The sequence below is a fragment of the Netta rufina genome (assembly GCF_964035555.1).
Source record: "Netta rufina genome assembly, chromosome: Z".
Classification (NCBI taxonomy): Eukaryota; Metazoa; Chordata; class Aves; order Anseriformes; family Anatidae; genus Netta; species Netta rufina.
The window spans coordinates 25452104-25728061 of NC_140126.1; the positions used below are offsets into that span (position 1 = coordinate 25452104).

At 37.0% G+C, this 275958-nt stretch overlaps 3 protein-coding genes across 3 annotated transcripts; all 3 read right to left on the bottom strand.

Annotated features, from left to right (window-relative positions):
* Positions 1 to 6090: 6090 nt before the first annotated feature.
* PUM3 (pumilio RNA binding family member 3) lies at positions 6091 to 33729 on the bottom strand. Its single transcript, XM_084305801.1, has 17 exons — positions 33575 to 33729; positions 32070 to 32255; positions 30296 to 30431; positions 29471 to 29546; positions 28555 to 28648; positions 28266 to 28332; positions 27334 to 27508; positions 25292 to 25395; positions 24684 to 24762; positions 22465 to 22563; positions 21629 to 21682; positions 19379 to 19459; positions 15577 to 15719; positions 14604 to 14826; positions 13244 to 13331; positions 11068 to 11158; positions 6091 to 6329 (listed from the first exon to the last, which is right to left on the bottom strand). Exons 1-17 carry the CDS (start codon positions 33669 to 33671, stop codon positions 6200 to 6202), a joined length of 1923 nt encoding a protein of 640 aa, XP_084161927.1. The 5' UTR covers positions 33672 to 33729; the 3' UTR covers positions 6091 to 6199.
* Positions 33730 to 39233: 5504 nt separating this feature from the next.
* Positions 39234 to 107013, bottom strand: LOC311221088 (histone-arginine methyltransferase CARM1-like; the record flags this gene model as incomplete). The annotated part of the gene is made up of 12 exons (XM_084304847.1): positions 39234 to 39327; positions 41043 to 41180; positions 42886 to 42975; positions 44485 to 44570; positions 46299 to 46380; positions 49535 to 49625; positions 55855 to 56032; positions 67480 to 67590; positions 75094 to 75198; positions 75414 to 75520; positions 91148 to 91273; positions 106848 to 107013. The coding sequence occupies 12 exons, from the start codon at positions 107011 to 107013 to the stop codon at positions 39234 to 39236; spliced, it is 1374 nt and encodes a 457-aa protein (XP_084160973.1).
* A 12172-nt stretch (positions 107014 to 119185) lies between these two features.
* Positions 119186 to 242049, bottom strand: RFX3 (regulatory factor X3). The gene is made up of 17 exons (XM_084304730.1): positions 241739 to 242049; positions 178302 to 178426; positions 170373 to 170470; positions 158715 to 158973; positions 149591 to 149665; positions 145321 to 145502; positions 144614 to 144733; positions 137758 to 137879; positions 136405 to 136517; positions 135534 to 135649; positions 134891 to 135045; positions 132713 to 132810; positions 132244 to 132393; positions 125813 to 126021; positions 123392 to 123545; positions 121022 to 121064; positions 119186 to 120161 (listed from the first exon to the last, which is right to left on the bottom strand). The coding sequence occupies exons 2-17, from the start codon at positions 178416 to 178418 to the stop codon at positions 119923 to 119925; spliced, it is 2250 nt and encodes a 749-aa protein (XP_084160856.1). The 5' UTR covers positions 178419 to 178426; positions 241739 to 242049; the 3' UTR covers positions 119186 to 119922.
* Positions 242050 to 275958: the final 33909 nt, after the last annotated feature.

Here is a 275958-nt window from a genome sequence, read left to right on the forward strand (position 1 = left end):
TTTCAGACAAAACAAAAAGGAAACACTGATAAAATCCTTTTGCTTCCATGTCCTTCAAACAATCTATCCATCAGCCTTCATACAGCAGTCATAGACTCACCCACAGAAGACCAGCAAACAATGGCACTAAATCCAGCCAAATTCTCCACAGCGGGGAAGTGAGTCCATTCTGTGAGTACTCATCCCTATGAGTAAGAAGGCAAACAAACAGGGCTGGAGACCTGCATGGATGAGAAGGGAGCTCAGACAAAAAAAGGAAGTTCACAGCATGTGGAAAAAGAGATGGGTCACTTGGGGACAGGGACACTGTCAGAGTATGCAGGACTGCTACAAGGAAGGCCAAGGCCCACCTGGGATTAAATCTGTCAAGAAAGGTCAAGGACAACAAGAAGGGCTTCTTCAAATATATCAGCAGAAAAAGGAAGACTGGGGAAAATGTCAGCCTGCTGCTGAATGGGGCGGGTTCCCTGATGACAAAGCATACAGAGAAGGCAGAGTTGCTGAATGCCTCCTTTGTCTTCACCACTGAGACCAGCCCTCAAGAATCTCAGACCCTAGAGAAAAGGCAGGAAGTCTGGAGAAAGGAGGTCTTTCCCTTGGTCAAAGAGGATCAGGTCAGAGATCTCTTAGGCAAACTTGACATCCACAAATCCATGGGCACAGATGGGATACATGCTGGAGTGCTGAGGGAGCTGGCTGATCTTATTGCTAGCCCACTCTCCATAATCTTTGAAGGGTCATGGAGAACAGGAGAGGAGGCTGAGGACTGAAGAAAAGCCAGTGTCACACCAGTTTTCAAAAAGGGTAAGAAGGAGGACCCAGGCAACTACAGGCCAATCGGCTTCACCTCTATCCCTGGAAAGGTGATGGAATCACACAACCTGGAGGTCATCTCCAAGCACATGGAGGAGAAGAAGGTGATCAGTAGTCAGCATGGGTTCAACAAAGGGAAATCATGCTGGACCACCCAATAGCCTTCTATGATGGAATGACTAGCTGGGAGGGTGACAGGAGAGCAGTGGCTGTTGTCTGCCTTGATTTCAGTGAGGCTTTTTGACACTGTCTCACATAACATCCTCACAGACAAGCTCAGGAAGTGTGGGATGGAAGAGTGGACAGCGAGGTGGATTGAAGACTGGCTGGATGGCAGAGCTCAGAGGGTTGTGATAAGCAGTGCTGAGTCTGGTTGGAGGACTGTAGCTTGTGGTGTCCCTCAAGGGTAGGTACTGGGTCCAGTCCTGTTCAATTTACTCATCAGTGACCTGAATGATGGAATAGAGTGCACCCTCAGCAAGCTTGTGGATAACACAAAACTGTGAGGAGTGGCTGATAAACCAGAGGGCTGTGCTGCCATTCAGAGGGACTTGGATATGCTGGAGGGATGGGCTGACAGGAACTGCATGAAGTTCAACAAGGGCAAGTGCAGGGTCCTGTACCTAGGGAGGAATAACTGTAAGCACCAGTACAGGCTGGGGGCTGACCTGCTGGAGAGCAGCTCTGCAGAGAGGAACCTGGGTGTCCTGGTGAACAACAAGTTAACCATGATCCAGCAATGTACCCTGGTGGCCAAGAATGCCAACAGTATTCTGGGGTGCATTAGGAAGAGTGTTGCCAGCAGGTCAGGGAAGGTGATCCTGCTCCTCTACTCAGCCCTGGTGAGGCCACACCTGGAGTACTGTGTCCAGTTCTGGGCTCCCCAGTGCAAGAGAGACATGGAGTTACTGGTGAGAGTCCAGAGGATGGCTACTCAGATGATCAGGGGACTGGAACACCTTTCACAGAATCACAGAATCACAGAATTTCTAGGTTGGAAGAGACCTCAAGATCATCAAGTCCAACCTCTGACCTAACGCTAACAGTCCCCACTAAACCATTTCCCTAAGCTCTACATCTAAACATCTTTTGAAGACTTCCAGGGATGGTGACTCCACCACTTCCCTGGGCAGCCCATTCCAATGTCTAACAACCCTTTCGGTAAAGAAGTTCTTCCTAAGATCCAACCTAAAACTCCCCTGGATCAACTTAAGCCCATTCCCCCTTGTCCTGTCACCAGGCACATGGGAGAACAGACCAACCCCCACCTCGCTACAGCCTTCCTTGAGGTACCTATAGAGAGCGATAAGGTCACCCCTGAGCCTCCTCTTCTCCAGGCTGAACAAGCCCAGCTCCCTCAGCCGCTCCTCGTAGGACTTATTCTCCAGGCCCCTCACTAGCTTCGTCGCCCTTCTCTGCTCCCACTCAAGCACCTCCATGTCCTTCTTGTAGCGAGGGGCTACACATGCCAGCACGTGTATGTGAATGGCAGCACAGCCCTCTGGTTTATCAGCCATATGAGGACAGGCTGAGAGAACTGGGCCTGTTGAGCCTCTAGAAGAGAAGACTGAGGGGAGACCTCATCAATGCATATAAATATCTGAGGGGAGGGTGTCAAGAGGATGGAGCCAGTTTCTTTTCAGTTGTGCCCAGTGACAGGATGAGACATGACAAGTACAAACTGAAACACAGGAGGTTCCGTCTGAATATGAGAGGGCATTTCTTTGCTGTGGGGGTGACAGAGCACTGGAACAGGTTGCCCAGAGAGGTTGTGGAGTCTCCTTCTTTGGAGATGTCCAAAACCTGCCTGGATGCCATCCTGCACAGTGTGTTCTAGGTGATCCTGCTCAGCAGGAGGGTTGGACCAGATGATCTTCAGAGGCCTCTTCAGAGGAGAGTAATAATTTGTTTAAGTTCTAGTAGAAAAAGTGTTGTCTTTAGTGTACATCTAAACTAATGTCTACTTAACAAAAAAATGCATTTCTCAAATAGTAGTAACAAAAAATAGTAGACAGTCATTCCAAACTACTACACATAGCTGCCAGTTAAAGCAACTGGAATTTAAGCATGTAAAACTTCAAATCTGAATCACCTAAGTGACCTAAGATACAGCTTTTTTTTTTTTTTTTTTTTTTTTTTTTTTTTTTTATGGGTAACTATCTTTAGTTATGAATTTTATTCTCTGAATTTGAAATTCAGCTCCAGATTTTAAGCATTAGTTTATTTGCCACAGTAACTTGAAAACTGGAAACGGCTCTATCATACTTTCCCCCAATATCTATTTTATTCTACCAGTAATCGTTCAGTCACAACTCTATTGCATTTTTCTTTCAGATTGTTTTTTTTCCTTTTGGGGGGGAGGCGCAGTAAATAAGACTTCTTTAGAAACAGTTCACAACAGTTTAAATTCATTATCTGCTGCTAATTATGTTTTATTGTCACAGGAGAAAATCCTGTTACAGACACTAATGAGCTACAACCTTCAGTAACTGATCCTGGTGAGGCTATCTGTTTACAAGCATGAACATTTTATGCCAGTGGCAATCAGGTCTAATTGGCATTAACCTTTAAGTATTCACTACTACTTAAAAGCTTAGGTGGAATTAGAAGGAAGCAAAGTCAGCAAAGTATCAGTAAATCAACAGATACAAACAGAAACAAACTCGGGAACCACTTTCAAGTGTAATGCTGAAGTACTACTTAAATTGGGTTAAGTAATTAAAATTGGGTTTATGATTTTTAAAAATTTGCCTACGCAGGCATCTTGTCATTTTTTTATACTCTAAAATGTTCCCCCTAGAATGGGTGGACCAGTAAGAAGCACAGGACCAGTGAGTAGCAAGAGATTACTTCTTATTATGAAAAAACAATGCATTTCTCTTTTTTGTATAAACTATTTATAATTAAACATACACATCTTGAAATATACTTGACAATTCCAGAATCTGTAAACAGAATCTGTAAGCTTTGTGTTCTCTAGGAAACCAGAATATTTCACCACATGCTAAGCATGCAAGCTTGTCTGAGTCTCAAACTCGGTAATCTGAATTTCCTGGATGCTGAGCACTGCAGTTCCCAATGGACTGTAAAAGTAGTTGTGGATCATCACTACCTCTGATACTAAAGTCATCGAATTTAGAAGACTGATTTAATGTATTGAAAATACAGAAGTTTATGCCAGTACTACTGACGATAGCTAACAGTCTTGGATGACTTCAAAATGAGTGGTCCCTGTAACACACAGCATCAGAAACATTGCAGTGTTTCAATGTCCAGACACTGATGTTTGAAATCCAGCACATGCTAATTTGCTTTATCAAAAAGCATAGATACATGAATCTTTGAAGTACTAGAATGTGTAATTAAATTGACATCACTGTTACTGGCACATGAGGAATGCCTCAAGTATCAGGAATGATGCTGGTCTCCTTTCTCAGGTGACACGATAGGACACAAGCTAATTGCCTCGAGTTGCACCATAGGTTTAGATTTGATGTCAGAAATGATTTCTTTACAGAAAGAGTGGTTAGGCATTGGAACGGGCTGCTCAGTGGTGGAATCTCCATCTCTGGAGGTATTTAAAAGATGTGTGGATGTGGCTCTTAGGAACATAGTTTAGTAGTGGACACTGGACAGTGTTAGGTGATGGCTGGACTCGATGATGTTATGGGTCTTTTCCAACCAAACGATTCTAAGAAATAACTTTTTTTTTACTCCTGAACAAACTCACAGACCTCGAGGTCCTCAGTCATGAAAACAGTATGTTAAATTTGACATCCACCCCCCGCATCTGATGCTATTTGTAGTACTGGAGAAATAATCCCTAAGAACATTACATCTCATTTCTTTGTACATGTTAGTGCAATAACCACTAGCCACTTCCAACCAGTCGCACTGTTCTTTATGCAGAGGAAGCTATATTTCTATAATGGCTAACTATCCCATACTAATAAAGGAGGCACATCCTACCAGGATATGCAGCAGTAGAGAGTGACTCCTACAGTCAGGGATTGAATTAATTTTGTTCTCTATGTAGGTCAGTCTATCAGCATGACATTAAATGCCAGCAGGTTGTTACATGGATGTTTTGCCAAGGAAGAGAAAAATAAAGTATTAGTTTGATTTTTCTAGAACACTTGCTTCATGTTATGCGTAAATAAACTAAGAATGATTTGGGTTGGAATGGACCTAACAATCAACCAGTTCCAATCCCCCTGGCCAGAGGCAGGGACACCTCCCGCTAAACCAGATCGCCCAAAGGCCCATACAACCTGGTCTTAAACACTTCCAGGGATGAAGCATCCACAACTTCTCTGGGCAACTTGTTTCAGTGCCTCATCACCCTCATAGATAGATATTTGGAAGAGATTATTTATTAAATCTACCCTCTTTTAGTTTAAAGCCATTCCCCCTTGTCCTATCACTTCACTCCCTGACAAAGAGTCACTCTCCCCAGTTTTCCTGTAGGCCCCCTTTAGGCAGTGGAAGGCCCCTGTAAGGTCTCCCTTCTCTAAGGCCTTCTCTTCTCCAGGCTGAACAACTCCGACTCCCTCAGGTTGTCTTCATAGGAGAGGTGCTCCAGGCCTTTGATCTTCGTGACCCTCTTCTAGATTCACTCCAACAGTGAATCTTATGCTTTGGGGCCCACAGCTGAATACTGCACTCCAGTTGGGGTCCCAACAGAGCAGAATAGAGAAGAATCCCCTTCCTCAACCTGTGAAAAGGTTCCTCACCCCTCTCCTGTTACAAGGAAGATTAAAAACCAAAGCAAACAAAAGAAAAGAAAACCCCACAACACTAAAAAATGATCACACAGGTTTATCAGGACTTAAAAGTCCGTACTTTTTAGAAAGACTTGAAGAAAAAGAGAATCAAACTATAGTTGACTGAGAGTCATCCTCTCCCTTCTGGAATGTGTTTGAAAAATGTTGGAGACAATATTTTAATTCTATTCTTGTTAGCTCCTTCACACATGTTAAGAATGTTTTTCGTCTAATTTGTTTTTGAGGAAAACAAGAGGGAAGGTCACTATGAACAGGTGCATTTGCCCAGTACACAGGAATATCTCCTGAACTGATGCTTCCATTTCTATGGTAACTAGGATATAATATGCACATGATTTTCAACAGGAATGAAAACACCTTTGTGCAAGTTATCAGGAAAGATTTAACTTCTTGTTTCCACGATCAGAAGTTCCCACAAACTCTGAAATCTCAAGATTTAAACATCTGTGAGCAGCTATTTACCACACACAGCACAACGAGTACAGGAGACAGATTGCTTTAAAAAAGGTTTAATTTACAAATGCTTTTTAGACGTGGAGCAGAATCTTACCAACTGGGAGTTCATTGCATAGTTGTATTTGAAGCTAAAAAGATCAGTTACACTAGGAAGTCAATTTCTCCAGTAATGCTTCTATTCCTTTCACATTTTTGTTCAGCTTCAACTGTGGGACAAGCTTTTTCAGTCCTTTTTTGACTGCATTTGCCACTTCTTGATCAGTGCTCCGGAGAAGGCTACAAAAGGAGGGAAAAAAAGGGGCATGAAAGGTCAGAATACAGGTCATATGAAAAGCTGTCCGTATTATGAAACAGTTAACTATTTCAAAACAAGACAGTTCAAGGCAGACTATTATCTTCTATTACACAAAGATGTAAAATTTTCTGAAAGCAGGAAATACCACATAAGAACACAACCAACACAGGATAAATAAGACCCAAAGGAGCTGCAGAGCCCAAGCTGAATCTCCTGCTCAAAGCAGGTTCAAGCATGAAGTCAGATTGGACTGCTCACGGCTTCATCTGGGGTGTAAAGTCTCCCAGCCTGCATGGTCCACAGCTTTACAGCCAGCCAGGCTGTCCTGGTGGGAAAAGGCTTCCCCTCTCTAGCCTAAGCCTTTTGTGTCTCAGCCTGTGCCATGCCTCTTGCCCTCCCACCAGGCATCACTGTGCAAAGCCTGGCTGCATCTCCTCCATCCCATCCTGCCAGTGCCAGGGCTGCTGCTGGGTACCCCAAAAGCCAACCCCTTCTCCCAGCTGACCTGGCCCCACTCCACAGCCTCACCTTACAGGGCAAGCCCTCCAGCCATGACTATACTGGCCAGCCACTACTGAACTCAGTCCAGTTGTCGATATCTTTCTTGTAATGGGGGTTCTAAAACTGGATGCCGTGACATATGCCTAATACACATCAAGTACTTTTAATATTCTAATTCTGTGCTTCCTTTATCACGGGGCTACAGAAACTTAACAGTCTTGGTTGTTTTTTAGTTGTCTTTTTGGAAAACAAGCCACCTTTCTTAGATAACTTGCTCCCCAGAAACAAGGAAATTCACAGTAAGCTTACTAGAAAAGTAAAAGCTTTTTTCTTGCACACCCACGTGTGCAGTGACTTCTCCCCTTCTTTGAGGCAGTAGTGAAACATGCTTGTATTACAATGCAAAGTAGAGGTAATGGCACATCTATTTTGCCAATTCTAAATGGTGAGTGAACACTGCCTAAAAAGTTTAATGTTTTCTGCAGCCAGTATGTGCAGCAGAATTAAAAGTCACAGTGGCATCCAAATAAACTAAGATTGGAAGCAAACTATAACACATGTACCGATACCAAGAGGGGCGTGTGACACTGCTGGTCTTTACAAACCCTAGGATTCTTCCACCTGGATCACAAATTTGCAGCTATCTTAAAAGCTTGTTTCTAGCATACTCTTTAAGCAAGCCTTTAGCAGTCCTTCAATACATAAAGGGGGCCTACAAGAAAGCTGGAGAGGGACATTTTATCAAGGACTGCAGAGACAGGACAAGAGGTAATGAATTTAAACCAAAATAGGGTAGATTTAGATTAGATATAAAGAAGAAATTCTGTGATTCTATGATTCTATGCATTAGATATGGCAAGCTGAACTGAGTAAAAACAAAAAAGAAATTATTATAGTTCAAGGAGAGATTTAAATTTTACCTTCTTATGACTCTGTATACTGTGCAGGATGACAATGCAATAGGCAGGAAAGCATGTGATGCCCATTGAACAACACTACTATTTTCAGCCACTTTATTCCTACATTTAACTCTATGACTAACAACTTCCAGTGACACTTACCGGAAGTACTTATTTGCTACTTATAGCTGTAGCAGTATTTAATCTAGAGGCCTTCCTTAAAATTGAATTCAACACAGGCCAGCGTCGTACTTTTTCAGCTTTTCTATAGGTCATGTACACCCATTAAGAGCAAGAAAGTCAAAAGTAATGACAAAAGATGTGCTGAATACACTGGCAATTAACATAGGGAGACTCACCTGGTTTGCCACCTGGTACAAAAAGCATACAGAAGTGGCAGCAAGCCATTCTGGACTACACTTTGGTATTTTAGAAGGGAATTTCATCTCCCAGTGCTGTATGAAAACATGTAAAGCTGCTGGAATCCACAGCTATTTCAAGACACCACATTTTTAACGTGGAACATCTACATGTCTAATAATGCAGCCAAAAGATTATGATAGTATTTTTTATTTTTCTGAAAGTTCTTCTAAAATCTGGTAAGCAGATATCTACGTATTTTGTGGATATAAAATGTAACTTCTACAAGTTACAAAAATTGCATGTGGAGATGAATAAAGTTGGTGTATCTATCCTGATGTAACATACCATTGACAAAATCAGTACACTGAGGAATGGTCAGATGTAGAGATATAACTAGAATAGCATCCATAAAATTCAAGTACTTAAAACATTTTATTTATACTAAGCTTGACTGCTTGTCTGCAGAGGGCTCTCTCATAACCTAAGGACTCTTCCAATACTGCATGCTTGTGCTAAGTCAGAACCGGGTCCCAGATTCTTTTATAAAACCAAAAGCTATTAGGACATTGAAAGGATAGTGTTCAGAGGATACCAGGTAACTGATCAGTTGAGTGCAGTCAATGAGCTGCACATAACTGGTGAATGAGCTTAAACGACTCAAAAGCTGAAAGCTTCAAATGGACTGAATGAGTAATTCTGAGTTTCAGATCTGCATGTAAGTAACAGATGGCTTCCAAAAGCCAACAACACAATAGAAATTAATCATAGCTTCAAGGAGAACTGTCAGTATCTGCAAGTTACCTCTGTAAGAGGGATCTGAGCTCTCTTATGATAGGAGAATAACCTATTTTTTTTTTTAGATGAGAAGTTTTTAAAAAACTCAAGTGATTCTATTGAAACAAATTGCAGTCATTATACATACATGAGTAAGTTAAATTTATCACTGCTGTATAATTTAGGTAACCTCTCTATATTTCAGTGCAAGCAGTTGAACAAGAAAAGGACTAATTACATGTGTTACTGTGCTAAACAGGTGTCACATGGTATGGAACAAATACAGCTGGTTATATTTACGTGTTCTCAGCCGCCTAAACAAAAGGGCATCCTGCCTAGAGAGTCATTAAGAGAACCTCAACCGATTCAGATTTACTTAGAATCAAAAAGGAATACTACCCCTCAACACACAAATACAACAAATAAACCACAACTCCCCACTACTTTTATATCTCCATCCAGATAGATGAGGTTCAATTTCGGTGATAAGTGTTCAAACTGACAGTCCAGGAGGTAAGTGCACCTACTTGGTAACAAAGTACCCTTGTCAAATCCCCACCCTGTAGTTCCATGTATAATATCAGAAAGGAAAAAAATCCTTTCTCCTTCCTATGTCACTTCCATAAAATAACATCACTCCTGTGTTCACTTCTACTAATATGTAATTATTAGTTTCCTGTTTTTTCCAAAAGTCTTCAAAACCTATTGAAAAACTGTTGTCATACCGACAGCTGAACAGCTGTTAAAGTGTCATGCATGGAAAAAAAATATCCATTAATTTACTTCAAAACATTATTTGGACAATCAGAATAGCTTAGCACATAAAGCAGCAACAGCACATGTTAAATGAATCTCCTCAGTCTTAAGTTAGGGAAAGAAGTCCAAGCATGAACACACTGTCAGTGTACAAACCTTTATAAGAGATCTCTACTGAACATCTGTGCATAGGATTAGATTATAAGCATTAGATGCATTTATTGTAGTTGCAAGATACAAAAAAAAAAAAAAGAAAAAGAAAAAGCATTCTACTTTTGTTAACTGAACAACCTTAACCACCATACCTATGACTACTGTGATGTTGTCTTGTATCAAGATTACCACTACTCTTCTACTACCAGTTCTTCTCAGTAGTGATCTGAGTGGCAATGACTAAACAAGTTAGAATTAAACTGCAATTTCAGAAATAGACCTTCTGTTAAACATCTTTTGATTCATCTTGCAAAAGAGAATGAACAAAGTAGCCTCACTCTAAGCTAATAAGAAGCAGAGATGGAAAGCAATCATCAAGGAACCCAAAGTAACTTTAGGAGGAGAAGGGAGGTGGAAAAAGGGAGATGTTTCATTTTTCAAAAGTATGTTGTCTGAATTGTTTGCTGATTTTGGCTCAGTGAAAGTCTTTACGAGGAGCCAGCAGTGTGATGCTGACCCAGAAGTTCCACAACACAGACCACACACTTAAGTCTTAAGACAAAACCTTGGGTTTCTATGACCTGACACTGACATTTAGTTACAATGTGAAAATAGCAATGGTTAATACAACTGTTCGCATTTGATAAAAACAAAATTGTAATGTTAGTGGTCTGATTCCTGTGCACTCTTTTTGATCGTACTAGTTGTATCATTCATGACTTTCAAGTTGTAAACCAATCAGCTCATCATAATCCTTTTCACGGTCTATTCCAAACACTTTCCTACTTCAGTATGAAACATGCTCAGGCTCCATAATTAATGCATCAAGACAAAGTAGCAAGTTACAGGAATAAAAACTGTATTTGTGCATACTGACCCCAACCACAGGTATTTCAGGGTTTATTATTTTAATACATGGAGTCCCCCTTTAAGTCTTTTGCATTGGGAAAGCATGCATTGGTAGGTACAAGATCAAAAAACATGTATTTTAAGATCAAAAAACACGATTATTTTTTTTTAATCTTAAGATTTCTTCCAACATTGAACTACTTCCTACAACTGCAAAAGCCTGAGCTCAAGGGACAACCTGTAGAAATTCAGTTTTAATTTTTCCAGTACTTTATTCCAATCAAAACTTATCAGTGGCATGGATGACAGTATTCCATGTGCAAAAAATGGAATTATGCTGGTAGAAATTATAACTAATGTTCTCTTAGCTGTTCAAGAAATTAATACTGGGGCCTAATCAGAAATAGTCATGAGCCTTACATACCAACAAAGAACAATGGCACCTCGATTTACTTTTGCCCAGGTCTTCAAATTCTCAATACCAACACGTTCCAGCAAAGTTCTTCCGAAGCAACCTGTAAAACATGGGAAAGGAGCAGGGGGAGAAAAAATTAAGACAGTAACTTTATACAAAGAAACATACTAAAAATTATTCGTGGCTGCAATTTAATCAAATAGATTTTATCCATCGAGTATTCACAAATTTATGCTTTCTTGAAATAATTGGCTATCCAATGCAGTGATACCTCTGCAGATTGTAGTTCCAAGCATTGCTTAAAATTAGACAGTAACAACACAATGTGACAGTTTACTATTATAAAGAAGTATATCCGCTGCTTCTCTTTTAAATGGTTTCAAAGACTATCCACATCTCAAAAAAGGCAATTACTCCAATGGAAGAACTTGGTAAGAATGACATCAACACAAGAGATAATTACATGCAACTTACTAACGCAGATACCTGTCCTGAAAAATGCTGTTTTCAAGCATTTGACGCTACAAGCAAAGAAACAGAATTTGTACAAGGTGCAAATTGACATGACAAAACAACATACCCTCTGGTATCTTCAGATCAAATCCTTTAGTGACACATGAAAACCAACCTGACTCTTATTTCTTTCAGTTGTACTGATACTACAGGGCTCTACTTCTTCAGTAGCTTTGAAAGCATAAGTTGATTTGCATTACACTAAATATGTATGTAAAAGAAAGAAACAAAGCTGACCGTAAGCCCATAGTTGAATTTGACGAACTGAAACGGTTATCTCATCCCTGGAAATGTTCAAGGCCAGGCTGGATGGAGCTTTAAGCTAACTCATCTAGTAGGTGTCCCAGCCCATGGTAGGGGGGTTGAAACTTTAAAGTCCCTTCCAATCCAAATCATTCTATGATTATACAAACTTCGGGGAACCAGATCTTATAACTTGTAAGCTTAGCAAATTTATCAGGAAGTAACCAAAAGAACCCCCATCTTCAAGCTCCCAATAAACACTGAAGCTATTTTTCACTGTCACTTTAGATTAGAATTCCAACCAAAGAACAGGTCAGTTTTTATTCAGCTGTTCCCTATGTGATAATGATTTGTGAGTTTATTGCATTAGCATTAAAAAACAACCAACAATTCTGAATGGCACATTCTTCAGACAAAATCAAGGAAACCAAAGGGAAACACTTGTGTTTAAAAAAGGAATTGTGTATTGCTAGCAGAATAAAAAAACAAACAACAAAACAACAACAACAAAAAAACCCACTATTATAATCTCAATTAGTCTAGTCTCTGAAAGACAGTCAGATAAAACTTCCTCTTTGAACATTTCCAATCATGCACTTGGGAAAAGTAGTAACAAAACAGCCTCCCTCGAGGAACATTTAATAAAGGCCAGCAACCTCTTATTTTTAAAATGAAACAGTAGATGGCTGGACACTAAGAAAAAAAGGGTTTAACACAATGAAAAAGCCCCCTGCACACAACAGAAGTTCACGTTATAGTATGCCTCCCACCCATTTCCATTTTTCAAGGTTTTCATATGAAAAAAGTAATCTCTATTAGGATATGGTGATTCACAGAACAAGATTTTGCAGTTATGTAATAAAATGAGTTCAAAAAAGCTAAATTAAGATGAGAACATCTGTGCCCAATCTCTGCCTTCTGGGATATAAAATAGCAAAGATGTCCTATTTTTGTGCCTGAATTATTGTAGCAACAGTTTTAAGGCAATAACTCAGCACCACTAATGAACACAGTATGGATTACAGCTTGGCTTACAAGCAGTAATGAAACAAGTCTTCCTGTCAGAAAAGCTTTACATTTTCTATAATTATCCTTTAAATTGCTGAGTATTTGGGCAAAGAAAGACATTTTAAGCGCAGAAACGAACAGAGTCCCAAATACACTGTAAACCCAGAGAACAAAAACAGACTAGTGCTTGCTTTGTATAAAAAAAAAAAACAACACGATCTTTTGCATTCTGTTCATTCAACAACTCACAACAGCAAAAAAAAAAAAAAAAAAAGATAATAGCAATGATCTTAGAGAGTATATTCTATTTTCCAAATATCAGTAGGTTTAAAGAAATAAATGTAGCAAACTTATTTTAGGTCAGCTAACTAATTACTCCAAAGTCAAAATTTGATCAACTAAAGTTGAATTTCAAACATACCTTCTTTTCCACTCTCTCGCATTTTTTCATCTTGCTCTATTAGCCATTTCAATACTAAATGACCTGCTGGATGTTCTGCAATGTGAAGCTTTAAGGGGGGAAAAATACAAATTATTCAGTGATAACAATACAAAATGTAGTTCTATAGTTATTTTTGCATGCTTTATATACTTTTCCCTTTGTGGGAAGCCACCAAACCACACTCATCCATTTAGTCATTACCTTTGCAAATATCAGCAAGTCTGATGCAAACATCTGAACACTTATTTAAAATGACCAGCTTATTTATTTTACTTTCTGCCCTGTAGCATCTGACTTTTAGTAATATAAATTGTATCTGTTGCTCCACATCCACTAATGTTTCATCTATCACTCCTAAGACTTCATGCTTACTTAGCAGAATCTCAAGGTCTTGTTGCCTCTACATGAATATCCAGACTTTTCATGTTTTCATTGATTCCAAAATTTACTATAGTATGACTTGCAGAAAAGTACTGAAGACAATAGTTCATAGAAAATTCTACCAAATGCCAATCTAAAAAAAAAATGAAAAAAGAAGGGTAGAGGCACGTGTTTCATGGCATGGCAGAGACGCAAGAAATCTAGTTCGTTTGTTAGGGACAGACAATACTTTCAGTATTCTTCCTCCATCAGTAAACTGACTTGCTAACTCTTATGTGAACTATATATATTGCGTTCTATAGGCACTGCAGTGGAAGGGGCACTGCAAAACTGGGGGAGACCAAGACAATTCAGCAAAACTTTAATAATCTTGAGAGCATCTATCTCAAATATAGTCTACACAGCACTTTCTATTTTCTAGTCTACAGAGACTTACCTGCCTGACTCAACAAAATCAGAAAAGGCCTCTCATGCACATTTTGAAGAGAAGGCCATACTACAGAGACACTGTTATCTAAGATCTTCCCTTTCATGGATATATACATGTACATACCTGAAAGCTAAGGGACCCTAACATTTGCAGTGCAAACAGTTCAGTGAACTATAAAAAGTTACTAACTACTTGATTTCATAGTGATAATATTAAAAGAGAGCCTGCATAACATGACTGTTAGCTACCTTTCAACCAAATGCTTAAATTAATTCTGGAAGACTCAAGACTATGAAGTACCTTGCTCTCAAATTCAGATCGAATGTTGGCTCAAGCCTTCGTTACTCCAGACACAATAAGCTATTAAAGAAACATGTCAGGAAACAGAACGAAGACCACTTCTAGTGTATGAGTCTATCGTGGAAGATCATTGATCTCTTACGTAAAAGAGAAAAATGAACAGATTTTGTGCTAGTAATGAAACAAATGCACTGCAAGGTATCAGCATCTTATCCTCTGTTACATTACCTGCCCATCATGGCCACCTGGAACCAGCTCTTCTGCTGCTAAATTAGCAATTGCATCTAATGTGGGCTGGATTTCACCAACAGCTGTTCTTAAAATGTCAGCAACCAAGACAAAGGTAGCTTTGTCCATCACTACTTCTTGGCAATGTTCTTGCAAATATTCTAGCAAAGGTGGGGAAATGGCTTCCAGGAGTTCACGGCGGCGGAGTTCTGTATTCTTCTTGCTGACAAAAGAGACAGCAAATTACTGTAGAAGACTTACTCCTCATGCACATCAAGTCAAAAGAAATTCAGAATACACATGCATGTACTATTTGAGACAGCTATATATTACCGAAAAGTCAAAACCATTATTCTTCCCTCTGTTTCTCATACAATTAAATATTGCACACTTTTTAAGAACACAGAATGAGGAAATATACGGCATTTAAAGCTGTCAGTAAACTTCATAGAGTATTTTGTTAACAACGGTTACTTGACCTCCATATATTGCCTATTCATTCTGTTACCTCAACTACTGAGAGAGATGCTTAAACAAAGTTGCAGCTTCTTCAAAAGCTGATAAGCTTCAATGTCATTATCAATATTGGGGACTGAATTCAAACAAACATTTTACATTTCTATTGCTAGATTTTAAGATATACTTTTATGCAACTCAAAATGCATATTAATATTTTACTTTTATTCTGCATTTGATATAGGAATTTAAACAAAGAACACATAGTATTTTTTGCCCTTTACAGAAGGGGTAAACTGCTGATCACCAAAACACTGATAATCACCAATCATCACACACAAGCTTCAAACCAAATGTATAGGAGTTAGGACTTCAGATTAACATATCTAATAGTATTTGCACATTATACAAAAGCGTTTATATTACTTAGATATATTATAAAGAAAATTTATCATGCAGAAGTTGGATGAACTCTTCTGGACTCTAGGAAAAAACTTAAACTTGCCATCTCAGTTACCTATAGGCATTTCCATCACCCTGTTGCAGAAGTGTGATGATTTCTGGAACAAAATGTGCAGGGTCTCTAGGACTTAGCAAGTACAACAAAACCTTTTTTCCATGTTTGTTGTTAATAATACTGGGCAAGGAAGCATTTATTTCCTGTAAAAGCAAACAAACAGCAACAGATATAAGTAAGTTTTGAGTTACTGGTAATTATTGATTGTCTTTCAAACACAAAGCTTAGGAAAACTAAATACTGTGAATAGGATTCACACATGCTACTAAAATTAAATCCAAAAAAACCCTAATCAAAATGCAAGTTTGCAGAAATGAGAGAAACTTAAAAAAATATTAAGGTTTGATGCATCTGATAAACATGTCTTAATAAGAAAAATACTTTGAAAGAACAAGATTTGTTCTTTTTACTTGCTTGTATCAGCACGAACACTGCATATTCTGGTATGTCAGATGGTCAAACATAATCTGAGTAGAAGTCATAACCTCAACAGATCAAACATACAAAGCATCATCTACCACAGCACCTACAATCAATCACTGAAACCATGCTGACTTTGAAATGGCTGTACATAAGTACATACACACTGTTGACAGTGCTTAGGAAGGAAAACTCCATCTTAAATTGATCACAGAACATCAAAAAAGTTTCAATAACTGAATAAAGCCGACTTCTGCCACAAGCACTACCAGTATTATTTGCAGTTTATTTAAGCATTAGAAGAAAACACCGGGCTTTCTCCAGAGACCAGCAGTTGGCTAGGAATAATTCTTTTGTGGGCTACAGAGTATGTACCTCACACTCTCGTGCAATGACAGGGCTAAGGAAGAAATGCTTTAGTATATAATGGAATTTTCTTGCTAATACAAGTACATTATTATATTTGGACAGAAGCACCTACCTTAGCCCATAGGTTTGTACTCACATTTTTGACAGCATCTTGACAAATGCCCTTTCATAGAGTAATAATTTTCTTTTTATGCAAGTAACACTGAAGAACCCTGAATACCATCCAGATATTCATGACTATTGCAACTATCAATTCCCTCTTAAAGTCTATCTACCAATGTCACAATTTTTAAAAACAAAGGAAAAATAATCCTGGACTTCGAAATCAACCCATGGCACAGCCATCTAGCATAAAAAGAAATGCCTTTATTTTCTGTTAAGTCCTTCAAAATTCTATTTCCCCATCTGATTCTGTGATTCTGAAAAATTACAGAACTTCCTCACCAGAACTGTGAGAAAGTACCAGGAGAAACTCTAAATGGCAACGGATATTGTTACATCGATAGCATGTAACACTAGCACTGCTTACTCAGAATTCTTACAGCCTTCCCTCTGAAATCCGCCTGAATGCTAACACGTGCCAAATACGTATTTTACAATTCCAATCATATTTGAAGGTTTAAGACAACATACTTATTCTCTGGTCTAGGATTAAGACTCTGCATAGCTGACAGATAAGGATAGACTTTCCTCTGAGGCTTTTAAGAGCTTACAACTTTCTCTTACATGGGAATTCCCTACCATTCTGCCAATCCACATAAGCAATCTGTTTTATAATACAACAACAGCAACAAAAGAGAAATACTTGGCAAACACTGCTTTTCCTCTTCCCCAGATCTTCATTATTTTCTTTCCTTCAATTAAGCTTTTAGTATGGACAGAATTATTAACATGTATAAAGTATTTCAGAAATCTAACTTTAAGAAAATTAAGTTTTTGATTGTTCCATAGAGTGTGCTTCAACACCTGATTTCTTGATGCTTCTACCTCATCGTCAAGTTACTAGTTTTCTTTCCCCATCTGAAGAGCTGGTTTTGATCTGACTTGATACATTTTTCCTTTTCCTTGACACCTTTTTCATATTTTTGGCCTCATATAAACCCAGACAGGCTAATTCTGTATATGCAAAGGCCACCCCTTCTTATTCTCCTGTATTCCTCTGTCCAGATTGATGCAGTAACATGACCAAACAGTAAACACTCCATTACCCAGGATAACATAAGGAGGTCTCAGATGGCAGAAAACCACAGATGATTCTGTAATTAAATGGCACTTTGGGAGCTAAAGTCAAACGCAGTATCTTAACTAATAAGTGCCCAGCATGCTGAGTGCTTGCAACATAGCACAGTAAGGCATCAGTGATCTTGTACAAAGATGCCCTGATCTTTCAGGGCTTATTTTTTTGGAACTTGCCCAAAGGCATTACATTGTTGAATAGACTCTGGAAACAAAGCCAGCTGTGATCACAGTTAATATACGTAAGGAACACAAACCATCTCCACGCTGGAACACTTTCAATCTTTCTACACACACAGGAGAGGAACAGACTTCATGATGAATATCTGTGTTAGGATACAGAAATCTGGAATGTTGTATAGGGGGAATCAAACAAAAACAAAAGCAAAGCAAGCCTCCTCATGACTGGTTTCTCATACTCCTTCTCCACATACAGAGCATTCACCTTGTTATCTACACCTCCTTGCCACTGCCTCCCAACGTCTGTGATCCTATGCGTATCATTAATGATCACGAGTATGACCATAAGCACACTGCAACCTATATATCTCAACATTAATTATTTTACCTGCATAAAAATTGTGTGCTATAATGTCTTTTTTCTCAGTGTGAAAAGACAACTTGATGGTCATTTACAGTTAAAACAACTTAAAAGCAGTAACTTTTGCATGTAAATATGGTCTAAGTAGAAATACCTTACTACCATTAAAGTGTTTTTTTGAAAGAAACTGGGGAAATGGGGCAATCCAAAAGGAAGCAGATGCAGACTACATCATACTACCATTACTGTCATCATGCAACCTCATGCAGGTGCTGCAAAACAGCTACAGCACTCCTTGTGTTTCAGACACCTACCTATATCCATTTTGAAGGTCTGATAAAAACATTACATGGATTTTATCCAGAATGCCAATTTTCATTTAATTATCAACACCTTATGCCAAGTATCAAATTCTGACAGTTAATGTGAGTCTACATATTCAGCATCCAGACAAAAGTCTCCAACTAATTGTTCTTGTTCAAACTGATGTTATATTATCATAAAATAATAGAATACTCTGGGTTCGAAGGGACATAAAAGAACATGTGCTTCCAATCCCCCTGCCATGGGCAGGGGCATCTTCCACTAGACCAGGCTGCTCAAAGGCCCATCCAACCTGGCCTTGAACACTTCCAGGGATGTGGCAGCCATAGCTCCTCTGCACAACAGGTTGCAGTGCCTCACAACAGTATAGTCAGACATGTTGCCACATTCCTCTAAGATAGCAACAGCTCATCTTGAAATCTTACTTTCCAAGACACTACTTGGAAATGAGTATATGTTAAATAACCTTTTTTGCAACAAAAAAGCTTACATTACAATGAGATTCTAGCCATGGATATCATTGACTTTTTATGTTTGCCCATAAAATGTATAAGGAAACTTCCTCATTCTAAAGTTTTACATCACTTCAATCCTCGCCATACTAGCAGAGCTCAAACTTTTACGACAAAGACATTTTCCATTAAAGAGATTGAAGTCATTCACTAGCTAGAATGAACATACACAAAAAGGGCAATTTTCAGCAAGCAGTGAATCAAGCTTAAATTCAAGTTCAATAAATTAAAGTGCTGAGTCATCTATGACAAAAAAAATGACACAAATACAAGGAAATATACAAGTTGGAAAGGAATTAAATGATTCGTAACAAGTGGATGGATTCCTACTTTGATCCTTCAGTGCAGTGACAAATACAAAGACACTAATTAGTACAGTACTTCAGGAAAAACTACTTACAGATATAATTAACTGTTTCACAAGTTTAGTGTCATCGATGCAATCAAATGCTGCCAGCAAGACCAAATGAGAAAATTCACCCTGCAAAGATGAGACATCAGAAAGCTTCAAGAACATGTAGCGGAGTTCTACAAACACAGTAACTCATTTAGAACCAACATTTATGACAGTTTGTCTCAAACATGGCACAACATGAGTCTACAAGCAAATTCTATCCACTGTCACAGAATGTCGCAGAAAACCTCACATTTAGGCTCTCTGAAAGAAAGAGTTTGTTGGGTTTTTTTTTGTTTGTTTGTTTAATAGAAGCCTCTTAAAAAAGATTTCATGAGGCATTATAACTTAATACATTGCTTTATCATATGCAAGCTGTTAACCTCATCCAATTGCATGATAATCGTTTGAAATCACAGGATTTGCCTTGCTGGAACACATAATCATAGGATGGCTTGGGTTGTAAAGAACCTTAAAGACCATCTAGTTCCAAACACCCTGCGGTGTGCAGGGATGCCATTCACTAGATCAGGTTGCCCAGGGCCTTGTCCAACCTGGTCTTGAATGCCACCAGGGATGGGACATCCACAGCTTCTCTGGGCAACCTGCTCCAGTGCCTCACCACCCTGTGAATGAAGAATTAAAAACTGAATTAAAAGTGAGATGTATCACATGCTGTACTTCTGGAGAGTATGTATCTAGCAAATACAAGCCCATGGAGCAGGGGCACCACCCAATTCTCTTGTACGTCAGTGAGACACTGCATGAATGCGAGGCCAGACCTTCAATGTACTCCAAAACTGAAGTGTTACTCAACCACAGTCTCAGTTTTTTTATACAAGCATACATCCATATGTAACAAATTATTATTGGTATTAGAAAATCATGGAGAAACATTACATTGGCCAGTTGTCTCTAAGCTGGAGTGTGCAAGACTATCCACTGGGGTGTGAGACTAAGTACTCTTTTGTAGCATTAATTAATAAAGCAAATGCTATTTAAAGATATTTTCTTAACCTCTAAAATTATATTTTTGTGTATACTTTATAATGTATGTAACGTATTAGTACAGTTGTACAGTATATTATTTATAAATACATATACTGGGGATATGTGTTCATAAGTTTTTACTAATACGGTTGCATCACCAAAAAAAGCCTGGAGACCGATGACCAACTACTAGTAAACAGAACACAGCACCCAAAAGGGAATACATTTAAAAAGCATATCTTTATGGTTGCAGTTTTGCCCTGTAACATGAAAACTAGTTGCAACTGCTACTCTGTTGGTGTCGCAGTCTCCAATCATACTTCTCATTAAAAAAACAAATATATACAGACTTCTTCCATTGTACGTCAATTCAATACTAATTCATTTTAGAGCCCCCTGACTTAAAAATGCATTGAGCACGTTCTAAAACTAATATGCTTAAACAACTTTCCCAATGACATCCCTAGCGTATCTTAATTTTTGTTGTTCTTCTGCATACAGATTTTATTTCTAATAAATTAATGAAGGGGTGGTATGAAGACAAAACATAAAGATAGGCTTGAAGATACCTGCTCTTTCTGTCTTCAACAGACTCTCCTATAAACTAACTCTCCTATACTTTAATTGAAGAAAAAAAACATAGAAAAAAGATTCATAATTAACTCAGCTATTTTAGAGAATACCAAATGTAGTGCCTGCAATGAAGTTTCTTAGTGTCTCCAAATAATCAAGTTGAATATATTCCATACTATCTAGTACAGCATCACTATTGCAAACCTCATCACAGGGGAGGGGAGACCTCATCACAGTCTACAACTTCCTCGTAAGGGGGTGTCGAGAGGCAGGAGACCTTTTCTCCATTAACACCAGTGACAGGACCCGCGGGAACGGGGTTAAGCTGAGGCAGGGGAAATTTAGGCTGGACGTCAGGAGGGGGTTCTTCACAGAGAGGGTGGTTGCACACTGGAACAGGCTCCCCAGGGAAGTGGTCACTGCACCGAGCCTGTCTGAATTTAAGAAGAGATTGGACTGTGCACTTCGTCACATGGTCTGAACTTTTGGGTAGACCTGTGCGGTGTCAAGAGTTGGACTTGATGATCCTTAAGGGTCCCTTCCAAGTCAGGATATTCTATGATTCTATGATTTATTTTATTAAGACCTCACAGTTGTTTCTACTACCAAAGCACATTAAAATCAGCCTCTAAGCATTAAATCAGGTATTTAAGAAATTTTTATTTATGAAATAAATGACTAATGATCACTCACCGTTGCGATTTTTTCAATATATGTCTTCATAGTTTTCACAATGACTTTTCTGTCCTATTAAAAAAGAAAAACTTGAGTGAGCCTATAACGTCAGTGATTCTGAACAACTGAATTGTTATTAACACCTTCAGAAAGATAACCTACAATTTGCTTCCTAAAGCACAGAATAGTTACTGATGTCCAACACTTGTAATATTAATCAACATCTAAACAGCAGGATAAATGGCTAAATCCGAATTGTGAAAGAGTCAGTCTTGGGGCTGTTCTGTGAGACGTCCACACGTTCACTCTAGGAATGTGAGTGCATAAAAAAGGGGCATGTGAAAACATAAAAAAGGGGCAACTTCAAAAAAAATATTCACCTATATCCTGTCCATTACTTAGGAAATAGCAATGCACTTGGCACTCTTTGCTTGGAAAGAAACCCATTCAATATGACCTGAATCTTTAAAGAAGTAAGGACTCTAACCTGTCACAAAACACCTTTGCTAGCATGGTATTTTTTGCAGAAAGCTTCCCCAGGTTTGTTCTTCTAGATATTACAATCATTACTCAGTCTTCTTTAGACACATTACTAACCTCCGGTCCCTAGCAACCTTTTTTTTTTTTTTTTTTACTGTCTTCAACAATCAAACTGTTTTTATAAATTTTTATTTTTTTGAAATAAGGTGTGTTTTCTTTTTCTATTTATGCAAAGAGATAGGGCACATTATAGTATTTCCAAAAGCTGATACCCTATACCTACAGAGCTTCAACCCACATGAGCAGTCATAGTCACATATTCTCAGACCAGACTATTTTCAGGCAGAGCTGAGTAGAAAGGAACCAAACAGTACCTTGGGAGTACCATGCCATAAACAGTGCATTGCTACTCGGGCTCCATCATGAGTGTGTGCCAGGTATATGACAGCCTCTCTTATAGCTTCTATCATTTCCTGATGAAGAAAAGGTGGTAAGTAAATGGAGAAAGAAAATACAAGGAATTTTTGCTCATGACACTACAGAGAGCATCAACACTCCTGCAAAATCGCTCTCAGTGGCTTGACCTACAAGAACTGGCCTCAAAAAGAATGCCAAAGACTATAAATGACACAATATTCCCTCTTCCAAAACTGTACATCATGTGAAATCCAAAGCAAGTCAAAGCCTGTCACTTGTCCTATCAGAAAAAATACAAGAAAAAAATCTTTGAGGGGATACAATTTACTTACACATACAGGGCATCTGCTAGAGAGCATGAACTAAAAGGTCATCTACACATCAAAAGATGTAAATCAGATATGACAAGATTGAGCCAAAAGTTGGTTTTCATATTGTGAGAAACTAAGTTGTGTTTTTGCAGTAGAGAACTCATTTTCTGTATTCAAAGGTAGTTGCGTAGTCATGACAAGGAGAAATGCTAAGTAGATAAGTGGACACTAAAAGGCCTCACCGTTCCCAAATAAGGTAGAAGCTTGACAAGGACAGGATCAGCAGTATGAGAACAGTAAAACAAAGATCACAAGTTCTCAAAACATAAAAAAGAGAAGAGAAAAAAAAAAAAAGGCGGGAAAAAGAAGAAATTAAAGGGTTGAAGAAAAAAAAAGTACATATATGGTATAGAGGAGCGTCGAGTAGCTTGTGAACCTGTAGTACTCAGGCAATGAGGAAACGGGAGGCGATCAGGTGTTGGGTAATAGGGAATAAAATGTTATGATTTGTTTACTAAAATGTGCTCCTAATTGGAAGGATGCCTGCCATTGCAATCGTGAATAAAATAGCTTCACAGAAGATCCTGTCTGAAGAAAATTACTTGAGATTTTTCTCACAATATAAAATGGAAGAGGTTCCGAAGCCATCTGAAAACAACAGCAGGAAAAACAAACAAACAAACAAACAAACAAACAAGAAAAACAACAACCTAGGTTACTAAATACTATTCCTGTTATTGTCCGATAGATACCTTGACATGGAGTTTCCATTTTTCTCCCTTTCTAGCCCTAGCTGCTTCTGTCTCTCTAAAAACTGTCTCTAAATTACAGAATTAATGGCATCACTGGCTATGCGCACAGGAAGGGACAGGTCTACAAAAGAGGTTTCCAAATGGCTGCATGTGCACAAAAATAAAAAAAATGTATCCATCTATCCTTTCATACAGAGAAGATTCAAATGTTACCATATCTGTACAAAAAGACAGGCAAGGGAAAAGAGCCATGCCCTTACTCTTCTTGAGTGGAATTATTATAGGAAACCATTATAGGAACCTTGAATTAGATAAGATCTCTATGTAGAACAGGCCACAAATAATCCACCTCACTAGTTTTGACTGTGTTAACTCTAACAGAAAAAGAGCTCGGTATAGCAGAAAATAGGTGAGACACACAGCAAGTCCAGAAGGCTCCACTTGGCCTAGAGTCAGATGGCACTGAGTTGCAGAATCAAAATGAGGACACTGGACAGGGTTTGGAGACAGGTGACACCAAGCAGGATACTAGCTCATACAGATGTCACTTTACTTGGATAAATTTAGGCCTAGTTTTTGCAAGAGTGGAGTAAGCTTTTGCAAGGAGTAAGCTTAGAACTGCAGTTTAATACGGACATAGCAATACAAGCCACATGCTTGGCTTATAGGCAGGAGACTGTTTCGTCTGCTGACAGAAAGGACAAATTTTATTATACTTTGATCAAAAGTATTTTGTAAAACAGCTAGAAGAGGTTAATAAACTTTGAAAGCCGAACTGCTACAATTAAAGCTGGAAACAAAGCTTCTATCTTATTTTCCAGCTACTGAGAAGGAACATTTAACACAGAGAAAACATCAGTTTTCCATCACATTAAGTCTTTGCATTACACTTTAATTATTTTAAAGTCAAACATCACCAACACTATTGCTTTAGTATAAAAGATCACTCTAAGTCCCCATAAAATAGCACTCCCCAGACATACATCTGGATGACCAGATAAGAAAAGTTACCATTTCCACTGTATTTCTTTGTAGCTACAATGCTATTAAAACAACATTTAAAACATTTCATTGAAAGGTAAGAGAAAACAAAAACAACCAAAGGATACTTACAGATCTTTGTTTTGGAAAAGCGTAAGTGAAAAAGTCCAAAAATACTTTATGTACCAGTGAGTGTTTTATCACAGCCTCTCTGTATTTGGGAAGAGAAAAAATGAGAAAAAGTCCCCCATTAGCAATGGTTGTAACATAAGCTAACACTGCCTCATCCGTATTTCTAAAAAATAGCCAGTCAGTCAGTATGGCATGCAGAAAATATACAGTCACTCCACTTAAGACGTTTAGCAGTTGCGTAACACAGAAAATTCTACCAAAAGGAAAATTCCAAAACTTCGTAAGATATTGTCGCCTAAGACCACTCAAGATTCTTGTCCGATAGCACATTAAGAAGGCACACCACACTGTCCAGAGTTCTATTAGGCAGTGGCAGCAGGAAGGACATTTTACTTTATAGAAATTGAGCTCACAATGATTTAAGATATTTGTTATGGCAATTTTGACAAAGCCATTGTTACTTGTTACTCCATGCAGCGATGTTACAGGTGAAAAGAACAGCAGCATTACTGCTATTCTTCTACATAAGCAGATAATGTAAGTAACAAAGAAACAAACAGGTACATGCTAGATTGACATTAGTTAGCTGAGTTAGTTTTTGTCCTTACTTCTGTGCCATTGGTGTAAGAATCTGCTTCATTTCGTCCAAGATAGCTTCTCTCTTTTCAGGCTGAGCTTCTAATACCTTATCCAGCGTTGGAACAACTGGTGTCTGAAAAGAATGTCCATTCAGAGGTTTAATCATTCCCAGTAGGTATCAGAGTTCATACAAAATTATAACATTCTTCAGTCCCTTGTCAAACAGCAATTCATGAACAATATCACAAACAAAATGAACTTTCTGCAAAACTATCAGCTTTTAGAACTAAAATTCTAAATAAGTGTTATCTACTTTGAATATGTCAGAAGCTATATACTTAAGTTCTCACAAACTGTATTAGTCATTACGAAACAAAAGCTACTTCTATGGACCGAACTGTTTTCTGGCAATTGCAGTCAGCTCCTCATGAGACTGTCAGGTACAAAGTAAAATACATGCATCAGCAGTGTGTTTAAGGGAGTCTTGCAGGACAGCAAGATGCATACATATCAGTCGTCAACACAATAATACATCAACGAATTAAGAAGTTAACAGAGGTCCGTGAAATTCCAGTCCAAGAACAGCATGTAGAAATGACTATACACTCTGAATACTGAACTAACTTCTGGTAGAATCATAGAATATCCTGAGAGGGAAGGGACCCACAAAGATCACTAAGTCCAACTCCTGGTCTCCCAAAGGACCACCCAAAAAAATCAGACCATCTGTCTGGGAATGTTGTCAAAGTGTGTCTTGAACTCCGTCAGGCTCAGTGCTGTGGCCACTGCCCTGAGGACCCTGTCCCACTGCCTGACCACCCTCTGGGTAAAGAACCTTCTTTTCACATCCAGCCTGAACCTCCCATGTCACAGCTTCAAGCTATTTCTTTGAGTCCTATCACTGGTCACCAGATCAAACTAGACAGATAATTAGAAGAAAACCATCTTCCTTTTTTTCCTATTTGCTATATATTTTGTATATCCTGCTGGAATGGGAGTGGAGAACTTGGAGACAGGAAGAGGAAAATGGGATCACAATTCAAAACTCCACAGAATTCTTTGTCTTTTAAGGATTATGTCATAATTTCATAAAAATCCACCTATTTTTGAGTCTTAGTTTTACACCATGAAGTATGATTATTTGAGGCACTCAAGACAAATGCTAGAATGGTAGAATCTGACTGCATGCTTGATTTCAAAGACTGTATACTCCCAGAAAAATTACAGTCCTTAAACACAGAAAATATGCCTTTTGCATTATAGTGTTGCAAAATGCTTTAACAAAACTTAAGATAACCTGTAAAGAAAAAAAAAAAAAAAAGCTTTCAAGTTCAGAAATATGCTGTTAAATTCCTCTAAAAAAAATTCTTCCAGATTTTTTTTATGTAAGGTACAAAAGTCATTCTGCTGTAGTTAATAATTGGGTAAAACAGTTTTGTACTTTGTAGCAAATAGAATTGTTTGTAACTCCAGTAACAGTAAACCAGATCAGCAAGGAAAATGAACTAGAGGTCAAAACAAAGCAGGCCACATTTAAAAATCTTTCTGCTGTCTGCTGGGCATCTACATCTAAATGGTTTCAAGAGTTTGGACTCAAGTCCAATAGTCTCTGTGAGAAAAGGAAACTAAGACAAAAATTAGGCTTAAACAGCATGCAGTACATAGATCCAAGCACATTTTCCTTGCATGCAGTTCTCATGGGATATAATCCAGTTCTGATACAAAAGCCAGTTACAGCATTATAAGGGAATTAATCCTAAATCGTATCTCAGCAAGGATGACTACATCAGGCTAGACACTTTGGTAACTCCAACTACAGAATACTAGACTGTCTTTGATGAGCAGAACAAGCTCGTACATGAAAGTAATAGACTTCACATAGCTCAAACTGAAACACTCATCATGGAAATGCACAACTTCCATAGCATTTACTTATGCTAAACTAGAATGCATTTGAACAGCTCAGAGAAACGAAATTTATCAGAAGAAGTAGCAGGTAAGATAGGTAGAGTATCAATAACACAACATACTAGATACCACAACACCTTAGCCTAGAAAGTAATGTAGTCACCTTGTAAACCTGGAAAGTATTCCCATATAGTTCTTCTGTCAGCATATTTCTCTGCTCCAGAATGGCTTTGTCATTATATGCATACTCCACTACAGCAGATGCTTCAGCATGACGGAGCATTTTTTTCACGTGACCTTTAAAACTCTTTATTATTTCTGCAATTTGTGGTTTTGTCCTGTTTCACAGGGAAAGATTGATACCAAGAGTTAAAACGTTAAAGAGGTGATCCAGCATTAGTTTTATTTCTGGAAGCTTATCTAAGTGTTAAGATATCTTATGTTATCTAAGATATCTTATGTTATCTAAGTGTTAAGATAACATGCATGCATCTGGATCAACATTACAGCTTTTACAAAAATAGTGTGAAAACCCAAGGATCTGCAGAAGTTATGAAGGATGATCAAGTATGCATTCTGATAAAACAAAAAGAAACAGTGGATAAACACTGCAGAAGAATGACTTCCTGAAATACTAAGTTTCAGTGAGAACAGAACATCTTTATAAGCCAGTTATTATATGTAAGGCAAAAATCAACTTTCAGCATGTATCTGAGCTTTTTGGGCACTTTTTCCTCAATTATGTGTACAGCTTTAGCTTTACTACTTGCAGAAGAAAAACAACTACCAGCAATCACAGAATCACAGAATGGCCGAGGCTGGAAGGGACCTCTGAAGATCATCTAGTCCAATCCCCTACATGGAGCAGAATCATTTAGAGCTGGATGGCAACCAGGTGGGTTGTGAGTATCTCCCGCGAAGGAGACTCCACAAATTCTCTGGGCAAAATACCAAACACTCCTGTCTCACCACTGTTATAAACATGCTTCCAAATACTTTTGTTTGTTTGTTTGTTTAAATCATCATAAATTCCAGAGTATTCACAGTGAAAATGAAACAATGCATGACAGCTAAGCAATCTCACTTCATACTCACCCATACATAAGAAATTTCTTCACTATATTTCTGGAATATTTTGATTTGCTCAACTCCACTAGGCTGTCTAGAAGAAGGGAAAACACATTCAGCTAGCTTTTATTTTTCTTGACATTAACAATACAAAACAAGATGCCACTATTTAAGTAATTTTCAAGAGCTCAATAGAAATGATGTATTATTTCAGCACAAAGCAAAAAATATTTTAGCGAAAATAATTCAGCTTGTTTTAATGCACCTTAACAGCAAAGCACAAGAATACAAGTAAAATGTAGATGGGGAAAAATACCTTTCAATTCTTCAAATGTCTCTTGTCTTTGCTTATCATTACCATACTGAATAAAGCACTGGATCACTCGAGTTGAATCATGTGCAAATGCCAGCTGCCGGACAGATACATTTCATTATCTTAAGCCATTCATATGTCATTATGTACAAAATTTATTTTAATGCATTCTGTCTCTGATATAGCTCTATGCCACATGTAACAGATAACCACTCATAATTGTCATTACAGGTTGCAACAAATCAAGTCTTACGTTTTTTTTAGATCTTTAGAAGTACTACCAAACAATATACAGAGAATACTTGCAATTGCTGACAATTAAGAAAAACTGTAAAATGCATCAAGTATTTAACTCTGAATTAAAACCATGAAATTGTATCTTGTTTTCACTCATATTCTTCGCAATTCCTGAGTGTTACTCTACAGTTACACTTCTGCATGGAATACCAAGAATCCCTTTAGAATACAGCAATATCTCATTGCACATTTGCACATTTCAAGAATTAACAGAAAGACTGTTTAGTACAGTTAATTATCAGGGCAATGACTTCTGTGAAGCACTACTTGTGAAGCATAACAACAATTGTAACTAACCAAAAGCCTGAGTGGCTGATTTTAAATTTCATTTAACATAGTTTCACTTGACTAAATCTGCTTGGCAAAACAGCCATTCTTATAATAGTCAACTGATAGGCAAAGCATCCCAGGACTACCATTCTCAAATTAAAAGGGGCAGAAGCAGCCTCTCAACCCTGCTAGTTTGTTTGTTTGTTTTAAATGTGGCTAAAATAACATTCCTTCTAGCAAAGAAGGTTGGTACTATATTATAGCATTTATACTTCTCTATTCTTAAAAGGAACTTTTGTGAATTTGAGCACGTTACATGATGTTTGTTACATGGTGTTGATTTTTTCCTTACATTTTTAATTTTTCCTTTAAGCAGCTTTTGTAAATCATTCATCAGCTCTTCCCGCTTCTCCTTATCGCATTTCTTCCTACAAGCAGAGAAGTAAAACAATCTTAATTAAGGAAACATATGATTCAGTTCTATCTATATATTAAAAAGCAAGATGGTAAAAAACAGTATGAAATTAGTGCCTGATAATCCACATTTACACTGACATTAATTAAAGCTGTGACTAGATATAATTAAGCAGTTTCAGTGCCTAGAAACCAAAACAGATAATCACACTTTGAAATAATATTCTTCTGAATAACAATTAAAAACACTATAAACTTACACGTACCACCACAGTTGCTCATGTCACTTAGATACTAGATTCTTAAATGTCTTACAAGCAAAAATGAAAAGCACATACAATTAGAACATAGTAGAATTAACTCCTCCTTCTGACATGGGGCCTCAGTCTGAGAATTACGCTAGCACAGAGAAATAGTATAAACTCCCACAAAAAAAAAGCAGTGATCTAACTCCAAGATCAGATCAAATCAGCGTATGATCTGTGGTTCACAATTTAAAAAACAAGGTAACTCCTTAAATATTTTATCCTAAAATAAAAGTGACACCAATCCAGACATTTCTACACTCCTAGCATTACAAATCACCACACTTTGCTTGAACACTTACCCTGTGAGTAAATCATAACATTACATGCAGTTTAAGCATGTAATGTTATGATTTACTCACAGAGTTTCACCGTGGAAATACAGTTTCATAGAATTACCAAAGGAGAAAGAATCTCTTTGCAACTTATGACAATAAAAGAAAAAAATAAATCATTACCTTCTAACACTTTCCCATATTTGCTTTGATTTCACAATTATGTCATAATTACTTTTATCACTGAGCTGTCTGCTTTGCTTTAATTCCTTCTTTTTCTTTTTGAAGTCATTCCATTTAGGCTTTTTAGAATCTGACCCTGAAGACAAAAATAAACGTATTTTCTATAGTTAACAAGAGAGAAGCAAAGGAATTGTCTATCAGACTGAGCTGTGCTAGCTCTGTTACTTCAGTTCCTAACAAGTCAGGAGCTTTGCCAGCAGTTTCTCAGCTAGCTAGTATGAGAGCAGAAGTAGTTAATAAGTATGCGAAGCTAGCTATTTCCACTTCTAGAATACTGGAAGAACAAAGCAAACAATGATTTTCCTCAAAGCTCTGTCAAAAAATGCATCAGAAACCTCTTCACAGCTTGCACACTGACCCTAGATGCACCTTGCACCCTGTGGCTGTACAGCCCCAGGTGATTTTCCCTCTGTCCACATATGGATGGATACTACTTCCATCTCTCAAATGGATACCCTTAAATTAAAGATACATAACTGAAATCTCAGAGAAAGGAAAAAACATAAAAAAATTTTGCAAGCCTATTCTTTTTATTCAAATTTTTAAAACAGGAGATTTTGCTATACAACAGCTATACCCTGCCACACAGCAAGTTCATTTAGAGCAACTTTATAGAAAGTGCCACAAAATGAAATAAGAAAAAAACTTGAAGTGTTTTAGTTTTATTCACATCCTGACAAAAGAAGTGATTGTATATTAGTTTGTTTTCCAGAAGCAAGCGCTATCACTTCTATATGGAACACTACAGATAGAGCTTTAAGTTTTTGGACCCTGAAGCACTGTTCTTTGGTATTCAGCAACATGCAACTAATTACTTTGCCTGTTCAAAAACCATGCTCTCTTTTTACTAAGTGTATTTTAGAATTTCTGTATCACTTGTCCAAAAGTAATAGTGATACTTTGCTTTGAGAGCAACACACCACCATGCAATCTTTCCATCTCTGAAGCCATTCTGCAAATGTGCAACAGCCACTACTCCAGCACTTTTTGCCGTCCTTCAGACAACTAACATTTTTCTAGAGAACTTCAGAATCCACCCTGCAAGATTCCACCTCTCATTTTCTGTTGATGCTTATGTTCAATCATCCCAGTAGTTTTGTTTGACAGCAAAAGTTCTCCTGTACCAAAGTTATAAAAAAAAAACAACTATTTAAACACGCCTTTATTTAGCCTCTCTATCTTAAGACAAAATAAGACGTGAAGTGTATAAAAAAAACACATTTTTTTTTTTTAAGACGTGACTAGATATTTTTCTGTGGTCCAAACTAATATAAAGAAGGATAATCAACTTTGTTTCACAAATGTTTTCATTCCAAATTTTTAGCCAGTACTTTTATAAGAGCGGATTCCATTTCTAAGGCAAGTCTACGAATAACTCTTTTTCAGAGTTACATGGAAACTGTCACTTTCATGCTTGCCACAACATTGTCATTTAAATAATCACAGCTTTACGATGGCGTATCAGTTATTTAAATTTGCTGTTATATCTTTATTTTTGATTCCAAAGAAAACTCTTTAACTGTTGATTCTCATCACTTTGGCCTCAGGCTTAACTAGGTGAAATAAATCGTTACACAGAAAAGGCTAAATATAAAGTAAATTTGGAGGCAATCAATTTGGAAAGGTGATAACAAGATGTGGATAAAAGACTGAGATGAACAATGTGTTTATCAAATCCTCGTTTCCATTGATATCCAGGCTTAAATTTGCTCACCTCCCTCTTCCCCATCCTGAAGTTTCCTCTTCTTTGCAAGACTTCCTGACTGCTGTTTATTCTTGGATTGTTTGATAGTAGCTTTTCCAGGTCTTAAATTTCCTTTCACAAATTTTTTGGATGTGGATTTGGGCTTTCCCTCCTCATCTCCTTTGTTAGGAAATTTCTTTGGAGGACCCGAATTTACTAAAAAAAAAAAAAAAAAAAGTTAAAGCATTACCCTAAAGCTTCAAAATAACAAATTACAATTATAAAAAGCAGCACACTACTTTATAATATGTAATACCAAATATATATACAGCAACAATTCTTTCTTGCTTCTCAAAGCCAGTGATTTTTTTTGCAGTCTTAGGTCTTGCAGTTTGCCCAAGAAACCTTGCATTATTTTCCAGCCTGCAGCATAATAGCCCAGGCATGAAAAGGATTGTTCTAAATTAAGGATATTAAAGTCACCAGTCCTACAATCACCTGTTCACAGTTTTAGGTCAGAGCTGTTTTGACATCAGTTCTAACCATTTTGTTAGTTATGTTAGAACTAACAGAACATTCTAACAGGACAGATCAATCAGTTTTGAATGCAACACAGAATCAGACTGGTTTAGGTTGGAAGGAACCTCTGGAGGTCAAGTGGTCCAACCCCGGTATACAAGCAGTAACATCTAAAGCCCACTAAAATGATCAGACTGCTTTTGAAGACCTCCGAGGTACACTCCACAAACACCCTGGCCAACGTCTTCCAGTGCTCCATCACCAGCAGAGTGAAGAAGTGCTTCCTGACGGAACTTCCTATATTCCAGATTGTGTTCATCACCTCTTGTCCTGGCACTAGGCGATGCTGAAAAGAGCATGGCTCCATCCTCTTTGCACCCTCCTTTCAGGTTTTAATACGCATTGATAAGATCCCCCTGAGTCTTCTCTGCTCCAGGCTGAACAACCCCAGCTCTTTCAGTCTAGTCTAACAGGAGACGTGCTCAAGTCCCTTGATCACCTTGGTGGCCCTCCACTGGACTCTATCCAGTAGGCTCATCTCCCTCTTGTATTGGGGAGCCCAGCACTGGACATAGTGCTCCAGGTACAGCCTCACCAGTCCAGAGTAGAGGGGATGGCTACCCTGTGCTGATCTGCTGGAAATACTTGCCCGTCTCTCCTGCCTGTTGAGGCTGTCCGGATGGCAGCACAGCCAGATACACTCCGGTGTATCCGCCACTCATCCTTGATTTGTGCCATCTGCAGACCTGCTGCGGGTGCCCCACCATTCAGATCATTAGCGAAGAGGTTAAACAAGACTGAACCCAGTATTGACCCATCGCAGCTCACCCAGCACACACACACCGACTCCTCTGTGCGAACGGGACGGGCAGCGGAGGTCAAGGCGCTCCTGAAGCCCAAGCAGAGGCCACGGCCCGGGCTGCCAGGCCGGCCCCTGCACGCGGCCAGGCGCTCCCGCAGAGCCCGGGCGTGCCGCCACCAGGCACAGCCGCCTCCCGGGGACGCAGCCTCCTTACCGTGGTCTCTCTTGAACTTCCTCCTCCCCTGCGGCGCCTTCCCAGCGGGAGCCTTCCCGCTCCTCGCCGCCGGCTTCCTCCTGCCCCTGCCCTCCATCGCCACGCGGCTGCGGAACAGACGAGAAGCGGCCTCAGCGCCCCGCCCGGCCCGGCCCGCCGCCCGCGCCTCACGGCACCGCGCGACAGCGTGAAGCCACCGGCCGTAAAGCACGGGGAGGCCCTTGCCCTAGGTCGGGGGAGGCGCTGGGCGGGTCCTGGCAGGGGGCAGGGGCGGGAGCGCCGCAGCCAAAGGGCCTCGTGTCAGTGCTGGAAGCTGTCTGCAGGCATAGTCACAGAATCGTTAAGGTTGGAAGCGACCTCCAAGGTCATCTGGTCCAACCGTCCCCCTACCGCCAGTATCTCCCAGTAAACCACGTCCCTAGCACCACGTCCAACCTTTCCTTAAACACCCCCAGGGACGTTTACACCACCACCTCCCTCAGCAACCCCTTCCAGTGCCTGACGGTGACTGCTCTTTCTGAGAAGAAATGTCTCCTCATTCCCAACCTGAACCTCCCCTGGCACAACTTGAGGCCATTCCCTCTAGTCCTATCACCAGTTATCTGCGAGAAGAGGCAGACCCCCATCTCCCCACACCTTCCTTTCAGGTAGTTGTAGAGAGCAATGATGTCTCCCCTGAGCCTCCTCTTCTCCAGACTAAACAAACCCCAGTGCCCTCAGCCGCTGCTCACAGGACTTGTGTTACAGGCCCTTCACCAGCTTCGTAGCCCTTCTCTGGACATGCTCCAGGGCGTCGACAGTAGGCTTTGAGATACTACAAGATACTTCTTGTAGCAAGGTGCCCAAAGCTGAACATGGCACTCGAAGTGCAGCCTCACATCAAAGCAGAGTACAGGGGGGCGATCACCTCCCTGGTCCTACTGGGTACGCTATTCCTGGTACAAGCCAGGATGCCATTGGCCTTCTTGGCCACCTGGGCACACCGCTGGCTCATGTTCATGGGAGCATCAACCAGCATCCCAAGATCCTTTTCCTTTGCACAGCTTTCCAGCCACTCTGCGTGAAGTCTGCAGCACTGCATAGGGTTGTTGTGACCAAAGTTCAGGACCCAGCACTTAGCCATGTTGAACCTCATCCCATTGACCTCTGCACATCGACCCATCTTGTCCAGGTCCCTCTGCAGGGCCTTTCTATCCTCTGGCAGATTGACACTGCCCCCCAGCTCTGTGTCATCTGCAAACTTACTGAGGGTGCACTCAATTCTCATGGACTTCTGGCAGTCCAGGTGGAGCAGCAGGTCTCTAACTGTTTCTACCTGAACTGTGCAGGTTTCTTCTGCTCCTTGTCCCAGAATTCCAGGTTGGGAGGCTGACGGCTGAGTACCCCAAGGTCTTACTAGTAAAGACAGATGCAAACAAGGTGTTTATGTCTCCACTCAACTTATCTTTTTTTTTTTTTTTTGGTGGTGGTTTCTTTTCAAGTACTAAGACCTGTGAAATCAATTAAGGCATTAGAAAATTCATTGTTATGTTCAACTTGGTTGCTAATAATATAAACACCTCCCAGATAATAAAGCAGTGAAACATTTGAATGTCAACCAGAGATTTAAACTCATGATGAATGCACATTTGAGCATTCATCTGTTTTACAAAATAATTATTGGTCCCTTAAAATTCTTCAGGTACTTTACAACAGCCTGTAGTTGTCATGATAATTATTGACCTAATCAGGTCACCAGGATATTTCCACATATATGTTCAGAGTCAGTATGGATGTTCTCATGTCCATTAAAAAAAAAAATAAAAATAAATAAAAAATAAATAAATCTCTTTTCTAGATGCTGTTTTGATTTCATAGAGATAAAAATAATTAAAGAACCAAAAGATGGAAATTCAGAAAAACCAATTTGCCATCTATGTACAATATATGTAATAGTGAAATTCAGTATTATCAGTCCATGTCGCTACCAGGAGCCTGATCTCAAAAGCCAAATTTACATTCAGATTATTTTAAAATTGTGACTCACTTGCATAATTGTGTATTATTCCTTGAACATGAGGTTTCCAGCTTTATATCATGAACATGGTTTCGGGTCCCTTGGAAGATGTGTCAACACACTTGAACTGGCTTTCAAATCATTCTCTCTCTCCACACTTCCTCCAGAATATAAAAGGTGTTTTTGTTGTTGTTGTTTTTAGTCTTTTTTGCCATAACAGCACAAAACCCCGCACCACAAACACACTTGTTTGCATCTCTGCTTCTCCATTTGCAGTATGCCAAGGACCTCTTCTCTGGACCATTTTTAGGCACTGCAGGAAGAATTGAGAAGGGGGAGGGGGAGGGCAGGGCAGGGCAGGGAAATATCATGTTTCTACCCAGAAAGTTCTGTAAGCTGAAAACAGTGCATTGTACAGGTTAAGGGTGGGTTCCTGAACACTCAAAATCACCAAAGCTTCAAAGCAGGAAAGAAGATACTGGAGATATTCAAAAGCTGTCTTGGAGATACTCAAAAGTCATTTGGACATGGTACTGGACAAACAGCTCTAGGTGGCCCTGCTTTAGCAGGAAGGTTGGACCAGATGATCTCCACAAGTCCCTTCCAACAAGAAACTTGTCCTCTACTGTATTAAATGCTACTGGAAATGTCCTGTTGAGACTGTTGAGACAATTACATTCAGACACTAACTTCAATGGCTTCACAGTCTTAACCATGAAGTTCATGTTGCATTTACAAGTTTCACAGTTTTAGAGACTACTTTTGATAATCTAATAAACTATCTTTAAATGGCTATTGTCTTGGAAAAATGAGAAAAAAAAAAATCCTAAACTGTTTCTTAATTACTTTCAGCAGGGCTCCTTAGCTAAGAAGGTCTTTTGATCAATGTTGTGTGTTACTTCTCAAAAGAAGGGTCAGCCTTGGTGCAGCTTTTCATTCAGACCCGCCTTGCATCAGCACGTGAAGGGCTAGCAGGTGATTATGTTTTGCTAGAGGTATCATTGCAGTTATGTTTGTGATAGTAAAATTATCACAGAATCACAGAATTGTCTAGGTTGGAAGAGACCTCAAGATCATCGAGTCTAACCTCTGACCTAACACTAACAGTCCCCACTAAACCATATCCCTAAGCTCTACATCTAAACGTCTTTTAAAGACTTCCAGGGATGGTGACTCCACCACTTCCCTGGGCAGCCTGTTCCAATGCCTAACAACCCTTTCGGTAAAGAAGTTCTTCCTAAGATCCGACCTAAAATTCCCCTGGCGCAACTTAAGCCCATTCCCCCTCGTCCTGTCACCAGGCACGTGGGAGAACAGGCCAACCCCCACCTCGCTACTGCCTCCTTTAAGGTACCTCTGGAGAGCAATAAGGTTGCCCCTGAGCCTCCTCTTCTCCAGGCTGAGCAAGCCCAGCTCCCTCAGCCGCTCCTCGTAGGACTTGTTCTCCAGGCCCCTCACCAGCTTCGTCGCCCTTCTCTGGACCCGCTCAAGCACCTCGATGTCCTTCTTGTAGCAAGGGGCCCAAAACTGAACACAGTACTCGAGGTGCGGCCTCACCAGAGCTGAGTACAGGGGGACGATCACCTCCCTAGCCCTGCTGGTCACACTGTTTCTTATGCAAGCCTGGATGCCGTTGGCCTTCTTGGCCACCTGAGCACACTGCTGGCTCATATTCAGCCGACTATCAACCATCACTCCCAGGTCCTTCTCCGCCAGGCAGCTCTCCAACCACTCATCTCCCAGCCTGTAGCTCTGCTTGGAGAAGAAGTCCTACAAGGAGCGGCTGAGGGAGCCTGGAGAAGAGGAGGCTCAGGGGCGACCTTATCGCTCTCCAGAGGTACCTTAAAGGAGGCTGTAGCGAGGTGGGGGTTGGTCTGTTCTCCCACGTTCCTGGTGACAGGACGAGGGGGAATGGGCTAAAGTTGTGCCAGGGGAGTTTTAGGTTGGATGTTAGGAAGAACTTCTTTACCGAAAGGGTTGTTATGCATTGGAACAGGCTGCCCAGGGAAGTGGTGGAGTCACCATCCCTGGAAGTCTTTAAAAGACATTTAGGGGTAGAGCTCAGTGATGTGGTTTAGTGGAGTACTTGTTAGTGTTAGGCCAGAGGTTAGACTCAATGATCTTGAGGTCTCTTCCAACCTAGAAATTCTGTGATTCTGTGATTCTTTGAAATTCTGTTTTCTATTCTATTTCTAATTCTATTCTGGAATAAAGTTGTAAATGTCATAAATGTAATAAAAGTCATAATTGTGAGTGCAAGCTAAATTTCAGTTAAAAAACCACACACACACACACACAAAATAAAAAAAATACTCCCTTATTATGCCAATCACTTTTTTATTATTGTTATTATTACATACATGTACAGTTACAGATTGATTTTACATGAAGACCAGTAGGTGTATTAGGTACTGAACAGATTTCACTGTTGTTGGCTGCTCAGCTTGGTGAGAATCTCATTTTTGTTTTCATGTGCCGTATTATACTATGTTCTAGTCATATCTAAAATGGATGAAAGAATAAGATATTTATAATAAAATACACAGTTCTTTGACACCTGACGGAATTAGCTAAATTTAAAAAGTAAATAAATTCTAATACAGCTTTTCTTACTTTACTCTGAAGAAAAAAACTATTGACAGCTTTATAATATTTAATATGGGTTTTTATGAAATTGGAAGTATTGTAAACACAACACTCAGACAATGCATGGCAGAGAGGTCTCATTGGAATAAAAATGTGTGCTTGGAATAAAACTTTGTGCTGTTACTGTATTAAATACAGTGTGTTTTCAAATTTATATTGTAACTTTTCATCTATATCTGCAGCTGTGCCACAGGTGTAAAATGCTGCCAAATCCACAAACAGCTTATTTTACAAAGGCAGTGACTTTTTATCTGCTTATATGTATACCAGTTCAGGCCACCGGTTTACAGAAATAAGTCTACTCTAGTTTATTTTTGCCCTATGCTATAGCATTTGTATGGAGTTTTTCCGAGTGAGCCAAAAATGGTACAGAAATAAATATTTGAATCAGGCGTATTCTGAGGCAGTGATGTAGAAAAGCATTGGGCTGTTTGTGTCAGCTACGTACTTCCTTCCCCCTTGAAGAAGTTGTAGAAGCTTTCGCCTGAAATCTAAATCAAGTGTTTCCCACCACGCGTGACAATTTGCATGTCCTAGTCTAAAATACAGGTTATACGTTATTTTTTTTAAACCTTATGAATGCTTTTAAAGTTATGTTTATAAATAAGCACTTATTTATGTTGACAAATAAGCACTTTTCTTTGGGGAAGTCTGTCACTGCTTTTTCAACTCTTCATCTGAAAAACTCAGTTATGGGAAGGCAGGGACAAAATGAAGAACGATCAGTAAACAAACAAGCAAACAAAACTATAATGAAGACTCACACGGGAAACCCTGTGTTTTCTATTTTTCTATGTGTTTTTCTATTTTCTATGCAGCCTAAATAGAATAATGATTATATAAATAACTACTGCTAACACAAAACAAAAATACACTCACACCTGTAGAAATTAAATAAATCACAAGTTCAAAAACTTTTTTTATATAGTAAGTGTGTTTTGCTTTCTGTCACACAAGATCTGATAACTCTACTTTGATTCATTAAATACAATGTTGTATTTTAGTCAAATGCATTTCTTACCTAAAAAATGGATTCTTTAAATCAAGAGTGTTACCAGATTTAAATCCTGTCTGGTCCACCATAGCCACAATGTGAATATCGTAACTTTGTCTGCATCAGAAATACAAGTATAAAAGGAGATAATGGAAATAAATTATAGTTAAAACTGTAATATCTTATGTGAAAAATATCAGTGTAGTCGCTCTCTGAATAATTACCATTTAGTATTACAATCAAACAAAATTACCACTTAGTATTACAATACATTTATTTATCAGTGCCAGGGCATGATTTTTTAACCATATCTAAAGAAGAATAATTTATAAGACGCGTAACTGGTATTTAGTGTTTGCATATGAAAAAACACTATCATTTTACATTATGGTATTCAGTAGTGAAAGTTCTTTTTCTCTCTCTCAAACAGAAATACTATAAATTTCTAAATTAGCTGAGTAAGTCTTCATGATCAAAAATATCTTATTGGCCAAACACCATTAGGTTTAGTCTTTTTATAATCCCAGGTTTCATCTGAAAAGATATTCTTCGCATACCTTTTTGCAAGAAACCAAATTTCTGAAATGTAAACAGGAGTGACTGAGCAATGGAGAACATACAAAAAGGCTGAAGCTGACGAAAGCTTCTCTTACACAGAACTGCAAGTGCAGAATTACATAAAGATGATATCTTGATTCTAGAAGCAAATTAGCTTTGTAGTGGGTTTTTGCTCTGTGCTAAACTTGGTTTAACTGCTCATTCTAAATCTGGCAAGGTCAGTAGTGCAGGTGTCTCTGAGCCATGCTCAATTGTAGATATGCCTTACATATTGACATGTTTACAGCAGTGGCTGTGTGATCATTTTGTGGCATACAGTGTTTCTTTTGTATATTAAAATACTGAATAATTTACTTTTGAAAGAAGCATATGAAGACCTGTATTTGTTATTTGTTCCATGAGGAGTTCCTAACCAGATGTTGGCATTTGCCAAATGTCACATAAAGCATTAGTTACTTGCATGACTGAAGAGCCTTTGAATATTTCCTTTTGCCCACTACCCCCCTTTTTTTGGCGGAGGCGGGGAAGGGGATTCACCTTTCTGTATAGAGAAGGTTTTGGTTTGTTTTCTATTAAACCCACATATATATGTAAACAAACCAGGCTGCAACTTGTATGGTACAGGCTCTTGACAATAATTTTCAAAGCTAAGTATTTGAGTGGAGTTTCCAAATGTGATTGATAGCAGAAGCAGAAGAGAAGCACTCTGGTGAGGAAATATGCCCTTCCAAAAGCAGTCATTGTCATTAGACTCAGTGGAAGGACTAAGAGCATGTGAAAGCACTATTAAAGAGGGCAGCTTGACTATAGGATTTTTTTTTCCCCTCAGAATTACAAAATATCGTGGATTGGAAATCAACCCCACTTCTGCCTATCTCTGCATGGAACTTGGTGGGAGCTGAGGGATTATGTCAGGGCTTCAGGCAAACAACTAGGCTTATGACTTAGACATAACGCTAACTGAAAAAAAGGTGTGGAAAATGATTGGACATGACCTAAGAAAACTGTTGTGTGTGATAAGAGAGCTGGCAAAAGTTACAGGTAGCATTGTGAGGGACAGCAAAATTTCACAGGTGTTCGTGGAGGAATTATGTGAGAAAGAACATTACACATGAGACCTTTTGGTGAGTAGAGTCTTGCAAGGCCAACAGTGCTTATGTGGATTTATCAGTTGGATTGATAATAAACATGAGTACAAGCGTGCTGAAAATTAACTGTTATTGCTTGTGTACCTCTAACACTTCAAAATCTGCTTAGGAAGCTTTTACACTTACTGTTTATTTGCAACAAACAAGATGGTGCCTGAGAGAGTTTCCCCTTCTTTAGCAAAGAGTGGCGTCTGAAGAAGGCAGCGTACCTGATACCAGTGAGTGAGAGGTTCTGTTGGTGCAGTTGACAACCAAACAGTTACCCTAAAACAGAAGAGAGGAACTATGTAGAATGACTCGCCAATCTTCTTTCAGAAATGATTATGTGTATGTGGCTTTTCATAACTGCTCATAATGAAGTTTAAACTCTAGTACAGTCAATGGGGCAAGCAATTCTATGGAATCACTCTGTAGTGAGGAAATAGTGAGGAATTTGTCTGGAAATTAATACATTAGGCCTTAATTTCTTTCTTAGCTCATGCTGTGCACATCAACACAAGACCTGGGGACCAATTATGCAGATTAAAAAAGAGACTCTTCAGACTCCTATTCTCTCTTCTTTCTATGCTCCCAGGACAGGAAATACTGATTTTTCTCCCATTTCACCACTTAGATCGTAGAATCTTAGAATGGTTTGAGTTGAAAGGGTTTCAATTAAAGATTATCTAGTTCCAGCTCCCCTGATGTGGGCATGGACACCTTCTACTGGACCTGGTTGCTCAAAGCCCCATCCAAATTTTCTTTAAACAATTCCAGGGATGGGGCATCCACAGCTTCTCTGAGTAACCTGTTCCAGTGCTTTACCACCCTCTGAGTGAAGGATTTCTTCCTAATACAAATCTACCCTCTAAGAAATTACAGGAAAGAAAGGTTTCTCCTGAACATGGCAGTAGAATTCTCTGCAATGGTAGTTTTATCCTTAAAAACACTACCCAAGAAGCTTCTGTATCTAGTTTTCTCTTGGAAAACATATTACAACAATTTTCCTGAAAGGTCTTGTAGGTGTATAGAAAAGCATAACACGTGTCCTAGTGTTGTGAGTTTGATCCACTGAGATTTCAGATAGTAAGGCAAAGAACTTCTAGAGTTCTACCAACATGAAAGAGGTGCTGTTTAATCAATTTTCTACTGCAAAATCGAGGCCTTCTGAGCTAAGGATTTCAGTTAGTTCCTGTAAGTCTGCTATTTTGTCTATTGTTTTACGTCATGTGGAGTTTTTAGAGTTTCTTTTAGGATTAAAACTGTTATTATCAGTTGTTAAAATAAATATAAATGCCATATCATTTTTCTCTTTTAATGGATATACTATTCTGAATTCTTGTAAAACCTTATTTCAAAGGCTAATAAAGGGCATTTATCAACACAAATAGATGAAAGTGTATTTTAAAATATTTTGAAAAAAAAATACCTCATCTAAAACTAGACCTATTTAACTGGAATATCAATAAATCTTATCTAAAAGCTAAATATAGTTAACAGAAATCTATATACTGACTACCTAAGTTTAGCTAATTTTCCCCTACTTCCTATACCAGTTCTCCACATTTTGAAATAAGTACCTGGTGCTGCAATGAAAATTTTTCCCAAGCCTGGTGAAATTCTCTACATTTCCATTCTGTCAATTGCAACTTGCAATCAGCTCTTGTTTTTGCCCACAAACAAGATCAGCACAAATAAGAAAAAACACCTCGTATTTGAATGCTGCTTCTTTACTTACAATGTAAAATATAACATAATATATAATATTATGCAGAAACAGTACTGTATGGAACAGTATAAATACATGCATTATGACCCTCAACAAAATCACTACCATCTGAGTCTTGCTGCTCCGAGTTACCATATTTCTTGTTACCTCTAGAAGGCATTATCTTAAAATAACAAAGGGCATGGGTAATTACATTATAAACCAGCTTTGCAACAGATAAACTTCTAATTATGGCACACATTGTATGAAAGAAGTACTCACAGTGACCCTACAAATGCCACATCAAACCAGAAGGCCAGGCCGTGTATTAGTCCAGACTGCATCATTTGGAAAACGAACGGGATTTCCACTCTATAGGAGGAAAAAAACAAAAACAAAAACAAAAACAAACAAACGAACAAAAAAATCAAAAACAACAAACAAACAAACAAAACAAACAAACAAAATGAAAATCAGAATGCTGCAAAAGTAATTTCAAAAAAAAAACCAAAAAGTACGGGAAACAAAAATCCATCAGAAATATGTTAGTGAAACCTACCCTATATTAATTTATATATTGCCATTCTTAATCAGTTTATGTCTCAATTTTCCACATATTAAAAAAAAAAAAAAAAGTTCTTTTTCTCTATATCAATAGAAATAACCAATGGCACTGATTTGGCCTTATTTGCCCATAGAATCAAACATGTCAGTATGTATGTGTTACTGCATCATTTGTTACATCACCGCAGGATGTTACAAATACAGCAGTTCAGTCTTTCCAATGGAAAAAAATCTTATTCCCACTGAGGGATTTGAATTTAGTTTTGAACAGTAAAATGCTCCACTACAAATTTAACAAACAGGTCTACTACTGGAATCAAAAGCTAAAAACTGAGCTACCCAAACAAGAGCTGGAACATTTTCACTTCCAAAAGAAGTATTACTGGCTATGCAGTTTTAGCCAAATCTCACTCACTGTTGCAGAAACATATAAAAACTAGCATTTAGGTAGAACTTATTAGTCCTCCTGAGAACGACTGAAATAAGTCAACACTAGCCAGCTGAAACTGGAAAGCAGATCTCCAGCTGTCTTCCCCTCTCACAACAATTCCTTTCCTTCACTAGACCATGCAATTAGTTAGGAGTCAGGTTGAGAAATAAGCAGTTCAGAGTTTCAAAGACAGTATATGATATCTTCCTCTGATGACGATGTCTTGCAAGTACTTGTAGTACTCCCTCAAGTTCTCCCATAAGATACATTTTATTTCTCTAAGGTACCAAGGACGAAGCTTCTCTCTATAACTCTTGGACACAATGAATGTAGGTCATTGCAAATATAAGACCTTCCAAGGAAAGATTTGAAGGATCTCTGGAGGGAAGAAAAGAGGTGCAACTGGCCCCTCTTACACAATAAATGTAGTAAAAAAAAACAAAACAAACAAACAAAAAAACACTCAAACAAACAAACCAAAACCAACAGAAAACATACACAAAAGTGGCTTGTGATGACCATCTTACCCAGAATATTTGAGGTCTTTTAGGATGTCTAGCTGGAAAAACAACTACCTTGCCACTGTATCCTAACAGACAAAGCTTGGCAGCAAACTGACTTCTAGAGTCCAGTTTATCCCTTTCAGTAAGAATCTTCTAAACTTCTTTACTGTTTCACAGACTCACAGACTTCTCTGCTAACAGTAGACAAACCATCCTGCAGATGAATGTTCTGGTACATTACCAGAGGTGCACTAACCATCTTGGCATGCCACCTTCCCTCCTCCACACCCACCGCTAATCAAAACTTTCTCTGTCTCCCATCATTAACCATCAAAAGCCAATCACAAAAAGGAAAAAAAAAGTAGGTTGCTGGTGTCTGCTAACCTACGCAAATCTTCCTCTACAGCTTCTTTGAAGTTAATGGTGTACTTCACTGTCTGGGCCATCAGAATTCTCATGTCAAAAGTATCCTAATGGGGGAGAGAGGAGAGGAGGAAAGGTAGTATGTATTACCATTCAGTTTTGTCAGCATATACTTGTTAAACATATACTTGTTAAACAGCATATATCTGTTAAACAAAATGGGAAGAAGACACAAATCAAACTTCACCCCAATAAACCCATTGTAAATATATTTTCATTTTTTTTTAAATTTATTTTAATTGGCCCTGGAAACACTGTTAGATGTGAAAACTCCATATCATCATCAGAATTCAATATACTAGATATCTTATGTTAGCTATTTGATAGCAAAGAATGTTTTATTAAGCCAGAAACAAAACCAAAAAAAAAAAAAAAAAAAAAATCTGTCCCTACATTGATTAGATAACTTATAAAAATGCTGTGATTTTTTTTTGTTCTTATTTTTTATTTTATTAAAGCACACAGTTTGATGTGTTCTTATGCACCACATAGTTGGATAAACCGAACTAAGAGACTACGACAAGACTTGAAAATTCAATAGTGAAGTATAGGAAGCAAAATTAATGCAGACTGCCTTCTAGAAACATGTTAAGAGCAGATAGTCAGCAAATGGAACATTTCCCTACATTTTTCTTTCTTCAGTCACATGCACTAACCCTTATTTTAACCATTACTGTTCACAACCAAGTAAACAACTTGACAAGTAAAGCAAAGCCTTAACATAAATGCTTATATCATATCCTGCTGAATGAGAATTGAAAAATATCTATAGAATAAGAGGAAACCAAAGAGATAAATGATTATTTTAAAGAAAAAACAATTTAACAAAGCTTTTATTGATACATAATTTTATGATCTTCAAAGGAAGAAAATGCCAAAAGCCAATCATCAATTCATATGGGATGGAAAGATGTACTTCAATCCTACAGATTACTCCATTCTCTAATTGAAAGCTAAAGAACCAGCACAGAGATGACCATGCTATATAATCAAAGATATGGCTGAAATCTATGAATACAAATGAGAGAGTTTTCTTATTTCACACAGTAAAAGCAAGAGAGTGCAAAAGATGGCAGCAGTAGGCTGATTATCTTTCCAGATTCCTTCATGCAACAGCAGTTATACCTCTATCATTACTTAAACTAGTTAGCATAAATCCAGCCCAAATTTGCTGCAGTCAGATTTCTGAGAGAAGACCTTTACATTGTGCCTACACTAAAGCATTAAACCGGGCTGTGGTGGTGGGGTAACTCTTTTGATTTGTGGGTGTTTTTCTTTGTTAGACAGCTCAAAGAAAGAGAGCATTAGGGGCTAGATACAAGTTACCCATGAAGAAAGTACATTTAAATAATTTAAAAGGTTGTTTCATAATGCAGAAATGTTTTTGTTTGGACACTTCCTATTTTGGTTTAATTTGTGGATCAGAGAAAGGAAGGGAAAATCCAAGGTCAAGTTACTTGTTTAAGAGAATGAAAACTGAGGGAAACTAGTTGCATGTTAGGAAAACAGATGTGTTCACATGCTGTGGTTCCCTAATGCATGCATATCTAGACCTGTTACTTACAGCAAAACCAGGAATATCACATACAGTTGTGAACCTCTCGCAGCAGCTCTGTTCACAGTTCTCACAGAGTGTGTTGCTGGCTCTTTATTCAGCAGCCACAGAGCTCTGTTAAACAGGGAGTCTATGGTACATATAGGATTTTGTGGAGAGAATAAGGTAGGAATAAGAGAGGGGAAAATGTAAGAAGTAACCCCCAGACAAACAAACCTACCACAATAGGTTGTCTGAAGTACTCTTCCACAGCTGCACTGCGTAGACTGGACAAATTGATCCCATAAAAGCACTCTTGGTACCTAGAAACAGTAACACATTTTAAAATTTTTAGTGGAAAAATGTTTTTTTGGGCTCCAACCAGACCCAGGAAGAGTAACTGTAAACAGCAGGTGAACTACAGCTGGCCACATCTTTCCCTTTTTCCATTTTGCCGAGACAAAATAGCAGCCCTCCTCAGTTTATTTTCCCTATGATACAGGCCTTCTAGCCAGCACAGTTAGGTGACCTGACCCCCTCAAGTGGACATTATGTAGACATTTCACACTTCATTACTGAAAAACAAACAAACAAAAACAAAAACAGAAACAAAACAAAAAACAACAACAACAAAAACAAAAAAGACCCCCCCCCCCCACGGAAACAAAAGAACAGGAATTAGACTGTCAGTTAGGCAGTCTTAAACTACTTTTGCAAACTTGATCTATTCCAGAAATGGGGGTGGACCTCATGCAGATAAAAGTGATGCTCAGTTTGCCTATATTACAGGTCCAGTCCCTTTTATTGATATAAAAGGGGAAAATAAAGACCATCTGATACCAACTGAAAAGAGGAAACAAACAAACAAAATCCTATTTTTATCTTACAAATTTTTGCAAACGTTCATTTAATGTACATACAGGCTACTCCCAGTGTGAACTTTGAAATTAAAATGTACGTGTCTGCAGAAATCATACCAGACCCTGGGTCTAATCAACTCACTGAAAATTTTAACAGGTATCTTTAACCCCAGATAACATAAACAAAATGGGATAGAAAGGGGAAACAGCAAGAGAGCTCAATTTCTTGTGATGGAAGTGTCATAAAACTATGGCAAACCTTCTTCCGAGTCTTCGGAAACACATAAAAGGGAAATCTTGAAAGTCTGTTCTCATGGTTAAAACATCATACAATTCCTAAGCTATCATCACTTTTTCAAAGTGGATGAGGAAGTCTACACTAATCTGGCAACACCCATTTAACACTGATAAATTCTACATTCTGTGCTAATTGCATAAATGGGAAATGCTTAGGTGACTACAGCTGATAAAGTATCTTTAAGGAAGGAACTCAAATAAGCACAACAGCAGAAATCACCTGACACCAACTGCAAGTGATCTTTTATCCATATGTTTGCTGCACTTCATAATTGAGTTGTATATTTATTACTGATGAAAACCAGACAAAATGCATGTTATTTTTAACCCCTTTTATATTTATGCTTTGTATCTTTCTATCTTGGCAAGATTTTTCATAACAAAAATAGCAGTCTGCTCTTCTATGGTAGACTATATACATGTATTATAACACTTCTAAGAATGATTAATGGTAAATACAAATTAAAACACAACTCTGAAGGACAACAGTAAGCCAACCTACAGGCCTGAAGAGGAACAACCTACTTACGTCATAATTTTTATTACAATAATTGCAATAATTCTAAGAGTATGAGAAATATGTAACCTTTCCTTTGTACAGTAAACAGGCTAAGCTATCTGCTGCACCTAGCATTAAATCACACACTATGATTTTTCAGTATTATTTTGAAGATTTTTCCAAGGTCCTGGTGCCTTTACCACAGGCAATTTCAAACTGCAAATCCAGATATTTCTTTCAGTCTTTTGGCAACTATTATCATCCAGTTGGTCCCAAAAACGCATCCAGTCTTTAAGACACAGGGATATGCAGTTAGCTATATAAGAAATCATTTGTTAGACAAAAATACATCTTCTGTTCCAGGTAATAAAACTGGACAATGAATTGAGGCTGTATTTTGAAGACTGGAGTTCACAGCTTACAAAACTTCCAGGCTGTCAACAACTGGTTCCTGACAGTACACTTCAAACACCCAAGAAAGCCCAGAAAGTGCTGTCTGAAGTAGGACTTTTATAGTTTGGGATCTAGCAACATTCCCAGTCTTTTTAATATTAAGAACATGAATGTCCTAAAGTGGTGCTGAAGCAGAACTGCTGCACTCTTACTCAAAAAATGTTGATCCCACATTTGCTTGAAGACATTAGAAGCACTAATATTTTGGTCTGTAGAGCACTCACTGGGCATATATCCATCCAAAACTATAACCATATGGGATGACAGAAGGATAGATAGAAGGACTGATAATGTAGTCCTCTGCATAGAGAACATTTCAAGACAGCTATAAATTATATTATGAGTGCACAAACTAGGAATATATCAAACAGAACCTGATATACAAGGAGTATCACTACAGGTAATTGTGTCACACTTCTGTGATTAATTTGGTTGATCCATTCTCATCAAAAATCAAATGGAGGTAATGCAAAGATCTATCAAAAATGAGAGACATCCTTCTGCAAAGATGGGTGAAGGAGAGACTGCAATACTTTGTGATTTAGATACCAACCTGAATGCTCTCACAATTATGAAGTATTACTACAGCTTGTGATAATAATGATAAAAACATTGTTGGTGTGAAGAGAAAGTAGTTACTAGGGAAGACTTGAGTGATCCGTTTTCCCCCTTTCTCAGAAAGTCTTGCAGTAGTTGACAGATAATTCATCTGATTAAATGCAGAATACTGGAGATGCTTAGAAGGCAACTGGAGTTTTGCTGAAATGTTATTATTTTCCTCATAAGAATATCACTGCTAATGTTTTCCCCTATATACAGCATAGTGACAGCTCAACAGTGGAGAGTTGCAGTGGGACATTTCAAGGGAAAAAAGAGTGCAACTGCTTGTTGAAGCTGAAAGAAAAATTCAGGTGGACAAAGTAACTACCAAACTGGAAATTGCTCAGGACACAGGAGTTAATATTTGTTCTCTGTGATGACACCCAAGGAGTTGTTGCCATGCTCAAACAGCTGGGATTTGAAGAAATAAAATAATCACCATCTACAGCATACTCTACTCTGGTATAGCAAAGGAAATACCAACAACTGATGTACAGACAACTGATTCTCACAATAGATGCTCCATAGAGTTAATTTCTTTTTCAAGAAGAGACTCAGACAGCTCTAGCACTTTCTGAAAGATCTCCCAGGTTTGCACAATAAACAGTATGGCTCTAGTTCAGAGAAGTAATGAAGGAAAATATAAAAGTATTCTCTTCCAATACTGACAGATACTATGCACCCCTTTAGGCTGAATCAAATAACTGATTGATTTTTTAACCTCTACTGAACCCTGGGTGATAAACAAAAAACATAAATAACCATTACCAAAAATTGGCTCTGGAGTAGTGTTCTGTGTACAGCTGCTCATCAGAAAAAGGAGCCAAATGAATTTCACTAAACGTTGGAAACATCATTCCTAGTAAACAAAAGACAAAATAAAGTAGCAAGGCATACTCCCACAGGCAACTCTATAGGAATGTCTTAACTACTTAAAACCACCAGTTCAAATATCTTAACATTTAGTTTTATTAGTATAGGGATTACTGATGTATGAATATGTTCAAGCATCAAGTAAAACAAACAAACAAACAAACAAACATACAATACTTCATAAAGTCTTCATAATTTATGGTCCTATATTAATTATTTGAATATTTTAACTCCCTTCAAATGAAGTAAAATGCTAGCTATTAAATAGCTTCTCAATGTTCTCTAGAGGAATTATAGTGGCTTTTTTTGCTTACTCAATAGATACAATATTTGTGTGAGGGACTTTCATTATAGTTCAGACCTGATCTCAAATTAAACTGAGGATGGTGGTTCATCTGGCTTGGAGGCATCATCAAGGTTGTCGGCCTATGCTCTGCCTCAAAACAGCTTACACAAAGAAAAACAGATAGGTCATTATCATAGCAGACTCCCTCCCAAAGAAAACAAGAAGCCTAACATGCAGACCCGACCCACTTCATAGCTAAGTCTGCTGCCTCCATGGGGCCTGGGTTAGATATGTGAAGAGAAGCCTTCCTACCCTGTTGCTACCCTCAGATTATTATCCATTATTGATTTTTCAGATAGCAATGAAATTCCAAAAAGCCCAAGGGCAATCAAGAGAGACTTCAGGGCCTTGGTACAACTGGTTAAGGGATCAGGAGCACAAGTAGTGTTCCCCTCTAGCCCTCCAGTTGCAGGGAATGAGGAGGGGAGAAAGAGAAAGACCCACCAGATGAATACGTGGCTCCAAGCCTGGTGTCACCAGCAGATCTTTGTTTTTTTTGATCATGTTTCACACAATAGCAGCCCTACTTGTAACAGACAGGGTATACCCATCTCAAAGAGGGAAAAGGAGTTAGCAGGGCTCACTGAAAACTTTAAACTAGATTTGAAGGGGGAAATGTGGGGCCAGAGGCATATGCTAACTTGGACAGCCACCAAAGTCTTATCGCTTTGGTAGGCAGAAAGCCCTGGGAACATGGCAATTAGGAGAAACTTGTGAAAGTACCGAAAGACTGTTTTTGTAATGTAAGTGCTACCGTGAGATTGCTTAACCTTTGGCAGTGAGAAAGTAACTGAGGGCACATAGGCTATATTCTGTTGCTAGGAGGTTTCCATGGTATTGTGCTATCTCCGGACGGATATAAAAGAGCAGAGGTAGAGACAATAAAAAAAATCTTTTCCTTTGCTTGAAACGTGCATCAGAGTCTGTGCATTCATTGCCACAGGGAAAGGGATAAAAACAGGCTCACTAAATATAAGCCTGGGAGCAGTATGCCAATGGTTGTGGGACGGTTTGCTAGCAAGGTCCTCCTGTCTGCCATCCCAGTGAAAGTAGGTGATGGAGAAACATGCTACAGCAAAGACAAGAGGGATATTGATGGGTTAGAAATCACAGATGTGCCTAAGAATGGTCACATAGGAATTAGGGTTTCTACCCCCAAAAAGTTGATGGGATCATTAGCCAAACTGAAGTGCAAACCAATGCATGCAGTGTGGGCAGCAAAAAGGAGGAGCTAGAAGCCATTGTGCAGCAGGAAAATTACGACATAGTTACCATCACAGAAACATGGTGGGATGATTTGCACAACTGTAGTGCTGCAATGGATGGCTTTAAACTCTTTGGAAGGGATAGGATAGGAAGGAGAGGTGGTGAGGTAGCCCTGTATGTTAGTAGTATTTTGATTTTCTTGAACTTAATAATGGGGACGATAGGGTTGATCCTTTATGTGTAAGAATCAGGGGGAAGCCCAACAAGGCAGATGTCATAGTGGGAGTCTGTTATAGACCACCCAATGAGGATAAACAGGCAGAAAAAATATTCTATAAGTAGCTCAGAGAAAGTCTTATAATAACCAGCCCTCGTTCTTATGGGGGACTTGAACTTACCAGATGTCTTCTGGAAATACAATACAGCAGAAGGGAAACATTCTAGGAGGTTCCTGGAGTATGTGGAAGATAACTACATGACACAAGTGGTGAGTGAGCCAGGTAGGGAAGGAGCCCTGCTGGACCTCTTGCTTGTGAACAGAGAAGGACTTGTGGATGATGTGAAGGCTGCAGGCCATTTTAGTCATGGCAATCACAAATGAATAGAGTTTTCAATTCTTCAAAAAGTAATGAGGGATGTTAGCAGAATTGCCACCTTGGACTTCAAGAGGGCAAACTTTGGCCTGCTTAGGAGAGTGGCTTACAAAGTCCCCTAAGAGGCAGTCCTGAAGGGCAATGGAGTCCAAGAAGTCTGGACACTCTTTCAGAAGAAAATCTTAAAAAGCCCACAAGCAGGCCATTCTCATGTGTCTAAAAGTGAGCTGGTGAGCAAGAAGATTGGCCCGGCTGAACAGAGAGCTTTAGCTAGAACTCAGGAAGAAAAAGAAAGTTTATGACCTTTGGAAGAAGAGGCAATCCACTAACTAGGACTACAAAAATGTCATGAGGCTATGCAGGGAAGAAATTAGAAAGGCCAAAGCCCAGCTGGAAATTAGTATGGCTAATGCCATTAAACACAATAAAAATGATTCTAAAATTACATTAGCAGCCAAGGAGGACTAAGGAGAATCTCCATGCTTTATTGGATATGGGAGAAAACTCAGTAAGAAAGGATGAGGAAAAGGCTGAGGTATTTAATGCTTTCTTTGCCTCAGTCTTTAGCAGTAAAGTACTCCATGTACTAAGCCCCCTGAGCTGAAAGATAGGGACAGGTAGCAGAGTGAAGCCCCCATGATCCAAGAGGAAATTATTGGTGACCTGCTAAACCAATTAGGTGCACACAAGTCTATGGGACCAGATGGGATCCACCCAAGGGTACTGAGGGAGCTGGCAGAAGTGTTCACCTAGCCACTTTCCATCATTTATCATCAGTCCTGGCTATCCAGAGAAGTCCCAGCTGACTGGAGGCTAGCAAGTGTGATGCCCATCCACAAAAAGGGCTGGAAGGAGGACCGAGGGAGCTACAGGCCTGTCAGTCTGACTTTTATGCTGGGGAAGGTTATGGAGCAGATCATCCTGAGTGCCATCAAATGGCACGTACAGGACAACCACATGATTGGGCCCAGTCAGCATGGATTTATGAATGTCAGGTCCTGCTTGACTAACCTTGTCTCCCTCTATGACAAAGTAACACACTCAGTGGACGAGGGAAAGGCTGTGGATGTTGTCTACCTAGACTTTAGTAGAGATTTTGACACTGTTTTTCTTAGCATTCTCCTGGAGAAACTGGCTGCTTATGGCTTGGATGGGTGTATGCTTTGCTGGGTAAAGAACTGGCTGGGTGGCCAGGCCCAAAGAGTTGTGGTAAATGGAGTTAAATACAGTTGGAGGCCAGTCACTAGTGGTGTGCCGTAGGGCTGAGTGCTGAGGCCAGTTCTCTTTAAAATCTTTACCAATGATCTGGACGAGGGGATCAAGTGCACCCTCAGTAAGTTTGCAGACAACAGCAAGTAGGGCATAGTGTTGATCTGGTTGAGGGTAGGAAGGCTCTACACAGGGGTCTGGTTAGGCTGGATCAATGAGCTAAGGCCAACTCTATGAAGTTCAACAAGGCCAAGTGACAGGTCCTGCAGCTGTAACACAACTCCATCCACACTATAGGGTGGGGGAAGAGTGGCTAGAAAGCTTCCTAGAGAAAAGGGACCTAAGGGTATTGGTCAATAGCTGTCTGAATATGAGCCAGCAGTATGCTTAGGTGGCCAAGAAGGCTAACAGCATCCTGGCTTGTATAAGGAATAGAGTAGCCAGCATGACCAGGGAACTGAATGTCCCCCTGTACTCAGCTCTAGTGAGACAACACCTCAGGTTCTGTATACTATTTTGGTCCCCTCAATATAGAAAGCTTTGGACATACTGGAGCATGCTGGAGCATGTCCAAAGATTGGTAACGGATGTGGTGAAGAGTCTGGAACACAAGTCATATGAGAATTGCTGAGGGAACTGGGGTTGTTTAGCCTAGCAAAATACACGTCAGGGGAGACCTTATCACTCTCTACAACTAACTCAAAGGAGGTTTTAGTGAGATGGTGGTTGGTCTCTCCTCCATCTCCTCACATGTCCTCCATCTCCTCACAACAAGTGATAGTACAAGAGGTAAAGGCCTCAAGTTATGCCAGGCGAGGCTTAGGCTGAATATTAGGAAGAATTTCTTAATTAAAAGGGTTGTGAACATTGGAACACGCTGCCCAGGGCAGTGGTTGAGTCACTGGAGGTTTTTAAATCACATGCAGATGCGTTGCTTTGGGACCTGGTTTAGTGGTAGACTAGGCAATGCTAGGTTAACAGTTAAAGTTGATGATCTTAGAGCTCTTTTTCATCCTAAATGATTCCATGATCCTATTCTATGATTCTAAATTGCTGGGTATGCTTTTTGTTGAGATCAGAACTGCTGTTAATGACTGAGATGGTCATGTATATATCACTCTTAAGCCTTTATCCAGGAAACTGATAGCACTTAGGAATAAATATTATACATAAATAAAAATCCTACTATCATAAAAAGATATTATTTTTTTTCTTTTTTCCCTCCATAATGAAATTGAGGAATGGAGAATTTTATTTACAGTGTGGCAAATTATTTACAGAGCAGGGAGTTAAATCCTGATCTATCTTTTTGCAAGAATTCATTTTTATTGGGAACTCAAACTCAAATGGCTCAGAAAACCACAGGAACTATTTTCCATTATTTTCAGTGGACAGTGATTCAGACCAACTAGCAGCTTTAATAGAAGCCCTTGTATTCTACACTGTATTCTAATCATCTTGTAGCTTCTATAAATGTGGTTGTTTTGAATTACATTTGAACATACTTCATCAGCTGTTTGTTTACCTGGTACAAAACATGATGAATACCTGAAGGGGAGGACAAGTAAAGGATGGTAGGGAAAAAGAAACAGCTTTTCTGTATTCAGTACATACAGGAAGAGACCACAGGAATTCAAATAAAGAACAACACCCACTCACAAAAAAAGATGTGCATTTTAAAACTGGTCATAGGGAGAAAATTAACAAGTTTGCAGATGAAAATGTAGGATAGAAAGTTTACGAACTTAACTGTTTGGAATAACTAAGTATTTGCAACTTAAACAAAATGTCAGGATTTCAGCTCACTTCTTAGACAATCATTAAGTTTAATAATCACTATGTAAGGTGATTCATTCCCACTGTGCAAGAGAGTAACCAGGAAGTTTGTAAAATATGGAAATCATATTCATTCACTCATATTTTTAGCTGAAAATTAGATGCCTACAGATCAATTTTCAGAAGCCTCTTTGGAAACTGAGTCCTAACAATGTATGAAGGAGACTTCAAATCAGTGGCTGACTTTTGAAAAATACTACCTGAATGTGATTTGCAAGTTTGAAACAAGCAAAACCAGTAGCTTTCTGCCTTGATATACAGATTCACTCCATACTTCACAAATTTCTGATCTAATAATTTTACTTGAGAAAGAAGTCTTTTAAAGAGAGACTTCATAGTTCATTTTCAGCAATTCACACAGATTTCTCATTCAGCAAATGGATGCCCAGATTCACCTCACAAAGAAGATTCGCAAGAGGCCCAGGAACTCATAGATTCCCTTCAAAACTCCTCCAAACACAGGAGAAATGAAATAAAGAGTACCAAATGCTCTGAATCTCTGATATGTCTCTGAAAAGGTAAGATTTGAGTATGAGAATAAGGTATCTGGGAGAAGCCCAGTGAAAGGATTTCAAAACAATTTGAATTTCAGTTTTCCCAAGCAAAATATAATTTTCCACTAAAAAGCTCATCCTATTTGACCATTCTGCTCTCATCTACATTCTTCTGTGTGGCATATGAGGTTATTGTGCCATCATCTATTGTTATATGTTGCAACAAAGATGCAATCATACAATATACAACGTCATGTTAAGATTAAAACACAGGAAGAACTTGGCAATGCAACACCAACATACTCAAAAACTATTTCCACTGTGAAACAGCAAGAAGTCACAGCATAGTACAATAGCTGCATCATTATGTTTATTCCCTTGGTCTGTCTAGATGTTGGTGCTAGAGTATACCATAGTATAATACCAAACTATCAATATCCAGGACTAATAATGCAGGTCTTTGATTTCTCTTTCAGAAGCTTTTTATTTTCCTTTCTATATGCAGTGGGGTAACTGTGATGGCACACTCACCATTTGACTTCAGCCATTTCTTAGAATGGAGGTAACTTTCCAACATCCTTTCATTGAACAGCATATAACCCATTGGTTCAGAAATTACCACATCAACGCTCTCAGGCAGGGAGATCTCCTCAATTTTCCCTGTCAGGATTGTGATCTTGTCAGAAAGGTTGTTACTTCTCACCAACAGCTAAAGAAAAAAAAAAAAAACAAAAAACAAAAAACACACAGAAAGTGTTGACTCTTTTTACTAACAGACTTCATATCAGAGATTTTTAATTAACATGAAAACCCCTACAGTGTAAAACAGCTACTTAAACCTGATAATCAGATTAAAACATAAAAGTAGACATTTTTCCTTGCTGCACCAAAATTTCCGAAGATTGGGGCTCACTGGAGCAAACTCAAAGAAACATATCATGCAGGATCAGAAAGCATTATTACAAGAAAAGTCACATAAGAAATAATTGTAATTAAAATCTACAAGAATAAGAGAATTACCAGGAATAATAATAATAAAAAGTGGGTATTTTATGACAATCAGAAGATTGCAAAGAAAGCATTTTCTGACTTCTCCAAGTTGTTAAAGACAAATAAATAAAAAAAAGCAACCACAACTGTTCATGAATAAGTTATTCAGTTATGAAAGAAGAAGAAACTCTATAGCTGAAAAGTTTGAGGTGAGTCATTTCTAAACATAAGTGGAACATAGCTTTACATTTGCATAAATGCATTCAAATAGCTAGTAGTTACAACCAGTGTACTGGAGACTTACTCACTTCTATTTGCATAGTGAACCTCAGAACAAAACATTTAATGAACAGGAGAGATGGACCTCAAATTTCATGTTCAATATAGCAAGTTATTAAAGAAAAGAATACCTTTTCAAACTCTCTATACATCTACACATCGACGTATATCCTACCTAGCTGTGCTGTAATCAGACATACAGAGAAGTAGCTAAACCTGTCAAGTTCAAATTACGAGTAGAATCTGGTTTTGGGGGGGAACAAATGTATACAGAATCACTTACTTTGCACTAATCTACTCTAACAGAGGGAGGTGTCTACGAAGAGACTCTTTAAAATGAAATACCCTTTGCAACAGCACAATAGGAACATAGAAACATTAAGGTTGAAAAAGACCTCCAAGATCATCTGGTCCAACCATGCCTCTACCACCAATATTACCTCTCTAAACCATGTCCCTAAGCACCACATCCAACTTTTCCTTAAACACCCCCATGGACAGTGACTCCACCACTTTCCTGAGCAACACATTCCAATGCCTAGCTATTGATTCATACTGATGTCCAGAGATACCAGGAAAACCAAGCATACACAATTCAGTAAATACTAGAAATCATTTCCTCACAGATGTGCATGCATTGGTATAACTATAACATCAGTACAAGTGCATAATTACTTCAGCAAACCTTTTCCAACACAGTCTGGGCCCTAGGTAACGGCTATGAAACTTATAACTCATTTTAACTAGGGAAAGAAAGACTAATACTGTTATTAGGTACTAAGGGCTACTAAGATGATTAAAGGACTGGAGCACCTGTTCTACGAGGACAGGCTGAGAGAACTGGGCCTGTCTAGACTGGAAAAGCGAAGACTGAGGGAAGACCTCATCAATGCATATACATGTAAATATCTGAAGGGAAGTTGTCAAGGGGATGGGGCTGGACCCTTTTCTGCTGTGACCAGTGACAGGACAAGATGCAATGGGCACAAACTGAAGCACAGGAGGTTCTGGTTGAATATAAGAGGGCACTCCTTACTGTGTGGGTGACAGAGCACTGGAACAGGTTGTCCAGGGAGGTTCTGGAGTCTCCTCTGGAGACGTTTAAAACCTGCCTGGATGCCATCCTGCACAGTGTGCATCTTGCTTGATCCTGCTTGGCAGGGTGATTGGACTAGATGATCTTCAGAGGTCCCTTCCAACCTTGGTCATTCTGTGATTCTGTGATTAGCTAAACCAATCATTTTAATGAATAATAAAGTTAATTATTTTCAGCCAAAACACAACACTATATACATGATAATGTGGTAATTAAACTATTGAATAACCCCCCAAAAAAATCCTACACTGACACACTAACAATTAGGCACATTACACTGCTTCTTCTTTTAGTCCCAAGTGTTTTTGTAACCATTCCTTAGAACAGGCTGACAAAAAATATATTTATTTTAAAATTCTTTAGACTGAAGACTATGCCAGAAAACATGCAATGTGATTTCATTTTGGAAATGCAATTACCTTTTTACTCACAGGTGAATTCTTCATCTAAGAACAGCTTGGCAGCAGCATGGATGAATAAAGGAAAGAAGCCTAAATCATTTCAGACCATCATAGACTGTCATAGATACCTCACAGTTGGCTAGAGGGCAGCAGAATATTGCAATACCTCTCATATGTGGTGGAGATACTTAAGTTGTGAAAATTCTTACTTTTACTGGAAATAAGGCAGAGAGACAAGTAGAATAGAAAAGGCTTTTCATTGCTATTCCATGTTATTGTTATTATTATACAACTTAAAAAAAAATCGCCACTGTTTATTTGTTTTCCTACCCTCGTATACAGCAAAGACAAACAAAATACCAAGAAATATTGTCAGTACTAATTCTGTCCTTCAGAGTGGAGCTACATCTTGGGAAAGCTAAAGCTCTCTGTGCATTCAGTCTTCCAAAGCTTAACAGAGGCAAAAATTGCATTATTTACAATGAGTTTAAATGCTGTAGGAAGGTTTTGCCTAGAGAGTCTCAGGGAACAGAAACCTCTTCTTGTCACAGAACATTCTTCTCCATGTCCTACCAAACATGCTCTGACAGTGCTCTGAAGAAGCAAAGCAATCCTGCATCTGACAAATCCTAGTCTGTGTACCTTGACTTTCAGGATGCCAGTGAATACAAGTTTAAGTATTCTTTACAAGCGTATCCGAGAGAGACTAGAAAGCTAGTTTTTCATTGTTTCCAACATTTGTTGCATTTAATTACTATTTTTTTTTTGTTTAAAAAACAGATTATTTTTCTGAAACTGGAATTTATCATGCATTGATGAACTATGAGTAGTAGCTCATTATCACAGAAACAGAAGCAAAAATCAATTAATTGGCATTAAGTAGTTCAGAGCTACAGTTTGCCACAAATATCTCTTTTTCCACATGATGAAGATTCTACAGAGGTTATTATAAATAATTTAAAACAGATATACAACAGAAGCGCATTATAGGGAAAGTACAGAAAACAGTGTTAATTTCTAATCCCACACACTATTAGTCCAAATCAGATTAAACAAATAAAAGGCTACAATTAGCAGCTATAAACTAATGCTTTGTTCTAGCAACTCCGACCTTGTTTGAACTGACCTTACTTTTCACAGAATTATTAATATTACATTAACACAATCTCTGCAGCACCTTCAAGAATTGAAAGTTTTAAACATGAAAAGTTATTTCTGCCATCACCAGTATGACTTGCTCAGGCAGGAATATCAGCTATGCCTTTTAAACACATCAATCTTTCATCTCTTATACTGAACCCCATAGCACATATCTCCGCAGAAAGGAATCATAGAATCATAGAATATCCTGAGTTGGAAGGGACCCAAAAGGACCGTTGAGTCCAACTCCTGGCACCACACAGGTCTACCCAAAAATTCAGACCATGTGACTAAGTGCACAGTCCAAATGCTACTTAAATTCAGACAGGCTTGGTGAAGTGACTACTTCACTGGGGAGCCTGTTTAAGTGTGTGACAACCCTCTTGCTGAAGAACCTCTTCCTGATGTCTAGCCTAAACTTCCCCTGCCTCAGCTTGACACCATTCCCCAGGGTCCTATCACTGGTGACTAAAGAGAATAGACCGGTGACTGCCCCTCCACTCCCTTTTGTGAGAAAGCTGTGATGAGGTCTCCCCTCAGTTTCCTCTTTTCCAGGCTAAACAGGCCAAGTGACCTCAGGCACTCCTCATATGTCTTCCCCTCTAGGCCCTTCATCTTCATTGCCCTCCTCTGGACACTCCCCAACAGTTTAATGTCCTTTTTGTACTGTGGTGCCCAGAACTGCACACAGTACTCGAGGTGAGGCCGCACAGCGCAGAGCAAAGCGGGACAATCACCTCCCTCAACCGACTAGTAATGCCGTGCTTGATGCACCCCGGGATACGGTTGGCCCTCCTGACTGCTGGGCACACCGCTGGCTCATATTCAACCTGTTGTCAACCATAACCCCCAGATCCCTCTCTGCAGGGCTGCTCTCCAGCATCTTGTCACCCAGTCTGTATGTAAAGCCAGGGTTGCCCCGTTCCAGGTGCAGGACCCAGCACTTGCCTTTGTTAAACTTCATGCAGTTGGTGATCGCCCAGCTCTCCATCCCCTCCAGGTCTCTCTGCAAGGCCTTTCCACCCTCAAAAGAGCCCACAACTTCTCCAAGTTTGGTGTCATCAGCAAATTTGCTCAGAACACCTTCTAGTCCTACATCCAAATCGTTTATAAAAACATTGAAGAAGACTGGCCCTAAAATGGAGCCTTGAGGGACTCCACTGGTGACCATCTGCCAGCCAGATGTGGCCCCATTAACCACAACCCTTTGAGCCCTGCCTGTCAGCCAATTGCTCATCCATCATATGATGTTTTTGTTTAGTTGTATGCTGGACATTTTGTCCAGTAGGATCCTATGGGAAACTGTGTCAAAAGCTTTGCTGAAGTCCAAAAAGACCACATCAACTGGTTTCCCTTGATCAACTAGATGGGTGATTTTATCATAAAAGGAAATCAAATTTGTTAGGCAAGACCTACCCCTTGTGAACCCATGTTGGCTGGGACCAATGACAGCATTGTCCCCCAGGTGCGCTTCAATAACTTCAAGGATTATCTTCTCCATAATTTTACCAGGCACTGATGTGAGACTGACAGGCCAGTAATTGCTGGCGTCTTCTTTCTTGCCCTTCTTGAAAATTGGTACAACATTTGCCAGCTTCCAGTCTACTGGGACCTCTCCAGATTCCCAAGATCTTTGAAAAATAGTTGAGAGAGGACCTGCGGTGATGTCAGCCATCTCTCTAGGTACCCTGGGATGAATCCCATGTAACTCATGAACTTGTATAGATCCAGATGGAGCAGCAAATTCTGCACACGTTCAGGGTCAGTTGGGAGTTTATCATTCCCACCATCGTGGTCCTCCAGCTCAGGGCACCCTGAGTCCTGAAGTCCATCATCAGTGTTTAAGATGGAGGCAAAGAAGGCATTAAATGTCTTTGCTTTGCCTATGTAATTGTGTGTGAGGAGACCTTCCCCACCTTCCCCATCAAGTAGCGGACCTATGTTTTCTTTGGTCTTCCTTTTTCTGTTCACACATCTGAAAAAAAACAACACTTTTTTATTGTCTTCCACAGACCTGGCCAGCTTCAACTCTAATTGGGCTTTAGCCACATGAATTTTCTCCCTACAAACGCGAACAGTGTCCCTGTATTCCTTCCATGTCGTCTGACCCTCCTTCCAGGAGTTGTACATTTTCTTTTTTCTCCAGTAGAAGATCCCTGGTCATCAAGGCCGGCCTTCTGCCCCACCTGCTTGCCTTCCAGTATTTTGGAATTGCCTGATCTTGTGCTTCTAGGAGGCAGTGCTTAAAGACTGACCAGCACTGATGGGTGCCAATGCCCTCAAAAGCAGTTTCCCGGGGTACCTTGCTAGCTAGTTCCCTGAGCAGCCTGAGGTCTGCTTTCCCAATACCCAGGGTTGAAGTTTTGGTGGCAGTTTTCCTTCTGTCACCAAAAATTTTAAACTCAACCATGTTATGGGCACTATAACCAAGATGGCTGCCAATTGCCACATCCCCCACAAGACCCTCTCTGTTCTCCAGCAACAGATCTAGGAAAGCACCTTTTCCTAGTTGGCTCTCTTGGCACCAGCACCAAGAAGTTATCATCTAGGTGCTTCAGGAACCTCCTGGACTTGCTCGTGTCAGCCCTGTGGTAATCCCAGGATATGTGAGTACTCATTAACAGCAGGCTCAATGTGAGCCAGCAGTGTGCCCTGATAGCCAGGAGGGCAAACCACATTTTCAGGTGTATTAAACGCAGCATGGTCAGCCAGTCAAAAGAGGTGATTCTCCTGCTGTATTTAGCATTGGTGCAGCCTTACTTCAAATGTTGTGTGCAGTGCGGACCTCCGCAACACAAAAAGGATGTTAAGTTGCTTGAAAGCATTAAAAAAAAAAAAAAAAAAGGCAAAAAAAGCTGTGCTGGATGTATGTACTGAGCAGAGGCTGAGGACACTTGGACTGTCTTGTTTGAAGAAAAGGAGGCTGAGAGAGCCTCATTGCTCTCTGCACCAATAAAACTTAGAAATTTCTTCATGGAACAAAAATAAAACTCTGAAAACAACAACAAAAGTCTGACTTCCAAAGGAGCCCCAAAGACAGCAAACAGATCAAAGCATTTCACACAGATATAAAAGCTGATCTGTGCGTGTGCTGCTATATGAACTCCGCCAAAACAGTAAATAACATAGCAGCATCCTTAATACTGAAACACAAGTAGTCAAATGGCTACTTATCTAATGGTGCAGCTACATACTTTCTAGGGATGCTTAAGAACTACATATTTGAAAATACTGTTGTAATTAATATAATACTAATAATATATAATATAAATACTAATATAATATAAATACTAATAATATTAAATAATAATATATAATATAAAAATATAAATATATAATATAAAATATTGTTGTAATTACATTTTTTATTGAATGCTGATGAATATAGAGAAAACAGAGTAACTTCTCTGTAAATAGAAGACTCTGAGAAGGACTAAATTTTTTGAGAACATACATGTTAAAAACATGTCTTTGTGTGACACTTCAAAAAACCCAGACAGAAAAATAGAGTTAATTTGATATACACATTCTCTGTGCATTTTTTCAAGAGTTAACTGTAAGACTGACAGATGGCTCACCCAAAATCCTAACCAAAAGTGTGGCAGAGGCTTTAATTGGCTGTGATCATCAGCTGTCATACACAAGAGCACAGTTAGTCAGCTGCAAAAGAAATTTGACAATTTGTAGAGCTAGTCTATCAGGAACTATTCTAGTACTCTCTGCCTGCTCAGATTTTGCACCTTAGCAGCAGCTGCACTTATCTAAGCATGCAAGTCAGTTCTTTGACCTCTCTTAACAGAGGCAAAAGGAGTAATTACATAATTATATAAGAACTTAAAGTATAAGGTCTATATCTTAAAGTTTATCTGAACTGCCAAGTCTATTAAATATTGAGGAAATCTAAGAGTGTCTAAACAAGATGTTTGTTCTCTGTGAATTCCAAAGAATACAAACTTTGTGTTCTGTGATGGAGAAGCCTTCTTATGAAGCTTTGTATTTCCATCATATTGTTTCTGAAGACTATCTCACCAGATTCTCAGCAGCAATTGCTGAGTTTATTTGAAATGGCTAACATTTATATATATGTATATATATATATAAATATATATACATATATATAAACGTACATATATATTTATATATGCATTCAGCTGGACAGCTGAAATACATCTTCCTTGACAGAGAAACTGCTATGATCTCATTTTTTTACACAGTTGCCCCTTGCAACAGCAGCATCTAGCCAGTGTTTTCTTTTCCTCTTTTCAATGTATATCATCACTATACTATATAAAATCCATCATGCAGCATCTGGCATACCAGATAAGATAGCAGGCACCTTACCACATAATTAAATGCAGTTAAAGCCTACTAATTTAAAAACAAACAAACAAACAAAACAAACAAACAAAACAAACAAACAAAACAAAAAACACAGAAACAGGTGCGGTTTGTTTGTTTGTTCCACAGAAGACAGCATGGTGCATACAAATATCACCTAAACACTACACAGCAAACAGGTGCAAACATTGTGGTGACTGATACAGAATCTTTGCAAAAGTAGCTGTCCTAAGAGCATGTCAAAATGCCTGTTCAAACTCCTGTATATGTCTTATATGCAGCCTGAATCCACACATAAATGGGCTTTCTCACAGGAGTTGTCGTTCAGTCTGCTCAAGGCTAATTATCTTTAATTAAATCTATTCCCTTATGTTTGGCTATTTCAACACAATAAATGGCAGTCATATATATTGCTATGCACAATTTATGTCCTATATCATGGCAGACTGACAAGCATTTCTGGGGCATTTGTAGGGTTATTACTAGAGATTCAATCATACCATATGACTGAATATGCATACATACTCAGCGTTTGTCAGGCTGCGCCAGCACTGCTGCAGCTAGTTCTGGTCTTCATAATTCAAAAAACATGTTGATGGGCTGGAGAGGATCCAAAAGAGGGCCATGAAGATGATCAAATGGTTCAAGAACCTGCCTTGTAAGGAATGACTGAAGGAGTTAGGTCTTTTTGCCCTGAAGAAGTCCCCAGCAGAATACGAATATGTATTCCAGTATGTATTCTAGAGCAGCTACAGAGAGGATGGAGGCTCACTCTTCACAAGGAGCCATATGGAGAAGACAAGAACCAATGAGTGCAAGTTGCACTGGGACAAGTTTTGTCTCAATATAAGAAATACTTCTTTATGCTGACAGTAATCAATCAATTATGGGAAGAACCTCCCCAGGGATGTGGTAGAATACCTGTCACTGGAGGATTATATATACATACAAACATAGCAGAGACTCATGTCTGTTTAGCTTTTCTGAACACCATAATGACACCATGGTACAACACAGAAATACAAACATATTGACTTGCAAACCAATGAATTGCAAACCAACGACTGTTGCAGACATGAAGTATTTTTTATTGAATATCTAAAACAAATGAGTGACTAAGCACAGCCGGTATGTTTCCCAATAGAGCAGCTGCTATAATTTTTCCTATTAACATAATTTTCAAATGTTCTGCCACTGCACATCTGTTCACTGTACAGTTTTCAACACTGTCATTTTTTTTTTTTAAATATCATTCTTTCAAAATAAACCTCTAACCATAAAGAGGAATCTATGTAATACCAACAACTTTCTCAGTAAGTAGTACTACAACATTAATTTTTACTGCTCAAGTATAATTTCACTTCAGTCAGTAGTTCATTGTACTGGAATACTTGCTTTGTACTAAAACATAAAAAAATGAAAAAGACTCATTAATCTCATATTCAGATTGCTATATAGTATATATCTGAAACAGATGTTAAATACGATAAATCCGTACAGAAATGAGAGAAGAAATCGATAGAAAGTAACATTCATTTTATAATCCAGATACTTGATAAACCATACTAATGAAATCCCATTGTGGAAGATGAGGATATGACAAATAGTATACTGAATATGCAGTATAGGAATTTAATTGACTGATCCAGCTAAGCATCCTTTTTTGAAAAAAATAAATAAATTCTTAAAATATGCTATGTGTTAATAGGTCATCTGATCTGCAATACAATTCATAAGAGTGAACAAGTTTTCATAAGAAATGATGACCACGGAAATCTATTATACTTCTTATGAAAACTGAGTCCCATTTGGGGAAGTAGAAGGAGAAGAAAATAACCAAAAAGCTATGAATTGTCAAACTAAAAATAACACTTTAGCCAGTAGTCCCAAGGATCTACAGCTATATACGGTTCTTCACATCTCTATCAATCCTAGTTTTTATCATTTTAGCATTTTATCCACCCCAGAAGAAAAGCAATTCAGTTCCCAAAGCCAATGGTTTCATGCTGTTTCTCTGTCAAGAAGTTGCCATATATTTTACTCACATTTATATTGCAATATAGTTACATACTTGATTTGATAGACTACAGATGCAACATGTACCCTATCACAACTAGTGATTTTGCTCACTTCTGACTTGGGCCAAGTTTTGAGTGAACAAAGACTCAATGAGTGAGCCAATACCCACTACCTGCTAGGATAAGCAAGTTGTCTTTTGCTATTTTTATTATGTTTTTGTAAAACCTGTGTCTATTATGAAACAAAGATACTGGACAACATTGCATCTATTTACAAAATCCTACATGAACTAAGAACCACTCTTCACCATTCCCTCTGATAGACACCTTCCATATATTAACCTTTGCTTAGTGTTGTCAATCAACAGCAAAAAAAAATCCTTTTAATTAGGTAGATTTTTCTAATTATCCAAATTATACTAAAACCCAGAAATCTTCTTTTAGTACTTAGCAGATAAGTCAGGCTAGTGCTCCCTAACCAATTCCGAAAGTAACAAACACATAATAATAAAGCCTTTTGTCGGCAGCAATATAAATAAGATAGAAGTAGGAAATGACCATATGAAATTTCTCAGGTGAATTCTATATTTAATAGTATATACACATATCTTAGAAATAGGAAAGAGATAGTTGTCCTACAATATTTTATTCAGTATATGAATTAATGAAAAATGTATATGGGGAGATTATTAAGAGTTTTGTATTTGAGATGGAATGAAAAATACATATAATTTATAAATTTCTGCCTGGAGAGAAATAAAAATGCCTAGTATCCACATTTTCTTCCTTAAAATCTAAACAGATTATCTCAATTCCAGTAACAGTGCATTTCCTTTACAGTATTACAATTAACAATTGGTCTTCACTAGCCTTTATCATGAGGCTGGGTTGCTGAAGGAGCATAATGGAGGAAGTTCCACTGAACTACTGCATACGCTTTGTGTGGGCTTTGAAGAACTATTGACTCCCAATCCTGCTTATGGACATTTAGAATCTAGATCAGCAAAGCAAAAAGAACAATGGACATCTGGATACTGCAACTTTTTTCTAGGTGTGGGATGAAAATTCGTTCACTTCTCTACTTTTCACCCTCTTTTACATTAAAGCTATTGTAAAAACTCAGATGGAGGTGATCAGCGTTAACAAAATTTGTAACAATAATGCTCTCACTCTCCCCACGCATTCTGATGTTCACCTAAACAAGCAGAGATAGCGAGAAAAGACATGGAGATTTTTGCTGTTGCTGCTATTTAGAATTAGCACCTTATAGGTACCGGACTTTTCCTAAGGCATTTAGTTTTCTATACCATTTTCAGTGCTTAACTTACTTTGACTGATATTATAATACTTTGTAAAAGCAATGCCTGAAAAATATCTTTTAAAACTGAATACACTCTACAGACATGCCTTTTGTAAACATAAAAACATGTTTTTTCATAAGAAGGGTGAATGAGTAAAAGGGTAATACTTATCAGGAAACTCAGTTAACTACCTGATCACATGGATGTTCAAGAGACCCAGGAAAAAACACCCTGATATTTTTGCACAGAACCCTTAAAAACAACATCTGTTTTTTTGTTGTTGTTGTTGATTTTTTTTGTTCTTTGTTTCTTTGTTTTGCTTTGATTTTTGCTTCTGAAAGTAAAAACTTAATCACAGTTAGAACAATGAACACAAGTTTTTCACAAAACCAGTGATGCTATGTTTTACAGACCTGATATAATATTCAGGTCACCTTCAAAAATTACCATCCAAGATGTGTTGCCACTAAGATCTGATTTATTAGAAAAATCAAAATCAAATTTTTGACATTAGCCTTTTAGAGACAGAGTACTGGATCTCTAACGTTTTCACACTATACCATTCTATCACTTGCCTCAAATAAAGCACTTACCTCTGAATATTTTGTCACTGAACTGGCGTCAACTGCATAGACTTTTCTAGCTCCAGCCTGCGCTGCAAAAGATGAAAGGATTCCTAATCCAGAGCCAACATCTAGGACCACCTTGAAAACAAAAGGCACACCGAAAGAAATAAAGTATTTAAAATTCACTTTCTGACACCTCTTTTAAGTAACAACATTTTTGTTTGAATTTGACATGAAAAAATTACATAAAAATTATGAATTTGACATGAAAAAGTAAAAAAAAAATAGTTTATAAAGAATCTGAATACCCTTGATCTGCAACACCAAATTACATTCTAGCAGCAACAGCATATTTTTAAGAGACCATAGACTATTTTCAAGTGTAACTACATGCGTATATTTGGATGAAATAGGTTTTTCTATTAAACTTTCCTTGGGAGGACAACTTGAATACTGAGCCTAAACCAAATACAGGGAGGGAGGGATGACATGACAGTAATTATTATTGAATACAGAACTATGTATTTTCAAATGAAAAATCATTCCATGATGTGGAAGTATTTTGAATAAAACTGAATTATATATCTTTGTTCTTATTATAAATAAGAACAATTATATATATCAATTATATACTTGTTCTGCTTACTGGATTTTTTCCCATATTGCTTATTCAATTACTTTGATTTTTACATCTATTTCACATCTCTGGAATGATAATGGAAAAAGAAAATGGGCCATCAGACTGAAAAAAGGATTCCAAATGTAGTTACAAGATGTCCACTGGAGAGTAATGAACCTATATGCAGGTCAAATTATATCCACTGTTGGATGGCCCTTGGGCACACGTTGAAGTGCTATGTGTTGTGACCTGTCCAAATTCATACACTTGTACTACTTTTCTCAGGAAGCCAGCTACAGAAGAGCTGATGGAAGATGAAGATGTCTGTGGCATCCCTGGGGAGTGGGAGGATTTGCAAGAATCTTCTGTCTAATGCACTTCTAGAAATGAGGAAGAAGAAGGTAGAGTATCTCCTCACTTTACGTATTTAAGAGGATGACTGTTAAGATTAAATGAACTATATAATCATGACTAGATTGATCATTCAAATCTCAGCAAGATGTTTCAACTATCATACACTTGTGCTGTATGTTAGATTACATTTATTTTTTGTTTATTTTAAATTTAGTCATTACTGGACAGATAGTTACAGCATTCAACAAAAGCCCTCACTCCTAAGAAAGTTAGGAAGAAGTAAGCTGTTGATTTCTTTATTTGCTCTCCAGGTAACTGACAGATCTCCCTTGTATTTCTCCAATACTCATCCAAACTGTTTTTTTTTTTTTTTTTTTTTTTTTTTTTAACTACTTTCTCTCAAAACAAAGGTTTCAAACCTAGGCACCAGAGAAAGAATTTCCACTGTTGATTCTTCATAATGAAATTTCAGACATCCCTATTTCATGCTATACATGCATGAGTTTACTGTAGAGGAAGTTGCATGAAAAATGCACATAACTAGGTCATAGTGACCAGCTATATATTTATGATTTTCTTTTTTTTTTGTCTACTTCTATTAATTTAGATATCTTATTGTCTTATAAATATACTGTATGCCTTCTCTGGATGAATGTATATTGTCCTGTGAGTATTTTATGTATTGTGAGTGTTTCTTTACTGGATAACTTTCTCAGAAAAGCTTTGCAAACTTCATAAAGATATAAAGATAGTCTCAAATTTCAAAAGTCCTGGTCTCAAAAGTCCTGACTTTTCAACCTCTGTTAGTTTTCAGTAATGATTTCCAGGTCTTTGTTGTAGTTCTTGAGAATTCTTCATTCTAAACGAATGAAAAAATTAGTTAAGACTGATCATGCCATCTTGGCAAAACTAATAATCTTTGAAAAGTTCCATAAGTTCACTAAATCTTTCTTCATTGTATACTGAAAATTTTCTGTAATTACTTTGTGAGTATGTAAAAATTGTGTGGAGGTTTGAAAACTTTTTAAGCTACATATAATATTTTTCACCATGTGTCCTGACTCTTTCATCCCTCTACTTCTTTCATCCTGTAATTCAGAGTTTGGTTTATCTGCTCAAGATGGAGAAAAAATGCATAAAAACTCTGAAACTCTGTAAATGTAATGTTTTGAGAATAAAGGGAAAAAAAAAAAAAAGAGAAATATGAAGATGTCATGTTGATTGCTACAGAAATGCCTTAAAGTTTTCAAAAATTCAAATGTCTGGAGACTGCGTCTGAAAAAAAAAAGATTCCTCTTTGGATAACCAAAAATATATAGAGGTGCTGTACTGCATTTTCCTTCTTCTTGTGCAACTGCAAATCATACAGCAATTAAAATCACCTTTTTAATTATTTATTTATTTGCATTCTATATAGAATTATATACAGAAAATATCACATGGGGTCAAAGTAGAGCGGAAATTGTTTTAATTCACGCAGATTAAAGTTGAGTTTACTTTACTAAACTTTACTACTTTACTTTACTTACTTTACTAAACTTTACTACTTTACTTACTAAAGCAAGATTTTTGTCAGAACAAAGCCAAGTTGCTGTTCTTCAAATAATAAAATAAATCTTTGATGGAGATTAGGTGAATGATACCTGGATCTTGTTAACATTAATGACAACAGAAATTCTTGCTGAAAACCTGTTTCATGTTAAGCATCAGAAAAAAGTTTTGTTATATCTGTCCTGCCAGGACTATTCTGTTGGGTTAAGATCCCCCCTTTTTTAACTGTAATTACTGTTATTTTTTACTGATATTTTGATGTGTATACATCAAAGATATGGATCATTTAGAGTATAGAATGTATAGAAAGATGAAAGAGATAAAAAGTATTGAACAATATTTTTTTTGTCTACCTGAAGGCCTTTAATAAAAACACGATTATGTTCTTTGTTTTGTTCGAAATCCTTCAAACTTTTTTATGATGTATGACTTAGCCTTCACTTTATTATTTTAGCAACTTGAATTGTCCTAAATAAATTCAGTCTTTTGTAATTACAAAGCATCTTATTTAAAATGCACGGATTACTTAATTATTTATTTGGATGATCTTTTTCTTCTTTGTTCTTTTCTGATTTTTGAAGATTAAATCCTTGGTAAAGCTCTCCTTCTACTTTGGCTTCAGGCAGAACACAGTCCTATATGTTCAGCCTTTAAGATTCTGAAAAGCTTGTCATCATCCTCCTGTGGATTCACTTCATGAAGACCTGTTTTTTGTTTGTTTGCTTGTTTGCTTGTTTTTCCTTGAGGAAGAGTAAATAACATGCCTGTAATTCTTAGTTGCTGGAGGAATTCCAGCAACTTCCCTTATCTTTTAATTCCTAATTATACTTGGGTCTTTCCTTTCAATTAATTAGAAAGGCATTTTTACATCTAAAAGTGTCCTCTGGCTTAGGATTTAACATCTGTGTCTTCCACAGTCCACTTCATGCTTTCAGTGAAAATTTTTAATATTTTTCTAGAATGTTTTCTTTTAGAGACTGAACTGGTTGCTCACAGAGTGTGGAATCTCTATTCTCAGATCCATTCAAAATGTGACTAGACAGATCGCAAGCACTACATTTGTATTAAAGACCTCCAGGGGTCCTTTCCAAACCAAAGTACTGCAATCCAATGATGCTATACCACACCTTACTCCCCAACTGGCATTGCTGCAATCATTGCCATGTCCTACAGAAAGCCTTCCTTGCTTCACATAGGAAGAGCATTCTATCACCATACAGAAGAGAAGGCTCTGGGGTGACTTCACTGCAAACTTTCAGTACTTGAAGGGGACTTAAAAAAAGATGGAGAGATAAAGGGTGACTCTTTGCTCAAACAGCATGAAGGGTAATGGCTTTAAACTAAAAGAGGGAAGATTTAGATTAAAGGTTAGGAGGAAATACTTCACTCAGAGGGTGGTGGCATTGGAACAGTTTGCCCAGAGAAGCTGTGGATGCCCCATCCCTTGTATTCAAGACCAGGTTGGATGAACGTTGAGCAATCTGATCTAGTGCGTGATGTCCCTGGCCATGGCAGGGGGGTTGGAACTAGATGATCTTTGAGGTCCCTTCCAACCCAAGCCATTCTATAATTCTAAGATTCTAATTCTATGATTCTAAGATCAGAGCTGTAAGAGCAATCAGGATGAAATACTGTGAAATTCAATATGTTGTACTAACATACACATTTCTGAAAAGTAAAATTTTAAGATAGGTAAGAATTTTAAGATAGGTGGCTGGGGCATGATAGTGTCATTCACATTTAAAGTAAAGGTTACCGGTAGATTGTATGTGTTTCGGTATTTACTTTGAAATCTGAATGCAGCTAATTCAGTATTACCAGAAATTGTAATCAGGAATAGAGGATACCTTACCCTCCTGAACACAGTTCAGTACTGCTCCTCTTTCGCCTACACAGATGAATAACATGCCAAATGTGAATTTAATGGGAATTACTCACATGTGGTAATAGGCTTGCATACTTAAGTACTTGCATAATTGAAGCCCTGAAAAGGACTTTTGCAAAAAAGGGGTGAGGAGTTGAAGAAGACTGTAAGAAGGCAAGCATATAAAACTAAAAGCAAAAATGTCATATATCTACAATTACATTTATTATTCAAAATTACTATATATCAGCAAGATTATATGAAGAAAATATTCCTTTTTAACAAACAACAAACAAAGAAACAAATAAAAATACACACACACACACAAAACAAAATATGTGCCTTTCCATAATCTGAATGGTTAATTTCTGTGATCCTTCCTCCAGGATCACTAAAGGTATTCTGATTCAAGTTGCTTTGCTTTTAAGTAAACTATTTGTAAAAAGATTATGAAGAAAAAAAAATACATGTAAAAAGGCTCTGAAATTTAGACTTGTTTTAGAAGAAATACAGATGTGTCAGCTTGTACTCAGTTTGAAACAGCTTTACATGCTGCTACCGTATTTAGTTGAAAGCCTTTTTTCATTTTAACTAAGTAAAACACCTTAATTTACCTCTTCTGGCAATACAACTATTCAAAATCCAAGTTTTACTTTTAAAAATAGTGAAAGTTCTAAGAAGTTTCCTTCAAAGGGTAAACATGAAGAGTATATATCAGTAAGGACTACAATATTAATATGCAGTATCCAACCTTAGATTCATTATATTCTGAATGAGCTCTCCTTATTCCTTTAAGATACAATATACATAGTCAACACAAGTTCTGTCCCAGTTGGTTCCATAGTGCCTTACCTCTGAGACACAGTATGTTTAAATTTATCACCAAGAACCCTCTCAATGGGTCAAGCACAACTCATATTACCTGTTGCATTTTCTCATAAAGATAATTTTTAGAAAAAATAAAGTCTGGAGTAAGAAAAATATACCTTATCAACAGATAACTTCTGACTACAAGCAAAAATGTCAATGTAATGTACCATCTGAGAATCTAGGGAAGAAGGCAAAAAGAAAAAGAATAAAAAAAAAAAAATACACCGAGGGAATGCAGAGTAGGCAGGAAACAGTAAGTCAAATAGCAATTGAATGAAATTTCTTTCAGTAATGAAGGTATGAAAATAATTATGTACTTTTTGCCGTTTTTAATCTCCTCACTGCCATCATTAAACATTTGTCTGCCCTGCATTTCCTGGATGTAAGATAAATGTAGCTGCAGTATTTCCAAATTGGCCTGCTTCAGTCTCAGCACAATTGGATTCTCAGGTTCTCATGGGAACGTTTTTTTTGCCACAATGTAGATAGTTCAAGTTTTTTTCAGCTACATTTACTCTGAAAATTGCCATTTCTCAACAGAATCAGGAAAAAGAAAGATCATTTTCTACAAGGGTGGCCAACAACACCCAGTGTGTAATAGTTTTACTAATAGGTATGTTGAAGAGAAGCCAAGGCACCTCCAACAGTTGGGAAAACAAATAAACCAAGAGTAAAAGTAAGGAAGCTGTACTGCTGTATAGCAGCAACATTTCCCGGAGAGGCAAAGACTACAAAAGGCCTGAATTCCCTACTGCAGGCACAAAAATGAAATTAAGATATGTTGCCTACATACAAAAATCATCCTTTTGGGTTATAATATGTGAGTATCCTAACCGGCAAGAAGTGAATTGCAAATAAAATCTTTTCTCTGTTGTTTCTTTCATCATATACTAAGTTCCATGTTCCAGTACAAAATTTAATCCATTAATGATACAATAGCTCTGCTTACCGAGCTGCTATCATCCAATACCACATGCTTTGGAGTTTGATTCTGATGCTTATAGAAAACTGGCACAGCCCTGTGTACAACACTAGTTTGCTAACTTTATTGAATTAAATAGGAGAGAAGAATTATCTCAGGCCAGAAAGAAATTACAGAGACTGAAATCTCTTTCTAAGAAGGTAAATATTTAAGTATAGTTTCTAAAGAATCATGTTTTGCCTAAGTCACATGACAAAGAGAAATCATTTGACTTGAATTTATTACTAAAAATAATTAATATCTAAAACATAACAATCTTAAAATAATCAAAATAGATTTCATACTTACAATTCTCCTCATTTTGGCTCTAAATATGCTACACTTTTAGAGGGAAATGTTTTGTTCAATACTTGCTTATATGTTATTAAAGACTCATTTTGGTGATGTAGAAGACCATTTGTGCTGGTATGAGTTGAAGTAAGAGGCTCCTTTTAGAAGATGAGAGAAGGAAAGGGAAAGGGAGAAAACACAAGAAATGACAACAGGGTAAAAATATATATACAGAAATTTAACTTCATTCTCTCCATCTTTATTTATTTGCAGTATTCTGTCTGGACATCAGAAGAACAACTCACATGATCTCAGTGGACATTCTGAGCCCTTGAACACAATCTTGCTGGGTGGCTAAGCTGCTCTTTACAAACTGCCTATTAGCTTACAGAATGTTCAATGTGGTCTAATATTTTTTGCTATTTTTCATTATTTTTATTAATATTTTTATTAAGAGAAGTGAGCAGTGTCATACAAGGATCTGCAGATGACACAAACTTCAGTCAACGAAAGAACAGATATGTACTGAAGGTAACTGACAGGTCAATACAAGGTAAACTCAACTCAGTGCTGAATAATATTACTTTCGGAAAATCTAAACTATTCTCATACCGTCCAAGTTCAAACTGAATTGCATCAAGGCCAGGAAACAGAAGAAAAAAAAAAAAGAGTGAGCCTAAGCACCATTATGAATTCTTTGGTGAAGATCAATGCTCAATGAATAAATGTAGTCCCAGGAAAAAAAAGTAAATAAATACAAGATTTATAAAAAGTACAGTAAAGAATAACTAGAAAGTCAGAATTCTGCAGTATAAATTAATTGTATGGCATTGTCTTCACTACCATGTATAAATCCTGCCAATCATTCTCAAAACAGATGCCATAGAATTTATGGTGACTGAAAGATAGTAAGAATAATAATGTGTCATGCACTACTTTTTCATAAAGAAAAAAGCTGAGAGGACTTAGAATGTTGATCTCAGAAGCAAGATTACATAACAAGAAATGACAAAATCTCACCAAAAATTGAGGAATGATTAGCAATTTCAATCAAACGGTGTCTCACAACATAAGAGCAAAATGACAAAATTAGAAATCACACTGCAATGTTTAAGACTTAACAGAGCTTACCTTGTCTTTAAAATCTATGTGGTTCTGCACTATAGCTCTATGGTAAGTGGTCGTCCTCACAAAATCCTGCATCATAATCTGTTGTTGAGACAGACTGCCATAAAACTAAAAGGAATGGAGGAGGTGAAGAAAATGAGAGAGAGAGAGAGAGAGAGAGAGAAGATAAATCCCATTTCTATCAGTCTTACTGGTACTTAAATTACAAAGATCTTGACCAGTCTGAATAAACCTAAGCAATCTTTCTAACTGGCCTGGTGACTGAAGTCATGAAAATAACGGCAATTTAGATTTCACAAATCAGCACTGAAAACTTTCATTACCTGAAAATACTGAGTAGCAGATGCTTCATCTGTTCTCTGACTGAACACAGAGGTAGCTTTCTTCTGCTTCCAGCCTGTCTTCAGTACATTTGAAAATATGTTGTATTCTGGAAAAGAAAAATAGAAAAGGCACAAATGTAGAAAAACATACAAGGATAGTAAATTAAGATGAACATCCAGTGACAAGATAGGAACAGATTCACTCATACTTGAGAGTAATGTTTCATTTGGCTTATGGTGTTCTTAAAGACACAGAAAACAGTTTTTAATTTAATTAAACAGAGAAGAATTTTTGCGAAGATCAGCCTCTAAATTTTTAAGAAGTACCTGGATGAATGCAACAATATTGTCAAGGATTCTTCATTCATGTTAGCTAACTACTGTAAATAATTGCAATGGTGAACTCTTATCAGAGGAGTAGCTGAACATGAGACTCCACCTACTATTTCAGTTAAACTATACTAATCCAGTCTCCAGAAAGAGAGAACCACCTAGGGTTGTTATGAAATACATATATTTGAGTTGGGAGATTTAAAACCTATAATAAAACACTCTAAATTTAATTGGCATAAAAAGCCAGGCTGAGCATCAATTATCTTCCTTTAGAAGCAGTCTAACAAAAAAAAAAAAAAAAAAAAAAAGTTCAGATTTATAACATTTAGGCTTCTGTGGACAAAATCAATTCTGTTATTATCAAAGTAACAAGAAAATTCTAGTTGACCTAAAAACAAAACAAAACAAAAAACTTGAAAAATAGTAAACAGAAGGGCTCCTGTCCCAATCTTAAAAAAATATCTGACCAACCTCTGACACAAAGTAATTCCTTACATCTAAAAGACAAGGACATGCCAGTAAGTAAGCAGAGACAGTATCTAGAAATATTGAAAAACTGGCAGGTGAGGGCAAGGAGGAGAGGGGGGGAACAGTGGTGGGTAGGGGGAGATCTTATAAATAGAGAATAAAAGCAGAGATGGAAACTTCTGCTTATACAAGGAAAAGAGAAGATAGAGAAATCAAGCCATTTCCATTTGTAATTTGCTAAATACAAGAGGAGACTCCTGTACAGCACACAGATTTTCAATGAAAAATAACAAGTGCCTGGAGCATATAAGTATGTGCACTGGGAAGCACCTGTTAAATGCTCTAGTTCTTTGGAGATAGTTTGATAACAATTTGATAATTCTAATAAAAGCCGTTTGAAGTAAAGGGTTTGAAGTAAACATTAGAAATGACTCATTAGTAAACTTCTCAAAATAGTAATCAAAAAAAAGGATTTCCCTCATCATTTCAGGAAATTATGAAATCTGCAAAACAAAAATTTTGTTGCACTGATCCTTCTCCAGTGCAGGAAGCTGGTATATCCAAAAGCAAAGAGAGGCAAAAGATAGCAAGTCACTTCCCATTTACCTTTGGAAATCATGACAAGTTCAATGTAAGGATATCTGGGAATGAAATCAAAGACCCATGTCTACAGGAATTGACATAAGTATAGTTAATGCAAAGCTACCTTTACTGAGTCAAAAAATATTTTTGAATAGGGCAAGACCAATTGTAGAAATTTTTAAATACTTGGTAAAATTGTGTAATAAAGACAGCAATTGTGTAATAAAGACAGCAAAGACCACAGTAAAAGTTTCACAGCCTATCATTGTTTTTATCCAAGCCTTCCATTGTTTGCACAGCTAGGAATCACTAAGGCTTGAAAACTGGATAAAAAAGCTCCACTTCTGAGGTAGTCATATGTTGTTTCAAAAAAATGACAAATAGCCATAGTTCCTCAGAGAAATTTGAATGAATTGAAGACATAGCCCCTTGAAGTTCTTGGGCAACTCCAAGCTAGACTAATATAACAAAGTTCATTCCTAAACCTCTGGAAAGTAAGGTCATTTTTCCTAGTTGAGATTATTAGCATTCTAATAGCTGTAACGATATGACTTGTCAAAAATCTGGAGCAATAATATCATAGAATCATAGAATGGTTTGGGTTGGAATGGCTCTTAAAGACCGTTTAATTCCAGCACCACTGCCCTGGACAGGGACACCTCCCAACAGAACAGGTTGCTCAAAGCCCCATCCAACCTGGCCTTGAACACTTCCAAGGATGGGGCATCCACAGCTTCTCTGGGCACAGCTCTTAGAAGCATTACAGCACTAGTTTGCTACAAACAAGTAAGTTTAACCCAACCGCAGCAGAAAACAGTAGGGCAGTGATATTCTAAAAGAAAATTCATACACCTATTCTGTAATTTGTTGTAAACACAAGCACCTCACCTACTGATTAAATCTGCTAGAGTGCTCAACTGTAATCACTATGCGCATTATCCTAGACCATTACTAGGTGAGATAAAGTAATCCTAACTCATTTCATAACTTCTGTCACGTTGACTCAAGTGGGAAAAAGATGTCACACATCTGAATTTCAGGTGATACGAGGACTCAAAATTGCTCAAGTTGGTCCAAAAGTAATTGTAAACTCCAGTGAAAATGTACAGATGCTTTCAACATGCCCTTTTCACTCACATATACACGGATGATGGCCAGAATGTAACAGTAAGTGATTGGATCATGACAAAAGATGAAGAAAAGCACAAATTGCAGCATCAGTTTTCTACTGCAAGAAGCAAGGAACAGCTTAAAATAAATCAGTCATTCTGTTATTTCTCTGCTTTAGAGAGACACCACCAGAAAAGCAACTAACAGCAGAGATATTCTTAAGCTTATCCTTTTTTTTTTTTTTCCTTCTTCTACTTGACAGTAAGAGATAATGCTACAGTTTCAACAACGTGCTCGTCTCCTTTCAAGTTGCACGTCAGCATTATCTTCATACCTCTGCAGAGACTTTTTGGCAATGCAGAAGAACATCTTTGGTGTCCTCCTGAAGAACTGATTTCAGAACCAGGGCAGGGTGAGAAAAATTGGAAGAAGGTATCCAGAGAGGTTATGCAGTGAACTTTTTTATCCATGGAAGTTTTCAAGACATAACTGTATAAAGCCCTGAGCAACCTTGGGTGGAACCTGCTTTGCAAAGGAGATTTGACCAGGTAACCAAATGAGCTCTCTTCCAATTGAATTATTTTATGATTCTATAAAAAAAAAAAAAAGAAAAAAAAAAAAAAGAAGAAGTATGACTTGCTTGTGGTACAGTACTCCTCTATATACAAGTAAGAAGTTTGTACTTGGCGCTCTCCAAGGTGCTAGCAAATGACACAATTAATATTCACTGAGTTGAGGAGATATTAACATAATAGACATCAAAATAGAAAGAAATAACAAGAGACTGGCAAAGTTCCTCCACAATCTTTCATAACGAACCTCAGATGCCCTCAAAGCTTTTATAGTAGAGTATTTGTAAGACCACAAAAAGCTCTGACAAGCTATAACAGAAAAAAAAAATTAAAATAAAAAAGTGTAATTTAATTAATCTATCTCTAAAAAAATAGACACTAAAAATCCTCTCTGTTAGATGGCAGTAAAGATTCAGGAATAAAAGAAGGAACAGCATTAGATCTAATACAGCTCAATCTTTTCACAAACTTTTAATCCCAACTCCACATTCTACACACTTATCCATGACTAACACTGTGAGAAAAAACATCTGAGGTTAAACAAAGAACTTAACTTCAACTACTGTTAAAGTAGTTCTGTAAAGAACTTCACTTAACTACTGTTGTTGCATGAGAAGTGAAAAATGCACTTGTGAAAAACAAAACAAAAACAAAAAACAACCAGCAAAACAAACTTCATCACTTATCCATGAAAACGTAGTGAGTCCACCTTTGAGAAATATTCATATCTTTCTGTGATCCCATGCTGATTGAATAAATATACCATGAAAATTCCACTCCTGGCATGAATTTGCTACTCTTCATCTCTTCAGTGATTTTCTTCTAACACTTACAAATAAAGCATTCATCAAAAACCTTTTAGTTACTTCTACTTACTACATAGCAATCACTAAATACCAAGTTTAGGGAAGGAATTATTTTTGCAGATGTGAATTTAGGATTTTGTTTTGCTTTTGAATGCAAACAGTTAAAGGATTCAAAAGGAAATCACTTAGGGCATACAGAATTGCCCAGGATTTTTTTGTAAGAATTACTACCAGTTTCAATTATTTTCTGAGAAATGTTTCAAATATTTTCTGAGAATTCAGACATATATTCATTTACGTGACTCTCAGGGAAAACTGCCAAATAATACATTTTTGTATATTAAGAAATACACATAATTATGAATATTAAATACAGAAAAAAAGGAGTAAGCTATTGTGCACACTCCATATATGACACAAAGTACACAAACTGTTCTGTCTCTCTTCAGCACAGACAACCAACATTATGTTTCTCCCTTTTGTAGACTGTCCCAAAAGAAAGCAAAGCATTTCTCTTGAGTCTGTGTTTTATATCCAGCAAGTCTATTTCTTATATCTAACAACTATTAACAATAGCCTATCTTTTCTCTATTTGCTTCTGCATGCAAATACACTAAGCTGTTACCTTATGTTTTCTATAAAGGAAATTCTTTATTAGCTTTGACATCATTCTGCTTGTGATATAAAATATAGTTTTATGTGCATATTGATTAAGGTCCTTAAAATGAAATTTTAGTTTGATCTTCTGAAGAATCTGGAAACTTAAGCTGTCATACAGAGAAATACATGAAAAACTGTCCCTAGCTCTTATGAAAAATGGATTTTCTTCTTTCTTAATGGTAGAAGGGAATAAGAAAAGAATCTACACCAAAACCAGACAGCCTGGACTACTGGTGGGTCACTTATTTTACAACCAGGAGTTAAGCATACAAGACCAAAAATGAGCAAAGTATTTTTCAAGAACAGACAAAGGCTATTTGCTGTTAATCCTCAGTCCTATGTTCTTCACCAAGTTTCTAGCACTCTACAAATCTTTTCCTTTGAGGCTGTAGGGAATTGAATTTCTCATCTCAGGGAACAATCAGCTAACCTCTCCAGATCTTTTATCATCTTTACAAAATCAATCTTGGCTATAATGCTTCTTTATTGGAGGGTATTGCCTAGCAATCTGAGTGTACTGCTTAGAATGTCACCACTTTTTATTTAGTTCTGACTTTTTGCTTGTTTATCTATATTTAAAAAAATAAAATTTTTAAACAGGAATCTGTTTACTCATGAAATTTGTGGGGTTATCAGGGGTTATACCTGGAAACAAAAGGTCTTCTGCAAAATCCAAATTCATGTGCTTTTGTCTGGGGAGGATGGGCACAGGTACTTCTTGATGCCATGCTAAGGTTTCTTTCTAACCTCCCAACTATTTCATTAGCTTTATTGTCTGGTAAAACTGTAAACTGGGAAGAACATAGGAACTCTTCTTGGCTGTCTTCAAAGAAATATCTTACAATTTTCACTGACTGAAAAATAAATCCTTATGCTCTCATTGCCCCAATCACTAAATCAACCAGCAGGTTGAAAAAAAAAACCTCAAAACTTTACAAGACTTACAGACATGTTGCAATAGTGTCATATTAATAGCTCAAGTTTTTCAATTAGAGAGGTACGAAGAAATATTTATTGTCTTTTTTCATTTATACTTTTCTGTATATTCCCCTCTCACCTTAATGAATGCATTATTAGATTTCAGAACAAAACTCTCACTTACCCAGCCACTTAAAAGGCAAGAAGAACTTCCACTTTTCGTAGACCGAAATGCTTTTGCAAGAATCTTGTTTAGAAAAAATAAAAGGTTTCCCTTGCAATTTACTTCATAAAAGAACATTAAAAATATAACTCTTAAACATTTTCTTTGAAAGCCAAGCTTGTTAGGATTTTGATCTGTTTTCATTTCCCTATTTTTTTTTTTTTTAAATTTAAGTCTTATAACAGGTACTCCTCTGAAAACTTTCACCTTGACAGAAAGCTATATTTTGGTGAAAAATGGGGGAATTTGTGTGTGAAGTTTTGACTAGATATGCATCTCAGCTAACTTGTATTTGCTGTTAGATATTGAACCTGAACTAATCAATTGTACAGTCTGATGACTTGTTGGAACTATTCTGCAGATATTACTACACTGATAACCTAAAAATTGCACGGTGTAGACACTGAATTAAGGCCAGCTAAAACTGATTCTCATGACCAAAGAGAACAGGAATATCCTCCCAAAGAGTTCTGCTCCTTCTCAAAAAGGAAAGAAGCAGCTCTAGAACTCTAGCAGTTTCCACAGGGATATTCATACCCTGTTCCTGGTAATTTGTCACTTGAATGGTTGCACACTGCATAAACAGAACTTTCATAATTATTTCTCTTTACAAAGTGCTTATCCTCACAGCAGAAGACACATACAAAACCACGAGATATTAAAGTAGTGCATCTCACTCATCTGCTCAGATGGGATTCTATTACTAGTCCAAAAGGTGAAGAGCGTGGAGTAGTAGCAAAACAAAACAAGTCAAAACATAACAAAACAAAAAGATCTAATATTAAACTTGGATGGCAGATAAGGGAGAAATGGAGGGAAAATAAACACAGAACAAAACAAAAAATCCATGCAAAGAATAAGAGAAAAGAAGCCCAGAGAGGAATAAAAAACAACAAAACAAAACAACAAAATAAACACAACAGAAACAAAACAAACACAAAAACACAAAACACACAGAGCATCAATCCAAAACAATGATACTTTCAATAAACCAATAAATAAAATGTATTTACCAACAAACATTTAATTTTCTGATCTAGGGAGTTTTGCTAAAAGCCTTAGAGAAGTGCTACTCCCACAACATTTTGCATTATGTGTTACAGGCTACTACTAAAATGCAGTACTTATATTATGCAGTCAATTTGGCCTACGATCGATGACAGGTATATAGTAATAACTTTGAATGGGTTTGAAAAAAAAAAAAAAAAAAAGAAAACACAACATACAATCATAGAATTGTTTGGCTTAGAAGGGGCCTCAAAGATCATCTAGTTCCAACTCCCCTGCCATGGGCAGAGACATCTCCCTCTAGACCAGGCTGCTCAAAGCCCCATCCAGCCTGGCTTTGAGCACTTCCAGGGATGGGGTATTCCCAACTTCTCTGGGCAACCTGTTCCAATGCCTCACCACCCTCACTCTGAAGAATTTCTTCCTTTTATCTAATATAAAATAACCCGATTTTAGTTTAAAACCATTCCGCCTTGTCCTGTCACTATAATTCCTGATAAAGAGTCTGTTCCTAGTCTTTCTTGTAGGACCCCTCTAAGTATTGGAATGTCAGTGTAAGGCATCCCTGCAGCCTTCTCCTCTCTAGGTTAATAATCCAAACTTTCTCAGCCTTTCTTTACACTAGAGGTGCTCCTCTGATCATCTTTGTGGCCTTCCTCTGATCCCTCTCTAACAGGTCTATGTCTTATGCTGCAGGTTCCAGAGCTGAACACCGTACTCCAGGGTAGGTCTCACGAGAGAACAACAGAAGGGAAAATCACCTCCATCATCCTGCCGGCCATTTTTCTTTTGATGCAGCCCAAGATATGATTGGTTTTCTGGGCTACAAGAACTAATTGCTGGGTCATGTCAAATTTTTCATCCACCAGTACCCACAAGTCCTTCTCTGGAGAGCTGCTCTCTATCCACTTATTGCTCAGCCTGTTTCATGTTTGGAATTGTCCCAACCCAGGTGTATGACCTTGCACTTGGCCTTATTGAACTGCAAGCTGCTCACATATGACCACCTCTCAAGCCTGTCCAGGTCCTTGTGGATGGCATCCCTTCTGTCAAGCATGTTGAACACACCACACAGCTTGGTGATGTTGACAAACTCACTGAGGGTGCACACGATCCCACTGTCCATGTCACTGACAAAGATGTTAAACAGCACCTGTCCCTGTATTGACCCCAAAGGAATACCATTTATCACTAGTCTCTACCTGAACATCAAGCCATTCACCACAATTCTTTGACTGCACCATCCAGCCAATTGCTTATCTACCTAGTGGTTCATCTGTTAAATCCACATCTCTCCAGTTTGGAGACAAGGATGTCATGTGTAAAATGCTTTGCACAAGTCCAGGTAGATGACATCAGTTGCTCTTCCCCTATCCATCAATGCCATAACCACATCATAGAAGGCCACCAAACTTGTCAGGCATGACTTGCCCTTAGTGAAGCCATGTTGGCTGTAACCAATCAACACACCTTAGCAGTTTCCAGGAAGATCTGCTCCATGATCTTGTTGGGCAAAGCAGTGAGAATGACAGCTCTGTAGTTCCCTGGGTCTTCGTTTTTTTTCCTTTTTTAAAAATTGGGGTTATGTTTCCCCTTTTCCAGTCAGATGGAACTTCACCAGACTGCTACAACTTCTCAACCATGATGGATAGTGGATTAGCAAATTCATCTGGCAGTTCCCTCAGAATCCTTGGATGCAACTCATCAGGTCCAATGGACTTGAGCATGTTCTGGTTCCTTCGATGGTCTCAGACCTGATCCTCTCCTACAGTGAGCAGTTCATCATTCCTCCAGCCCCTGCCTTTGCTTTCTGTGACTTGGGCTGTATGGCTAGATCATTTCCTGGTGAAGATGGAGGCATAAAAGTCATTGAGTACCTCAGCCTTTTCCATATTCTGGGTAACCAGGCCTCCTATTTCCTTTCAGAGAGGGCCTACATTTTTCCTAGTCTTCCTTTTATCACTGACATACTTACAGAAGATCTTCTTGATACCACTGATGTCCTTGTCCAGATACAATTCTCTCTGGGCTTTAGCTTTCCTAGTTTGATCCCTCACTACATGGACAATTTCACTGTATTCCTTCCAGGCTACCTGTCCTTGCTTCTACCCTCTGTAGGTTTTGGTTTTGTATCTGAGCTTGGTCAGGAGATCATTGTTCCTCCATGAAGGCCTCCTGGCATTTTTGCCTGACTTCCTCTCTGCTGCTATGCATTGCTCTTGAGCTTGGAAGAGGTGATCCTTGAACATTAGTCAGTTCTCTTGGGCTCCTTTTCCCCCCATGGCTTATCCCATGATACTGGGAGGATCTACCAAGTAGATACTTGAAGGGACCAAATTCTGCTCTCCCAAAGTCCGCAGTTGTGAACTTGAATTGTGCCCTTCTTGCTGTACCAAGGATCTTGAATTCCACCATTTCATGGTTACTGTACCCAAGGATGCCTTTGGGTTTTTTATTCCCCAGAAGCTCCTCCTTGTTGGTATGAAAAAGGCCCAGCATAGCACTTCTCCTCATTGACTCCTCTGTCATTTGAAGAAGAAAGTTATCATCAACGCATTCTAGGAACCTCTTGGATTGCTTATGCCATATTATGTTGTCCCTTCAACAGATATTGAGTTGGTTGAAACCCCCCATGAGGCTTGTGAATGTGAGGCTGCTCCTACCTGTCTTCAGAGGCCTTCATCTACTCGGTCTTCATGGTCAGGTGTCCTGTAGTTGACCCCCACACTATAGTGTCACCTGTCACACTCCTTTTAATCTTAACCCATAAACTCTCAGCTGGTGCCCCATCCTCCTCCAGGCAGACAGAGTTCCATGCACTCCAGCTGGTCATTGACATAGAGGGCAATATCACCCCCCTCATCTGTATGGTAGTCCATGACTACATCAGACAAGACTACATTACAAGACTATGTCAAACAATAAGACTGGTCAACCTGTCTCCTGTTATTAAGTGGGACACAGTCTGCCATTTGGAACAACAGAGTTGAACAATATCTAAATAATAAAATGCCTGCTTTGGAAAAAAATTAGAAATGGGAAATAAAAATACAGTAAACTGATCAAGGTTAGATTACCATCCAAGATGTCCAAGGTTGGAGTATCATCTCTAAAAAAGGAAGAATATATTTTTGTTTTTATTTGCTTGTAAGGAGACTTCAGACATTCACAGTGACCCCTATTACAAGTATTTTAGTAAAATTCCAGGAATGTTCATCACACAGTCAAAAAAGCTTCCAGAAATCCTTGAATTTACATCTGTTTGATAGCATTTGCTCAAAAGATTTTTGATACATCTTTTAACAAAATATACAACATTTCATAGTCATAAACAGAGCAGAATGGACTAATAAGATTCTGTTCATTTTAACAGCTCATTTACAAATACTTCAATCACGATTAGAAAATTTTGCTTTGAACATGACTGAATATTAAAACACAATTTGCAGACCGGGTCACTTACCAGAATACTACTTTAAGATTCAAATTCTGCAGTGTACTTTTAAACTCTTTTATTAGTCTTGATTTCTGTAATGGGAATGGTTTGTTCCACACATACTATTCAGGGAATCATTTCAAGCATCAGCACACTAGAATTCAATGCTTGGAAATTCAGTCAGCACTCAAGGGACTCAATCAGTTGTACATTTTTACAGGAAACATGACTTATGGCATTGTGTCATGCTGCATCAGAAGCTGGATTCCACATGCTCCAAATCTCATTATTAATTTCCTGAGTCACACTTTTCCCAAAGCAAAAATCTTTTACATTTTTAGCAACAGTAACACACACTTTCTGTGGTAAGCAGAAAGCAAAATACTGTCCTGCCTCCAACCTAAATATTCTAACTAAAATAAATTTTCTTCTATCAGAACATTCCATCCATTAGTAAGTAATTCACATTTGAACTAAAACAAAAATGAAGCCAGATTCACAGAGCAGTCAGTTATTATCAAGAAGAATATTAAAGGAGCACCTTTAATTCAAGCTTCAATCACAGCCTAAAGCAATGTGAATTAGCAGATGCCAAAGTTTCCCCCTGTGTCAGTCTCACACTAAAAATATTACCTAAAGAATATTCATGATTCATAAAATGACTTTATGAAGTATCTAAATTTAAATGTTTCACTTTCTTTAGAACAACCATTAGAGTTGTATTAAACAACAGAGAGACAAATGGGTTTTAAAGCTGTAGTTAGATTTACATAAAGGTTGCAAAGATTATTGTCATATTGCAAAACTCTTAACATTATATTTTTGGAACTTTTAAACATATTAAGAATTGGATCTTTTACTTTATTCATCTTCAAAATGTGATTTTTTATATAAACAATCTTCCTCAAAATACACCTTAAACTTTAATGAAAAATGAATGCCTTAATCATGCTTTAATGAAGAAAGATTATTTGGCTTAATACAGTACAATAGGATGAAATGGAAATATTGAGGCAGATATGGTTGATGTAGGTGGCTTACTTGTGCCTACTAGATGTAAACAACCACAGTATTGAAAGTCTTGGTATATGAAAGGTCTAGCAACACTTAGGGAGAGCCTCGTTGAATGGGTAGACACAGACATGTCTTGCTATCTGGTAGCACAGGTTTAGTGGCGATTTATTTTTAGAGTATTACAAATTGCTCAAAAGCTGGGAGATTGATTTTTTTTTCCAATCCCCTTTAATTTGTCCTCCCAGGAATCAGAATAAACAACCATTTTAAAATACTAATGCTAAAAAACATTCCCACAGAAATGTTCAAGGAAAGTCTGGAGAAACAAAAAGTATTGAAAATTGTGCCAGAAGTGCTCAGGCCTTGAGCTTTCCCTTAGATTCTACACCTTGAAAACAATGAGTCAGCTGAAAACACCACAGAACTTTTGTACAGCTGCCTTTAATTGGATGAAGAAAAGCAATGCCATAGAAAATCACAGACTGAGACAGTGGCAAACCCAAAGGTCTGAACAGTAAGACTAATGGATATAGATACAGCAGCAGGCACAGTCACTGGTAGCCTCCTCTATTCAGATTTACAGATAGATGAACAGTCTCCAAAATCACATGATGAGTATTTGTTCTTGCACACCATAATCCTCAACTCCAAAAACAACCTGGAAAATTATTAACAGACACCTATTTCCTTGGAATCTGAAGAGGGCAAACTGATGGCTGCATATTCCCAAAGACCATCCAGTGTTTGGGATAGACACTTATATGGTTTAACTCAGGGAAAAGACCTACAAAGCTTAGAGCCACTATATGGCAGTGGACAAATGCAAAAACTGAAGTGCAACACAGAACCAAACTCTATGCCCCAGAGGTGATAAGTTAAGGATGACAATTGTGCATGCAGTATGGCTTAAAAATCAAACCTTTTCTGATTTGGTAGTAATTTCAGTAGTAGAACCTCCTACTGCTTCTCTGAGACTAACAAATGCTAGATTTCATGATTCCTGTTAGTTGCAATTACAGTCTATGTGTTGAAAGTTCTCTTAAAAAGTTGCACCTCATTGTTCATGCAGTGAAACTCTGCACAAGTTTCAAGTTGCAATATTAAAAACATTTGTGAATTTTACTGTATTTTAAATTGACTGAAACAAAATAAGACTTAGGCAAGCCAAACTCTTTATTTTATTTCTGCTGAAAATTCGAGTCACTACTTCACACAGAATCTAGTGAGCAACCACAGTGTCATTTTGGTTGTTTACTTCATGAACCTTATTATTAGGTACAAATTCTTACATTTAAACAGCTGAACAGCTTTCTTCCAACTACTTGGCCTTCAGGTAAATCCATTAGTTTTCTCTACTTACTGTGCTTTGGATTGCATGACTGTGCAGTCATGGAGTCACACTGAGTCCTGGATGAAATTAAAACAAAATACGCATTCCAGGAATAAACTTCAACAGTCAATGTGTATTAAGTCTATGAGAATAGTCTAGATCTAGTTCAAAGTATACACACCCTCTATTCTTGCTTCCTTCTCAGATAAGTACAGTTTGCACACCAGGTCCTCGGCACCAATTGTTCTGTTCTACAGATTTGTTTCTTCTGGACTGTCTGGTTAATGGGATCATAGCTCAACAGATATGTCATTCTGAGAAATAATAATCGAGGGGAAAAAAATCACCATAAGACATACTACGTTCCTTTGCTTAAATTATACTACACTAACAGCATGTGCTGTCTATATACACAAAATAACTATGTATACCTTTAATATATGTATTACATATATATTAATATGTATATACAGGCACACACACTTTTATGTCTCTATCTCAATTCTCTATGTGGATATCCACAAGTAATATATGTTATTTATAACTACAAACTGTAAGAAGCCCATTTTTATTTTCCTCTATTGTGCTTCTATATAAGTGGCACACATAATTAGAGCTGACAAGTTTTAAGATGAGTTTTGCTAGTAAATAAACATCTGCAAAGTACTGGTATGTCTAATGTCTGGACGCACTGTGAAAGTCATTGGAGAACAGAGTTAGGTTTGAAAGAGAAGGAATCCACATTCTGCCAGAATCAGAAAGAACAATTTATCCTTGCTCATGAACGAATTCTGTGCTAAATTAAGCAGGGCATTTCCACCATGGAGTAGAAAGCTACATACCAAATCTGCCACAGATGAGTTACTGACTGGTTGGTTGATCTGTTATAGAGAAACGATCTTTGTTTTTTTTGGGGAAACAAAAAAAAAAAAGCCTTTAGGCTACTAACTTTCGTATTTATTGCCTGCATGATCCTTCTCAGATGTTTAACATATGTTCAGCAGGAAATGGAAGATACAGTCTGTGATTTATGATGGAAGCCAAACAGCAATTCTCTGTGTGGGCACAAGCAGGGCATTAATCTCCCTCTCCCCTCATTCCTCACTCCTCATCTTCCTCTATCTTCCTAAATGACAGAGGACTTAGGGTTTTTAAGCCTTTTACATTGCATTTTCATAGTTAACACTTTTAACATACCAACAAGGAGTTTTCAGACCTCTTTTTTTGAATTACAGAATAATTTTCATTTATATACTATACGCATATAAACATTTGAAAATTCATAAAAGTGAGACTAACACCTGCACTTGTATGCAGTTAAAAACAAACAAAAGGTTGGCTTCTTCTTTAAAGGCTTGTCTTCTTTGTAAAAGCAGATACATTTCTCAAGATTAGGGACTACTAGATATACTTAACATGTAGAAGGACCAGAAAACTATTGCTATAGCATGGGGAAAAACCATTCTATCAGTGACTTTCAGTTTAACACAGCATGCAAGACAGAAATATTGATGCTCAAATTTGTCATGTTAAAAAACAATCAGAAATAATAAATTAAGAGACTATCTATACTGTTCTTATCTAATTCATGATATTTAGCTATATAAATTAACTAAAGATAAATCACCAAGGAATACAGCTAAAGAGGGGATTGAATTTACCACTTAATCTTCAAAGTACTCCTCCCAGGAATAATACCATACTGTGTGAAAACTATTTTTTTACAAATACTTGTTTTTAAAGGAGGACAAGAGAACTAACGGGAACTTCATTTGTCTTGGGGTCCCAAACAATCAGTGCCTTTTGGAATCAGGACCTCCATAGGTAAGTAAGCCATGGTAGAGATTGTAGACCAAAGAGTAGAGAAAAACTTGTCTGTCTGCTACCTTAATCACTTGTTATAAGCTATCTATGTAATAAGCCAAGTAAATCACTGAACAACCTAATCTTAATTATCTCTTCAGTTATGATATAGCACTCTGTAGGTGCCAACACAAAATTGCAGACTCAAGAGAAAGAGATCGATGAAAACACAATGCTGAATTGTAATTCTCAAACACGTAAGTTAAAAACAAGCAACAAAACACATAACAGCAGCACAACACTAACAGTCATTCTTAGGTTACATTCATATTGTTTTGTAAAATAAGACATTGAAAATGTGAAATTTTTCTTGATGAATACAGATGAAAGGTAGGACTTTAAAGGCCACCAAGATTTGTCACCCAACTGAAAAATTGGGTGAGTCTAAAAACTGCATTTTCTCTTACAGAGACTGAAGAGCGCATGTTTTGCGTCTGTGTGACCATTCAGAGTTTCTATGAACTCATTGCACAAACCCATATATGTCAAAATTCTCAGCCTTCGATACTTCGAAACACATATGTATGTTTAAATAAGCTGACAAATAGCAAATATACTTGTTCTGTGACTCAGCTTCCACACAACATAGAATGGAAATAACCATAATGGATCCCTCTGGAAATCACAAGTCCTGCTAATGTAGTTCTGCTATGTAAGAGCTCCTGCTTCTTGTTAAAGAGGAAGCTGTATGTTACCTGTAGTTATAAAATTTCAAAATGAGTTGCAGCCATGCAACTCATACACACTACTCAGAATATTCTAACAGGCAGTCTTTTGAATTTGCTTGCAAAAAAACTAAGAATGCTTTTGAAAAAGCCAGTAAGGACACGTGAAGATAGTATGTAACAGAAAGTAGCAGTTGTTGGATTTATTAAAAAAACGTGACTTAGAACCATAAAAATATAGAGCCAACATTTTACTAAACTAGTTATGTTTCTGTAACAGTGAGTTTATTTTTACCATCACTACTCACAAAATATCCTGTGAACTACAGGTGTATATTAAAGTACTTTAATTAATTATTCAGATGAACAAATCTGTAAGACAACATCTGAATGTGGGACAGTAAGTGGCAGATTGCTCATATAGAGTATTACATTTACCAGTTATTACAGTTCATTAATTTAAGTCACATGAATCTGTTATCTACATGTGCTTTTTCTTCATAAAATGAATTTGCAGTTGCTTTGTTAAAGACTTATATTCCCCATGGGAATGGCCCGTACTCCAAAAAGAGACAGTTACAGTGGGTCAGAGGCAGATGAAGTTGTGCAAATCATAACAAAATGTAATATTCAAATAGCCAGCATGAAACAGTAGTAGAAGACAACAACATGTCTTAAAGCAAAATTTGCCAATACAGTTGGACGACAGGACAGAGAAGATAGCCACAAATGTAAGATGTACTTACCAACTTGTGATCTGAACCGAAGCAAGACACTCTTGAATCCCAGTGTAATTAACAAAGACTCTTTTCCCACACGACAGTATTCAGTGTTTCTGTTAACTAAGCATTTAAGCACACAGATGCCATCATCTGAAGGAAAAAAAAATACTTTAGGAAACTTCAAGTAGTTAAAAACAAAGACATATAAAGAACTAGATGTCTCTTTTGATTAATAATATACATAAACATATATCTGAAGTATACAACTTGGGGGGCAATGAATTTTCTCTAAACTGTTCTTACTTAAGCTGATTTTCCAGTCATCTACAGCTTTGCAAAAAATTCATCCAACTTATCATACGTACTTTCTTGAAGTTGCCCTGTCCTCAGAAGAAGGAAAGATAAGTGCCTAAATTAATTTTTTACCTCAATCCAAACAAGGTCATAATTGAACATTATTTCTCCTTGTTTTGTTTCCACAATCCCATATGCACATTTCTTGACAATCTCTAGAGAACCTGCTCAGGCACATGAAATGGCAGGAAAAAGAGTCAGGAATAAATTACATCAGCTAAACAAGACATAACCCATACTTTTTCTTTAAACACACACTACATACCACCTCATGTGTGGCAACTATCAACAAACCTACCATGTGAGGTAAAACAATGCAATTTTTCTGAAAATGAAGAACACAGGTATGTTAGAGCTAGGTGTCAAAGCATCAGAGGGCAAGCTTCTGTGCTGTGCTCCTTAAGGAGTGGGATCAGTATCAGAAGCTTAAGTAGTACAGTAGCCTATACACACTGTCTTATTATCAGCACTGCAGCTGTCAGGATGCAGCTGCATGAATACATGAAGCAGGATGCACACTATCACTTCCAGAAAGCTGAAAGAGGTCAGCAAACACCATGCACACAGCAGCTATGGACATGGGCTAAACCAGGCAAAGCTTTTAAATTATGCTTTTTATTTTTCTTTGTTATATATGTCTTCATCCCTCAAACAGCAAAGCTCCAAGATTCCATTTCCCTGGACAACTCTTGAATTCATTTTAGTCAACTCTGCTGCAGAGAGTTAAGTTCCTCCCATGCACTTTTTATCCTTATGGAGAAAAATGATAAAATAAATAAAATAAACAAAAAATAAAAGGTTTAAGGAAAAACAGAAATAAAAGAGAGAATTAAAATCAAAAGTACAGGAATTAGCAGCACCACAGAAAAGTGATATACTGCAATATGTTAGAAAGTACAAGAGAAAAACTGAAGGACAGCCAGAATGAATTTACACACATATCTGAAGTAGTTAAAAACAGCCAGAAGAAATCATACATCTTGAAAAAGCAAGAGACATGATGAATAAATTATTAATAAAAGTTCAGTGGAAAGCTAACTATGCACTGCTCACTATGTTATTGTGCTAACAATGCTTGAAAGACCACAGAGGGCAAGAAGGCAGACACAGACACATGGAGGTACCACAGAGATACTCAGTACATTTTGAAACCTTACATTTCACAGCACCAGCTGTAATGACAGGTGAACAGAACAGATAGAAAGATCATTGTATAATGTTCCATATCTCAAGCAAGGTTTAATCAGGAAAAAAAAATAAAATAAAAAAAAAGATGTGTCCCACCTGTGCCACACTCACAAATGGGTGAGTGTGGCACACACACACACAATTGCATTTGTAGCCTCTTCCACAATTTAGGCTTGTAAGCAAACTGAAGGAACACCGGCTTTGTACTTCTGCTACAGTAGGTCAAACGTAGTTGCACAGCTGGCTACTTTTCCACAGCTCAAGGACTTTTTCCTTAGCATTAGCACTAATTTCCAAGGCTTTATTCACATTCTACTATTTTTACAGTGTTTGCACCTATAGTCTTGTACATAGGTCTCAGACTTGGATAATGAAAATTGTTCAGCTAAGGAACCATTACATATTCATGCATGTAAAAATTAAAAGTATCCTTCAGTTGATCCATTACACAACTCTATCCTCAACATTCAAATGTTACTTCCATTGTAAATCCCTGGAGTACTCAAGGGACAGACTAACCAAAAGGAAGCAGTAAGAAGACTTGAAATAACACTCACCACTTCCACAAATAATGGTGATGAATATACCCGTATACATGCTATTCCCTACTCGCCAGCTGCTCTTTTGTTTTTAGCCTTCTATTCCTTGGGCTGAACAAAAACCAGCTCCCTCAGCCTCATTTTGTAAACCATATGTTATAGTTCCCTAAATATATGGGTTTACTATGGTTTGGCAAAACATTTCATAGATTTGCAAAGTGGTAAGCATGTAGTCTTCTGGAGTTCTGTTTGGATCACACATCTTCTTATTTTTCCCAAAACCTAAACTTATCTTTCACCCATATCCAGCAACACTACTCTCCTTCCTTCGAAAGAGTTATATATACTCCATCAGCTATTTAAAATCATCAGTACTGAAAAAACAATCAAGTTAAGTATAAATTCAAATCACTCTATATATACAACAATACAATGTGAATGAACCAATTTTTGGTTCATGCTGTCTGTAAACACCCACAAAAATCGTCTTTTTACCTGTACCTCAATTCATTCACACTGATCTAATTGACAATTCCTAAATAGGCTGGAGCAATGAACCTTCTAGAAACATACATGCTTTCTAATATTATTTCTCTACCTCACAGGTACAAGAAAAACATCCTTTCAAAGTCTTCCAGTGGACCCTTAACACTTATTCTCAGAATCACTGCATAATTCAGGCTATAAGGGCTCCAGTCCAACCTTGTATTAAAAGCAGAATCAGGTGAGAAATCAGACCGGTTGCTCAGTGCTTTACCCAACTAGGTCTTTAAGACCTCCAAGGATGGAGATGGCAAAACTTTTCCAGGCAACCCATTTCAGCACCTTGTAACTCTTGCAGTATGGTGTTTTTACTTGTATCCAGTCAATATCTCCCCCATTGTCAGACACCCTCAACCCTATGCCTGAATTTTCAGGGCCATTACTTATTGAACTCAAAGTGTAGATGGTAACCATGATAAACAGGGAAGGTCTCAGGATAGACCTCTGTAATATGGGTAACCAGCCTCCAGATGGAATACTGGAATGCACTCATTTTAATGAGTGATGCAGCCATTATTTCACACACCTAGCTATCCACTCAAATAGCCATAATATCCCAAGTTAGATACAAGGATGGTGTCTTGCTGAATTCGAGGTAGACAATATCTACTGCTCTCTCATCATCCACATATCTAGCCATCTTATTACTGAATGCGACCAGATAGATGAAGGATGAAGACTGCTGTTCCCACATTCTTATTCTATGCACTTGGAAATGGTTTCCAAGATGACTTCTTCCACTGTCTTCCCTAGACCAAAGCAAAGCTGAACTTCCTGAAGGTCTTCAGATGATCCTTTCTGCCCTTGCTGAGGAAAGGTGTAACGTTCCTTTCCCCATTTTTCAAGGTCCTCTCTGGAGCTCCATGACAGAGTGCCTTCACAATGACACCAACCAGTTTCCTCAGAACTCTTGGATGCCTCTGACTCTGTCCTCTTTATGGTAGTTTCTTTCAGCTTAGTACCACATGTAGACACAGAAGACAGGTAAGCCTTGTTAATGAAGACTGAGATAAAGGGACTAAAAAGGGACTAAGTACCCCAGTCTCACCTATGCCTCCTATCACAGAGTCACCACCCCATTCAGAAGCAGGATGAAACTTTTTTTTTTTTTTTTTTTTTTTTTTTTAGTGATAGTGCAGCAACAAAAGCTCTTGTTATCCTTGACATCACGTGCTAGTTTGAAGTCTAGATGAACTTTGTCTTTCCAAGTGTCATTCCTTCAGGACTGGACAAAGTTTCTACACTGCTTTTGTGTAGCCTGTCTCTGCTTTCCTGTACGCATCAGCTCTACACTGCATCTCTGTTATGAATTCCCTATTTAGCCAAAACGATCTCCTGGTTCTTTTCTTCATCCTATCTGGATACACTGTTTGAGTGCTGGGAGGATGCTGTCCTTAAAGATCTGTGAGCTCTTGAGCTCCTTCATCTTTCAGAGTTGCCTCTTATGGGATCATACCTACCAGTTCCCTGAGCAGCACGTCTGCTCTCTTCTATCCATAATCTGTCCTCTGCTACTCTTCTGTCTCCACTCCAGATCTTCAAATTGTTATTCCATGATTGGTACAGCCAAGGCTGCTATTGATAATATTGACCCCCTTTCAAAACTTGAAAATACGGATTTGTTGCAGTACTCCTGTAAGACTTCTACTGATATCACCAGGCTTTTGACTAGTCCTTAAATATGTAGGTATGCATATTAAGTGAACTTAGATCTTAACTTTCACTAATTAAATGTGCTAATTTACCTCAGTATTTTTTTTAGGTGCTTGACCTTTTGCATGAAGAATAAGGATAAGTGCCTGCATCATTTCATGTGTGAGGTACAAACACAGAGACATTCAGAGCTATTCAGAAAACTACACAGAAAGCAATGGTGGAATGAGTCATGCTTGATAACATTGATAACAAAAAACATAATTTATTTTACAAAAAAAAAAAAAAAAAAAAAAAGAGGACAGCAAGTTGATATAGTTGATATTTAGAACCAAGGGCTCTGATTTTTTTTTTTCCAATATGCAACCCACCTTACCCAACAACTTCCTTTTGCCTGTAATCTCAGTATTGATGACTGCTCTAAATATTAACTGCACGATTTAAAGCCTAATAGCCTAATACATGACAAAAAAACAGCATCAGAAAGTGTAGTGAATCTTTGTGACATAGATTCACAATGCTGACAGTTTAGGACTACTGCCCTCTTGGTATCCTGACTGGCTTGGATGTAGTTTATAAGATACTCAGAGCTCAAGCAAGTATTCTAAAAATAACCACACCAGGAATGTGATTTGAAGGACAGAATATAAGAACTGCTTTAACTGAACTATACTGACCTTCAGAGAAATTACTTTTTATAAACACATTTAAATAACATTGAACTTTCTCAGTCTTTCCAGTCTGAGAAATGAATAATGAATTATACACCAGTATCTCTAACAGAGTATTAAGAATTACTGTTGTTACTGTTCTGCTACAAACAAACAGTTTCATTAACTTCAAATTAGAAAGTATTAATAATAGTATACTATGCTAAATTACTGTAGATTAGTGACATAGAAGCATTATAGCACTGAGCTGTCAAGCGAGACATGCAAATACAATGGTAATGTATATGCTACTTCCTTGTACTTTTAAAGGACATAGAATAAAAAAGTCAAAAATAGCATTTCATAATACCTCATACTGCTAATGTCATGCTACTGGTGTTTACTTGGCTTGAAATTTAATGGGTCAATGAATCTCCTTTTTTATACAAAAACTTCTTGGAGAGGAAGGGCCTGGTGTAAAGTTACCAAATTTGCAGAAAGAGAAGGCCAGGCTTGTTTCCTCACATTGCAAAAATTTTATTGAAATTTCTAATTTCAATAAAATATATTCACTTCTGCTTAAATTTTGCTTATTTTATGTCCATACATTTTGAGAGTATCATTATAATTCAGCTACACTTTTATATAAATAAGATTTAGAAAGAATAAAATACCATAAAACTATCAAAGAAAAGCTACAACGATACATGCCTTTTGACCATCTGTATTTAAATTATAACAAGACTATAGATTGAAAAGCACAGTGCTCTCTGGACTGTACACCACAATTAGCAGCAGCACTTTTAAAAGAATTAATGGGTGAAGTGCAGCAAAAAATGCCAGCAGCAATTAATCTATCACCTTGATAATCAAGCTTCTTCCATTTTGTACTGAGGAGTAAACTAACAGATTAAAATGCCTAAATATTTATTAGCCAATGCAAATTATTATCAAATATAAATAATAGAATAAATAAATAATAATAAAAAAGGTTGTTTGTTTCCTGGAAACTTCCTCTTTTAATAGTGATAAAGAAATGAAGGAGAGCATTAAATTAAGAATCTCTTATCCATGAATATCTAATGAAAGTAATCTTCTGTTTATGACTAGCAACTTAAAATTAGGGAAATTAAGAAACTGTAGTCACTGCCCAATACATGATTTGTTAAACAAGAAAACAAGACAGTGTTTTACATTTTTATGAACTGGTGAGAGGTATCAAGAAACAAAGAAACAAGACCCAGACATCCCCAGGACAGCAGTAATTTTTATTGCCTTACCTCAGTATCCTGTAGTTTGCTAAGTAGTCTGTAATTTTCAGTCATTTACGGCTGCTGTTTCCAAAACAGCAGAAATACCTTATTTTATTAGCTTAGTACATCTTAATTATACGTGATATATTTGAAGTAGTTTTTCCATTTTAGAAATATTTTATTTGCTTCATGAATGTTTTTGATGTATGATTTGACAAAAATTCATGCAGACAACACAGTATTACTTTCTACTCGGAAAGGCATAGTCGCTGTGTATGGTGAAGTTCCGAATTTTTAAACACAGAGCATGGTAACTAGTAGATATTCAAGAATTCCTATATCTGGACAAATAATTGGAACTTCTTTCTATTAAATATGTCCCACCCTTGTTGGGACCTATTATCATTGCCTGCCCCTGCACTGCCTTGTACACATTTACATCATTAGGAAATCAAACAAGCAGACATGCATTTAGGAAAACTAAGCTGCTAATACAGCGTTTCTGCTACCATTTTAGAAAACACCTTAAATTAGGTCCACATTCAGCAAAACCCACTGCGTATTTGAAACATTCTGTGCGTATGACTGTGTGAAATGTATGGAATGCCTCTCTCTAATGCACACTCTTTAGCTGCCAGAAGAATATGTTATTCAAGCAGATGGCACCAAAATGATCAGGCCATGTTGGCCTCAGTGCAGATGGTTTGCTTTCCAGATGTCTATTATTAAACAGTTGCAATTTGTTTTCTGGCTACAAAGAACCTGATCCTATGGACACATGCAGAGGTAATGACACCCATGCTACTTTCAGGAATACTGCCAACTGAATTTAATGGCAATAAATCACAGAGACAAAATAACTAGTATAGATTTTTGCAGAATAGGGGTTTCTGTCAGCCTCACTGAAAACTAAACAGCTGAACAGAGAAGGATATAAAATGTTCATGTTGTGTTTTCAGATGCAGAGACCTTAACTAATTTATACATAGCATGTAAGATTATTGAAAGGATAATATAATTTACCTTGGACTTACTTACCTCACAATCTAAATGTATATGTACACAGAGTCAGTTCTACCCAGAGACTAAATAAATGAAAATTCACACACAGAAAATTCAAGACAGGATAGGAAAATACCATCAAAATGCACCAGTAATAGGACTTTTATTATGTTAATACAAACATGTAGAGGTGACCTGTGAGGGTACAGTTTTGACACCACAACTATATAGAAATCTTTTTGTGTTTTTAGAAAACTAGTTCAGTCATCTTCAGTTCACAGGACTAAACCAGTAGAGACTTTTATTGTATGAGAGAGGAGTACAGGTTCACTGCACTAAAATACATTGCAGTGCAGAAGCTCTGCCAGCTATGAAAACATCTCCCTGACCAAAGTTTTCAGTTGACTTTTCATTGCTTTTATGATAAATACACTGATCCTTTTACTTGGTTTTGGTTGGAGAAGAGACAGGCAGAAGCATCATAAGGCTCCCTTGAAATTAGTGAAAACTTTCCCACTAGTATTACCACGTTTTGAATGAAATCCTTTTGGCATCTACCCATACATTTTCTCTGTGTATGCAGTTCAACTGAGCAAAATAGTGCACCTGGATCAGCACAAATACAGGCTGAGTGGAGAATGGATTGAGAGCAGGCCTTATGAGAAGCACCCAGGGGTGTTGGTGGATGAGAAGTTTGACATGAGCCAGCCAAGCGTACTTGCAGCCCAGAAAACCAACCAGATCCTGCGCTGCATCAAAAGATGTCTTGCCAGCAGGTGGAAGGAGGTGATTCTTCCCCTCAGCTCTGCTCTTGTAAGATCCCACCTGGAGCACTGTGTTCAGCTCTGGAGCCCCCAGAACAAGAAAAACACAGAAGTATCGGAATGAGCCCAAATAAGGGCTACAAGGATAATCAAGGGGCTGGAGTTCCTTTCCTGTTAAGACAGGCTGATGGAGCTGGGATTGTTCAGCCTGGAAAAGAGAAGGCTACGGGGAGACCTTATAGTGGCCTTCCAGTACCTAAAGGGGGTCTACAATAAAGCTGGGGAGGGACTCTTTGTCAGGGAGTGTAGTGATAGGACAAGGGGGAATGGCTTTAAACTAAAAGAGGGTGGGTATAGATTATATATAATGAAAAAATTCTTTACTCAGAGAGTGGTGAGGCACTGGCACAGGTTGCCCGGAGAAGCTGTGGATGTCCCATCCCTGGAAATGTTCAAAGCCAGGCTGGATGGGATTTTGAGCAACATTGTCTGGTGGAAGGGATAATCCCCCCCATGGTTGGGGATTAGAACGGGTTGACCTTTAAGGTTCCTTCCAACCCAAGCCATTCTATGATTATATGATTCTAAATAAACCAATCCCCATAAAAACCTGAATAATTTCCCTTCTTTCCTCAAAAACAAACTCAGAAAAGTAAATGTATTTCAGAGGGCTGACATATGTTAAACTCAACCTAGACTACTGTGACACTTCATGTGACACAAAAAACACACAAAACTGTCTAGTAAGGCATGCTTCTTTATTAGCTTTGCAATCTAGAGGAAAACAAACAAACAAACAAACAAAACAAGGATCTCTTCCTTTACTCCCTACTGACTTTTTAAAATCCCTATGTTCTAGTTAGGCTCTGAACTCCTTAAGAAATAACTATTCTGTTTTGGTTTAGGTATCTGAGCAGCACTGCAAAACATTTAAAAGCAAACATACAAAATTCATTTTTTTTTTCTTTTTTTTTTTTTTTTCCTAGAAAGCTGTACTAACAGCAACAGCATAAAGGCCATCAAATTGCACCTTAAAATTGCAGGCATGCGAGAAGGAACTGGTTCAGAGGGCAAATACACTAACAGGATAATAAGGCTGGGCAAATATAGTGGCTTCTCATCATTATAGATGATGCTATTTACAGTACATTAAGCTCTAACACTTCCAGTACCAGCATCATACACTATAAAGATATTTCAATCCATCTACAAATGGTCTCATTGCCACTGTTTCTAAGCACCACACAACTTTAAACATTTAGCTTTACCACATGGCTGATGGGTCAAGAAGTTTTATCACCACATTTTTACAGACAGATTAGCTGTATCGTTGAGGCAGACACTTCATAGGAGAGCACAGAACTGAGATCAGGCTTCCCTATATCCCCAGGTATCCCTAGCCAGAGCACCACATTTAATATACAGTACATGCAATGTGGTGGTATAATAAAAAAGCCTAACAAGAGTTAATTAAGATGGGAGAAGCAAAATAATAATCATCGTCATCACCAAAAAGTAAAAGAAAAAAAGAGGAAGCAAACAAAACACACACATGCAAACACACAGATAATAAATACATTAAAAAATAAAATAAAATCAAATCCCATCAACAGCAACAACCACAAACAAGCTACCCAGAGTCCACTGTAGTCTTTCAAGTTAGTTATCAAACTTCTTTATTCAGTCTTTACTATCTCTCTATATACTTACCTACTTACTTATACAAACACACGCCTGTTTATATATATATATATATATATATATATGTACATCTATATTCATGCAAATACAAAAAATGAGTGCTTTTAATTTTAATGGTGAGGCATGCTCCTACTGCAGAACTGACACTTCTCCTTTATCTACATCTCCTTGCAGATACAACAAGACCATATTGACTAGCAAGCTACTTACATATTTCAAAAAAAACCAACAAGCTTCTGTAGGGAAGAAAGAAAAAAAATACACTGGAGAAATAACAAAAAGATCCTTTAGAACTTAAATTTAAGGATTTATCTACTCAACTAACCACTAGAATGCTTAGTACTATGATATGAAACAGTTAAAAGAAAACAAACGAACAAACAAAACAGGATTACTGTTTCTAATCATACAATGTTCAACAACACTACAATTCCTTCAAATGCACTATTCTGCTTATGCAATATCCCTTTAGGAGGGGCAGGGAAAATGAAAAGTAAACAAAAAAGGCCTGAAAATAACCATTATAATTTATACAAATGTTAAGTGCTTTCTTTACGACCTCCCACCTACCCCTCCAAACCTTTTGTGTTCCCCTGATGGATATTGAAAGAAGAGGGAAAGGGCAGCTAAAAGCTTCCATATCACCTCCATGTCAGAGTGTACATGACTTTTATGTATAAAATGTTAACTAAGTGATCTATTCAAACTTTCTCTAGCAATTGTGATCTATTCAAACTTTCTCCAGCAATTGATTTTTCCACACTAGAAAAAAATGAAGATTTTCATGGTGGAAAAAGAAATGTCAAACTACATCAGATCTACTGTTTAGAACGGATCACAGTGGTTGCCCTCTCCCAGCACAATGGGGATGCCGATACTAGTAGCAACTGCATGTGAACGTACAGTATCAGACCATAAATGACCATTCACACTATTAATACATTTTCTAGGGTATCCAATCCTGATACTTTTGCATTTCAGCTCATACGAGAATTATTTTATTTTCCTAGTCTCCTAATGTTTTAGGATTTAACACTGTTCTCAGTATGTGATAGGAAAATATTACACAATATATTCAGCTAGAAGGTACTGCATGTGTGTAATTAAGCAGGGACCAAGTGAAAGAATGCAGAATTTATCTCTTGTGGTTAATGGTTCACATCCAGTCCAGATCAATAGTGCCTGAAACTCACTACCATCTCTGTTTTGTTTCCACTGAGTTGGTGGAACTGGAGTAGCTTGCAGTGATGAGTTTTTCCAAGCTACAAAGTTTTAATTATCACCTGTGTTCTAGAGCACAAATAGAACACATTCAGTTTGAGTCCATCAATGCTGCATACTTTCCCACTTATGTAATTTTATAAAACTTAAATATATGGCTAACAGTATTAGTACTTATTAAGACAAAAGGCAGCAGTGGCTCTCAACAGTTTATCGCATCCTGTGAGATAGTTAGTACTCCCTACTGACTATCCATCTTCTCTGCAGTTAATTTTCTGAAGTAGCTGGGAGATGATTTGCCTATCATAGAACCATTAAGGTTGGAAAAAGACCTCCAAGATCATCTGGTCCAACCGTCCCCCTACTACCAATGTCACCCACTAAACCATGTCCCTAAGCACCACGTCCAACCTTTCCTTAAACACCCCCAGGGATGTTTACACCACCACCTCCCTCAGCAACCCCTTCCAGTGCCTGACGGTGACTGCTCTTTCTGAGAAGAAATGTCTCCTCATTCCCAACCTAAACCTCCCCTGGCACAACTTGAGGCCATTCCCTCTAGTCCTATCACTAGTTATCTGCGAGAAGAGGCCGACCCCCATCTCCCCACACCTTCCTTTCAGGTAGTTGTAGAGAGCAATAATGTCTCCCCTGAGCCTTCTCTTCTCTTCTCCAGACTAAACAAACCCCAGTGCCCTCAGCCGCTGCTCACAGGACTTGTGTTTCAGGCCCTTCACCAGCTTCGTAGCCCTTCTCTGGACATGCTCCAGGGCCTCAACAGTAGGCTTTGAGATACTACAAGATACTTCTTGTAGTGAGGTGCCCAAAGCTGAACATGGCACTCGAAGTGCAGCCTCACATCAAAGCAGAGTACAGGGGGGCGATCACCTCCCTGGTCCTCCTGGGTACGCTATTCCTGGTACAAGCCAGGATGCCATTGGCCTTCTTGGCCACCTGGGCACACTGCTGGCTCATGTTCATGGGAGCATCAACCAGCATCCCAAGATCCTTTTCCTTTGCACAGCTTTCCAGCCACTCTGCGTGAAGTCTGCAGCATTGCATGGGGTTGTTGTGACCAAAGTTCAGGACTCAGCACTTAGCCATGTTGAACCTCATCCCATTGACCTCTGCACATCGACCCATCTTGTCCAGGTCCCTCTGCAGGGCCTTCCTACCCTCTGGCAGATTGACACTTCCCGCAAACTTGGTGTCCTCTGCAAATGTACTGAGGGTGCACTCAATTCCCTCATCCAAGTCATCAATAAAGATGTTAAAGAGGATGGGCTCCAAAACAGTACCCTGAGGAACACCACTGATGACTGGGACTTTTCATATGCTTCTTCAGGCACAGTATTACTTCCTGAAGAGTATGTGACAAATTAAGAAAAAATAAATTATCAATAACTCAACCAAAAATGGTTGTTATTTTTCCTAGAGTTCCGAAGTTGGAATTCAGAGAGGCAACTTTTTAGATGATGTGATGGATCTTAAACATGAGTGACAATGTAAAATGTAACTTTCTTTGGGGCTTTTACTTACTGTATCAATTCTTCCAAAATTCATGCCATCCATAGTTGCTCATAGTTTCTGATCAGCCATAGTTAGAAAAATATTAAAAATTTAAGTACATGTGAAGACACTGTAACAAAAATTGAAAGGATAGCATTTACCCGGCAGTTTATGTAAGGTTCAAGTTCTTTTCTGACGTCACCTAACATATAAAGAACAAAACACAAATTTATTGCAGACTTCCTAATCTTTCAATTGAAAACAAATGAGAACATTTAGTAGTCTCACAATTTTATGTCTGTCATTTACAACTAAAAAGCTCTTTGCAGGTACTGAAATATGAAAGGCAAGGGAAAAAAAACACACACACACACAGAGCAGAATTTCAAAGAAGACTGCTTGCTTATTTTTCAGAAGAAAGAATTTCTGCCCTCCCAGTTTCATCTAGCTACTATACAGGTACACTGAACAAAAAGGAAGTTTGCAAAGCAGCCTACTCAGGTATCACTATGTTTATTCTGAACACAACTAGAGAGAAAACTACATTATTTGCTAGACTGCTATTGAACTGATTTCTTCTTGAACTATCCCTTGAATCACATACATGCACACAAAAGCTTCTCTCTTTCCCTCCGTCACTGTAAACTATGAGGCATAGCAATGAACCGTTTCCTAAAAAGATACCATATATTTGTTTTTCTTAGTAACCTGAGGAAAAACAAATTAATGAGTGAAAAGCTGGTACACTGTGCACTTCTACAGAACTTGGACCTTTATGCAGAAATACATGGAAGCTGCAACTATTAGCCACCACTTCCTATCCTGAGCCTCAATAGCTGTAAACCTTGTTTCATCAGAGAAACACCATGACTGAGCACAATATTATCAACTTCTACTACATAATGCGGAGGTAGACATGTTTTGTTCTTTGGAAGCTTAAATCTCGTCTGTATTTATATCCTTGATACTTGCAAGAGGACAACAATATCGCAATGGTAGGAACAGAAGTCAGTGCATGGCTCCAAGGAGTTAACAGTGTGTTCTTAAAGAGGATTCAAGGCACATTGTTTTAATTGCCTATAGAACTGTCAGGTAATGTGGGGAAAAATACTTCAGAGAACCAGTAGCTAACCGGTATTTTTTCAGAACACCTAAGCAGGAATATGGAATAATTAAAGGACTGCTGCAGCTAAGAAAAAATTCCAGACTGCCAAATTTGGGTTTGAAGCCTTCAATTAGAACTTAGTTTAAGATCGTCACTTGCTTACATACCAAACCTTATCACAGGAAAAGGAATCCAAGAGGTCTCCCAGTCTCAGAGAAGCCACCACACTGCTACATTTGCATTGTACTACACTCAGCCATCTGCTCCTAAGCTTCCCTTTATCCAAGTAGGTTGCAGTTCTGGTTTTTCTCTTGGTCTCTCAGGAGCACATCCTAGACACCAGTTTCTCCTTTCTTCCAAGATGTTCTATCTATTCATATCAGGACTTCCGCAATTCTGTTATGAGCATTCCATAAAACTGCTACAAGCCACATTTTTTGTATCACATCCTCCCAAACCAATGCACAAAGCCACAAACAACAGGACTTATTCTGTTCAACACCCTCAGAAATATTTTAACAGCAGGTCTGAGTCCTCTCAGCAGCAGCTGACAACATTTCAAGAGTAGTTTGGCAGTCAATGTTTTCAGACCTGAATCAGATGTTACGAACCATCTCAGACAATCAGTAGTACCTGGTGATCATCCGTCTTACTGACACTATTCCTCCGCAAGAGGCATCAGTTTCCAGCTCTCCTTGGAGAGGAGAGGTCTCCAAGAAAGTGCTGGACAACTCACCAGAAAACCTGATGGACCCTGCCCTCAAATGGCTGTAGCACTGGGCCCACTGTATAGCATTCAGAAGTGTACTTGCATCCTGCCTTTGGCGCCTGTACTTTATAAAGTCCAGTGCTTCTTCTCACTCTACATATATTACCAACACATTGTGGAGTTTCTTTCTCTCTCCCATCAGGGAGATGGGAGAAAGTCTTTGCCTGGTAAAGCACAATCCTTCATTCTTTCCTGTTTCAACATCTTGTGTTTATCTATGAGTTTGTGCATCTCTCAGGGTCACAACCAGTGGTTCCACTTATAGAGAAATTCTACAGCTTCCAACTCCTTCCAGAGGATATAGAGTAGTTGTCTTGATTTCTGAGTATAGAGGTAACTATAGACAAACACACTACACTGGCAGAACTAGAGTATTTCAAACTAGGTGTTTGCAGATTGTTTCTCCCATCTAATGCACAAAGTATTCAAACATTGTTACTGAACTCCCAGATACCGCTGAAAAGATTTGTGTTATGTATATATCTGTGTTATGTCTGGTAGGGCATAGCTTCAACATCTTCTTATGAAATGAAGAAGAGGAAAGAAAATAGCTTGCACTTTAGAACAGGTTTGCAGTTCCCCCCTTTTACCAAGAATAGCATAGCTGTATATTGATGTTCAAAGATGCACCCTCTTTCAAAATTTACCAGACAAGTCTTCAGTGAATGCCTGGCAACACTGAAGTGTTAAAATAAATACAAAAGTATTTTTTAAAATCCCTTCTGCATCTTCAGAGTTTTCAGTTGTGTTCTATGTGAGCCCTTCCAATAAAAAATCTGGTAACAATGTTACCCAGTTCCAGCAGGTCTTTCATACGCTTGCATGCAAGAATGAGCATATGTGAAATGAAAGACCAATACAACAACATTAACTACATCAAATTAATACAACCTAAGTTGGAAGCAGATCTTGTGGTTAGTGGTTAGTTTATGTCATTCACACTTCCTTAAATGGCATGTTAAGTATCTGATAATACAAGCAAACATTGAGTATATGACATACCTCAATATGTCATATTGACATAGATTGAATTTGAGCTGTTCGCGTACTGGTTTATTCAGATGGAATCATAGAATCCTTTAGATTGGAAAAGACCTCTAAGATTATCAAGTCCAACCTTTAACATGGCTGACCCAAACCTAAACTAGACTGTAACCCGTATATTTCAGCAATCTTGTCCGAAGTCACTCAGCTCACTCTTCACAAATCAGTCCCAACAAGCGCTGTGTGTCTCGACCTGTGTAGGACTGCGCTCATGTTCACCCACCTCGTTGACAGCATATTTCATTACTTCCTATAGATACAGCAGTTGCTGCTTTTCCCCAGTCATCCCACCGTGCGGAATCAGGGAGAGTTTGCTTCAGCTTTCAATGCCAGCCCATTTATCAGCCTGCACAGACCAAAATCTGAACGGGGCTCTGCCCGGCTCTACCCGCACAGCTACGAACCCCACTGGCGGCTTAGGCACTTTACCGTCTGTCACGATCAGCTTGGCGTCCTCTCCCGGCTGCAGCTCCAGCTGCAGGGCTTTCTGGCTGGGGCTGGCGAGCCGCAGCCCCGCCAGGAGCTCCTCGTTGAGGAAGAGCAGCCTCACGCCGCACCGCAGCGGCTGCTGCGCCTGAAGGGACGACGCGGCCATCGCCACCGCCACCGCCGCACGGCACCGCCTCGGCCACCAGCCGGACACCGCCGGAGCTGCGGCTGCCTCCTGACAGCGCCGTGGGAAGGCTGCGGAGGAGCCTGCCCCGAGCGGCGGAGCCTCCCCCCGGCGCTGCCCGGCACCTGCCCGGCAGCCCCGCCCCGCCCCGCAGGGCTCTCCTCAGGCCCGTGGCGGAGGGCACGGGCGGCAGCGGCCTCCCGCGGCCCGGCAGCGACACCTCGCGGCCGCAGCGCCGCCCCCGCACCGCGGGAACACGGGGACCGGCGCGGGGCCGGGACCGGGACCGGGACCGGCACAGGGGGAAGCGGCGCGGCCCGCGCCGGGCTCCGCCTTCGCACCCGGCCCCTTGGGACGGAGCCCGCGGCGGGGCGTGTGCGGGGAAGAGGCAGGGAAACACAGACGGTGCGGGTTGTGCACCCCCCCACACCTCGATGTTTACCGCTCTGTTTTCGAGGAGCTTAACCGTGTACCTGACGTTAAGCAGTAGGTGCCGCTATTTTGCTATAAAACGTTTTCCGTGATTGTTCTTTTTAAAATTATTTATTTATTTTTTAAGTCCTGGTATGGGAGAAAAATAACATTTTTTTTTTTTTTTTTTTTCTTTTTCTGTTGAAAGTTTACACGGACTTCTGCTCACTTCCCAGGCACTATTGCAACATGTGCGTCGGTAAGATCTCCAGGCCATGACACGGGCTAGCTTGTCTCTAGCTGGCTGGAAAGCCAGAGGATGTGCTTGCACTGGCTGTGTCAGCAGGTTGGTCGCCCAGATGGACAGGAACTTGTTCCACTGAGCCACTTAACCCACAAAATGTAGTCAAGTAGCACACACACTGCTGAGCGTTTCTTTGCACTGATGACTTGGATGTTTTGTCTGTAAAGGCAACAAAGTTCTGTCACTGCAATAGCCTGTTTCTCTGCCTCGACTTAATTAACCTTCCTTAGAAGGAAAAGGAGACATCCCCGCCCCCTCCCCCCCCCCGTTCTTTTGTCAAGGAATTATTAATGTTCCTGTACAAAAAATTGACTTCGCCTTTACAAAGGGGGAATAAGACAGTCTGCACATACCATCAGGTGTTTGTGCATAGCAAACTGCATGTGAAAAGTTAGGGCTTTGGCAGTCAGCTGGATTGCTTGCATCCCTCTGCTCAGGAAGGGGGATATTGTGGGTACCACATGCCACACTGTGGTTTTACCTGCATGACCATGGAGAGGACCTGAGAAAGTGGGATGGAAAATGGGAGGCACAGGTATGTGAGTTTCAAGGAAAGGCAATCACAAAAGGGAGTTTTTCTGAGAAAATTGCAGCTCTAGCTACCAGTGGTCGGTCCCCCAGACACAGTAATGAATACTCTGATCAGCACTAGAGGGGCCCTGCCTCCAGCCAGAATAAGGAAAGGGACAATCAAGTTTATTGGACTGTATGGGTTCAATGTTCTGGCACGTCAGACCCTCAAAAGTATAAGGCGCTCTAGTGGACGAGGGCATTGAGTGCACCGTCAGTAAGTTTGCAGATGACACCAAGCTATGCGCATGTGTTGATCTGCTCGAGGGTAGGAAGGCTCTGCAGGAGGATCTGGATAGGCTGCACCGATGGGCTGAGGTCAACTGCATGAAGTTCAACAAGGCCAAGTGCACCTGGGGTGCAATAACCCCAAGCAGAGCTACAGGCTGGGAGATGAGTGGTTGGAGAGCTGCCAGGCAGAGAAGGACCTGGGAGCGATGGTTGATAGTCGGCTGAATATGAGCCAGCAGTGTGCTGAGGTGGCCAAGAAGGCCAACGGCATCCTGGCTTGCATAAGAAACAGTGTGACTAGCAGGGCTAGGGAGGTGATCGTCCCCCTGTACTCGGCTCTGGTGAGGCCGCACCTCGAGTACTGTGTTCAGTTTTGGGCCCCTTGCTACAAGAAGGACATCGAGGTGCTTGAGCGGGTCCAGAGAAAGGCGACGAAGCTGGTGAGGGGCCTGGAGAACAAGTCCTACGAGGAGTGGCGGAGGGAGCCGGGGTTGTTCAGTCTGGAGAAGAGGAGGCTCAGGTGTGATCTTATTGCTCTTTACAGATACCTTAAAGGAGGCTGTAGCGAGGTGGGGGTTGGCCTGTTCTCCCACGTGCCTGGTGACAGGACGAGGGGGAATGGGCTTAAGTTGCGCCAGGGAAGTTTTAGGTTGGATCTTAGGAAGAACTCCTTTACTGAAAGGGTTGTGAGGCATTGGAACGGGCTGCCCAGGGAAGTGGTGGAGTCACCATCCCTGGAAGTCTTTAAAAGACGTTTAGATGTAGAACTTAGGGATATGGTTTAGTGGGGACTGTTAGTGTTAGGTCAGAGGTTGGACTCGATGATCTTAAGGTCTCTTCCAACCTAGAAATTCTGTGATTCTGTGATTCTGTGATCATATCCCCTATCATGCACCAGCCTTCAGGAAATGTCAGCAATACAATGGACTGTTAAAGACTACACTGAAGGCAATGGGTGCTGAGACATTCAGACATTGGGATACACACTTAGCAAAGGCCAAATGGTTAGTCAACGCTAGAGGATCTACCAAGCACGCTGGACCTGTCCAATCAAACCTGTTACATACTGTTGAAGGGGATAAAGTCCCTGTAGTGCCTGTAAAAAACAAGCTGGGAAAGGCAGTCTGGGCTATTCTTGCCTCAGGCAAAAGCAAACCCATCCGTGGGGTTTCTTTTGCTCAAAGACCTGGGTACACTTGGTGGATAATGCTGAAGAATGGGAAAGTCCAGTATGTACTTCACAGGAATCTGATGTGTGAGAATAGCCCGTGATTTGAATTGTATGATGTTAATTGCTGTGTAATACTGTACATCAACACAAAGAAGATTGCTACATGTCACACTAATGGTATCACAGTAAGAGTCGCCTGGATAATGACAAATGAATTTTGATAGAACTGCACAAACACAGCAGTGATGGGATCAGAACTGGCTTCAGTAGGTAACAATTCAACACCACACACCATCTGACAAACTAAACTAACTCAATGGACACCATGTATATGTGTATATGTATATATACAGGAAAAGCGATTAATTGGGATATTTTGGAAAGTGTGGGACCCGAGCATGACATAAGTGGTATGCAGTAAGGGGTAGATAGTGTCCCGGTTTCAGCTAGGATAGAGTTCATTTTCCTCCTAGTATCTGATATGGTGTCGTGTTTTGGATTTGGGATGAGAATAATGCTGCTAACATGCAATTGTTGCAGAGCAGTGCTTACACAAAGCCAAGGACTTTTCAGCTTCTCATGCTGTCCTGGCAGTGAGAAGGCTGGGGGTGCACAAGAAGCTGGGAGGGGACAGAACCAGGACAGCTGACTCAAACTGGCCAGAGGGATGTCCTATAGGTATATCCCATAACATATGACATTATGCTGAACAATAAAAATGGGGTGGCTGGCCAGGATGAGGGGGGAGGGGGGCTGCTGCTCAGGGACGGGCTGGGCATCTGTCAGTGGGTGGTAAGCAATTGCTTTCTGCATCACTTGCTTTGTATGTATATATGTAAGTTTGTATCTATTATTTATTATTAATATTTCTCTTCATTTTCTGTCCTATTAAACTGTATTCATCTCAAACCACAAGCTCGTACTTCACCCCCCTTCCTCCCCCCACCCCAACAACTCTCTCCCCCATCCCACTGTGGGTAGGGGATGTGAGTTGCATGGTGCTTAGCCACCTGCAAAGTTAAACCATAACACACATAAATTCTTTGAGTAGTACAAGCTGCTTTATACCTAAGTCTTTGTGTCCATCACTTCAATCAATTTATTGTTAGCACAGCTTCTTCAGCAGCTTCTACAGTCTTTCAGTATTGGTGAAAGACAATATAACCTCAGATTCTAGCTTCTGCAAACAACCAGTTCACGAACCAGTTCATGGTCCTTCTAAAGTGCATATTAAATGGTTTTCAGGTATTTCTGTTCACAACAGTACTCCCAGTAGCTAACTTAACTCTGCTTTAACACCTCAAGGATTGTAAATATCCTTCTGCCATTACATCGTTAAAGAAAATAAAGAACATGAGCACTTCCATGCTTTCAGCAGGTTGTCAGGCCTTTCTAACCAACAGCAGCAGAGACATTAATACAAACCACTTTTAGCAGTAGTTTGAACAAAGGTGATTAAACCAGAGCTGTGTCGGGACACTGTCCATTAGTGTGGTTCCACTGCAGGCAAGAGTTATATCCAATCAAAAAGAGAACAGCTTGAGGCAGCATTTTTTTTATACCACTTCAAGCTGCATCTCTGAAAGTATGTCTGATTTACTAACTACTAATTACTAAATAAGCACCGACCTACTATGTCTGCCCTAAACTCTGATAATGAAAGCAGCAGCAGATTTTTCGTGCAGTATGCCAGTGGAAAATATCAATATGTAGAGAGATTCTTTTTACAACAGTCCTGCTTATAAAATTGTTTAGAATAAACTGCCTTCAACAGCACATTGTAGTTGAGGACAAGTAGTTTTATATTTTTAATAGAAAAAATGTACTGATTAGGTTAATACAGGTATTAGATAAGAATATATAAAATAGGATTTAGCAAAATTTAGAATGAAATCAGAACAGCAGAATCTAGTAAGCATAAAAACTCTCTCTGGTGTACTGTCAGCGTGCCAAAAATGGATCAAGGATTCTAACTTGCCTTGGTTAGATGTCTTTTTGGAACAATAACTGACTTTAAATTTCATGTGGCTTTTGGCATAGACCTTAATATGGACATAAACTGATACAAATTGGATAGCTGCAGGCTATATGACATTTTGTAGAATAGAAACCAGTGCTTTAGATAAGAGAAATTACATACACTTAAATAACTTGTTATAGAATGTATCGTATTTATTTTGTATCATTAACATCATGCAGAAAATTACTTCACAGAAGTAATAATAATAAAAATAATCTTCATTTGTAACCCTTACACTAGTGTCCTCTTATAGCACCTGCTCTGTCTGAATTTCTCCTGTATTTCTGTTGTGGTTCAGGCTTTAAGTGCTGGACTGTAGCACTTCAGGATGCTGAACAAAACCTTCCTCAGTTAACTAAGACACATTAATTAACATCAGCAACAGCAGAGGTTGAATTCTGCAGGATCTTAATGGTAATGCCATCACTGGACAAGAACCGAATGATACAGCCTGTTGGCTCTATCAACTGTTAGTTGGCATGAGAGATATTCCTCTATGGATTGTTTTCTCCTGTATGTGTGCTGGAGCAAGACCTTTTCAGCGTCAGCAAGACACCAGCTAGGCAACGGACACTTCATGTTCATTAACAAAACAATTAGGAGCATTCTGTAAACACAGATATATGTGGCTGGTCACCGTAGCAGAAAATTTTTAGTCTTGTTTGGTAGGATGCATTGCAGGAACCAGTACTATACTCTACTAAGCTTATGGACTATTTGAAATGAAATGATAGACACAGTTCAACTACAGTTCAACTTACAGCTGAACTTTCTGAGAATAACAAAGCTTTCCTATCCTTACCATAATTTTGTGAAAAATACCTGTTCTATATTTTGTATCCAATAGCCATTTTGATTTTTTGTCACCTATTATTTGGCAGGTCCTCCCCAGTTAAAATAACATTCTGCATTTTATATGAAACCATGGCTGGAACACACACTAGAGACCCACGAGAAAAATAACCTGTTAAGATTAGGCCTTTGTATTCGTTTTGTGAAACTCCAAAAACATTCAGTGCATCAGTATATTGTAGAATACTTACAACAAATCCTTCAGAAGTAGTTTCTAGTTGCAATGAAAATTAACACCCAATTATTCCTGAAGGCCGCAGTCTGCAAGCCCCCTCACTGACAGCTGTTAACTAACTAAATCTGTAATGGGGAAGTATTGATGATATTTAAATTAGTAAGTATTTTACTATCTGTATTTACTGGGTAGATGGGCAGTCTGAGACATGTTCTTACTTACTTTTGTTGCTGCTAAGTAAGTGTTTGCACTTTTATTTAGAATTCATAAGTAGAAATAATCTTCTCTCTCAAAATCTACAGTATTACAATCCAAAATAGCTGGCTATATAAAAACTGAAGCAATACAGTTATGTTTGTAACAAGAAAACAAATTTATTGATTTTAAAAGACAAGACACAATTTTGTTTTGAAAAACACAAAAAGCTAGCCTGAGTTCAAGTCTGAAATATTCAGAAAAATCCTACTGTCTTTAGTATGTTCCAGTCATTTTTTTAAACAACACACTAAAAGTTAATATATATTTTTATAATTATAAAAGTTCCCCAGTTATTGTACAGTACACAATACAAATTGCCCACAAACTATTATTTAGCTCCTGCCAGTTTTGAGAGGACATGATATACTAAAAGATTTAGCATTTCTCACAAAAATCACATCAGGAAATACGTATTTACAAAATCAAATACATTATACAAAAAAACCATCACGTTATTCTGTAAAGATGTCTTTTTTAAATAATTAAAAAGTATATTCAACTGTAGTCCAAAAACTGGAAAAGAACATTACATTATCTCACACATACAATCTACAAAAAGTTGCTTACCTCATTTACATAATATATTCAGTCAACTGGAAAATAAAAGTTTGAGTATGTCCTAGTGTTATGATGTTTCTGTGCTGTGGGACTGAATAATGTAATCTGCCACTTACTAAGTGAAAATTTAAATGATGGCACTTTAAAAAAAAATACAGTATAAAATAAATGCAAGAATGGAAGTTTCCTAGAAGGTAAGAAAGCCCTGAGTGATGACAAAATTACTGATTGGTAGCTCTAGAATTAACCTAATTAAAGTTTACCACCTCAGGCACAATTTTCCAAGTTTTTGAAAGGCACTCGAAGTTTCTTTAACAGCCTCATTGGTTACTAACTGTAAATCCAAATTTTCAGTGAAGATGCATGGAGATGGGCAACTTGCTTTGGTACAAAGTGTTATTTTTTCTGACATTGTAAATTGGGTTACTTTAAGATGGATATAATGTTTAAATGCAAAGCAATCACATTAATATTGTATTGAAGGAAACTTTATTTGGGGAACCCTTTAGTACTCTTTGTGGAAAAAGCTCTTACTGACATCAGCAAGTCAAAAATAATTGAAACGAGTTCCTGGTTAATACCAATCCGTGTGAGGTTGGCCCTCCAAAATTCCTGTGACAAGGACATTTATTGTTTCAGAGTAAAATTCATCCAGAACTGAAAACTCTTGTAAGACATTTGCACCTGAATCAAGAAAGTGCTTAAAAATATAGAAAAAAATATTTTTTTCTGATTTAGATGTGAGGCTCATTTGATGCTCATTGTCTTGTTCTGGGCCTTCTTTTCTAAAATAAATTTCACCCTTAATGAGCAATCTATAAGAACATTTCTTAGCAAATATTTAACTACTCAGGGCTTCCAATCCCAAATTGTTAATTTATTTTTTCAAAAGGAAAAGGAAAAAAAATCAGAAAAAACGAGTTAAAATGATCATTTTCAAACTAAGGCATATTTTACTTCAAACAAACATTAGGCAGTCACTTTGTAAGTGGCTTTTACTATTTCTCAAGTTAAACTGGTAAATTAAACTCAGGTCTACTGGCACATAAAATCACTAGCAGCAATGATCAAGGCATGCAAACTCAGAAGCATTTACATTAAATTATGAATAAAAAAGTTGTTAAATTAAAACCCTTTGAGTATTGCATTTATGATAATTAATTCTGCATGAATTTGCATTAACTGACTAAAAATGTTTACAGCTTACTTGCATTATACTACTGACGTAATTGCATTAAATAACTTAAAAGGAGACCTTTGTTTTTGCCCTCAGCTAGACTTAAATAAGTACAGCTGCATTTAGTGTTTGCTGACTGATTGATACTGCAAGAAACCAGTAGAAAATGTACAGTACTCTCACTTAGTAAGGTGGCATTTCTCTCTTTAATTTCAAAGAATCTGTACTTGCTACTACACTTGTTCCCTTGTTCTTTCGAGCAGTATTTATAAGAACTAAGGGGCATTTTAACATGGCAAAAGGCTGGTGCAGTTTCTGGGTTGCTTTTAAAATTCTGACATTCAATAAGGGCCATCCAAATTGTACCCCTATAGATGAAGCTGAAAAGAATACCTTCATCCTTCCAATAGTTATTATTGCAATGGCTGAATGTTAAAAGGAATATGAACATAATTGTGTTCTTGCTTATCAAAAAAGACTGCAGAAAATTTTAATGCAAACATATCAAATATTCTGTAAAATTTTTCTTCTTCACTAATCTTTCTTTTAATCCTAAAGATTCTCTTGTACAGTACCAGAGTATTCCAATACTAACCTACCTAAGGAGATTTTCAAAATAGGCTAAATATAATATATTTTCTAAACCTTCATCTTCTAAAGGCATCTTTAAATCAGATATTTTCATGTCTGTAGAAACACATTTGATTTTCTTTATGTATTTCTACAATTATGAAAACAAGGGAGCTGAAGAACTGTTTTCCATTAGACAGTACACATCAATGGCAGTGAATATTTTGGCTAAACCTATTGAACCTCCTATCACAAAATCATTCCTATATAGTATGCAAGTATTTACTTTAGAAATTAAACAAACAAACAAAAAAATCTACCATGCTATCAGGTATTTCAAAGTATATGTTCAGTGACCTAACTAAATTATCTAAAAAGCTTTATTCTCATCATGTGACTTACAATGCTCAAAGGGTTAATGCAAGGCATTACATTAAATTAATTTTCTAATACTAGAACTAAGCACTGTGTGTTTATGCTCCTATTCCAGTTTTTTTTTTTTTTTATTTGTTTGTCTTAGATCACCAAACAAATTAGCAGAGATAGTACAATTCCATTTACTGATTTGTTTTAAACCATACACACAGAGGTTGTCCCGTTAGAGAGACAAGGGCCCAATTTTCAGAAATTCATGCTGCTCTCTCAAATGAATGTTTTAAACTCTGAAATTACTGTTGCAGATAAGTACCAAAACATACTTACATTATTAATGAATATATTTTTCTTCCTCTTTTATGGAAGTGGATAATTTATGGCTAATGACGGTTACTTTTATTTTGTAAAACCATTCTGAATTAAATCGGATTGCAGTGCATCTCTAATAAGTTTTTCTAAACAGTGCAGATGTCAACAAGTGATACTGACAAAGATATCAGATCATGTCTCTTAGGGAAAAAAAGTGAAAAACAGAGGTGTTTTAGATATTTAAAAATACCTCGCTTTAAATTAAATTTGTATATAGACCTATACATTCCTGAATGACCATACACCAGAACATTATCTATTTTCTTATTTATGAACTAAAGGCTGTAATGCTGTAAGTCATCATTTTACAAGTAAATGATTTCAAATCTATTTTCCAATTTTTTATGGAAGTTTTATTTTAAAAGAAGGTGCTTATAGCATGCTACAGTACATGAGTAAAACACACACATAAAAAAAAATTTGAAAACATAAAAAAAGAAAAGCTTTAAAACTGATTTACCATGAGAAAGATGGAAATGTACCAAAAATTATCATAAATATAAAACTTTTGAAAATTGGGCCCTGTGCTTTGAAAAGGTAGTTCAACAATACCCATTCCCTCACACTGTTCACTGTGCCTTTTGTGCTAATGGAGAAAATGCATGTAAATAATTATTTTCAATTCTATGTCAAGATCAGATAAAACACATAAATCGTTATCAGATCTAATAATGTCTATCCTGTAGATACATGCTACACTTCTCCAGAGCACTAGCCTTCAGAGCTGGTATGCCAATGCAACCGCACGATACACATTATAAGATCTGGACTGAGGTATTCATATCTCTGTCATATAATCATTACTAAAATTATTAAAGATAGTAGGAGTGTGCAAAATATTTTGCCTAAGTACGTTCAATTCAAATTTCAGTAAATGTAAAAACAAAACACAAGACTCCCAAACTTATAACTATACAAATTAGCTTACAGTAACTCAGTTCTTTTAAAAATATGATAAAAAGGTAGGGGAAAAGAGTGTTTAAAAACTCTACAGAATAATCAATTGATAAGAATAGGAATATAGATGCCATTCAGTTTTCTAAGTCTGGCATAGTTCTAATTTGCTTTGTTAACTGATTGTTATAGAAGCTATGAAATACATTGCAGCATTCCAGCTTTGTATTTGTCTTTCAGAATTTTTATTTTTTTGTTTGTGGGTTGGTTTTCTGTTTGGTTGTTGTTATTGTTTTTGCACTTTGTGAACAGTGAACAACTGGATGGGAGTGGGGAGCTAAATAATTAAACATACTCAGGTCCCACCTGTTTTAATGATCTAGATTTACCTATTACAATCATTCTCTTTTCTCAGCAACAACAAATACAATATTAAACCAATAAAAGACAATAATAGAAAAACATTATAGGTTTGTCAACACAAAAAATTAAAGAAGTACTACAGAATTAAAAAAAGTTGAAAATGAAAAAAAAAGTTTAATTATGTCACTTTATTTTAATTGTAAACATCTTATAATGCACAATGAAGGGGAGTAAATATTTATCACAGCTTAGTTTTAGCATTTTTGGTGAAGGGTACAGATGTGCCGATTTCCATGGAAAAATCAGGACACACTGAGCGATATAGGTGAGAACAAAATATATAACGAGATTCAGTGCATTTATGAGTTTAGAAGTAATGAATATAAGCCTCACTTTCACTTTTTACTGAGGCAAAAGCCTTCTACTGACATTAACTAGGAATTATACCTACACAGAATAAGCAGGATGGATTCACCTCCCCATTCCGTAAAGGAATTTAAATTGAATTTTGTACAACAATGTTAGGACGTTTCAGTTCACATGTAGCTGTCTTTGAAGCATATGTAATTTATAGCAACAAACCTGTTGCTGTAAGTACACTATTCATTTCATGTTATTCTCCCATTTGGTATATATTACTTTAAAGTCATTTTACAGACACAGTAGATAATCCAAAATAAATGAAATCCTAATTTTCTTACACAGTCTTTTGTATAAAGTTGATCTTTTTGTGCTCTCCTTTAGTTTTTGGCTTTGTTTCTTATTTAATTCCCTATTTTAGTGTAGCAAATTCACGTGTCCGCATAATGAAATGTTTAAGAAGAAAAATCTGATTGTTTAATGTCAATCAATATGGGCTATATAAACTGTCATTATGAGATTTAACCATTAAAATGTAAAATCAGGCTGATACCCCACAAAATATACATATTGAAAACATGCACTGCATTATGTACCTGCTCATTTATTTATTTTTACTTTTTAAAATTAAAAGTAGACAGGGGTCTAAAAAATATATAATCATGCTTGGGACTATGGTCAATCTATTTTGACATTTGAAGTTGGTATTAAAGCTAGTTTTGCCTTCTAAATTCCCAAGCAAATTTTATTTGTAATAAAGTGAAATCCAGCTAGAAATGAGAAAAAATAGGTTTATTGTCATTCTAAGAGGGATATTAAAATCATTTAATAATAAAAAATCATTTTCTTCTTTTGAAGGCTATGTAACCTGTCCTTACTTCTTAGGGAATTTGAAAATGACAGGCACACCTTGTTGAATTATTTTAAGAATTAAGAATAACAAAAAGTACTAAATCTTAGCTTCAGTTCTGTTTAAGGCACCATGTAATAGCCGAGGTACAATGATCCCTGATGTACATTCTTAAATGGCAATGGTCCATCTAGCCACCTATTCAAATTCTACACAATTGGGAATAAGTACAAGTGAGGTGTGCCAGTTACACTGCCTTATCTAATTTTTTTTTTTGTAAAAATTTAATTCCCCTTTAACAACAAGGAAATATTTTTGAAAGGAAAATGATGCAGGTTGCTACATTCCTTGCACTCTATAAATCATCTTCTCTAAGAGCAGCAGATTGAACCACTAATATGAAAAGACCTGGAATAGAAGAAAGTCATCCAAATGGAATGTTTTCCTGTATGTCCAGTTCAGCTTAAGTAGCATGTACACTTAAAAATTAACAATAATAATAAAGTCACTTGTTTTTCAGCTTCAGCTTCTAACAACTACAGTACCACTCAACAGCCAAATGCACCTGTTCAGTGGTGCCACATAAAGAATCAGTAGTCTTCAAAACAGAGGAACTGGTAAGGAAATAATATCTGGAACTGTTGATTTTAAAGGAACCTTGCATTGTTAATATAATGGTCAAATAATTAGGTACGTTTATTACGTACATATTATCACATTCTGTTATAATTCCATTATTTAAACTTGCTTCTTTCTTACAGAAAGAAACTAGAATATCTTCCCAATCCTCCAGCATTATTACAAAATTTCCCCCTGAATGCTTACAATTTTTTAAAAATAGTGTCTTTTAGTTGTCCAAGGAAAAGCACCTTTTATAACAAATTTGATGCATCTGCTGTCAAATAAGTATGCCTCCAGTGTAAATCAAAGAAAATAGTTCTTTTGATATTTCACAGAAGTGCATCTAATTAGAAACCTATGTATATGAAATCATTGTCATAACTAATAATTAACATTAATTTTTTTTAAAAAACTATGAAAAATTTTAAATTATTATAAGAGGACAAAAACATTAACATCAAGCTTTGCAAAAATCTTCCTTGCATTTGATTCTAAGAAAACTCTTCATATTGAGTGGCCAATGTAAAATGATTCAGTTTACAAAAAAATCTTTGTTGTTTTTTCTTTTTTCTTTCTTTTTTTTTTTTTTTTTTTAAACAGATCTGGCAAAATACATACATCCATTCCATTTAATAACCCCAATAAAATTATGTTCAGCACAGTTAAAATTTGACAACAGTCAACCTTCAGACTTTTTCTCTCTTTATTTTTTTTCATATTAAACCCTAAGGGCTAATGTAATGGTGGGGGGAAAGTTTCATATTAGACTGCAGTATATGTATTTCCAGTAGCACTGCATTGTCTGATAGTCTGAGTAGTTGCAACAATGTGCTCGTTATGAATTGGGTTCAGGAGGTTCTGCTGTACTCCACTCTCAAGCACAGGCTGCATGCAGCCCACCTGAAATGCCTGGTTTATCTCTGTTTTCTCCCTCTTGGCTTGTGGCTCTCCATTTTCATCCATCTCTTCATCTATTTCACTTTCAACTTCACTGCCCTCATCTGCACAAACAAACAACCGTAAAAGTAGCACAAAGGAAAAAAAAAAGTAATACAAGGACTTTTGTTTTGCAAATAGTATTTGAAATACAAAGATGCAGGGAAGACTAGCAATCTCATAGAGTATAAACTGAAGAGTTAGAATTTTAATGGAAAACATTAATGATTATTTAAAATAGATTAACAGACTACCCCAGTTCTGATCACTTCAGTTACACACTATTCATACAGTAACAAGAAAGAGCAATTAGCAACCTCAAAATCAAACTCTAATTAACTTCATAATTGCAAAATACCTCTCATCTATAAAACTTGATAAACTTTTAAAAGAGTTGTTACTCTTACTTATAGATAGGGAAACTGAGGTGAAATGTGGTTATGACTTGACGTCAAATTACACAACCAGTCAGTATAAAAATATATGTCAAAATATGGCATGAAGACCTTATAAAAAACTCTTTTCTTCCTATCTTTTTCACTGACAAGTTATTTAGCAACTGTATGTAATCCTGACATCTTCACTTAGCAGTAATAAAGATACATGAGCATACTCTTGGCTTTCTTCCCATGGCTGTTCCCCTTCTCTGTCCTACCAGAAACAACTAAATGCTGGGTTAAAAATTTGAATGTTTCTTGTGTAAATAGTAAACATCTTTAAAATAAATTCTGATTAGGAAACATAACTAAAATATTGTAGTCATTATATGATGCAGTATCCATATATTAATGTATCCACAATACATATACACGCATTTTAAAATCATAGTATGTATATGTATTTATGTATATATATTTTTAAAATCTAAGAAGCTACTTTGCTCAGAGACTCTATACGGAATTACTGGACAGATTAAAATGCTTACCTTTATCCATATTTCCAGGGGACACAGCATTTAAATCACCAAACTGCAAAATAAACGGTAAAAAAAATAGACACCATCTTATGCAAATATAAACTTAGAGCATCTGTGAAGGAGCAGGTCCATACTGGTTTGAGGCTAGCACATGAACACATGGTATTGACTGTAGCCACATCCATTACACATCGATTCATTTTTGATTCCATCCTGGGCTCATACTTTCTAATATAACTGTCACTAAGTAAGCCCTCTTAAATTAAAATGGGTGATAATATAATTCTTTTTTAAGATACCTTCATCATGGCCTTTATCACCTGAACCGAATTACTTCTGTGTTGTATAAGGTCAGAAAATATACATATATCCATTTTGAATTGTTAATATTTTATCCAAAAGCTGTTTTTAAAATTTCCCAGAGAAGCTAGAATAAAAATGAAGTTACAAAAAAAAGCAGTTACAGCACTGCAGATTTACAAGGTAGATGAAGGCCACTGCTGAGAAAAGGTTTAGAATCTGTTAACTGTTCACTTATATCAAAAAGATACCTTTTCAAAGAAGTTGCTCACAAGCTAGACGCACAACCTTCCTTTTTTTTTTCTTTCCCTGAATCTTCTAACCTACTCTTTAATGAGATTGGCAAAGCAAAATGTCATGAATCAATCACAAATGAAAAGAGTATGTTATTCAGATAAATAATAAATTTCTACCAATAATTAATGATACCAGTCTTTTTCAGAAGTACAGTAAGGTAAGACAGTAATTTAAGGAATGCTAGTAGAATAAACTCCAGTAGCCATTCTTTCACATCATCATACCTATCATTATAATATTTTGGCTGTGTTCATTAAGTGTTCACACAACCACGCAACAGAAATGTATAACAAAACTCACCTAAGAGAAAAACCTTTAAACATGAGGTCATTTTTATTTGGCTGCAGTTAACTACAGCACTCCAAAGTACTTTTGCCAATACCTGTGTCCAAAGATGGGAGAAGGGGACAGGTGGAAAATGAGAATGTTTTTCTTAGCTGTAACACCAGTGTTTGTCAGACTACAGTCTTAGACTTCCTTGTTTTATTTCAATCATAGGAAAACAGTAAAAAGCATATACTTAATGAGAATTCACAACTTCTGTCTCGCCTGTTTCACCTCCAGAAGTTCTAGGTTACTTATTTCCCAGTAATATATCCATCTTCAATTTGCATAATTTTTTTTTTAAGACTCTACACTACACCAAAAATGTATGTACAAATATATGATATCTATTAAGAAGAAAAGGATGTGTAAACAATATAGTTCTGTAGTATCTTTTTGCAAATATAAGGCAGAGATTAAGCAAATATAATATTGGTGGGTCACTAAGCAGAAATTTTATAATTTATTTTTTCTGAAACCTTATGCCATATGGTTTGAAATTATTTGACAAATGAAGTAAGAAATCTCCAGTTTCTCTTGAAAGTATATCTGTTTATAGTATGGAGTGATACTATTTGTGTATCTTGAAGGAGGAATGACACCTGATGTTACATCCACACACAAAATATCTTGGAAGTAATCAGTAATCAATATTATACAATGACTCCCAAATTTAAAAATGTAACAAAGCTATCCCATTAAGCATTGAGTATATTTTTAAATATATCAATTTTCCAGCACTTTTAATATAAATTTATTTTGAAAAATCAAACATCTCACTCAAAAGGTTAGATAGATGAAGTACTGGAGCACAGAGGGATGAGATAAACTTTGCCTTGCAGATGCCACTGGTTCTCAAACACTGGTTCTCAACTGAGACTTTTGTGTTTTTTAAAGCTTATAATCTTTGAAACACAGATACGAAAATCAGCTGTGTCACAGACCTCTAAGCATGCTGGCACTGGTGACATGAATGTGAACAGTACCATACAGACCAAATTTCTGCAAGTGAGACACCCTTCTCAGGTCAGTGGGGGTAGTCAGCTCACTTGTGTTATCATTTGTGTTGAAATTTAAAATGTGTGTAAATACTTGTAAACAGATCCATGTAAGCAACAGGGTTTGGTTTTGCTTTTTATTTTTCACACATTCAGTTGTCAAAAACTGAAAAAATATTTTATGTTGAAAAACATTTCTCAAACTGTGCCCAAACTTAGGCACATGAATCTGTGTGCAGGTTTGTAAAGGAGTAAGCTTGTTAGCAAAGATTTGGATGTTAGAATTCAGTGTGATTTTAGAACTCTGAAAATCAACAAATTAGTAGATGTACTAGTAACCCAATCTATTCTTACACTGCAGAACTTTCTGCAGCTCCACATAAATATTTAGAAAATTTGCAAAGATACATACTCAAATTCATCACTAAATCCATCAGTATAGTCTCTTACATGTTCTTACCTCTCCCATAACTGCAATAGGTGTCTCTCCTGTTGCCTGAGCAACACGATGTTCTACTAAGTAAAACATGTATTCATCATAAAGCAAGCGGATCAGATGAAAAGAGCCAAAGCTAGCAGCACTGCGCAAGGTTAAATCTCGAATCACCATTGAGCTATTCAAAAATAGAAAAAGATACATTTCTGTTATATGTTATAGTCATTTTAAGTTATCCATATACACATTTCACCTCAAAACCAACATTCCTAAAAGCAACATCATCCACAAATGTCTGATTTATGGTGTCTTCAGAAAGAAATGTCCAGGAAAAATTATTTGCTTCTCTCCTTTTGCTGAAGGTATTGTTGGATACCACATCATATTAAGAAATAACTGGATTGTTTTGGTTTCCATTTTCTTTGTTTTCATATATGCGTAACTACCAATACTTAACTATGCGTAAAATCTAACCTGAAGGAATAAAATTGTTAAGAACACACACACAAAAAAAGAAACAAAAGTGTATGAAAACTGTTTCACTTTAAACAAGCTAACACTTAAATAATGTATGTTGAGCGCACCGCCCCAGTACAAAGGTTTTAATTGTCAGGATTTTAAAACTTTGAAATTCAAAAACAGAAAGAAAAAAAATGAAAAAAAAAATATGATATTGTTATCCTCAGCAACTAGCTGACAGTAATTTTCAAAGAACTAGGTTACTAGGTCTATTCTGCTAACTGTTCGTAGTGAGTTTACACAGCAAGGGTTTTGTAGCAGGAGGGCTGCAGGGGTGGCCTCTGTAAGAAGAATCCAGAAGCTGCCCCATGTGAGTTAAGAGCCAGTTCAAAAGGGACCCACTGCTGGCCAGAGCTGAGCCAATAAGCGATGTTGATTGCACCTCTGGGAGGTGCAGATTTAGGAAAGGAAAAAAAAAACTGCTGTACAACAGCAGCTGGGAGAGTGACGAGTGAGAAGCAGCCTTGTAGCCCCCAGGTGAGTGCAGCAGGACGGCAGGAGGTGCTCTAGGCAGGCAGCAGCAGTTCCCCTGGAGCCTGTGAAGAGCAGGCTGTCCCCCTGCAGCCCATGGGTCCCACATGGAGCAGATCTCCACGCTGCAGCCCCCCCATGGGTGGAGGAGCCCCCAGTGGAGCAGGTGGATGTGGCCTGGAGGAGGCTGCTGCCCATGGAGAGCCCCCGCAGGAGCAAGCCCCAGGCCAGAGCTGCAGCCCGTGGAGAGGAGCCCACGCAGGAGCAGGGGGACTGGTGGGAGCTGCCGCCCACCTGTGGGGGACCTGTGCTGGAGCAGTTTGCTCCTGGGGGATGGATGGATGGACCCTTGGGATGGAGCCATGTGGGAGCAGTGCTTGGAGAGCTGCTGCCTGTGGGAAACCCATGCAGGATCAGGCTGGGAAGAATGGCATGGGAGGGAACCTATACTAGAGCAGGGGCAGATGGTGACTGTAAAGGAGTGGCAGAGACAAAGCTGCTGACCGCAGGCCACATTCCCCTGTGCTGCTCAGGGGGAGGAGGTGGGAGAGGGTGGATGGGGGGAAGATGTTTTTTGTTTTTCTTTTTCTCAGTGCTCTACCTTGTTAGTAATAGAGAATAAATTTTCTTGATCTCCTTATACTGAGTACGTGTATGTTTTGCCTGTGACAATACTTGCTGAGTGATCTCCCTGTTCTTATGTCAACCCCTGAGCCCTTTTCATCGTATTTTCTCCCATTGCCCTTTGAGGTGTGTGAGTGAGAGAGCAGTTGTGCTTTAGCTCAGCTTCGCAGCTGGGTAAAACCACCACACTGTTTCAATAAGCAACTAACACAGAACGCTTGTCTTAATGAGCTCTCCATACATTAAAAAAAAAATTTGTCTTCCTTACCTAATAAACATAGATACCAGTGTTTCAATGAATAATATTAAAAATAGTGACCTAATAATTGTATAGTTATTCAACCTAAAGATTTCACACAATCTTTCTAACTCATAACAAAATTCTACCTACATTCTTTTTCACATGGACTTTAAAAGAATATCACTTAAGTTCCTGCCAAGTTACAAGTGTCCCTGAATTTGATGTGAACAATATATATATATATATATATATATATATATATATATATATTTATATATATATATATATATATTTATATTTATATTTATATATTTATATTTATATATTTATATATTATTATTATTATATATATTATATATATATAATATTATATTATATATATATTATATATTATTATTATTATATATATTTATATTTATATATTTATATTTATATTTATATTTATATTTATATATATATATATATATATATATATATATATATTTTAATAATTTTTTCATGACTTAGTGAGTCAGTAGGATGTTACATCTGTCAACAATTCAGCAAATAAGATAATACTTAAAATGTTTTAGATTTCTAATAAATACTACCTGTAGAAAGACCACTTTAACAGAAATTGCCGTGCTGCTTTAGGAAAGCTGGGTCTTCCTTCATATGGTTTCAGTGCTTGCATCATTACATTATCAAGCCAGGCAGCCCACTGCTCCAGAGTGCTTTGCTGTTGAAGAGTCATTTTGAAATCTGTTTCTAGCCTCTGAACCATGTTGTCATCACACTGGCACACCCAGGAAGCCTGCTCCTGTTATAGCAAATGGCAACTCTTGAATTAACAATACATAAACCAAAGCAGAGAATGAAATTCATTCTTAAAGGTTAAGCAATTCAGTGGATTAAAAGGACAAAAAATGCTTATGACACAAACTCATAGTTTTTATTTTTATATATGTCACAGTTTTGTTGAAAGACAGTGGGTGGGGAAAATACAACATGTAAAAGCAAACATCAAGTATGTTGTAGTTTTCTGCGTTAATCTTCAAAAAAAGACATCTCTCACTTTCCTCGTTCATAATTTTATTACTGAAATATTTGGGAATTGCCAGTTTTTGCTGGGACTGCAGGCATGCCAATCAGAAAGAATAGTTAAATTGGAGTTTCATGTAATAAACTCCCATTAAAATAAAAATAATAATAATTTAAAATTGAAAATAAAATAAAAAGAAATCAAGTGCTAGGTTCCTTTAGTTATGACAAAGTTAAGCCTAAAGACAATTTCAGTTATATTGTCTTATAAAAGAATGCTTTGTATATAAACAAGGATTGCTTTGTTTGCTGACTATAGGCAGCACTAGGTTACACATTACCTGAAGTATAAAGTAAACTGCAAGCAAATGGAGAAACGTACCCTGAAGGTAATAATGAACAATTTAATTTAGTCAGTGTTATCAAGTTTAAATGAGGCTAACAGGACACTTCAGAAACTAAGACATAACAAATGGAGACTCACTGAAGCCATGCTCTTAAACTATAGCAATCGTGCCAAGTTAACACCTCAAAATTCACAGACTGTGTCTATGTTACTATTATTACCATAATTAATATATTGCATTTTTGGTCAAGTACACTACCCACACCAACTCTTGCATGTAGATATCAATGATGCTGTAACAAGAAGTCTGAGGTCGATCACAAGAGATTTAAAGGCCCTTAGAAAATCACAAAAGGACTCAGGAGCACAGGCAATGTTTTCCTCAATCCTCCCAATAATGAGAGAGACATGAAAAGAAACAGATGAGCCCAGGTCATCAGTGCCTGGCTCCAAGACTGGTGCCCTAACCAGAACTGTGGGTTTTATAATCACAGAGGAGTCTTTGAGACACAAGATTTGCTGGGGCCTGACAAGATCCACTGTCTCAATGAGGGAAATGATTCTTGGCTCATAACCTGGCTATACCGATTGAGAAAGCTTTTAAAATAGGATCGATCACTAGGATCACTGGATTCAAGTCAAGGGATGCACTGGAGGGTTCAAAGGCACATCTGAAATGCTCATTTAGAAATGGACACTGAGGAATAAATTGGACAAACTGGAAGCTTTGGTCCCTTCCCAAGTTATGATATCACTGCCTTGTAGGAGGTGTGACAATACATGACTGTCTTGGCAGCAATGATCATGGAACAGTGAACTTCAAAAGTTTTGGTGTAGTGAGAAAAAAGGTCAGCAGAATTGCCATCCTGGATTTTAAGAAAGCAAACTTAGAGCTACTTATTTTATGAGCTACTTAGGGAGCTAGTGGTGTCTCCTGGAAATCTGCTTTAGAGGGTTCCGAATCATAGAAACATAGAATGGCCTGAGTTGGAAGGGACCTTAAAGATCATCTAGTTCCAACAACCCTGCCATGGGCAGGGACACACAACTAGACCAGGTTGCTCAAAGCCCCATCCAGCCTGGCCTTGAACACTTCCAGGAATGGGACATCCACAGCTTCTCTCAGCAACCTGTGCGAGTGCCTCATCACTCTCAGGGGAAAGAATTTCTTCCTTATATCTAATCTAAATCTGTCTCTTTTGGTTTAAAGCCATTACTCTTTGTCCTACCACTACACTCCGCGATAAAGTGTCCCTCTCCAGCTTTCCTGTAGGCCCCCTGTATGTATTGGAAGGCCACTATAAGGTCTCCCTTTCTTTTCTCTAGGCTGAACAACCGTGGCTCCCTCAGCATGTTTTCACAGGAGAGGTGCCCTACCACCCTGATCATCCTCATGGCCCTCCTCTGGACTCATTCTAATACTTCCATGTTCTTCTTGTGCTGGGGGCCCCAGAGCTAAACAGAGCATTTCAGGTGGGGTCTCATGAGAACAGAGTAGTGGGGGAGAATCACCTCCCTCCACATGGTGACCACGTTTCTTTTCATGCAACCCAGGATAACAGTTGGCATTTTGGTCTTAACGCATGTATTCATGGCTCATGTCGAGCCTCTCATCAACCAACACCCCCAGGTGCTTCTCATAAGGGCTGCTTTCAATTCATTCTCTGCCCAGCCTGTAATTTCTGCTTGGGATTACCCTGGCCCAGATGCAGGACCTTGCTCTTGGCCTTGTTGAACCTCATGAGGATCGCACAGGCCCACTTCTTAAGCCCATCAAGGTCCCTCTGGATGACATGTCTTCCCTGTAGCATGTCAACTGCACCACACAGTTTGTTGTCATTGACAAGAGAAGGCACTCAATCTCCAAGTCCATGTCACTGATAAAGATGTTAAATAGTTCTGGTCCCAGTACTGACCCATGAGGAACACCACTCATTACTGATCTCTACCTGGATCTTGAGCTGTTGGCTGCAACACTTTGTATGCAGACATCCTGCCAATTCCTTACCCACCCAATGTTCCATCCATCAAATCCACGTCTCTTCAGTTTCAAGACAAGGATATCATGCAGGACAGTGTAAAATGCTTTGCACAAGTTCAGGTAGATGATGTCAGCTGCTCTTCCCCTATCCACCAATTTTGTAACCACATCATAGAAAGCTACTAGATTTGTCAGTGATGACTGGCCCTTAGTGAAGCCATGTTGGCTGTCAACAATCACCTCCTTATTTTCCATGTGCCTTAGCACAGTTCCCAGGAGTATCTGCTCCATGATCTTGCCAGGCACAAAGGTAAGGCTGACTGGCCTGTAGTTTTCCAGGTCTTCTTTTTTTTTTTTTCCCATTTTAAAAATGGAGGTTATGTTTCCCCTCTTCTAGTCAGTGGGAACTTCACTGGATTGCCATGAATTCTTAAATAAGATGGAAAGTGGCTTAGCAACTACATCTGCCAGTTCCCTTAAGACCCACAGATGTATCCTACAGGTCGCATGGTCTTGTGCATCTGGAGTTTCTTTAAATGGTCGCAAACCTGATTTTCTCCTACACTGGGTGATTGATCATTCTTCCAGTCTCTGCCTTTCCCTTCTGTGACCTGGGCTTTGTGTCTGGAGTTCTTGTGAATGAAGCCTCAAGCAAAAAAGTCATCAAATACCTCAGCCTTCTCCATATTCTGAGTGACCAGGTTTCCCATTTCCTTCAGGAAAGGGCCCACAGTTTTCCTCACTTTCCTTTTATCTCTGAGGTATATATGAAACTCCTTCTTGTTGCCCTTGATGTCCCTGTTTTAATTATTTCTAAAAGAGCTTTGGCTTTCCTAACCTGATACCTGGCTGCTTGGACAGTATTTCTGTATCCCTCTCAGACTATCTGTATTTGCGTCCACTCTCTCCAGGCATTCTTTTTCTATTAAAGTTTGGTCTGGAACTCCTTGTTCATCCATCCAGGCCTCCTGGTGTTTCTGCCTGACTTCCTCTTTGTTGGGATGCATCGCTCCTAAGTTTGGAGGAGGTGATCCTTGAATATTAACCAGCTTTCATGGGCTCCTCTTCCCTCCAGGGCTCTGTCCCATGGTACTCTAACAAGCAAAACACCAAAGAGGGCAAAGTCTGCTCTATCAAAGTCTATGATAACAAGCTTGCCGTGCTTCCTCCTTGCTGCCCTCTGAATTTAAAACTGCACCATTTCATGGATCACTGGAGCCAAGGCAGCCCTTGAGTTTTACATTCCCCACCAGATCATCCTTGGTGAGAATAAGATCCAGCACTGCACCTCTCCTTGTTGGCTCCTCTAACATTTGAAGAAGGAAGCTGTCATCAATGGATTCCAGGAATGATTGCCTACTAACTGCTCCAATATCTGTTGCTGTCCCTCCAACAGATATTGGAGCAGTTAAAATCCCCACTGAGAACCAAGGTTTGTGAATGTGAGGCTGCTTATTTCTGTCTATAGAGGGCCTCATCTGCTTGGTCTTCCTGATCAGGTGGCCTATAAAACACTCCCACTATAATGTCCCCTGCCCCTGCCCTCCCTGTAATCCTGACCCATAAGCTCTCTGTCAGCTCCTCATCCATCCCCAGGCAGAGCTCCATGCACTCCAACTGCTCATTGACATAGAGGGCAATGCCCTCTTCTCACCTTCCCTGCCTGTCCTTCCTAAAGAGCCTCCATCCTTCCATCCTAACATGCCAGTAACCAACCCACGTCTCTGAAATACCACTGAGTTCACAACCCAGCAGGCGTGCATACATGGGACCCATATATAGGATCTTGGGCATGCGTTTAGGGATCTACAAGAGCTGGTTACTTTTTAAGAACCACCTTTTAAAGGCCCCATTGTGTCACAAGTCAAGCAAGTGGGGAAGACTAGCTTGGCTGAACAGGGAACTCTCCTGGAAGTAGGGCAGAAAAAGGTATGATCTCTGGAAACAAAGTCAGGCTTCACAGAGATTTACAAGCTGCAATTCACATCTGCAGAGAGAAAACAAGATAAGCTGAAGCTCGACTTGAGCTGAAGTTAAGTCAGTGTGATGTCGGACAACACAAAAGGCATTTTAAGTTCATCAACAACAAAAGGAGATCTAAGGAGAATATTGGACTGACTCTTGATGCAGATGGTCACCAAACAAGTTATGATAAGGAAAAGGCAGAGGAATGTAATGCCTCTTTTGCCTCAGTTTTGAATATTAATGATGGATCTTGGGCTACCTAGTCCTCAGAGCTCCGTCCTGTCAGTGCTTGAGAGGCATTTGGACAATGCCCCTGGGAATACGCTTTAACTTTTGGTTAGCCCTGAAGTGGTCATGCAGCTGGACTGGATGATCTTTGTAGGTACCTTTCTACTGAACTCTACTGAACTCTCTTATTCTATGATATTCTATTGTTATTTTGACAGAATGCTCTTTTTAGGTCTCTTCCAACTGAACTATTCTAATACTACCATTTATAGTTTATATTTATATATTGTTGTATAGTGTAAGTACATATGTTAAACATTATTCATTAAAAAGCGTATGTCAAAACCAAAAATAATAGAAATGTTGCTAGTAAACTGTTTTTTATTAAGAGTACGTAATAATATCTATTCACAAAGAAAAAATTCAAACATAGGACTACTAGTAACCTGGAATATTTCACTTCGCTGGGCAAAAGGAAAACAAACAAACAAACAAACAACCTTTTCCTCACAGGAGCAGAAATATTTGGGAAACCTTTTCTGAAAGTGCAATGAAATTATAAACTTACACTTTATAGCTAACTGGAAACCAGTACTAATCTAATCAGCTGCTCTGGAGATCTTGTGCACTTCAGCACAGACACTTAGATGAAGCATACTAACGGAATTGTCTTTGAATTAATGAAACAGTCTGTGCTAAAAACAATGCTGTGCATTTAATTACTTTTAGAGACATTCAAACACTACTCTACTATCTTTGATGTAATCGTGAAGTATCATTTAAGCTACTACTAAGACATCATTCATGATACCCATTCTAAGAATGTACGTGTGACACATTTGCAAAGAATTTGGAAGAATACAAGCACTTGAAGACAGTAAATGTAAACAGACAATGCTTTTAAGTTTTCACTTTCACAGAATCACAGAATGGTTGAGGTAGCAAGGGACCTTTGGGGATCATCTTGTCTAACCCCCCTGCAAAGCAGGATCACCTACAGCACATTGTGCAGGATGGCATCCAGGCAGGTTTTGAGTATCTCCAAAGAAGGAAACTCCACAACCTCCCTGGGCAACCTGTTCCAGTGCTCTGTCACCCTTACGGTAAAGAAGTGCCCCTCTATATTAAGCTGGAACATCCTGTGTTTCAGTTTGTGCCTTTTATCTCTTGTCCTGTCACTGGGCACCACTAAAAAAGGTCCGCCCCATCCTCTTTACAACCTGCCTTCAAATATTTGTACACATTGGTAAGATCCCCTCTCCATCTTCTCTTCTCCAAGCTGAACAGGCCCAGCTCTCTCAGCTCCGCTTTCCTAAAGTGTGACTTGGCATATTTGAAATAAATCAGTGCATATATGAATGAGCAAAACATTATCACTTCACTTTCTTAATAGAACAATGACAACTAACATGAAAGTTCAAAATCTTGGAGGAAATAAGACATTGTTTTTTCATAGCCTGTTATTTAAAGCTAAAATTTACCTGAACATTGGCAAAATCAACACGATTAAGATCATTGAGCATCTGGTTGATTTGAGAAGTATTTTGAAGAACAGCACGAGCTGCTTGAGCCAGGTGATTAAGAGATGTGTATCTTCGCAGAGTCTGGGCAAAGGCACTTACAGCGGCAACCTATGAAAAAATCCGTTTCTTTTTAAATATTGTACTCTCTATCTGCAGATCAATTCTTTAATTATTTACTTTAATTTTAATATTCCATATTAATGATCCCTGAAATGTGAATTATGTTAATGTAACATCAAATTCCTTTTAAGGAATTTAAGGAATTCCTTCCCTTTAATTCTTTTACAAAACTTAAGTTGTTTATTCTCCCATTTGACACAGTGCTGAATGTGAAATTTAGCATTAAAGTTAAAATGCTATTTCTTTTAGATAATACTGCCCACTGGGTTTGCCATTGCAAGAATAATGCTGCAATAATTTTGTCTACCTTGGTTTGTATCATCCTCTGTGGAATATTGTTCATGGCATTTGAAAGCCAACCTTCAAGGCTTTTTGCAAAATTGCGAATGGCTTGGGTCAAGGCACCTGTACATTAAAGAATAAAAACGGAATGAAAAGAAATAAATGTACCTGTTTTGAAATGGTTTGCATCCTCACCACTTATTTACCCAATATGCAGATCTGCTGCTTTTACTTTCAAAAGACAAATCCAATCTAGGTTCAAAATGCCTCATTCAGGTATAGATTATGCAATAACGATTTTAGTTTTGGTTTAATAATCAGTTCTGACTTCCACATCTAATCTTTCAAGAAGTTGATGACCAAGCAGTATTGTTTTGGGCATTCTTATACAAGAACATCAATAATCACAGCATTTGTTTCTTGTCCACTGAAAATATCCATAACAAACATTCAGCTTTCCATTTCATCTAAGTACCTCTTCTAGAAGAAAGACTGGAAAAAATCCTATTATTCAAATACTGCAGTTTCCTCAAACAAGCTCAGTATAGCCAGAAATACTATCATGGTGCCATTCACTTCAGTTTTAAAGAACAAAATCCAACATGCAGTATTTAAGGATATCATCAATAAGCAAAACATGAAAGTGTGTTTTAGTGATAGAAGGTTAGATTATTCAAACAGGTGTGAAATCTGTGTGTATTTTTTTCCTTCACTACAGCATCCACAGAACTGCTGAGTGGGTGACAGAGATTTTGAGAGATATTGAAGCTCTTGAATGATCAGCAGTACTCAAAAGATAACTTTTGTTTTTTCAAACATTTTAATGTAAGGAACTGCACCTGGAAAAAAAGAAAACCCTATCTCCTGAGTACTAAAAAACTAATTTTCTATTACCTACCACTAGCTTGTTGACATCACTGCATTTACTCAAACAGCTGAAAAGGAGACAAAAATAAAAACTACATCTTTCTAAAGGCTAATAGAGAATGAATGCAGCTTAAAAAAAAAAAAAAAAAAAAAAAAAAAGACAAGTAAAATAAATAGAAAACTACATTTTCTTTCAAATGATTTTAGTTACATGTGAGAAGAAACTGTCCAAATATAGATTCACTGGATTCTGTTTATATGGCTGAATACTTCCTGGTAGACTAAGAAATGAACGCTTGTCTTTTAGAAATGCTCTTTTTACCATGTGAGTTACTGATGATTCAAATTCTTTTGTATCATACTTAATTTACTGAAATCTTATTTAGTTTTACTGACATGCATAAAGTCTATAAAACTTCTTATGCAGTACGTGCACATCTTCTGATGAACTGCTTATCACTGGGTGTTTACAGCATGAAAAAAATAACTTTATTATCTGCAAAGCTACTTGAGGTCCTAGTTTTTAAAAACATATTAATCCAATTTTGTAAAGTGACTTGGTTGTTTCATGGAAAGGATATAACACTTAGTAATACAATATAATCCTTTTAAGTCCTAACATGATTTTGTTTTAATATTTAACACAATACACATGAGATAATAATAAAGGTTTTATAAATGAGTTAACTTCTCTTTTTTTCTACCAAAAATAGCTATAAAAATACATTGCCGGAGCAATGATGGATTCTAGTAAAATTAGCTTTCAACAGAAAGATGCACTCCTTATAATGGTTAAATGGTCAGACTGTTACTGACTCTTTCTTGCAGGATATAAGAGAGAAAAAATACTGGGTCAGAATAATAAATTGGACTAAAAAATTCAGAGCTAATTCTTCATTGCCTTAACAGCCATTAAAGTTGATTTCAGCAGCCACTGATAAGGAGCAAAAGACTAAATGTCCAAAAATGAAATCACAAAGCTCACATACATTTTCTTCAGACATTAATTTGTAATGCTTAAACTAAAAGCTACTGAATTTAGTGGAAAGACTGATGGACAGTTCACATTGTCTCAGGGTCACAGTGTGTCTAAGCACCTTTCATGGGAACCTTGATCTTGAGAACTAGATCTTCCAACTGTTCTAAGATCCTTAGTTACTTTTAAAATATAAAGGCATGCATCCAGTCTCCTAACCAATAGAATTAGGGATAAATGATACGCAATAGTTCTCTAACCCAGAAAATCATTTCTAAAACTTCCCTGCAAGCCACAGGACAACCACCACTACATATATACACGCACAAAAATCCTTATAATATTTTGTTTTCAACTTACTAGGAATAGGTCTAAGGACGTCAGGAATGAGAATCTCCACCAAAGCCTGGTACATCACATGATCACAGTTACACATCCATTTCAGAATAGACTCATTTTTGCACAGAGTAATCAGCTTTGCTTTTGGAAGTCGACTTTCTATTTCACTCAAATTGCTGGAGTGAACAAATGCAGCAAATGAATAAATGAAAATGCATTTGCAGAAGATAAAAAACAACAACTGGTGTTAAAATTATTATTTAATAAAGTTATAGATGGCTCAACTACAGTGAACAGAACTTTAGACCTTGTGTCACGTGAAACTAGATTAGAAAAATGCTTTCATAGGTCTGCTCTAGCCCATAAATTATGCAGAGGTATGAATGATCGTTTTGTCTTAAAAGAACTGGAAAAGATACTGTGAAAACACACCTTTACTGTAGTTGGCTAACCAGAATTAAAAATGGAAAACAAAAGTATTTCAGATCTGCAATCTGCCATAAAAACAGCTTTAATGAAAGTGAAAGAAAACATACATTTAATTTGAAAAAACAGTATATGAAGGAAGATTACTACTCTGAAGGTAAAGCCAGTAATGTTTTATATTATTATTATTATTTTACACTTCCATTAAGCAGTAAACAAAGACAAAATATCTTCTGACCTTGGTTCATTAATGGTAGTGCCATCAGGTGGAGTAGAGGGAGAATAGCGCCAGAAAGTTTGCCACAATTTTTCTATCAGGCTGAACTGAAGATTTACTACCACATCCAGTATTGCCTGAGAAAATAAAATGCAAATACTGTTTGTCTTCTACCCAGCTTCTCACTAATCCCAACTTCAACTAAAGGTATGGCTTTTTTTTCCTTCAAAACGTAGTGGAGCATGTGCAAACTTTACATTTCTGAAGTAATAAATGTTTTAATATCTTTGATATCCATGTATTATCCAGTAGTATAAGCTGGTGTGCACTGACAGTAAGACCAAGTGCACATGCAAGGAAGCCTCCAGAAATGAATGCAGCCTACATAAATGCATCACAGGAATTCAAGCCCAAAAGATTGTTCACGCAAACATAAAGGAAACCTGCTATTTTATTCATTCAGATAGGTTTGAAAACACATTTGAAATAATTTTAAAATACATATTTTTATTCAATATGAAATGTGTTTTAAACTTCTCAATGTTTCTTTAATGTGAAAAAAGCGTTGTTTTTAAATGTAAAAAAAATAACTTTTTTTTTTTTTTTTTTACGTTTTCCTACTAAGGCAAAGATCTTCATGTACAGTGTGAAGTTTAGTTTCTCTAAAATTTTGAAATCAAATACAACTACTTTTCATTCTCCAGAAAATTTCATTTATATATTATTCCCTGTGAAGGGGACCTTCCAAATAATCATAGAATCATACAGAATCATATAGTGGTTAGGGTTGGAAGGGTCCTTAAAGATCATCTAGTTCCAACAACCCTGCCATGGGCAGGGACATGTCCCACTTGACCAAAGCCCCATTCAAAAATATATATATAGGAGATACCTCACAGTGCTCTCGATAAAGACTCTGCAGTGATTTGATGTCCTCAAAGGTAGTACCATCTGGTAGAGCAGATATTTCAACTTCTCCAAACTCTGGAAGTACTCGAGATGCATCTGTTTCCATGACAACATAATGAGAGAATACTATTGTGAACAGTGCCTATTACAGTATGATCAGGAAAAAATTAAAGATGATACAAAGAAATAAATGTCAAAAGGCCATAATGCTCAAAGTGAAAATTCTTTCATACTTGTTTTATGTTAATATTGTAAAGAAATTCAGACAGCATTTAAAAAAAAAAAAAAGAAAAAAAAGAAAAAAAGAATGATTCTTAAAGATATAAAAGCCAGGTAAAGTACATACTACACCTAAATAGAAAAAGTTAAACCAAACATGCTCAGGATGTTACAGGATGAAGAAAAATATTTATGTCAATGTATAGAAGATTAATTGTTGAATAGCTTTTGTCTCGTACGACTGTTGTAATTTCTACGTAGTCAGGCATGAAGTGTCTTAGTAGACTCAATAATGTATCTTTTGTTTGAAATGTGTGATTTCTGTATTTGTCACAAATATTTCCAAGAGAGAAGCTGATCTGAGGGAAAACTGCTGCACTAAAACACATCTGGAAAGGGCAATTCAAAGTATTTTAACAGCATCCTTGTGTACTCAATGATTTCCATAATAACAATACTAGGCCAACTGATTCAGTGCTTGAAAATCCTAACCACTTAAGTGCACAACAATCTGCAATAACATAGACAGAGTCTTTTTACATAAACGAATTTCTAAGTTACTATTTGTTTTCATTACTGAGAAATTTAAATGCTTAACTGGATCAATGAATGCACAATTTGCAGAGTTTTAAACATGAACCCTGAGGTTCTAGTTGCAACTGTTTCTCTTTCCACTTAAAACACTGAAGTACACTTTCAAAAGAGGGTGGTTAAACTATAACTGTAATATACCCCCCCCACACATACACACATTATTAATCATCAAAATGCACTTTAACGACCATGCAAGGAACAATCGTTATCACAGGAATTTCAGTACACATGTCTACATATAACTGCACAGCAACTGTATTGTGATTTATACAATATTAAATATACCACACAAACACAGAATGTGCATATTTTTCCTTTTATACTTACATGATGCACATTAAATGTTACATAAAGCTCACAACAGAAAACATGTTATGTAGTTTAAGTACCTTTTTCTGCTGTTGTCAGTAAAAATTGTAAAGAGGACATTATAACTTTAGAAATAATTCCTGTACTTATGTGACTTGATATCTGCAGTGGAGGTCATCTTATTTATACAGCAGAATAAAACATGCTTTCATACCTAAAAACTGTTGATGATGTTGACTTTGGGCAATTACAGTTTGTTCAACAGACGTGCCTGTCTGTTGACCACTTCCTGTGAAGCCATCTGCAACTCCATCCACTTTCTGCATAGGCTTATACCTACAAAAGTATCAAGTTTGAAATTAACCCTTTTGTTCACGTCTTCATAAATGAGCTCATACAGTCTATGTTCATTCTGATTTCTCCATCTCAAAATAAAATTTTGAGGAAAAGTAATAAAAGAATGTATCAAAGTTTATTTACTTTGTAAATAACAGAAGAAACAGATTACTAAGGGAACCTAGAACATTACCAATGCATAACAGAATTCATGCAAGTGATATTACAGCACTAATACCAATTTATTCTTCAATTCAGCTTAGGAACAGCATACCTATAAGACCAGCTCATTTACACCAAAATAAATGAAATATTTCCCTTTCCAAATGGCACATCTTCCAAGGAATTAAGTATTATAAAACAAAGTTCTTGTTACCTTAAGAAAAACAGCATTACTATCTGAGGACAAAACTGAAAGATCTTGAAATGCAACAAACATATCTTATAAACACAGAAGGCCTGAGAAAGCTACTTGGAAAACTAAATCCTCCATTAGTCATATATCAGAATCTTTTATAAAGGATAAAAATCACAATTATTAAAATGGGAATGTTAGATTGGATGGTCAAGTGTTGTAAGACATCATTCTGGTAGGCATAAGATCCTGCCTGTGACTTGCATTAAAAAATAAGAATTTACTCTGTCCCAGTTCTTAATGGTACCATGTTGCATACTTTGCACTTCAAAACAGAATTGTAGCCAGCAGAGAAGGAAATAAGTGAAACCCCAAAGCTGAACAGGATGTGTTTTAACTACCACTCAAGCTTGAATTGCTGTGCAGACTGTTCAACTCCATGCTAACTTCAGAAAAGTGAAAATAAATTCCATACTAGATGCACTACTTTGAGAAGCAGTTTAATCATTTGGGAACTTTCATTTTGTTCCTGGTAAACATACAATAGCAATGCACTGTGTAACTACTAAGACTACTTTAAAAGCAAGTTCCCATGAAAAGCATCCATTCAGTATTCTAGACATTCTTGAAAGGAATTTAACTATACAATAAGAAAATACAGAGAAAGTACCCTTTTCAAAGAGAAAGACTCTTGGCCTGATTAATAAGAAGTTTTATAACTTCAGGAATGTCAAATGCTTGGGGAAAAAAAAAAAAAAAAAAAAAAAAAGAGAGAGAGAGAGAGACACCCATACCTATCCTATCTCTAGGACACTTATATTAAGTTTCACATTCTGTAATCATCCAGTGTAAAATCCTGAGCCTACTGAAGACAGAAAGGAAGCTTTAATTGACTTTAAAAAGACTAAAATTTCATTTATGGTATCATGGTAGCACTAAACTCAGATGGTAAATCTCCCTGTAATCCAGGCCATTCATCTAGGAAGAATTCTTAACTTCTCTCTCATTATGTATTGTAATTGCAAATACCAGGCAGACCAACTTCTATAAATATTTGTATTTCAAAACCTCTATGACAGTTCCAATACTTTCTTTAAAATTTATCATTTTACAGACCCTTCAGCTTTTGAAACATGATTCAAAATGTTTTGAACTAAGAATGACACTCCTTTAAGAGTTTTTCAGTTATGAAAACAAAACAAAACAAAACAAAAAACCACCTTTAATTAAAAGTAAAAAAGCCAACTTAATCCTTTGGTGCTAAGAATCAGGATTACCCACCTTCTTAATCTGCTGTGCTTTACTGAACATATGCCAGGCAAAAATCCTAATTCTGGCACTATGACAGGGGACTTGTAACAGGAATTAACCATTTTCATTAGAAAATCACTTAAACCAAGGAATGAAAAAAAAAGAAAATATTCTTTGCAGGAGCACAGGAGCATCAGATGAAACATACACAAACAGTAGTTAAGATTTTTAGATCTGCTATTGTTTATGTACAGATGGAACTTCGTCAGTTTAGATGAGAAAAGGCTCTCCACAAACCATTAGTTAAATTCTATCTTTTTTGATGCATTGAAAAAAATGGTTAGAATTTCTTAGCTAGTAAAATTATTATGAAAAAAAAATAATCTAGACTTTCAGCTTTGTTTTCCTATTCTAGCCCCCTACTAACCTATAACTTATTTAATCTTTCATCCTTTTCCTTTCTTTTAAACTACAACGTGCCAGGAGACCCGGAGTTGAAAATAATACCTGATTTTACATGAATATTAAAACTTTTTAAGATATTTGACCCAGAAAGGACACAATTTTAATTTTATATAGGTTAACATAAACATAGCAAAATTTAGCAAAGTTTTTAGTTAATATCAGAGATTTTTTCAATTTGTGAAAAGCTATGGAAATCCCTCAAAAATCTGAACATCTGACATCAGAACATGGAATTCAAAAGTGATGCAGAATGATATACTGGTCTCACTAGGCACCTAATTTAGAATACATCTCCATTGACTTCCATCGTCGAACTCTGAAGAAAGGTTATTAACAGAAAATTCTTCTCCCACTGCAGAACAGATCAATAAATACTGCCTAAAATTATTGTACAGCAAACAATTAATATTCATTAATAAGGCAGAAAGGGGAAGAATAAGAAAATGTCTGCTTGATGTGAAGTGCACATACAGGACAAGAAAAATCTGCAGGACAAGAAGCAAACAAAAACAAAAATAAATTAATAAAGTAAATAAATAAATAGGAGCCAAAATGGACTGATTAAGTCACAAGACAGACACAAAACAGCAGCTTTTTCAGTTAAGTTTTCAGCAGATTTGTTGTTTGCTTGCACTGTTGCCTTGTTGCCAGTATTCGGATTTTCCTCTAAGTATTAGAATCTAATATATTTCTGAAAAATTCAACTCATGCTGTTACGCAATTTATAATATTCTTTCTCTTTTTTTGTTAATAACAAAAATTTCTATCCTTCTAGCTTGCTCAAAATATGTAGGCGTTGTAGAAACAAACAGAACTAAGCTCTAAGAATATGCTTGCATTTCTCATTTTAAATCTATTATTGTGATTTATCACTAGGATTTCACTGTCACCCAAGTATGTAACAAAGTGGTGACCTTATGGATAACAGTGTGTAAAGTATGGTAAAGCATTTTAGTATTGTGTACAAATAAAATGTTCCCATTAATGTCAGCAGGGGGAAAAAATAAACTTTTAAAACTAGCAGAAAACAAGATATTTCAAACAGTTTTTAATACAAAAGGCAACACTTACTAGAGTTAACTATAGAAAAATCAAAGAAAGCCAAATACTTTAAATATTTATTGCATAAGAAGTTGCAGGTAACAAAGAAATAACTGAGTAATATTAGAAGTTTTTGGTATTGAGATCAAGTTTATACCAGTTGCATTCTAGTATAAAGGAAATAACAACACTTCCAAGTACACTGTTGTGAAACATTATAAACCCTCAAAAATATGCAGGCAGTATTTTAATTAAAGCATGGTTGTCTGAAATCAAATAAGGTAGAACTGCACAGAATTTAAAAAAATGCAAATTCAACGTGTGCACTTTTTAAAAAAAGTCCTTCTTGGTTGCTGAGATAAACATAATCTAGAAGGTGAAGCAGACCTTTCTAATTCCTTAAGCCACAGTCAGCTCAGCACCCAACCATACTATATACAAAAGGTATGTCCTTGATCAAGAGAAAGGCTGTGGGTGTTTTCTGAAGTATTCCATTTGGAATTAGTTTAGTAGTGTATCATGTAAGTTCTATTATTAATCATTTTAGAATACTGTCTCAAGGAAATTGTAGATGAGTTTACAGATACTGGTATTTTGGGGCAGTGATGCATTGATCTGTATCTTCAAATACAAAAATGCTATAACATGTAGTTTCTCTGCTGTTCATAAATCCAAACCCTCTTTTAAAAGATTAATAAATAATTGTTGCTTTGGACTCAAGATAGCTTGGTTTAAAAGTAATGTTTGACTAAACAGTATATTTGGGGAACACAAGAAAACACGCAAGAGAACAGTACCAAAATACAGATTATTTTCTACATAAAATAAATATGTAGGGTAAACAGCATCTATAGAAAGCAGTGATTGATGTGTTCTGATTAGAACACTAATAAATGTGTTAGCTTAATGTTACAATATGCAGTATAAAACAATATATTTATTGTATATATTAAAAAATATCTTAGCTGACTGTGGAGCTCCCATAAATAAAAGGAACTACAACTTGTGTATAGAAGTACTGAGATATATATCTGAAATTAACCTGGAAAGCTAGAGGTTCACTCATGGAAATAAAAATGGAAACATGAAGAATGCCGTAAGGAACAGATAAGTGTGTCTATAACTATTTGCTGAGAGTAAAGCATAAAGATAACTCACCTCCTCCTAAGCTACAAGTTTCTGCTCATTATGAGCTAAGAGAGAAAAAAATAAAAAATAAAAAAATAAAAAAATCGAACTTGACTTTAGGGAGTGAGTCTCTGATACAACTGTCTGGAAAGGACAGCTTATGGGAAAGAGATCATAATAAGACTATACTTTAAAGTTGCAAGTGTTTAGTGTCAGACATAAAATTGTACAATTATACCCGGCAAAATATTTGGGTTGGATATTACTTCATCTCTTCCTAATAATCTTTCTGTTTTCTTGGTGTCCATTTACCATTTGTTAGCCTGCATTTGACCCAGAACTGATGGATAATATAACCATTTAAATATCCTGTTTATTCCTACCCTGAAAAATGTCTGATGACAGAGGCAAGCCAGGCCTTCCCTTGCAAGTCTGAGCCATACAGCAGGTTCAGCTGTAAGGCAGGGTGTTAGCTATTATCTTCCAGCCAAGACTAGTCGTTAACTGCAATTCTTCACTCCAATTCATAGGTGCTTTAAGTCTCTTGATCTATGGTTGTTGTCTCCAAACCACTGTCTCAGCTGGAAGATATGACTATTAACATCTGTGATTGGTAGTTACTGTTTTTTTCCTCTTACTGGAACAGAGAAAGAGTACTCCCACAGCTAACACTGATCACAACCAAGACTAAGCAACCAAGAGCATTACCTTGCATCTGAAATTTATGTCTGATAAATCTCAGACCACGAATTCAAGCCCAGGACAAACTGAACATGACCATACAGGAGTACTTTGGAATAGCCAAGTTACACAAATGGAAAAGGTTCATGACCCTCAGATTAAGAGCAGGAACGAAGGAAAATGGTTGGTAGCATATATTCAGTCTGCATTTTTTGCAAGAAAGGACTAAAAGTGTTTATCCAATTAAGAGGTGATAGAGATGGAAGAATTGGTATGACTAAACAGAAAAAGTACTGCCTTGTACTTTCCAAAATGTACTGTCTTACTCACTGCCTTGTACTTTCCATCCTTAATCAACATCTTTACATATTATCGCAACAAAGCTTAAGTGTGGTATGAACTGAATATGAAAGGGAGCATGCATGTGCACATATGAAACACGGGTTGAAGGAAAGATAAGCACAAAACGCTACACAATGCCAGATGTATGACTTCATTCATAGGCCAAACTGACCTTAAAAGTTAAGAAAAGTTAAAAGAGTTAAGAAAACGCTGCCAAACATCCCTAGCTAAGGAAAACAAGAGAACTATGCAAGATATATGGTAGTAAGCAAAACATTAAGGCAAATAGTAAGGAAAAATTGTGTCCACTCCCAAGAGTCATATAATACAATTTCAAAATCACTCTGTCATTGTGAATTAAGAACACAAAAGAGGTGATGATGATTTGTTAACTGGCATCCTTTATCTTCCATGTCCCACACAAACAATTCTGGTTAGGTAACTGTGGCATATATCTTGGGGCATGCATTTGATTTTGAGCATGAGTGAATGAAACCTGTAAATGAATGCGCTTAAATGGATAAAACATGCTTTGCTTAGATATATTTCTCAGGCATCTTAGATATTTCACTTTAGTGTAATACGGGAGGCTAGTGACATCATTCAAGGAAAAGTAATTTCAAAGAAGTGTACTGACTTCCATTTCCCCCCCTAAAAATGTCTGTTCAATACAGGTTTTTCTATATGCATATCTGCACATTCTTTCACCAAAAGCATAGGCCTCTGCTGTCATTTTGACATTTGTGAAAAAAATTAAAATAAAAATCTCCTTCAGTCTTCCCAGAAAAGTGCCACTGCTTTCAAATACTTCAGAGATTTCAGAAGATCCCCAGTAAAAATAGATGCTAAGAGAAAATACCTAAATCACTTACAGGCAAACTGTTATGGTCATCTTTGTCCTTCGCAGGGAAAAGAAATAAATGTCAAACTGAACTTAACCACGAGCTCAGTTATAAACAGCTTATATATAAAGTTGTATCATATTAAAAACAATAACATTTAAAATTCAAGGTTTTAATGCTTTTCATCAGATTGTGGTAAAAGATCTCAAGATAGTTTAAAAGAGTCTGGTTGTATCACATCTCACTTTTTATTATTAATTTTTGCGGGTTTATAATGATTTCCAGGTCAATATTTTTTTATGTTGACTGATGTGTGACTTGAGTGTGTATCTGCAGTTGCATAACAGCGAACTTCTGTTTTTCTATTGCCCATAGAAGCCGTGGAGGAAGTATTTATGACCAGGTTCAATGGGGCTTCCACCTGGTCTAGTGGAATGTGTCTCTGCCAATGTCAGGGGGGTTGGAATTAGATGATCTTTAAAATCTGTTCCAACCCAAACCATTTTATGATTCTATGATTCAAAGACAGGAAGTGAACAGAATTCTCATTCAAATTTTCGATGTAAGAGAACATAAGGCTTTATGAACTAGAACTATTAATAAGTATTCATCTTCATTTCACAATTTACCTCTGTTTCTGCTGCATGGGCTGTTGTCTCATAGCCATATATTGCATGTCCTCTTGTAGTCGATTAAGAGGAGAGTCTGGCTTGACACGAATCCCATAGTAATGATATTTGGAGTTGCCCCTTTATGAGAGAACAAGCACTGTAAGAACATTTTTATGCGTATACATCACATTACTTTACAGTTTACATTGACTGGAATATTATATCCACAAATTAGGCCTGACTCCCCTTTCATACCTGTTTTTTTTTTTCATAGATGTCATTTTACAACCTTTGGGCAATTAGTTCACTCTCTCAAATATTACCCAGAATTTTACACTTAGGAGAAATAATCATAATTAAAAAAAATAAATTAAAAACCACAAAACTAACACAAACAACAACAACAAAAAAAAAATGCAACTTCTCGAAGTCATGAAGAAACACAATCCTAAGTAATTTCCAAACACAGACTCTATTTTATTTATGCTTATAAGAACATGCAGTGTAAATATAAAAATGTAAATATATTAACCATCAAAATCAGGAAAAGTAAAAATAACATCTGGAAATCATAAAACTGTTTGAAATTAAGAGACAGACCTGACATACTGAAAACCACTGTAATGTTTAAACTCTTTGTTTGTTTCTTGAATAGCAGACAAGTTTGTTACTCACAGTTATTGCTTGCATTTTCTATTATAGTTCAGAATTCCATTAACACAAACCTAGTTCCAAGTCTTCGTGTCCGTAATCCCATGAAGATTGACCGTATGAGTTTTCCAAAGGAGGCAGCATTGACTGGATCCAACTTGTGCTCCTGACAATGTCGTAAGTAATGGTTGTAAAGGGTACTTCTTGGGAGGCTCACTCCTTCTGCAGTTTCGTAATTGTCCAAAAGCCACTGAAGCTATATGACATATAAAACAGGTGGGAAAAAAAAAAAGGTAAATTCATTATTAATTCACTAAAACTTTATTATTACTACTTTATTATTATCTTAATCATACAACATTAACTTATGACAGTTTTGAAGTCACTCTTCAAGTCTATTGAATAATAACTTCATTTCTATACAGGGATCCCAGAACTGCTAGCTACATCACAATCCTTTAGGATCTCCAGAATTACCAAGAAATAGTGGAACTCATTGCACTTGTGATCTCAAGTAAATGTCTATTTCGTAAAATACTTTTGGTTCAGTACCACACAGCAACTACGGTTTGGAGACAAACTGTTAATACTTCACAGAAATACAATCATCAAGAATGTAATTCACATAAATTGCACAAATAAACTCACTGGATTAACAATAGTTAGCTGATGCATTAGAAAACGTGTTTTTCTTTCCCTGCTAATAAAAAGACTTTAGAATACTTAACTGAATAGGATTTATATTTTTTTTTTGCTCTTGGATTCAAAAAGAAAAATGCTATTGCATATAAACCAAAGAGCAATTTAGATAATAACATTGAAAGTAGTAAGGGGTACAATACTCCTCAGTTGTAGTCTGCTTAACTTTCACTTCCAGGAGGAACAGAATGAGGTTCTTGGAAAAACATGAATATTTTCTTATAACAATGGTGGGTAATTTTGGCAACATGAAAGAAAAGACTTTAACATCACTGGACTTTACAGACAGCAAACAAACATAAAACACCTCTAGCTGCCAATAATGTGCAAAATAGATTAAAAAAAAAAAAAAAGTTAAAAATGACAATTAAATACATCTTGATTTAACGATAAAGGACAACAAGAAAGGAAATTAGAAATAGGTTGAAAGAGGTTGAAGACATTCTTAAGTTTCACTGTTTCAGTTTTCTGGCATATTAATATTTTCCCCTTCTTTCTCCAGTACTTGCTATGGTTTCAGTTCTCTGGAATCCTTCTTTAGATTTACCTTGAATGATTTGAAAATTTTGTTTTCTGTTTGGATTTTATTTCCCTTTTTTTTCCTAACTATTTAAACCAAAATATTAAAACTGAAGAAAAAATTTAATTGTTAAAATAAACTCTTGCCTCAATGTGTATTGAGCTGTTAATTTTACTAATGACCTGACATAAGCCTATCTGAGCTTAGAAACAACGGTAATTATATTTTAACTTTGCATTTAATCTTTGTTTTAAATCTATGAGTACATTTATATTAATTTAAATATATATTAATTATAAATATGTATTATATAACATGTCATATATTATTAAATCTATAATTAAATCAGAACAGATAAGAAATGTGAAGTACTCTTATTTTATTTTACTTTGGTTTTCCCCAAAGGGAAAAAATTGTAGGACAAAAAAATATGCATATTTCTTTCCAATTGAGTTCTCTATGTAGTATTAAAGACATTTTCTTCCAGATGGCTTATAACCTATTAGGATTCACTTTAAGTGCACTTCATTAACAATATCATTTTCTAACATATGTTATTCAACTGTATCTTGGCTGCCAAAACCACCACCACCAACACAAAAACAAGAACAAAAACAAACACCTCCTACTCCTACCCCCCAGCTCCCACACAAAGATATGTACAATGTAAGAATTTTTGCTCCAGGAGTTACTTCAGTAGCAAAGGTTTGGAATCATTTATTAGATTATAACCTGGAAGGAAAAGTGCAGTTAATATATGATTTTAAAAAGAGAATTGTTTACAAATATTATAAATTTGCTGCTAAGTAGCTTTTAAGATTTATTTTTTTTTCCTCACAAGAAGAAACATAATTCTAAAACTGAACTTTTCATGTTTGAATTCTAGTTTTTTAATTCATCGTGTTGACCATACTGTATGGGTAAAATTGGTATAAGTATGAAATATTTACAGTCAGATCTGCTAAATTGATTCTGACTCTGATTGAGCTGTAACATTCATAAAACATTAAACTATCAATTAATTTAATAAGTCAGACTCATGCAGAAATAAATCAGGAGAGAAAAGAAGAGGAAATGACAAATTCCCTACAGTAAGCACACATTAATTCAGTCAAAAAATCCCAGAAAAAACTAATACAGATATCACAACGTGAAAACCCAAAGACTTTGTATTTCCCACAAATTAATACATCACCTGCAAAGTGAAAGTTACTACTAATTAAATGTACAATTTAGAATTCTATTTTAAAACCTATTAAAGCCATTTCTTTTAATAAATGCCAACCAGCAGTAGATGACAAAATTAAGAAGAGCTTAAAGACACAAACATCAAACCTGTACTTAAATTCCATCCATATTGCCTTTACTTGAGTTTAAAGACAATAAGCATTGCTTTAAAATAGGTAAAGTGGCAAATAAGTCTCATCTAGATTGTATTAACTTCTTTTAAAATGACTGAGGCTAAGGAAAAATTGATTGCCAAAAAAATACATACAGGGGCTGTTGTTTTTTTCCACTCCACGGAATCAAAGATAACATTCCCATCAGAATAATTTTGAAAAAAACTTGAGTCAAGAAAGGAATAGCATGATGACACTTCTGTAACAGTTGGATGCACATAAAATTAATAGTGATATTAAATAGTAAATAGTCCAGAGAACTGGGAACTAGTGGATTACAGTAGAGGGGAAGGGTTTACAGGACCTTATTTTATAATTAGTCTCAGTTTTGTAACAAATTCTGGACTTTGTAATGGGATTAAACATAAACTTATCAGCTAGTGGATAAATTCAAGTGCTAACACAACCTTCTGAGATTTTGGCAAAAAACGTTATGGTCTCTTAACAATGATATTTAAATAATTTTAATATTTTTGGTTGTCCTATCTTCAAAGCAATTCTTTTATAAAATCAAAGATGCTTACAAAAGAAGTAAAATCTAGAAGATTAAAATCTAAAAGTCCTTCTGTTTCATAACTGTGTAGTATGATTTTCCTCATTAACTTCTGTCATTTTCTAAACAAACTAAAAAACCCAACCAGCCAACCAATTAAACAAGAACAAAAACACACAAAAACTTAAGCACAAAGCAACAAAACAATTCTAGCTTTCATCACAAAATTACCAGACCCATTAAAAAAAATATCCTGAACTAAATCCTACTTACATGTACATTTTTAATTTGATTTTTGAGTGACAGGCTCTATAACCACATTTTTAAATTAAGACCACAGACCAAATTTAAATTTCTACAGTAAAGCAATAAAAAAATTTGAATAACCTACATAAGTTAGGCTGAGAAGTAAGAAAAGAGGCAAGATGAATATGAACCAATCAACATGGAAAAAATATCAAATACAAAAATAAAAATACTGACAGAAAAAAAGCATTTCAAGAAAGACTAGGAACTAACAAAGTAATATTATTTTTATACACTAAGTTTTAAACTAACTTCGGTCCTTTTTCCTTTCATGTCAAAGTTACATTTAATGGTTTTATCACTATATTTGTTTTTTTTACACATATATCTTCTAGCTTCCTATGTGGAAAATTCTTAACTGTTAAGATTTTCAAAGTATGAATAAAGAGAAAGACAGTTAAGTGTACTTCAGTCTAACACACTGCTTTCATTTTTTTTCCATGTCATGATATGGATCTTTGGAATTCCTAAATCATTTCATGGTAAATTGTCTAGTTAGAATAAATGAAGAAAAATCTAAAAATAATCAGAAGATATTTAGTCGTGCTGTTTGCCTCTTCATCCTTCACATGCCCCCAAATTAATGCAGAGCACACAGATTGTTCTTGGTAGGCAACTTTCTTGAAAAGCTAGCTAATGAAGGATCATTTGAACATTACGTTGACTTTTACACTATAATCTGCAAAACAAATTTGTTAATTTGTGTTAATGCAGGTTTAGAGCCTTCAAAACAGATAATACAGTGCTATATACCACAAAGACATTTAACCTGACAAAATAAAGCCATGGGAGATGTAGTATAAGGTTACAAGCAAATAAAATGGGAAGATTAAGACTGCAAAGTAGTAATAAAATAAAACATTTAGAGGCAGGCTAAGCATGCAGAACAAGCAAGAGAGAGTGTATGTGAAGAAGAGACAACTTACATGGCTGTTGAGAAGAGAGCTTCTGTGAGTGGACAGACCATCAGACTTTTGCAGTGTCTCAATCGCCATTTCAATCTGATAATAGATGTCATTAAAAAAAGGACTCAAGACAAGATAGTAAAAAAGCCTGATCAGAGAAGTTTTGACAGGTTGCTTACAGACCAACAGAAATGCCTCCTTTTTTTCCTGGCTAGGACATACATTCTAAAAGGCCTCATTCCAGGGTCCCATTGAACGCAAACTTCCCCAATGAGGTCAAAAAGGCATGTTGTTTGCATATATATCATAGGATCACAGACTAAACCCATTTTACTTTCCTTCCTGCTCAGGAAATTATTTGAAACATATTTAAAAAAAAAAAAAAAAAAAAAAGCAAAACAAAACAACAATAAAGCAACAATGACTGACTGAACAAAGATATCACTAATAAAACAAAACAAAACAAAACCAAACAAAACCTAAGCAGAATTTTAAGAAAGGTTTCCATATGTTTTTCCTTCCAAATCAGAAAGAACAGTGTACAGCTTGAAAAAAATCAACTGAATTTGAAACAAAACTTGTACTTTTTGCAGTAACAAGCACATCTCATCAACCCCAAGTAATTCAACTGGTTTTCTGTCATTAGCTTCAATGGGACAGGATATCACTGTAACTGACTACTGCAGCAGCACATTTTGAATATTCCCAGCTGTCAAAGCAAATGGAAACTCAGGAGTTACACAGACTACAGGATCTAGCCTTAGGAAAAAAAGCTTTGTTCACAATAATTTTGTCTTTTAAAGGGAAAAGAACATCACACCGCTAATTAAATATACAGTAGTTATTCTCCAAATGCAAATGTATAAACACTCTCACATCCATTCCTCTTCTTTTGTCTTTGAATATCAGCGGATCTTTTGATGTTCCATAACAACAGCATTAAAGAATAAAATTGGAACCTAACTGTAATTTAACCGAGCAAAACCAACATCGAAAATGACAGAGACAATAGGATGTGCAATAAAAGGCATATAATTAAATAGCTACATTAAATGGCCAAAACAAAAGCAACGAAAATGCCACCTATATTTTTAAAACCACTTGTCATTCTCCCTGTACTTTTTTCATGAGCCCTTCCTATCCTACTTCAAAAATCACAGTACTATCCAAAGATTTTAGTCATATCAGTATAAGATTAATTAATTCTCCATATACCAGAAACTGAAAAATACTTTGATATTCCAATTTACTGTACATATAAAATTAGCTTCTCCCTTCTTCTTAAGAGAATGACTGACCAATATTTTCATTGTACTAATTATAAGAAATCATTTATTGTTTCTTTCCTATAACTACTTAATATTAAATATATAAAACTTTTATAGAAGTGCCTTGAGAATATGTTATTATTGTGTAAGAAAATATACTCTGGCAAGGAAATAATTTAATATTCTGATTTATTCTTGTTTCAATGGAGAATACTAGGAGGTTAAAGTACTCAATCACATAGAAATGTTCAAATTTTAAAAGCATGCAATATGATAAATACAAGTTTAGCACATCATCATGGTAAGATCAACTCACTATATACTACAGCTGTAGAATTTCCCTTCTACCACCAAACAACAAAGAATGCATACACATAAAAATCCTAATTCTGAAACACAGGTTATTTGTTCAACAGTGCTTAGTCTGCAGCAATACTACAACACTAAAGTTACATGTCCTCTTTCTCATTTCTTTGTACTGCTCGTTCCACTGCATTACTCTCATTTTGTTGTTGCAACGTGTCCCATTTGTTTACAGAACCAATATGTTAAAAAGTAGTAAAAATTACACTTATAAAGAAAAGAGGCATTACAGATCACATTGATTCCTCACTGCCATATTTCTTCAATGGTTTGTGGCGCTATGCAATTAGCCAAATAAAGAAGAACTTTCTTTGTTGTCATTTGGGGGAATGTTGTGGCTTGGGTTTCTTTTTAAAGTAGCTTTCACCATTAGTACCATTGAGGACAATAAATCTATGTTTACAAATCCACAGATTTTAAAACAAGATTTTCACTTTGTTAGGATCATCTAGTCCACTTTTTCTGCATAATGCAAACTCACCATTGTTGGCCAACACTAACCCATGTTACTTAACTCAAGCACAGAAAGATATCAGATTTGTATTTAAACTGAGTAATCATCACAACCTTCTCAACAGAAATTGTCCTTACTACCAATTATTTTGTTCATTATTTCTAGTCTAAATTTCTGTAAAGTTAAGTTTGTTAAATTTTGTAAAGATCTCTCTCTCTTTAATAACAGAAACCTTCTTCCTAAGTAAGCTAAACACTCACCTCTTCAACGTTTTTAGCATAAAATAAGTTTAATCTGAAGACAGATTTTTCAGACACTAATTTATTTGTAATTTAATTTCTATTCAAAACAGCACATAAGCACATACGGACATCAATTACATACGTAATGTAGGTTTTTTTTTAAATTACGATATTTCGCAGAAAGAATATGAAAATAATTTTAACATTTACATTATGTACTGCATACATAGAAGACTGATATCCTTGCATTTCTAGCAATATGCACTGAGAGATTCCACGCAAAACTAACATTATTTGTATCTAAAATGCTAAAAGACAAAAAAAAAATTACATTCATTTATTTGAGTGTATATTCATTTATTTTGATCAGTCATACATTTCTTCTACTTTTCTCTTAAAAAGACCAAAATATTTTTTATTAAAATGTTCTGACTGATAACTGAAATGTACACTATCATTATCACTGCAAATTCTACTGAACTATGCTAAATATTGCATGATAATCAGTTTTTACAGTAACATAAATATTGAGGGTGAACTAAATTAAAGCATGGTAGCCATGAAAACTATCATTTTGGACTTCACCCTCAGTTTACTTTGTTTGCCATCTAAAATATTACCTTATATTCTGACACAGCTATTATTGATTAAGGGTATTTCCCTGGTGTTAACAAATACAATAGTCTGATCCCAGTACATGCATCCATAAACCTGCAATGTTCAGTCATTATGTGAATGACTGATTTGGAAGTTATTAACTCTTCTTGTTAGTTTATGCATTAGTGTTCATTAACTTATTACTAGATAAACATAATATGCATTATAATTTCAGATGTGTATAAAATAGACATAGCAAATAACTATCCCAAATCCACTTACAAAAAAAAAAAAAAAAAAAAAGAAAAAAGAAAAGAAAACACCCACAAACAAACAAACAAGCAAAAAAAACCACCTGCTTTCCTAAGAACCAACGACAGAAGAAGCAGTACTTTTTCATGATTCAGCTAATTAGCACATATCTGTTCTGAGGAAGTGAAGACATATAGATTGAAGACAATCAGATGAAGTTTAAAGCCTGACATTTTGCGATTAAACTGGAAAAGTATGTGTAACAGCCATAGGTTGATAAAAATCCAAAATGTTTAGGTCAGATGACTTTCTCCTTCCTGAATTTACAACTGAAAAACTGTTTTCCATGTTTCTCTTCCATGATGGTGGTTCTCAAACAATGAGACCAATTCCACTCTCTCTCTCCAGGGTCATCCAGTTCTTTCTACGTGTAATAACTATTATCTACAGCTTCAAATAGATTCTAAACTGGTTTTCTCTCTGGTAATATCTCCAATATATGATACAAATACTTTCCAGAAAAAAAAATAAAAATCAGGCTTAGGTGAGAACTTCAGAGAATGCACATTCTACTTAACTCTGAAAAACATGGAAAAGTCATACACATTTTTAGGAGTTACTCAAATAAGAAAATCAAAAGTGAAAAGCCAAAAGGAAAGCTGAGTTCTGATTATTGTTAAAACCAAACCTGAAAGCATGTATGTCAAGGCAAAGAGGGAGATTGGTTGTTTTAGAACAAAAAAAGGTATTTAGTCAGAATCAGAAAGATCCAGTTCTCCAGAAAGGTGATACCTTCACACCACTGGTAATGACTGTTAAAAGAATATTAGTGGAATGTCATCTTGCATCCAGCTAGTGCATTTTCAAATAAAAGGAAATAATGGAAAATTTTCTCATGGATTCTGACACACCCATTTTGAATATCTCAGTATCACAAAATCATTGTGTGTCATGCAATGACTTTTATCAATAATTGGAATGCTACACTGGAATATATCTTGTTTCCAAGAATACTCCATCTTCATTTTTTTTATAAAAATACCAGAATAAATATTTGATTGCCCAAAGTGGAAACAAACTATGAGAAAAACTTGCTACAAGGCTTTTTACTTAGAAAACAGACCAAAAGCCAACGAACAAAAGTTGAAGCCAAAGCCAACAAATGGAAGCTTAAGCCAGACTTAATTCAGAAGAGGAACAAGGAGAATATGAAGGTGAAGAAGTGAGATGCAGGACAGGGTAGGTATGTCTGACCTTAGTTGGGTCATTCTCCCTTTTCCCCGTATTCCTTATCTTGTGGAACGGGCACAGCGTCAACTGAAGACATACATTGCAGCAAGGGACTCACATGGGCAGAACAAGAAAAATTATTATGGCCATGATGCAACATTGAAAACTATCTACTGTTCTGAATAGAGGAGAAGCCATGATGCTCCAGAGTTCTGAAGGAGAAACTAAAGCAGGGGGCTTATAAAGGCACAGGATCCACAGATCCTCCAATTATTATCTTAGTTAATTCACACCACATATTTTTTTATTTTTTTATTTTTTTTAATCAATGGTAGTGATTAACCATTGTTATGACTCATTTAAAAGAAAAAAAAATATTATTTGTTTTCTATCTGAAAATGGATGTTTTTTCTTTTCCAAAAAAGGCATGTTAATGTGCTCAGTTGAAGAAGACATAAGGAAGTATCTTGCCAATGTAACAGATCAGACCAGACGATCTAATATTCCTTCGCAGCATAAAAATCTATGCATCTTCTATTTTATCAGAAATAGTTTGTTTTTTGTTAAGACAGACAGAAGAATAACAATTATGCCACAAATTATCAGAAAAATTGAAGAATGGACATGGAAAGTGTTCCTCTACTGGGAAAGAGATTGATGAATAAAACCTAATCTCCAACTATTTTCCAAATGATAACTGCTTCAGCTTAGATGAAACATTTTAACATTTATTGCTTTTTTTCTTAAAACAATAATATAATTTCAGTAGAGCTATTATAATCAGGATATGATGTCTACACTAGGCTTCCTTACATCATCTATTATTCTCTTTCATTAATTACATGACACGTTTTGGATAGGTATCATCCCTTATTTAAGGATAGGAGCATACTCTACTGCTACCAGACTACTCGCTACCAGAAATAATAATTTGTGGTGATACATGTCCATATTAATTTTGGTTTTATTTTAATGCATATTTAGATCTGCACTGAAAGTGTCTACATTTCTGAAACAGCATCAGTGGAGACTTCCTATAGTTGGTGATGACTGATGAATGGCAACTGTATCTGCAGCACAATCCTAAAGGTTGTTAGAAAAAAAAAAAAAAAAAAACAACAAAAGACTAAAGTTGAGGGGGGGAGGAGGAAAGCCTCTCACTGGCTGACAAGCATAGCAACACCTTTACTATTAAAAACTGTATTTTTTTAAACTCATAGTATTATGACATTTGCTGATCCGATCATTTTATATATATATACATATATATATGTATTTTATCACGAGATTAGCTCTTAGACACTTGTAGGTGATTTAAGTTTCATTATTAATCTGGCAATTCAATTTTCAAGTTAGACTTTTAACTCTAGCTGCCCCGTCTTTAAGGATAACTACCAATTAGTCAAGACCTTTCAAACAAATTGAAACATGTAAACTCATTTCAAATGGTCAACCAGCTAGGGTGAATCACTTCTTGTTCAATGCATTCACAATCTATTTTTGACCTATCCACATATACTGACATCAAAATGGTCAATTTACAAAGCTGTTTATCTCCCTAATATTTGATATAGGTATTAGGATCGGAACGCCTCTATACTGTATTAAAAATATACATACATTTTTAATAAGTGGAGAAATAATTTAATAGGTGAGCACAGGATATCATGGGAAGAAACAGTGAAATCAATGGAAGTGAAATGACAGAAGAAAATGCTAAAAAAAATTGTCTTTATGAACTCTAACATAAGCCACTACAGTATTTATGCTGTAACAGTTAAGGAAGTGCACAAATCTTAATATTTTGGCTATAAAAACACTGTTATCACCTCTTATAGCTTGTGCAGGAGATCTTTCTTGTATAAATGCTTTAGAGAAATTAATATGAATCAAGTTATGAACAAATATTCACCCTTTATTAAACCCCAAACTGAACTCAGCCACAACAAAATAAAGTGAAGACAGACTTAAACTAAAAAAAAATCTATGAGTCTATTTTATTGAATACTGCATAAAAGAAATAATGTATATGTAGTAGTGTACAAAAAGGACTTTGTATGTAAACAAAACTATGGCAAAAATAAACAATGTTTGGTTTGTTTACATGTGGCAATAAGTAACTTCTCATTCATTGCTATATCCTTTTCCTATTCTTCAAATTTATTCAATGTTTGGAAATATTTGCTGAAATTTATAATAGCAAATCAGTTTGCATACATGTTATTTTGATTTCTCCAATATCTTTTCTATGCAAGAATGAAAAATATGATGATGATGAAGATCAAATGAGGATCACAAGTGAAACGAGCTCTAGGTCTCTAAGGTATAATCCAGATAAAACATTACATTGCTCTATTTTGCATAGTTTAATTAAGTCTTCTAGTAAAATTTAAACAGATTTTGTGTTTTAACTTTACAGTTTTAGTCGAACCTTTAATGTTTCAGCTGACTCTTCAATAATTCAGCTGAACAATACATATGAAGAGCCTAAAATGATAAAATCTAAAGTGTCCCACTTAATTAGAAAGAAATCCACTACATCTTACTTACAGAACTATAGTATACAAAATAAACAGTACCTTAAAAAGAAAACAGAAGATATTGTTTTAGTGTAAAAAATACAATTAAATCATTGTGATTTAAATATGGGCATTTTTAATATTCTTAACAGAATAATTAATATTGATCTGTAAAGGTTATTTAGAGCAACTAAAAGAGGCTGATTTTTGATACATGAAGACAAAGTGTTGTTGATAGAACGAACATCAGATTTTGTTAAATTTGGCAAATCTGACTTCAATTCAGCAACAAAATCCAGTTTTTAGTCTTTAAAATGAAGAACAGAGTTTTGATATCATTCAAGTGATTCTAGCATGTCCAACGTAAAATTAAGTTTACTACTCTTCATTTGTGTTTACTGGACACATTTATACCTCACTTGATTTCACATTCAGATAAACATTTCATGTCTTTATTCTGTTGTCACAATAGAAAACTAAACTTGCAATGTGGTATGTAAACCACAAAACTGCACCTATTCTTGTCTGAACTTACTTGAAGGAGAAGACTAGCATGATTTCTAAAAGAGGCAATATTTGTATTCAAATGTGCAAAAATTTAAATAAACTACAGATACTTTGGAATATCACCAGTATTTACATATTTAAAGTAACACCACTTTTCCAATTTTACTCGGTCTAGAGACCCACTTCCTTACTTCTGACTACAGAAAGATATTCTTGTTCTACCTATGCTTGGTAATCATAAAGCCACTTTCTACAAGAAAGTTGCATGACATATCTTTCAAATAAGCCAAATGAACCTTTTAAAAGAAAAAAAAAAAAAAGTATTGATTAAATTAAATAAATCTGAAACAGGAATGTTGCTCTATTCAGAAATACTTTTTTCTATTAAAATCATGTAAAGTGCAGGCAAGTGTTCGAAAACACTGTTTTTCATTTAGTCACAGAAAATAAATACAAAATTATCTGTTGCCAGCTGAAGGCTCTTGCTACATTATTGATAAGTATGCTCTTCACTCATTATGAGTCTTCATAAATTTTACTCTCAGAAAATAATACTACACAGTTAAAGCATTCTCAAAGTTTATATGAAATAGTAAGTTTACAGATTGTACAAAACCTGTGTATTTATCTATACCAACTGCTAGGAATTAAGATACTTTATTGGATCATATAAATTACCCAATGCTGTAGTAAATGTTCATCGTTATTCCAAATAAAACTTGGATAAAATAAAAATAAGAATATTAGATTTTTACTTGTTACAGTAGTTCTTAAAAATAAAGTCCCTTCATTTCATAGTCCATTAAACTACTGATAAATCAGTATTATTAATCATGTGTTATCTCCATTGGGACATTATTCAAATCTTCTTACTCTGTATCTCCCAGTTCTGTTCCCCATTACTTCCAAATCTCTGCAACCACATCAAAATACCCTGAAGGAATTAGGTAAAAGTATTCCTGATGGCCATTTTCTTAATAGGAATAAGGACTAACTGAGAAAGCTCTTAAGGAAAAGGTCTGTGTCTATGTTTAAGTGTCCACAATAGTATCTATCACAATTATAACAGCGTGCACCTTCCCATAGCATTGTAAGACACTTCCACAATGAGCTTTTTTTCCACAACACACGTTTAGGAAATGTCATGGATGAGTAAAAACAAAGTAGTATTCTGAACAAACAAATGCAAATATTTTGAAATAAGCTACCAGACATACACTAATATTGAGAAACAAACAAACAAACAAAACTACAAATGCAGGGAAGTTACTTATAAGTTACATTATATTACATTTACATAATATTTACATATTTTAACATAATTATAATCAACAAGATTGCTTTTCCTTTTTTTTAAAAAAAAAAGTGTTAAGTGGGGCTGGTTGAATTCCCCTACAATATTCATCTCAGACATACTACTTTGTGAGCATTCCCAAAGTTTTCACATGTATTACTTGCATGAAAAAATTTAACCTTGAAGATGTAAATATTTGCAACCCATCAAGGGAAAGGTCTCTGTGTTTAGGTTTCACTCCTGTATCTTGTTTATACATGTATTTATTTCTTATATTACAAAGAAAGTACTGTATAGTACTTACTCTGCTAGCATAATATTGCTGTATCTTCTATCATAAACATTATATCAGCCTGAAAGAACATCTTAGTGACTAAGAAACTAGTCCCAGAGATTTCACATCAGTCTGAAATACTTACTGTAGCTGGGGAAGTCCGCGTTGTATGAGTCACTGAATGACCAGAATTTTCCATTGAATTGCCAATCAGATAGGTCCCTCCTGAGCTGCTAATGAGTTGTCCTCCTGTGACACCCATCTGAATCCCTCCAGTGCCCACCATGCTATGAGAGGAGACCACTGTTGTCACCTGTGCAGAACTTCCTTGAGTATCAAAATAATTTCCCCCAGTGTTTTGGCTGTACATCTGGGTTTCTGTGTATGGATAAGTTGTAGATCGGCTTCAAGAAAAGAAAACAAAAGGAAAAGAAATTATTTGTATTGTTCATTTAGCTGAGGGAAACGTTGTATTTGTAGAAATGTGTGTGCAATAGATATAACCAAATTAAATATGGTGGGCAAAAAATCCCTGCCTCCTCAGAGAATAACATTTCATCACGTCGAAGAACTAAATAACTAATTCAGTGACAACATTAAACCAAGTATTCAACAAATCTTATGGACAAGTTTGTTAGTCTTACCTGAAGAGGAGCAGAGAAGGGAAGTATGACCAAAATTGAGGAAACAGAAAGAGCTCATACAATTATTAATAAACTGTAAAGCAATTTATCAAGCTCCATTCTTTTTTTTTTTATTTAATTCTACCATAAGATTTTGAATTTTAGTAATCTTACACACTTTTCATACTGTGCATGTTGCAAAATTGTGAACACATCATACAAATGTCAGCCAAGAAAATCCAACATTCGGGCTTCTTATGTTAACTACGAATTTTAAATTTTTCATAGTCCTATGTTGAAGCTTGAAATTCTGAGCTCACTGGTATTTTAGTGCGTGCAGTTATTTTTACAGGGTAAATTTAAAATTTTACATGAACCCATATTAAGATGAAAAACTGCATTTAAGAAATAAAACCAAACCAGAAGGTGTAAAAAGGTCACAAAGTTAAAGGTGTGCAGTAGTAAAATTTTTAAATCACATCTAACTATGAAACATATGCCTCATTAACCAGTTTACCACAAAAAAACTATTCAGCTACTGCAACCTTTTATCATATGTTTCACATATTTAACCACTCATCTTGAATCATTATAATCTATTATAATCTATATAATCTATATAATCTATATAATCTATTTATAGTTATTGAATATGTACTTGCTTCTGTGTACAGTTGGATCATCTCTATATCTGAAAATTGTTAATTCTGTAGCACTCATTGGTTCAAAGCCAAACTCCTTATTCTGGAAAAGTCTGCCTGAAATTTTTATCTTTTTTTCCCAACTGCTAAGATTTGTACAGAATCATAGAATCATAGCATATCCTGAGTTGGAAGGTACCCATAAGAATCATCAAGTCCAACTCCTGGTACCTTGGCAAGCATGACAACAGAAAAGTCAAAAGGTAAAAAACTTAAACTAAGTTTACTTAACCATTAATTTTCTAGCTTAAACATAAAATTCTGTAGTATTGCTTGTAATCAACTTACAATACTATTTAGAATTTCTGAGTTTCCCATTAACTTGTATTTGCTTATGCTAAGATGCAGTCTTTCCAAGTAATTACATTTTAACAGTAGTATGATTCAAAAAAAAAAAAAAAGATGAGAGGTGCCCAATCTCTTCATAAGTCTCCAATTTGTTTATTATAATCATATGGACTACAAAATTATATGAAAACATGCAATGAACAAGTTCAGCAAAAAAATTCAGCTGCTTTTATCCAAGAATACAAGAAAAGCAGGAAGCAGTATTCACTCTTTTATACAGTCAGCAGGTGATTAATACACTTGTCCAAGAATTAGATGTATTTTTTTTTTCAGTTAACTAAGTAAGAATTAGTTTCTTACCACAATATAGAAAAGGTAATGAAAATTTACTGTTTGTTGTTCTGTTTTTTCAATTATGGAAACTTACACAAGATTAATTAATTAGTTGGTTAACAATGGAGATTTAGTTAGTTAATTAGTTTATTTAGTTAGTTAACAATGGAGTATTTCAAAAGCTTTTTTATCAGCTGCATGAAACTTGAAGTTAACCTAAAATAAATGCCTTGCAGTCTACTGAAAACAAACATAAACAGCTTTTTTAGAGACAATGCTCATGTGGGCAGTTAATTTTTTAATATTTCTTTTGGAAATCTAACATCAGTTCATGTTTGCATTGCAATAGCCTATGTATGTGTTCAGCAACCATGCAGGTACTGATTCACCTGTTTAATCAAGCCAAGGTATTACTGTGATATTGCTTACCTTGTGATGAACAAGGTAACTGCTAGCAGAGTTGATGTTGCATGTGCCTTAGAGTCACACTATTTAGATTATGAACAGTGATATGCAGCATTTAGGAATGGCGGAAGCTCAGGGTGAAAAACATTTCACCCTAATGTTTGTGAAAGGAGTGAGCACTGTAAATCCACTCTCTCCCCACTCCCATCCCCAAAGAAATACTCTACTACAGCACAGTAAGAAAATGAATGAAATGCAAAGTAAGAAAATGAATGAAATGCAAAGCCACTGCTGTCAGTAAAAATAGTTATGGCTAGAGGAAATAGATCGTCCGAAGGATGTAAGCAAGATGTCACATATGTTACTTGCAGAAGTTTTAAGAAGCAGTTCTTTGGAGCAACGCAAATGCTAGAGAATGCCCAATGTTTCACCAAAAAAAAAGTCACAATCTTCCTGTAGATGGAGAGGGAAAAGGAAATGCTTGTTTCCTTTTACCTTGTTCAGGTATGTATATCATACATAGTCTCTAAGTAAGGACTGATTGTATCACAACACCTACATCTGCTTATAACTGCTCCTTATCACTGGATCAAGTGCAACCTTTGGGGTAGATCAACAGGTCAGATCCCAAGATAAACACACTTGTCTTTGTTCTAACAACCATGCTTACAACTGACTCTTTAAAAACACATTATTATTGGAGATGATTAGCAAACCTTCAGCAACAATCAAAAGGGTAATTAAAAGTCAGGTACAAGTGTTATTATTACATGCAATAATAATTGCAATTTACCAAAGAGCTTTTTAGCTTAACCAAAATACAAACTAATTGAGTTGCAAACAAAAAAGCATATCCCATACCAACTGGATAAGATGATGTTTTGGAAAGCAGCGACTCAAAGATTTTAATTTCAGTGCATACAATAATACAAACTCTCACCATGAAATTATGCAAAGAGAAAAATACAATGTTATATCCTTTAAACACACACAAAGGGCAATTTGAAATAAGGGAGTTATCCTACCTCTCCACAGCACTTGTAGTACAAACATGCGATATGTTCTCAAATCATCTGACATAAATCATATAGTAATTTCTTTCTTGTTACAAAGGTTGTCACAATCCTCCTATGCCTTATTTTCTTCAACAGTTGCATGTAAAGATCCTCTAGGGATTAGATTAGCTCAATGTAACTGAAGTCTTTTGGATCTTTATGAGAATACCTTGGTGATATACTGGGGCTTGAGATACAAGGTAGTAAACAGAATCTAAATCCACTGAAAAATTATGAAATTCAGTGTTTATTAGAACGAAATATTAGAAAGTTCATCAGAATTACTAAAACACTTGCAGAACTTCCAGAAGTTGTGCAAACTAGACAATATTTACACCAAGAGCATGCCACACAAAGTTAGAGACATTGCATGAATTCCATCTAGATTCAAGAATCTGAACATGTGTCCAATGTTCAGATCCCACACTGGAAATTAACGAGACCAGCATGAGTTGGACTAGGACTGTGAAGTACTATAGGTTGAGGTACCATCTATTATACTTTATTGCTTACAAACATTTTACAATGATTTCCAAAAAAAACTTAATGGTAGAAACAAAACACGTGGAGTTGTGTTATAAAGTTGTTAATAAAAGTATACTTCTGGCAAATGAAAACAGAAAGCAGTAATTTCTAAATTCAGTAAGCCCTTGCATTGACATTGCCAATTAAGTGCAATGTCCTCAATTTTATTACAGACATTGACAATAATACTACTAAGCTTAGCTTTTAGAGACACTTCGGTCTCTTCAAAGACACTGACACTTTGAATAAAGGAGATAAATAAGACAATGTTGGAGAATGAGTAAATCTTACTATCACTCTCCCTTAGTTGTCAGAGAGCACATGCACACATGGGAAATCATTTATTCCCAGCTGCATCTATTATTCGGTTCTATGTATATGTCAAAACTCTGATCTATTTACTACTACAAATCTGTGCTCCTGCCACCCCATCATGTCTCAGTATTTACATCAACTTTTCTTTGAACAAATAGCTGATGTGACAGACTCACCTTTACCATATTTACATTTGCCTAGAAAGCATCACCTACTGAATTATGCCTGTTTTATTTATGGCTTGGAAATGTTTGCTTTGGTGAAGGATTTTTCCATCACTCTACATGTTAGTACAAACAAACAAACAAACAAACAACAACAAAACAAAACAAAACAAACACCCACAAACCAGAATAATTTCCTATTTCATGAACTGTTTAGAACTCCAGACAAGTTAACTCAAGTACAGTTTGTGATTGTATTAAATTAGGTTTTAATTTTAAATTATATTCCAGTAACTTTAGTGACTTGCAAAATAAGGAATTAGGAATTGACTTCTTGTCATCAATTACAGGCACTGATGAAGAAATAGCAAGTATCGGATAGAATACACATTGTCTTTCAGCTAAAGATATATACCTTCATACTGTATAACTTGAAATATTAGCAGCCCTTCACAGTGGCTGTACAACGACTCAGTGCCAAATGTTTTATTTTTCTGTAATTCTATATTGTAAGCAAACAAGTAGTGTAATAATCATCTTGTTGATCTAGTAATAACACCAAAAATACTCAAATGGGTTTTCTTATGGATTGCTTACATAGCTTAGCAGACAGGCATCTAAGTATTTTTTGCTGTCATCTCTGTAATGAACTCTAGTGAAATCATAGTTAATGATACTTAATTAACTATGGTATTATTTACTGGGATATTAATATAATAATCAGTAGATGAGAATTAACATTTCAAATATTTCAGCTGTGTACCAATATAAACATGCTATTATTATTTAAAAACAGAGGAGCTAATACTTATGATCAATGTTGTGGTATTACAATATGGAAGAAAACCTCTGCGCATGAAAGCCAAGAAAGTCAATTTCCCATCCGAACAATATTCTGAAATTTTTTTAACATTTTAGCATATTACTGTGGTCCTGAAGCTAATTGTGAATTTCATGGAAACTACTAAGAACAGAATCAGTCATCTAATGTGCATGTGCAAAACAATTGGTGGATCAGACCCAGTCAGCATGGGTTCATGAAGGGCAAGTCCTGCCTGACCAACCTCATCTACTTCTATGACTGGATGACCCACCTGGTGGATGAGGAAAAGCCTGCTGAGCCTGCTACTTAGACTTTAGCAAGGCCTTTGACATGGTCTCCCACAGTATTCTCCTGGAGAAGCTGGCAGCCCATGGCTTGGACAGGCACACTCTTTGCTGGGTTAAAAACTGGCTGGACAGCCAGGCCCAGAGAGTGGTGGTGAACAGAGTGAAATCCAGCTGGTGACCGGGTCACCGGTGTTGTTCCCCAGGGATCGGTGTTGGGGCCCATCTTTAATATCTTTATTGATGATTTGGTTGAAGGAATTGAGTGCACCCTCAGTAAGTTTGCAGATGACACCAAGTTGAGGGGAAGTGTCCATCTGCCAGAGGGTAGGAAGGCTTCTGCAGAGGGACCTGGACAAGATGAATCAATGGGCAGGGGCCAGTGGGATGAGGTTCAACATGGCTAAGTGCCAGGTCCTGCACTTTGGCCACAATAACCCCATGCAGCGCTACAGGCTTGGGACAGAATGGCTGGAAAGCTGTGCAGAGAAAAAGGATCTGGGTATGCTGACTGATGCTCACCTGAACATGAGCCAGCAGTGTGCCCAGGTGGCCAAGAAGGCCAACAGCATCCTGACTTGTTCCAGGAATATAGGTATATACCAGGTATAACCAGCAAGACTAGGGAGCTGATCACCCCCCATACTCAGCTCTAGTGAGGCCATCCTCAGGTACTGTGTTCAGCTCTGGGCCCCTCACTACAAGAAGGACATCGAGGCCCTGGAGCGTGTCCAGAGAAGAGCTACGAAGCTGGTGAAGGGCCTGGAACACAAGTCCTGTGAGCAGCGGCTGAGGGCATTGGGGTTGTTTAGTGTGGAGAAGAGAAGGCTCAGGGGAGACCTTATTGCTCTCTACAACTACCTGAAAGGAAGGTGTGGGGAGATGGGGGTCTGCCTCTTCTCGCAGATAACTAGTGATAGGACTAGAGGGAATGGCCTCAAGTTGTGCCAGGGGAGGTAGGTTCAGGCTGGGAATGAGGAGACATTTCTTCTCAGAAAGAGTGGTTAGGCATGGAACAGGTTACCCAGGGAGGTGGTGGAGTCATCGTCCCTGGGGTTGTTAAGGAAAGACTGTATGTAGTACTCAGGGACATGGTTTAGTGTGTAATAATGGTGGTAAGGGGATGGTTGTACTAGACGATCTTGGAGGTCTTTTCCAACCTTGATGATTCTATTACTCCATGATTCTTACATGAACAGAATGCCTCATTGCATCCAGTGCATTACTGCAGCCTCTGGAGAGTGTATCTGGAGGTTATGTCTCCTTACTCCCCAGAAAGAAATCTACTCCTGTAATCAGAATATTGATTCAAGGCATTTTAATAACAGATCAAATCCTAGTGAAGTCTTCCACAAAAGCTTTCTCAATTGGTCTAAAGACAGCCAGAGATAGAAGAACTAATTAAACTGTAAATCATAGTTTCTTTTCATCAATCAAGTTAAATTGCCAAAATCAAAGTTTAAAACCTACATGTGTAATACATTTGTAACCAGAGAACTAAAATCCAAAGTAAGCAATTTGTTCCATAACAATGAATAGGTGACCTTCATTGATAATACCTAGTAAATTAAGATACAAGATAGAAATGGAAATCACAGAAGAATGAATGAGGCGTATATCCTGCTAGAAAATACATAAAATAGCTGCAAGTGGATCCATCATACTTTTCCAGGCATAGCAACTGTGGTGGTGATAACTGGCTCTAACCCTTTCTTAGATGAAAGTCATTGGCCATCGTATACACGGTGGTAGTGGAAGGTTAAGTGTAACACCAGAGAAAAAAAGAGACTAGCAAGTACAAGAAAGATACTTAGGAAGATAGTAATTTTAACTGCAGTCATAATTCTCTGATCAGACAGTTATACTTCAATTAGAGTAATAGTAAATTCTTGGTTTCACCCATAGTCTACAACTGTTGTAGTACAACAAATTGGTGAAGAATGACCAATTCAATTTGGATTCAACAGCATTATCAATTCTTAGACAATCCCAGCAATTAAATCCTTCTTTGCCACACCAGAATTATCAGAAAAAAAATAAGTCTGGTTTTGGATTAATTAATTAGATTGCATACATTAGTAAATATTACAGTTTGAGTAGAAAAAAGTTCATGCCTAGAAAAAGGGCCTCACCTGGCTTCTTAATCTATGTGCAATGACAATATACTTTCCCTATCTATTTTAAAACTCCAGGTAACCTGCACATCACAACAATGCATTTTTGCTTTAAGATAGAGTGACATGCTTGACAAGCAAAAGTGTTATTAACAAGACACAAAGGTAGATAACATCATTCAAATATTCTCGTATTTTAAACAAAGTATGTGACAAGCTGCAGGTTACACCCCTTGTATCATCATTATGCCCACAATTATAATAAAACCAAATAGTGTTTAAGTGTAGACAAATCATGATATAAAATGCGTAGGAAGAACTGTGTTATATGAATACTACAGTTGCACCTGACAGACTGTGAAAGCCAACAAGCTTCCTATCATTAGAATCAAAAGAATCAGTAACTATTTTCTCCTAGATATTCAAAGCGCATCCTTTGTTGCTATCATATATGGGCTTAAATCAATGTTAGCGCACATGTTCTTTATTTCGAAATGAAGAACAACTCATTCACCAGACATACTGTAACTTTTTACTTCAGTAATCCCTGTATAATGAATTAATGTCTTAATCCTTCACTATGCGTTGCAGACTTCTTATTCCACTGCTAAGGCAGAACTATGATTTGATAGATTATGCAGTATATGCTGTATATATTTTGAGTTAGAATTAAGACTCTGATTTAACATAGTCATAGAATAAATCAAATAAATAATCATATGAAAATAACCAAAAAGACGAAGTAGAGATCATTCTACTCAATCACATCATTTACAAACAAAACTCTATTTTCTGAAAGTTAAATTGACAGATTCTAGAGTAGGAGTAAGGAGATAAATTGGATCTAATACACTTCTATCAATTTTTCAGGATCCAAGAGGCTTGTCTTTCACAGATTTCAATATGATGGATAGAAAAGGATGAACTGCAATCTGAACACTTGCCTAAATATTTTTAGCAAAAGAAAGGCTGGCCCCTGTGTTTTCTATCACAGCAGAACTCAACACAGTCTATGCCAGCTTTGTTTAGGGATGTAGTGAGCTTTTGATTCACTTCCAAAAACTTTCAAATGTCAATTCCACATTGATATAGCTCTCAATAAGCAAATCTAGTGGCAAAACAAGAAGAGGAGAAACAGATACGATTTTTTATTTTATTTTATATAAATCACATAACTTATGTTAAAAACAGCAAATAGAAGAAGAATTCTTTATGCTCTGAAGGAAGCTAGCTAACAGCAACCTAGGGTCCCATTTCTGGCAAATGAATGGCATTTCAACATATAGTACGTATACTCAGTAACTTTAATTCATATCAACAACATTTTTCCATTCTTAATCTGCAGTATAAGAGTATAAGGGAAAATGAATTTCTTAAGAGACAGTCTTTAAAACTTCTGAATACAAACACAGACTCACAGACCGGCCCTATCCTCCATGGAAGAAGCCAAAATCTCTAGGTTGAAGTTCCTAAAAATTTTGGACCAGAAATCATATCACTGGCAAAGTCTTCTTCTGTGTGAGAGACAATCTGGATTAGGCTCGCTTAATAAGAAGAATGCTCTTATTGATTAGTGAGATTTTTTATTTCCTATTGACTGATTCTACAGAAACTAACAAAGGTATTCGGATATAGAAACACAATAAAATAAAAACATGGACACTCAAAAGTTCATACTAAGCAGTCAGTAACATTTTTTTTTTCTCCAAACACTGTAAGCATATAGATATCATGCACTGCCAAAAATGCATGTGCCGACAGCTCATGTGAGAACAACCTTTATGTGGTACATCTGGGAGAAGCTAGTGACCATGGAATACTTCAAATCCGTAACTAAATCTAGTAGAAGTCTTGAACTCTCATGTCTAAAAAGGAACAATAATGTGGTGGATTCATTCTTTTTAAAAACTTGTATAAAGGGACATATTTTCTTTGTCCCCTGAGAGTAATATACTTATAGACGCTTATTGAAACAATGATGTTCAGTATATAAGTATATAATATATATATTATATTATAATAGTATATATAATATATATTATATACTTATATATAAGTATATAATATTACAGGGCCCATCTTATAATATTTATAATTAGTTCTCAAATTACCCTTTATCACCTAGGAGAGAGGAAATATTCATCAACTTTTCTCTAGAAAAATTTTCCACATGATATCTTAGCTTATTCAAAGCTTGCTAGTGTTGAAATATGTTTATTTTAGTTTCATAGAAAACAAACAGTTACACTTTTGGAAACATACTGATCACATAAAAATCATTTAGTCACTAAAGCAGTACAAGCTACATTGTACCAGCAAGCTCCTCCTTCTACGTATTTTTGAAGTCACAGTTGTTAAACTGTAAGCAATGTCTAGAGAAGTAAAATGTCTAGAGAAGAAACTGTGAGCAGCTATATCAGCAAAACTACAGCAACATAAATAAAAATGTGCAGTCTCCTGCATGAAACAGGTTTTCAGGGCTATTTATCCATTCACACCTTTTTAACACTTTTTTTTTTTTCCCCCAGCCACCCACTCATCCTGGATTTTTGTTAGATTTGTCATAATTTTCTGCCTTCTGTCTTCTAGAATGTGGATACCACATTCTCAATCCCTTCCACCAGTACTCTATCTAAAATTAACAGCCAGTGCCTAATTGACCCCAGTCCAGATTTTAGCATAGATTTTTTGTCTTTCACTTACTGCTATTACTTGTACTGTTTGACAATTTTATTATAGCATTCAATAATTTAACATCTCAACAGAATAAAACATTTTTATTAAAAAAAAAATAAAATCTAGAAACTCAGAAAAAGTTTAAACTGCAGCAAAACACACATTCCTAATGCCACTGCTCAGATTTAAGTTTCCAGCTGAAAGTGTTGAAGTGCTAGAACTTTTTAAAGAACAGCTAATTAACATGTAGGAAAATCAGGATGTTTTCCTTTATCTCAACAGCTGAATGTCCTCAGTTAAAATGCCTTCAATTTTCAAAAACAATGTAAGCCAAACAAATTAGCTCCAAGAAAAGTAGCTTTCTTCACAGAAAATGGAAAACCTAAATGCTTACAGTTTAACAATCGTATGAACGACTTTCAGTTGTGATAGCTTAAACTAGGTAACAGTCAACACTCATTCTTAATAACTGGAAAGTCTAATGCATATTTAAAACATTGTTTAGGATTTACAAGTGAGAAAAAAGCAGACAAGATAGTATATAACAGTAGTGATTGACCAAAGCAGGCTGCTAGTGTTAACATCAGAAGTCTCTGAATCAAATTACATTGCTCTTTTGAATCATTTCTGGATTAGCATCAACATATACTAAAAACAGTAAATAAGCTTCCTAAATGATCTTTGTTTCCTCCTCAATCCAGTAACATACCAAAAATAGAAAAAGGCAGGTAAGTGAAAAAGACAGGTAGGGAAGCTCCTATCCAAGCAACATGATCTTATTTTAAGCTAACTTCAGAGCTGGCCCTCCTCCAAACCACCGATTAGACTAGATAACCTCCAGAGGTCCCACCAAACCTAGATTATCATTCTATGTTTCTAAACTTGTGTGTTGAAGAAAGGAATGTGATGCTGAAAAAGCACATTCAGGGAAAAGCAGGAAATGCATGATAATACCCACAAAAGAGGCTAGAGAAGCAGCAAAAGAAGATAGCATTACTCTCTTTCCTCTACCTCTCCTCATTCTTTTGGATTTTTTTTTCTAAATCATTTTATTAAACAATGAAATGGATTACATTATTACTTTCTCTGAATAATAACTGCAGCCATTGAAGCTTTTTATGGATTTTCCACTACTATTGCAGCAAGGAAGACTGAAGGTCTATGAGAAGATAACACTACCACAAAGTTACACAGTACTTCCTATGAATAGAACTTACTCATAAACCTAAAAGGTACTTCTTCAAAGAGCACTATGCTGTACACATGTAACTTCATTTAAGTCCAACTAAAACAATCACAACGATTCTTTTCACACAACAATTATACCTTTATAAACAGTGAATTTAGCTTTTCATACAAAAACTATTTTAAATGACAATAGTAAAGATTTTGATTCAACCTTTTTTTTTCTTCCAACAGTTGTTGGTAGAATCTTACTGAAAATACACATTTAACTTCACATTTTAATAAACAAATTCTGATCATTTGCCAACTTACATAGCTCCATTAGTGTAGACTGTGTCACTTCCTTCCACATACTGAACCTGGGCTGGGTAGACATGCTGTACTTGTTGCACAGTCTGCACTTGCTGCACCTGAAAACAAGAACACCCTAAAATTGGGATGCTGTCATAAAAAGACTGAAGAATTACATTTACTAAGTATCCTCTGTCTATATGTATGCCTTTTCTTATTTCATTTTAACCATGAATAACAGAAGCCTTAATATACTTCTTAATGTACTGTAACACACAGCTTAAATGTGCTACAATAAATTTAGAAATAAAGGTTTACAATAAAATTATTTAGTTCTTGTTCAACTGGGGTTAAACTAAAGTGGTTTAAGTTTTTTTTTCTAGTAATGTTTTTAACCCAAAGGTACAATTACAGATCAAGAACCCCAGTGTGTCACCTTCTTTCCAGAATATCAGCAGCTATAAGATGCTCCAAGAAAAACTTTTTATAATGCCAATGAATTAAACAAGAAGCACTATGGCATTTTCATCTATATGGCTGAGAATGTATGCCTGCCTTGCAAGAGTGTATCACTAGCCACAAGACAACTCCTTTGACTCATATACTATGTGTAGCAGTTCAAGGTCATGAAAATATCCTGTCCAGTCTTTTTTTTTTTTTTTTTTCTTCTGCAACAGAGATAAAGAAACCCGTATTTTACACGTTATTGTCCAAAGAAGCCATATTTCAGCAGTCCTAAAGCTAAAAGAAGCAAAATGTTTTAGAGACTTCTTAGACTAGCACAATATTACCCTAGAACTGAATCAAGAAAGTGACAATGCACATATTTATTCAATAGATTTAATATAAACTACATGTGAATGACTGATATTTTTCTTGGATACTTTGTTATGAGGCAGCTTTAGCTTGATCCAGATGTTCCTAAGAACAGCAAACAACATAATCCCAGATCAAACTGCACCTCTTACATTTGATGGATCATCTCTAAGAGCTCTTTGAGAATATCTTCATTGTCATACCTTCACTCCACTATATTCTAAAGGTTTATTTAAATAAACACAATTCTCCTAGTCTTTTATAGTATTGCCTTGGACTGTGAAAGGAAAACCTAGCTTTTGCACAAAAAACTTTTCTTAGGTTGATACTAAAATTAAAATTCTGAAAACAAATGCAACAGCGTTTTGAATCCAGCTTTACTAGCATGATAGCAATGGTGTGATACAATATGATGGTTGAACTATCTATTAAAAGGCACGTTTTTCTGACTTGCTACATAAGTCATTATCTAAATTGGCACAAATTCCTGAAATATGATTTACCCACTTCCAAAAAAAAAATAAAGACTTCAAAAAAAAAATAAAGACTATAAAGATATTTCTAATTATTATTCTAATTATTAAGATAAAGTGTTTATATGACTCTAAAAGTATTGACTCTAAAAGTATTTCTTCTCCTCGGGTGACTCTAAATCTATGATGACCTGTAATCAGTGGGAAAGGAAGAGTCACTTGAGCAGAGCACTTAACTGATCTACTTAACCTATACAGAGAGAAAACATCTTTAAAACAGACTTTGTTCTTAAAACCAGTAATTTGTCACCTGCCATGTAACAGATCAGTTCCATTTTCTGTCCCAGTAGTACACCAGTGGAAACACTGGGGAAATGATGCAATTATCAACATACTTCTGTCCAACCTCTCTAAAAAATCCCTTTATTCCCTGCTCACATGCAGTAAATATGGCTTACTCCCTATTTATATTAAAAAACAAACAAACAAACAAAAAAACAAACATTGTGTTTTATTAATAAAGAGAATTGATTTTTTTCCTAAAACCTCCAAATGGTTAAACTGGAACTTACTATACATATAAATGCAAGGTTAAAAACTTCCTGCCAGTAAATGCAGGTCACGTTCCCATTCTGTACAAGCTATTATGGTCTTCTTATAAGAATATAATACTCTTGGATGCAGGCTGCTACCATTTCATAAACTGTGGATTCAGCACAGTGCAACACCTGTAACATGGATCTGAGAGGAGACTGCAGGAAGGAAATGGTATAGCCTGTATCAAAGCTCAGACAGGGAACTGAAAAATTTCAAAACATATTTGATTTCTGATTTGGAATGACAAAACACTTGTTTCGTTTTCCACAGGGGGAAAAAAAAAAGTTTAAAAGAAAGTTTTCATTGAATAGTTTCAAATTTTCACCAATTTTTACATATATTATCTATGGGCCTAATATGCAGTACTGCCAGAAATACAACTTTATGCAAATAAAACAACATTTTTTAAATTGGCATTTAAGAATGGTTAAAGTGCAGGGCTAATAAGAACATCTAATCTTCATTTGTAGATCAAAGTATTTTTCTTTTAAATTTTAATAATGAAGCTCAATAAAGCCAGATTATAAAAAAGAGTTACTTTGCTTCAGGTTCTCCAAAACTCAGTACTGCTAAAGTTAAATTGATTCTGGTGCTGAAATCTTTAGTGACTACACCATATTGCACTGTACATACCTCTGACTTTCTCTACCTCAAGGCTTTTAAATATTCTTCCTGCCAAGGAATATCAAACAAGTGACCTTTAGAGTAGCCTTGCATTTGAAAATTCTGCCATGCTGAAACTCTTTGGCATGTAATAACTTAAATTCTACTTTTATTTCCTATTTTACTTCATTTGGGGAAAAATGTTTTCATTAGAGTTATATTAGTTTAAGTGCCTGTGGATTTTTTTGTTTAATCTTCAGGGACAGGAAGAAATCAAGTGCATACCTGTACTCTCCATGAGCACACCATTATCTGAGAAGAATTTAGCTATGAAGAAACAAAATACCACAGGAAAAAAAATCAATTTTTATGCAAATTGTAAAAATCGTTTTGTCTTCTATTTATCATTTTCCTTGCACATTTTATTAAACTAGTTACGGAATTGCATTAGATACGTTCATTAGCTTTGGGGCAGAATAGAAATTGAAGATCACTGAGAGAACATTGAACAGATACCTAAACCAAAATAGACTACTTGCATAAAAACAAAGAAACAAAAAAACAGACAACACACACACACAAAGCTTCCCAATAATTTAATTAAATGATTAAGGCTGAAAACAGAAAATACAATGAAACATTTATTACAAAGCAACAGTACTCAAGTTCAAAAATTTTATGTTTGTGGGGTTGACTGGTGAACCAGTCATGGGAATTGTTATTGTCTGGCCAGAAAACAGAAAATTAACTGGCTGGCATAGGAAATAATGAGTTAAATAGGGTCAAACAGAAGATCATTCATTCCTCTTGCTTCAGTGATTCTATCCTGAAATAACTGGAACAGGATTAGAAGTAAGCAGCTGAAATGTTCCAGGAGAACAAGAGGAGAATGAAAACTTATTTTGATATACATGTGTAATTATAATCACTAGTTAAAGAAAAAAAAAAAAAAAAAAAGAAAATTATATTGTTAATGATACTACCTCAAAGGAGCAAATAAGGGACTAAGTCATATTGTATCTATGAGAGTTTGTCAACAAAGGAAATTGAATAAAAGCACATGGAAATATAGAAAATACTTTTAAGCATAAAAGCAAAATTTAAGAGAAAATTCTGATTTGAAATTTGCTGATGTTCAAAGCACTAGTAATCAAAGAGTAGAAAAATACAGTAAAACATATAAGGATTTTTAAACCACATTTAAAAGAGAACACATAATTATTCATGGTGCCTATGCAAAATAGTTGTATATGCATCTTCTGTCCTCGTATATAAAAATAATGTTTCTACTTTCATTAGTATGGATTACTTTTGGCAAGCAATATATAAATAGCATATGCTGTAATATTCTAAGCACATTCATATTTATATAATGCTTAATGTCAGCTCGTGATTATGTTTTTCATATGCCAGGCATGATTTTGCATTGAGACTAATTTTGATTACCAGAATTCTGCATCTTCATTTTAATGATACAATTCTTTCTAAAGGTGATGGCTGTGTTGTTTTTTGACTACAAGAATTGCTTTGTTCAACTTCTGATGCATTGATATACCTTTGTAAAACAGATTATATGATTATTTTTAGTTTTATTTCTCCAATCTTTCTACTTTGCATAACATAAACTACTAAATGCAGATAATTTTTAATCTTCAGAAACTTTCTGCTCTGTGTTAGGGCACTTGTTGAAAAAGCAATGATAGATTACTGAAAAATCCCCCTATCTGAGGAAGCCTGAGAAATTCCTCAGGCTATTAAGACAGTTTAATTATACTCCCAACATTTTGGTCTTACCCTTGTTGCTTTTTGCTTACACATGTGTATGTTTGTCCTCTCACCATTCCCCTCCATTCCATCTCAAGAGTGACAGTTGCTGTGCTGCATATAAATAACTACCACCATTGCAATGTTTATCAGAAGGGAATCCTAGGTTTTCATTAATGGTATCTGTGTTTTTTTTTTCCTTTCTGTTTTGAAGTACCACAGCAGAGTTTTATGAAAGCCACATATATACTAGCTATATGCAAATGAGGGATTTGTTTAGTTGAAAGTATCAGGGGGTACTCTTTTGTTGTTTGCTGAAAAGACAGGATGCTTCAATACAACACAGCTGTAAGAGAAAGGCTTTCTTACACCCTTTCACTAATCCAGTTGGTTCTTCTGCGCAAAAAAAAAGTTAATTTGGAAAGATATAGCATACATTTTGTGGGCAATGAAAACACTGATACCATGAAAATAACCTCAAATTCATACAGGCATGAGATGTCATTTAAGTATGGTGTACAAACAGCAAAGCAAATGTCGAAAATAAAGATCTCAAAGGAAAAAATGAAATATTATACACAGCTTTAATATTAATTAAAAATTAATCTAAAATGGTCTTATTCAGTAAGAAGTGTTAATAAATTACTATAAACATAAAAATAGAAAAGATTCAGCTTACACCAAACTGCTGTACATACACAAATGCATATTATAGTAACTTAGAATTTGCTAAATTCAAGAAATACCCTATTATTTTTGTAAATTATATTCATATAAGACTATAAAATGAATGTGAATATTCACATATTTTGTGGATACCGCTGGCATTATTATCAAGTATGTCTTTTATAAGCCATACAAAAAAAAAAAATAAATAAATTGAATATTGTATATAGCATTCACCTAAAACCTTCCCTCACACTTTCAACATTGGTAACTTGGAACATGCAAAAATAATAAGGCCTCTATCTCCCATCTAAATAATGACATAATCAAATTAGTGTTTGTTTCTCCTGATTTTCTTTAGGCAAACTGACGTGCTCCTAATGAGTATACCTAATGCCGAATATTTAGGCAAATGCAACCTATACGCAGAGAATTCTTCAGGGCAGATCACACCTACAGTCTTCTCTACACAATGACTGTTTCAATGTTTGATATTCTTTTTTTCCCCCCTCACCTTACAGCTGAAAGTACCTATCCCACCCGCATTCTTCATCACATTTCTCAATGGCATAGCATGCTCACGTCTTCACTCTTCTGTTTCTCCTCACCATACATCCACATCTTTTAAAATTCCTAATGTTTTCTCAATAATTCTATAATCTATTTTCTTTCTCCATATGTAAGTATCTCCCACATACCATGTTTTACTCACTGCAATACTGTCTATATTGACTGGTCTAACATTCTCATTGCCTATTCAATGCCTGCAAAATTTTGCAAAACTCCTCTTCCTTGGCTGCGTTGATCCACTTAGCTTTTCTTTCTGAAACATTATGTTGATTCCTACTGGCAGAGTTGGAGGCAATTGGAAAAGTATAGTCTAATATTACCATGAGGAAAAATAATCCAAAATACTGATAGAGTATTGAATGCAATGAAAACTCAGAAAGCAATAGTACTAAACAGGACGTAACAGTTGATCAAGGACAGTTTTCCAAACTTGCATACCACCACCACCACAACAACAATGATAATAATAATTAGTTCTCATTAAGGCCTAGTAAGGCCAAAACAATAAAACAATCCACTCCTTGGCTTCTGTCTTTTGACATGAGTATTATATTGATAAACTGGAATAACTTCAGAAAAGATACAAACAATAGGTGACAGAGATAAATGTATTAATTATGTAGGAAAATAAAGAGCCAAATCTATCATACAAGTTTTCAGAAAAGTAGCAATTTTACACAACAAAAATTTATAAATACCAAAGCTATATGCATTGTCCATTTTCTTATGAAAAAATATAACAGAAATGCATAGAAGATCCCATCCTTACACTTAATCAATTTAATGATTAGAACTAAAATACTATAAAGTATCCTGTATGCCACTAAATGATTTTCAATCTTCAATCCATCACAGTGATCAGTATTCACATGGATCAAATTCAATATGTAAATTAGACCACCATATAACATATTTGTTTAAATAAACAACTGTGTAGCACTACCAAATTGTTGCATTTTATCTGAAAAGCTGAAATACAGCAATAACAAAGAATAAATCACATAAGCTACATCCAACAAATATCTGTCATCATATGAGAACATAAAAACTCGTCAAGTTATCCAGATCATATTTCATAAAGAAAAAAAAGTCCTGTACTTTACAGTGCTTAAAAAATAATTAGCCAGACAAAATCTCCTACAGAGGTTTTCTGAGTTGAAGCATCACTGAAGCATCAATTAAAACTTAGCACACTATTAAAGAACCTCTATTCTAATCAACATCAAGTTAGGAGAGAGCTGTACAATAGTTTGAACTCAGGAAAATACTTCAGACAACTGTTGATTCACTAACGGTGAATTCTGAGCAAATACACACAAAGACTTAAATAACATTTTTAAGTCCAGATTTAATGCTTTGAAACATTTTTGGTTTAAAAACAAGCTTGCATCCTAAAAGATACATGAACGTACAAGCAGTAGCTATAGTACTGAAAGGCATTTGAAATGTATCTTGTACATCAGGTAGAAAATGTTAGAAAAATGTAGGAGTGTGTAGAAAAATGTTACAAAAGCACATACCACCTGGAAAAAACATACCACCTGGAATTAAACTTGATAAAATGCCAAAAAAATAATTTAGGGAACAATGAACTCTGTTCATTGACAGAGACTGACTACACTATGTAATAAGTTATATCCAATTCTCAAATTAATGATTTTCAAATTAATGATTTTTGAAGTCAGTTTTTGAAGTCAGTTTTTTTCATCAGTTGATGAAAACCAACATCAGTTGTCACCTAGAGTACTTGTCACACAGACAGCTAATTTCTGTATAAACAGGAAAAATCTTAGACAGTTGTTACTGCTTTCACGTCCAGTCCCTGTTTTCAACTTCACGACTTTTTCTTTTTTCCTTCAGTCACCACTCACAAAGCTTGTGGGTGCTACATAAGTGAGTGACAATCTCATGTAACAGAGGTGTAAATTGTGCTGGCTGCTACAAGTCTTCTTACGTTCCTGGCAAATGTACATTATGAATTACATATGGTCATATCACAAATACTTTCATGACATTGTGTAAAGATCTGCAGTGAATCAAGGCTAGAGATTAATCACTTTACATTGCAACATTTATATTTCACTTAATTGGAACTCAAAACTAAAGGGAAAATGATACAGCCAGCAATATCATAAATATACTCATTATTCATGATTCAAAGGAATAAATGTAATATTCAGAGATACAAATTAAATGTATATGAGCTATTAGATAAAGTACATAATAACATACTATTAGAATCACGTATGCTGGTGCTTGTCAAGATACTCTAGTTCAAGGAACAGACCTTGAAAACAGATTGCTTTTCTACGTGGCTACTTTAGTTCCAGCAAAATAAAATCATTAAAGCTGAGCAAAACAGTTAATTCAGCAGCCCCATACAAAATCAAGTTCTTTACTACATTGTGAAGAACTATCCCTCAGGATTTTTTTATCTTTTCCCAAAACTAACACCACCTACCTGTTGCTGAACTGGTACTTGCTGTACTACCTGCGTGGGCACAGCTGCCTGGCTAGCCACAGATGTCTGTAAAGTCACAGTTGAACCTGTATCCGACCCAGTCTCTGATGTCTGCATCGTGGTCTCTGAATAAAATTAAGAAGTAAAATTAAAAGGTTAGTGCATTTATTTATTTTTTATTTTTCATTTTGACACTTATTTTGGCACCCTAATTTGGTGGTTTTGTCACTTAGCCTAATTGGATATCAAAATCTGCTAATACCAATCTTGGTATTAGCTAAAAGGCAAATTTTCCCCTGCTAGCATGAGTTAGTGCAAATGCTTTCCATCTTACTTTTTTAATACTTATATTTAAAATATCTTTTATTTACATATGCAGAGATATCTCATTTTGTTACTTTAGGAATAACTCAGAAAAATCAGCAGCAAGTAAAGTCTTCTCTAAGCTTTTAACCGGTCATCGAAAACTTTTTATTTTCTTTCTTACTGAATTATACTAAAAACTCTATACAAAGTTTAAAGTTAAGCTTATAACACTTTGCAAAATGAAGGGCTGTAATCTGGAAAGCAGTCTCTGAAAAGCATTTAACGAGTCACAGTGAAAAAGCAACTCAAATATCCTTCAGCAGAAAGCATTAAAGCAACCATTGTAGTTGTAATCTGAGAAGAAATATTACCACTAAAACCATAAAGTACATATGCAGTAGAAAAGCAGCTAAAATTGTGACACTGACATTTTAAAGGGAACAACAGAAAACTGGATACAATATAGTGAAATGATTTGTGAGACAAGGAAAATGCTTTACAACGAAAACTTTATCAGAAAGACAACTGAGAATGCCATTTGTTCTCACAGAAAATATATACTGGGAACTATAGGGTTCCTCAATTTTGCACAGACGATATAGCAATACAATTGACTGGAAAACAAATCAACAGTATTTGAAAGCCAGGAAGAAGACTGTTTTGTTTTGTTTTTTAATCAGTATCTTTTATGCAGTGGGTTATTAACCAGTGAAAATAATAACCAGATGAGGCAGTTTCTTCTTCACCTGGTACCTTCAAAACAGAAGGCTGTATATTTCTGTGAAGAATTACAGTAAACAAATATGAAATAGTAATCTCTAAACTAATCACTATCTAAAAGCCTTTCTTAATCCGTATTAATCTATTTTAGCTACAAAATATTTTGGCAACCCAAGTACCAATATCACCAAAAACGAGTAGCGTTACTATCTAGGTTTCTTTGAATAATCTACAGATCTACTAATACTTACAATGCCCTAACCAAGTAATTTTTTAGCTTAACCAACCAGACACAGACGGCTGGCAGGAAAAAAAGTACACTTTAACCTCCGCCAGACAAAGAAGTCTCTCCCCCCAAAAAAACAAGCTACAATATTTACTGAAACAAAACCATAATCAAAAATGTATCTATTCAGGGGCATACTATTTCATAGTAGGAGGAATTCATTATTGCACAAATAAACCTTGGAAGCTCCTCAGAAAATTCAATATTCTCCTTGCTTGACTACCGAACCAGCTGCAATAACAGACCTTCCTTTCAAGGCTGGGTTCCAGAGCAGTTTAAGCTGATTTAAAGCCAGGTTTTTGCAGCCCCTCCCTCTAACTGACTGTGCATTCAAATGTAGTCCATGCAGAGCAGGAAACAGGCATATAAATTTGGGATAGGGACAGAAGACAGGCAGGAGTTTGCCAGCTGGGAACATTATTGGCTTAAACTTCACTGAGCCATGCCTATAGTGCATAATAGATTTAACTGCTTTTCCAATATTCAGAAAGGCTGAAAAATTGTTGATCAAACTTGTTCAAGATTGATCAATAAGCTCGAAGTTACTATGACAACTGAACCCTATACCTCTTTCCAGCCTGCCTGACAAAAATTAGGATATAGAAAGAAAAGAAAAACTAAACTTCACAGACTATGACTGAAATATTAAAAGTCCTAATTAAATTAGGATTTAAATTCCCAATTATAAATGGATGTCCTCAGGATAAATACACTTACTGTGAAACAGTAAATTTCATACTTTTATTTGTATCTAAAGAAAATGCAGTACAAAATCCAAAATAAAGTTATTTATCTCAGAGAACAGTGCTACATTTTACATATCAGTCTATCCTAGCTGAAAAACAATAGTTTTGCCCTTAAGTCGAATATTAACAAGAGCATTCATCTTCCAGTAGTAAAGTCCTGAAAGAAAATTTTATTTACTTTCCAATATGCAATCATTTTTGAAGTTTCTTCAGGTAAGTTAACTTAACATTGTGCCATACAAGACCTTAGATATTAGCACAAACTCCTCCACAATGTAAATGTATGATCTTAAATAAGCTCTGAGTCAAAGGTTTGGAAAACTATTTTCTGCAAAGAAAGGCAAAATGGGAATTTATGTTTTATATACATATGCATAAACTTATAAATGGAAATAGTAATCATAGCACTGATTATCATACGTTGTGAAGAGACACAGCACAATGGGATAGCAAGTGCTTTTGGGGGTTATCGAAAACATAACACATGACATAATAATGGCAACATACCTAATGGAATACTGATAAAAGGAATACTTTAGTTTTATACTAAATTCTAACACTATCTTTTAAACACTATAACCATTTTCTAAATTTGCGCAATTCAATTTTTACTCATCTCTTGGTCAGCACCAAGTCACTGCTAACAAGAAAGAACCTAGGCTGTAATAAGATCTACATTCTTAAAGGAGAATGCAATGAAATTGGCTATTCCAGGAAACTGTGAACTTCGATTTGCATTTAATTCATTTACAGATCTAATTTCTGATCATCTCAGATTCATTTACAGATGATCTTTCACTTTCTGAAGTCAAGCGATTTTGATAAAGAAGTATTCTTACTACTTAAAAAGCAAAGTCACTATTAACTATTTTTTTAAATTGAAAATATTTAGAAGAAACAGTTTCCTGTTTTACATAATCATATATAAAACTCATTAGGCAATTTTTTACACATTATGGATCCTGCATAAATACAGAAAATGAAGAGAAGACAAAAATGTGTAGTGCAGACACAGTGCTGCCTGGTAAAAGCTACTTTTCAGCCAATTAAGAATTTAAAATTTTCCAAAAGTATCAAAACAACCCTGTGGATATGTCTACTCAGTTAGTGATGATGCTTAACTCATAAATCATATGAACTTTTGTCTCAGCCCATTGCCTTCAACTTGATAAAATCCTTCAGATGTGAAGTAAAAAGAGAAACAGCTCATCTGAGCCAGCTGGAGTTCACTCTTACATGTTACCCGGGCAAAAACACTGGTAGGCTGACAGAATAGTGGAAATCAAAAGCTTAATGCTAAGTAACTTCCTAAAGCATTTCTCTGCTATATAAATGCACTTCCAGTCTGTTTCGTGGCTCAGTTAATAGGGTTATTTTAAGCCACCAGTTCCAACAAACACTCATACAAGGCACTGCATGTCCAGCAGGAAGCAAAAGTGGAGAGTCCAAAAGAATTAAAAGGCATTATTTCGTAGCACCCCTTAGCTTCACTTGACTTCATGTTGTTTCCTGGTTACAGTGTACAAACATGTCAGTCACTGAAAGGGAGGAGGAGTGCTGCTGTAGTCAAATACAGTTGTGACTGGTAAGAAGCCGTTCCGACACTGTTAATTGCTGTGTCACATCTCACACTGTACTTGATCATTAATTACATCTGCAATTCCAGATGAAGTGAAGTCAGAGGGAGGTTCTCTAATCTGAGAGAGGAACCTAACGTCTTCCTGTCCTTGTGGCAGTTGTCATGGAGTGTGCCTGACTGCCATTAGTGCCAGCCCTTTTAGAAAAAGGAATCAGCTTTCTCACAAGAAGAGAGGATACCCTGCTTGTAAGCCAGCCGCCAGTCACTGTGGAAAAGCCTTGAGATGGGCAGACCACAGGTACCACTGACAGTCTGCTGACAGGCACTGAGGGATGCTAAACAGGGGTAGTCGAGAATCAGGTACTCTGCCCAGTCCTACAGGTGAGTGTACAAAGTCACACGAGACCTTACAGCGACATAGGAGAGTGGATCCAGGGGCACGTGGGACAGAATCCCCAAGAACTGCAGACACCCCAGAGGACCCCGTGGCCTGTCCTAGGACTACCTATGACACAGCTGGCACTACGACAGTGATCTGCCAAACTTCAGGCCTCGTCATTTCATCCACAGGACAGGGAAGCTGTGTAACTTGGTAAACTGCACCTACGTTTCAGAACAAAGTGGCTTGGTGACCGAGCCCATTTCATCTTTACACTGTCCATTTGGTGACAGACCCATATTTAAGTATTCAATTTAATGTGCTCATCTAGCTCAGAATCATAGTTACATTTTTCTTAATAATCTGACAGGCTAATTGGTAGCTCTATAGACTGATTTATCACTAAGTAAATGAGGATGGCTGCAGCATGGCTGGGGAACATAAACTTTGCTGTTTGTTTTCCCTATGCAGAAATAACCAAATGATTGAATACTGACTTATTCAATAGTATTTTTTTCATCATTCTGCTCTAAGTCTTCATCCCAAACGCAATTCCTTACCACACAACGTTATACATGATTGACTATCCTTTGCAGATGCCATATAATATGTTTGAAAGTAAACTTTTATCAACTTCCTATTCACTATTAGTTTTTGTAACTACATGTTTGTGAGGCAGTCAGTGTAATTCTTTTACATTGCATCGATATTATATGAACACATTTTGATAATCTAATGGAGTCTCTCCATTTCTCACTGATGCTACTTATAAGTGCAGTACTGTATACATGTATTACAGCAAAAAGACACCATCCTTGCCTAATGGGAGTCAGGTGTATCACAAGCAACAGATGCATGTTTGACAAAGATCCTTTTTATTCTGGCTAATTAAGCAGTTGGACACACCCACCTGTTAATGGTTTTGCTTTGTATAGCCAGTGCTTGCTGTATCATGTGAATGTAAAGCAAATAGGGCACATTCTGAAAGAAGGCTAATTAACCCCTCCAAGTGGGAAAAAGATATTGCCCAAGCCCAGCTGCTGAACGTGACAAGATTAGTATTTCTTCAGTCTAGCAGTACTCAGGCAAAGCTACTATGCTGAAAATTACCCTTTTCCTGCATATTCTGTAAAATTTCATGTTGTCTGTTAAGTTCCCCAGAGACTTTTTAATACACTGAAATTCACAATTGGAATCCTTCTGTCTTCTAGACTTGAAATATCAAGGCTAAATAGTTGAAAACTATCTAACTTGATCAATTAGTTATCAAATAAGATTGTTAAAATGTGTCATATTAACGATTACTGTTTATTTTCTTACTGGACTGTTTCACTCTGAACTAATTGACTTTTTTTAAAGCTATTAGAGTACACCAAGTTTTGTTCAGCTGCATATGCATTATTGCCTACACAAAATGATATAGCAGGTTTTAATTTAATGCAGAAAATAAAAGCCTGTTATTTACTTTCAAGTGCAGCAGGAAATTTTTTTTCTCCTCCAGAAGGCTAAATAAAACATCCCAGAAGGTAAAGTGAACAAAATCTTGTAATCATACACAATAATGACAAGCTTTTAATGGTGAGAATAAAAAGCTAATCTTCAGATCTTATGTATTTATAATGTTGAAACACCAATATACTCATTAAGAATTTCTGGCCACATAATGTGTTTCACAATAAAGGAAAGCTTCTTAGAACATCTAATTTCAACATGTAATGCAGAATGCTTGGTTCCTGAACAACAGCATAAATTGAAACAAGTCTTAATAATACCCTAGAGTTTTAGATAAGAATTCTTTTTTAATATTTGTGCAAACATAAATTTTATGAATAACTGCCTTCAAACAAGAGATATTGAATGAATTACAGGGAAGCAGTTATTTGTATTAGCAGTAAAGCAGAAGGCAGTTTATACATGCTATTCACAGTGGGGGAAAAAAAGGAATATTGTAAGTAATTTTAAGATACTAATGTATTTTCATGTCAGAACACCAATTTCTTACTAAACATTATTTGATCATTTGCCTTTTCCCTGGTTCTTAGGGATACCAAGGTAGGCAGCTAAACACTGAAGATATAAAGACTGGTTCCTAAATATTTCAGTTAGCAACGTGCATTTCATTACTCTTCTCAGCTTTTCATGGATATATGGGTAGAGTAGTGGTCTGAATGGCACTGAATAAAGTATATAATCTGATTCTTTGGATTCACATATAACTTCCAGTAGTACAACCCTATAATAGCAGAGTAACAGCAAGAGGAAGTATGGAAATGCACACAATAAAAGAGACCAATGCAAGTGGTAACTGCTGGCAACTCCACCAACCATCTCTTTTACCACTGCTCTGGTTAAAAAAATGCAATGTTTTTGTTGAGATTAACAAAAAGTAGTTTTATGATATTCTGTCCTGGGCCAGGGAGGGGTGGAGGGTGGACATAATCTAATACTTCAAGCATTGACAATCACCACTTAAGATATTTTGCCTAACAATGTTTTCTGAGGAAGAAAGTGAAAGCAGAGCACCACCTGTAAAAGATCATTCCTCTCACTTCTGTATTGATGATATGATACTGGAAGTAGATTCATATTTCACTTCAGAGGTGAGTTGGGTTATTTTTTTCTAACATGCTGCAATACTTTTGTCCAAAGAGAGTTTATGTAAACCTGATACTAATGAAAGAAAGGGAGAAAATCTGGTATGAAAACGGAAATGACACTTGTTTTCATCACTCAATAGATCAAAATATAAAATGAAACAGGGAAAGCATTATAGTCATTGGAGAAGCTACTTAACAGAATGAGCAATTTTTACAGGAAGTAGTTTCTGTTCTCTGTGTGTTAACTCCATGTTACAAATGTTTTGTTGTGATGCTTCCTGTTATATTTTCACAGAATGGTTGAAGTTGGAATGGACCTCTGGAGGCCATCTGGTCCAACCCCCTACTCAAGCATGGACACCTAGAACAGATTGCGCAGGGCCATTTGGATTAAAACAAATGAGCAAATTAACCCAAATCCTCTCTATATTTCAATATTTGTAGGCTTGCTACAGTGATAATTCTATGTAATCATTTAAACTATTCCAGGTTGAATGGACTGGATAAAATCTCATCAGTTTCTCCCATTTTGTGAGAGAAGGATGTATGTCTTGCAGAACAGCAGATGACTTAGTGATTACCTTCTCCTGTTAAAAACGAAGGGACTAGATATATCTTTCACCGGTGCTTTCTTCTGTAGTGTGGAGTCCCACTTGTGAAACATACACTTTTATTCTGGCCCACACACATACCACAAAACTGTTGCCTCTAAAACAGAAAAATGAAAATATCTTGTTTGACTTACACCCAGACTCCTGATTAGACTGTTTGATTTAGAATAGGAAATGTAGTATTTTGTCTTATTTGCTTCCTTGGAATAGTCTGCAACTATCTGACAGGAAACAAAACTGGAAAGCAGTTTGTAAATATGTAATGATCTTCTGAAGAAGACAGAACAGATCAATATCTATGTAGTGACACCTGAGGATAAATAGTGCCTTTGGGCCAGACTGGTCTTGACCCTCAAAGAGGTGTTCAAGTGCCAATGACATCTCGTGAAAGCTGGAAAAGAGAAAAAAGTCTCACTTTTGCTCTATGTTTCCTTGTCCAAGAGTCCAGAAGCTTGGCCATCTTGACCTCAGAGACTAAAACCTATGAATGACTGTGGATATCAGAGCCAACAATAACCATTATGTTTATGGGACTGTACACCTATGACTTGAACAATCTTCAGTGTGGTACAGAATAAGCCAAAGTTTTGTGAACGGAATTACTTCAGTGCAAAGCTCCTTTCCTTTACTGATCACACTCAGACATGAATTACCTGGAATAGTCTGGCAGGGTATGTGAACTCTTCCTTGACAGCAGAGTAATTAACTCAGCCATGAAGCTGCAGTCAGCACAGAACACCTACATAGCTTGCTCACCGCTGTATGAAGTACATCATGTAGATGTGACCTTTGAATTGCCACAACTGAAAAGCATTTTTAACTGTTTCAATAAAACCACAACTTTCTGGTGTAAACGGTTGACCAAATAACTCACAGAGTCTGGAATCCCAAAACATGAAACCTATACTAGAGGAATTTTTAAAAAGTAGTATGTTGAATAATTCTGTGTCTTAAACCAACACAAACTGATGTTTTAGGACATCTTACTTACCGGGAGGTTTGCATGTTTTTATGCTGTAATCTACTTTATAGATCTGCAGAGAGCATTCTTTCCCTTTCCACTTATGATTGTTCGTGGCTTGACAGCATTTGCTGTAGTAGCACATATATCTCTGCAGATACTTAGGGAGTTTTGTTTTATGTTTCAAAGAGGATTTTTAAGGACTGAATGGTTTAATGGACTGACAGTGGAACATAGACTAATTTATTTCTGAAAAATTTAAAAGGTACAAATCTTAGCACTTTATGTGCTGGTTATAGATAAGATCATAAAGAAGTTTCTTGTATCTTTTTTTTTTTTTTGTGTGGTGCTAATTGTAATTATGCATGATATTAATTTGTTTAAGTGAAACACTGATACATGGAAATTTTTCTGATTAAGCTTTCTCTTCAGTTTTCATAGTACTACATTTTCAGACACAATCATTACTCCATAAAGAAAATGGAAAGCAAAGAAGACCAACAGTAACCTTGACTGTATTAGGAAGGGTGTAGCCATCAGGTGCATCTGTTCCACACTTGAGACCACTTCTGGAAAGGTCTGTCCAGTTTAGGACTCCCTACTACAAAAAGAAAAATGATGCAATTAAGTCCAGCTGAGAGTCACAAGGGTGGTCAGAGGGCAGGGGAATCTGATGTGGGAAGACAGGTTGACCAAACAGGATTTATTCAGACTTGAGAAGTCTACAGAGAAATCTTATCACTATCCATCTCCTTCACAATGGGAGCGTGTAGAGGTAACAGAGCTAGAAAACTACCAGAGATGCACAGGGACAGGATGAGAGGCAACAAACAGAAGTTGGAACACAGAAAATTTTAAATAGATACAAGGAAAAAACAATTTTACTACAAGAGTAGTCAAATAATGGAAAAGGTGATATAAGTTTGGAAACCCCATTCCTGGAAGTATTCAAAACTGAACTGGACATGCACTAAGCAACCTGGTCTACTTAGCCTGGTTTTGAGCATGGGATAGATTAGATAAACTCCAGAGGCCCCATCCAGCCCATATTATTCTGTTATTCTGTGACTGTAATTTCTATAACATAAATAAGGACTATCGTCTAGTAGTAGAAATAAGAGAAAAAGCGGTAAAATACATTTTTATTGCATTTAATTTTGAAGTAAACAGCAATGTTGAGTAATATAAAATAATCACATCAAAAAGGATGTTATTTAAAGCTGTGTAGTCTTTCAGAACCTCCAGTACTCTGTAGGCTATTATCAGGTTGGAGATGTGCCAGCTTACAGAATTAGTCTGCTTAAAGAGCACTTAGACCATCTCAGCCTTTACCAGTACTGTTAGTCATTCTAGGGTTATATTTTTTCCTTCAATTTCTCTGGTTAACTGTCCATCTCTGAACTAACTGCACAATCTCCTGAAGAAAAGACGCACAGGTAAATTATTTCCCTCCTAAATGTCATGACATACCTTTATAACTTCAGAAAAGGTACACCAAAGTATTTTTAGTGGTAAACAATATTATTTTCTGGTTACCAGAGTTTCTCTGAGACAGACTCCCCACACGCTCAGTCATAAAAAGTAGCAATTTCCTGATGTCATTTGTAGCAAATAGTACTCATTGGAGAAATGCTTGCATGTTCTTGCTTCCTACCCTTTCAAAACTGACTGCAAGACTTTTAAAAGTTACATGGCACTGCAGTCAATTTTCCCTCCTTCCATAAATCTTATAATATTAGGATTCCAAGGAAAAAGAAATACCAATAGGAATTTTCAAAATGTATAGTCCACTCCAAAGAAAATGAATTGCATAAAAATATTCCTTATTTCTTCAAGTGTCCCTCAAGGATTTCTTGATATGATAGAATAGGAAGTGTTCCTCAAACACAGGTTAAAAACTGTATTAACCATTGTCATAGATAGCCAGGGAGCCAAAATTCAAAGTTACTAATTAACAAAACTATGAGGAAGAGACCTTCATTTTGGTATTGTACTGTGGTTTTTTGTTTGTTTGTTTTTCAGTGGGGCATCTTCTAAATACTAAAGATGATGTTTATGCTGGAGTGACTCTAGTTCTCAAATACATCAGTGATCTAATAATGTAAGTCTAAAACAACTTAGACTCTCATTGAAAAAGGTATGCCAACCTAAAAAATCCTAACAACATTCTTTCCACATCTCATTTATCTGTTCTTGACTCATCTAATATTGAGGGGGTAAAAACTAGAAAATTGGTAGTGATCAGCAGGTACATTAACCTATTTTCAGTTTAACCAGCTATTACGATGTCTAGTTATCGCTATTTTGCTATTTTCTAGGCATCAAAAGGGAGATAATCTATCAGAAAATCTGGAACATTTAAGTTTCCTCTAAATAGCTTCACTTACATTTAAGGGGTCCGTATGCAGGAAGTGAAAAACCATACTAACTGGCTGCCGCAGCGGGCACGATCAGTTAAGGAGAGAACACACTCAAACTCAAACTATGGAGAGGTTACTGACGGTTTGGCTCCAGATTCTACTGGACGGTAAGAGTGAAAGCAGTTTCTCTGCATTTGCTGCAGTGTGGTGTGTGATACCCAGAAGAATAATGGGATATAAAACTAATATGAGTAGAGTGGAAGCTTAGGTTTGAACAAAAAGTTTAGAAGACAAAGCTACAAGTCTTTAAGGTAAGAATACTAACAATAAACTAGAAGAAGAAAGAAAGACAGTTTGGATCTGTACATCATCTTCACAAATGAAAAATGAAAAGAAAGCTCTTAGAGGAAAACAGATATCTCAAATTTCTCCACCACCATACAGATGGAAATAATAAGAGCTAGTTCAAGAACAGCTGGTAGGGTGTATGAAATAACTTACTCAGTATGCTTCATGTAACTTTGCCTCATTAATAATGAAGTTCACTACTACATTGCTCATTTACCTTGTTTGGAATATATCATGGTATCTTCCTGCCTCCAGCTAACAGAGACAGGGAATTATTTGTGCACTCACTGCAGAAAACCTTGCAGCATTACAGTAGCAGGCCTGCTGTCCTTGGTGAAAACAACACCTGTCTGATTCCTACTGCATTTTTTCACACAGCTTTTATTCTATAAAACGGCTTCATCCCTTGAGTCTTCTTTACATAACAAAAATTACACGAATTATGCTATGCTGATTCTGTTCACACAGAAAGAGCAAATACACTGATGACATTTGGAACTTGCACTGTATAAAACAGCATGTACAGACTTTCAGTACAAAAATCACTTTTATTCCTATAGAGTTAATATACCAAATCTCCAATTCTGCCCTTATTTCAGAGAGCAAGCTACTTTCCTTTCCTAGAAATAGAGAGCAGTTCTTACATCATCTGCAACACAAATCAATATGTAGTTTATTTTGTAACTTTAGGAGGACAATTTTAACACAGCTGAAAGCCACAAATTGTCACAGCTACTCACTTATTTAGGATATACAGATAGGTATTACAGGCACTTCTGCCAAGATTCAACAAAAGCATGCAAAATCTCAACCACTGTATGGGGAATTTCTTGACTGCAAAAGAATACTCACCTAAATGTCAGACACTACATAATCAGATATGTGTTTTAAACAAGTTTGTTGAGGTGTTACTTCTCACAGTATATAGACCAATTCAGCTATTATATTTACATTTTTGTATCTGAGATCAATTCATAAATAGAATAGTGACAAGATCATGCCCAGAAGAATAGTCTTTTTGTTTGTTTGTTTAAAATTTTTGGTGAAAAGCAATGATTTTCATCTGCTTTATTTCTCTAGATTATAATTTAAGTTTCTAATACAGACTAGAACAAAGTACCAAGCAGAAATATTTATTTTTGGCTTAAGAGTTTGTTTTGTTGTTGTTGTTTTCAACATTGCTATGCCATGTTCCATTGTGTTATTCCAAAGCATACAATACGCTCCATGTACCAAATACTTAATAGCTTTCTGCTCCAGATTTCCTTAGTTGTAATTTTCGAAGTCAAAAACTAAACAGTTCCCTGTATTACAATAATATCAAGCAAACAGAAATCCCTTTTTAATTCCAAGAAATAACAAAGAAACAAAGCAACAAACAAAACCCCTGAACTCTGCCACCACAATTAAAATACAGTCAGTTAAAATGTCAAAGTCTAGTATGTTCCCAAGTGATTCTTCATTTTTGGTGAATCCGGATAATGACAAAATTACATCAATTATTTTGGAAAGGCAAGAGAAAGAAATGTAGTTCAACTGATGCCATATATATTACACAAGCTCAGTGACCATACTTGGGGGAGTTTAAAAAATGGACAGATTCATGCTCTGAGTACTGCTGTACCCATTGTAGATCCATAACGAGTATGTTTACAAATAAGCCAAGTCTAAACAGTTTATTCACATTTGAAATGTTAGGGCTGCTTATTAACCACTACAGAAGCCAGTCATATTTACTACTTTTTCAATTACTGTATTTAAACACTTCAGGCAAAACAAAATTTCTTTCTGAAGTGCAAATTACACAAATCAAGAACACCAGGATGAGCTGCATGCTTTATTACACACTACAAGAAAAGACTATCAAAAAACAATGAAATGTTCTTCCTAACTTTTAAACTACTTACAAAGACAGATGCTATGCATTTTCTAGAAACAATGAAGTCATAGGAACATCCTTATTAGAGTTTTGTCATGTTTAGCAGAATCAGTGCTTTTTTCTTCCTTCCTATCCCACCTTTCTCTCTACCTTCCCAAAAGTCTCAAGTTCCTGAAGAAAAGTTCTCTGCCTTAGGGAACACTACTTGCACATTACACCTACCTAACTCAAACCTTAGAAATAGAGTAGTTTTGCATTGTGGGAAAAAAAAATATAATCCATTTTATATTTTCCCTCTTCATATCAGAAACATGGCTACTTCTGAGATACAACACGAAAAAAATCAGTATTTACATGGTCTACATTTACAGATGGTGCATGCAAAGGAATTACAATGTAATTATCACCTATGCAGACATGGCACATTAAGGTGAAATAAGGTGCCTGCGGTCTTCAGGCCAAGGTTTATATTGCAAATTTAAGGTCTTTTTCTTAGGCTTTGCCAAAATTTTGCTTTAAAATATAAACCCATGCCCCATGCCTGGAGGTGTTTAATGCCAGGTTGGCCTTGGCCAACCTAATCTAGCGGGTGGCAGGGGGGGTGGAGCTAGGTGACCTTTAAGGTCCCTTCCAGCCTGAGCCACTCTATGATTCTGTGTATTGTTAATAACACCAGCTGTTACACAGAATGTGAAAATGCTAACAAAGAATACAAAGTTATATGTATTAATATACATAATGAAATATTAAAAATATGTTCCTGAACTACTAGACAGGAAAAATAAACAGGAACAGTTCTACATGTATTGAGGTACCACCGTGTAAGCTAAAAGAAATTTATGAAGTTATTTTGTAAGTTGCCTTCTACTAACTTTAAACAAATACTAAAATAATGCAGATACTCTGAACTGACTCCTCTCTACATTCAGAACAATGAATTAAATTGAACATTGATATAGCCTCCACATAACCTGGGCTCTTCCTGTGCTATGGGAACGCTTCCACATTTAAACTGCTGACATGCAAATGTGTATGTACCACAGAATCCCTCCTGAATTTAAGAAATATTTCCAGTATCAGCTGTCTTGAAATGAAGACTATCTAGGGAAAAATGCAGTTTCAATAAGCTGGGTGTTTTCATCAGAAAGAAAAGAAAAAACATCAAAAAGAGAATGAAGAAAATTCAACCGGTATAGATAACAGAGTTCCATAAACTGCAGCCATGAAATTTTATTCAGCAAGTATGCTGTAAACAGTTATTAGTAAAAAATGTAAGTGGCAAACCTTACAATACCAAAAGGACTATATGACAGAGATTCCTATTCTGCATTCTCCAGAATATTAATAATGATGTGGAAGCACCTTCAATATTAGGATGATACAGACACACTATGCTAGCTGTTCTGAACTGAGTGTATGTGGACATTGCTAGTAACTTAATGAAAGCTAGTGTAACACAAAGAAGCATTATTTGCCCCACACTTGGTATCCTATGTGTGGACAGAAGTAATGTGTCTCACACTTGGTGCTCTGTAAGTGAACACACTAAACTGGAGGTGTGTGTGTGTGTAATTTTATTCCATGCTCAAAAGAGAATAGTTAGATCCGTACAACATAACCTATTCCATAAAAGCTATTGTTCACTAAGGAGTATTGTTCACAGGAGAGTGACTATAAATGTCACCCTATACAATGTAACTCTGCACCTTTTATAATGAGTTGTAAAGAACAAATTCAACACATGCAACAATGCTCACACTTGTAGCACAGCAACCTGTTGAGGTCCAGTACACTTTGAAAACTTCATACACTGTATCACTTTTATTTCTCATTTCTGAATGAGAAATATACAAGAAATATAAGAAAATTAAACTAGGTTTACAAATAGACACATTTTATGAGTGAAATTACTTATTGTAATGACAGCCATTTGGCTCACAGTGGCAAAGCGTGCAATGAACTACCTTTGAAAAAGCAAACATCCTGCACCTTCAGGCTGACTACCACATGCATGGTTCCCATGGGCAGGAGAAGCCAGCCACTCATTTCCCCCTTGGGGGTCTGTGATCAGTTCCAAAACAAAAACTCCAGAACGTGGTGGGACAGGCTTAACTGGGGTGGTGGAAAAGGCAAGAGAACAGAGGGGATTGTGATGAGGTTGGAGGGGTACAACCAAGTGAGAGCATCCACAGGGCCTATGGACCTGTCCCAGGAGTTGGTCTGTTGGGAGCCCTGTGCATCTTGGGCCATGTGCAAAGAAGAGCCCAGTCCCGGACTAAGAAGCCCCGCTGCTGGCACCAGACTGCCTGCCAGGATGGCAGCACTACTGCTGATGCAGCTGTGGGGCTTTGCACAGTGCTGCAAGACACAGGCATTGCTGTTCACAAAAGTGGAAATCCAGAACAAAATGCCAACTTTACAAGAATGTGTTGAAGGAGGGAAGGGGGAAGGGAGATGGTAAGGAAAAGCCCTGGTGGGAATCCCTAACAAGACCACGCAAAGCAGAAGAATCATCTGATGCGCTCATGAATCAGGAACTCTTCTTCCAGGTAAGTTTCAGAGAGAAAGGGCAAGTCCTGATGGGAGCTCCCTTTGCCCAGTGCTTTGGGGGAATCTTACAGCTCCTTCTTATACCATGATGAGGTGCTCTATGTTTCCTTATCCTTAATTGCATATACATGTAAGAAGATGATGGCTGCCTTTTTAAACCACAGTTACTGTGAATACAGGACACATTTTCCATTACATTTTAAAAGCAGCTTGCAGAACTATGCTCTTGAAAAACAACAGCTACTTAAGAAAGTGCAAGGAGGTGTTGCAGAGCCGAAGCACAAAGACTACTTTCAGGTGCAGTAGAGCGATAGGCAAGATGGGTAAATATATGAGCTGGTCTGTTAAAAGAAGACTATTGATTAGGAGAACTGAATTAATTTTGCAGCACTCTTACGTGTTTATCAGCAAGGAGCTGTGGAAACTAAAATGTCCCATAGATGCAAACTACATTTCTGAACTTAGTCAAGCAGTAGGAGGGTATCTCATGCTAGGTCACAGGGTTGTAACCTGCAAAGTCCTTTCTAGTTACTGCAACCCACTGCAGAGCAAGAGTTTGTGACCGCAAAAGTTGAGTGAGTATGAGAGGATGTCTGCAGGAAGAGCATCACTCAAGTTGCTCTCTCAAACCTCAACAGGGTGTCTAGAAATCCAGCTTTCCCCTCACCCTGAAATGTAGCACAGGAGGAGGACAGGGTAGCAGAGTGATTCATGGAAGCCACATGCAGCAGTGAGCATGGCTGATCCAGATGTTTGGGGCTTGGAGATCTGCAGAAGAATAAAGATTTGTTATATGAGATCAGGTATTTATGAAACATTTGTCTGGGGTCCAGAGAAAATTTCTGACCATTTATGTTATTCGTTTGAACACTGTGATTACGCTCAGTGCTGTCTTCATGTTGTCAGCAAGCTGAAGCCTTTATTTTCACACTATTAATTTAAGCAATATTAAGCACAAAGAATTTTAGACTGTGTTAGCACTCAAATAGTAAAAGCTGTGTTTCTATGAGACTTTCTACTTGGCTATCATTATTATAAAAGCCATTAGGAGTGGGGTACACAATACAATCCCCCATTCTAAAATTACAGGCAAACAGCTGCACTATTTAACCTATCTGAGTAATGGTGACATTAATCTTTTTTGCTGGAAGTGTCAAAGCACTTACTGGTCTGACATGCAGAAGTGTGAAGTGCTGCAGAAGCTACAGAACAAACAGGGTGGTCTGTGCACATGAAGATGATGCTAAGATTCCCTTGTTTGAGGATCTGTTATATATTATAATATATATATATTTATAGCATTATTCTCCTATTTGAGAAGAAAAAAGGTTGTACAACTTAAAAGCCAAACAACAGCCTCATATTTCCATACATCTGTTCTCTGCTTTAAAGGATGAATATAATTATGGTGTAAGGGACATCAAGAAGCTATTTGGGGTAAGAAACTTTTGTGATCATTATTCTATACTTCATAATCCCATACACACTTGTAAGTATTATAGATGACTGTGCAGTTAATACAGGTATGAAGATAAGCTAACCATGCTGACAAATGCCTTGCAGGACTGGGGAATGTTTACAGAAGTACAAGGCCCCAGGTATTAAAAAGCAAATTGAGCTTTTCTATGGGAAACATCATAAATGTAACCACTGGCCTTAAAGTGTAGAATATGCTATGAAGAGCTCTGTAACATAAACCAGGACTTCATGCTCATGATCCAGAAGTACAGGGCTGTAATTTTTTATGATATGAAATGCATGCAGGAAACCAGGACACATGTCCCAAATTACATTTTGACTCTGAAGTTAGCACCAGATGCACCCTGGGATAAAGAGGAAGGGACGGAAAAGCAAACTGAAGGAGAATAGGAGATTGAAGGGGAAATATGTTCTGCGGTATTTACTTTATTGTTTATGGACATAAAGTTTAAGGACTACATTTTGCTAGCATCTAATTGCAAAGGCTATGATGGCTACTTAATTATTAGCCAGCTTCTAAAGAAAAAAACCTGACAAAGTGGTACCCCCGAAGTGGTAAACATGTGCATAGAGATAAACAGCTTGAATACATACAGTTCGTAGACTCTCTAAATTTCTGCCTGTTAAACTCAGTAGTGGTCCCCAGGCTTTGGAAATTAAGTGCTGCAAATGTTATTTCCTCCTTTTTTTCAGCAGTGCTTAAAAACAAAATTACATAGCCCCTCTTCCAACTTGAATATTATGGGGTTGACGGCATCATGTTTTGAAGAGAAATAGCAATTCTTGGCATGGTACACAGCTAATCAAAAGATTTTTGACTTGCAAAAAGGATGCTATTACTGTAGCCAACAGGATGCAAAGCCTTTTAGGTATGCTTGTAGAATACACAACAACAAAACTGTGGTGATGACTTCAAGCAATATGTGCATTCTGTGAGAAAAAGGAAGGTGAAGAGATTAATGTTCACCTCTGTGTAGACTCCTCTCGGCATACTGTATTCACCTCTCCTTACTAGTTTATGTTTCTTAAACATAACATGGTGGCATTTCTCCCTCCAGAAGGCGATCATTGGTGGAAAAAGATATGCAGCTCCCTAAAATCAATGTCTTATGTACATGGCTGAAAAGGAAAACATTCAAATCAATCACATACTGCAAAGCAGTGAATATAAAGTAGGTGCCTACTTGTATTGTTATGCAGTCATTGACAGGGTGCCAACAGCTTTGAATAGCTTTTTTTTTTTTTTTCTTCCATGGCTGTGTCAAATGCTTCTACGAAAATGACCAAAACCTTCTGACAGGGATCACCTTTGGGCATTTTTATGGCATGTCACAGCAAAAGATGGACCACCTGAAGTGTACTGACATCAGCATCAGATTTATGTGGGAGCATGAGAGGACTGCTATGATGAAATCAGATGGGATTCTCACAGAGTTCTTAGCCAGGACCACACTGGTGATACTGCTGATAATCAGAGCTGCACTTCTTGCAGCAAGACAAATGCTGTATGTCTTTATTACAAAGCAGACCTCAATAAAGGTATACTACTATGATTTTACTAGCCTCTATACCTTCAGCAACAAACCAGTTCTCAGTTGGACAAACTGAAGTTATTTTTGAGAATGTCAACACTTTGATGGGCTACTTGTTCTGATCAAATTAAGATGTATCTAATAAAGTTAGGGTGCCACCAGTATCTGGGGAAGGCACTGGATGATGAAATGAAAGACATTCTCAAAAACACAGACAGCACCATATAAAAAAGCTGAAATGTATACAGCTGCTCTGCAAAAACACTTGGAGAACACAGAACAGATAAATCAGAAAAGGGGGAAAATAACTCACTTTTCTAGAACAGAACAAGACAGACGTGGAAAAGCCACCTGAAACTCCTGAGGCCCCTGACCCTGTTGTTCAGGAATTGTTGGATAATATGAATCCATAACATAGGAATGTACAAGTACTGCTACAAAAGCTAAGGAACATAGACATATTTCTTCTTGGGAAAACAGGGAAGATTTATTACACAAGGATTTCATCAAGGGGACAGCTTGCCCAGTTCCGTCTGAGATGCCCTTGAGATGCATGCCTCTTTAACATGCAGAATACCTAAAGATTGGAATGTTTTTCCTGAAGCCATGGCTGCGGCAAATGTCCCATCATTTGTCACAGGTAATGCAGCAGACCACGCTCTCTTGGAACAATTAAAGTTGAATGATGAGAATGAGAAGCAACACACAAACCAATGTCAGGAGAAAGCTACCTAAAACCCCAGCAACTCACCCTGTAATATTCACTGTCATACATCAGTTATCATGAAATTTTAAACTTTGCTGTCTACATTGCCCACTTAAAAATAAGTATGTGGTGGGATACTTAAATAACACACACACAGCCTTACAGATGGATTCTAAGCTTTATTTACACGATACATTTATGAGAATCATTACAATAAATAAAGGTAATTTTACACCTTGTTTTCCTTACAACAGGATCATAGGCCAGGACTACAGCTGGAGAGTTCATGGCTGAAGCTCTAGTGAAAGAATCATAATAAGAGGCTTTCTGCAAAACATACAGCCTTCTGTTACCCCATTTCTTACCTGGCTATTTCAAAAGGTTACGCCTTCACTGCTGTCATTCTTACTGTGCAGTTATTGTATTTCTCAGCCTCACCTGCTACTTAACAGATAGCTCCAAGATGCTCACCAAGTCTATGGCGATGTTCCAGATGATATTCTGGGGGAAAAGTCTGGTGCTGGTGTTGCTGGGTAGCACACGGTGGAACCTGACACCTGCCATCCTTATTTTCCCCCAGTTTGAACTCCAGTCACTACATGTCCCGGACTTGGGCTGCTGTTTCTTTCTTTTTACTTTCACAGCAATGATTTCATAGATTTTTCCCTCACTGAGATTCACTTTTAAAGTTCTTCAGGATAAAATGTTCCCTCAATGGTTTTAGGATCATAACTTATTATGCACAGGTAAGTACGTGTTCCCCCAGTTTCAGCTACTAAGAAAATTCCATCCATGAACATCTGCTGGTAACCTTTCTCAAAACACATTTGTTATAAACACTGTGATATGCTCTCCCTTTTCAAGCAAAGGTGCATATTCTTTAAGTGAGTCCCAGGATTTGATTTTCCAAACCCTCACAGAGTTTAAACGGATCATATCCACAGGCCTTGCACTAATAGGTCTGTAGATACTATGGTTATAGCCCCTTATAAACTCTGATAATGTATCAATAGAATGAAAAGTGTTGCACACCAAAGTATCTCCACTTCTCAGTTTTAAGCATCCTATTAAAATGCTCTGTAGTGAAGGCTTTTAAGTCATTACTGTAAGCAGACGGTGAGTATTACACTGCCGTAACAGCTTCTTTAAAGGCTGCTGTAAAAATCCTTTCCGTAATTACTGGCATGTGCAACACCTGATAAAAATTTCTTTAAAAGCCCCGGTTATATCAGAACCTATTTTGCCCTTTAGACCAGTAGCAGAGACATGCTTGGATAATGTCTGTCATGGTACTTAAGCTGTAATAAATACTGCTGTCGTGTTTCAAAAGCTACAGTACATCCACCAGATCTGTTGATATTGAGCATGCACCTCTTCACAACCACCTTGTTTCTTTTAAAGTGTTTTCATGGAAACTTGTGTAATCTGCAGGCATTCTAGTTAACAAGCCAAATAGCCATTTGGTTTTGCTTCATATCAACAGTTGGATAAAACAGGATTTATGTCCCCAAAGCTTCCCACTGCTCCAGGAACACAGTAACTAAGAGTTTGAAAAGATAAGTAATACTGATATTTCTGCTGACATGCCATTACTACAAACATGTAAGAAATTGAACACTTGGCCATGGTTTAATTCATTAACATAGAGACTTTATTAACAGGTTATGATGCATGTGAGTCACTGGTCAAACTGTTCCAGGTTATTTTTTCACTTCCTTGAAAGCCACTGTCCACTCTCTGTTCTACCACTGATGTAGGCCAAGGTAGGAACACTTCCTTCTTCTGCCTCCTCAGATGGCCAGCTGGAGCTTTTTAAAACGTTCTATAAGGACATCGACCTACGGATAAGGAAAACACATGTAACACAAGCCTGTACCACATCATGGTATAAGAAGAAGCTGTAAGATTCCCCCTAAGCATTGGGCAAAGGGAGCTCCCATCAGGACTTGCCCTTTCTCTCTGAAACTTACCTGGAAGAAGAGTTCCTGATTCATGAGCCCATCAGATGGTTCTTCTGCTTTGCGTGGTCTTGTTAGGGATTCCCACCAGGGCTTTTCCTTACCATCTCCCCTCCCCCTCCCCATCCCTTAACACATTCTTGTAAAGTTGGCATTTTGTTCTGGATTTCCACTTCTAGAGACAGCAATGCCTGTGTCTTGCAGCACCGCGCAAAGCCCCACAGCTGCATCAGCAGTAGTGCTGCCATCCTGGCAGGCAGTCTGGTGCCAGAAGCGGGGCTTCTTAGTCCGGGACTGGGCTCTTCTTTGCACATGGCCCAAGATGCACGGGGCTCCCAACAGACCAACTCCTGGGACAGGTCCATAGGCCCTGTGGATGCTCTCACTTGGTTGTACCCCTCCAACCTCATCACAATCCCCTCTGTCCTCTTGTCTCTCCCACCACCCCAGACATGCCAGGACTTCCTCATTTGACTTGCGGAATGGGGCCCCCAGCCATACTTTATCTTAGAATTTAATTTATACATTTAAGTGAATTTAATATGCATCCTTAAAATTTAATTAATTTTATTAGTCCTTACAATGAACAGTGTTGCACATTTTCTATGTGCACTTTCAAGGAAAAAGATTAATTTGATGTATCTTTACACTATATGTATAGTCAACATATATTTATGCAATAAACAATACTTGTATAAAGCACACTATGAGGATGCCAGATGGGACAGCCTCCTGCCATGCAATGCTGGAGGGGGCAAAGCCTAGCGAGGCCCCGCGCCTGTGGTGGGAGGGGGTCTTCTGCTCCGCTCTGCTTTGAGGAGCCAGCACTGACAAAATGGTGGCTCCACAGGGTTACGAGTGGTGGGGAATGGCCGGTGTGAGCCCTGGGTGAGGGGCTTTGGGTCAAGCGGAGGCGATGCAGATGAGGGCGGGGTGCTGCCGTGCCTGGTGCAGGCTGAGCCCTGGCCTTGTGCTGCTCCCCGCCTTGCCAGTGGCCTGGTCCTTTCACCGGTTTTCAGAATGGTGCATGGTGCTAGCCATACAGCATGTCCTGTTCTGCTCTGCATTGGGTAAAGCATCAAGAGCTGCAAGAGCTCCAGTGGTCCCTGGATGCTCTGTACCAAGTTGGGGAGTCAGCAGTGACAAAATGGTGGTTATAAGAGGCAATGAAGCAGGCTGAGAAAAACCATTATGAAAAGTTTTAGACAGTGTATTAATGTTTGGTAAGAATTTCAGTCTGTCTTCTCCAAAGAACTTCCTATGGTCACTTGATACTGAAAAAATTGCTTTTGAAATGACAATCACTTAAAAAAAAAAAAAAAAATCTATCGACTTGCATTAAATTACTATTAAATTAATTGCACAGGTTACAAAGCAGTCATGCTGTTTTTGTTGTTTTCTGTTTTAGCAAGACTCAAGTTTCTGAGTTTTACTAAGCAAGAAAATAAATAAAAACTAATAAGCTGAATGATTTGAACAGGAAGTACACAAGCAGTAAACAAAATGCAAACGCAGAATCTGACCTCGGGTAAATAGAGGTATACTTCCTTTAGCTAGTCATCATAAATTAAATAGTTACTGTTATCACATCCTGTAATAAACGTCAAAGAAAAATTCATTCAGGAGTTAATATACAACAAAGTCACAGTGTATTAACAGTTTATCATCACAATTATTGAGAATTATAGTCTAGCTTTTATATGAAGATTATTATTACTGTATTATTACGATAATGAAGTCACTAAAAACTTTTGTTGTGTATTAGTTTATGATTAGCTCTACATTATTTGGAGCATTACATTAGCAGAGCCAGCTCAAAGATGGCTGCAGGTCCAAACCTAGTGAAACAGGCAAGGAACAACTTTATCATCTACAGTATGTCTTTTACACTAGACAACATGAAGTTAATTTTACTCAGATTCTTACAGCTAGTAGAAGAAGAACAAAAGCACAATAAAATATAAAATATCGTAAAAGATGGTTTGATAGAACCACCGAGTTTCAAACATGTTCACTCACTACTAGTAAAGCTTAGACTCCACCTGAGTTTGCAATTCACTCTAACATGATGTAGTGAGAGCTTCAAAATAACAAAGAAGAATGCTGGAAAAGATTTAAGTAATCTCCATACCCGATTTTTAATTCGGAGGTTGGACTTGATGATCTAAAGGTCTCTTCTAACCTAGAAATTCTGTGATTCTGTGAAAAATAGCTAATAAATAAATAAAACAAAAAGGGAAACTACTACTACTGATGAGAACCTAAGCAAGGGAAGTGTAAGTTAATTACATGATTGCATCTAACCTCATTAGGAAATTGTTTTGGATAATGTAAATCTCATGCAATAACAACAAAATCAGAAGACTTAGGACCCTTCCCTCTCTTCCCACCCCAAAAGGAAATAAAACTACTTTGGTGCAACACTTGAAATTATCATCATGTGATCAGGAACACAGAAGCATAACCATCATTACAGAAAAATAAATAAATAAATAAATAAATAAATAAAGCATTTGTTAAAAAGCAATGCATATTGTAAATCTACTTCACTAATCATGTTGCATGGATAAAAAAAACTCGTTTGGATCATGAGCATGACAGATTAAGAACTGGAATGTGTCAGCACCTCTGTGCCACTTTAGACAACCACATTACTGGAGATGGTAAAAGGAAATTTTGAGTTGTAATTCAGAAACTTTGTTGCAAAAGACTAGCTAAGTTGTTTAAAAAGTAATACATTAAGGGTATGCATCTTTCTAAAGAAGAGTTCTGAGTAAATTTTAACTGTAGAAGAGAGCTGTCCTATAGAGCCAGAAGGTCGAGCTGGAGGTCAATCACTAGCTGAGTACCTGCAAGGACTGATAACTGGGATGTGTTTCATGTCTTCATTAATGACTGGTATAGAGTGCACCTTCAGCAAGTACATCCATTCGTACAAAACTGGTACGAATGGCTTATAGATGCTAGTTGAATGTCACGATAAGATTGATCTGCTTTTTGAATGAGTTTTAAGCTTTGCTTTCTTGCATTGTCTAACAATGATAAGGATTAACCTTTGGGAAATAAATTGATAGATTAAGAAAGACACTGATAGTCGAGTTCCAAAATAATTTTTGTTGACTGATCTATGATAAACAATTTTAGCCTTCAATTCAGTCTTGTTTATTCTTTGTTGACTAAGCTATTGTCAATTTTGTGCATCATTTCCTCAATATAAATAGGGGAAAAAAACGACCATGGAATAAGCATTGAAAGAAGAAAAAATGGTGAGACAAGACTGGTGTCTCTTAAATACTAATAATTTTGTTTCAAATTCAATAACTTAAGTGAGAGGCTAAATCAGAATATGAATTTATGTTAAGTATATTGACAAACTTAAAAAAAAAAAAAACAAAACACACTTTTGAGAAAAGTAATTAAATTAATACTTGAAAGATTTAAGGATTAGCTAAGAGTAAGTATGGTCCTAAATGGCTTTGGGTACTCAGGTACAAATAGCTTGTTCTGGACAAACAGAACAGACTAAGTCTCCAGATTAACATGCTTGTTTCTGGATCTTCTTTCCTTATCAAATAGAACTGACACACATTAGAGATATGCATACAATTTATAAAAACATGTTAATGTAAATCAGAACCATCTTTCACAAAATAAAACTACGTATCTTGAATTATTTCCTATCAAAATGGAATGTCGTTGATATACTACTTTATATCCCGTTGCCTTCCAGGGTACACATTTGGATTAATTATGAAGTTAATTGGTTTATTTCAAATTGGGTTGAAATGTATTTCAGAATGTAAAATACAGAACCTCTTTTCTTTAATTTCCATTGCTGGTGATGCTAACAAATTTTGAACAAGAACTCCTTTTTGAAAAAAATATTTTAGTCATTGTTGTATCCATACTAAAAGCAACTGAAGTGGTAATCACTTTTCAAAATTAAGTTCTGAAGTGTTAAGGATTATACATTTAGGACAATTTTTTAGGTTCTCCAACATGGCTTTTTCTTGTAAAGAGGAAAGTAGCTGTCAATCATTCCTTCTCTTGCAATACAAATATGCTTTGCAGCTTTTACTTGTCACTCCCATTATATGTAATGTAGGCAGCTTAGCACTAAATCAATTTAAGAAACTGCAGAATTTAAATACATACATTATTATTATGATGACAGAAAAGGCAATGAATGTCTTGCAGCTCCATTTGCTTTCTTTGTTAAGGAAGAAAAAGCTAATTACCTGCAGCTGTCAGCCATGAAGACCTAGACCTATTTAAATCAACATTAGCCTTGGACAAGCTAAAATATTTGTCACATTTAAATTCCATTTTTTCCCCCTTTCTGAAAAGCAAGATTTTATTATAAAACAATAAGTGTACATAGAAAAGTGAACAAAAGCATGATACATAAGAACTCTAAGGATTTAATTTTTCAAAAACAATTCCCTATATTATTTTAAAGATGAATGTGACATTCAGTGAGAATTACTCATTATTTCACTATTTTATCTAGAATTTTGACAATTGTAAAGAAACTCTATGTATACAAGAGCATAATCTAAAGTCAAAAAATTGTTGAAAAATTATACTTCATGTCGCACTGCTCAATATTTAAAGGCTGTGAATCTCACAGAAAATGTAAATATTAACACATTTAAATTCAAACTTCAGAGGGAATCTTGAAGTCTTGTAAAACTATGAATTATACGTAGAAGGTTTCTTTTATAAAGTTTTAAGTCACTCACATAAGATGTGACCTTTTAAGACTTGGTTCTTTACTGTCTCCTTCTATCACAATCTCTTCTCTTCAGCCAAGTATAAGAAAAAAATGGAGAAAGGGGATGAGGAAATGGATGGATGACAAAAGCATACGTTCTGTTCTTATTTTTCTAACTGGCTGAACTTATTTTTCTAACTGGCTGAAACTGACACATCTGGAGCTTTAGGGAAACCTTATTTATTTTTCCTACGTTTTTGTCAAAAACTGAACACGACTGTATTTTATAAGAATCCGTCTATAATATAACAGTAATCATATTATTTTCCACTCTTCCTATCTGGAATGTTTTGATACCAGTCCCCATTTCTTTCCTATTGTCATCTATAGCACATAATTTATCAAAATATTCCTTCTCAATTCTCTATGCTGTATATCAAGTCTGCCCAACTGTCTTCAACTTGCTTTGTGTATGCTTCCACAATCAGTCATTGATTCCCTGTACAAAACTTCTTCCCCAACAAGAATCTTCCATTTTCAAGACCCTGTCATATTCAGTTAATTGTCAATATAGAATATTATCTAAGTAGAGTACTACAAATGAATGGACCAATTTGTCAATCGATCTGCTATTTTTAAACTTCCATTCTTAATTTGATGGTATTTCACATGAAATTAGCTAAATTTTGTTTTGTTTTTGTTTTTTAATTCTTTCAATTGCCATTGATGCCTTCATTTCAGATGGAGATTTACATCACACAGAGGAATGAAAAATACAGCAAAGTTCCTGAATTCCAGTTATAAAGCGAACCTTTCTAGCACTCATTACAAGGAATATTCACTAAAGGTGTTTTGCTTGACACAGATTCGCCAAAATTCATCATTTACTTCCATGTGTTTTTTCAGCCAGCTCATCAGCAATGCAGTCTAGAAGCCTCACGGATTACAATGAACTATCATTCTACTGGCATGCATATTTAGACATCAAATTCAAATCTTTTAAACTTCATATATGTGAAGAATATTACACCATAAGTGGAGAAAGTTAATTAAAATCTTGACGTGTCCAAAGGAAAAAGAATATCAGGAAGATCTAAAATTAACAATTATATTATTTTTAAATATAATTTAGATTAGTCTACATTCGTATATAGTGAGCAGGTTACCTTGTATTAAATGCAAATGCAAGAGTCTAGAGTCTCTCTAGAGCATAAAATGAAATGAAACTTTAATGCTTTCACAGGACAACGTCTCGATTCCAGAACAAGAAATACTTTTTCCAGCTTTTTTGCCTTCTAAATTTACATACATACTTTAAACTCACTGGATTAATTCTTGCTGAAACACTCAGTAAGAGGAATACGGACTAAAATGCTTAATTCCACAGTGGGTGAAATGAAGGCAAATAGCACAAGCAAATTTTAAGTGTTCTTTCTTATCCAAGAATTTTATGACTACAGAATACTTCCAGTTAGACATTCAAATTCATTTCTACGTTACACAACTAAATAAAAATAAAAAAATAAAAAAATCTAGACATATCTCATTCAAAGATTTCTGCTTGGTTTGTTCTAAAAGAAGTTAAAATAACATTTTAAAGGTTATTGTAATAAATCATAGAATCATCGAGGTTGGAAAAGACCTCCAAGATCATCTGGTCCAACCATCCCCCTGCTACCAATATGATGCACCAAACCATGTCCCTAAGTGCTACATACAACCTTTCCTTAAAAACCCCAAGGGATGGTGACTCCACAACCTCCCAGGGCAAGCCATTTCAGTGCCTGACTGCTCTTTCTGAGAATAAATGTCTCCTCATTTCCAACCTAAACCTCCCCTGGCACAACTTGAGGCCATTCCCTCTAGTCCTATCACCAGTTACCTGTGAGAAGAGGCTGACCCCCATCTCCCCACACCTTCCTTTCAGGTAGCTGTAGAGAGCAATAAGGTCTCCCCTGAGCCTTCTCCAGACTAAACAACCCCAGTGCCCTCAGCCACTGCTCACAGGACTTGTGCTCCAGGCTCTTCGCCAGCTTTGTAGCCCTTCTCTGGACATGCTCCAGGGCCTCAAGGTCCTTCTTGTAGCAACGGGCCAAATGAACTGAACTATATACACTCCACTATTTTGATGTGTATATTATAAGAACACTAAATACAGATTGTATCTTTTCCTCTTGCTGATCTGCTTATAGAAATTCAGACACCAGAGTGTAGGAGATGAGGTCAGTAACAGAATTTAGACTGACCAGCCTTCTATAAAAGCTTATCTGTGATTTAAAGTGCTAGGAGAAGGTTTGTTATATTTCAGTTTTAAAAAACAGTAAGTAGAAAATAATTGCAGAACAATCCATGTAAGAAAAACAAACAAATGAAAAATAAATAAATAAATAACTATTCTTTATCAAAAAACAGAGGAAGAACTCATTCTAGAAGTAAAATAAATGGGTCCACAGGGTGGCAGAATAGAGACAAGTGTTTTTTTTTTTGTTTGTTTGTTTTTTTAATCATGAATGATACTTGCAGAAAAAACATCTAGTTTTAGTATCATTTCATCTAGTAGGCTGACAAAAAAGATAGTTAGGGATAAAAAAGGAGGGAAGTACCAATTTATCCATGTGAGAAAAAGCAGTTAGGTTGTATATCGTAATGCAGTAACCGCACAATTTAAGAATTCTTCCTACATAGTGTAGACATCTAGACATGTTGTTTAGTAAGTACAGCAGTTTTCAGAAGTACACTCTGTGTTACCTTTACAGTAATAAGCACTCACTCCTAAATTCTAAGGTTTCTGATAAATCTTCATTACAAAACAATGAATGTTATGTAGTTTTAGTTTTACTTGTAATTCTAGTACTGGTTTTCCGTTCAGCCCAAAAAGAATCAGGACTGGGGTCTAATTGTTTTCAAGCAAAGCAGAAAAAAAATAAATGTTAACATAAAACTTAACATTTCCTAACTAAATCAATTGCACATCATCACTATCCTCATAGTATCTCAGTGATGTAAGTATAGAAGCAGCACATAGGAAGCAAAGCAGTTACTCAATCATCTCTAAACTATCATGGTATAAAAGCTCAAAAATCTTTATGCTCCCTCAAACCATAAAAATCAACTGCAGAAAAATATAATAGGCTAATGAAGAGATTGCACTTGATAATAGACTCCCCTATACTCATGTGGTTGTAAGAAGTTAGAAACTCCTTGTTTCTATTACTACCATCTGTTATGAATACTTCATACATGTAGCAGTCTACAATTTCAGGTGCAGTCTGTACAAAGTCTATTGAATATCTCATTCCTTTCTCATCTTCTAATGAATACTGATACGGACAGACCATTACCAAAACAGAACTTGAAGCCACATGACAGATGTTTATTTAATCTGGATGGTCTATTTTATTTTAATTCTATTTTGTGGCAGCATGCAGAAATTATTTAAAAACATGATATACCTGATCTTAATGAAATATGTTTGAAGATTAATTTAAAAAAAACATACTGTCATGCTTTTTCATATCCACATATCATTTCAAATGCTTTTGATCACACTGTTAAATTGTTATCTAGACATCAATTAAATCTACAGTGCATGTTCCACCACAGTGGCTATGCATTTGGAACTTATTTCTGACAATTCAACTAACGAAGATGTTGCTAAGTCAATTCCAGCAATAGTATCACTGAAGACAAGGAATAGATTTAGCTCTTCCTACACTACATGAGGATCAAGGACAAAGATAAATTTCAAAGATCTCTCTAATAATGTTAGATTTTGAAAGTTATGTATGAGCACATGATTTTAGAGACCTAAATACACTAATACTAATACACGTAGCTAAACTGTAGATAATCCTGGAAGTTCCAGTCAATGGACTAGCTGTGGTTACTTGCTTCTTGTTCCAATAGAACTGCTGATTTAGAAAACTACAGGATCATTACAGAAGGAATGCACCATGCAGCATAATAAAAATAAAGACCTAACTCAATAACAAAGATTTTGATTATTTTAACCAATTTACCTAGAATGCAATTGGTCTATTAACCCACTTGCTTTTCTCATATCTTTCTGGAAATTCACATTCCAGAAAGTTTAGAACTCAACCCTCTAGTAGGTAATACAGAAGAGATGATATTCATCTCCAAGTGTTGAATTCTAACCTAACATCAGAAGAGAGTCTCTTTTCAGCTCTAGACTCCAATAATATACACAATAACACAGTATACACAATAGGTATCATCTAATGGAACATACAAGTTTATGTATTTCACTAACTTAAGGATAGAAAGGGAATTAAAAATTTATCCAGTAAATTTAACACATTCAATTTCCTATGTTGCCTCTGGGATAGAAAGTTCAGGAGAGTTCATTCAGTAACAATCCTTGCTGAAGAGTTGGGATCTTTAAATTCCATATTCAGCCTTCCCACATTTTTCTTTCAGGACTTTGAGTATGTCACTTAGCCTGCCTGAGTTTCAGTCTTCTCTGAAATGGAGACAGCTGTACTTCTGTCTCCAGGAGAAGCCGTACTTCTCTCACACACAAGTCTGAAGAAATACACTGAAATCTCTGATCTACTGAGATATATTAAAACAAACAAACAAACAAACAAACAGCATATAGCACATGAAGTAGACTATTCTCAGATTTCTAGGACTGGCACTGCTGACTGGAACAATTGAGTCTTGACAGACATTTCCTATTGAAATATGCTCTGGCTAATGTTCAGGACTGGTAAATCAATTCCCAAGTACCTTGTCATTTAAACTCAAATAGCCCCAGATGGGTACAAGACACTGATAGCAATTATATAATGTGTAACACTTAGATACCCATTTTAAATCAAATTGGCAAGAGGAATAAGCTCAGTGCTGAGCAGCAGATCACTTAGTAAGACATCTAGTGACAAAGCCTCAAGTATGTTGAAAAGTTCAGTGATTTTTTTCCCATTAAAACAACACAAACAAAATGCAAGGAATTGTACTACACACCTTCTATCTAGACGACCACTGTGCTCTCCTTTGACTCTGGCATTTAATCAGACTTAGCTCAATAGATTTTAAAACTGATTAAAATTATTTAACTGACTAAAGTTCATGAAAAGCAACCTATTACAGAGCTATAGCTTTGTTTACTTGCTTATATTTGCAGTGGATAAACTGTCATGAAACAGTTTTAATAAACTGAAACCAAATAGCAAACCAGCTTTGAAAACACTGACTAAATCATATCATGTTACATTCAGAGCAAACTTCAATTTTCTGAAACTTTGATAAGTGAATAGTTGAATAAGTAAATGTAACAGCATGAGGAAAATAAAATAGAAAAAGTCAAGATTACCAGTATATCTCTCTCTTTAGCCTGTGTGGTGCCAGAACAGCAAACCTGATCCTAAGCAAAAGTGAACACTATAGATAGATATCTATTTCTTTCTAATGAGAATATACAAAAAGCAATTATGCTTCTGTGATAAGTATATACAAACAACGGCGTTCACCAAAAGTACAGTTAAAATATAAAATACATATTCCCATCTGCACACTGCATGTTTTATGAACTGATCTGAAGGTACAGAATAAACCTCGAGTCAGTGTGTTAACCAACTGCAGTTGTTGGATTTTATAAACATAAAATCAACCACTTAGGCAGGACTTTTGGAGAGTATGCTCCAAAGCAGTAGTTATCATTTATAAAAAAATATATTTAAGTTCTCAACATTACGAAGGCCATTTTGAAATAAGAAAAATTGTGGAGAGGAGAAGGGAGTGGAGAAGGGAGCAACCTACAAAGATCATCTAGTCCAACTGGCCTGATCACTTCAGGGCTCACTAAAAGTTAAAGTGTATTATTGAAGGCATTGAACACTGACAGGCACAGGGCATCAAACACCTTGCTAGGAAACCCGTTTCAGTGTTTGAACACCCTCAGAGTAAATAATTTTTTCCCCTAATGTCCAGTCTGAACCTCCCTTTGCAGCTCTGCTATTCCCACATATCCTGTCATCAGGGACCAGGGAGCAGAGGCCAGCACCTCCCTCTCCACTTCCCCTCCTCGGGAAGTTTCAGAGAGCAATGAGGCCACCTCTTAGCCTCTTCTTCAGACTAGATATCCCAGATGTCCTCAGCCTTTCCTTATAGGACATGCCTTCCAGCCCTTTCGACAGCTTTGTTGCTCTCCTCTGAACATGTTTGAGTATCTCAATATCCTTTTTGTAAATGTTGATCCCGGAACTGCACATAATATTCTAAGAGAGGGCGCACCAGTGCTAAATATAGCAGGAGTATCAGCTCTTTTGACCAGCTGACTATGCTTTGTCTAATGCACCCCAAAATGTGTTTTGCCCTCTTGACTTCCAGGGCCTGGAAGGCCTGTTGAGCCTGGTGTCAACCAGCACCCCCAGATCCTTTCTGCTGAGCTGCTACACAGCCACTGGTCCTGTGTGTCCAGCATTACTCCATCCCAGGTGCAGAATCTGGCATTTACCCCCGTTGAATTTGATGCCGCTGATGACTGTCCAGTGCACCAGTCTCTCTCGATCTCTCTCTGCAGGCCTACAGGGAGTCAGCAGCACCTACCAAGTTAGTAACATCAGCAAACTTGCTAAGGAGATATTCAATTCCTGTATCCAGATCACTGAGAGAAACAGGACTGGCCCTAGGACTGTGCCCTGGGCAACAACACTGGTGACCAGCCACCAGCAAGATGTAGCCCCATTCACTACAACCTTCAACTCTACCTTCAAGCAAGTTCACCACCCAGCATAGTACGAACCTGTTCATCTCACAGTTGGAATATTTGTCCAGAAGAATACTGTGTGGGACAGCATCAATGGCCTTACTAACATCCAGGAAGATTACATCCCCCACCTTCCCTTCATGCACGAAGCGGGTGCACTTACCATAGGAGGAGATCAAACTACTAAGGGAAGACTCTCCCTTCATGAACCCAAGTTGACTGTGTCTGATAATAGCTTTGTTCTTTAAACGGCTTTGCAGGTACTGAGGCTTGACTAACCCATTCAGTTTCCTGGGTCTTCTCTCATGCTGTTCTTATAAATCAGAATAACACTGGCTAGTTTCCAGTCAGCAGGGACCTCCCCAGACTCCCAGGACCTTTGGTAATTACTGGAGAGGTGTCCAGCTATACCCTCTTCTAACTCCTTCAGTACTCTAGGGTGATACCTGTCAGGCCCAATGGCTTTATGAATATTCACCTGATACAATTTATTCCTTGCAATTTAGGTGGCAAATCACTGCTCACTGCTCCTCAGATCATGCTCCTCCAGCTCTGAGGACTAGGCAGCCCAAGATCCATCATTACTATTCAAAACTGAGGCAAAAAAGGCATTACATTCCTCTGCCTTTTCCTTATCATAACTTGTTTGGTGACCATCTGCATCAAGAGTCAGTCCAATGTTCTCCTTAGACCTCCTTTTGCTGTTGATGTACTTAAAATGCCTTTTTTTGTTGTCTGACACCACAATGACTTATCAATGACTTATGTCAGCTCAAGTTGAGTTTCAGCTTATCTTGTTTTCTCTCTGCAGAATGTGAATTGCAGCTTGTAAATCTCTTTGTGAAGCCTGACTTCGTTTCCAGAGACCATATTTTTCCTTTTTCTGCCCTGCTTCCAGAAGAGTTCCCTGTTCAGCCAAGCTAGTCTTCCCTACTTGCTTGACTTGGAACACAATGGGGTTGCCTGTTCCTGGGCCTTTGAAAGGTGGTTCTTAAAAAGTAACCAGCTTTCATGGACCCCTAAACCCTCTGCATACACTTCCTTAACAGCCAATAGCCATCCATCCCAGCTCTCCAGATGTGGGACTTGTTTCACCCAGTCTCTCTAATATCAATGATATCATAACTTGGGGAAAGGTCCAAAGCTTTCAGTTCATCTCACTTGTTCCTCATACTGAGCACACTGATATACAAGCATTTCAGGCCCCTGAATCCTCAGTGCTCCCTGGAGTGTTGTTGATGCTCCCATTAGTCTAGCCATCCTCAGATGGTGCCACTGAAATCCCTTGCTTAACTTCAGTGTTCCCACTGGTATTCCACCTCCCCAAGTGATCCTAGTTTATAGCTTAAAGCTCTCTCAATCAGTCTTGCCAGTTTATGCGCCAAGAAACATTTCCCTCATCTAGACAGGCGGATACTGTGAGGATCCAGCAGACCTTGCATCTCAAAGACACTTCCATGATTATAAAGAGATGACACTTGGAGACTGACGCTCTCAGTCAGACTGAGATGATAGTCTGATGGTATGAAATGCCTTTTATCTCAATCAGCAATGCAAGGATCTCAGTCATGTATCCATGGACTCCATCCATTCTACCCAACTTTCCCGTCTCTTGATTTGAAATGTTAGCACCCAATTCAATGAGTTGAAGAATTCATCATTTCTCTCTGCGTATTTGGCCTGGCCTTCCCCCACCTCCATAATGTTCACATCACAGCAAGATTTCTTGTAAGTGCCCCTTACCTTCCAACTCGTAATGGGATGTGGTATACTGTTCAATTGTCCAGGCACTAAGTAAGTCTGGACTGCAACAAAACAAGTATGCTCAAACTTACTGTCAGGAAGCAGCTGAACAAAAAGTGTGGACTTATGCTGACACTGACTTATTTAAGAATCATTTGGAACAGACAATTAAATTGACTAGAAATTCTCATTTTCCTTAATATACAAAAGGAAGAATACAATACACCTACAAACCAGGAATATGTGGCAACATATGGAAATCATAGAAATGGAACAGCTAAATTACAGGTACATCTCAGAGAGCTAATATTCAAAATGTAGTGCTGTCTTCTATGCAACTGGTGGGTAAATAATGCCTATTGGTTGCTAGAAATGTCCTCATTTACAACCTCATGCACAGGTGTCCCTTTGGTCCTTCTGCCAACTATAATTTAGTATTTCAAGACTTACAGAAGCAGAATGATATAGACAACATACCTCCAAGAACAAATTAAAGTAAAATAAGTAGCTTTTTGCTTCAAACAATACTATGTATTTTACAGAAGTTTCAAATGTGCTCCTACTCAAAAGAGCTCAATATGAAGTCTCAGTTTAAACTGAATCAATGGAAATTCAAAGACGAAATCTGTTTCAGAATTTTGTCATGTTTATGAACAAAAGGCTGAACATTAAGAGCAGATCTACATATCTACTAGACTATTAAATTTCTAAGAGGCCTCCAAGGCTTCTGGAACCACAGCATTAAAACATTCAACCCAACCTAAAACATTCAGAAAACCCTCCCGATAAACTTTGAAGGGCAATATGTATTCCCTTCAACTCTTTTTTTTTTTATTCATTACATCTGTCTTGAAAAGCACCTGAATGTCTTATGTCTAAAAAAATGTATTATCTTCACATTATCACACAAGGCTGTCTCCAATGAAGAAGTCACAGCTATAAACAAAAAAGTATTAGTAGTAAAAACAATTAATAATGTTACATCACTAAAAGATTCTGACAAGTATGAAAATACAAAAAGCTGATAAAACATTCTACTGCTGATGAACAGTCTGATTTGGAATGAATTTAAGGCACAAAGTCTCTCTGGCCCAAGTAACTCAACACTGACTTTGCTAGTGGTGACTGTACTGATGAAGGAACAAAGATTTCAACACAAATTTCAGTGAACATACCATAGTCTTATTATTACAAGGTGTTTCTTCATAAGAATATTAACATGCCTCTTGTCTTCAAAAAACTTTCTTAGAAAACTCAAGAGGGTTCTAAGAAAAAAAAAGAAAAGTTCTTCTATTCCCCACTTAGCAAAGTAAAGGAAAAAAATATTATCTTGCTTTAATAGAGCATCAAGAAGTCCTACCTATTTTGCAGGTCCAGTGATCAGTACTGTCTGCCAAAATACAGAGTACCTGTAGCACACTTTCAGAGAAAATAAAATGTAGAAATTCCTACAATGCCTCTGAATGACATCTCTTCTCTCCAGAATGTCAACTGCACCACACAGCTTGGTGCCATTAGCAAACTTGTTGAGGGTGCACTCTATCTCACTATCCACATCACCAACAAAGATGTTAAATAGTGCCAGTCCCAATACTGACCCTTGAAGAATACCATTTGTCACTGGTCTCCACCTAGACATCAAGACATTCACCACAACTCTGAATGCGGCCATCCAGCCAATTCCTTATCCACCGAGTAACCCTTCCTTCAATGTCTCTCCAATTTGGAGACAAGGTTGTCACGCAGGACAGTGTCAAATGCTTTGCGCAAGTCCAGGTGGATGACATCTGTTGCTCTTCCCTTATCAAGAATGCTGTAACCCCATCATAAAAGGCCACCAGATTTGTCAGGCACAATCTGCCTTAATGAAGCCATGCTGGCTGTCAACAATCACCTCTCTGTTCTCCATGTACCTTAGCACAGTTTCCAGAAGGATCTGGAAATGATCCTCCTTCATGGATCCCAGGACCCATGGATACATTCCATATGTTCCTATGGACTTGTGCACCTTTAGGTTCCTTAGATGGCCTCAGACCTAATCCTTTACAGTGGGTGGTTCTTCATTCTCCCATTCTCCTTCATTGCCCACCAGGAACCCAGGTCCTTTCTAGCCAAGCTGTTTTCCAGCTGGCCAGTCCCCGGCAAGTACTGCTGCATGGGGTTACTTCTCCACAAATGTCAGACTTCAGTACTTCCTTTTGTTGAACCTTGAGATTTCCTGTTGGCCCATTTCTCCAGCCTGTCGAAGTTAATCTAAATGGCAACTCATCCATCTTGTCTACAAAACACTCCTCCTAATTTTGTTATCACTCACAGAATTCCTAAGGGCGTGCTCTGTCCCAACATCTCTAGGTTATTAATGAAGATATTCAAAACAATTGGACCCAGGATCAGTCCCTGTGGCACACTTCTGTTGACTGGCTTCAAAATGGATTTTGTGCCATTGATCATAATACCATAAACCTGGCAGTTCAGTCAGTTTGCAGTTTAGCTCAGTGTTCATATAACCCATGCTTCATCAGCTTCTTTACGAGGATGTTATAGGACAGTGTCGAAAGCCTTGCTAAAATAAAAATAAAATAATAATAATAATAATAAAAGTACTGTGTACTTTATTATTATAAAATAATAGTAATAATAATAAAGAGTACTGTGCTCTCTGCTAATCCACCAAGTTAGCAATCCTATTTTAGAAGAACATCATGTTGGTCAGGCATGATTACATCCCAGTGACCTTCCTCCATACAGTTTGGCAATTGTTTCCAGGATTACTTGCTCCATCACCTTCTCATTGATTGACGTGAGGCTGCCCAACTTCTAGCTCCTTAGGTCTTTCCCTTGAACAAAGGTGATGTTTGCTCTAGTCATGTGATTAATTCCATTAAGTTTCAGTGACAGTGTTTAGATCATAGCTTTCTGGCTGCACAATGAGTTCCAACTCCTCCTGTTATACATGGTATGTGCATTTGTATGGAGGCGCTTCAGCTGTGCAATTGACAGTGTTACCTTTTTGGAGGAACACGCCGTAACTCCTCTGAGGCATTTCACAGGTGTTTTCCTGTTGGTTCCTAATACATCAGCAGCTTCTGAATCATCTGATGCTCAAAACTCCATCCCTTTCACTTTCACTCCTTATATGTCTGGCCAGCTATTTGGCAAAAATGTGGTCAGGTGAATCCCAACAGCTCCCAACAGACAGAGCTTTCCAAAAGTATATCTGTCATAGAAATCAAAACCTCAACTATGGCACTGGCCGTGCATTCACTTGTTCAGTTCATCTTCTCCTTCCTGAACCCCTTCCTCTGACTACAAAGACAGAGAACATCACCTGTGCTTCTAATCCTTTTAACATTGCTTTGAGGGAGTCTCTTTTGATGGTTCTTAATTGCCTTATTGCAGCATCAGCACACACTTCAGAGACATCATGAAACACACATTACCTGATTCTCTTCCACCAAGGGTAAGTCTTCCTTGGTACAGGCTTCCTAACTGGTCCCAGGAATCTGGGACTCCTGAGCCCACATCTTAGCAATACAGACCAAGATGAAGAATGCACTGAGTACCTGGGCCTTTTCCATGTCTTTTGCCACCAGATCTCCTGTCTCAAATTGTACCCACAGAATTTATCCTCAGTTTCTGTCTCACATTTCATTCCCTCTTCTCCTTTCCACAAATTTCAATATTTAAACAATCCCTGAAGAGATTGTTTAAGCGAACTTATTCCTTAAAATGGTCTGTTTTACCCTTGTGATCCAACTCACTGTGGCGTATGTAGGATTGTGACATCACGAATGTTTATACAGCTACAATGAGAATGATACTTTGCTTATATAACTCACTTTATCCACTTCAATCTAAACAATTCATTTTATCCATGACACATTCATCTCACATGCTGAAGAAAAGAAACAGAATTAAACTGACAAGTACAAGAAAGAACTGTAGTATGAAGGAACAAGTGACTAACAGTACAATTCGGGATACAAATACTAAACATTTAGGGCATTATTACTTGGTATAAGACATCTTTTCAACATTATAATTGTTTCATTTCAGATATTAAAATCACCAATAACAAAGAAAACCAAAACAGTGTTTGAATTTGGAAAAAGACCCAAACTCAAATGCATGTCACGACTGACATGTTAAGTTTTGATAATGATAACTCAGCCATATAGTCTTAGGAAGCAGCTGCTGTTTAAAATGACTGACATTTGTCTGAACCTACAACACTAATTTATTTCACTGTACATAAATGCATTTATTTTATATGAACAGTAGATCATATAGTAGCTCAATGGGCAGCACCGTAAGAAGTAACCAAAATGATGAGTAAGTGGAGAGCAGGAAATAACAATCACAGGAACACACGCACAGATAATCTTCCTCAGCACAAAAAGTCAAGAAAATGGATTAAGATAGCAATTACTAGTTTATAGCAGCTGTTCTTGTTTACTTTAGATTTACACTGTCAAAGGCCAAATCAAGGACTGTTCATACGACAGAAACCACAATTTCCTTTATCTGTAATGCACACCAGGAAACTTAGTATATCCAATCAGGCACTGCACATTAGATCACACAATTTTTGATACCCAAAACAAGCATGGTGATGAATGTATTTATTTACTCGTGGCTTACAATACAATATATATACCTAATGCTATTTTCAAAATAAGTTTATATATCTGTAAAGAATACCATTCACAATTGAATTTTACAACGATTATTGACAGTTGAACATAGGTTTCCCCAGCAGAAGGTCAAAGAAAAGCCTACGACTTTTGGATACATGTTGATCATCGCTTACATGTTTGAATGGTTATTCCACCCCTTCCCTAATTTCTACTTGGGTATAATGTTTGGAAATAATTTAAGATGTTTCCTGCCCCTGTAAGATCTTTAAATTAAAGTTTGTTTCTTAAGTCTTCTGCTCGTCTGACTGCTACGGATACAGACATTACCATTCCTCCCTTAGATTTTCATGTTATTCTCTCCTTAACGTGGTGGAAATTTAACTCACAAAGGTGATAGGTATGCCTTGCTGCATTTTAAGACTACTGGTAATACCTAACTCCTTACTCTCATCTATAAGTCTCTACCCTGTCATACAAACGAAACAAGGAAATTGCATATTAGTAAAACAGGGAAAAGATCACTTCTTTCACATACATCATGCCCTAGATTCTGTAAACTGTGCCATCCCAGAGGAAATCAGATGCCTTGATGCAATGATGATCCCAGATTAATGGAAATGAAAAAATTATGGCTACTACAGCCAAACCACGTTAGAGGATCTGAGGTCTCAATGAAATAAATGCTTCTTCCATTAATGGTATCCAACTATTTTGAGTTAGCATGGAGCAAGAAAGACACACTTCCAGTGTCTTACAAAAATAATTTACTGCCCCTACTTATAACCTGAAAAAGTGTTGTTACTTATACTCTAGGTGCTTAAATCATGGGCACACAATGACATGTGAGGTTGTTTATGTAATCAAGATTTTCCCTTCAGACAGTGTAAGAGTTACATACCATTTCCCCTTCTAAGGTTGGTATGGTAAATACATGTTAAGTAACCAACATAATACCTTTTTTTTTTTTTTATTAAAAAAAAAGAGTTTTTTTTTTAAAAAAGAGTATTTAAAAAAAAAAAAAAGAGTATCATAACCCAACAGAAAATTTTGTCTCCATTAATCTTTGAAACGTCATCACTTCTTAGCAATTGAGAAGCTAGAAATATTAAGGAGACTGTTTTCCAGAGAACTCGAATTAATGTGCATGCACACATTTCTGCATTCTTTATGCACTTTTTTCTTTATAGTTTAAAAAGTAAAAACAAAGTAGATTCACAAATACTTTATTTTTTTAGTTGCACAAATGTGCATTCTGAAAATCCTACCTCCTTTCTGGACAGGTCCCAGGTCCTCAGCAAACTGATACTTGTTGTGTGTGTGTATGTCTGTCTGTATATATGTATATTTGGGTGACAGAGCACTGGAACAGGCTGCTCAGGGTGGTTGTGGAGTCTCCTTCTCTGGAGATATTCAAGGCCCATATGGACACCTACCTGGGCAACCTGCTCTAGGGAACCTGCTTTGGCAGTGGGGTTGGACTTGATGATCTCTTGAGGTCCCTTTCAACCCCTACAACTCTGTCATTCTGTGATTTGTCCATTTCCTGTAACATTATTTATCATTTTTGAACTAACAGACATACATCTACCAACTTGAAATTCCATCCATCTCTTCAAAAGGCCATCGATAAAGATAATTTTTGAATACTTTTGTCCTATCTAGATAAATGCAAGGATGAATCACAGAAGCCTCTTACACCTACCTTTTCCACACAAGCCACTCTAACTTTCAAATCTTCAAGGGCACATCACTAAGAGAGATACTGACATACACAAATATAGCTTCAATACTCTAATAGCATTCTGTACTTATATCTCATTAAGTGCTATGTTTATGTGATTTAGGCTCATTAAGTTGGGTCTTAAGTATTTAATTAAGCAGAAAAACAGCTCATTTATGTTCTTCACTCTCCTTGGCAGATAATTGTGCCATAAATATAGTATATGATCCCACAGTGAAAATTGTATATGGGTAAATTCATTGAAGAATAATACTATACATGCTCTAGTGGCACATAAATAGCAGCTGGTTCCCAGAAAATTAATTACATTCTGTAGTCATTCACAAAACAAGTACATTTAATGCCAATATTGGTTTTGACTTCGAAAACATTAACTATGGGAAACTCATTCTTTACACATAAAATAAACTATACTTTAAAACATGCTGTAATTTTACAAAACATTTCACTAGCGCTACATAAACTACATAAACTTTATTGTTTGTATTTGTTATTTGTTAGTTTTGTTTTCACGGACTTTTTTTTTTTCAGCATTAGTATCTGGCTTATTGTTTTATGCCATGCTTTTCAACATTCAGACATTAAAAAGATACATAGTACTTTCATCTTCAGCACAAGTGTTTTGACACTAATCAAAATGAGAATAAAATACACTTACATGAAATGGGAAATTCTGGAAATTAAGTTGTTCATCAACAGTAGTAATTAAAAAAAATCAGGAATAAGTAAGTGATATGATGACATAACACATGGAAATTCATTGCATTGAATTCGTAACTTCATGGAAATTCAGCTGATTCTATGAAACACCGTCTAGTCTAGAAATAAACATCAATAAAATATATAGTATTCTAGCTACTTGGGAGAATAGATGGGAGTAACAGAACAAAGATAACAACTGGAGTTCTGGAAACTAAACTGCATCCTTACAGAAACTTTAAGAAATTCTGAAAGTAATCTACATGATCTGGGAATTCATGTTCACCATAGTGAATATCGGATTGTGCTCCTTATATTAGAAAATAAAAATGCTTCAGACTCTTTGACTCCTTCAAAATTTCACTACTTTACTAAATAACTTTTAGTAAGAACACCTATATAAGGTACTGTCTAAGAATATGAATACTGCAGAAGGTATGTTTCTGTTTTGTTTTTATTTTTAAATTTCTGCTCTCTACTTATTAGCTATAATTTTACTATCACACTTTAACCTTTTTTAAACTATAAACCTTTTTTTTTTTTTTTTTTTTTTTAAATCTTCCAAAGTGGCTCTCCAGCTGCAGGAGCAATAGTTACTTTGCCATATAAGTACCTCTGAAATACATACAGCGAGTTATCAATCCACAGATTATATTTTAAAACTGTGGAGTTTAAATAAATTGATTTTCTAAATTAGGAACCCCATAGTAATTCAGAATGTTGTTCAAACTAGTGCTTGACTCATATCTAAATTAATAGAACTCCCATAACTGCAGTTCACCAGATGAATATTATCTCATGAGGATTCCAGTGTTAAATGATGTCAAAAGAAAACATCATGACATGAACAGTTACGTTGGAGGATACACTAATCACATAGTCAGATCTAAGAGGTCCATTTAAAAAAAGCGTGATTTTCGTGTTGTTTTTTTTTTTTTTCTGTATTCTATATATATTTGTAAGAAAAGGAAAAATACTGTTGATCTACATCTCAATCTACAGAAAGAGTAGACACCAGTAAAAATCCCAAGTCTACTCAGTAACATCAAGTTGTTTATATTTTGTAATTTTCTGTTCTATTCTATGTAGCCACTTGACTGTTGCCACTTTTGTGAGCAACTGAAGATATTTTACACCCTTAGAACTGCTTTCAGTTTTTCAGAAGACAATGGTTCCATTTTAATGGAATGTAAGAGGTTCCAAATAACTAACTTGGGCTTCCAGTTGACGTAATTGTCCTTTGCCATGACAAGACTTTAACCACTCCAAAAAACCAGACAGGGAATTGAAGAAGAGTGTTTATCTAGAGTACAGTGTATTTACCTTAGCAATCAGTGTTTCAATTTTCAACTCGGGCCAAAACATTTAAATTTAGATGTAATTGTACAGTAATATATGTATTACTATTCTGCAAGAAAATTTCTTTCATCCCTGATCACCAGCTTGCCCACGTATTTCTCTTTCATGCATCACAAGTCTTGAAAACATGACATGCTGAAAGACTAGTATGACATAAAATTAATTTATCTAGCAACTACTCCCTTTTATTCAGTTTTATTCACTACCCCATTTTACATAATCTTCACAAAACATTTCCAAACTTTTAAAAATAATGTTAGATTTCTAATGATTTAAAGGAACCTATTTTATTTGCTTTGTAAGAATCACAGACCTTCACAATATGGATTTTTATTTTTAACAACTTGCCTCCAAAAAAACAAAGTAGATGCACTGTTGCATAATACCTGCTAGCTGAATCAAGAAAAGATAACAGAGCAAACACTTAAGTTCAGAAAAGCCTGACTATGACTAGCAACCACTCTCCAGTGGTAGCTGATACCACATGCTCCAAAGATACACACTGAGAATCCAAATAGTAGGGAGTTGCAGAGTAACCTCCGTAAGGGAAGTCTCTTTCCAACTGCACCACTTCGAGAGTGACTCGTTCTATTCCTTCCGTAACATATATCTACTTGCATAGCTAGGGATTTCCGTGAAGTTCCTGTACAGATCAATTTATATAAAAAAAATGTCAGGATTTACAAGCCATTTAAAAGTGAGCACTTGATAATCCATTCAGTGTTTCTTTGTTTTCTCCTAGGTTTCAAACTATTACTTCAAAATCACTCTCTCTAAGAAGCTTTGTTAACACCAGAACTTTTCAAAAGTACCTTCATTTTGCAAAAAGGTTTGCTGTGAGAAACAGAAACTCCCGAAATTCAGAATAGTTTATTATGAAAAGAAAACCATGACAACTGTTTGTACTCTTGCTTTATTATTACATCCGGCCTGGTCACTATTGGAAATTCAATCTATTATTGTTGCTAGGAGTCTGTTGCTATGCAACCTAAAAGGGTTATGTAGTGCTTTCAGGCTAAGAAGCGTTAAAAACCCCGCAGGCCTCCTCCTATGGTTCCACACAGTTTGTTTAAATAGATTAACACTCTTCTCAGTCAACCCCCAACTCCAAGCATATCCTTAAAAAAAAAAAAAAAAAGTTACAATGACAGACTCTAACAATATAAACAAACACAAAACCAGAAAAATTACACAAAAGCAATATATCTGATTTCTCCTGCACGCTTACTGCAAAGTAAACAACAGTATTTCCTCTCATTCATCAGTTTAAGCAGGAAGGCTACCTTCCACAAGTATCTAACCCCCTCAAAGTTAGTTTCAACTGCTAGTACAACGGAGTTGCACAATGTGGTCTATGCAGACAATTTGCAACGAACTTCAACAGAACAACACATTAAGTTTCATAGTTCCATAAAGTGGAACTTACAATAACAATAATAATTTAAAAATTCCAAATAATGCCTAGTATTTATTCTCCATATTAGAACATGTCCAACCAACTGGCCTGCAAGTTGTATCTGAGACATCACTGTCAAACAGCTCTTCTGTGTCATTGTCACTTATACAGATGCTGCAAGACAAAACAGACATCTAGATTCATCTCTGCAAATTGAGTTCTTTCAACATCATTTTTGCATATCTGCTGAAGAACAGCTAAGAAATGACATGTAAGTATTCTCTACTCTTTCTAATAATCTGAGGCTGTTCCAGCCTGCACCAAAGAACAAATTGTTCTGCAGTAACAGAATTAAGAAAGCCATGTTTTCTCCAGATTTGTGCTTTAATGCATCCATAGGACAGCACACTAGCACAGGGTGTGAATGTTTGCAGACCAACTCAGCAGGCTGCTGTGAGTATAAACTGAGTAGTAACTGCCTTTTCTTCAGTGGAAGTTTACATTTTGGCTTACCTTTGAAAATAAATTATCTTGTTGACATCTGCTTTTCTGAAACATCTATCCCTCTTTTGAATATGGCCATACCAGGAAACAAAAAATCAAACAAAAACACATCGCTTTAAGACTACAAAGGAAGAAATGTAATGTTTCAAAAGTTATTGGAAATGCATGGCAGCCCATGAAGGATCCCACGTGGAGCAGGCGGATGTGGCCTGGAGGAGGCTGCGGCCCATGGAGAGCCCCCGCAGGAGCAGGCCCCGGGCCGGAGCTGCAGCCCGTGGCGAGGAGCCCACGCAGGAGCAGGGGGTCTGGGGGGAGCTGCCACCCACCCGTGGGGGACCCGTGCTGGAGCAGTTTGCTCCTGGGTGATGGATGGATCCCATGGTACGGAGCCGTGTGGGAGCAGTGCTTGAAGAAGTTACACAGCCAAAAACTTAAACTGAAAGTCTTACTGTGTTAGATCACTGCCACTTTACTTTTAGTATTTTTATAATGAAAAGATCACTGCAATATTAGGTGACCCAAGTGGCTGTGATCTCAAAGACAGCAGGCAGCTTGGAAAACATCAACAGAGATGCAGCTAAAAAAAAATAAACAAAACATGCAATGCTGTAAAAGTACCTACTGGTTTGTAATTAAAATCTAAATATTGATTGTCTGAATTAAGTTATACAGTCATCATTTTGTTACAGCTTGCTAAGTGTCTTTGTGTTGCAGAAGGATGTAGTAGAGACAGGAAGCACTTTAAAAATGAGAACAGAGATCCAAAACTTCATCCATCTACCATTTTCTCCACAAATGACCCCTCGTAAGCATCATACAATATTCCCTTCAATGTCACTGAAAAAAATGAAGCTTGCAGACACCACAGTTTGTTTACATAGAACAGGATAAGGACTAGATTTGTTAAAGTTGGTGAGACACTGTTGTTGTCTTCATAAAAACCCATGAAAAGAAGTTCACATAGAACCCGGCCTGAGTGGGCCTAATGCCTTAACCTCTACCTCCGTCTTAGGAAGATCTCTCACCTGTACAAGTGGCTATTCAAGGAACTGCATGTTCCCTTGGCAGGTAGCACATTAGCTCTAGGAGACAGTTCCACATTACTGAGCTGATTTAAGAAGTTAATGTTGTCTCCTGTAACTCTACAGCTCCAATTCTTAGGATATAATTCACTACCACAATTACACCAGAGAAAATGCACACAGAACTGCTCCAGTATGTATTCTGTTCAGAATTAAAATAAATAAATAAATAAATAAAATGTAATGAAAATAAACTGATGATCTGCGGGTACCACTGCAAGTGGGGAAAGAAGAAATGAACCATCTAAAGTGCTCAGAAGAGTTGTTTCAGCCTTCAGAAAGAGCACATGGAGCTAGGAGTCCTGCAGAAGTACTCCCCACTAATTAACTCTCTCTCATACTTTCTAAATGTGAAATCATTTAGTGCTAGTGGAGTAGATTTGTTTCTGCATACGCAATAAGCAAGCACAAGATACATGCATACACACTGCCTCTCTGCATACACATACACAGTATTGAAAACATATATATACAAACGTACACATGCCTATACTCACAGTGTATAATCTATTTGTACATCTATCCAAACTAAGTGGCATAGATATTGCCAACCATACTTCGTATTATTGAAGCTTTTCCATTTTAAGTGTTTTTATTTAGTTGTATCTTTAATATACATGAATTTCTCTAACCCTTACAGGCAGTAATAGGCAGTTTTAGAAGATTAAATTCTCCTCGATTCTGAGAGTAAGGTACAGAAAAAAAAGGTTTTTTGACTGTATTTAAATACAAACATTTTATGATACTGAAAACCTGGCCAATTTGATACCAAGGTTTTGTAAATGCACAAATTTCAAAAGTAACATAAATGCGGCACAGCCGTAAGACTTCATTACTAGAAACTGTTAAAATCAAGCTTTTAACTGACTGCTAAATTTCTCTGGAGATGTTGGTTAGTAATGCATGAATTGCTCACACCATCATCTTCTTCATACAGACTACTGACATCATAGCCTCACATCAGCAAACACACAGCAAGATGGAGATGACTAAGATTTTTTCCAAAACTGCTCTCCTACAAATTTATTAAGGTGTTTAGCCCTAAGGTCAACGACTGAGAAATTGTTGTTCCTGTATCTCCAGTGCATCCACAGCTAATATAGAAAAACCATGAAGGACAAGTAGTAGACAAGGAAAGGAACAAAAGAAGGATGAGTAATTGGAGCACTTAAGAGACTAATCAGCAAAAGAAGTGGAAAGGATATGTAAAGGACCAGCTATTAGCTGAGAAAAGAAGCAATCAAAAGCTAGTAGAGAAAAGCAGGGAAGATAGACGGAAATAATGTGTGTAAATTAATAGTTCTCCCCTTTCTGAAACTTTTACTTTTCCTGCCTAACAGTTAGAAAGAAGCAAAAAAACTTTTAAAGGCTGTCCATACGTCCAGAGAATGATTGCAAAATCAGAGCACCGTATACAAGAATAGAAAGCAGACAAACTGAACACAAGTTTAATCAACCCTGATGTAGAGAATACATTGATCATAGAGATCAGAAGTATAAAAACTTTACAATAACAAAACTATATCTTGTTTGTTTTAAAGTAAAATATGTTCCATTTAATTGTTTATAACTCTTAATGAAATCTACTACATTCTTAGTATCTTCATTTATTAAAACCACATTATTGTGTTCAATCACATCATTTGCAAATTATTAGATTTTCAACATCACAAGAGCTAAAAATTTCATATTCTGAAATAACAGACCTAAGAGTACATACAACCAAGTGCTACAAGAACTAACTGCAGTGAAATAAAAAGTGTGTCCTTTCCTCTATCTACGTATCCAGGTGAACATACAAAAATACTATTTTTACAGCTCCTTACACCTTTGTTTTGTAAAAAAAATAACAAAATTTAAATTACGAAGCGTTTTTTTCTTTTTTTCATTAATACTATGAATTATATGAAAGGAGATAGTATCCTTTTGTCATCTCCAAACATAAATGTCTGGCCTGCAATAAGACCTGTGTATTTTATAATAGATAAATACCAAAAAGAAATGTAGTATGTTATAATTCCACTGAAAACTTGAATTCATCATTATATTAATGAAAGTTAGCATCTAAATTACCAACCTAACAATAACATTACAAAAATAATACACTCCTTAGGAAATAAATGAAAATTGTGATTGTAAATTTTCCCCCAAAAAACCTTTCTAAACCTTCTGTGCATGGAAAATGCACTCAAACCTGAGAATATAGATATGAATTTATCACATATAAAGGACAATGGATATGTATATAAATACAAGGGGCTGAGAGAATCCGAAACAACCAGGTAGCAGAAACCTGGACCTCTAAGCAAACACAACTTCTCATACTATTGGAAAAGAGCTCCAGACTGAAACAGAACTACCCAGTCTGAACGCTTCAAACCTTAATGCTCAGTTTTTCCTGAACCGAGACAGCAAGACAATAGTTTGAAGCTGATAAATATGGTTGGACTGCCTGAAATATTTAAATATTTCTGGTCTCAAGTTTGACCAAGAAACAACTAAGTGTGGAAAAGAGTGAAGAAAATCATGGTTGTAAACAGAATAATAACTGATGATATCTTGGGAGGACCTGGACTCCCCCCTCCCCCCCCAAATTTGGCCTCCTTTTGTGATGGAGGACTGTGAATTTTTTTTTTTCCAAGACATATTCTGACAATCTTACCGCTACAAATAGCAGCAGCTCTTCAGCCAGGTCCACCAGTCATGGAAGCTTAACATTGTGATGCCACTAAAATAGCAAGTAAATATTAACGGGTTTTGCAGAAATCTTAGCAGGTGTCAACTGAGCACACTTTTATAAGTTCAAAGCAATTAATAACAACAACAAAAAGAATTTTAAGATCTTTGGAGTCTTCCATTCCTCAGTGAATTTTTTTCCCAGGAGTGGGAGAGATTTACCTATTCTCAGGTTGCTAAACAGTACAATATACATGTATGCTTTTTGCAGTGATAGAAAATTGGCCAAACGAATCTTCCTCAGAATGTATTTTCAAAATGTATTTTTTAAGTGTTGAATTTGTGTACATTGACAAGAAGCAGGCAAAAGACCCTGGCACCTGAAACTAGTAAAGAAGGTGGAAGAGTGGCTGCTAGCAAAGGCCGCACTGTGTAGTCCCTGAAGGTGAAGATCACTAGCTGTTGCAGGCTAACCCACCACCCAGCTGGATCTATGTCGGCAATGCCCCATGTGTGATGCTTAGCAGCTTTGTCACACCTCACTATCTCAGGTAAACTGTTAAATATTAAACCACATACAAGCCAGGCTTACAATCTGGAACAGGAAAAAAACAATGGGTACTGAACTGAGGAGCTTTATAACTGAAAACAAGTACCAAAAATATTACAAATAGAATCACAGTGGCAATATACACACACACACACACAAACACACATATGTATATATATATAAACAAACATCACTAAAAGCAATAATATACTAAGGCAGCAAAGATTAAGTCATAAATTGCAAAAGAAGTGAAAATGTTGACATGAAGGAAGATTTAAAGACTGATACCTACTTTAATTTGCTAAGTTAAAAAAAAGGAGAAAATAAAAATGAACAATATTTAAGTATATATATGAAGAAAATATCCCATTATTATTTTTTCCTGTGATTTTCAAACAAGTATTCACAGAGAAATGTCAAAATTTGGTACGTTTTGGCTATTTTAAAATACTGCTTTATGTTCCAGACATCCTTTACCTTCTCCCTTGAATCATCTGAATTGTATTTCCTTAAAAATCTATTGTTTTGCACCCATATATTGAAAGCACAGTAATTGTAAAATTAAATTATATTTTTGTAATAAAGTTATCTCAAAAGGAAATCAAGCAGTATCATTCTGCAGTGGTAAAAGATTATGAAAAAGAAAATGGAGATAGATGTTAACTGATGATAGAAGTATTCCAGTCTTCTGCCACCTGAGTATAGGTGTAAGAGGTTATTATCACTATTATTATCACAGTATTATCACTATGTTTATCATGTTCTTTCTTTTTTGAAGATATATTCAAGTTAAGAGTAAATCCAGCAACAGAAATTCTACGTGGAAAGCATAAGAACTGTATTATGCTGTACGTGATGACAAAAAAAATCATATTACCAAACATGTCTGACATTCAGTATCACACTGGACAACAACATTTAAGATACTTGTTTTAACCCTGTTTGCTTTCTCATGTAACTTTCTCTTAACATCTTATCTTTCACAACCATATATTTATTCACAAAACTGTGTTATTGCCATAAATGCTTAAAAAAATAAAACAATAATAAAGTTATTAACATAATCGTTTCAAAAAATAAAAATCAATTCTAGTGTCTCTGTACTTTATGAAATGAAAAACTTTTTGAATGTAAAAACATACACAAATTCATAAACACAAAATGAACTAAAAAACTCCTTAAACCAAATAATCCAAAAAGCACCACACAAAACCTAACAGAACCTCCCACATGGCTTTCTGTCCAGCTTTCACTAAAAGACATTCCCAGACAATGCATTCCACTCTGCTTTTATAACCTGACAGTAGTCAGCACCTTAGAAGACAGTGATTTGAACAAGTTTCAGCTTGCATTTCTTGGGCAGACACCAATATTTTTTATTTTTGTTCCATGTGTGACTTAAAAACAAACACTTCAACTTGTTTGTTTTTAGTTTGTAGGCGTATATTTGTAAACAATATTCTAAAATTATTAAATCCTTACTTAACATTGCACTTCTTGGAGAAACAGTTCTCTAGGCTCCCATTTAAGACTGATTCAATAAAGCATGTGGAAATAAAACATTGTGAAAAAACACAATGGTTCTTGTAACAGAAATGCTGAAACTAAAAAGTATTGAAAACAAATACTTGGCTTACTTCAAGTAGGCATATCTAGTTGATGTATTTTATACTGGAAATTATCTTGCATGGCTTTTCATCTCCAAAAACAAAACCACTGAAATAGAACTGAGGCAGAACAAGAAGAAAGGACAGCCTAAAGGCCAAATAAAGTGATGAATACTGAACAACATACCAGCAGACAGAATTGGGAAAAAAAAAAAAAAAAAAAAAAAAAAGAGAGAGAAAGAGAGAGAGAGAAATCCATTAATTACAAGAAATAATTAAAAAAAAAAAAAAAGATGAACTGAGATAGCACTATGTGATTGTGAGTAGTTAGCAAATCCCTACATTTATGAGAGTTCTATATATACACAGTACAAATGGAATATACAGAATCTCAGAACAGCTAGATCCAAAGCATGGTTTGTTTGTTTTTCTGGCTTATAAAATCAAAGAACATTCCTAACAAAAATTTTCAATTAATCTGTCAAAAAGCTTGAGCCTAATGTTTAGGTAATGTAAGTGCCATTACTTTCAAAAGAGGGTTTAATTAAAGGTAATGTTGATAGACTTTTATAATTGCTTAATAAAATTTCTGCTCCATACTTGTGCACACATACAATATATGCCAGAAAACAACCGATATATAAAGAATATTCAATGACATACGCATTGAAAGCATACATGATGATTACAGAGAGTGATTTGAAAAGGATGTAAAGCTATGCAATACACATATATGTGTGTGTATGTGTATATACTGTATATACAAATGTCTCCTTTGTTTTTCAGAATTGCCAAATAACAGTAAAATAACCCTATTAAATAGGTACCCTTACCTATTCTGTTTATAATGTGGCAACATCAAAATCTAAAATACGACATACATCAACAACACTGAATACAATGAATATATGGTGTTAGATCCTTTAGGTTATTTCAAGTTTCACAGTACATTCAGTTACTTAGTTCACATGGAAAAAAGAGGTATTTTCCAAGAAAAAATGCACTGTGAACACCTTACAGAAATCTTGTAACCGTTTCAAGTGAAATTCTCAAATTTGAGAGAAGTAAATTTAACAACTTATGAACACAATCAAAATGCAGGTTCTGAATCATGTATTTGCTTGTTTATGCCTTAATTATTCAATTTTATTCAAAAATGAAACATCAGCATTTAAATAATGGAATCAGTTTCTAATGCTGTCTTGACTATCACAGCTGTATTTATCACAGTTAGCAATATGTACAATACTTCTTTGCGTATCCCTCAAGCAGTCCTGAACGTGAGTGATACATTAATATTGCTATGGACTTTGGCATCTGTATGTTCCACAGTGCTCAACCCCAGCCAAAACAATATAGTCAGAACCACTTCAATCAATAGGACTGTTGACTCAGAAAATATTTTTCTGAGTTCACCAATAGTAGATACTGACACACGCTTCTTCAGATCACTGATCTTCACCTCCATCATCACTGCTATTTATATTTGCAGCTATATGATAAAGCTAACTTTTTTTTTCTAAACAGACATCTCTTTTCAGACACTCAGAAATTGTCATCCTCACTTCCCACATCCTTTATCGAAACAGACCAGTTCTTACCAAAATTAACATGAACAGAGGCAAGTTGTAGCCAAATATTTTAGATTTCCTCATCACAAAGAACTCTTATACTTTTTATGTATCATTTACAGATCACCCAGCAGCTAGTCAAATATAGACTGCTTCATCAATAACCTTTGAACTGGAGTTCAAGTTTCATCCAAAATTATTAAAATAGTGTCTTTGAGTCTTTTTTAACGTTAAATACTTTCAAATAAGAATTTTAAATTTCAATTTAATACTTCATTCAATTAATAATTTAATTCAGTTATGAATTAAATTTAAACCTTTTTTTTTTTTTTTTTAACCAAGAAAACTTGGTTTTCTTTTTTCTTCATTTCTGTCTTTTACCACAACAAGAGTTAAGAACAGCAAATTAAGACCTTAACAAACAAATACAAATAAAAGCAAACACAAATTAACAATTGGGATTTGGCTTTGCCAGGTGTTTAGTCCAGGTCTTTCCTCTTCTTGCTTTTTAAATCCCTTTGTTTATAGTCATTTTGTCTCGAAGAATCGTAATAAATTTCTTTCCCTCTTACTGCATTTTTTTTTCTACTGCTATTATTTTTGCCTCTACAAGGCTTTTTATTGAAAAGCGTTTTATAAATAAGTGCACAGAATCCAATCTATGTCTAGTCTTAAGTCTGTAAAGTCCAGAGAATAAAGCGTCAGAGCCAAAGTAACATAACCATAATAACACACTGAAGGAAAAAGGAACACAATAGTTCTGAGCTGTTGGGAGACACTCTCTTGTGCATCCAATCTATGTCTTTGTGATACATCTCAAAACTACTATTTTGTGCTTTTATCCCTACGACACCATTCCTCCTCTTTTCCCTCCAGAGGTGACAATTCAACTGAAGTCCTACAAAACTGAACTGTCCAACAAGAAAAGAAGACAATCTAGATTACAGGCTAGGAATTTCTGCTTTATAAGAGGAATCACAAGCAAAAACACAGTGTAGTTCAAGCCACCAGGGACCTCAGGTCCTAAATCCAACCTCCTTCCCAAAACAGGCATGGGGTCAGAGACCAGCTCCTCAAGGCTTTATCCAGTCAGAGCCTGAAGATCTCCAAGGACAGAGAAAGCAAAACCTCTCTTGGTCCCAGCTGCACTGCTGGACTATCCTCACAGGGAAAAAGATTTTCCTTTTCTCCAGTGTAAACTGCTTGATTCAACTTATGAACATTGGCTCTCATCCTCCCACTGTGCACTGTTATGAAAAGCCTGGCTGCATCTTGAAGACCTCCTTGCAGGTATTAGGTAAGGCTGCTGTTAGGTCCACTGAAACCTTTTCTTCTCCAAACTGAACAATCCCAAGTCCGCCAGTGTCCCTCATAGGCATGTGTGCACTCCTGTCTCTGCAGCCCTCCTCTGAACTTATTCCAGTTTACTGTATGTCCTGTATTGCTGGAAAGATGAGGGCAAAACTGCTCATGGAATGGATGTAGGTGTTGCCTAATAATTGCTGAATGGGGCAGGAAAATCACTTCCCTCAGTTTTCCCACTGTATCCCTGTGCCTATAGCCCAAGAGATACTGTCGACCTTCTCTATTGCCAGGTGCACTTCTGGCTTATGTTCAGCTTATTGCCCTTCTCCACAAAGCTGCTCCCCAGCCTGTATCCATCCCAGAATCAGAATGGCTGGGGCTGGAAATGATCTCTGGAGGCCATCTGGTCCAACCCACAGCTCAAGCAGGGACACCTAGAACTGCTTGCCCAGGACCATGCCTAGATAGCAACCGCTCAGGGCAAGCTGTGCTCAGTGCCCTGGGTTCAAACTGTGCCATTGCTCAGTTACCCACACAGTGAAGAAGAGCTACCTGATGCTCAGATTTGTGCCCACTGTCTCCTGTTCTGTCTTCTGAGAAGAGCCTGTCTTTGTCCTCATTGTACCCTCCCTTTGGGTATTTATATAAATTGAGAAGATCCTCCCTTAGCCTTCTGCAAGTTGAAGAGACCCCCATTTCTCTCAAAAGAGAAATGCTCAAGTCCCTTCATCATCTCTGTGGATCCTCTGAGCATGCCATGTAACCAGCAACACAAACATACTGACATGAGAACTTGTACTGTTTGTTTTTTACAATACTGAGGACTTAAGCCAGTAAGAGATGCCAGGATTTACAGCACTGTGTTGTTCCGGGTCCCAGCCATATAACCTAAAAACCATCTTGAAATTATGCAGTGGAAACCCTCGAAAGGCAGTCTTTCACATGCAAACAAATATCAAAGCTCCCCTTCATCTCAGTTACCTGAAATGTGTTTGTGATAAACACCTTGTGACTCATGGAGATATGAACAGCAACCTTCCTAAGGTTGTGAAAGTTGGTTGCTGCACTGAAGTCATGATTCTGTGGATAGTGGTTCCCATAAGACAAGAAATGTCAGTTCCTTTGGAAATCAATCAGGACACCACAGAGATATTGTACTAAAATGAAGGCAAGTGGTGAAGATACTGAGCACCTTCATGCCTTCTTGGAAGTAGGAAACTAGACACAGTGGTTCATATCAGTATTAGGAAAGGTAAATTGAGTATCTGAAATTCAAATCGTAATAATCCATTTCCCCAAACAACTATTGATATGATGTGGCAACTGGATTCTGAGTATTCCAGACTACGCAAACTCAAGTTTATAAATTCATTCTGTTTGGCTACTGACCATCTGGATTATTTGAGACAGTAATATTAAAAAGCACACCAAACTGTTGCAACTGAACCAGCAATAATAATGAATCCCACAATGTTTAAAATACCGGAAGCCCCATTCCATAAATCAGAATCACTACGTGTATGATAAATTATACTATTGCTTTGTAGGACTAACTCTGATTCTAAATCTTAAAAAATCTTTCGTTTTGACTTGATTTTGTATCATGAAGCATACTTCAGTCACAAAAACTTGTGAATTCTTTTTGCAAACCAGCCTGAAGTGATAAACCTCTCTCATCTCATATAACAATAGATGCAGTGCACCAAAATCTCTACAAACCTACCTGCTCATTATTGTTCCCAGACATACTCTGTCAGGACTACTGTTCTTACTGTAAAGAGCAGTTGGGAGAAAAACGGTGTAACTCAGGACAACCTTCAGTCAGAAGGTACCCGATAAGCTGAAAAGAGACAATGCCACAAAGAGCCGTGCCTTCATCCTAGCACATTCTCACTTGTCTCACCTCAAGATACAAATCTGACCATAAAAGAATTTGCAGAAAATAACAAAACAGAGCCAGGTTTCTGTGCTGCATACCTCCACTGTAAAGCTGAGCATGTTTTACTCCCTCATACAAGAGAATCAATGGTATAGCTCACAGAAAAGTTTTCAAAGCCTTTCAGAAAGTCAGAAGAAAAATCCTTCTAGAAGTTAGGGTAATTGCTATTACTGTGAAACAGAAGGAACTCCGAGGAGGCAAAAACATGTACTGTATTCCACACTTTTCCATTTACTAAATCCCATGTAAAATAATAAAACAAATATAGAAGAATTATTTATCAATTATTTGGCAACTTGCCACTCAGATGAAGTGGTTGAATAGAATGGACCACATAAAATAGTGAACTAAATGCTAAACAGAAATCTGCATGTTGGCATGGCCTTAGCTACCACTTGCTCCATAAACAAACATGTTATCTTCATCTTATGGCTTACAGTTAATTTGAGAAAACAGCTACTACGCAGGTAGTTCAACTGTTCCTCACTAGCTAAGGCTAATATAACTTTAAATATAGTCAGACCTTCCTGCAGGTGTAATTTAAATATATTTCATAAAACATTTATTCATGTTATAAACAGGTGTGATAGACTATGTATACATATATATAATTAGTTAAACACTGATTAATTTTCTACAACTTGACACAAAAACATGTATGATCCAACCACTAAATTATTTCAGATTTTTAGTCAGGAATTTTAAGTAAATTTAGTTTAAATGTGGTTATTATAGAACAACCGTTTTCCTAAGAAAAATACCTGAAAAACAAACACTGGTTTTTAATTTAAGCAAGTAAATTCCTTTCTTCTTTACATCTTTACTGCAAAGAATGCTGAATAGCAATAATAAATACAGTATGTAAAAACTTAACTAAAATTATGGTTTGGCAATCCTTAGTGTACAGCCACACATGCTTCTTCATGTTTCTTCTACATTGTACATTTAATCAACAAGAACATAGAGAAGGAAACATTCTTCCTTCAGTAGGTTTGTAAAGCAATTGTCTCCCCTGCTTATGTCAAGCTACAGAACTACAAAGATATAAGAATACAGCACAGATGTTATTAGAGAAGAGGGAAAAGAGGAGGGAAAGAGAAGGGGAAAAAAAAAAACAAAACACAACACTAAGAACACAGGCTCTAAGAACACAGAAAACTTTTTTTTTTTTTTTCTTCCAGCAGTTAAATACAATCTTCAGATTTGAGACATTTTGACATCAGACAGAAATCCTTACATTCCGAACTCTTTCCACAGTAACGGCAATTATATTGTTATTTCTGCTTTCACCTGCCTGTAGACTTATCCCTCCCTAGTAGATAGCTACTTTTTGTACTTCAACTCTTCTAACACTTGCACTTGCAGTCTGTACTCTCAGCTGTTAGCACCTGGAGATGAGGAAGATAAAGCTCAGGCAACAGTGTATTGTTTTGTTTAGATAGTCTACCAAGACAAATACTAACTCTTCTAGATGCTTTACAGATAATGTTCAGCAGGCTACACCAAGGAGAATTAGCTTAAATTCACAATCCTGATGATCTAACCACTAGCAAAAAAAACTTTCGTATGGCCTATAAACATCCAATGTCATTGTCAAAGTAACTTAAAAATGTGACTCTGTGACTTAAAATTGTGACTGAAGATCAACTCTCCTACCTTCTCCCCCAAAATACAGGCACATTAGCAAAAAGAGACCAAATGTACCTCAGACACTATATACAATTCAACACCTGAAAATTCAGCAGATATGAACTAGCTCATATGAGATAAAAATGTGGTTTTAAATTTTAGCTGTTTTTTATGATTTTGTAGGGCTATCTGTAACCTTAATAGCTATAGTGTAAATTGTTCTGCCTTAGAATTCTATTTCATTTTTCCATCCTTTGTAAGGAAAGTATAGCTAATGTACAAAAAGAGGTAATCAAAAAAGAAAATAGTAGACCTTAACTGAAATAGAACAAACTGACTCAACAGCATCTGCAAAGGGACATCCTGTGCTTTTTTAGGGATTTGCTCGTTTTTATTTCTGCTTTGCAATGTTGCATCAGGGACTTAAGTATCCTAAGTTCAACTGTTTACAAAATGTACTCAAGGAGGTATGTAAGAGAAAACACAGCTAGAGTAGTTGTTATGAAGTAATAAAACAGAAGATAGAAATCATTTATTTAGCAGATGAACAATAAATGTGGCTCCCGGTTATTTATTATTTGTAGTGGCAGGATCCAAAGTGTGAAAAAAAAAAAGAAATCTAAACACATTGTTCTCGCCTTAAAGAGATTACAAACTTATTTAAAATAAGACTTCACTAAGAAGAACACGAAAGAACTAAAGAAATAGTGCTACATCATTATATAGTCTACATACATTACACAATGGTTGCCTTACGTGTTTACCCAAAGATCAAAAAAGATGAGCTGTTCTCAATGTATTGGGTTCATGGGAGGATGAAACGACCTTTCAAAATACTGCCAGATACTTTCTTCCTCTAGCTAATCAATCAAGTCGTAAGTCACAAAATACTACAAGTACATTAGATCAAACTTGTGATTAATATAGAATCTTTGATATTCACATAGCATTGTTATGAATGCCATGTAAGAATTGCAACAGGAAAGTAAATGTTAGAAATATGTTGGGAATTACAGAGCAACTTTGACTTGCTAGAATTTAAACCTTCGATCCTTATTAAAATTTATATTATATATCATAAATCCTTTGTTAAATTCAACTTGCAATATATTCCATCCACCATCTCTCAGTTTTGGGGCACTAAGTCTGAAGGTAGGGGACTAAAACTAAACAACTTACCATGGTATGCCAGAAGAAAAGCAACTAAAAGTAGTGTGCAAAACCAACCAATTTAAGGTAAATTATCCCAACTTCCAGACCGCAGATTTTCACGTTTCCAAAGGCAAATTACGTTGAACTGGACACCACCATGCATCCACATACATAAAAAATAACAATAGTAAATAAATAAATGAACAACAACAACATTACCTTATTAGTCTAGCAGTGTACAGAACAACAATAGATATTACTAAACTACAAAAATGAAATTCTGATCTGTCAGTCTCATATTCATAGAGGAACTTCTGAAATGGAAAACAGTTGTCATCATAAATATGTAGAAAACATATATATATATTTTTTTTACTTTTGTTTGTTTCTTTGTTTTTGTTTTGTTTTGCTTTTCCCAGAATTAAGTATCAGCAGAGAAAACTATCTATCCTGATCAACTAACTTTCCTGTTTACTTCTTCAGAAGTAAACAGGTAAGCTTTAACCTCAATGTTATCCAGGAAGAATTTCAGCAAAAAAAAAAAAAAATGCAGAAATATATTTTTTATAAAAGAATTCAGCCATAAATAAATAAATTACATATAATATATTTATAAATGAAAAATATAACTACAGCAAACCTCACTACACAATGCTTTTCTCAAGCAAGTTCACCTCACTTTTCAGATGAGCAATAATCTACGTCAATAAATAAAAACTGTTTCAGTTGTATGCTATACAGACATAATTTACATATAACTATTTGTTCAGTTTCAGTGAACACAGATTGTATTTTGAGTGTACCTACATGTATTTAGACACACTCTAGAATACAAAAGTCAACTTCTTCCATAATTTTTCACAAAGTATTACCAAAGTAATACGTTTGCTATGTCACTATGCATAGAAAAAAAAAGTAGAAAAAAAAAGAAAAGTAAGATTTATTTAAACCCCATATACATTATCACTGTATTTCATTGAAAGATTTGTTAGGGTTTCTTTTTTTTTTCTTTTTGTATTTCAAATAGCATAGCACCCTCTGGTGCATCTACTAGAAGGAAAATAATTGAATAAACACCAGTCATTGTTATACAAAATGCAGTGTTAAAATAAATAAAAAAAGAAGAGCCCCAATAACAGAAAAATCACATGCCTAAGAAATGTTAGGAAAAAAAAAAGTCAAATTTCAGTATCATTCTTTCTTGTTGCAATCTTTTATAACAGGGTTATTATAAATGTTAAAGAATAAAAGAAAAAATAAAAGAAAGAAAAAACACAGCTGTGCTAGAAGTACCAAGGAAAAAAAAAAGTTGGAAACTAATTCTGTGTCCTTAATAGTAGGTCATTTTTATTTTAAAAAATGCTTAGTGATATTTAACAAAGTTAAAAATCAGTAATTTGGTGAAACAAACGCTACATCAAGCTGTTTTTCTGTTCTTGGTCTTGCAAACAGGACAATTATTAGGACTACAGCTGTCCACATAGTCATAAAACGTGAAATTTCACACCCAAATTGTTGCATCTCCTCTATAATTTTGATAATAAAGTAAGTTTAAAATATTATATGATTGTGCTATATGGAATGCTTAAAACTGTGATACGTTAACTATTAAAACACATTTAGTTTTTCTACAAAAGTAAATTTTGCTAATCACAAAAGCAGAGAACACCACCTGCTTTAGACAGCTCTTTTGTGAACCTCTGGAAGTCTCAACACAATGCACAAGAAATGAAAGTGACACCTGTTTAAACCAGCCATCTGTCCCTAGCAAACTAGATTTAGCTAAATCGGTGTATGTGCTGCTCCTTAAATTTCCAAAATATGTGTATACATCATATCTGCAATCACAAAGAGATAAAAGCACCTTTACCAGAACAATGAAAATAACGCTAAACTTGTGGACAAGAGTAAAACATCATCTTAATAATTATCTTACGTGGTTCAAAAGACTCATTAATTTTTCATTCCTCTTTCTGAGTAAAAAATAAGTAGTTTCATTCATAATTTAAAAAGATACTTCTTTTGGTATTCTAATATGCCCATTTGACAAAAAGCTTGATTTAAGACCTGAACTCCATCCACAAGAATGCTACATTATCATTGAAAGTTTATTTTTCATTCTGTTTGCATTTGTGATGGATTCACAAGATGTTATTTCAACTCAAAACAATTTATAAAAGGATTTTCAGTCATATGTCTTAAAAAATAACCTTTAAAAAATGAACATATTCCACATGACACTATCTGAAGCTGGTAAGCTTTCGGAGACTACACGTAAAAATGCAACTAATATGGAATATTAAAAGAAAGTCTTTTGTAAGAGGGAAAAGTAAAACATGAAGACCAGACCACTAGGTAGAACACCAAAATGAACTGCAATGATAAAAGATTATTTCATTTCATATACTTGGTTAAGTTTCAAGTAAGAAGAGAGGACAAAACAGCCTTTCTTCTCAATGTGAAGTTTAATAAGTGAAAAGAAATAGTAACATATATATCTGGAGACAGTTTTGTGATTAACAAACTCCTGTACCAGGCAGAAACAAGAAATTGGATACTGCTAACAAAGCCAAACCTGATTACCAAATAAAGCACCCAGACCTTAAACTCTCTAACAGCATTGTACCTTTAATTCCCATTTCATTTATTTTCACTACATCATGAAAACCTTCCTCCACTGTAGCACAGTCTAAGTTTGCTAACAACACAACAGAGCATATGATCCAGAAAGACTCATTAGAATGTGCAGAAACAATTGAAGCAACGATGTAGTTACAAAATCTAAGTCATGAAAATGAATGAATACAAAAAATCACAGGTCACTTCATTTTCAAAACACTGGTTAGCATCACAAACATAAAACTATTTTGATAGCTGAGGGCATTAGGGAATCTGAGTGCATAATGCAGATCTCATCTATGACCACTAAAGCATTCCAAAATGAATAGGGTCAATAATTTTCCCAGTGAAGTCCATAGTATTAAAAGAGGTGACAATGGCTGCATTACTACTTTTCAAACTGCAGCCTGAAACAAATGCAGCTAAATAATACTAAAAAAGTCTTTGATTTAGAAAAAAAAAAAAAAAATATATATATATATATATATATATATATACAGAGAGAGAGAGAGAGAGAGAGAGAGAGAGAGAGAGAGAGAGAGATACTTTTAATCTGACTTTAAAACTTCCTTATGTGTCCTCTGAGAGGAAAAACAAAATTTGACTCATAGCCTGTGCGCTTCCATTGCTACCAGGAATCTGGATGCATGTTCTGCAAGGACAAACCTCAACACCCAGGAAAGGAGTCCATCCTGAACCGCTGTAAGAACCTCTGTCCCATTGTAAGAGGGCTTCTCAACAAAGGCATGGTGCAGAACTGACCTCTTAACTTTTCCACAACAGTAGATGCAAGGAATCATTTCACAACCGATGAATCGCATATACCACCTGATAAAACTAATAACAACTACATTAAGATTTAAATGTGCCATATAACCGATACAGTCCTATGACCTACCGACTGCCATACATACATTATCTGACTTGATACTCACATTGAATATTCTTAATATCTTTCAGTCATATTTCAAAGCACTATCTACAAAATTAGCTCTTAACAGTTTCCTCTTGAATAAAATAAAAAGATGACAATGTAGATGCCTTTGGTCATCACCCAAAACAATTTATTTTCTACTTTATTTTTTTTCTTTTGAATGTCTCGGAGGCCAAATATGCGAAGAGCCAGTACACCTTACCTCAAGATATATTAACATCAACATAAAATGTTGATAGCAACTTGGAAGAATTGTTGTTGTCACATTCACTGCCAGTTCCAATTCCAGATAAAACAACATATTCTTGTTAAATTTTGACAAAAACCGTTGGGTTTTACAAAGGGCTCCTCTAGAGATATACAAATAGAAAAAGTATATACACAATTACGTTGTGGGGTTTTAATTAAAAACAAGAACATTGTTTTGATTAAGCTTTTTCCTAGCAGTTTAACTAAATAAAGCAATACGGAAATAAGTAAGTCATCACTTCAAAAAAAGAAAAAAGCCTGCCACACCGACAGGTGATTTGACATGTTAAGGAAGAGAGTGCAATGGGCTATAGAGATGCTAAAAGAGAATTTCATTGCCATAACAGATACCAAAAATAGACTTTATCCTAAATATTTTTGAAGTGTATAAAGTATGATTTTCTGACAATGGCAAAACAAATCTTTATATGTTAATAAGCAACCACAAAAACCGATTAATAGAACAAGCATTTTGCATGGAAAAAAAAAAAAAAGAAAAGCACGCTCATTTATAACAAAATTTCTAGTTCAACCCCTTAAGAGGTTAAAAGGTGCCTCTTCCCTTCTTCCCCAAGAATCCTCCTGAAATACAGTCACTATAAGAGAAATCACAAAGACTTTTTTTTTTTTTATCCCCCAGCTTCTTCATACACAAACTTGAAGTGGCAGTGAAATATCTTGGATTTCCTTCATTGTGGAGAGTTTAAGGAAGATCAAATAGATCCTCTCCACATGAACATAACTCACTATGAATGAACTAGATCTACAAAGGCACTGTTCCATACGACACGAGCAGTATAAAAGCATCATTATAGTAATAATAATAATGACTAACAGAAGGACTGCCAGAAGAAAAAAACTGTGACTGTATGTTTGTATGGGTGGGGGTATTGGACAAACGGGAGAACACCTCACAAAACAAAGAAAATACTGCTTACCCTAAAACAAGAAGCAACATTAATTACGAATAAAAGAAAAAGGCAAAAAACTGTGCTCCAGAAAGCACGGAAAGCGACTGAAAGCACAGGAGTATCGTTAAAAGACATCGTCGGAAGTTCACAAACATCTGCATCTCCAGCAGCCACCCGAACCAGAACAAGGCCCCTACAAGTGCGAGGAGAAACACCCCCTGCCTCTCGGCGTGCTCCTGGCCGCTTCTCCCCCCCCCCCCCCCCCCCACCCCCCCGGGTTTTGCTGATTTCTTATTTTATTTTTTTCTCCTTCGCGTACTTAAAACTACACCACCTCGATTGTGTCCGAAGCCTCGCCTCCCCCCCGCATCCCCGCGATGCTCCGGGCGCTCCCCGCAGCGTGCCGCCGACCCGAGCCTCGCTCCCCGCTCCCCGCTCCCCCGACCCAGGGGCACCCCATCCCCGCCGACCCCCCCCCACCCCCCTCCCTCCCTCCCTCCCTCCCTCCCCGCAGCGCGCTCCGCGCACCCAGGGGCGGCGGGGCCGGGCCGTGCCGGGGGAGGCGGCGGGGGAGCGGCGGGGATCCCGGCGGAGCGTCCCCGGCCCGGATGCTGCGAGGCCGGCTGGGGGCAGGCAGCGGCTGCGGGAGGCAGCGCGGAGGGCAGGCGTGCGGCCGCCGGGCATATTCACCTGGGCTGAGGCGGGCTGCGGCGGCGGCGGCGTCCCCGCTGTCGTCGGTGCCGGAGGTGGCGGCGGCTGCTGCCGCGGTGGCGGTGGCGGCGGTGCTGGCGGTGGCGGCGGTGCTGGTGGTGGTGGCGGTGGTGGTGGTGGTGGTGGTGGTTGTTGTTGTTGTTGTTGCGGGTGACGGCGAGGAAGGGGGTGAGGACGGGGGTGAGGAGCGGCAGGAGGTGGAGGAGGAGCAGGAGAGGAGCGGTTGTTGTTGATGGGTAACAGTCGCCAGGACTACGGTGACTATGGCGCTTGATTCACAAGGCAACGGTTGCTATAACTCACAAAAGGGAGAGCGAGCGAGGGAGGAGGAGGCGGCGGCCCAGGCGGAGAGGCCCGGAAGAGGCGGGGCCGGCCCTGACTGACGGCGCCGGGACGGGCGGGGGCACCTCCCCCCTTCCCCCCTACTCCCCCCTCCACCCCACCCTTCCCCTCCCCGGGGCTGGGCGCGGGCACGCGCCTCCCGCCGCCGCCGCCGTGCGGGCACGCGCAGGGCCGGCGGGCGAGGAACGGCGGCGGCGGCGGCGGGCCCGTGGCCTGGGGCGTGTCCGCGAGGGGCCGCCCGGGGCCGCCCGACGCCACATCCGGCGTGCGGGGAGGAGGAGCCCGGCCCCGGCGCGCTGCCCGCCGCGGGGGTCGCGCCGCGCCCGCCGCAAGCTGAGGGGGCTGCCGCCGGCGGGCCGCGCAGGAAGTTAACGCCCGGCGGCGGCCGCTCCCCACGCCCCCCCCCCCCTCCACTCCCTCCTCCTCACCCCCCAAAAAATGGCAGCGAGGAGCCGGCGGCGGTGGGGGAGCTGTCCGGCTGCCGCCATCTTAACGGCGGGAGGGCCGGCGGCGGTGCGAGCCCGCCGGGCTGCGGTGGCGGCTGTGCCTCCCGTGGGGCCGGGGCGGCCGCGGCTCCCGGCGCCCTGTGCCCCCGCTGCCGTGGGGTGTGCGTGCTTGGGGGGCGGCGGCGCGGAGCTCTGGGGGGTTTTTGGCTGGGTGCGGTGCCCGCGCAGCTGACGGCCGCTGCTCCGTGGGTCTGTGGCCCCGGCACGTCCCCGCCTGCGGCTCGAGTGACTGCACAGCTCTTGATCGCTCCTGCCATCTGTGTCGCCAGCAGCGCTTGGCTGTAATCGACCGAAAGCCGAGGATGCGCTCTCTTTACAAGCTCCTACTCGCTGTGCAGTATCACCGCATCTGTCTACGACTTGTATACATGGTTTGACAGTCTTTGACACCTTTTTATCATACCTTTTTATCATAAGCACCGCATAGTTGTCTCAAACTCTACAATTACTCAATTACACAACTCCCTACAAATTGCCCTCGACCAAACAAGCGTTTTCAAGCCATTAATAGATTTACTGTGATTTTCAAGGCTCCATGTAACCATCATTATAGCTCCCTGTTACCATTTTTAACAACTATCTACAAAAAAATTACTAGACAAACTGTAAATATGTAAAAAAAAAATTAAAAAATCGTGAATTGACAGAGCTTTAAGTATAACAGAACAATCTTGCATCATAAAATGCATTTTTACAAGTGAAACTACTACTTCCTACTGGGGAACCTAATTTTTCTGAGCTACCAAACTAGTAACTGCTCGGTAGGATCTTTATTTAGCCTCTGTGAATCTCTGGGTGAATATAGAGCTTGCATTCACTCACCTGCAACAGTAGCTTTGAGATATAAGCATAAAGAGTTAATAAACATAGCATTGCATTCAAATAGTTCATGAGAAGGAATATTAATTTAAATAAACATCTCTCACCCTATCTATCCAGCAAATGCTAGCAGTTTGGTTTAGCTGGTAATACAGTGAAAGTTTTGAGGATTTGTTTCCATTGAATCTAAGTTTCATGTGAACAATGTAAAGGGCCGATGAGATTATTGGACAGCAAGTAATTCCAGGAAAAAAAAAAATGTTGCTAGAAGGATCTGACTAATTCCATAATGTTTACCAACTTTTCATCCACTCCATGATGGTAAAGATCTCAAGAATTTTACATCTTGGTACATTACTGACCATTCTGTTCTGTCAGTTGTTGTTCCCATGCTTTTTTTTCCCATGCATTTCTTTTGCAAGATGAACAGGGTGACCTGTCATAACGTTGAAGGATAAAAGCACAGGGCTGTTGGTTTACATTCTCAAATCATGGAACTTTATGTTTCTGTCCTCGATGAAGGAACAAATCAAACTTATTTCAGGCTTTGGCACAATTTAAAATATACATGTATATATATCACTATCCTTGAGTTAATATGTTTGCAGAATATTTTAGTCTATACTAACACCTCAGTCTATAATGACATAATCACTTGCTATGGCAGAAGGAGGGTAGTAGCTTCTTTTGTTGCTGGGAAACTATGGAATCACTTCAGTATTTTGACCCTTACATGTATGAAATCAATTTGCAGAGAAATCCACATTGATCAGTCAGGGCCTAATAGAAACTGAAGTTTTGTGTCAAATCATTGCAAATACATATATACAGATTTTTCTCTCAAAATTTAGAATTAATTTTTTTATCAAAGAACACCTCACACTTAATGTCTTAATATTTGTAGAAATTAGCTTTTTTTTTCCCCCGAACTTGACAGTGTTACACATTTCTACATAATCACTAGAAACATAGATCACTTCATACAAACTGCTGTAACTAATGACAATATTAAATAACCTGCCGAATTGAAATATGAAATGTCAGCTCATTCAAAGTTGTTTTATTATTAGAAGTATCATACTTTATGTTTGGATGCAAAGTACTCTGTATTCCACAAAATAATTTATGCCTTCTCTTGTGGGCAAGTAACAATCAAAATAAACCAAGTTTTTCAACACTGAACTAAAACAGGATTAGACAGAAGTCACCTACACTTTGAAAAACATTACATTTTGCTATGAAAATAAAAACATTAACACCTCTGAAAAATATTTGGTTTCATACGCAGAAATTTTAGTGAAATTACTTATGTAGAGAAGAGTAAGCCTCCATAATCCAAGAGGAAATGGTTAGAGACCTCCTTGGACACACTAAAGGCTATGGGGCCAGATGGGATCCACCCAAGGGTACTGAGGGAGCTGGCAGAAGTGTTCACCAAGGCACTTTCCATCATTTATCAGCTGTCCTGGCTATCCAGAGAAGTCCTAGTTGACTGGAGGCTAGCAATTGTGATGCCCATCTACAAAAAGGGCTGGAAAGAGGACCTGGGGGGACTACAGGCTTGTCAGTCTGACTTCTGTGCTTGGGAAGGTTATGGAGCACATCATCCTGAGTGCCACCACATGGCACATACAGGACAACCACGTGATCAGGCCCATTCAGCATGGATTTATCAAAGGCACATCCTGCTTAATGAACCTGATCTTTTACAACAAGGTGATGAACTCAGTGGATGAGGGAACATCTGTGGATGTTGTTTACCTAGACAAAAAATGCTAGTAAAGCTTTTGACGCTGTTTTCCATAGCATTCTCCTGGAGAAGCTGGCTGCTCATGGCTTGGATGGGTGTATGTTTAGCTGGGTTTAAGACAAAAATACAAACAAACAAACAAAAAAAACCAACACGCTGGGTGGCAGAGCCCAAAGAGTTGTGGTGAATGGAGTTAAATCCAGTTGGAGGCCAGTCACTAGTAGTGTCCCCTAGGGCTGAATACTGGAGTCAGTTATCTTCAATATCTTTATCAGTGATCTGTTTGAGGGGATCGAGTGCACCCTCAGTAAGTTTGCAGATGACACCAAATAGGGCAAAGTGTTGATCTGGTTGAAGGTAGCAAGGGTCTACTGAGAGGTCTGGATAGGTTGTTCTCATGAACCAACGCCAACTGTATGAGGTTCAGCTGAGCTAAGTGCTGGGTCCCGCACTTGGGGCACTACAACCCCACACAACGCTACAGGCTGGGTAAAGAGTGGCTGGAAAGCTGCCCAGTGGGACCTGAGGGTATTGGTCAATAGCTGGCTGAATATGGGCCAGCAGTGTACCCAGGTGGCCAAGAAGACCAACAGCATCCTGGTTTGTATCAGGAATAGCATGGTCAGCAGGACTAGGGAAATGATTGTCCCCCTGTACTCTGCTCTGGTGAGGCCATACCTCAAGTGTTGTATTCAGTTTTGGGGCCATCACTGCAGCAAGGATATCGAGGTGCTGGAGCATGTCCAAAGAAGGGCAGTGAAGCTGGTGAAGGGTCTAGGGAAGAAGTCTTAGGAGGAGTGGCTGAGGGAACTGGATTTATTTAATCTACAGAAAAGGAGGCTCAGAGTAGACCTTATCGTGCTCTACAACTACCTCAAAGGAGGTTGTAGTGAGGTGGGGACCTCTCTCTTCTCCCAGGCAACAAGAGGAAGGCCTCCAGTTGTACCAGGGCAGGCTTAGGTTGGATATTAGTAAAAAATTGTTCACTGAAAGGGTTATGAAGCATTGGAACAGGCTGCCCAGGAATGCGGTTGAGTCACCATCCCTGGAGTTATTTAAAAGATGTGTAGATGTGGTGCTTAGGGACGTATTTTAGTGGTAGTGTCCCTAACACTTGGCAGTGCTACATTAACAGTTAGACTTGATGATCTTTGATGAGGTCTTTTCCAACCTAAATGATTCTAGGATTCTATAATGGAGGAGATGATACTGCTATGAAATATTTATATTCTGATAATAGATTTTAATACCTTCAGTTTTTGGTCTTCACAAAAATTACATTTGCATCCCTCAGGGCCTTTCCAAAATAATCTTACAGAGCTTGGGTATTTCTTACATGTACAAGGTCGTAATTAGTTCATCTAGTATCTCATACAACCTAGTCTCTTTTTTTTGTTACTGGTTTTTTTCAGATGTAGTCTGTCATTTGCAGCATATCTGAAACATACTGTAAGACAGTACTTTCAACCATAGTGTGCAGAACACTATCTATATATTTTGTGAAACAGTATAAAGACAAGACAAAATACTGAAGTATGTAACAGCAATCGAACTGGTACACCAAGAGTAAATCTTATCTAGTATTCTTCCTGGCCCAGTTAGTAGAAGGCATGCAGGAAAAAGCACATACATATATGTGCTTGTCACTTGGTAGCTTTGGCACCCGATGACTATTTTCAGCCCAGGGGTTTTCTGAGGTTAGCTTGGACCATAATCTTGGTTGCATGCAATTTTTGTGCACAGTGTGTCCTTTTTAATGCTTTTTTTTTTTTTTCTTCAGTTAGTGTCTTGGAGCGTCCTTGACATTTGTTCAGGAACGCTAATGTCTGTGTCAGTCTCTACTACCGTACTAGATAGTTGAGGAACGGGGTCTCCTTTGTCTGTTCTGACTCAGCTACCAGCACAGACTGCATGTTTGACCTTTGGGATGAACGCAGATGGCCACACTGCCCCTCTGGCTAGAAGGATCCGTGGTGGGTTCCCAAACCCTGTGTTATTTGGACACTACTGCAATGCTGCTCTGGAATTCATGGGTTCTGACAAAGATGCATTTATATATTTTATCACATTAGCAATATATCATATGCACTCCAGGAATGCACATTCCAGATTGTTTGCATTTGAAAGGTGTTGCAGGAAGCACGGCCGAAAGCATGACAGACACCAGTAGAGTCAGATCATGCTCCATTTTATTGCCCGAATAGCCTAACTTTTATAGAGAACTTAACAGGGGTGGACCGTGTTTCACACAAGATTATTGGTCAAAAGCACTCAGACAAACAGCTACAAGAAAACAACCCCACCTGCAAGAAAACAACCCCCTTGTGATTAGCAGTCACATAGACCTTGTCCTTGAGGCCAGCTACTGGTAACAATATTTTCCTGAATTCCTCAATTGGGCGATGTGGGAACACTGTCATGGGAACTTCTCATAGTTGCCCTGGTAGCTTGGTTTGCTCAGCTACAGCAAGCCATGGGATTTTTGCTGTTTCAAGAAATCCCTCAACAGAAAAGTGCATTGAAAAGGCAAGCAAAATTTGTGTGGAACCAAAACTGCATCATGAAGAAAATGAAAGCATACTAAGTAGGGATAATAAGAGATTTGCCTCAACAATGCACTGCTGCAATGAAATACTTTGCTATTGTAGTCATATCCTTAGTCAGTTTAGAAACCTGACATGTTAATCAGTATTTAAAGTCTGTTACAGTGTGGTTACATTAAGTTTGTAATAGACCAGTATCATACACAGAAATAACAGTAATGATTTTTTTAATGACATTTAGATAAATCCCTACTGCAGTTTTACCCATCTTGTGAGTTAAAACAACCCAATAAACAATGTATTCATCATTCCTCAGTATCTGACATAAAAAATGTAAAAATATTGAGTCAGCGTATGTTAAACTAAATTATATCTTGAATAAACAAATACAGATTTCTTTGGTTACAAGGTGAATTCTGAGATTACACCAACTACTGCAAATCCATTTTTCTTTATGAAAATGTGTTTGTATTTGTTTAAACAATTTATTTTAAAATTATGTTGCTCCAGACTTCTAATGTCAATGACCTTGTAAATGTGGCAATGCCAGAACTTCCTTAGTCTAAGCACTGTGTTTTGTACAGACATCAAGGAAGGTGTGCAGCTGTCTGGCCTCACATGAGGCTCTAAAATTTCTTCCCTATGGCCTAAAAGGCCATGGCAGTAGAGTCTGTGGGTTGGGTGGAATTATCCCTTTGATCAGTTTTGATTAAATCAATCCACCCCCAGCAGTGACAAAGGATAAAGTAATTAATTGTTCACCTGGAGCTGGTTAGGAATTGTCACTACCTACATTCTGGTGTTGTGTGGGATTAGATTAAGAAGGCCTTACCTTTACTAGACTGTGGCTGGACTTTGTAACTACTGTGAAGACGAAAACCAAACCAAAACAACACAAAAAAAAACAGCTGAAATAGGGTTATTTATTTATTTATTTATTTATTTATTGAGAATGCAACACACAGTACACTTTGTGAGGAGTGTATTACCTACTTTATGAGCACATAATTTTTACATTTCTGCAGATGAATTAATAAATGTAATGGGGGACATATTTAATAAAACTACCCACCTCACAAGAACTTATGCCCACTATTCAGCATTCAGATATAAACCTATTCTTCATTGAAGTCAAATGCTTCATCAGTACATTGGTCTAGAGAAGACCAATATAAGGTCTTTTAGTAGGTGTGGTATTTGTAAACAACAACCTGTGTTTGTGATTTAATGCCTTGTATATGGATTCAGTTGGCAAAACATATACAATGTTATGGAAAAAAAAAATGCAGTGGGAGTTACAGTATACAATCAGGGACATTGTGAACTGCTTTGGCATAAATATACTCAGTTTTGCATGACACTATTTTACCCCATTGCAATGAGCCAGAGAAAACATATATTCAAGCCTCTTATGTGTATTTTCATTCCTTTCTTAATTTATATGCTGAAATCTGTCAAACTCAAAACCTGTTACATACTAAAGCTCACAAACTGTTGCTATTTTGTGATATACTTTTGGGTTTCAGTAGTATCTAGCATGACAAGTACATCAAAAGACTCACAAGTGCATGGCCCCTTCCATGCAGCTGGTCTCATTTACCTGTCTGTGAAGGTCTTGAGTTCATTTTCACTGTCCTGTGATACCTCTGATCAGTTGGAGGATGATCCTTCACCACGGTCAGATCTGGCACTACTGTTTTTTGACCAGACCACAGGCTTTGTGCACATCATATGTTGCAGGAGACCTTGCAGTTCCTTGCTGTCTCCAGGCTGCATCCCAGCAAGCCAGTATGGGTTTGTTTGTGGAGGTGGGGAGCAGGTGAAGACACTGGTTGTGCCCATTGGTGGTATCTTCAAGGCTGTGAAACAGCAGTAGGTATGTCCCAGCAGCAGTGCTCAGCAAGGCTGGCTGTGACTGTCCAAAAACAGCTGTCCCAGGAGGTGGAAGGGGGAGACTTGTCTTCAGGCCTGGTAGTTTTTAAGCAAGAGGAGGCAAGAAGAGCAGTAATATTTCGAAGAGCCAAATAATCAAGGCAAGTGTGGTGCTGCTAGTAGCCTGTTCCTTAACCTTTTCTCATTACAATCTCCTACAGGCTCCAGTGGCTTTACAAATTTGTGTGTGACATCTTTCCCTGCCAAGAGCATTACATGAGATTATATGAGTGGGACCAGGCATGCAGAGGCCCCTCACAGGCTGCCAGACACAGGACCACTGGTGGGACTGATCAGGAGCCTAGTGGGGTGGCTGCACAATGGGCAGGCCAGGACAGGGCAGGTCTGGGCACCATGTCCCCTGCCATCACAAGCAGGAAAAGCAAAGGCCAAAGCTCAAGGAGAAAACTGAATGGTTAAGAAATATGTTATAAACAGCCATTTAGAAGACAGAGGCAGGAAGAAAATCTGGTCTTGTCCTTCTTCAGGCTATACCCTTTTTAGTTAGTTTGTTTTCCCAAGTGCTGTCTGAGTATGCTCAAAGCACATGGTGCATGAAGCGAAGACTGCAGACTTCTACAGCAAGTGCTACTGTATCAAAATATCACGTTCTAGAAGTCTGTATAATTTTACTGACTTACAATCAGTTAAAAACACATTTGCTTATTTGTAAGTTGTAATCTGAAATAGTTTTGTTCACATATATCCCTAGAATTTAACGTATTACTTCACTTAAGAATATAAATGTTTGTTTTTTTTTTATTTAAAAATTGAGAATTTTTAAAATACTAAATATTACTCTTTTTCTTTTTCTTTCTTTCCTTCTTTCTTTCTTTCTTTCCTTCTTTCTTTCTTTCTTTCTTTCTTTCTTTCTTTCTTTCTTTCTTTCTTTCTTTCTTTCTTTCTTTCTTTCTTTCTTTCTTTTCTTTCTTTCTTTCTTTCTTTCTTTCTTTCTTTCTTTCTTTCTCTTCTTTCTTTCTTTCCTTCTTTCTTTCTTTCTTTTCTTTTCTTTCTTTCTTTCTTTCTTTCTTTCTTTCTTTTCTTTCTTTCTTTCTTTCTTTCTTTCTTTCTTTCTTTCTTTCCTTCTTTCTTCTTTCTTTCTTTCTTTCTTTCTTTCTTTCTTTCTTCTTTCTTTCCTTCTTTCTTTCTTTCTTCTTTCTTTCTTTCCTTCTTTCTTTCTTTCTTTCTTTCTTTCTTTCTTTCTTTCTTTCTTTCTTTCTTTCTTTCTTTCTTTCTTTCTTTCTTTCTTTCTTTCTTTCTTTCTTTCTTTCTTCTTTCTTTCTTTTCTTTCTTTCTTTCTCATGTTGGTTATGTGTGATTTACCCTTCACGTATCCATGCAGACTATTCTTAGTCACCTTCTTTCCTTTATATGTCTGTAAATGGTCTCCTTGATTATTTGCTCCACCACCTTCTCTGGTATTGACATAAGGCTGACAGTCCATAGTTCCCTGGATCATTCTTCAGGTCCCACCTGAAGAAAGAGGTGACATTTGCTTTTTCCAGTCTTCAGAAATCTCTCTTGATCTCTCAGATGTTCAGAAGAATACTTGAGAGTGATCTTACAATGACATGGACCAGGTCTCTCAGCACTTGTGGGTACAACCTGTCAGGTCCTAAGAGTGCGTGAATATCCAATCTGTTTAAATGTTTTCTAACCTGATCCTCCTCCACCAACAGTAAATATTCCTTGCCCTGGACTTTACCACTATCTCAGTGACCTGGGATTGCTTTACCTGTAAAGACTGAGATGAAGGAGGAATTCACTACCTTGGCCTTTCACACATCCTTCGTTGCTGGATCCCTAACCCACTAAGCGGTGGACATTTGCTTCCTGTCCTTTTCCTATTGATGTATCTATAGAAAGCTTTATTTTTGGACCTGTTCCCTCCCTGCTTCCCCCCCACCAGATAAAGCTTTCCTAGTGCCATCCCTGCATGCTCAATGTCTTTATATTCCTCCAGGGTCCCCTGTCCCTGCTTTGACCCCCTCTTTCCTTTCTTTTTTTTATTTTCTGAGTCCAGTTATGAGCTCCTTGTTCATCCACACTGGCGTTCTGCCACCTTTGCTTTTTTTTACTCCATTCTTGATCTTGGAGTGATCTTTGAAAATAAACCAGCTCTCATGAACCCCAGAAATACCACAGAAATATTCCAATTTGGTCCTTGAAGAGGCCAAAACCTGCTCTCCTAAGATCCAAGGTTGTGATCCTACCTTTTGTCCTCCTCCCTCCTTTCTGAACTCCACCATCCCATGGTCTCTACAGCTCATGTTGCCCCCGACCTTTACAGCCCTGACAAGTTCCCTGTTTGTCAGTATCTGCTACAGCTAGGCACCTCCCTTTCTGGCTCCTTGATCACCTGTGTCAGGAAGCTATTATCAGTGCACTCCAGAAACCTCTTGGACTACTTATGCCCTGCAGGCAACTCACCTTCACAGCCCGTCCCTCTAGAGAGCCTGCATCCACCCATTGCAGAACACCAGTTGTATGAGCTACCCCAACACGTCTCTGTGATTGCTAATTCTCATTTCAGGCCTTTCATTCTCATTTCAGGCCATCCATAGTGCTGCTTTTAAGCATTAACTGCTACTCTCACAGTAGCTGAGGTGTTTTCATAATCTCTTGTGCTTAACCTGATGCACTTCTGAACTTGGTCTATATTTTACCATATTATGAGCAATATATGTATAAAACCGCAATCTTAATTTCCATTACTTTTGAGAAAAACATGGGTTTAACTTCTGCATTTAAGCATCCCTTCTACAGAATTTCCTGTAAGTTTTAAATGAATGCATTTCAAAACAACTGTGAGTAAGTGGATGTATAACAAATTAGAAGTTTTCTTCAAGTAACTGTAGCATGTTTTGTCTTTTATTTTTGGCTAAATGTAGGGGGAACAGTAAGATCTAGATGGTGCAAGATGGTCGCTGCCAGCTGCAGTGTCTCTTCAAATACAGTCTTATCACCCAAAGGAGAAAAAATACAGTTTTTAAAGACAGGAGAACAGAAGTATGAAATGTTAAGATTTTTTCCAGGATCACACTGAGACAACAGAAGAACAAGAAATTTGGATCCACATGTTCTGCACCATGGTTATAATATTTAAATTCTCCTGTAACTTGATAAGTATGACACAAATTTGTAAAGCATTACTTAAAAGCAGTCTTTTCCTGGTGTTTCTGGAATTCTAAACTTAACTTCAGAAATGTAATATTCTTTCGCTCTTTTTTTTTTTTTTTTTTTTTTTGGGGGGGGGGGGGATAGAAAGTTTCAGGTGAATAATGATCAGAGCTAATTCTACTGTCATTCATATTCATAAAATATTAGTCTCTTTGACTTTTAGAATACATACATACATATAATTATGTGTACTTCTCTGTCTGCAACCCTGCAGCCCCAGAGCCAGTGCTTTCAGACAAATACATAGTGTACCTATTTGTATACTTTCTCAGTAGTTGAGGGAAATAGTAGTAGGTGGAAATATTTAATAATGGGATTCTAGAATGTAAGTACTGTAAGTATATATATTAATGTTGTTATGTATTTTCTTATAAATATAAGGTATCATGTTTTCAACAATAAAAAACTTTTATTTTTACAAGTCCCCATACAATAACGTTTCCTTTATAAATACTTTGCATTTTTTTCCCTTCTCTCACTCTCTCTTTCTCTTTGGAGTGGTGTCCATGTGAGTCCCTTAGAGATCTCAAGATTATTCCTCTTCAGTCAATTTCAGCTGAAAATAAATTTTTCCATATTTTCTATTTTAATATGTGATGCAAAAATCAATGTTATTCTATTGGATTCTTCACTCAATATATATTGTGTTTTCCCTGTCTGGGTTCAAATAGATTTAATCAAAATGTAAAAAGTAATATCACTGATGTTGGCCCTTTTGATTAAGTCTCTATGCTTCATTCTTAGGAAATCTATGAAGTTATTAGTTTACTTAGCACAATAGTTAATTTCAAAGTATTATCTTTTCACTGCATACCAAATAAAATTTCAGTTTATACTAATAATTAAAGTACAACCCTATCTGAAAAGTGACTACATAATATGGCACCTTTTTTATTAGACAAGGACTCTATGTGTACAGACAAGATATAGATGTGGAGTGAGACCTGGAAATCTCATAAGCAGTATAGAGATGAGGAAATAACTAAATGAGATGGGAGGAAAAACTAGCCTTCACAGTTGTGTGTAAGCGCTGTAGTCCTGGTCCTTTTACAAAGAGAAGAGTATAGGGATTGTTGCCCCAAAAGAGAAAGGAATTAAAGGCAGAGCCTGAGGTTCTGCAATGTTTGCTTGCTTCTTTCTATGCTTCAAGAGGAAATGGCTTAGGGCCTGCCACAGGTGCACATGGCCATTGCAGTAGGTAGCCTGCCAGGCACTGACTTTATCCAGTGCTCCTTGGCCTTCTGTCCTTATTGGCATGTAGTTATGCTGTCTTTGGAAACATGTTGACAATGGCAGCTAAAGCATGAGTGAAAACAGTGGTATGAAGGCAGAGTCTGAGCAGCATTTGAGAGCTATCATAATAAAAAAAAAAAAAAGTGGAAAAGGATAAAGTAAAGTACCTGTGTGCTACTGCGGGGCTGGGCAGCTTCATTGTAGATGTGCGAGCAGCTGCATGCTGCTTTTTCTAGCATCTTGGATCATCTAAGTCCACCTGGAACTGCATGAGAGCCAAGATGTTCTGAAGTTTTGAATGCATAATGCTGCAGGTAGTCTGAATATTCTTTTTATCTAAGGCATGTTTGTGTGAGTAAACCTCTACAGACAGTGACTGCAACCCAGCACACAAGTCCTTTTCAATTCTTTAGTTGTTGTGGCAGTAAAGGGAGAACAGGGAAGCCAGCTCAAAAGTTTCATGAAGCCTCCCCAAGGGACTCATATATTTTCAAAGCCTTCTGGTGGCCTCTGTGAGTGGATTTTCAAATACGAGAAAACTGGATTCCTTAGATCAGTCCAAAGCAAAATAAATGTAAATTTGTGAAGCCTTCTGGACCAAAATTCCATAGCATGTGAAGCTTTACCAAGGAAAATCGCCTTCAAGGACAAACATAGTTTCTTTAGCCTCTGCTGCTGCTACAGCATTGAAAAGACTTTTTTTTTTTTTTTTTTTTTTTTTTTCTCTCTGAAAACTCATACTGTGATACTGTGACCTTTCTGTGCAAGTTAAAGTGGAAATAATGCATCTAATTTTCTGGTGTTCCAAAATACCTTTATATATACCTATATGTATGTAACTAGCAAATATTAATGATTAACATTAAGGAAGTGGTAATAATGAACACCAAGTAACGCTGAAACTGCAGGAGGCTGTAAGGAAGCATTTTGAGTTATTATAATTTCAATTTTGACAAGATGGCAGTTTCATGTAAAAAATCCACTAGAAACATACATAAGATGTCATTAATATCTATTTTATATTGGATGAAATAATATTGCCATGGTATCCAGGATCAGCACCATCAAATGACAGAGTAAAGAACACACCAAGAGAAGTACAATGATAGCGTCTCTTTCAGCCTAGTAATGGCCAGTGTCAAAAATGTATATGCCAGCCTAGAGAGTTGAAAATAACTAGTGGCAGAGTGTTTAAGAAACTTCCTGAAAAGCTACATAAGAAGCTAAACTTAATTTGTCTTGGTACTACTAGAACAATATATCTATTTTTACCTTTGGAAATCTAATGTATGAAGAAATCATTACTGCCATGACAGTATATCATCATGTTTTTCTTAACATATTAACTATCCAAGAAAGGTGTCTGCTGTAAGAGAATGTTAGTTTAGTAGTAATATTTCCACTTCCACAGGAGTAACAGCATTTTACAAACTACAGGAAAAAAAAAAAAAAAAAAAAAAAAAAGTGGAATGACAGAAACTGATGATAAGAAAATGCTTTTTCAGATCTTTTGCACAATGCTGTCCTTATAATGGATTTAATAGAATCACAGAATCGTAAAATCATTTAGGTTGGAAAACACCTTCAGGTCATCAAGTCTATCTGTGCCATTGGTGCTGATTTCAACCAACAATATTGCCAAAAAAAAGACTGGTAGAAATCTTCAAGATTTTTAAAGAGGCCATGCTTGTACAACTACAAATTACCTTTACAAGTATTATCCCTAAGATAAGTGCACTTAAAAAAAAAAAAAAAAAAAAAAAAGTATCTTTTAAAGGTCAAAATCTAGTCTTAAGAAGCATTTAGCCATTTCTCTTTAGCAGTGCCTGAGTGTTGAGGCAAAAAATGATGAGACAATGGAGAGCCTCCAAGCAAGGATGAAGGGCCAAGCAAATAAAGCAGATGTTGTTGTGGGAGTCTGCTATAGACCACTCACCCAGGATGATGACACTGATGATTTATTTTATAAGGATCTCAGAGATACCTCTAGATCAGCCACCAGATGTACACTGGGAATACCACACAGCTGGTACAAACAGGTCCAGGAGATTCCTAAAACGCCTTGATGATAACTTCCTGGTATGGGTACTAAGGGAGAAAATGAAGAAAGATAACAAAATTGTAAGTTTGTTGCTTATAAACAGTGATGGTCTCATGGGTGAAGTGGTGATTGGTGGCCGTCTTGGCTATAGTGACTACGAAGTAGTTGAATTTAAAATCTTTGGTGATAGGAGGAAAACTGCCACCAAAGCTTCAGCCCTGGTTATCAAGAGAGCAGAATTCAGACTGCTCAGGGCACTAGTTAGTAAGGTTCCCTGGGAAACTAAATCAGTTAGTAAGGTCCCCAGTGAAAACACTGGGGTCCATCAGAGCTGGGTAATTTTTAAGTACCACCTCTTAAAAGCAAAGAAACAGGCAATTCTAAAATGCCAGAAGTCAAGCAGGCAGGGCAGAAGATCAGCTTGACTAGGCAGGTATCTTATTCTAGAGCTTAGGTGGGAAAAAAAAAAGTGCATGGCCACTGGAAGCGAGGTCAGGTGACATAGGAGGACTACAGTGGTTCTGTTCACCATTGTAGGAAAATTGATTCTGTGACCAAAGCTTAAGAAGAGTTGAAGCTGGCCTATGTACTATGTACTATGGGGGGAGAATAAAAAGGACTTTTCAAAACATGGTAACAGCAAAAGGAGGACCAGAGGAAACATTGGTCTGTTGCTTATTAAAGATAGTCAGCTCACAAACAGGGGCATAGTCAAAGCATAAATATTTAGTGACTTCTTTGCCTCTGTCTTCAATACCAGTGATGGGCTCTGAGATCCCTGGAGCCTTGAGTTGGAAGACTGTGATTGTGGTAACAATAAATCCCCTGCCAACCCCAAATCTGTGCAGGATTTGCTGCTCCAGATGGATATATATAAGTCAATGGGACCCAGTGGGATTCATTCCAGGTTACTCAGAGGGTTGGCTGATATCATCACGAGACCTCTCTCAGTTATTTTTCAGTGGGATTGAGAATCTAGAGAGTGAGGAACTGTTGACTCCGTTGAGGGTAAAGAGGCCTTGCAAAGACATGTTGACTGACTTGATGGCTGAGTAATCACCAACAGTACGAAGTTTAGCAAGAACAAGTGGTGGATTCTGCACCTGGGACTGGGCAGCCTTGGCTATATGAAAGTAGACTGGGGGATGAGAGGCTGGAGAGCAGCTCCATGGAGAAGAATTTTGGGGTTTTGGTTTACAGCCAGCAGTGTGCTCTGGCAGCCAGGAGGGCCAGCCATATCCTGGGGTGCATCAGGCACAGCACTGCTAGATGGCTGGAGGAAATGATTGTTCTGCTCTGCTTTGCTCTGGTGTGGCCTCACCTTGAGTTCTGTGTGCAGTGTTGGGTGCACACAATATAAGAAAGACGTAAAACTCTTAGAGAGTTTCCCAAGGAGGGGGAGCAGAGGGGCAGGCACTGCTCTCTGCTCTCTGGTGAACAGTAATAGGACCTGAGGGAATGACATGAAGTTGCATCAGGGGAGGTTCAAGTTGGATGTTAGGAGTAGTCTTCTCACTGAGGGTGTGGTTAGACACTGGAACAAACTCCCCAGGGAAGTGTTTATGGCACCACACCTGCTGGAATTCAAGAAACATTTAGACAATGCTCTCAGATTTATGGTTTAATTTTTAAGTAGTCCTGTGTGTAGCCAGCAGTTGAACTCAATGATCCTTGTAGGCCCCTTCCAGCTCAGGATATTCTATGATTTTATGAAATGACAGCATTCATGTAGGTCTTAGGAAAGCACTGAGAGTTAAAATAGTTCTGAACAGAAAAAATTACAATGGTTTTCTACATGCTACAAAACAACATTAACATAGGTTGGAGGAAGTCCTGCTACGGCTTGCTGTGATTTAACTGGTTACCTCAGCACTTGATTTATGTCACCCATTTTCAGCTGTGATTCTTAAAGGAACAGCTCATGGCCTGACAGGCTGCTTTGGAGCCTACTGCCCAGTCCTAACCAGTTCAAATGCAAATAGCTTCCATGAAATGAATCAGATTTTTTTTTTTTTTTTTTTTTTTTTTTTGTGTTAGTGGAACAAAAGCTGTTACTATTGTTGTTACTGTTGAACCACTCTTCTTTCATAGGACTTAGGAGCCTTCCATTAGCCCATATGAAAAGCCAAATCACTACCAAAAGATTAGAAAGGTAGACAAAGCAAAATCAGGTAAGAGTAGGAATATTGTCATTTTATTACCCTTCCAATACAGAAATATAATCAGACATTTTCTTCCCCTAAATTTTATTTTTTAAAATTTTTATTTTATTTTTATTTTTATTTATTTATTTTTTCCCTCCTACAATGACAGTAGAGGATAAAATGATATGAAATGACTGAAAGAGTGAAGAGAAGTGGGGAGAGGTAGAAAAGGTCTTACTACAACCATCAAAAGCTCAGCACATCAGAGTTAGGTAAATGGTGAGGACCATTTACCCACATGGATCTTTCAGTTTTTCATAGCATGGGACTCTGGCGGAGGCCTGGCAGGGCAGTGAGGAGGGGGCATGAGAAGGTGTATTTTGCAGCCTTCATGGTCAGTCTGGGCTGGTCCTGACTGAGCAGAAGGAACAGAAAAGCTTTCAGGCTGCAAGCAAAACCCCGTCCTTCACCTTGTTCCTACTGTTTCCCCTGCAGCCTGAATCTGATCTTTTCCAATTACTCCTCTGTTACATTTAATTTTTTTTTTTTTTTTTTTTTTTTTTGTAGTGGGAAACTGTTTGGCCACAGATGTGAAATCAGTAATGAAACAATTAGCAGAGACATGCTTTCATTTCCTTCACGGTATTAAAGTGAATGGTAGACCAGTATTTGAGGGTAAAGGCCATGATGTGATATTAAAATGGTGAGAAGCAAAGTAGTTGAACTAAGCACTAGCCTTCACCAGGGAGCCTGACCTCTGCAGTCTTCCATGGAGATCTGTGAGCTTGCTGGCATTACACCCAGTGGGCTTACATCGCAGAGGAGCTTCATGACAAAACTGCCATCAATTCTGCTAAGACTCGGATGTGCATAATTTAAAGAACATGAAAAGCTGAGCACAGGGGAATAGTTATGGTGTTTCAAGTAAAAATAAAGTAAAATAAAATAAAATAAAATAAAATAAAATAAAATAAAATAAAATAAAATAAGATAAAATAAAATAAAATAAAATAAAATAAAATAAAATAAAATAAAATAAAATAAAATAAAATAAAATAAAATAAAATAAAATAAAATAAAATCACAGCTACAGATCTTAGCCTTTGCAACTTTTGGTTGAATAAATTATTCAATTTTTGGAATGAAAAATAGAAAAATCTTTATTTAGGTCAAATTCAAAAATTATTTGGCCTTCCTTTCACATTTAAATAAAGGAAATTGCCCTTTAACCTTTGCTAGCCCTCTTTTTTGTCCTGACAGCACGTTTTCTTTCTCTCAGGATTATTAGTTTATTTGTAGTGAAGCAAGTTCTGACCCTCCCATGTAAAACCATAAAATCGGATTGTGTTTTAGCTTCAGTCAGTAAACGAATCCAGTAAAATTCCTTTCATTTCTGGACATCTGTAATTGATTCTAGAATTATCCTCAAAGTATCTTCAAAGTATCCTCAAAGTATTTATAATAATCTTCAACTCTAAATTTGTAGTATCACATTTATGAGAAGTGTTCACAGCACACTGCTAAAATTTATTTCAAATTTACACAACCATTCCCAAGCAAGACTAAATATGGAAACCTGGCACACTAGTAACCCACAACAGAGACACACGCAAGTCAGAAAAAAAAAAAAAAAGAAAAAAAAAAAAAGTTTAGCTACCTGTATGCTTAAAAAAAGCAGATACCTGTATGTTTAAAAGTCATAGTACATGTATAGTCATTCATGTGAATTTTGATTCTTGTGTAGGATATTATAGTACTTCTGAGCTTTGAAACAAAAATCTAAAGGTAAGTGGTGACCTCCTATATACTAAGACAGATTTTATTTCTAAAGTGTAGTCTTTAAAGCAAGGAACATTTAAATCTATAGGATTAAATAAGAATGTGTCTGTTTAAAAATCTGTTATGATTTTTTTTTTTCTGTTTCTCATGCCTTATTCTCATACCTCTTTGAAAAAAGGTGATGCTTACAGATATTGAAACCTTTTATGCTTTTGTAATAGTAAAGCTAACAAACATACTGCACAGTACATAAAGAAGTAATCTTAGAACGTTCATAGATAACAGGTCTGTGTGATATAGTAAGTGTGATATAATCAGATAACAATAAATTAAGAGACTAGGCTTCTATATAAATGTAGTTTACCTAGTCAATTGAAATTGAAACCTCATTTGATTCTTGTGGGTCCTTTCTTACCTGGGTTATTCTATGATTCTCTGATAAAATTTCTCCAAAGCTTTTCAGTATAGAATCATAGGATCGTTATGGTTGGAAAAGACCTCCAAGATCATCTAGTCCAACCATCCACCTACCACTGACATCACCCTCTAAACCATGTCTCCCTAAGCACACGTCCAACCTTTCCTTAAACACCCTCAGGGACAGTGACTCCACCATATCTCTGGGCAACCCATTCCAATTCCTGACTACTCTTTCTGAGAATAAAATTATCCTAATTCCCAGTCTAACACCCCCCACTCCCGGGACAACTTGAGGCCATTCCCTCTAGTCATATCACTCAATGAGGGACCCTAAACTGGCACAGTATTCAAGGTGCATCCTCACCAGATCAAAGGGAGATGACCACCTCCCAGGTCCTGCTGGCTACACTATACACTATACAAGCCAGGATGCCGTTGGCCTTCATACTGCCAGCTCATGTTCAGGTGAGCATCAGTCAGCACCCCCAGATCCTTTTCCTCTGCACAGCTTTCCAGCCACTCTGCCCCAAGCCTGTAGCGCTGCATGGGGTTGCTGTGAACAAAGTTCAGGACCTGGCACTTAGCCATGTTGAACCTCATCCCATTGGCCTCTGCCCATCAACCCAACCTGTCCCAGTACCTCTGCAGGACCTTTCTATCTTCTGGCAGATCGACACTTCCCAGCTCGGTGTAGTCTGCAAACTTACTGAAGGTGCTTTCAATTCCCTCATCCAAATCATCAATAAAGATTAATGAGGATGGGCCCCAACACTGATAGTATATTGACAATGATTCCTAGAATACCTAAAACTCTCATGAAAGAAAAGAAAATTAAACATGATTTTAAAAGAGTACCACCCAAGTTTCAGACAATTATCGTTATGAAACTGAAGAATTTCATTTACACATTTAAAATTGACTTTTGGCAAGACAGTAGTTCTACAAAGGGAACTTGGCTATTGAACAATAATGAATAAAGAGCTCCACACATTTCCCCATCTGTTTTTCCAATTGTTGAAATAAAAATAACATATCTGAAACAGAATAAAATGTTATTTTGTGTAACATTGGTCCTTGCAGCAAAGGTTTTTGGAATTTTTAAGCTCAATTTTCTTACCTAAAATCTTCCTCAATGTTGAACCCATTTTCCCCAACTCTTTCCTCTTGAGATTGGTCCTAAATAACAGAGGCGCTATTTGACAGATGATTAAATAAGCACCTTTGTATTATCACAGTGTCACAGAGGTTTTTGGCCATGTCTCCCAAGGTCACCTGCTGTCACCTGTCAGCTGGTGACCTGTGATGCCTACTCCAGCTTCTCCATGAAAGAAAAAGAAATGGATAAAGGTGCAGAAAATATTCTCTGTATTTTTCTACCGAGTTGCTGTCAATGTTTGGATTAATAGCTGCAAGAATGTTACTGCAGGATGCTTGATTCAGAGAGATATATTTAACCAATAGCAATGAAAAGTCTGAAACTGAAATGTTACTTACAGACTGTCCATATAAACTAAATAACCAGCTAAACAAACTGAATATGATAAATCGGTAGCTTCATAGAGCGGCCTTGAGCAGTAACTGTGGCCTCTCAACACTTTTCCAGTAATTGCTAGTTGGAATGAGGTTAAATGTGGAACAGAAGTTACTACTCAAAAATGAATAACTCTTGGAGCATCCTCAAAAACAAAAATAAAGTTATGTCTCCTGGGCTGGAATTGACCATCTTTTGTACAACTACTAATCTTCTTGATGTTTGGTGAAATCAGTACTCGCTGGAGACTGCTGGAAGAAGCTGGTACCACTGGTTCTGAGGTATTCATGAGAGAATCCAAAACCTGCTATGACTAGGAGACAGCAAAGGCAATCTAAAACCAATGTTCATTAGTAGTAATAATATACATGGAACTGTAGTTCTGGAGCATCATTTTCCCCTTTAAAAAGGCTACCTATAGGAAAAATAACAAAGCTGCATAGTTATCGTTGCTGTCCTTACCTTCTGATCTTAACAAGGCTATAGTTTGGTGTGTTATCTACAGGTCTTGCACTCATGCACAGGCATCTCATATTCCCTATCCTGGGCGGAGTGCTGCACATTAATGTTTGTTACAAGAAAACAAATGGAAAGTGGCTTAGCATGTTTCCCAAGCCTAAGCAGGTGAATAGCACTTTGAGGGTAGATGTATGGTCAACTCTGCATTTTCAGTCAGTGGAACACTGGTCTTACTGCTCAGAGCAACCGTCTGTTGTAACATGATTTTGCATGCCAGATCCTCATTAAAAAAAAAAAAATGTATATATATATATATATATATATATAATTATTATTATTGTTGTTGTTGTTGTTGTTGTTGTTTTAGAAATGGTAGAATGGAAAATGTAATAGAAGTTTTCATATGAAAGGAACTGAACATATAACTAACACAGTAAAATAAAGTAGCATTCTGTGCATATTTCTGCTTATCATAGCCATAAATTAAACACTCCATTGCACTAAGGTGAGCATTTTGCACTTCCATGATAATATTAAAAAAGATAATTTAAAAAAAAAATTCAGTGATTTTGACTGACTGACTTTTCAGATTTGTAACGTGTTCTGGTTTCAAACAGTGCTTTCCAATGGTTTCTGCACCTACAATAATGTAATGACTTAAAAGGCTTGGGTTTCATTACAAAGATAAGTTTCTAGTCTTAATTATGTGTGGAGCTGGAGGGTATAATTCCTATTTAAACTAAAACAAAGACACACAAATGTCTAAAAAATCTCAAAAATGCGGGCCACTACAGTGTTGGAATGATTCAGCTGGCTATACTGAATATAATCTATGAAAGATGGACATATATGTGATAATCAGCCTCTTAGTTTTTGGCATATTGAAGAAAAAGTAGAAATCAGAATGCTGGAGAAGGCCATATGGTGATATATAAAATCAGAAGAACAAGTATGTTCTATGTGCCTTGTAAACACTCAGAGGAGCTGATTTTACCATAATGTCCACCACTTCCAGGGCAGGATCAGCTGAGATCACTCACTTTAACGTTAGAGGTTTGGTCTGTAGCCTGTCATGTGAAAAAACTGAACTGCAGTCACTCAAGGAGGTTCAAACATGAAGATCGCAAAGTCAGAGAATCTTCAGAGAAGTTTCCTTGGAATACTACTTCAGGACATCAGGAAAAACAATGGGCATGAAATTCTTCATATGAAATAAACTGCAATTCAGACGTGTTGTAAATTCTTTCTGTGTTAATTCTTCACCTTATATGAGTGATTTTCAACATTTTTTCATAACACATGCACTCTTTTCAGTTAATCATATTCATGAATCTACTTTCTAAAATAACGAAGACAATAGGTTGATCACAGCCTTCTTATATATCCACTATAACTTCAAGTTGAGAGACAAAGCTTAAGTACTCTTAAACAGGGTACTTAAATAGATAATTTGCATATTTATTTCACCAGAACAATGATGAAAGAGAAAGCTGTCAGCCTGATTGTCATCTGCAAAGATGTACTTCAAAGTACATCTGAGATATCAGCATTGAAGATGATGGAAATAGATGTATTTACCTTAGTACCACCTTCAGTCCAAGCATGAATAATAGGTTGCTTTACCATTGTGTACAAGATGATCTGGAACTAAGTGTATCACTTTAGAATGACACCATTTCTCAAAACTGAAAGAAAGAGAGAGAGAGAGAGAGAGAGAGAGAGAGAGAAGAAGAAGAAGAAGAAGAAGAAGAAACAGACAGCTTGTGCTGACAAACACTGTCAGTTGTGTTCTCTCTTCTCGTCCCTTGTGCACTTTGGTAACATGATGTAAAAGCCACATTCCTGCATGTTCATGTTTTGTTTCAGGGACCATCTGCCAGGGACCAGGAAAAACTGAGTGCCTGTTAATGCAACTTCTTTCTGCAGAGAAACTTCTCTCTCAGCTGCAGGAAAGCCAGCTACACCTACTGACATTTCAGTCTATCTGCTCTTCAAAGGGTGGAGGAGTTACTCAGAAATGGCATCTACTCTCATTTTCCATGGGAAATGCTGTTCCCAGAAACACGGAGAAGGTATTCCTTAGCTTTAAATCTAAGGGTCAGTTTACCCCGTGTTAACTTTATGTATGGTTTAAGGGGGAAAGCTGTATTTTTTGTTTTAGTACTTCTCAATCAGTCTGTAGACTTGCTGTCCCTTAAAACATATCTTTCTAATAGTATGTCTGCCAAAAAATGGTACCACTAAGTATATGTATAATGAGCTATTCATTTGATTTTAGCCATTCTTTATCCCGAAATGTCATTTCTATCTGTTATTTTTTGTCATGTTTTTATATGTTGCAGATACTCAAATATTTTCATTTTTAACCTAGAGCATATTGTGTCTTCCAATGTATTTTTCCAGAACTGCAAAATTTGTTACATTTGTTCCCAAAGCAACATTAGTGTACCTGGCTTATAAGTGTTTTTTTTTTTTGTTTGTTTGTTCATTGTTGCTTTTTGATTTAATACCTAATGCATGCTCAACTCCATTGAGGCAGATAACACTTGAGTTGAGTGGAATCAGGATATGTGTGTTTGGATGTGGATGACACAAATTCTGAGCAAAACTTGGTTTGCAGTCTCACAAGGACTGATTCTGGCTGCTGCAGTGCAAGTCAAAGCCACTGAAAACACACCTTTCAAGTGGACAAATTTGGAAAGTATGAGAAAATCTGTTGTTCAGTGAAGAGTCTAGACTGACTGCTGTAATAAGCTGTTTGGGTGGGAATGAGAGTTAAATGAGCTTGATCTGAATGCTAATGTAGCTCTAAGCAGGGTTGACCTGAATTCTACTGACTGAGTGAATAGCAAATGAAAAGCAAACTTTATTCTGACTTTTCTGGGGGAGGATCAGGAAGAGGAATATTGTTATTGATATCAAATACACACATGTACCCAACTTAAAAACAAATCCATTAATTAATTTTTAGAATTCTATATGACACATTTGTCATGCCCCCAGGTTTCGCAGAATTTTGGATATTATGGTTTAAATCACTTGCTTAAGCAAAGTTATCCTCTAAATCAAAACAAGTTCACCTTACTGATTTTTGTTCCCTGTGCACTTTTTTTTCATTAATTCAGTGTTTTTGCAGAGTGTGATTCATACTGACAAAGGTGAAAATCAGTTTAGCCGGGTTCTATGGTTCTCTGATTAGTTATAAAGCCTGCACTTGTCAGACCCATAAAGTGTTTAATAGATGGCTATTCAGCTAAAAGATCCCATTTATAGGGACATATGATCATAGCTGGTAAGAGTTAGAACTTTGTTTGATGAACTCCAAAGACAGAAACAGGAGTATACTAGTGCCAGAAATGGTGGTATAAGTATCAGTTGGAAAAACAATACTCCGCTAGAATAATGCCCAACTCCATGCAAATAAAGTGCTCTCAGTCTGAATCTGTATATAAAGATAAAAACTGAAAAGTGTTCTACAGGTTGAGGGCAGGTGCATGATAGCCTCACTAGCAGAGGGAAACCTTACTACAGGAGTGTCCTCAGCCCATGTTTGAGGAATGATAACAGCTGGGGGTATGTGGCTGGGAATATCTGGCTGGGGATATCTGAAGTCTGCAGCTACTGAAGGTTACAGCATTTTCAGAGAAAGGAATAAATGGAGTTACCAACCAGAAGTGAGGAGAGACTGGAGAAGAAGAGGAATAAACAGAAATACAATAGAGAGAGGTGAGGCATCACAGAGCTGTCACGAGACTTCTTGCTGCCATCAGCACATTTGAATATGCTGATGGTGCTTGGGATGACAAGGGCATGGCTGCTCCCACGGTGGGAAAGGGAGGGGAGGAGGAGAAGGGTAATGCTGGAAAAGTGAGGCAGATGCTGGGTGAGCAGGAAGGGTCAAGGAGAATGTTTCTGGCTGTCTTACAGACTGACTATGCACCTCTCTTGCATGAGCTGGACCACTGCCACCATCTCCTTTGTCAATGGCAGCTAAAAATTTCATTTCGATGGCAGCTAAAAAGTGCTTCTGATTCTTTTAACACTGACAAGGTACAAGGTACCAGCACCCTTTCCCAGAGAGGTATCACACCAGTTGTCAGGTTGGCTTGCAAACAGTCCAACTACACCGCTGCTGGAAGCAAAACTTAGAAGAAACCTCCCATTGCTGTGCCTTAGAGACACAGAAATCCCATTCACCAAGGCTGATGCTAGTTTACTCAGTAGTTTTATGTGCATTTGTTCATTATCATACTGAAATACAACCCGTCAAGTGCTTAGCACAAGAGGAACCCATTACAGTCCAAGGTTGAAATACCACAACAGTATAAAGTTAATGCTTGCTACTTCTCTGTCACAGTTTGCCATGTAGACATGCAGACAGTGTTCGATCTCTTTCCTAGGACACAGATTACATATGTGGTAAATGTAAGTATCTTTGAGATACATATGGCAATTCCCAAAGGCAGATCAATCTTTTTCAATGTGGGTCAGGTGATAAAAAACAACTGTGTTGAAACTCCTCTATAAAGGAGTTGTGTCACTGTCCAATAATTGTACTGAGTTTATTAATTGCACTAAAACCTTCATTTTCAGGGGGATAAGGCATTTTTTTGTGTGTGTTTGTTTAATTTTTTTCCATGTTTAAGCAGTTTCAAAAAGCTGATGTTCACAATAATTTCAGAATAGATCCAGTCATTAATTAAATTTAATTTAATAAAATGCAGTTGCTAGAGAGTAAGGCAGAACTAGCTGACAGGCAGACTATGCCAAATGATATCATCATGGTTTTGGCTGGGATAAAGTTAATTTTCTTCATAGAGGATTGTCTAATGCTGTGTTTTGGATTTTGGTAAAAATAGTAGTGGTAATACACCAATGTTTTTAGTTGTTGCAGAGCATTGCTTACACAGAGTGCACAGGGTATGCTTTCCTGCTTTTTATGCTGCCCTGCCAGTGATAAGGCTGCTGGTGTGCAAGAACTTGGAAGGAGAAGCAGCCAGGATAGCTGACCCCAACTGACCAAAGGGATAGTCTGTACCATATGGTGTCATGCTTGACTATAAAAGCTAAGGTAAAGAAGGGAGAATGAAGGCATGTCAACAGTGATGGTATTTGTCTTCCCAAGAGATTGTTATGCATGATGAGCCCTGCTTTCCTGGCAGTGGCTGGATATCTGCCTGCCAGTGGGCAGTAGTGAACAAATTCCCTGTTTAGCTTTGCTTGCATGTATGACTTTTGCTTTGCCTAATAAACTGTCTTTATTTCAGCCCATGAGTTCTCTCTCTTTTATCTTTTTATTCTCTTCCCCATCCCACCTGGAGAGGAAGAGTGACCAGTTGTGTGGTGTTTAGCTGTCTGCCAGGTAAAACCAGAACCAGGTTAAACCAGAACTGGGTTAAAACAGAATATATAAATATGGAGCTATAGAAAAAAAATCTGATTGCTCCATAGAGGGGTCATCTGTGTGAAGTCTGCTACTATCACTGATCAATATAATAGTGTTTTTGCATATCTTATTAATATTTTTTTTTCCACCAAAGTGTACAAAATTCTGTCACTAGTTTCTGATCAAAACACCCTTGTAGATCTCTAAAAGTTTCCTCTTACATGAATGAAGGATATAGCAATTAGTAAATGCTTTCTAAGACATATTAATTTTAGAAAAATACTTCTACTTCATACTTCTTTTGTCCTGTATCTCTTCCAGTTCTTTATCCCCTTCCTCTGTTGTTCAGTGTTACTATTTCCTCTGCCATCATAGTAAGAACACAAACATGCTGAATTTTGCTGTTAGCTTCTATCCTGGTAGTATTAAGTCATAGCATGCAATAGCTTAAGTAGGTCTACTGAACTACAGAAGATACTTCTCCAGAAGAAGATACTGATCTAGAAGAAGGTACTACTTCTTTGCAGTGCAGACTGTAGCAAACATGAGAACTGCAGCCTATTTCCCACAGAAGTTTTATTAAACAGCTTCAGAAAGATTCAGAAAATAAACGTTAACTGTGTTCCTGAAGTTGATGGGAATTTGGAGATCACAAATAATGAAGAGTAAAACTCTGAGTAAGTTTACCTTTTACATGTTATTTTATTACATGTCAAAAGACTGAGGGTGCAAAAATTATTTCTGCATTGGCTTGTAAAAATCTTTTTTTCTCTTCTCTCCTCCTCCCACGCCCAAACAAGACATAGATTTCATGGTTTATTTTATACTCCTACTTTGCCAGGCCTCTGTTTCTTGAGCATCTTCAAACTACTAACAATATAAAAATAGTTTGAAATATGTGACAGAGAATCACCCTCCAAACGGTGTACTCCATCATTATTTAAAATCATTTGGTTTTTGGTTTTGTTTCCTTGTTTTACTTACTTCTTTATTTTTCATTTTTGCATATAAGATTGTTGGTTGTTTCCATGGCAATTCTAATTGATTTCTTTCTACAATTTTTACAGTCTTTCAAAGGGAAACCCTTCTTTATACCCAATTTAATTACTGTAGAACAAATGATCATACCAACCGCTATTCAGGTCTACAATGTGGCACTGTCTTCAACGCAGTCTTTTGTTTAGATGCCAAAATTCTTGCTAAGATAATTCTTGCATATCCTTCCTGAATAATATCTGTGAGGTATGGCCTGTCTTATCTATCCACACAGGTAAGGAATGTCTTTTGACATCTAAGCCATCATCATTTCCATCTGTAATTATGTCAACACTCTCTTCTCCCTGAAGAAAGCAAATGTTATTTCCATTAATCTCTCTTCAGTGTGCTGATGCAAATACACATTTACAAACTGGTGGTGTTAATCACCTTCCTGTGTCCTACAGCCCTCTGGAAATTTCTGTCTCTCTCTGACCAACTGTAAAATATTCATCTTCATTTTTATTTCTCTTTTAAGCTATAACCTCTGTGTGTTTTACTTCTTCAGCCTCAAGAAGTCATCTCCCTCCTCTACTTTGTCAATGGTAGTAGCATTGGTTGTCTGCTATTTATGTGTACAAAATAAACATTTCCACATACTTCCTTGTGAAGTATGAGAGAACTTATAGTAAACATCTGTAAGGCTGATATATTGCAAATGTAACCATAAAACTAAGGACATCTTCAAAGACCTTTGTAGAATTGTTCTTTGCTATTTATGGTTTTTAAAATGTTGTTGAACGTATTTTTGTTATTATGTCCAACACCAAATAACAGAAAGGAAACAGAACTTCTAATAGATTGTGCTACTCTACACTTTTTGCAACCTATTGTGATTTGTGTACTGTGAGCATTTTAGCTTTTTGTATGTTTATATTTATATGTACACGTATATGCGCATAGCATGGGAAATAAACAGGGGGAACTGGAATGTTCAGTCCGGTCTCAGGACTGTGATATCATAGACCTCACTGGGATGTAGTGAGATAGCTTGCATGACTAGAGTGCTGTGATAGATAGAGGCTCTTTGGGAGAAATAGGCAGGGAAGGAGAGGAGGTGGGGTAGCCCTCTACCTTAGGTGAAGGTCATGTCTGAATGTAGCTTAGCTGTGGTGGTGTCAACTGTCTCTGAATAAGAATCAGGAAAAAGGCCAACAAAGGAGAAATTATGGTAGGAGTATGTTCTATACCACCCAACCAAGATGAAAAAGCAGATGAAATATTATCCAAGCATCTTGGAGAATTGTCATGATTGCTACTGCTTGTTCTCATGGGAGACTTCAGCTTCCCAGGTGTCTGCTGAAAATACAATACCACAGAGAAGAAACGGACTAGACAATAACTGCAATGTGTTGAGGATAATTTCCTAACACAGGTGATGAGGGAACCAACTAGAGAAGGTGAACCGCTTGACCTGTTGTTTAACAGGAAAGGTCTCATGGGTGATGTGTTGGTTGGAGCTCATCTCAGGCACAGTGATCACAAGACTGATAGAGTTTTTGATCCTCCAGGAAGCACAAAGGTCAGTCAGCAGAGTTGTGACTTTGGATTTACATAGTGTTTGCTGGGTAAAAAAATGGCAGAATGGCTGGGCCAAAAAGGTCATTGTGAATGTTGTTAAATCTGGTTGGCAGCCACTCACAAGTGGTGTTCCCTAGAACTCAGTACTGGTACCATTTTGTTAAATATTTTCATCAGTGTTCTTGATGAGGGAATCGAGTACAATCTCAGTGGGTTTGCAGATGACAATAAATTGGATGAGAGTGTTGACCTGCTTGAGGGAAGGAAGGCTCTGCAGAGGGATCTGGATAGGCTAGAGTGATGGTCATGGCCAACTGTATGAAATGATTGTCCCTCTACTCAGCACTGGTAAGACTGCACCTCAAATACTGGTGTTCAGTTTGGGACCCCTCACTACAAGGATATTTGGTTGATGGAACATATTCAGAAAGGAGCAACAATGTTGATAAGGGACTAGAAAATGAGACAAATGAGGAGCGGCTGAAGGAACTTGCATTGTTTAGTCCTGAGAAGAGGAGGCTAAGGAGGTTGCAGCGAGGTGGATGTTGATCACTTTTGGCAAGTGATAGAACATGAATAAATGGTCTCAAGTTGTATTGGGGGAGGTTATATTAGGTGTCAAGAAGAATTTCTTAACTGAAAGGGTGAATTAATAATTACTTAATTAGAATTTCTTAATTAAATGCCACCTTAAAAGTGTGACTAAACACTGCAACAGGCTGCTGACGGAAGTGATGGCGTCACTGTCCCTGGAAGGGTACTTAGGGACATTATTTAATGGTGTACTTGGTAGGTCACGTTGATGGTTGATGATCTTAAGGGTCTTTTCCAACCTAAATGATTGCATGATTCTTTATATATATGTATACACATTTGCATTCTGTATATAATATAGTTAATATAGTTAATGTAGTTAATATGTGTATAAAAACATGTATGTAGAATATATATCTCTATATATTCTTATTTTTTCTTTTTTTTTTTTTTCAGTTCTAATTCAAATATAAATTTTAATTTTTTGATATAAGGAAAAGAAAAATATAGAAGGAGTTTTTTATTTTTTATTTTTTGTCAAAGTAGAGTTCATAAACAGAAGAGCCTAGACATTTTTCAAAAAGAGGTGATAGTTGCAATAGTACAATTGAACCAGAAGCTGTGCAGAAGGCCTTGACAAAAGGCAGCATTTTTTTCTTTATTCATTTTCTCAGAAGGGTAAAAGAAAATGAGGTGTATATTGAGACAGCTTTTCAGATTCAAAACCAAACCAATACAGGTGTGCAATGTCTGTTCTGGTATTTCCTGTCCAGAGCCTGCATTGCCACTGCAAGGCCCTTTCTTTCCTTGGTCCCTGTGAAATTAGTCTTCTTATCCTCTGCCCAGTTCTCTGAGTCTTGACTGAGCTACACACTCTGCTTGCCTCAAAACCTATCAACACAATCGTACATTTGCTTTTCTCTATCTCACTATCAGACTCGTGTCCCTCCATTTTAGAGTCCTGCATGCCTGACTTGCACATTCTCAGCTCTTGCCCTGAATTAGCATTGCTTTTTTTTTGTGCTACATCTGCAAAAAGGTACCTTGTGAGCACCCTGTGCAAGGAAGCATGGTTAATTTTCTTCTGCATGTTGTCATTGAGTACTAAGGAGTACTTTGTCACTTCCTGCACTGAGAGCACAGAGCTTGTTTTTTTTTTTTTTTTTTTTTTTTTTTTTTGTGCTTCTGGAGTGATGAAGCTTTAACATCATTAGTCACATTATTGCTCAAAATGTGAAGATAATTCTTTTTAGATTCACAGAAGTTTGTAAAGGGCTTTTTAAAGTAAAGCTTGAATGTCTTATAAATAAATCTGAGGCTTTAATTCTCTGTAATTATCTTGTCTGTTATCTCATATGCCTTTTAATCTGTAATATCTTCTCCCCATCTTTAATGATGATTGTCATTAAAAACAAATAAACACAATAACAACAACAAAACACACATACACACTTCTTCTAGCAAATTCTGGGCATTTTTGAAAGTTTTTCTTCTTATGAAAATTCACTTGGAGAAAATGAGTTTTGAATCTTCATACAGAGAAGATCACTGGCTATTTTAAACTTGAAAGTAGTACATAGTTATGCTATTGCAAGAGGGTTCTTGAATGTAAGCCACAAATGTTTTTCAACTTGCCTAGAACACAAAATGGTAATTCTGTTGCTTTCCTGTGTTAATCTGTATACATTGCTTTTTCTGCTAGAACAGCATTAAAAAGACTCTGAGAGTTGGGAATGACTTTCTATGTGTATCTGAGGAGGTAAGACTTGAACTGGTCCTGGATACCATATAGAATTAGGTGAATTGGTTCCGGAACATTATCTTAGAGGCAACACATCATCCAAGAACTGTTACTTGGCTTCATTCCATGTTTTAGTGCCTTTTTTTCCCTACTCATATTTTGTGATAAGTAATATATAATCAAGCAACACTTCATCAAATGTTCTTTTAAGAGTGTAACGGTCCCATTACTTGGTTTCTGGCTTGTTTTGACAGGATAACTTTTCATGTCCGTGTACCTAATGAGGTGGTAGAAGGAAAAAGATTATGTTTTCTTCATGACACTGAAGGCCAGAGATGATGATTAAATGTGTAGATAGCTTATTCAGCATGTTCACATTCTAATAAGAGACAGGTGAACTTAGTAGATGAACATGACAAAAACACAGAAACACAGAGCTACTGAGTTTGGCTGTTTTCTCTGGGGAGTCATCAGCACCATCCCAGCTCTCACCAGGTTGCTCAGGGCTGTGTTAAGGCAAGTCTGAGTATCTCCCTCTGAGAGGAGTCCAGTTCTCTCTTTCTTACTCCCCTTATCTGGTATTTATACATAGTGACAAAAATCCCATGAGCCTTCTCTTCTCCATGATGAATAGTCTCAGCTCTTTCAGCCCCTCCTTACAGGAGATGCTCCAGTCCCTTCATCATGTTAGTGGCTCTTTGTCAGTCTGTGTCCAGTATGTCCCTGTCTCTCTTCCACTGTGGGGCTTAGAACTGGACACAGTACTCCAGGTGTGGCTTCACCAGTCCTGAGCAGAGGGTAAAGATTAATTCCCTTGACCTGCTGACAACGATCCTCCTCAGGCAGCCCAGGAGACTGTTGGCCTTCCTTATCACAAGGAAGGGCTCATTACAGCCTCAGGAGTAATGGTCAGCTAGGAAACCAACATCCTTCTCTGTCAAGCTATTGTCTGGCCAATTGGCCCCCATACCAGCACATGGGATTATTCCCATGCAGATGCAGGCTTTGCTGAATTTCATGAGGTTTCAGTTGGCCCATTTCTCCAACCCTTTAAAGAGAGTGGTTAAAAGAGTGCATTTGCTGTGGAAAATGTGAGTAATAAGACAATGGTAAGAAGATCTAGATTAAAAGGTATAACATGGCAGGGAAATACTATCTTTCCCTTTGAGGGAGATGGGAGGAAAGAAGACAAGGTTGTAAAATTTATTTTATTCTTTTCATGGACGAAAAGATGGACAACTTCAGATCCACCCATGTCCCCCGCTGTCTGGGAAACAAACATACAAACAAACAGTCATGCTAGTATTTCAATGTCCTCTTCAACATGACTGCTGAAATACTTTCCACCTGAGATTTTACCTTTAGAAGACACAGACATCACTAAATTAGACACTGGACCCTCTGTTTAAGTGCCCTCCTTAAACATTTCCTTCTTTCTTCTGGTGACCTGAAAATGGAGAAGAGTTGATTACAGCCAAAATGCCATTGAGTCGTTTGGTGCAGGATGACAGAAACTCACTTGGCTCTACAGATGGGGATGCAACTGCTGTCAGTCATAACAGATGCATTTTACCAGTTGCTGTTCCCAGATGTAACACCTGCAGTTTCGGTGACAGTTTTCTTAAATCCAGTAGTACCACTTGTTTTAGTAATCAAAAAAAAACAAAAACATTTTTAATCTGGACCCTCTCTGTAAGATCTAGCAGTTGTCATGCATGAAGGGAGACAACAACAATTATGGTGACTGCCAGTGGAGATTAGGCCATGACTAATGCACACAGGAAGGGCTGTGTGTGAGAAACCTATTATGAATGAAAACACACACAGACCTGATCTGTGTATAGACAGATATATTTCACTTTGCAGAGTAAAATCTGCCACCTCCCATAGTGGTAAATTATCAACCAATATTTTATACCTACTTATATGTATATAATCTCTATAAATTCAGTCATGCAACCTTTGGTGAGTGAGATTGTCTTCACTGAGAAAAAGGATGCATTTTGTGTTAAAAAGAACCAACTCAAGTTGTCTATCTAAATATAAATTCTACTTAAAACAATATGTTTTTAGCCTACTACCTAATTTGAGGTAAAGGCAACCTGTGTAATGCTTTATTTAGGACTTCACATTGAGGTAGCTAATTTCTCTTATCTCCCTTAAAATCAAAACATATCTCTTCCAGTAAATAATTAATGCTAAAGAACTCCAGGTAGCACACAGCAACAATAGTTTGTTGACACTTATTGATCAGGATGATTTTTTTTTGTTTTTTTTTTTTTTCTCCTACAATCTTTCTGATGAAAACTCGGTGTGAGAGAATTTGAACCAAAGACTGACATAAAAAGAGATTTAACAAAAAAGCCAAAGAGAGGGAAAAAAAAAAAAAAGAAAAAAAAAAAAAAAAAAAAGGAATAGGGAAAGAAAAGGGGAGGGAATATTTTTTCTAAGAGAAATTTAGGTTTTTCATCAAAATCTGTGTGTTTTTTGTTTTTTGTTTTTTTTTTTTTGATAAAAACTAGATGTTTATTTTTCATTAAGTAAAGGTCTTTGACATGCGACAGAGTTTCTCACTAGTTTGTATAAGAGGTTTAGATGTGCATTCACTCTTCAAATTTTTCCTATCTATTATCACAGCACAATTCTTTTACAATTCCATTTTTTTGCAGATGAATACTGTTAAATAGAATGTATGTCAGTGACAGTGGCAGATTATACCTTTAACACCTGACTCACTCTGTAGTGTTCACAGCAAGTGAATTCTTGAACTGGGCTTACAGTTTACTACCTGTTTTGAGGTTTAAGCTTCATGTCAACAAGCTTGAACTATAGTAACTGACTACCATTTAAAACTGTGGGATTTAAAAACTGTGTAACTGACTCATTTTAAAAATGAACCTTTTAAGAGTATTTTTGTAGATGCTGAAAGATTTATGCAGGCTTAGGGCTGCATAAATAAAATTATTTCTTTGCATAAGGATATTTTTCTAAATAATAAGCATGTATTTGGAACAGTGTTAGGTATTTCTAAAGTGCTTTTGCTTCAGAAAAAAATCCCTTCAAAATATGAAGTTGATTTTTGAAAAGAAGTTAGATGACCTGTAGAGTCCTGATTTAGATTTTTTTGCATGCATCACATGAAAACATGCATTTGATGAGCTCTCCCTGAGGATGTATAGCAATGAGGTCTCAGAGTACTATAAGACTCTTTTTATTCAAAGAATACTTGGATGAGTACCACAATGTCTTCTGCACCAATAATTAAATAATTAAATAATTAAATAAATAAATAAATAAATAAAT

Bases quoted from the DNA above. Each gene is read 5' to 3' on its own strand.
- PUM3 (XM_084305801.1), bottom strand. From the start codon at position 33,671: ATGGAGGGCAGGGGCAGGAGGAAGCCGGCGGCGAGGAGCGGGAAGGCT. The intron at 15,720-19,378 runs GTAAGTAGTTTT...TTGCTTTTACAG, and splicing joins TGAAACAGTTAATTATATCT to GAAATAAATGCTTCCTTGCC. The intron at 14,827-15,576 runs GTAACTGAGATG...CTCTTTTGTCAG, and splicing joins GGTGATGGAAATGCCTATAG to CAAGAAGAATACAGAACTCC.
- RFX3 (XM_084304730.1), bottom strand. From the start codon at position 178,418: ATGCAGACATCAGAGACTGGGTCGGATACAGGTTCAACTGTGACTTTA. The intron at 135,650-136,404 runs GTATCTCCTATA...TTATTTTCTCAG, and splicing joins TTTATCGAGAGCACTGTGAG to GCAATACTGGATGTGGTAGT. The intron at 135,046-135,533 runs GTCAGAAGATAT...TGTTCACTCCAG, and splicing joins ACTACCATTAATGAACCAAG to CAATTTGAGTGAAATAGAAA.